Below are 288,358 nucleotides of genomic sequence, written 5' to 3'. Positions count from 1 at the left end.
AGTTTGTTTATTTAGCTGCTTCAATTAAATGTTTTTAACTTACTTTTGAGCACATTTTAGTTTCATAATTGATACAAAAACTGACCGAGACAGGAAAGTGTAATTAATAATGTATTGTAAAACTTAAAATATATTAATAAATATCAAAGCAAAATAATTGAGTTTATAATAGTTTACAAGTGCTTAACTTTCGTGATCGTGTATAAAATCTTCCTGTACAAGATACATTGTCACCACTATTCAAGCCTTCCAGTCAGTTGGCAGCATCAAAATGAAAAAAATATTAAACGGTCATGGTAGAGCCAAGATTATTTCGTGGCTTCCTCTCTCGCCAGGCTAGACTCTACTGTTGTATACGTACTTAGCCACGTTTGTCTGCCCATTGGCCGAGACATCCTTTAGATTGAGAGGCGCGTGACTCGCTCACGCTGTTTCTCCTGATCGTTACTGGCTCGGCGCGTTGCAGGGCGTGTCAGTGGAACTGCGGGCCAATCAGCGACGCGCAGCAGCTCCATATGTGCTTAGAGTCTACTTCCCGGCCGAATGAACCCGCGACATAACGGTGCCTGGTTGCGAGTACGGCTTGCTAGACGCCGTTTTGTTAGAAACACTCGTACCCCCATGCCACCTCCACGTACTAGTCTCAGGTGTGCACATTGTTTCATCCATATGTGTTAGTCGCCCGTGTTCAACTACATTTCAAACATTAGGGCAATGAATGCACCTTCATTTTAATTACACTTTTCACAGCTAAATCAAAACGTAAGGTTAGGCCTCACCCATGTTGTGATTTAGAATTCTCCTGCCATTTTTCCATCTAGAACAATAATTTATACGGATATTTGGTACACTGTTACGGAGGCTTTCCTCCGCAACGTGTGCTAATTGTGGTGGGTCCTCCACCCAGCACACATAAAACTGTGCTTCGTTCATCCCTGGGAGGTATACAGGCAAGCGCAACTCCACCGGCCATCGCTTATAACACTCCAGGCCGTTTAGTTTTTTGTCGTGAATACGTCTTTAAAATTGCTGCCTTAGTGGGAGGCAATTCAAAAAACGAATGATAACAAAATCGGGGGATACAGTTTTTGTGTGGTAGCTACATATCTATCATCTCCATCCAAAATTTAATTACACCACTGGATAGCTAAAGGATTAAGGAATTCGTTACGGCGCTGAGGGTGTCTTTGCAGTGCTGTCTGCTACCGACTGCGTCCCGCGGTTGGCGGATACACCGTCCCAGCCAGAGTAGCGACCTAGCTGGGGTGACTGTGAATAACCAATAGCAGTCCGCGGACCTCTGGCAATCAACGGTGAAAGGCAGCCCCGATGAAGATAGGCGCGCAGCGGGGAGCAGTCTCGTCGGCGAAGGCACCGCAGGGGATCGCGATGTGCCCTGGACGTGAAGTGTAGACGAACTGCGGGCTGGAACTTGCGGAGCTGCGGAATGCTGAGCGCTCAACGGAATTGAACAGCGCCGGGACTCGGAAGGACGACAGCTGGTACCTCCAGTGTGTCTGGTAGTGGTAGCCCGGAGAGGCACAGTCAACCGACTCGGGAGTTTGGGGAACAGATGAGTCGCGTCCCTCCCCCACCCTGGCGGGAAAGGTAGCTGACTGTTGACTAGAAGATGGAAGACGACAATGGAGCATCGCCGGGCTGCTTGGACCCTTGTGCGCCCGCAGTTCGAGCTGGTTTACTGGCTTGTCTGCCCACCGCCGAGAGCACTTGTCAGACCCTTGTACCGGCGATTCAGTGGGTTCACCCACTTGCAAGGCTTGCTTCGCCTACCGCTGTCGATATCACCAGAACCGAAGCTGTCCCGCAAGCCTGGTCGCGGCTTCGGCGCTAGGGGACGGGAATATTTACAGTAGCACATTTATTTTTTACAGGCAGTTGGCTGGCAGCTGGGTGGGTTGACCAAATAAGTCGCGCTGGTATCGCAACCCAGGATTGCGCATCAAAATTTAAGTGCGAGCCGAAAGGCTCAAGCTCCCAACCACGCATGTTTGATTTTTCTCCCTCGCCCAACTATTTTACCTGTACCTTTTCCCCTTGTCCAGAAATGACCCAGCCCAGGATTTTTCCCGTGTCTATGCAGTTTTTACCTGGGCCAAATTCGCTAGCTTTAAGCTAGGGCGAGCAAAGGGACGCCAGTAATGGCGCGAATCGCAGCTATATCTGGTCAACAATCCCAAGTAGCCTAAGATGCACGTGACCTCTCCCGCATGGTTTAAACCCAGAATGTTAAGGGGCATAGGAAAAAAGCCTGAGACAAGCTTCGGTCCTCACCTAACATGGACCCTTCCCGCACACTTTTATACTAACTCGCCTAGGAAAAAAAATTAAAAAGGGAAGGATGGAATATCAGCCTGACCAGCAGAAAAGCAATACTGCCGCGTCGTTACCGCCCGCCACCGATCGTGACGTCACACTGCCCAGCCCGCAGGAACTACGGAACAAAACTCTTGCCAGGCTGCAGTGGTAAGACGCTTCGCTTCTCTCATTAGAACATAGTCATTTTACGACACGATCTTGTGTTGAGAATCTCGGAAGGAATACTCGTGGTAAGAGTGGTGACTATAGCGATTCGCTGAACGAGTCGGCCAGTGGAACAGGCGATAGCAGGGTTCACAAGTACGGGCTGGGGTGAGGCGTGAGGCAGAGGCGTGGCGAGGTGGTTGTAGCTGGCGAAACCAACACTGACATGTCCCTAACATGACAGATGACCAGCATGGATGACCTGTGTTATGATGCAAGTGTTATTGCGGCCGCCGACGAGCGGCGAGGCAATGACATAACCTTGAACGTGTTTTTCTTAACCGAGTGGAGGAGGCTGAGTAGTGACATGTTGTGACGCCGCCGTGGAGCACACGAGTGTACAGTTTGCTCTAGAAGCGCTGGAGGAGAAGGAACTAGGCGCCGATGCAGAAGGACCTAGGAGAGGACTCCGTCAACTACGAGTTGAGGACTCGCTGCGAGGCCCGTCAGGCACCTGGTCTGCGCTATGGTGACGTCTCTGCTCGGACTGACCGATTCATAAACACATACTTAGACATCAAACAACCAGATACGCATTAGTTTTCACATTTTAGATTGCAATTTTATACTGTATCATTAACACTCCCACGTTATGCTTAGTGAAGTGATTCCTATATAAAGGGACTAGTGTGTTAAAACACTGTAGTTTCATCAGTGTTTCGTGATTGGTGGAGTTTACTCTCAGGTACGTGTCTACTGTCAGCACACCAATCACAGCCATCCAGTGCGGAACCAAACGCGTCCTGAATGGCCCGGCCGAATAACGCGATGGCTTCTCTCGCAGACGGCCGTCAATCACAAGGGAGAAACCGCTGGCGCGGGCGTACCTCGTTGCAGTCTCTAACGAGTGTCCAGTTTGTTTTCACTAAAATTACCCGCTCCTTCTCATAAACTAACTCCTCATCGATGTGATTCTTTCTCGCAGTGGCGCAAGCTTTGAAAGGGGGGTGTGGGGGTACGTGGGTCCGGACCCTCCCTTCCCGAATTTAAAAGAAGTATTAAAAAAAGCGATGATAGAATATGAAAATTACTGCAACTTTGCTTTGAGGTTATTTAGGAACGCTATTGTAATCCGTAGTGGGCCAAAAATTGCATTTCCTCCCCATTACAGCCCGACATGCCTCATACACGGAAGCGGCAGCAATTATGTTTACAATTAGTCTATATTTAATGCAGGTTTGCAAAAGTGTTACTGTATGTATTTCGTACATACTTGACATATTATGTTTTCGTGTATTTAATATCATATATGACTTGTTTTAACTAAATCGTCAAACAAATGACTTAGGAAACAAAGTATTAGAAACAATTAAATAAAAACCAAAACTTAAAAAGTTCAGTGTTATTTTATCAAGCAAAAAAACTAGTTAGCCTTCTTAAAATTATATGTGTGAACTTTGGAGTTCAATAATTCTACTATTCCCTAAGATTTTAGTGTAATATTAAATTTTCTTTTAAAATTCAATTTAAAAAGAAAACTGATAATAAATTGGACTTGCTACTTCACAAGCTCCTGGCTACGGCGCTTTGTGTGTGTGTGTGGGGGGGGGGGGAGATTGGGGGTATATTCTCTCTCCCCCCCCCCTCCCCCGAAAAGAAATAATTTGAGCAGCCTGGTTTCTTGCTATCAGCAGTGTTCAACCGATCCATCCCTCCTCACCAACTAAACAACTGTTCAGATGCGCTATCTTCCGCGGCTGACCAGAATCTCAACGTGTGTCAAGTTTGCGACCACACATTGGAATTTCAAATTCAAAATTTGTCAAAAATGAATGCTGAATTTGTGCTGACTTGTGCCGTGGAAAAACAGAATTCACACTGCATAAAATATAAATTTATAGCATACTAGGTGAAGTACCCGGCTTTGCTTGGACTAAAACCATTATAATAGGCTATAAAGGATCATCACTACCGAGTTTTAAGTCTGTGTCCTGGAGTTCCTCCACTCCCTTGGGGAAGGTTCTGGAGGCAAGTTTCCTTCCCCTTATGCGTTTCCCTGCGGGGACCTCTTATCCTGGGTGTCCCACTCCTGCATTAAAATGCCTCTCGGAACAGTACCAGCATATTGGAACCTCCTGGCGGTGACATATACACTTTTTGATTTTAAAGTCCCATTGATTGCACAATCTCGGTACATCAAAGCTACGCATAAGCAAAATCGGGATGCCAATCTTCAGCTTCATTTAGTGGGAAGGCAGGTAACCTCTAGGCAGGATGTGACGGACGTACCAAACGATAGCGCATTACAAATTCAAGGACATGCCATCTATTGACGAAATTTTAAATTAAACTGTTATTAGCGCATCTAGTTTGCTAGCAGCCGCGATCTTCACTAAGCGAATGGGTTTCGCCAAGGAGAAGGATAGGAACGTGCCAGACCTTAATATATGATCGTATGGCGTACATAGAGAAATGACATAACAAACTCACTGTTTGTGTGTCTATGACCTACCTCCTAGAGTTTTTATTATAGAACTGAGTTTACCCCTTTTTCACTCCCTTAGGAATGGAATTTCATAATTATCTGTACTAGTCTATGTCACTCTCCGGCCCATAAACTACCTTTATGCGAAACATTATGTCGATCCGTGGCTGTGTGAAAGGATAAATATAGTATTATGTTATTTTTATAATATATTATAATATTAGTGGCGATATTTAAGTGGTCGTCTACTTGACGTCAAGTTGGAGACCACCTTACTATATGCTATAACTTTATATGTAATGCAGCACAAATTCTGTTTTCTACGGCACAAATTATCCAAAACTGAACAGTAATTTTTGACAAATTTTGAACTTGAAATTTTAACGTGTGGTCGCCAACATGACACACGTAGTATCGCAGCTTTGATGACGCCTAGTCTCGCCGTGTGTTCAGACACGCCGCAGTGGAGGTGAGTGGTTGTTTGACGAGACCGCTGCGCCGCTCCTTCAGATAGCCCGCCGAGTGCCCGGGTCAAAGTGCAGCGCTTCGCACACGCGGTTCGGGCGTGAAACGTCTTTGAAGTTAGACCGATACACACGGGGCACCAGGACAGAACCGTCCCAGATGAACCATGACGGGAACTTATACATCGCTAGCCTTGATAACGCATTAACTATAAGCCTCGGAGGCGCTGGTGCGATGTGGTTTGCTAGCATCAGCCCCAAGCCGGCCCTTTTCTATTTTATTTTCCTTGTTTGTCTCTTTTATGTGGAAAATATACGGGGAAAATTTAAAGCGCTGGTCAATATCCTTTCGAATTCAATTGAGTTTGCAGGATTTTGTAATTTAAAAAATTCTTTCATAGTTTGGAGTTTCAAGTTCCAAGTTGGCTTAAAATGTAGTTTAAAAGAGTTACATTTGAAAATTTTCCGGGGCATGGTCCCGAAAGCCGTTTTCCTCTGGTATGAGTCCACGCAAAGCGCGCACAGACAGCTCGCTGGCGCGACCTGGGCTCACGAGGCGGGCGACATTGGAGCTCTGGTCCTCTCCGTCAGTGTTACCTGACGACCCAGACGTGGCGGCGCGTTGAGTCGGCCCTGTTTGTCGAGTTCGATCCACTTAAGTAGTAACAATCGTACTTTCGACCGTGTGAAAGTGCCTAAAGGTAAAACAAGTGAGCGAGTCTTGCAGTGCTCGCCAGTGATGTGTAAACATCTAACCTCGGTAACGAGAAAATTCACGCGGTCTCATGCTTTTCATGTTGCAAATAAACTTATAATATGAAACTCGGACACGAAATTTAAAGCAGAGTTCTTAAAAATAATGCAGAGCATTATAAATATAATGTTACGAACTAGAGAAAGGCCGGGACACGTGCAGATGCAGAGCTGGCTGGCGACTGCTGCAACATGATATGCGCCGCGCGCGCCTGGAAGATAACAAGGATTGTCGCTTTCCCCCCTCCTTCCCGCAACTCCCCGCGCGGCGCCCTGCCTTTGACACGTAACTGACACCTGCCAGCTGCGGAGTTACGCGACCCACCGACACGTGTTTTCGAGAGATTTCTGCCGCCGGGACGGCTCGCGATGACGCGACTGGCCCCGGCCGCTCTTGTGAGTTCTGGAATTGCGCCGGGGCCTATATATATGCCCGAGGACGTCAGGGCAGAGAGTCAGTTCGGAGTGTTCAGTCGGGAGTTCTCCCGCGGCGGAGTTTCCGGGCGATAGAGTCGCGGGTGCGGCAGAGTGGTGAAGTCCTTGGACGAAGGTTCCATGGCAGGGACTGAGTGAGTTCAGTGGAGTCGGGAGTTTTTCCGCGGCGAAGTTTCCGGGCGATAGAGTCGCGGGCGCGGCGGAGTTCCGAGCGAAGTTGCAAGCGAGGAGTCGAGCGGATCCTCGGCGAAGGGGAAGTGCGTCGGCGGTGGCGGAGTGTGGTGACGTAGTCCCACGGCGGAGACCCACCAGGGGTGCTGCGGCAAGAGTTGCGCCAGAGGTGTGGCCCAGCGAGGTGTGTGGAACGAGTGACTGGGGAATAGACCTTTCTTTAAGTGTAGTTAATTAATTGCCATTTCAGAAGATTTTTGTAAGTGGCATAAGTAGTGGCAATAAATAAAACTGTGTAGTGTAATAAAATCTTTAATTGGGCTATCCTTTACGAACCCGCGGTAAATCGTAACAATACTGATAGTAATGTATTTGCTTTTCAAGAAAACAAAATATCTGAACGCGAAAAGCACATGTAATTTATGCACCCGCCACTAGAATTCGCTGCATGAATCGTAAACGTTGCTGACCACCAGCACGCGCAGATAGCAGCACGAAACAACCGGAAATTTTAAACTATAGGAAACGGCTCCAGTAAAAGCAACAAAAGACTTGAAAGATCCTGAACAATGGCTTTGGGCCTGATTTTCGAGAAGGAATTTTATTAAAATTATGCCAATCTTGTTAAAATTCACTACAGCTTAGTAATTAATACAAAAAAATATAAGCAAGGTCATTAATCATGTGCTTTTATAAATGACTTTGACATTAATTCGCTGTTACGAGAACTGTGAATAACACTCCAAACGGGGGTCACACACGTTTGGAAATAAAGCATCCAGATTTCAGTTCCGCAATGTGTTCAAGTGCTGGTGTGTTTCAAACTGACATGGACCTGTATTCGAAACTTTTGTGGCTTTTTTAAAGCCTCGTTTAGAAAATTGCCGGGAATTTTAGGGGGACTTTGGCAATAACATTTTCAACAATACTTGCATTTAAGTAACGATTTTTAAAGTTTTCAATGCTGAAATAAATTTGCCAATCCGATATGGATGCCTAGTGGTAAGCTGTACGGACCCAAGGAAACCTATTGTGCTCGTACTTGGCATTTCCGTTTCTGCTGTTCCGCAAGCACTTTGGCGAATGGAATGTTATTAGTGCTGCTTTGTGAGGTTAATGGTATTCGGCAGGTGTTTTAGAAAGACAAAAGCCCAGACAATATTTAATAGTAGGGGAAAATGTTTTCCCAGCCAATTTTTTTTTCCACTTCCCATCGGGGTACTTTATGCTAACGGACCATGGGAATTTGTCTTTTTTGGACTCCCCCCCCTCCCCCCTTCTCATCTTCTCCGGGCAGCCAAGCGAGGCTTCTCCGAGCGTCTTCCCAGGAGTTCGCAGCCGGCACGAAGCACTCGCGCGCGGTGCTTACTGGCGCATATCTCCGCGGACACGGCGTGATTGCACTCTGATATCTGCCTTATCAGCCAGCACTCGGGAGTCTGGCGCGGGGACAGGCAGCCATTCATTTGTTTTTCGCCGCGCGACCTTCACCCCGCCACGCCATGCATCCTACTTGCACAGAGACCTGGGAGTATTTTTCTTTTTTTTTCCTAACCTAACTAAACACTAAGTGTATTTGGGAGGGGTCCGGGTTAGGAAGGGACCTCAGTGCGTCTCAGGCCGAAGCCTATCACGCCTTAGTCATGCTGGGATTAGCCATGCAGGGATAGGGTCACATGCATCGTGTGCTAGGAGGGGATTGGCCAGCCATGGCAGCGATTGTTGCCATGACTAACTCCTCTCACTCTTATCTCTAGTCTAAACTACTAGTAGTTAAGTTGGGCCCAGGTAAAACCTGCATAGACACAGGGAAAACCCTGGGCACTTTCATGCGGGATGCAAGTTTGCATGCATTAAGTGTAGGAAAGTACAGGAGACAGAGGATGGTCTGGATGAAGAGTTGGCCAGAGTAGAAAGAGTCTACCATGCGGGGGTTGGGTACTTGGACTCGAGGTCCGCCTTGATTTTTGATTTTGTCCAGGGCTGGAATTCGCTGGCCAGGGACGGAGGCGCCCCTGGTGGTGAGGGTAACACGAACCACTCACATCCGCTCCAGACAGCAGCACCTATAACTAAAAGAAAGAAAATTAAACATCCTACAGACTAGACTAATTTTAGTAAATGCATGTTGCGCGGGCGAACATGCCTTAATAGTACTTTAATTAATCATAACTAAAACTATGTTTTTGGTTTTTGGTTTTTTATTTTTTTAATTATTATTTTATTTTTTTATTTTTTTATTATTTCTTTTTTATTTCTTTTTTTATAAATATATATTATATAACATAATATAGGCTAATATTATTACACTAATGTATATTCACTAGATATAGTGGAAGAACTGTCGGCGTATGGGTTTAAGGCGAATGTTGAAAGAGCATTCGTATTTTATTTTTATTAATTGAGGATATATATGCGTGCCACTTTCGAAGGACGTCGCCCATTAGCATATAGCATTCCACTCGTATCGGTATCCCAAACTCGATCGGTGTTTATTTGCACTGATTGCCCAGGCAGGCGCCTCCAGTCATGGCACGCAATCTACAGTTAGTTGTGAGTTTAGTTCTTCACCTCGCACTTTGGCATGGCCATGCCCATTCCTGCAGACAGCTTTCCATCCTACGGAGCCGGTGTAAACTAAGCCGTCTGCAAGGCAGGCCCGCCGCCGTACGAGGCTCTTCATTGCTGAATAATTGCAGCCTACTAGTTTATTTAGTATTTATAAGTTAAATAATTATTTTTGAGGTATTACTCGCGTAGGAAATTTATCGTGTAGACAGGGCTGGGTTCCGCACGCGTGAACCTGTGCGCGACGTGATTGGCCAGCGGGCCGGCCAATCACAGAGCAGCTAGGGCGGCCTGTGCGCCAGTATTGAAATAGGCATTTTGTATTTGCGATAAAATTCCGGATCACGGTCTCCGAGAGAGGAAATATACATATTTGCGCTCAAGTGACTCTTATCATAGAATTTCTGTGCAGTCCTGACATAATAATCTTTCAAGAGTTCGAGTTTAAGCTCCCTGTGCATAGCCCTGACGGGGCAGTACACAGGCGCATCTGTCGCGATACGAATGCTCTTGTTCTGTATTCGCTGCAACTTTATTAAATGGCTCTCAGCCGCAGTTGCCCACACTGGTGCTGCATATGTTATGATGGGCTTAATGAGCGCGTTATATATTATTAAGCCATTTTTAACAGAGCTCCCGAGTCGCCTACTCATGACTGGATAGAGTTTCATGAGTCTTGCGAAAGCTGCCTTTCTTTTGAATTCTATGTGATCACGCCATAGTAGTTTTCTATCCATGTGTACTCCTAGATATTTAACTACATTTTTATGCGGTATTATTACATTAAAAAGTGTTAAGCGTGGCCTATCTTCTAATTCCGGTAGATGTTTGCGCGTGAATACTGTGGCTTCTGACTTTGTCGGATTTACTTTAATTCGCCATTTTGTACACCAATTTTCAAATAGATTTAATGCAGTTTGCAGCCTTTCAGCAGCCAAATTTAAGTTCCTAGACCTACTAAACAGAACCGTTTCATCAGCATATAGTCCTAGTTGGACATATCTATGTTCAGGTCTAGGCATGTCATAAATGAAAATATTGAATAATACAGGTCCTAAGATACTGCCTTGCGGGACTCCTGCTTTGATTTGTTTTACGTCTGACTGAGCCCCTTCAGTCGTGACTGTAAATGATCTACCGCTAAAATATGAGGCCAGTAGTTTTATATAGCAGTCGGGAAAGCCTGTTTGACAAAGTTTATATATTAATCCCGCATGAAATACCTTGTCAAATGCTTTCTCGACATCTATAAATGTTGCTATACTGTATTGATTCCAAGTGAACGTATCTATTATTTGTTCAGTCATTCGCACTAGTTGATGTGTTGTGGAATGCTCGCTACGGAAACCAAATTGGTCGTCAGGTAATACATTATTATTTTTAATGTGGGTGTTGAGTCTCTGAAGAATAATATACTCAGCCACCTTTGATAATATATTTAATAAACTAATAGGTCTATAATTTTGTGGGAGAGTTTTATCTTTACCAGGTTTTTGAAAAACAATTACGTTCGCTTCTTTCCATTGCGAAGGGAAGTATTGTAAATTAAATATAGCATTTATTAGGGCTGCCAGATACTCAGTAGTTTATTCTGGCAGCTTCTTAAGTACTATTGCCTGAATGCCATCGTTTCCAGGGGCCTTACGAGGTTTCATACGTTTAATGGCTTGTTTAACTTCCTGCGACTGAGTTAAATAAGGCTCTGTGGTTAGGGGTTGATTTAATTTTAATCTAATTTCCCTATAGATTTCGGCAGTAAATCGCGGGTCGCAGGGCTCGAGATTTGGTGTGAAAGCTTGTTCGAGTGTATTCGCGAATGCTTGAGCTTTATCTATCGGGCTGAAGGCGACACCAGTGGGGGTCTGCAGCGGAGGTATTTTTTCTATTTTACTGAGAAACCGTTTTGTCATATTCCAGGTGCTATTGTCTTGCACCTGGAGTTTCGAAACTTTTTCGTCCCATTGGGAACTCCTCCATAGAGTAATTTCTTCGGAAATTACTGTTTGTCGTTCGTTTATGCGCCGTTTTATATCCCGTTGTCGACGTCTGCTAAACTCGCGCCTTAGTCTTTTTTTTTTTTGGGAAATTAAGTCACGAATATACGCCGGCAGTTCGTCCTGCTTATAAGTAACCTCCTTTTCTGGAATGCACGAGTTCATCGAAAGCTGTATTTGCTCTGTAAGTTCAGTTACTGCTGAATCTATATTTTCTTTAGTTTCAAAGTTGGCAGCATCGGCTGCAGGTAAATTGTCAATCAATCTAGTCTGAAAACCTCTCCAGTCTGCTTTTTTATAGTCTCTGACTGTTCTCGGCGGATTAATGTCAGTATCCGCGTCATCGAATATTAAGTGAACTGGGAAGTGATCAGATGACAATTCGTGAACGACTTTGAGTTCGAAACCCGTGTGAACTCGCTTGTTTAGTACTATGTCTAATATGTCGGGGGTTTGCCTTATTGCTCCACTATCATGTATTGGCTCTGAGGGAGCATATATTTGATAATTTTTATTTGACTCGTGCCTTCGCAACACGAAACCATTGGCCGTGTTGCGTCGGCAGTTCCAGTCGCTATGCTTAGCATTAATGTCTCCAACTGCTAGAAACGAAGGAGCTGATTGATTTAAGATATCTAAGTCTAATTCTGTTAGTGTCCTGCCCGGTTTTGCATACATAGAAATTAGTATTATGTTTTGATTATTTATTTTTAACTTTATGGCTACTGCTTCCAGTTCATTAAATACAGGTAATTGAAATTCTGAGTGCTGAATGCTTCTGTGGACCACTAAGGCAACCCCACCACCTCTAGTATCGCAGTCGCGCCTATATATAATATAGTTTAATATCGTGAGGCGATCGGTTGGTTTTAAATGAGTTTCATTGATGGCCGCGACTTTAATATTGTTTTTAATCAAGTGGTCTGTAAACTCTATTATTTTATTTTTAATTCCTCGTGCGTTCTAGTAAAGGATGGTGCTTAGTCTATTGTCGCCGGGGTTTAAGTCAACGACAGGGCCTATATTACGATTGTTGGCCATTGAAGCTGGCCGCTAGGGTGGTCACGAAGCCCATGGTGGCTTGTACTTTGTCCTGAAGGGACATGGCCGGGTTGCACCAGATGGCCATCAGTTGGCACATCGGCTCTAGGACCTGGGCCAGGTTCGGGTCCTGGGTGAAGGTTTTAGATTGCTGGACAACCTTCAGGAATTCACTAGGGCCAGGGTCTGGCTTTTTTACGGGGCTGGGCTGCAGTGGAGCAGTTGGCTGCACTGCTGGTGCCTGCTCCACCTGCATGTCGGTGGCTGCGGGCGCTGCCCGCGCGATTGGCTGCTCTGGAGCCTTGAGAGGGGGGGAGGAGGCCGTGTCGCGGGCTGTTCCTGCCGCGGGGCCGGCTGTTCCACTGGGGGCTTTCTCCCCTTACCATTCTTGTGCCCCTTTAGGTTTTTCTTCGGGGGTCTTTGTGGTTGGGGCTGGCCTCTAGGCCTCCACGGATTGGCAACGACTGGGTACTCAGTTTCATACCTGTCGGCCAAAACTGTGTACTGATTGTACTGTTGCGGGGCGGGGTAGCTGGGGGCTCTCCACGCCTGTCTGGGGGGCTGGGGCTGGTACCCAGAGGGGCCCGCGTGTTGCGGGGGAGGGAGGATTGGAGCTGCTGCTGCAGCTCTCCTATTGTCGCGCATTGCGCACTTTGATTGCAGCTCGCGTTCCATCCTTTCTTGCTGCGGGAGGTGACGCCAGTTTCCTCTCTTAAAGGCCATGCAGCCTCTATAGTTTGCAGAGTGCGGGCCGTCGCATCGCGCGCACTTCATTTGTTTTTTGTCCCCTCCCTGGGGGCACACCTCAGTTTTGTGGCCCTGGCTACACCAGCGACACACAGGGGAAGCTCTGCAACCTTTGCCAGAGTGGCCAAATCGCTGGCAGTTCCCACATTGCAGTGGGCCCTTAGGGTGCCTGTAGTCCTCAACTCTGATGTTGAGGCCACCGAAAGACTTGATGGCATAGACTTTGTCTGAGTTGATGGCCTTCGGGAGTTCAACTACTAATTTATTAATTGGTTGCCTGTTCTGCCTATTGGTCAGGAACCAAAAGTTTTGTACTGGGATTCCCATTCTCTGGAACTCCCCCTGGATGAAAACCTTGTCCATGCTGCTGTGGACGCGGCAGAAAACAAATTTATTCGGGATCTCGTCCCGCTGCAATAGCACGGAGTGCTGCACTCCGGCCACTTCTAGGGCCTTCACTGCCCTGTGGTACTCTGCCACTGTAGCGGTGTGTACCATGAGTTGGTCGTGCCCCCTACTTATGCACGACCACTTTACAAGCAGGGCTGCATCTAATGCAGCTTTTATGACCGGGTAACTATGTGCCTGGTCGACAAAAACAAACAGGGGTTTAACCTGCATCTTTTTGGGTGCCTGAGGGGCTGGTTCTGCTGAGGCAGGGCTCGAACCTGCACTCGTGCTGGGGGCCGGCTGGCTCGCCGGGTCTTGTGTTCTGCGCGCCGGCGTTTTTCGCGCGCGTGTGGCCTGCTTGGCGTATGCCGGGTTCGGCAAGGGGAGTGGAGGGGGGGGGGGCAGATCCTGCTCGTTTTCCCCGTTTTTGATTTTTTGCTAGCGACAATGGTGAAGCCATCATCGCAAGTCGAGCCATCTGCACTTTGCATCTCCGCCTCGTCGTCGGAGGGCAGAGCTACATCTACACACTCTCTCAATTCGCTGTCCTGCATCCTGCAGCCACGTGACACACCCACTGACCAACAAAACCCGGACAAGTCCGGGTTTGCGGCTAGGCTATAGGGGCAGCTGCTCCCCGGGCGTTTCACGCGCTCACTCTATCAGTACACTCTCTGAAAACCACCTCTGGCCAGTGCACTAGTGCACTGGCATGTACCAAGCGCGGAGCTCCTCTTCGTACGTCCGTCCTCGGCCAAGGCTCAAGGCAAACCTCTTCGGGGGCAAAAAACCCTGGGAGTAGGAGCCGGAGTATGTATATATAGTAGGTCCTAGTGAAGGGGGTGGGGGGTCGGGAGCCAGGAAACCCCGCCAGCCATCTTGGATAACGCCATTACCGGCAGCAAAAACACTTAGAAAGATCTCATTACTCCCTGTTCCTAGGGGGAAAAAAATCCTTTTCGAGAGAAAATTTCCCTTTTCTAGAAAATATTTTTTTTTCCTGGAAAATATCCGGAGGTGCAAGCTTTCCAGGTAAGGGCGAAGGGTCCCCAGGGAGGGGCCAAGCTCCCCAAAGAGGGGCTATTCTCCTTTTTTGTGGAGTGCTGGTTTAACCTGTAAATCCCTATACCTGTCATTTAGCAAATTTATTCAGGGTTAGAATTAGGAATCCATGGCGGCCAACTTGGATTACGTCACTTTCGGCGGTCATTTTGGATGATCTTGACCTTTTACACCGATGGCCAAATTGCATGATATTAACCTTTGACCCCGACAATTATCTTGTAAATCTGTAATTATTTACTTAGAAAATTATAAAACAATTAAAATTATAAAACAGTAATAAAAAGTTTTAAATCGAGCACCCAACTCCTGTGCATTGCAATTTTCGTTAAGATGACATCATTTTCGAGTGCCCCACTCGTATGCCTTGCACTTTTCGTTACACTGGAATCACCAGTTTCTGCCAGAGGCAACATCTTGTTTTCATCGGCTGGAGACCACCAACTCAATTTTATCTGATGGAGGTCGCCATTTTTGATTCTGGTGTCGCTTCCTAAAGTATGCCAGTGTATGTATGCATGTAAGGTCGGGTTTATATTTCCTACTAGTGTTCTTATGAACATTCTCAAAATCCTTAACCATTTTGTTTATGATGGTAGTTGTGATCGCCATTTTTTATTAAGGTCATAATTATATATAATATTTATATGCCTAGTCTGAGATATATGTTATACCTATATTAAGTTAACCATCTCATCGTTGAGGATTCGATGGTTAAAGTAAAGTATAAATACATTAAAAAATACATAGCAAAAATTAATAACATTTTCTTCCATCAATTTTAATTTAATTATTAACACCATCTTAAACAATTCAGGACTAGAAATTTCTCAGAGTCCTAACTCACAATGAATATATTATTACTGCATCTTCTAAGCAGGAATGTATTTGGGTATTCGTGTTTAAAATCTGCATGGAAGCAGATATTTTTAATGTTTGCGTATGATTTACCTTGAGAAAAGCAGGTAATTTATTAAAATAATAAGCAATATATAGGTACAATCTTATTTATTGAAATAAAGTCCGACCGTTCACAATTAAATGTAATAAAAAATTTCAAGATAAGAAGAAAATCTATTCATACCAATCTAAACTACATACAAAAACTTAAACTATATATAAAAACAGAAACTATATACAAAAATGGAAACTATACCTATATACCAAAATATTTTAAAGAAAACAAAAAAAAATACTTATTCTTCATTTCCAACATATTATTGGGGAGCATGCGGATATTGTCTTCGCATATCGTGAGCTTGTCGTCCTCCCACGTTACGGCCAGCTTATTTGTACACCCACTATAGAGTATACATATGTTGCCTCGAGCGTATGGTTCTAACTGCAACCCTCCTTGTGTGGTGATCTTGCAGGGAATCCAGGTAATCACTAATCTCAATGTAGTTTTTAGCCTTCCTCTCAACCATACAATCACACTTGTAGGAATACAATTTAGCCCGCAAACCGACAAACTCACTCATCACTTACCCCCCGCACTCGTCCTTAAACTTTCCAACAACCTTTTTGTTGACGGGGGAGAAGCAAGGGTGGTCGGAAGTGTAGCAGCTAGTTTCGAATTCTGAAATGGGTGGGCTTAGAGATCAGAGTAAATGTCTGCAGTTTGTATCTCATAAACAAAACTGTCCATGTAGGCTAGATGAAAGTTTTCTAGGTATCTGGGCTGCATGGTATTGTAGTGGAAATTATACACGAGAGTCTTTGAAAGTTAAAGTACTGCGAGCCCTACATATATTGGCTTGTCAAAAACCATGGGCTCATGGTTCACGTGGACAAGAGAAAAATTCGGTTCGTACATAGTGCGGTCCTTGAAAGATGAGCGGCACACCAGTTTCTTAAACCGCTTTTCGGAGCACACCAAAACCATTTTGAGCATCTGTCTCTTGTTCTTCATCTATTTCCCGAAGGTGGAGTTAACAGCGAGCTTAAAGAACTTCTTTTCGAAATCCATGGCTGCAGCTTTGCACTTGTTGGTGTTGAGCCGAATATACAGCTCCAACCATGGCGACTGTTCAAATTGGAGGACTCGATGTATTTTGGTCACTTTCAGCCCATGCGATATTGCCTGCTGCACGTTAATGTAATACATAATGTAGTTATCTTTATTACCAAGTGTAGTCATTAATTTTTTATGACTGGAAGGACATTGATTGATGGGGAGAAACTGCATGTCGTTTTGTCTTTCATGGGGTACTCTACTCTACTCTGGAGGATACTCCACATCACACTCGATAATGTAGCCTGGAACAGACATGATGTCAATATCTACATCACCCTATTGGAAATTACGAATAGGGAGTGGCAGTGACATAGCCCATCTATACAAATTTTTTGCATCAATATACTTCAAAAATATGGTTAGCTTGATTGCATTGTATGTCTCTGACACGTAGCTGTTGTTTTCCACCAATAACGATTGATGCTTTGCACTACACCATCTCGAATACCTACATTCCCCATTCATATAAATATCGTAATCGGTTAGAAGCTCTAGTTTTTTACTCCTTTGGTACGAAGTATGGCATAGAAAGCGAACACAGGACAGGAAATGTAATGAGAGGAGTCTAGAAAATATGTCTCCAAGCACAAACTGCGAAAATTCTCAAACTCATATGCCAGGTCAGGACACCCGTCTTCAAGTACATGTCAGCTGATTCCCCAAAGTAGTGCAATGAAAATTGCCCCAGATCTTTTGTGCATGTGCATAATCTGCTTCGGAAATCACAGAATGAAACAGAATGTTGTAGAACTCATAAATAGATAGAAGATTAGTTTTATCCAACCCAGCAAAAGAATCGACAAGATCGTACAGGAAGACTCCCTTGCTGGTAACCATCTCTAGCGCATAAGGTGAAAAAAATTCAGCAGTACTTATAAACTTATCTGCAGGCAATAATTCAGCAAGAGAAGCGAGACCACAACTCATGAAGCGGAACGTAACAACAAACTGGATTCTGAACTTACCACACAACTTCTTGGGAAAAGTTATCAGCTTTTACTCGGATAAGAATATATTTACTGCCATAACCCAGTTTCCTGATAATGAAGGTCTGGACATATGCCAGGTTGTGGAAGAATACAATCAACTTCTTAGGTCTGCATCTGAGAAGGTTGCAATCATTACATGCAGCTCCCAGATATTCTACAGTGAAGTGATTATGATCACGCACTTTCTTTGCAGCCTCTCCAAACTTACCACTGCAGGAGCATCAACAATTTCCTCGCAGAAAAGCAGTGTTCTGCGCATGCAAGAGTGGAGTCATGTAAACAGATGTAGAAAATCTTCTCTGTACATCATGTCCAATTTCTACAATGTGGTAAATAATAAATCTGTCCTCTGGGTCACAACCAATATACACTTCAGGCCCTGATGGAAGTGAAGTGAGGTTTGCAGGAATGATGTAGTTATCAGCTTTCATGTAAATGCAGAAGCTGTAGACCTTATGTTTTTGGTACTTCAGCATGTATGGATCATCAGAATTAGGTTGACATGTATGTATTTTCTCGAGAATAGCCACAAAATTACAATAAACAACAATAGGCATCTTATTGGCATAGTGGAAATTTACTAAACCATTTTAAACAAGCTGTGTCATTGTCATTCGAACAACAGCATGTTGTTTGCAGAGGTCAAGGTGTTTTACCAAACACTGAAGACCACTGAATCCATTAACCCTCTCTTGATCATCATAATTCTTGGAGCATCGTTTGCATACATGAATCCGCTGTTCGTGTTTAGTGGGTTGGGATCACAATTGCTTGTGTGTATTTATTCTTCATTAATTATCTACAACATTTTTTTAAAAACCTTTTGCATTTCATCACGTACAATCAGGGTCATGAACATCCTCAGTAGAAGGCGGAGTATGTAGGGTCATAGTTTAAAATCTGTAGGAAGCAATCAAGGTTTTAAAATTGTTTATAAAAGTCTTATGATGATTTATTTTTGGTATACTTTTCTTGTGGTGGAAGTTTGTTAGTTCGTGGTTTGTAATCAATCTTCACTTATAGTTCTACAGTTTGTTTGAGGATTGTAGAACAGAATAGTAGGTATCACACTTGGGCAAATGAAAAGGCAGTTTTTGAAAGAAAAAAAATAACAAATATAGATATTTTTATCATACACGCCCGATTTCACTAAACCTGCTCGCAACAGCTCTCTGCATATGTTGAAAATGTCCTTTGTATATGATAAATTACACATTATTTGTGAAGATAGCACAAAACTTAGATTATTTGCCAAAACATTCGGGTCGAGCCAGTCCAGTCAGTGGGCCTCATTATAATATTCTAACAATTTATTCAAACACTCTTTCGCGTCAACCTCAGCCTACACACAAGGCTGTTTACGCTTCTCTTATCCAGAAATTTCAGCTCAACCGAGCACACAGTTGGACACAGTTTCATCATCTAGAACATACATCTGGACACACATTCAGCATCTAGGATCCATAGATTGACAAACTATCATAATCTAAGACACATATTAGACACACAATCAACAAAAATTACATACATTTAGACATACAATCATCGTTTAGGACACACAAATGGACACAATTTAGTCATCTATGATACATATTGGACACACACTTCACAAAAAGGACACACACTTGGACACACATTCATCATTGTGGATGAGCATTATATTCCAGTAGGTCACGAAAAAATTCGAATACTGATTTATTATTGTTTATTAAAATCATAGAGATAAAAATCTATAAAAATCGTTCAACCAAAAATCAATATATTTATTCTATCAATCCCGCTTCTTTCAGGTCTTATAAATACGGACGATATCTCATCAGTGCGAGAATTTGGCTCCCGCATATAGAGAAGAAATAAAATGCCCTAGTCTGTCAACCATTCCATTTGGATTGCCCCTCTATGTGCAATATGTCTCTCCCGCTGTTGATTCCATCCTCCTTTCACCTTTACTGTCTATGTTCAGTAAATATCTACAGTCATCTGTTTTATCACCGACCTCAAAGTCACTACCATCAGCATAGCTATCAACGCATTCATCTAAATTACTGTAAGAATGCTAAATATTTGACATCGAAGCTTCTTCATTGCCTTCAGACATCCTTTCTGCGTGCCCATTTTTCCAAAGTTCGGAGGATCTACTTAAAACGTGCCTGAATGTATTCTCACGTTTCACAGTTATGAAACTTGTCTTCAGTCATCCTTAAACCACCAATGTCCATTATTTCAAGTTCTTTGTCGAGATCAGGAGAGCTATGAATATAAACTCGTTCGAGACAAGGAAAATAATTTTCGTTATACAGCATAATCTTTTATTGTATTGTATCTCCATCATTGTCCTTTATCTTGTAAGTGACCATGGCTTTAAAAGTCTTACCATGTCGTTTGGAACTTCCTCTTCGAGTAAAATACCTGTCACACTGATCACAACTCAACATTTTATGTAATGAGTTTTTAACACAGTCATTCTTCTCACGACATTTAGCATTCTTTCTCAATCTAAACTCACTGTCGCAGTGACTATACCAGTGGCCTTTCCATACCATTTCAGGCCTCGAATCGGAATCCCAATTAGCTTCTGCAATTAGTGATGGATTCATACTTGAAGTTTATATTAAAATAAAATACTTAAATATTAAATAATACATCAGATAGAGTTAAATTAACATTAAAAAATTCATAGTTATAGAAGGTCTGATTTTCACCAACATTACCATTCATCATTTTTAAGTCTAACATTTGCTCAATGAGTGGCAGGAGTGCAGGAGTATCTGCAACCCGAGACACGACACAACCTTACAAAAGCACGTATTTATTATTATTCATTTTAGTTATATAAATTCTATTTATGCAATTATAATCATATGTAGCCTACTGGATGAGTAGTATACAAATGGGCAAGCTGGGACAGGGTCCAGGGGGAGGAGCGAGGAGCTGGCCGAGCTCTGATGTCACGTCCATCTGTGACGTCACGGCGGCCATCTTGGATGAGTGTAACGGGACACGGCGTAACGGGACATAGCGAAACGGGACATAACGTAACGGGACAAGTAGATCACGCGGCCATTTTTTTTTCGTCCTCTTGGATCCGCACTTTTGGATGACGTCATTGTGTTCTCGAAAATTCCGGCATTGTGTTATCCGCCATTTTGAATGATGACGTCACCGTTGCAATTTCTGTTACGGCCGCCATCTTTAACCTTTTTTATTTATTATCCGATTTTAATGAAATTTTTTTAAAAATTATAAAAAAATTAAATAATAAAATTTTAATAAATTATTATTAAAAAATATACATTAACGACACGGAGTTCAAAGTCCTCGGTTCGAACCCAACGAATGCAAAAAAAAATTAAAAATGGCGACAGGCTCCTTCCTCAATGGTGGTTGCAGGCAGACTGACTCCCACCACTTTTTTCAAAGCATATATATCGTCAACTAGTATGACGTCACGTCCACCATCTTGAAATTTGGACGCCATCTTGAAAATCTTTATTTATTATCCGAATTTAATGAAAAAAATTCCAAAATTCATCAAAAAATTAACGTATTTGAATTCTGTTTGATTATATCGATGTACGTCCTTGGTTCGATCCCCGGCGAGAGTAAACGGTCGATCCTTACTCCATGAAAGCTACCTAGACTGATCTAACACCAACAATACCAAGGTATATATCGTCAACTGGTATGACATCATGTCCGCCATCTTGTCTTCATCCGCTGGAGACCACCATCTTGTTTTCGTCTGCTAGAGTGTGCCGATACCATGTAGTATAATTATCTGGTCACCATACTTTTGTCCTCAACTGTTGACATTGAACATTGACCTTGACCTTGAACTTTGACCTTGACCTTGAAATTTGACCTTGACCTTGAAATCTGACATTGACCTTGAACTTTGACCTTGACCTTGAAATTTGACCTTGACCTTGAAATTTGACCTTGACCTTGAAATTTGACTTTGTCCTTGTCCATCATGGATCCGACATTTTATGTTCAGTACATGCTACCAGGAGCTACCACATGCTGGAGTATGTCATATTGTGTGTGTGTACTTGTATTATAGAGTAAATTTCCATCTGGATAATTTTATTCTAACCCGCTACAGTGCAGTAATCATTTATTATGGAGGTGCCCCCCGCCATCTTGTAATCATGTAATCGGCCGCCATCTTGAAATCATGTAATAATGTAGCTAGAAAAGCGGGAAAAAAATCCAAAATTCATTAAATAAATTAGTAATCCATATAATGATTGATTGGATCGACTAAGGTCCTTGGTTCGATCCCTGGCCGATACAAAACAACTTTAATTTAAAATAAATACTAAAAAAGTGAAAAGTTTGAGAAAATAAAAACACCACAAGTTCTTTTAAAAAAAATTTATTACATAAATTCAATACACTACTACAAGTACAAAAAAATACACAGACAAATTACCAAAGCCTTTTGGATTCCTCGATTCAAACAGTCTTCTTATTGTACGGACTAAGCCTTTTACATGACTTTAAATGTCTATCCGATCCGTTCATCACCACAGCCAGAGACGGACTGAAGTTCATAGCACTTATATATAGTCTTATTAGCCGGTACAACACATGAGTCATATCAATAACCATGTTCATTATACGTCTCGGAGCATTTTTTATAATGACGATGTAAACTATCGAGACGCGAAATTAGTTTATTGCACTTATTGCACTGAAATTGTATTCTTTGAACATTATTAGAACAACCGCTTCTTTCATGTCTGCGAGCATTTGAGGTGATAGTAAATGATGCACAACAGTATTTGCACTGATGCGAAGTACGCTCTTCATTAATTGAAGTATTCAATGCTGATGAAACTTCAGCTGATGGTGGAACAGCACATATCGAAGTCTCCTCCAGTGTTGTCAGAGGCGTTGCCAACGGGATCTGCTCCAACATCGTCGGCGCCGAGGTCATGATTCCCGTAGTCGATGGTACATCCTCCATCGAGTACGACGTTAAAGTCGGTAAAGATGCCATCGAAGTCTCAAGAACAGGCAATTACGCGACTTATGCACCAGAAGAAACAAACTAGGCGATCCGTACACAGTCGACGACAGTAATAAACTGAGCGTCCTGCTGTCTAGGACTCGTTTATATACATTAACCGGTTTGAATAATACGCTAGTCAAATCAAGAACAATTTACTAAAATACTACAGTCAAAACAACATTAAAAAAATAGAAGCACCATCAACAAAAAAGGAAGCACATTTGGAAGCACCTTCAAAAAAGGAAAAACAATAGAAAGCACCGACTACGAAAAAACAGCACATTTGGAAGCACCGTCATCGAAAAGGCAGCACATTTGGAAGCAACGACTACGAAAAGGCAGCACATTTGGAAGCACCTTCAAAAAAGGAAAAACAATAGGAAGCACCGACTACGAAAAAACAGCACATTTGGAAGCACCGTCATCGAAAAGGCAGCACATTTGGAAGCAACGACTACGAAAAGGCAGCACATTTGGAAGCACCGACTACGAAAAGGCAGCACATTTGGAAGCACCGACAACGAAAAGGCAGCACATTAAGATGCACCGACTACGAAAAGGCAGCACATTTGGAAGCACCGACAACGAAAAGGCAGCACATTTGGAAGCACCGACAACGAAAAGGCAGCACATTTGGCAGCACCGACAACGAAAAGGCAGCACATTTGGAAGCACCGACAACGAAAAGGCAGCACATTTGGAAGCACCGACTACGAAGAGGCAGCACATTTGGAAGCACCGACAACGAAAAGGCAGCACATTTGGAAGCACCGACAACGAAAAGGCAGCACATTTGGAAGCTCCATCAACAAAAAAAAAAGGCAAAAAGGAAGCACAAGTTACGAGATCTAAGTCTTAGTTAGAAATCAGAATACAAGAAATAAAAACATTAAATTCTTATAATTTAAATTATTTATTTTATTGCTTTACATTATACAAATGCAAGTAAAACAAGCCATTATTGTATTTAGCCAGCATTCCTCAGTTCCTTGAGTATGAAGGATATTTCTTTGATGCACGAATAGTTTCCTGCACAAAGCGAACCATGTAGAAGTCTTAGCCGGTCAACCAATATGTTTGGATCTTTCCACGATGTGTAATCATTCTCTTCTACCACCATCTTCCTTGCACCTTTATAAATATTATGATTTATGGTGTCTTCCGTTTTACCACCAACCTCAGGGTAACTTTCATGTTTGAGACGGTGATCATCACAAGCTTGATCAGATTTATTTAATATATCACGTCGTTTCCACCGTTTCGGTCTCAGGACACCGCCACATTCTTCGATCTTGGCAGCTTTAGGTGTTTCATCATAGTCATGTCTTTGTCAACAGCCTCAGAGTTACTGTAACAATCACCGTAGAAGTAATCGTCTTCACACAATTTACCGTAATAATTCGATGTTGATGATGTTGAAGTGTCTTCATCGTCTTCATGCTTCCTTTTTAGGAGTCCATCATTTTTACAAAGTAGGAAAGATCTACTTGAATTCGGCTGGAATATATTCTCACTTTTCACGTTAAGGATTCTTCCATTGTCTTCATTCTTCCGTAAATCATCAACCTCCTTCAATTTAAGTTCTTTGTCGAGATCGGAAGAGCCAAGAAAATTATTGTCGTAATGCAGATCACTCTTCCTTAGGATGGTAGATTCATCGTTGTCCTCTAGCTTGTACGCAGGCTTGGCGCTACAAGTTCTGCCATGTCTTTTTAGGCTCTCTCTCCGCGTAAACGACTTGCTACATCGAACACAACTTATCATATTGCGCAGTGGATTTTTAACACAGTCATTCTTCTCGTGTTGTCTTTTATTCTTTCTCAAGATAAAATCTTTACTGCAAAACTTACACCTATGTTCTTTCGATACAGCGTCAGATCCCAAATCAGAATTCATATTAGTTACTGAGACTAATGCCAGATACCAATTGAGTGTTTTAAATTAGATCCAATACTTAAATAGAAATTTTTTCATATTTCATCAGCGAGAATTAATATATCTCCTGCAAAAGTACTTTATGCATGTAGTTCTGCTTTTCAACAACAGATGTCACCACATGTTGCTTGCAGGTAAATAATATTTAGTTATTTTATGCGGGATGCGGGATGCTCACTAACGATCGCAAAAGAAGGATGGCTTCGCTAGACTCCAAGGAAAAGGAAGTTCGTCTTGCATGTTGGTGCTCCACAGATGTCTCATGGCATAATATTAATTTGACTGAGTAATGATATGTGTTAATTCCACCTTATAAAAATATTGCAAGTTTTGATTTAATAGCAGAAATTATCGAATTAAATGTAACTCCAAATAAAATGACATGTCTCATTAGACAAAAAAAAATCCATGCAGAGAGCGGTTTCTCAGAATAGTCAGAAACACTTGAAGAAACCACAGGAATGATTGCAAGAACACGGGAAAACCCATCAAAATATTGACAAGAATAATCAGGAGCACACAGAGAAAACCATTAAAATATTGACAAGAATATTCAGGAGCACACGGAGAAAACCATCATAATATTGACAAGAATAATCGGAAGCACACGGAGAAAACCGCCACAAGTTTTCTTTGTTATCATAAAATTACAGAAAAAAATTAATAAATAAAAAAACACAACAAATTCAAAAACTGATTATGCTAGCTTGTAAACTTCTCATTGTTGAGCAAAGATAGAGTTCTAGTCCAAGCCAGAATCAGTTTTTTAATTTGTTGTGTTTTTTTATTTATTAATTTTTTTCTGTAATTTTATGATAACAAAGAAAACTTGTGGCAGTTTTCTCCGTGTGCTTCCGATTATTCTTGTCAATATTATGATGGTTTTCTCCGTGTGCTCCTGAATATTCTTGTCAATATTTTAATGGTTTTCTCTGTGTGCTCCTGATTATTCTTGTCAATATTTTGATGGGTTTTCCCGTGTTCTTGCAATCATTCCTGTGGTTTCTTCAAGTGTTTCTGACTATTCTGAGAAACCGCTCTCTGCATGGATTTTTTTTTGTCTAATGAGACATGTCATTTTATTTGGAGTTACATTTAATTCGATAATTTCTGCTATTAAATCAAAACTTGCAATATTTTTATAAGGTGGAATTAACACATATCATTACTCAGTCAAATTAATATTATGCCATGAGACATCTGTGGAGCACCAACATGCAAGACGAACTTCCTTTTCCTTGGAGTCTAGCGAAGCCATCCTTCTTTTGCGATCGTTAGTGAGCATCCCGCATCCCGCATAAAATAACTAAATATTATTTACCTGCAAGCAACATGTGGTGACATCTGTTGTTGAAAAGCAGAACTACATGCATAAAGTACTTTTGCAGGAGATATATTAATTCTCGCTGATGAAATATGAAAAAATTTCTATTTAAGTATTGGATCTAATTTAAAACACTCAATTGGTATCTGGCATTAGTCTCAGTAACTAATATGAATTCTGATTTGGGATCTGACGCTGTATCGAAAGAACATAGGTGTAAGTTTTGCAGTAAAGATTTTATCTTGAGAAAGAATAAAAGACAACACGAGAAGAATGACTGTGTTAAAAATCCACTGCGCAATATGATAAGTTGTGTTCGATGTAGCAAGTCGTTTACGCGGAGAGAGAGCCTAAAAAGACATGGCAGAACTTGTAGCGCCAAGCCTGCGTACAAGCTAGAGGACAACGATGAATCTACCATCCTAAGGAAGAGTGATCTGCATTACGACAATAATTTTCTTGGCTCTTCCGATCTCGACAAAGAACTTAAATTGAAGGAGGTTGATGATTTACGGAAGAATGAAGACAATGGAAGAATCCTTAACGTGAAAAGTGAGAATATATTCCAGCCGAATTCAAGTAGATCTTTCCTACTTTGTAAAAATGATGGACTCCTAAAAAGGAAGCATGAAGACGATGAAGACACTTCAACATCATCAACATCGAATTATTACGGTAAATTGTGTGAAGACGATTACTTCTACGGTGATTGTTACAGTAACTCTGAGGCTGTTGACAAAGACATGACTATGATGAAACACCTAAAGCTGCCAAGATCGAAGAATGTGGCGGTGTCCTGAGACCGAAACGGTGGAAACGACGTGATATATTAAATAAATCTGATCAAGCTTGTGATGATCACCGTCTCAAACATGAAAGTTACCCTGAGGTTGGTGGTAAAACGGAAGACACCATAAATCATAATATTTATAAAGGTGCAAGGAAGATGGTGGTAGAAGAGAATGATAAACATCGTAGAAAGATCCAAACATATTGGTTGACCAGCTAAGACTTCTACATGGTTCGCTTTGTGCAAGAAACTATTCGTGCATCAAAGAAATATCCTTCATACTCAAGGAACTGAGGAATGCTGGCTACATACAATAATGGCTTGTTTTACTTGCATTTGTATAATGTAAAGCAATAAAATAAATAATTTAAATTATAAGAATTTAATGTTTTTATTTCTTGTATTCTGATTTCTAACTAAGACTTAGATCTCGTAACTTGTGCTTCCTTTTTGCCTTTTTTTTTGTTGATGGAGCTTCCAAATGTGCTGCCTTTTCGTTGTCGGTGCTTCCAAATGTGCTGCCTTTTCGTTGTCGGTGCTTCCAAATGTGCTGCCTTTTCGTTGTCGGTGCTGCCAAATGTGCTGCCTTTTCGTTGTCGGTGCTTCCAAATGTGCTCCTTTTTCGTTGTCGGTGCTTCCAAATGTGCTGCCTTTTCGTAGTCGGTGCTTCCAAATGTGCTGCCTTTTCGTTGTCGGTGCTTCCAAATGTGCTGCCTTTTCGTAGTCGGTGCTTCCAAATGTGCTGCCTTTTCGTTGTCGGTGCTTCCAAATGTGCTGCCTTTTCGTAGTCGGTGCTTCCAAATGTGCTGCCTTTTCGTAGTCGTTGCTTCCAAATGTGCTGCCTTTTCGATGACGGTGCTTCCAAATGTGCTGTTTTTTTGTAGTCGGTGCTTCCTATTGTTTTTCCTTTTTTGAAGGTGCTTCCAAATGTGCTTCCTTTTTTGTTGATGGTGCTTCTATTTTTTTAATGTTGTTTTGACTCTAGTATTTTAGTAAATTGTTCTTGATTTGACTAGCGTATTATTCAAACCGGTTAATGTATATAAACGAGTCCTAGACAGCAGGACGCTCAGTTTATTACTGTCGTCGACTGTGTACGGATCGCCTAGTTTGTTTCTTCTGGTGCATAAGTCGCGTAATTGCCTGTTCTTGAGACTTCGATGGCATCTTTACCGACTTTAACGTCGTACTCGATGGAGGATGTACCATCGACTACGGGAATCATGACCTCGGCGCCGACGATGTTGGAGCAGATCCCGTTGGCAACGCCTCTGACAACACTGGAGGAGACTTCGATATGTGCTGTGCCACCATCAGCTGAAGTTTCATCAGCATTGAATACTTCAATTAATGAAGAGCGTACTTCGCATCAGTGCAAATACTGTGGTGCATCGTTTATTATCACCTCAAATGCTCGCAGACATGAAAGAAGCGGTTGTTCTAATAATGTTCAAAGAATACAATTTCAGTGCAATAAGTGCAATAAACTAATTTCGCGTCTCGATAGTTTACATCGTCATTATAAAAAATGCTCCGAGACGTATAATGAACATGGTTATTGATTTGACTCATGTGTTGTACCGGCTAATAAGACTATATATAAGTGCTATGAACTTCAGTCCGTCTCTGGCTGTGGTGATGAACGGATCGGATAGACATTTAAAGTCATGTAAAAGGCTTAGTCCGTACAATAAGAAGACTGTTTGAATCGAGGAATCCAAAAGGCTTTGGTAATTTGTCTGTGTATTTTTTTGTACTTGTAGTAGTGTATTGAATTTATGTAATAAATTTTTTTTAAAAGAACTTGTGGTGTTTTTATTTTCTCAAACTTTTCACTTTTTTAGTATTTATTTTAAATTAAAGTTGTTTTGTATCGGCCAGGGATCGAACCAAGGACCTTAGTCGATCCAATCAATCATTATATGGATTACTAATTTATTTAATGAATTTTGGATTTTTTCCCGCTTTTCTAGCTACATTATTACATGATTTCAAGATGGCGGCCGATTACATGATTTCAAGATGGCGGGGGGCACCTCCATAATAAATGATTACTGCACTGTAGCGGGTTAGAATAAAATTATCCAGATGGAAATTTACTCTATAATACAAGTACACACACACAATATGACATACTCCAGCATGTGGTAGCTCCTGGTAGCATGTACTGAACATAAAATGTCGGATCCATGATGGACAAGGACAAAGTCAAATTTCAAGGTCAAGGTCAAATTTCAAGGTCAAGGTCAAATTTCAAGGTCAAGGTCAAAGTTCAAGGCCAAGGTCTAAGTTCAAGGTCAAGGTCAATGTTCAATGTCAACAGTTGAGGACAAAAGTATGGTGACCAGATAATTATACTACATGGTATCGGCACACTCTAGCAGACGAAAACAAGATGGTGGTCTCCAGCGGATGAAGACAAGATGGCGGACATGATGTCATACCAGTTGACGATATATACCTTGGTATTGTTGGTGTTAGATCAGTCTAGGTAGCTTTCATGGATAAAGGATCGACCGTTTACTCTCGTCGGGGATCGAACCAAGGACGTACATCGATATAATCAAACAGAATTCAAATACGTTAATTTTTTGATGAATTTTGGAATTTTTTTCATTAAATTCGGATAATAAATAAAGATTTTCAAGATGGCGTCCAAATTTTAAGATGGTGGACGTGACGTCATACTAGTTGACGATATATATGCTTTGAAAAAAGTGGTGGGAGTCAGTCTGCCTGCAACCACCATTGAGGAAGGAGCCTGTCGCCATTTTTAATTTTTTTTGCATTCGTTGGGTTCGAACCGAGGACTCCGAACTCCGTGTCGTTAATGTATATTTTTTAATAATAATTTATTAAAATTTTATTATTTAATTTTTTTATAATTTTTAAAAAAAATTAATTAAAATCGGATAATAAATAAAAAAGGTTAAAGATGGCGGCCGTAACGGAAATTGCAACGGTAACGTCATCATTCAAAATGGCGGATAACACAATGCCGGAATTTTCGAGAACACAATGACGTCATCTAAAATGGCGGATCCAAGATGGCGGATCCAAAATGGCCGCCGTTATCTACTTGTCCCGTTACGTTATGTCCCGTTACGCCGTGTCCCGTTACACTCATCCAAGATGGCCGCCGTGACGTTTCAGATGGACGTGACATCAGAGCTCGGCCAGCTCCTCGCTCCTCCCCCTGGACCCTGTCCCAGCTTGCCCATTTGTATACTACTTGGATGTATACTCATGTCCGTAAGAGAAGGAGGCTTCAAAATATCTCAAGATGAAAGAAAATCAAATATTTGTTATTCCTGTAACATGCTATAATTAACAAGATCGGGAAGTTTAATCAAGCGTCATCATGATTATCATTTGTTTAAACTATTATAATATCTCACGACACAAGTCACACGTGGAAATAATCTGACTATGATGGATTATTACCTCAGAATTTACTGAAGATTCTACGTGAAAATCAATTTTATTTCTAAATAAAGTCACAGAGTTACCAGTTATAAGAGTGGAAATCATGCAAGCCAACTATCACCTAAAGCAAAATCAAATATAAAAGGTACTAAAAAAATATTTTTTCTCTTGAGCTTGAATAACTTAAAAAAAATACATAATACATGAAGAATTATAATAAAAAAATAAATAGTAAAAATAATTTATGACAGCCTGTGAACTTCTCCATGCTAAAGCAAGGATAAAATTATAACACAAGTAGTAAGAAATTATTGTTATTATAATTTTTTATTCAAAAAAAATTATAATGAAACCTTTAATAAAAATTACTGCTTGCAAATTTCTCTTTGCTGAAGCAATAATATAGTTAAAGAACAAGTAATACATTTAACTAATTCTTTTATTTTAATTTTTAATTTTATAATACAAGTGACAGTCGAGTGACAAGATCTTGTTGGTGTCGCGACTGTCCAGGCTAACAGGTCCAAACTAACAACGTGCTACCAGCTAGGTAGCTGTGGACTGTGTGTGCTAGCTGAACACGTGACAGTCTCAAATGACCTCCCTGCCCACGAGAATTAGAGCGTTTCACTCATTCTGCTTCCATTTCCGTCTCAAGTTCCACGGCATTTTTTTTTTGTTTTTGGTATTACTGTGTCAGTTTTTTACAATTTTTTTTTCTGAACATTGCTCTTAATATTAGTAATTGTTGTTTAGTACTGTATACAACTGTTAGTAATGGTGAAAGGGATGGTGTTTTTGTAACTTCTAACAGGAAATATTGTTATCAGTATATATTTTTTCTTTGTTACTAAAAAAATCGGCAGGCCATTTTTTTTCCTGGACAGTTACGTCCTTATTTTATGCAAGAATACTTAGATCTAGAGCCAAGTACGGAAAACCACAGCAGCACACAGCGGCACAGAGCGATTAGCCTTGTGGGTTCTAACTGTAATGCCTCTAGGATTAATCATACGGTTGGCTGGTTTTAGTTTTATGCGCACGATGCCATCAATGCCTTAACGACTCATTACTACACCAATAAACGTTTTCACCTTAACTGTATGAAGAACACTGGTTTCTTCCGGGGCCAGCAGAGGACCCACTGGCCCGGTGGAAATGATTCTGTCGGTCCGCTCCCTGTTATTATTTTAATGTAAACCATTTCAAATCCCACAAATAAAACAAATTTAAGATTGTAGTAGATACTGTAGCCATAACTGTACACATTATCTTTGCGTAATGAATAAATTGTAAGGTTTCCTATGATTACTGTTAACAATAGCATTGTTGTTTTCTTCCTTTCAGGGTGAACCGGGAATATGCCCCTCCCTATCGCTTGCTCTGCTTACGGATGTCATTGTAATTTTTGTACGTTTATTTAATTTATTGAAACACTCTGAGAACAGAACTCCAAATCGGGATCCAGCGAAGCTCCAATAATCTCGAACTACGAAGAACTCTTTGTTTATTTGAAGTGGATTCTTGTTTAAAAAAATGTCATTAATTTTAACTGTAATGTAAACAGCGTAGATCTGCCAAAATAATTTTTAATATTCAATCGCATATGCATTTGTTTACCCCTGGCATTTCGACATATAGGTGCTTTTGTTAACATTATTGATTTCAATTTGTGATTTTCCACAGTTCGTACTGTAGTCGCAATCTTTTAAAAAACTTTGTGTATTGTAACCCGGGTACACGGAGTGCTGTGAGCAATTATACGATCAGAAATGTTGCCTGAAAGCTTTTCCTTTGAAACCTTTTTTTTTTTTTTTTTTTTTTTACATCTCTACTGGCGACCAATCCAAAGCTGAACAGTTCTATCGCGCAGTCTACCCAAGAATCCACTCTGCATCTCAGACGGCTCCGTATCTCGCGCCCTCTCTCTCCCCCCCCCCCTCCCCTCACTCTCTCTTTGGGATGAGAGTTGTAGTTTTCCAGCAGGCTCTATCGCGCAAATTCCCTCATCTTGCGTGCAGAATTAGTCTCCAATTAGTGACAGCTCGCTGGCCACTAGAACCGGTGCCGTGAGTTGCAAGAATGGAAAAGCCCAAATTATGTGAACATCAGCCACGGAACTTTCTACCAGTTTTTACAGTTTGCAGTCACGAAACCGGTTTTTGCTGATTACAGGCTGTATTAAGAATGGCCGGAGAAGAGAGAGAGAGAGAGAGAAAGAGAAAGAAAGAGAGCGACTAAACTTGTTTGTTTCACCTTTACAGGTCGACGTAGGACGTCTTTAAATGGAACGTAGAAAAAGACGTGGGGATTTGTAGATCAAAAATAGAAGTAGAAACACCCAGAAATTCCGCGATTTTGTTCAACAAGTCGAACTCCAACATTTGCATAAGGAGACATGCCGGACAAGGTTATTTTGACACGCCCTAAAAATGTCTAAACAAGTAATATAATATAACTAGCCAAAGTGTTACTCTAAATAAAACAAAATTAAATAGCAGACAACTTATCAATGTGCTGTGTTTATGTTGACATTTCATTTTATTTTTTTTAGATAATTTGGCGGAATTTATTTCTTAAAATCTGGAAATGTTGGAGAGTTTTGTCAAATTTCGGCAAATTTTTGTCAATTTTGTATCATTTTTGGCAAATTTTGGCGAATTTTGAAGTTCAAGGTCAAAGATTAATGCAATCCAAGAAGTCCGCCGTGACGTCACAATCCAAGACGGGGGACACCGTATCTGGCTCCTCACCCGGACACACTATGTACACAGTAGGCCTACTCCCGGGCCAAGGCAGTGTCGCGAGAGTAAAGGCTCGCGGAGAGGCCAATACCCGGCCAACTGCCGGCCCGCGTGACAGAACGGAAGTAGGCCCGCACGAGTTCCTCGCCTTCAAGAGCGACTCGGAGCATTGGCGGGATGCATTGGTGAGAGGAGCGGGCTATCTTGGATGTATTATTTTAAAGCCACAGTTGATACTTCATTTTTACCCAGATTATTGACTTGATGAACCATAAATGAGGAGTTATGGGGAAACGGGTCTATAGTTCTATGGGTGTCTTTCCCCAAGAATGTTTAGAGAAGTGAAGGTGTGTGAGGTTAGTGTCTGCCTTGCGGCCGAATGAATCAGTCTACAAAATCCTAGCGCATTTAACAATTCGTCAGTCATGCAGGCTCTGCGTGTGAAAATATTTTTATATTCACCAGTTTGGCTGCAGTTTGACCCACGTCGTGCATTCTCTTACCAGACCGATGCGAACACCGCACAGTCTCAACCTCAAGCGCCAAATAAAAGTAAATACTTTCTAATCCGTTGTTTTTAAAACAACGCGCTTTTAAAAGAAAATAGAATCATTCGATCGCTTGGAAAGACTCGCCGGGACAATTAAGCCTAACAGCGCAATGTGATTGATAAGCACCATCTAAGACTTCAGAGTGAGAGACTGCGCTCCAAGCCATTCTTTTAGGAAGAAATTCCAATGATCGTGAACTTTGAACGCCAGCACTTTTCAAAAGTGTTCAAATTAGCGTGAGAGCGCTTTACTGTCGTGCTTAACCGATATACACAGCGTATTTTGTTGTGTGTGTGTGTGTGTGTGTGTTGTTGTGTGTGTGTGTGTGCGTGCTTGTGACCCGTGTTTACGACTGGATTAAAACGAATATTCACTAAATTTACTTAAAATCAACCGTGTTCTGCAGTAGCTGATAAGATCAACATATTCTGGGTCACGATTACATGTGTCAGTTATTTTTTTTTAAGAGTTGTGTAGTGACGTGAGGTTGGTTCGTTTGAAATGATCTAACTTGTAACTATAAACACAACTATGATCATAGTTAGGCGCTTGAAATGTCTTGGGGGGAGGGGGGAGCAGACAGCTTTCAGTCATTGTTATTTTGTTACAGAGTACAACCATGGGGGAAAGTTCCAGGTCCAATCGTTACTATATAGAATATAAAAGTTATCATAATAATTATTTCCTTATGAACCATAGTAATTATTTCCTTATGAAATATAACATATTTATTACTGCACTGCCTTAGTTATTTGTGAGGAACCAGGTAGCCTCTTTATTGGACGTCACAATCCAAGATGGCTGACCGACAATCTTCAATCCACCGCCTGGCGCCTGTTTCCGTAGCCCCTATTATATACTACTCACAGCAAATCTCTAATTCTTTTCGCAAAAAAAGAAGTATGATAATTATGCTTCCATCGCTCTTTTACCCTCTGCTTATGGTTGGCTCAAAGTCGTGGAAGCGTGTGACATTGGCCCAATCATTCGTGTTTAGTTTCTCATACATACGTAATGTGTTAGGCTGGGTGATAAATGCGAAGCTCACTGGTGCTTGTAGCGCGGTATCGCCTCAAAGCGCAAGGCTAGTACTGGTGCGGTCTTTTCGTCGGGCATTGTATTTGAGCGGCAACCATTAAATTGTATGGCAGAGAAAAGAATATTAAGATGTAATTCAAATCCCTGAGTGCTTTCAAGAATCTCTACATGATGTTTCATACCTAAATATTACCTATTCTGAAAATACGCGTTTTAGCCATTTTCACTCTTATAAAAACACATTGTAAAAACAAAATACGCAGACAGAACTACTCATCCACCCTCAGCGTATTCTTGAATTACTTTTGTAAACAGACCCCACTCAGATACTTTGAGCAGTTTTCAAATCACTTGGTTTTTTTTCCTGAAGCTCTACACACCGTATGTTTTACCAAGTACGTAGGAGGGCCCTTAAAGTGAATTTATTAAGTTATACTGGTTTGCAGAGGTTGTAACTGGGGACGGTAATGTAACCCGTGTGCTGTAGCCATGCGCTATACGTGCAGGTCTGAGTGGCGTTGCTATCGCCGAGAAAGTTTTAACAACGCTAGCGCGTGCGAATGATACGAATTGAAACCAGTTGTCGCGTCGCGCAGACTGCTCTAATCACTCCACCACTTTGAATACAGGACTCCTGCCCACTGGTCAGCGAACCCGAGGGTTATTTGTCAGTCTTTTGCCACTGGCTTTCGCGGTGCACGAGAATATTTAATCTTTTACATGGGCTATGAAAATTTCTTGGTGACTTCGATAACAAGCACTTGTAAATTCGTTTGCGACCCTTGAAGCTATATGAAGCAATGAATCATCAAATCACTAAAGCGTTTTTTTGATGTTAGATGTTATACTTCTTTAGGCGCGTTATGGAGAAATTATTAGAATGAATTTAAATGATACGCGCGCACCATGCAACTAAATTTTCACAGGAAGATGGCGGACCCACGTTTATGAACATAAACCCATATATAGTCACTTTCATAAAAATCAGGGGACATACCAAAAGTATTGGTGTCCCAAATGAAACTTTATGATAGTTAAACTACCCTGGAATATATTTGGGAAACTAAAATATTCATAGTAAAGAGTAATTTCAAGTTTTAAAAATCCTAAATATTCTGGTATTACAACATTTATAATGCATATTCTCCTCACGCTCTTCTATCAGGATTTGTAGTGCAGGTGTCATAGTGCGCGACTAAAAAGCTAGAGAAACGTTGTTCAATACTTGGAAGCGGAAAATTTATTTTTATTTTTATATTATAGATTACTGAATTATAAAAATTGTGTTTTAAGCAAATATATATGATTACATTTTATTTGATATAATAATATTAAATACATAGGGCAGTCCATTAGATTGATTATTTAATACTAGGTAATCTAATCCTCTATCCTCATTTTGACATAAAATAATATTAAATTAATGGCGTTTGTACTATCTAATTAGATGCTGCGACTAGACTTGCCCGAATCATGTGTTGCATTTGACTATGCCAAAGTCGGTTTTCTTGACTATGCCAAAGTCGGTTTTCTTGTAGAACCTGAAAAGTCTCGATACGAACTTGAATGTAAATCTGAGGTAGCACTCTGCCTCATTAAAAAAAAAATTGGTTGTCTGTAAAGTCAGTTTACGGATGATAGTTTAACGTGACGTCATAACAAAACATTGATGAAATGATTGCATACTTTTATGAATAAAATTGAATAATTTTTATTGAATTATCACTATTTTTTAGGATACAAAGAAGGAGTGAAATTAATTATACAATTTAATTGATAAATTTAAGTAGTATGTAAATGACGGACCGAGATCAGGATGCAGGTAGTGGATTGAAGATTGCCAGTCCGCCATCTTGGTTTGTGACGTCACGGCGGCAAAAATTCCTCAAAATTCCTCAAAAATGACTCAAAATGACTCAAAATTTCCCGTTTTCGAGGGAAAAATTCCCGTTTCGAGGAAAAATTAGGATTTCAAAAAACCACAAATGTCTTTTGCCTTAGAAAGAACACCAATTCCTAAAATAGGCTTAAGCATCCTTAACTCAAGCCTCAGTTAAGCCATTTCTAGGAATAAGGATACCTTGACCTTTGACCTTGACCCCGACGGCCATCTTGGATCCACCATCTTAGATCCGCCATTGTGTTCTCGAACATTCCGTCGATGTGTTATCCGCCATTTTGAATTATGACGTCACCGTTGCAATTTTCGTTACGCTCGCCATCTTTAACTTTTTTATTATCCGATTTTAATGAAATTTTTTTAAAAATTATAAAAAAATTCACTTAATAAAATTTTAATCAAAAATATCGAAAAAACATATATTTACGACACGGAGCTCGGAGTCCTCGGTTCGAACCCGGTGAGGGCAAAAAAAAAAATGGTGACCGATCCTTCCCCTGTGGCGGGGTGCTGGCAGACTGACCCCCACCACTTATGTCAATGCACATATACCATCAGGTAGTATGACGTCATGTCCGCCATCTTGAAATTTGGACGCCATCTTGAAAATCTTTATTTATTATCCGATTTTAATGAAAAAAATTCCAAAATTCATCAAAAAATTAATGTATTTAAATTCTGTTTGATTATATCGATGTACGTCCTTGGTTCGATTCCCGACGAGAGTAAACAGTCAATCCTTCCTCCATGAAAGCTACCTAGACTGATCTATCACCACCAATACCAAGGTTTATATCGTCAACTGGTATGACATCATGTCCGCCATCTTGTCTTCATCCACTGGAGACCACCATCTTGTTTTCGTGTGCTAGAGTGTGCCGATATCATGTAGTATAATTATCTGGTCACCACACCTTTGACCTTGACCTTGAACTTTGACCTTGACCTTGAAATTTGACCTTGAACTTGAACTTTGACCTTGACCTTGAAATTTGACCTTGACCTTGAAATTTGACCTTACCCTTGAACTTTGACCTTGACCTTGAAATTTGACTTTGACCTTGACCTTGAACTTTGACCTTGACCTTGAACTTTGACCTTGACCTTGAAATTTGACATTGACCTTGAAATTTGACCTTGACCTTGAAATTTGACCTTGACCTTGAACTTTGACCTTGTACTTTGACCTTGACCTTGAAATTTGACCTTGACCTTGAAATTTGACCTTGACCTAGAAATTTGACCTTGACCTTGAAATTTGACTTTGACCTTGAAATTTTACTTTGTCCTTGAAATTTGACTTTGTCCTTGATGTCCATCACGGATCCGTCATTTTATGTTCAGTACATGCTACCAGGAGCGACCACCTGCTGGAGTACACCATCTTGTGCGTGTACTCGTATTACCATCATGCTAGTTTTATTATAACATTTTACAGTGCAGTAATCATTTATTACTGAGGTACCCACCATCTTAAAATTTTACCGCCATCTTGAAATCATGTAATTATTTAGCTAGAAATGCGGGAAAAATTCCAATAGTCTCCGAAAAAATCATTTATTAATTTACAAATCGAATCGATGGATCCCTGTCCACGGTTAGATTCTTGACCAGAGACAGTTGTAACTAATTATTAAATAAATGTTAGGTTCTGTTTTCCATTACCTTTCGCGGAGTTTATTAATCATTCACTCTACGAAAATCAACTCAAGTCAATATACCGGACCAACGAATTAAATCAGTGCCGATTAGCCTATTATGAAAGTCTAATTTTTCAATAATCTGAATAACATATAAGCCGTTCATGTACAAAGCCACACATATAGATCAATTGCCTTTAGTCCAAGAGACCGAGTCATGTCATTATCAGACGTATAGGCTAGTCATTTCAGGACCACATGACCTTCGTAATCCATCGTGACATTTTTATACATTCTAAAGGACCAAGTAGATTGTAAAATATTTTAGTAACACCAAGAGGTGATAAACTAGTAAATATTCAATCACTACATTTTGTACTACGCGCAGTCAACAAAAAAGGAAGCACCAACAACGAAAAGACAGCACCACCAACGAAAAGACAGCACATTTGGAAGCACCGACTACGAAAAGGCAGCACATTTGGAAGCACCGACAACGAAAAGGCAGCACATTTGGAAGCACCGTCATCGAAAAGGCAGCACATTTGGAAGCACCGACAACGAAAAGGCAGTACATTTGGAAGCACCGACAACGAAAAGGCAGCACCGACAACGAAAAGGCAGCACATTTGGAAGCACCGACAACGAAAAGGCAGCAGCGACAACGAAAAGGCAGCACATTTGGAAGCACCGACAACGAAAAGGCAGCACCGACAACGAAAAGGCAGCACATTTAAAAGCACCGACAACGAAAAGGCAGCACCGACAACGAAAAGGCAGCACATTTGGAAGCACCGACAAAGAAAAGGCAGCGCCGCCAACGAAAAGGAAGCACATTTGGAAGCACCGACAAAGAAAAGGCAGCACCGCCAACGAAAAGGAAGCACATTTGGAAGCACCGACAACGAAAAGGCAGCACCACCAAAGAAAAGACAGCACATTTGGAAGCACCGACAACGAAAAGGAAGCACCATCAACGAAAAGGCCGCACCGCCAACGAAAAGGAAGCACATTTGAAAGCACCGGCAAAGAAAAGGCAGCACCGCCCACGAAAAGGAAGCACATTTGGAAGCACCGACAAAGAAAAGGCAGCACCGACAACGAAAAGGCAGCACATTTGGAAGCACCGACAACGAAAAGACAGCACTGACAACGAAAAGGCAGCACATTTGGAAGCACCGACAACGAAAAGGCAGCACCGACAACGAAAAGGCAGCACATTTGGAAGCACCGACAAAGAAAAGGCAGCACCGCCAACGAAAAGGAAGCACATTTGGAAGCACCGACAAAGAAAAGGCAGCACCGCCAACGAAAAGGAAGCACATTTGGAAGCACCGACAACGAAAAGGCAGCACCGCCAAAGAAAAGACAGCACATTTGGAAGCACCGACAACGAAAAGGAAGCACCATCAACGAAAAGGCCGCACCGCCAACGAAAAGGAAGCACATTTGGAAGCACCGGCAAAGAAAAGGCAGCACCGCCCACGAAAAGGAAGCACATTTGGAAGCACCGACAAAGAAAAGGCAGCACCGCCAACGAAAAGGAAACACATTTGGAAGCACCGACAACGAAAAGGCAGCACCATCGACGAAAAGGAAGCACATTAATTTGTCATTGACTGCAATATTCATTGGTTCCAATATTCATTGGCTCCAATATTCATTGGCTCCAATATTCAATGGCTCCAATATTCATTGACTCCAATATTCATTGGCTCCATCAGTCATTGACACCTACAGTCTTTTGGTTCCAAAAGTCTTTTGGCCCCAAATATATTAGGCTAGAATTCTTCGAGTCTAAGAGACTATGAGACCACATGGCTACAGAACTACGTGACTACGAATCTTCAAGTTTACGAGACTGCGAGGCTACAGAGCTACGAAGCCTCTAGTACACAGGTTTACGTGACTGCGAGGATACAGGACTACCAGTCTGCATGAGTACTTGACTACGAAGCTACTCGTCTACAAGGCTACAATTACAGCATCTGTTTTCGTCAGAATTTTCTCTTTTGCTCCAACTGCACCACCAGCATTATGTTATAAGATTACAAGGCCGCCTGCTTACGTAGCTTCAAGTCTACGAGGATACTTGGATACGTAGCTTCAATTCTACGAGGTCCTAAGACTTCATGACTACGCGACTTCGAGCCATGAGGTTACGAGATTACGTGACTACGAATCTTCATGTTTACGAGACTGCGAGGCTACAGAGCTACGAAGCCTCTAGAAAACGAGTTTACGTGAGTAGGTAATTATAGTATGTATGGGGACACCGGTGGGTGGTGGGGGAGCCGGGGAGCCACGGCGGCCATCTTGGTTTACGTCACTTCCGGCGACCATCTTGGATTATGTCATTTCCGGCGGCCATCTTGGATTACGTCATTTCCGGCGGCCATCTTGGATTACATCACTTCCTGCAACCATCTTGGATTTGACCTTGACCTTTGAACCCGGAGGCCATTTTGTTTTTCTAGAACTTTCCTCCATTTTGTTTTCTAGATCATTCCGCCATTTTGAGTTTCGTCCGCCATCTTGAAAATCTTTATTTATTATCCGATTTTAATGAAAAAAATTTAAAATTAAAAAAATTAAATAATCAAAATTTTAAAATAAAATTAAAAATATTATTTAATAAAATTTTAATTAAAAACCTACGCATCGAACACCCCACTCCTCTAAATTACAAATACATAATCTAGCACCCCCACCCCTCTGTTACAATGACATCGTCATCGAACACCCCACTCATTCCTGTTACAATTTTTCGTTACATCCACCATCTTGGAAAATCATAATTATTAACTTAGAAAATCAGGAAAAAAAATATATCATCGTTGTCTGCTGGAGGCAGCCATCTTATTTAGTGGAGACTACCATCTTGATTTCATCTGGTGGGTGTCGTCATCGGTTGTAGGTTTCTAAAGTATGTTAGTGTATGTAAGGTCGAGTTACAATTCTCTACCAACATTGTTATGAACCTTATAGACCAAAATCCACAGAATCCACAAGATCCACAAAATCCACAGTCACTTTGTTGTTGTAACCGACATTTTTTCTTAAAGTCTTATCACTTATAGGTTTTAACTAAAATATATGTTATCAATACTGTCGTTGTGGATGCGTTAGTTAAAGTAATGATAATTTAAAAAACATTTATTACTCCATCTTAGCTGACCAGAAATTTTTCATAGTCCTATCATACATGTAAACATACTAAATAAATTAATGTTTGTGTATTCGTGTTTAAAACTGCATGGAAGCAGATATTTAGGTGTTTGTGTATAATATCATTTCTTAGTGTTCGTGTTTGCGTTCCTGTGTTTAAAAGCTGCATGGAAGCAGATATTTTAGGTGTTTGTGTCTAATTACATGATCATTTTACGATATCAAATTAAGTATAAGTACCTTGAGGAATATAGGGCATTAATTAAAAAAAATAATAAGCGATATGTAGGTAAAATTATATTTACTGAATCAAAGAAATATATTGTACAAAACAAAACCCTCAAGGAGAGAAAAATATACTTGTCAAACCAAGCTATAAAAAAAAACAGAAACTATATACAAAAACGAAAACTGTTTACAACAAAAAGACTGGAACTATACAACAGATAATTCATCTCCAACATAGCCGTGGGGAACCGTATGGATGCCATCCTCACATATTTGGCGCTTATCATCCTCCCATGTTATGGCCAGCTTATTTGTGCTCTCGCTATAGAGCACCTGCTGCCTCGAGCGTATGGCCCTAACTGCTACTCGTCGTGTGTGGTGATCGTGCAGGGCATCCAGGTAGTCACTGAATGTTATGCGGTTTTTGACCACACACCGCTGGATACCCTTGGCCTTCTTCTCAACTTTGTCACCACACTTGTATGCATACAGTTTGGCCCGCAGACCGACAAACTCACTCATCACTTTCCCCCCACACTCATCCTTAAACTTTCCGACAACCTTTTTGTTGATGGGGGAGAAGCAAGGGTGGTCGGAAGGGTAGCAGCTGGTGTCGAACTTCTCCATGAGTGTAGGATCGGCTTTGAGGTCATGGTAGAAATCATCGGTTTGTATCTCGTATACGAAACTATCGGTGTCCATGTATGCCAGATGAATGTTTTCTGCATATCTGGGTTTCATTGTGCTGTAATGGAAGTCGTACATGAGTGTTTTTGAGAGATCAAGTACTGCGAGTCCGGCATAGATTGGCTTATCGAAAATTATGGTCTCATGGTTCAGGTGGACTAGAGTCAAGTTCGGTTCATACATTGTGCGGTCCTTGAAGGATGGACGACACACCAGTTTCTTGAACCGCTTCTCGGAACATACCAACTCCATTTTGAGCCTCCGCCTCTTGTTCTCCATCAGTTTCCCGAAAGTACTGTTTACAGCGAGCTTAAAGAACTCCTTCTCGAATTCGTTGGCTGCAGCCTTGAGCTTATTGGTGTTGAGCTTAATGTATGGCTCCAACCACGCCGACTGCTCAAACTGGAGGACTCTGTGTACCTTAGTAACTATCAACCCATGTGATACTGCTTGCTGGAGGTTTATGTAGTGTACAATGTAATGTTCCTTAATTTCTAGTGTTGTCATGAGCTTTGATTGTTTGGAGCCGGGCGGACATTGATTGATGGGGAGAAACGGAAGGTCTTTGTGACTTTCGTGGAGTTCAGTAGGGTACTCCACGTCACATTCGATAATGTACCCGATAGGAGAATTTTCTGGAATAGTCATGACATCAATAGATGTGTCTGACCATTTGAAATGTCGAATCGGAAGCGACAGCGATATCGCCCACCCTTACAAATTATTTGCATCAATGTACTGTAGATATGTGGATGGCTTGGACACATCATGTGTCTCAGGAACGTATTTGTTGTTACCCACACAATGACGTTTGATGCTTTGCGCTACACCCCCACGAATACCTGCTTCCACAAACATATACATATCGTAATCTGTCAGAAGCTCGAGTTGTACTCCTGTGGTGCGAAGCATCGCATCGAAAGCGAACCCAGGACAGGAAATGTAGTGTGACGGGTCTAGACTGTACGTCTCCAAGCAAAGACTGCGAAAATTCTCGAATACGTCCGCCAAAATCAGGACATCCGTCTTTAGGTACAAGTCAGCGTACTCCCCCAAAGTAGCACACTGAAACTTGTCCCAGACATTTTGTGCGTGAGCGTAATCCGCCTCGGATATACCAGAATCAGTCAGAATATTAAAGAACTCATCGATAGATGGAAGACTAGTATCGTCTAGTCGAGCAAAAGAATCAACGAAGTCGTAGGGGAAGACTCCCTTGCGAGTAACCAACTCCAACTCATCAGGAGCGAAAAACTCAGCAGTACTGACAAACTTGTCTGCAGGCAAGAACTCTGCGAGCGAAGCAAGACCCCGACTCATGAAACGGAACGTATCGACAAACTGAATGCTGAACTTATCATCCAACTTCTTGGAAAAAGTTATCAACTTCTCTTCCGAATTAGGAATGATGAAGATGTCTTTAGTGTCGTACCCCAACTTCCTGATAATGAAGTTCTGGTCGTACGCCAGGTTGTGGAAGAACACAATCATCTTTTTCGGTCTGCGCCTGAGAAGGTTGCAGTCATTACATGCAGGTCCAATAAATTTGCCGGTGAAGTGATTATGATCACGAACTTTCTTTACGACCCCTCCAAACTTTCCTCCACAGTAGCAACAACACCTTGCTTGCAGAAAAGCAGTGTTTTGTGCATGTGTGAGCGGAGTCATAGGAACAGACATAGAAAATATTTTCTGCACGTCATGTCCAATCTCCACAATGCGGGATATGAATTTATCTTCTGCGTCACAACCGCGATACACTTCAGGCTGTGAAGGAAGTGAAGAAGTGAGGTGTACTGGAATCACGGAGTTATCTGCTTTCACGTAAATGCAGTAGCTGTACGCTTTATGCTTTTGATACTGCAGTGTGTATGCTTCATCAGGATTCGGGTGACATGTATGGATTTTCTCCAGAATAGCTTCAAAGTCGCAATATACCACGATGGGCATTTTATCACTGTGATGGAAGTTTTTGAACTTCAAAACAGGAGGCAAACCATTTTCATTAACCTGGGGCATTTCCATCCTAACAGCAGCATGCTGTTTACAGAGCTCACTGTGTTTTTCCAAACACTGAAGACCAGTAAGCCCGCTAACCCTATCCTGATCATCATAATGCTTGAAGCATCTTTTGCAAACATGAATAGCCTCAGTGTGTGTAGTGATTTGGGACCGAACCAGAGCAGAAAAATTATTGATGTAGGTGAAATGGGACGAATTGTCATTGACCAAGAGCAGAAGATCGAAATGATGTTCTTTTTCTTCAGGAGCGACTCGTGCAGGAACAACATTCAGATTCTCGTCGATACTGTAAATGTTGATGGAGACTCCGGGGTTCTGTTTTTCAAACAGCGGTATTTGCTTGATTGGAGTAGGGGAGTCAATGTTGTTGAAGTTGAACTTCCCCTCCAAGTCATGGTAGCGCTGGTTGACACGTTCAGGATGCTCACCTTCCACGTACTTAACAAGAATTGACCACTTGAAGCACATGTGGTCTTCGAGGTTTTGCGGATTGATCACAGCGTATTTGTCTTTGATGGAAGTAGGTAATTCAATGTAGGAGCTGGCACGGAGTGGATCAAGCTTGTTTATTCGGAGTTGAAGTCGCTTAACGGCCGACAAAGTCCATCCGGACCCCTTACCCATGTAATCTTCCTCCTCCTTGCAGATCTTGGAGATGGACTCGGTAACTGCCTCCTCCACCTCATGAACTGCGTAGAGGGGAACATTCATGGTTTTGAAGGCCCTCTTGTCTTCACAGGCATCTACTGGTTTTTCGTAGTCGCACTCAAGAACGACATTAAACTTCAGCGGTCCATTCTCTTCAATCTCCTCCTCAAGTTGGCTTATTATTTTTGCCTTGATGGAGTCCAGGTACGTACAAATGTCCTTGGCAGAACTTGACGTATTTACAGCAACATAAGTCTTCAAGTTGCCCTTGAATCCCACTTCGGCGGTGATGAAGCCATGGGTATTGGCCAAACCCGCGCCGGTCACCACCTTTGTTCGGCTGGTCGATGGTTTAGGCAGTACTGCTGGCTTAACTGCTGCCATTCTCTGCTTCTTTGTTGGAGGCGGAGCAGGCCCCTTGCACACCTTAATGTGGTTGCGAAGAGTGTCAGCCCTGACGAACTCTTTAGCACAGTTCGTGCAGGAATGTGCTATGCGGTTAGGGTTAAGACCGCAAGCCGACTTCTCATGTAGTCTGGCGACATCAGCACGGGCGAAGGCCTTATAGCAGAAGCTACACCGGGTGCCTGATGTGGCGACAGCACCAGTACATGTTGACAGGTGCTGCTGCATCTTGTCGCTGCGTGCGACCATCTTGCCACATAGGTGGCACTGCTGGTAGTCACGATGCTGGTTCTCGGCACACTGTCGCTCGTGCCGGTAGCGGTTCTTAGCTGCCGTGAAGGTAGCAGAGCAGAAACGGCATTTCTGCGCGGTAAATGCCATCTCGACAATCGGTAGACTGGTCTCAACGTACGGAACACGCGAAGGAAGCTCGACGTACGGAGAACTATAACATAAGAATAAAGAAAACAATGTAGCTAGATGTTACATGAAAACAAACATATCCTCAAAACTCTAGCCTCAAGCTTTCTAACCTAAACTACTAGCAATGTTACTAAATAAAAAAGTTGCAAACATAACCTCAAAACTCTAGCCCTCAAGCTTTCTAACCTAACTTGATAGCAATGTAATAAATAAAAAAGTTACAAACATAACCTCAAAACTCTAGCCATCAAGCTTAATAACCTAACTTGATAGCAATGTTACTAAATAAAAAAAGTTGCAAACATAACCTCAAAACTCTAGCCCTCAAGCTTACTAACCTAAACTGTTAGCAATGTTACTAAATAAAAAAAAGTTACAAACATAACCTCAAAGCTACTCCTTCATTCATGTACAATCCTAAAAATGGTAGAATATTTAAAGTACTGATAAAAGTCAAAGCTGAAAAATATTCAATGTTAACTAAAAATGATTGATTACATAACCTCAAAACTACTCTAATGCACAACCCAAAAATGCTAGAATTTTAAAGTACTGTTAAAAGTTTAAGCTAAACAATTCCTGGTTACCCACACATAAGTGTACAGAGAAAAAACTAGTTAGCTGATAACCTACGAAAAAGCTGAGAAACATTCAATGTTAACGAAACATGTAGCATACCTCAGAAAAAGATGAAGTGGAGCTGTAGAACACAAAGTAGCGTTGGCGGTAGAAATCGTGGTAGCAGCTAAACTCACACACGAACTAGCTCACTCAAACTCCAAGAACACAATGATGCTCCGACAGCTAATCCCGGCCTTTTATAGCCGCGGACCTGCTTGTTCTTGGAAAAACCATTAGGAACATAGTATTTTTACCGAACCTACCAATAGGAATATAGTATGTGGAGGGGAAGTACCATTGTCTTCGGAAAAACTCAGCATGACTCATGCGCAGGTCGTAGCAGGTCTGTGAGGGGTGGGAGGTAGAAATGTAGGTAATAACTTAACATAGGAAACCACTCTCGGGTAAAACCACTAATGACCTAGGTGATGAGAGATTAGGTCACGAGGCACTTCATGCATCGTGACTCATCACTCAGAAATGTCGTCTCGCAGTGCCGAGGGGACCCGAACAATAGACTTGACCGTGCATGTCACAACAGATCCATTAGTCGCCCGACTTTGTGGCGCCATGAGGCGCTCAGGTAGCAGTCATGGTCTACGGCAACAGACTCGTTAAAGTATCATTACGAAGCACTCAAGCTGAGTTCGAGGAAAATACAGCTAAATATTCATTATAGATATGTAAGGAAATAAATAAAAAATAAATCGGGTAAGTTTAATACATTTGTTAAAAGTAAGAACACATTACAAAACTACAACATTAAAAATTTAACCTACACTTATTATGACCAACATTCGTTTAAAATTTTTTAGCATTTCATTGCGAACAATCAGTTGAACATCCACAGAATGACACATTTTGCTGATGTTCCAGGAACAAACCCTTTTCACAACCATTTAAGGAGACTTTCCTTAAGCTCTCTTTTCATTGGTCAAATAAAACATCTCCCTCTCTTCCCCTCATACAATGATGCTGCTTCACCATCACGCTAAAATTCTGTAAGACCAAACAAAATATACTTCCCTTAAACCTTATGGTAGAAATTTCATCCTAGGATGCTGTTACTGCATCTAGAAATTAAAAATTATATTATCTCATACAGGTTTTATTTACATGTTAGACTTAACCATCCTACCACACACTGGCTCACACTTACACACACATGCGTGCGCATGCGTGCACTGAGATTAAATACATACTTGCCCACATAATGTACTTTTATTTACAAAGGCAACATATTAAAACACATAATATTTAAATTTTGTGTAGATTGGATGGTACCAGGAAACCATACTGCAAAACGAGCGGACAACACTTGAGTCTTTACTATGATTGGGCTGACGGATTGCCTCTGAACGCCCTTACCTTCAACGACTTAGAATTAATACTTTTATCCATCAAAAAACAAAACAGTTTTACTAAGCAAACATACACCCCACACCCCTCAAAAAATTGTTATTACACAGGGCATTATTTACATGGCAGGAGACCGCACATACGAAGTGCGCAGCTTCAGGTTAGAAATATTGATTAAAATAACTGCTAAAGATGATAATTTGTTTATGAAAAAACTGCACATGAAATACAGACACTTGGTTATTTACACACATACATACATACATACATACATACATACATACATACATACATACATACATACATACACCCTGCATCGCTTCAGATGGAAGTACGATATTTTGAAAACCACTCAAGACTTACATCTGTTTATGAAAAGGAGCTAAAAATTAAAAATTTTCAAAGTTAATTTTAGAGATGAAACAGCATGTGCAAGTCCTTGCATGCGAGAACATTTTATTACGCAATTATCTTCATTTTCCCCAAACCATAGGTCTGATGTCTGGATACCACACAAATCTCATACTTAACATATGCACTACGAGATGACTGCGCGCCAGTCCAAGCCCCCTGCGCTTAAGAGACGAAACTGCACTAGAAGCGTTAGCAAGCATTGCAATTATCTCGCTTCAGTAATGCAGATTCACCTCTGACTAGGTGGACCTCCTGAAACACTAAACATAGGACAGTGAAACACATTAAAATAATGCATTTCAAAATAATTGAATAATATAAAACACTGCATATTTCTCTAGAATCACCACGCAACTGACAGCCCTTTCAATCACAATTCTGCGAATGCTATCACAGAATGCTATATTAAGAAAGAAAGGATCATTCATTCCTTCATTATGGAACACAGTAATACATCACATGAAGAGAAACAAAAAAGGAACACACTTCGTTCTTAGACTCGTGCCGCCTCCTTGACAGAGAGAAAAGTTTTTACACATAAAATAGTATATATTTCTTTTCCAGCGATGAAGCTGTACTAATATCACCTTGACAAGCTTAGATGATCTAGGGAGAGACAAAGTAAATTAATTAACAATAAAAATGTCGACTAAAATCATTTACAAACAATATACTTAAGAGGCCTATACAGACAGTCTTCAGGACGTGATTGTAGGGCCTTTTGCTAAGAATAATTTGCAGCTTCCCATTACAGATAACACTGTCATTTTTTTTGCGTGCATAAGGAAAGGATGAATGGGTCGATCTATGATTTTTATAATGCTTTTAAAAATTCGTAACATAGGTAAAAATATTTCCGAATGTGTGGTTTTACGCAGCTGTTTTATGTATCGTGTGTAATGCATACAAAAAAAGTAGAAACACACAACGATAGAGTATTAATCGTTGATTAAAATGGTGTAAAAAAATACATAGGTCACCGCTGAAAAACTCCCAGAATTCTTCTACGACGAAAAGCATTTCCGCACATTTATTCTGCCGGGAAGTGTCTCCCTCGCGCGGCGTATTCTTCAGCCGGCGACTGGAGCCGAGGAGTGGGGCTAGCGGCTGCTGTGAAGGCAGCGGAGGGGAAGTTCGTCTGACGGCTGCTCGGTCGCCTTATCAGCGCGTCGGGGTATCGGATATCGCGATAAGCACATGTATTCGCAGGAATAGTGTCTACCACTGAGGCCGCCTGGTCGGGAAGGGTCATTCCATGCCAAATCAACCAGAAAATAATAATTTTTGGCATCACCATCTCAGAATTAAAAAAAACTCGGCAAATTAGGAGTAGGTGTGCAGAAAAGTGCATTAGCAAAGTTAAAGCCCCCTGTGAATAATACTTTTTATACAGCAGGGTTGCCAACTTGTTGAAAAAGTGGAATTTTTGCTGCGCGAGGTCCAATAAAAATATTTGTAACTTCCTTTGTAGTTGAGTGAGAACCTTGAAGTAGGGCTCAATAGAAAGCTAGAAAAGTGTCCTTTGAGATAAAAATAAGTTTTACGAATTTTAGAAGAAATTTGTTTCAAGGTCATGGTCATGTAACATGTGACCTTGAAAATTTTGAAAAGTATATTTTTGAAAAATGTGAAAAAAATATATGTTATGAAGTGCGTTATTGGTCTAAGTGACATAAGTTTCATTTTGGGATGGATCTGGGATCAAACACTAGAACATTGTGAATTAGGCCATGTTCACTAAAACTACTCTAGTAAGGCATTAACACAATTCCACTTTTTCCACAAATTGGCAACCCTGCTGTATAAAAAGTATTATTCACAGGGGGCTGTAACTTTGAGAATTCACTTTCCTGAACCTGTACTGTTAAAGCCCTAAGTTTCATTGAATTCGGTGATGGTGATGTCAGCAGGTGTGTGAAATGGCATTGAATGACCCGGAAGTAATAAATTCTAGGATTCAGGCAGTTATTCCCAGAGAAAACCTCAGCCATTCTACGCCCACCATATCGCGCGGCGAGAAGACTCAGTAAGGCATACTCGGAGCCAAGTGGAGGTTACCTGTAGGCGGAAAAAGTTGAGCGACTGTTATTTTTACCCCTTGTTAGATCGATATTTGGCTTTGTAACAGCATCGAGAAGTACTATTATATGCACGATTTCTTTTTCAAGGATGGAGTTAAAAAGAAACTGGAGAAAATAAAGAAGAATCATCTTTATATTTATGCAACAAGAAAGAAAAATGAAGCTACTCATCTCAAAGCATACTGGAGTCAAAGGTCAGTTTGTTTTGTAATATGTCATACAAAATACAGATTGCGTTCATTAGCCTGCGTAGTCGAAACTTAGTCTACCTTGTGATCTCTCACCTCCAACACCTTCCCCACCATAATATTGAGTTATCTTAGATGAACAGTCGCATATTGAAAAGTTTATTTAAAATATATAGGTTAAATATGTATGTTTATAATATGTAAAGCATCCATAAGTTATTAGTTTGGACAGACTGAGCTCCCTGTTGGGAAGGGGGAGGGGCGGAAACAAACTCTGGCTCCTCACAGTCGAAGCATATAATATGTGTTTGTATTAACGTTGTAGTATTAACCTTTAAAATGTGTAATGTGTACATTTTTTATTTGGCACTGAATTATCAATTTATTCACAGGAATAAAACTATACCTAAACAAAACCATGTCAATGAAGAATTGGAAAACCAGAGCCTATCAAGAATTCACTGCAGCCATCAAGAACTGATTGAAAACGAAATAACTTCCGGAGTGCATGAAGTAGTGTACTATGAAGAAAGCTATCCGGCAAAGTGAGTAACTGTTTACATTTTATTTAAAACAAATCTAAGTTATTATTTTAGAGAAAGTAAGATTGGCAACACAAACAGTTCTATTAATTTAATAAATATGTTTTGGCCAAAATATACATAAGATTTTTGGTCTGTTCAGTGTAAGGTCATTTATTGCACAAAAATAAAGAAGTCGGTATTAAAAAGGATAAATTTTATGCATTGCAGGAAAAAATTTAAACTTGATAGCTGCAGTTATCAAGTTCCGGAAGGTAGAGACTCACGATGACACCTTGGCAGCCAGGGAGTAAAAACGGCACAAGAAATTTCTTCAAGAGAAAATGACACATCAGATGAAGAGAATAACTACTCTGTAACCAATGTCCTGCACAATGAAGATGGGCAGTGTATGTAAGTCCCTTAGCCCACTTTAAAAATAAGTTAATTACAAAGTGTTTTTAATACATGCTATTTTTCTTTCTTCAACTATTTCCTGAAAAATTGTTTACTTTTTTTCCTTCGTATCATTTGCACACGGTCGGGTAGTTATAATATTACACGAAACTAGACATTCTTTCGAAACTATATTTCTATCTAAATAAATCAATATAAATAGTTAAATGTTATTGCTACTGTTATGTGGCTCTTTCAGCTCTACAGCCATGTCTTACACAGAAATGCAACCGCCTCTGAAACTATTTGAGATGGAAGCAGGATGTTCTTTCTGGTCAACCACCGAAGGAGCCATTGACATTCCATATGAGCTGGTGGACAGGAATGAGCCAACTGTAGACAGTAGATGTATCAACAATTCAGAGACAAGCAATCAGGTTAGCTGAATAACAATTATATTGCTTTTAATTATATTGACCTGTTAAAAAATTACAGTTAAGTTATAATTTAACTTTACGAATATACTTCAATTGAAAAATTACACAACTACTCAAACTACATAAATGTTTTTATCAGAAATTTCACTAAAAACAGGGCAAAAAAATGAATACAGTAAAAAATCTTATCCCCATTTAGTGACAATAGACAGCATATTTTACTGACCTTACTTAAAAGTGATACACCATCCCCAGTTAAAACATAAACAGCATTCATAAGAACACTGATTTAAGCACTGAAAATGTTTATATTGTAGCAAGACTTTTCAAAGTATGCATCATACATTGGACAAAAAACTATTAAAGATACTACAGATACTATAAGTACTTTTACTGCTATCAATATTCCTGTTTTATTCGAAACTAGGGAAAAAATAATATATACATATTTTATGCACATAGAAATATAACATGATTTTAGGTACATTAATAGATATAAGTTATTCAAAAATAATATATTTATGAATGATTTCAGCCGAACAGTTTATTCATTACTCCAAGAAAATATCAACATTTGGATGAATATATTGAACATGTAAAGGAAGACAACGGTTTGATACTAGAAAAGCAGCAAAAATCCACTATGGTCCTCAATGTCAACAGCCTGACATGGATCCAGAAACATTTGAGGAACAGATTCAAGCTTTCCTCAGTAGGTTACAACTAACACAAGAGGACCGTCAACATTTAGAGAGAGAGACAATTCTCCAGGCAGGAAGCGGAAAATGGCTTGAAACACATAGAAAAATTCTAACAGCTTAGAATTTCGGGAAAGTCTGTCGTAGACGTGCATTAACAAGCTGCGTTAACTTAGTTCGCAGAATTGTTTATACCTCCGATATTTTGAACGTGCCTGCAATTTATCATGGTAAAAGGTTTGAGGTGATGGCTATAGAACTAGAAAAACAAGAAGGAATATAAGGTTGGAAAAAGTGGACTCTTCATTGACAAGGAATTGCCTTTCTTGGGTGCCACTCCGGAAGGTGTTATTGGAGAAAAGGGTCTTGCAGAAGTTAAGTGTCCATCATCTGCAATTGAAAAAGATGTTACTGCAGCAGTTAAACAAGGGAACATCCGATATATGAGTTCGAAGGAGATGAACTGAAACTGAAAAAACACATTCATATTTTTATCAAGTTCAGGGACAGCTGCACATTTCAGAGAGGGAATATTGCATTTTTAGTGTTTGGACATCAGTGGAAAAAGAGATGGCAATATTTCAAATTGAAAGGGATGACAATTTTTGGAAACAAGAGATGGAACCACATCTTACAAAATTCTATTATAACTGCATTTTGCCAGAACTGGCGGACCCTAGGCATACGAGGAGCATGGAAATTCGAGACCCTCCATACATTATTGACGCTATTGAAAAAAGAGCAAGAAAAAAATTTGCTGCTGTCAAGACTTGTTCAGCTGCTCATTAATTACCTCTGTAGCGTATCTTCTTAAAAAATGTGGGAATATAATATGTATTTTTTCTTAAAGTATTTATTGCGATATGACATTATTATATAAGAAAATTTAAACTCAGTGCGCTGTTAAATTATGCTTGTAAAAGCAGACCATCTAAATTTACTCAACTGTATCCATAAACTCATATGTTTATTGTCTTTGTGGTGTGCAAATGTGTTCAAATTCAATTATATTTGATTAAATAAGATGTATTTGTACAACTTCATACATTAACTTTTTTTTTCTTCAGAAAAGCCAAAAATAATTTGTACAGATAAATCGATGATTGTTATTTTCTGAACAGTTATTGGGTGGAGATGCATACAAATATTTTAAACAGCAAATTGTAAACAATCTAAACATGAAAAAAATACAAGGTAGAAAAAATAACATGATTCTGTGCCGTATTGAAAATGCATTTTGGCACAATTATCATTACCACACTTCTTTTTAAAATCAATAATAATTGATATTGACAATGTTGCAAATATTCTATTTCTAAAGGAATAAAGAGTTAAAAATACATGATATGACATGCTAAGTTATCGCGTCATTATTTCAAAAAAACTATTCACAAACAACTGGTTTGTTTACGTTTGGAATAAAAACTGTGAACACTGGTCACACACCGTAAAAGCCACACATCTTCCTGTATACTCACTTCATGTTATAGAATGGGGAAAGTCCGGGTAAACAAAATTACGATTTTTGCCTCATAACGTCACCATGTTTCGGATGACTTAAGACGACTTGTTCCGTAATTTTTTAAACTGCAAATACAATTTGCAGCAACAAATAGTACCTGTGACTATGTTATATGACTTCGTTGAGCAAAGAGATGCATTTCAACCTGTTGTTGAAACAAACATATTTTTATGTAGGAATGTTTGTTAACTGATTGTTTCATCAGTGCACGCTTCAATTCGTTTGTAGTCGTATGATAAATTGTAGTTTAGTACGTACATTTAAATCTAATACGTATTTTATGATGAACGAAATTATATATATATATATATATATATATATATATATATATATATATATATTACCGGAAGGGTGAAAAATCATGTAAACTGTTGATTAGTTATTTCTGAAACCCAGTAATAATATAACTACGTTCGTACATAGTATAAAATTGAAAATTTGGAAAATATTATTCTTTATTTGATTGTAATCATATTACTTTCTTGCTGGTGGACACGTAATAGCACACAACTTGAAGGATAACCAGACCCAAGTGTATAACTGAATTATTAATTATTATATAACTCAAGTCACAACTTAATTATTTAAGTAAATCATTGCTTGCCAATAATTGGCACAAATCAATTTTAATTTCTTAGTCAGCAAGGTTTAAAACTACAAACGAAAAATTTCCCAGCAAGGAAGTGTGCATGTGTCCGCGTATGCGTACCTGTGTTGTTTATGCTTAGGTATGCGCACTTGCTATGCTATGTATGCATTATTTTTGACTAGGTAACACGTAGGCCTACATATTTCCGACTATGATATTAAAATATGTAATATTTTTTGGTTAAATATAACGGAAAATGCATTTGATTCGTTATATGGATATGAGTTTCGTAGTTATGACAGCTCCATAGAACTTGCAATGAAAGTTCGGCGCAGCTCCGAAAGCTTGGAAAATGAGAGATATCTGAGAATAAATACTCCAGCCAATAGTCTTCTCTAGTGTAAATAACCTGGCCAGGGGAGAGAATTGGGAGGTTGGTGGGCAATGCGCTCAACACAACGCCAAGTGCGGCCTTTATCCACTGACGTATAGTAAATAACTGTGCCTCGAAGGTAACGCGACACCGCGACAACACGAGACTCGAGGACAGAGCGATAGCGGGTACGGAACACCGCGATCTTTCCTAAAAGACACTGTAAGCTGGAATGACGGCGGGGTGGAAAGTGTTTCCCCCACTCCGCCTCCCAGTCGAAGTGACGCGCCGCCAAGATAACCAATCCACGTCTCCTCCTTCCAGCTTTGTCCCGCCCACCTTGCACGATGCCGTAAGCGCAGAACCCGCTGGCGGAGTTGCGCCCTGTCTGTATAGGCCTCTTAATATTTCTTCGATTACATATTTTTCTCAATTTAATAAATGTGTGAACACAAAAATTTCCTTAAATCACTATTTATCAATTTTAAACTCTCATGTACATCAGGAAAAAATATATAGTTTCAGGCATTATTAGTTGTAATGTAAAAAATTCAAAACAGTTTCTTTGTGGGATGTGGAATGCTCACTCACGATCGAAAAAAGGAGGTGCTTCGCTGTAACACAAGGGGAGGGGGAAACCATCTTTAAAGTTGTCGTTGCTCATATATTTGGATATATAGTAATCAAGCAAGTAATAACATTTGGTGGTATAATCTCCGGCTGATTAAAGTTTATTTGCTAACATGAATTCACAAATTAAACGAATCTCTAAGTACATTTGCTTATCTTTTATAGAAAAAAAATGCACAGATTGATTTTTTTATCATGAATAACCAGGAGCACACTAAAAAAACCAACGAAATTCTCGCCAATAATAACCAACAGCACACGAACAATAGAAAAAAAACATTTTCTCAGTAATCACATACAGCATGCGGAGAAAATCACCAAAATATTGTCAAGAATATCCATTAATACATGTAGAATACCAATAAAGTCTTGACATAAAAAAGGCTGAAGTGCACGGACAAAAATCATCAAATTCTTGTCAGGTAAAAAAAGCAGAAGCACATGAAAAAAAAAAAAAACCAACAAAATTCTAACACAGTAAAGTTGAAGCACACGTAGAAATCTATCGAAATTTCATGTGAAAAAATAGGAGCACTCAGAGAAAACCATCAGGGAGAAGATGTTTAAAAACATCATAAATTATCAATTGTTTAAGCAAAGAGTTCACAAGCTGACTTGTGCTAGAACTCTCATGTTACTTAAGCAAAGAGTTCACAAGCTGACTTGTGCTAGAACTCTCATGTTGCTTAAGCAAAGAGTTCACAAGCTGACTTGTGCTAGAACTCTCATGTTGCTTAAGCAAAGAGTTCACAAGCTGACTTGTGCTAGAACTCTCATGTTGCTTAAGCAAAGAGATCTGGCAGGATTTAATTTGAACTTTTTCTTAAACAATTGATAATTTATGATGTTTTTAAACATCTTCTCCCTGATGGTTTTCTCTGAGTGCTCCTATTTTTTCACATGAAATTTCGATAGATTTCTACGTGTGCTTCAACTTTACTGTGTTAGAATTTTGTTGGTTTTTTTTTTTCATGTGCTTCTGCTTTTTTTACCTGACAAGAATTTGATGATTTTTGTCCGTGCACTTCAGCCTTTTTTATGTCAAGACTTTATTGGTATTCTACATGTATTAATGGATATTCTTGACAATATTTTGGTGATTTTCTCCGCATGCTGTATGTGATTACTGAGAAAATGTTTTTTTCTATTGTTCGTGTGCTGTTGGTTATTATTGGCGAGAATTTCGTTGGTTTTTTTAGTGTGCTCCTGGTTATTCATGATAAAAAAATCAATCTGTGCATTTTTTTTCTATAAAAGATAAGCAAATGTACTTAGAGATTCGTTTAATTTGTGAATTCATGTTAGCAAATAAACTTTAATCAGCCGGAGATTATACCACCAAATGTTATTACTTGCTTGATTACTATATATCCAAATATATGAGCAACGACAACTTTAAAGATGGTTTCCCCCTCCCCTTGTGTTACAGCGAAGCACCTCCTTTTTTCGATCGTGAGTGAGCATTCCACATCCCACAAAGAAACTGTTTTGAATTTTTTACATTACAACTAATAATGCCTGAAACTATATATTTTTTCCTGATGTACATGAGAGTTTAAAATTGATAAATAGTGATTTAAGGAAATTTTTGTGTTCACACATTTATTAAATTGAGAAAAATATGTAATCGAAGAAATATTAAGTATATTGTTTGTAAATGATTTTAGTCGACTTTTTTATTGTTAATTAATTTACTTTGTCTCTCCCTAGATCATCTAAGCTTGTCAAGGTGATATTAGTACAGCTTCATCGCTGGAAAAGAAATATATACTATTTTATGTGTAAAAACTTTTCTCTCTGTCAAGGAGGCGGCACGAGTCTAAGAACGAAGTGTGTTCCTTTTTTGTTTCTCTTCATGTGATGTATTACTGTGTTCCATAATGAAGGAATGAATGATCCTTTCTTTCTTAATATAGCATTCTGTGATAGCATTCGCAGAATTGTGATTGAAAGGGCTGTCAGTTGCGTGGTGATTCTAGAGAAATATGCAGTGTTTTATATTATTCAATTATTTTGAAATGCATTATTTTAATGTGTTTCACTGTCCTATGTTTAGTGTTTCAGGAGGTCCACCTAGTCAGAGGTGAATCTGCATTACTGAAGCGAGATAATTGCAATGCTTGCTAACGCTTCTAGTGCAGTTTCGTCTCTAAGCACAGGGGGCTTGGACTGGCGCGCAGTCATCTCGTAGTGCATATGTTAAGTATGAGATTTGTGTGGTATCCAGACATCAGACCTATGGTTTGGGAAAAATGAAGATAATTGCGTAATAAAATGTTCTCGCATGCAAGGACTTGCACATGATGTTTCATCTCTAAAATTAACTTTGAAAATTTTTAATTTTTAGCTCCTTTTCATAAACAGATGTAAGTCTTGAGTGGTTTTCAAAATATCGTACTTCCATCTGAAGCGATGCAGGGTGTATGTATGTATGTATGTATGTATGTATGTATGTATGTACGTATGTATGTATGTATGTATGTGTGTGTAAATAACCAAGTGTCTGTATTTCATGTGCAGTTTTTTCATAAACAAATTATCATCTTTAGCAGTTATTTTAATCAATATTTCTAACCTGAAGCTGCGCACTTCGTATGTGCGGTCTCCTGCCATGTAAATAATGCCCTGTGTAATAACAATTTTTTGAGGGGTGTGGGGTGTATGTTTGCTTAGTAAAACTGTTTTGTTTTTTGATGGATAAAAGTATTAATTCTAAGTCGTTGAAGGTAAGGGCGTTCAGAGGCAATCCGTCAGCCCAATCATAGTAAAGACTCAAGTGTTGTCCGCTCGTTTTGCAGTATGGTTTCCTGGTACCATCCAATCTACACAAAATTTAAATATTATGTGTTTTAATATGTTGCCTTTGTAAATAAAAGTACATTATGTGGGCAAGTATGTATTTAATCTCAGTGCACGCATGCGCACGCATGTGTGTGTAAGTGTGAGCCAGTGTGTGGTAGGATGGTTAAGTCTAACATGTAAATAAAACCTGTATGAGATAATATAATTTTTAATTTCTAGATGCAGTAACAGCATCCTAGGATGAAATTTCTACCATAAGGTTTAAGGGAAGTATATTTTGTTTGGTCTTACAGAATTTTAGCGTGATGGTGAAGCAGCATCATTGTATGAGGGGAAGAGAGGGAGATGTTTTATTTGACCAATGAAAAGAGAGCTTAAGGAAAGTCTCCTTAAATGGTTGTGAAAAGGGTTTGTTCCTGGAACATCAGCAAAATGTGTCATTCTGTGGATGTTCAACTGATTGTTCGCAATGAAATGCTAAAAAATTTTAAACGAATGTTGGTCATAATAAGTGTAGGTTAAATTTTTAATGTTGTAGTTTTGTAATGTGTTCTTACTTTTAACAAATGTATTAAACTTACCCGATTTATTTTTTATTTATTTCCTTACATATCTATAATGAATATTTAGCTGTATTTTCCTCGAACTCAGCTTGAGTGCTTCGTAATGATACTTTAACGAGTCTGTTGCCGTAGACCATGACTGCTACCTGAGCGCCTCATGGCGCCACAAAGTCGGGCGACTAATGGATCTGTTGTGACATGCACGGTCAAGTCTATTGTTCGGGTCCCCTCGGCACTGCGAGACGACATTTCTGAGTGATGAGTCACGATGCATGAAGTGCCTCGCGACCTAATCTCTCATCACCTAGGTCATTAGTGGTTTTACCCGAGAGTGGTTTCCTATGTTAAGTTATTACCTACATTTCTACCTCCCACCCCTCACAGACCTGCTACGACCTGCGCATGAGTCATGCTGGGTTTTTCCGAAGACAATGGTACTTCCCCTCCACATACTATATTCCTATTGGTAGGTTCGGTAAAAATACTATGTTCCTAATGGTTTTTCCAAGAACAAGCAGGTCCGCGGCTATAAAAGGCCGGGATTAGCTGTCGGAGCTTCATTGTGTTCTTGGAGTTTGAGTGAGCTAGTTCGTGTGTGAGTTTAGCTGCTACCACGATTTCTACCGCCAACGCTACTTTGTGTTCTACAGCTCCACTTCATCTTTTTCTGAGGTATGCTACATGTTTCGTTAACATTGAATGTTTCTCAGCTTTTTCGTAGGTTATCAGCTAACTAGTTTTTTCTCTGTACACTTATGTGTGGGTAACCAGGAATTGTTTAGCTTAAACTTTTAACAGTACTTTAAAATTCTAGCATTTTTGGGTTGTGCATTAGAGTAGTTTTGAGGTTATGTAATCAATCATTTTTAGTTAACATTGAATATTTTTCAGCTTTGACTTTTATCAGTACTTTAAATATTCTACCATTTTTAGGATTGTACATGAATGAAGGAGTAGCTTTGAGGTTATGTTTGTAACTTTTTTTTATTTAGTAACATTGCTAACAGTTTAGGTTAGTAAGCTTGAGGGCTAGAGTTTTGAGGTTATGTTTGCAACTTTTTTTATTTAGTAACATTGCTATCAAGTTAGGTTATTAAGCTTGATGGCTAGAGTTTTGAGGTTATGTTTGTAACTTTTTTATTTATTACATTGCTATCAAGTTAGGTTAGAAAGCTTGAGGGCTAGAGTTTTGAGGTTATGTTTGCAACTTTTTTATTTAGTAACATTGCTAGTAGTTTAGGTTAGAAAGCTTGAGGCTAGAGTTTTGAGGATATGTTTGTTTTCATGTAACATCTAGCTACATTGTTTTCTTTATTCTTATGTTATAGTTCTCCGTACGTCGAGCTTCCTTCGCGTGTTCCGTACGTTGAGACCAGTCTACCGATTGTCGAGATGGCATTTACCGCGCAGAAATGCCGTTTCTGCTCTGCTACCTTCACGGCAGCTAAGAACCGCTACCGGCACGAGCGACAGTGTGCCGAGAACCAGCATCGTGACTACCAGCAGTGCCACCTATGTGGCAAGATGGTCGCACGCAGCGACAAGATGCAGCAGCACCTGTCAACATGTACTGGTGCTGTCGCCACATCAGGCACCCGGTGTAGCTTCTGCTATAAGGCCTTCGCCCGTGCTGATGTCGCCAGACTACATGAGAAGTCGGCTTGCGGTCTTAACCCTAACCGCATAGCACATTCCTGCACGAACTGTGCTAAAGAGTTCGTCAGGGCTGACACTCTTCGCAACCACATTAAGGTGTGCAAGGGGCCTGCTCCGCCTCCAACAAAGAAGCAGAGAATGGCAGCAGTTAAGCCAGCAGTACTGCCTAAACCATCGACCAGCCGAACAAAGGTGGTGACCGGCGCGGGTTTGGCCAATACCCATGGCTTCATCACCGCCGAAGTGGGATTCAAGGGCAACTTGAAGACTTATGTTGCTGTAAATACGTCAAGTTCTGCCAAGGACATTTGTACGTACCTGGACTCCATCAAGGCAAAAATAATAAGCCAACTTGAGGAGGAGATTGAAGAGAATGGACCGCTGAAGTTTAATGTCGTTCTTGAGTGCGACTACGAAAAACCAGTAGATGCCTGTGAAGACAAGAGGGCCTTCAAAACCATGAATGTTCCCCTCTACGCAGTTCATGAGGTGGAGGAGGCAGTTACCGAGTCCATCTCCAAGATCTGCAAGGAGGAGGAAGATTACATGGGTAAGGGGTCCGGATGGACTTTGTCGGCCGTTAAGCGACTTCAACTCCGAATAAACAAGCTTGATCCACTCCGTGCCAGCTCCTACATTGAATTACCTACTTCCATCAAAGACAAATACGCTGTGATCAATCCGCAAAACCTCGAAGACCACATGTGCTTCAAGTGGTCAATTCTTGTTAAGTACGTGGAAGGTGAGCATCCTGAACGTGTCAACCAGCGCTACCATGACTTGGAGGGGAAGTTCAACTTCAACAACATTGACTCCCCTACTCCAATCAAGCAAATACCGCTGTTTGAAAAACAGAACCCCGGAGTCTCCATCAACATTTACAGTATCGACGAGAATCTGAATGTTGTTCCTGCACGAGTCGCTCCTGAAGAAAAAGAACATCATTTCGATCTTCTGCTCTTGGTCAATGACAATTCGTCCCATTTCACCTACATCAATAATTTTTCTGCTCTGGTTCGGTCCCAAATCACTACACACACTGAGGCTATTCATGTTTGCAAAATATGCTTCAAGCATTATGATGATCAGGATAGGGTTAGCGGGCTTACTGGTCTTCAGTGTTTGGAAAAACACAGTGAGCTCTGTAAACAGCATGCTGCTGTTAGGATGGAAATGCCCCAGGTTAATGAAAATGGTTTGCCTCCTGTTTTGAAGTTCAAAAACTTCCATCACAGTGATAAAATGCCCATCGTGGTATATTGCGACTTTGAAGCTATTCTGGAGAAAATCCATACATGTCACCCGAATCCTGATGAAGCATACACACTGCAGTATCAAAAGCATAAAGCGTACAGCTACTGCATTTACGTGAAAGCAGATAACTCCGTGATTCCAGTACACCTCACTTCTTCACTTCCTTCACAGCCTGAAGTGTATCGCGGTTGTGACGCAGAAGATAAATTCATATCCCGCATTGTGGAGATTGGACATGACGTGCAGAAAATATTTTCTATGTCTGTTCCTATGACTCCGCTCACACATGCACAAAACACTGCTTTTCTGCAAGCAAGGTGTTGTTGCTACTGTGGAGGAAAGTTTGGAGGGGTCGTAAAGAAAGTTCGTGATCATAATCACTTCACCGGCAAATTTATTGGACCTGCATGTAATGACTGCAACCTTCTCAGGCGCAGACCGAAAAAGATGATTGTGTTCTTCCACAACCTGGCGTACGACCAGAACTTCATTATCAGGAAGTTGGGGTACGACACTAAAGACATCTTCATCATTCCTAATTCGGAAGAGAAGTTGATAACTTTTTCCAAGAAGTTGGATGATAAGTTCAGCATTCAGTTTGTCGATACGTTCCGTTTCATGAGTCGGGGTCTTGCTTCGCTCGCAGAGTTCTTGCCTGCAGACAAGTTTGTCAGTACTGCTGAGTTTTTCGCTCCTGATGAGTTGGAGTTGGTTACTCGCAAGGGAGTCTTCCCCTACGACTTCGTTGATTCTTTTGCTCGACTAGACGATACTAGTCTTCCATCTATCGATGAGTTCTTTAATATTCTGACTGATTCTGGTATATCCGAGGCGGATTACGCTCACGCACAAAATGTCTGGGACAAGTTTCAGTGTGCTACTTTGGGGGAGTACGCTGACTTGTACCTAAAGACGGATGTCCTGATTTTGGCGGACGTATTCGAGAATTTTCGCAGTCTTTGCTTGGAGACGTACAGTCTAGACCCGTCACACTACATTTCCTGTCCTGGGTTCGCTTTCGATGCGATGCTTCGCACCACAGGAGTACAACTCGAGCTTCTGACAGATTACGATATGTATATGTTTGTGGAAGCAGGTATTCGTGGGGGTGTAGCGCAAAGCATCAAACGTCATTGTGTGGGTAACAACAAATACGTTCCTGAGACACATGATGTGTCCAAGCCATCCACATATCTACAGTACATTGATGCAAATAATTTGTACGGGTGGGCGATGTCGCTGTCGCTTCCGATTCGACATTTCAAATGGTCAGACACATCTATTGATGTCATGACTATTCCAGAAAATTCTCCTATCGGGTACATTATTGAATGTGACGTGGAGTACCCTACTGAACTCCACGAAAGTCACAAAGACCTTCCGTTTCTCCCCATCAATCAATGTCCGCCCGGCTCCAAACAATCAAAGCTCATGACAACACTAGAAATTAAGGAACATTACATTGTACACTACATAAACCTCCAGCAAGCAGTATCACATGGGTTGATAGTTACTAAGGTACACAGAGTCCTCCAGTTTGAGCAGTCGGCGTGGTTGGAGCCATACATTAAGCTCAACACCAATAAGCTCAAGGCTGCAGCCAACGAATTCGAGAAGGAGTTCTTTAAGCTCGCTGTAAACAGTACTTTCGGGAAACTGATGGAGAACAAGAGGCGGAGGCTCAAAATGGAGTTGGTATGTTCCGAGAAGCGGTTCAAGAAACTGGTGTGTCGTCCATCCTTCAAGGACCGCACAATGTATGAACCGAACTTGACTCTAGTCCACCTGAACCATGAGACCATAATTTTCGATAAGCCAATCTATGCCGGACTCGCAGTACTTGATCTCTCAAAAACACTCATGTACGACTTCCATTACAGCACAATGAAACCCAGATATGCAGAAAACATTCATCTGGCATACATGGACACCGATAGTTTCGTATACGAGATACAAACCGATGATTTCTACCATGACCTCAAAGCCGATCCTACACTCATGGAGAAGTTCGACACCAGCTGCTACCCTTCCGACCACCCTTGCTTCTCCCCCATCAACAAAAAGGTTGTCGGAAAGTTTAAGGATGAGTGTGGGGGGAAAGTGATGAGTGAGTTTGTCGGTCTGCGGGCCAAACTGTATGCATACAAGTGTGGTGACAAAGTTGAGAAGAAGGCCAAGGGTATCCAGCGGTGTGTGGTCAAAAACCGCATAACATTCAGTGACTACCTGGATGCCCTGCACGATCACCACACACGACGAGTAGCAGTTAGGGCCATACGCTCGAGGCAGCAGGTGCTCTATAGCGAGAGCACAAATAAGCTGGCCATAACATGGGAGGATGATAAGCGCCAAATATGTGAGGATGGCATCCATACGGTTCCCCACGGCTATGTTGGAGATGAATTATCTGTTGTATAGTTCCAGTCTTTTTGTTGTAAACAGTTTTCGTTTTTGTATATAGTTTCTGTTTTTTTTTATAGCTTGGTTTGACAAGTATATTTTTCTCTCCTTGAGGGTTTTGTTTTGTACAATATATTTCTTTGATTCAGTAAATATAATTTTACCTACATATCGCTTATTATTTTTTTTAATTAATGCCCTATATTCCTCAAGGTACTTATACTTAATTTGATATCGTAAAATGATCATGTAATTAGACACAAACACCTAAAATATCTGCTTCCATGCAGCTTTTAAACACAGGAACGCAAACACGAACACTAAGAAATGATATTATACACAAACACCTAAATATCTGCTTCCATGCAGTTTTAAACACGAATACACAAACATTAATTTATTTAGTATGTTTACATGTATGATAGGACTATGAAAAATTTCTGGTCAGCTAAGATGGAGTAATAAATGTTTTTTAAATTATCATTACTTTAACTAACGCATCCACAACGACAGTATTGATAACATATATTTTAGTTAAAACCTATAAGTGATAAGACTTTAAGAAAAAATGTCGGTTACAACAACAAAGTGACTGTGGATTTTGTGGATCTTGTGGATTCTGTGGATTCTGGTCTATAAGGTTCATAACAATGTTGGTAGAGAATTGTAACTCGACCTTACATACACTAACATACTTTAGAAACCTACAACCGATGACGACACCCACCAGATGAAATCAAGATGGTAGTCTCCACTAAATAAGATGGCTGCCTCCAGCAGACAACGATGATATATTTTTTTTCCTGATTTTCTAAGTTAATAATTATGATTTTCCAAGATGGTGGATGTAACGAAAAATTGTAACAGGAATGAGTGGGGTGTTCGATGACGATGTCATTGTAACAGAGGGGTGGGGGTGCTAGATTATGTATTTGTAATTTAGAGGAGTGGGGTGTTCGATGCGTAGGTTTTTAATTAAAATTTTATTAAATAATATTTTTAATTTTATTTTAAAATTTTGATTATTTAATTTTTTTAAATATTAAATTTTTTTCATTAAAATCGGATAATAAATAAAGATTTTCAAGATGGCGGACGAAACTCAAAATGGCGGAATGATCTAGAAAACAAAATGGAGGAAAGTTCTAGAAAAAAAAATGGCCTCCGGGTTCAAAGGTCAAGGTCAAATCCAAGATGGTTGCAGGAAGTGATGTAATCCAATATGGCCGCCGGAAATGACGTAATCCAAGATGGCCGCCGGAAATGACGTAATCCAAGATGGTCGCCGGAAGTGACGTAAACCAAGATGGCCGCCGTGGCTCCCCGGCTCCCCCACCACCCACCGGTGTCCCCATACATACTATAATTACCTACTTACGTGACTGCGTGGATACAGGAATACAAGTCTGCATGAGTTCTTGACTACGAAGCTACTCGTCTGCAAGGCTCCAATTGACACATCTGTCTTCGATGGAATTTTCTCTTTTGCTACATCTACGCCATCAGCATTATGTTATAAGATTACAAAGCTACTTGCTTACGTAGCTTCAAGTCTACGAGGCTCCAATACATCATGACTACGAGACTACGAACCATGAGGTTACGAGACTATGCGATTGCAAGTCTTCAAGGTTACGTCATCGCGAGGCTATAGGACTACGAAGCTTCCAGAACGCATGGTTACGAGAATGCATGACTAATTGGCCGCATGGCTACGAAACTTTATGTCTCTGACTGACTACAATAGCACTATTCAGTGGTGAGAGTTAATTTATTTCATGCAAAGGTACTTGCTGCAAGCAGTTCCGCTTTTCAACATCAGATGACGTCACGTTTTGCTTGCAGGTAAAATAATATTTATTTATTTTATGCGGGATGCGGGTTGTTCACTATCGGTCGCATAAGAAGAATGGCATCGATAGTCTTCAAGGAGAAGGAAGTTCGTCCTTCCTGCTAGTGCTTCTCAGATTTCTCACAGTCCGCCATCTTGGATTGCGACGTCACGGCTGCTATCTTGGATGGGTGTGACTTTGACCTTTGACCGAAACCGCAGGAATGATCGCAAGCACACGGATTAACCATCATAATATTGATAAGAATAATCAGGAGCACACGGAGAAAACCATCATAATATTGGCAAGAATAATCAGGAGCACACGGAGAAAAACGACACATGTTTTCTTTGATATCATAAAATTACAGGAAAAAAATATTTAAAAATAAAAATAAATTAATAAAAAAATTTAAAATAAAAACAAAAAATACATAAACTGATTCTGCTAGCTTGTAAACTTATCATTGTTGAGCAAAGATAGAGTTCTAGTACAAGCCAGAATTTTATGTATTTTTTGTTTTTATTTTAAATTTTTTTATTAATTTATTTTTATTTTTAAATATTTTTTTCCTGTAATTTTATGATATCAAAGAAAACATGTGTCGTTTTTCTCCGTGTGCTCCTGATTATTCTTGCCAATATTATGATGGTTTTCTCCGTGTGCTCCTGATTATTCTTATCAATATTATGATGGTTAATCCGTGTGCTTGCGATCATTCCTGCGGTTTCGGTCAAAGGTCAAAGTCACACCCATCCAAGATAGCAGCCGTGACGTCGCAATCCAAGATGGCGGACTGTGAGAAATCTGAGAAGCACTAGCAGGAAGGACGAACTTCCTTCTCCTTGAAGACTATCGATGCCATTCTTCTTATGCGACCGATAGTGAACAACCCGCATCCCGCATAAAATAAATAAATATTATTTTACCTGCAAGCAAAACGTGACGTCATCTGATGTTGAAAAGCGGAACTGCTTGCAGCAAGTACCTTTGCATGAAATAAATTAACTCTCACCACTGAATAGTGCTATTGTAGTCAGTCAGAGACATAAAGTTTCGTAGCCATGCGGCCAATTAGTCATGCATTCTCGTAACCATGCGTTCTGGAAGCTTCGTAGTCCTATAGCCTCGCGATGACGTAACCTTGAAGACTTGCAATCGCATAGTCTCGTAACCTCATGGTTCGTAGTCTCGTAGTCATGATGTATTGGAGCCTCGTAGACTTGAAGCTACGTAAGCAAGTAGCTTTGTAATCTTATAACATAATGCTGATGGCTTAGATGTAGCAAAAGAGAAAATTCCATCGAAGACAGATGTGTCAATTGGAGCCTTGCAGACGAGTAGCTTCGTAGTCAAGAACTCATGCAGACTTGTATTCCTGTATCCACGCAGTCACGTAAACTCGTTTTCTAGAGGCTTCGTAGCTCTGTAGCCTCGCAGTCTCGTAAACATGAAGATTCGTAGTCACGTAATCTCGTAACCTCATGGCTCGAAGTCGCGTAGTCATGAAGTCTTAGGACCTCGTAGAATTGAAGCTACGTATCCAAGTATCCTCGTAGACTTGAAGCTACGTAAGCAGGCGGCCTTGTAATCTTATAACATAATGCTGGTGGTGCAGTTGGAGCAAAAGAGAAAATTCTGACGAAAACAGATGCTGTAATTGTAGCCTTGTAGACGAGTAGTTTCGTAGTCAAGTACTCATGCAGACTGGTAGTCCTGTATCCTCGCAGTCACGTAAACCTGTGTACTAGAGGCTTCGTAGCTCTGTAGCCTCGCAGTCTCGTAAACTTGAAGATTCGTAGTCACGTAGTTCTGTAGCCATGTGGTCTCATAGTCTCTTAGACTCGAAGAATTCTAGCCTAATATATTTGGGGCCAAAAGACTTTTGGAACCAAAAGACTGTAGGTGTCAATGACTGATGGAGCCAATGAATATTGGAGTCAATGAATATTGGGGCCATTGAATATTGGAGCCAATGAATATTGGAGCCAATGAATATTGGAACCAATGAATATTGCAGTCAATGACAAATTAATGTGCTTCCTTTTCGTCGATGGTGCTGCCTTTTCGTTGTCGGTGCTTCCAAATGTGCTTCCTTTTCGTTGGCGGTGCTGCCTTTTCTTTGTCGGTGCTTCCAAATGTGCTTCCTTTTCGTTGGCGGTGCGGCCTTTTCGTTGATGGTGCTTAGTAGTATATAATAGGGCATACTGGCACAGGCTTCCAGGCTGTGGATTGATGATTGTCGTCCGCCATCTTGGATTGTGACGTCACGGCGGCCATTTTTGACTCAAAATTCCTCAAAATTCCTCAAAATTGACTCAAAATGACTCAAAAATTCCCGTTTTAAGAAAAAATTTCCCGTTTTCGAGGGAAAAATTCCCGTTTCGAGGGAAAATTTCCCGTTTTATTCCGTAAAAATCCCAGCAGCTAGAAATTCCTGATAGAGGCTTAAGCATCCTTAACTCAAGCCTCAGTTAAGCCTCTTTTAGGATTATGACGTCACCGTTGCAATTTTCGTTACGCCCGCCATCTTGAAAATCCGCAATTTTTATGTTAGAAAATCGGGAAAAAATTTAAAAATCATTAAAAAAATCATTTGATCGAACTAAAAAAAAAATATTAAAAACCACTGTTGCAGTTATCGTTACGGTAGCCATCTTGGATTATATAAATGTTGCATATTTCTTTACACCCGCCATCTTGGTTGAGTACCATGACATTCTTACACTTTACGTTACGTCCACCATATTGGTTCCTATTAATGTTGCAATTATCGTTATGGTCGCCATCTTGAAATTAAGTCGCCATCTTGAAATTTGGCCGCCATCTTGAAATCATGTAATTATTTAGCTAGAAATGCGGGGAAAATACCAAAAGTCTCCGAGGAAATCAATTATTAATTTTCATATTGAATCGATGGATCCCTGTCCACGGTTTGATTCTTGACCAGTGACAGTTGTAACTAATTATGAAATAAATTTTAGATTCTGTTTTCCATTACCTTTCACGGAGTTTATTAATCATTCACTCTACGAAAAACAACTCAAGTCAATATACCTGACCAACGAATTAATACAGTACCGATTAGCCTATTATGAAAGTCTAATTTTTCAATAATCTGAAAAACATATAAGCTGTTCATGTACAAAGCCATACATATAGATCAATTGTCTTCAGTCCATGAGACCGAGTCACGTCATTATCAGACGTATAGGCTAGTCATTTCAGGTCCGCATGAACTTCGTCGTTAGCTAATTATATTCAATTAATCCCTCGTTACATTTTTTATACTTACTAAAGGACCAAGTGACCTTGAAAAATATTTTAGTAACACCAAGAGGTTTTTAAACTAGTAAATATTCAATCACTACATATTGTACTATGCACAATCAAAAAAAAACAGGAAGCACCATCATCGAAAAGGCAGCACCATCAATGAAAAGCCAGCACATTTGGAAGCACCGACAACGAAAAGGAAGCACCATCAACGAAAAGGCAGCACCGCCAACGAAAAGGAAGCACATTTGGAAGCACCGACAACGAAAAGGCAGCACCGGCATCGAAAAGGAAGCACATTTGGAAGCACCTAAACGAAAAGGCAGCACCGGCAACGAAAAGGAAGCACATTTGGAAGCACCGACAACGAAAAGGCAGCACCGACATTGAAAAGGAAGCACATTTGGAAGCACCGACAACGAAAAGGCAGCACCGGCATCGAAAAGGAAGCACATTTGGAAGCACCGACAACGAAAAGGCAGCACCGGCATCGAAAAGGAAGCACATTTGGAAGCACCGACAACGAAAAGGCAGCACCGGCATCAAAAAGGAAGCACATTTGGAAGCACCGACAACGAAAAGGCAGCACCGGCATCGAAAAGGAAGCACATTTGGAAGCACCGACAACGAAAAGGCAGCACCGGCAACGAAAAGGAAGCACATTTGGAAGCACCGACAACGAAAAGGCAGCACCGGCATCGAAAAGGAAGCACATTTGGAAGCACCGACAACGAAAAGGCAGCACCGGCATCGAAAAGGAAGCACATTTGGAAGCACCGACAACGTAAAGGCAGCACCGGCACCGAAAAGAAAGCACATTTTGAAGCACCGACAACGAAAAGGCAGCACCGGCATCAAAAAGGAAGCACATTTGGAAGCACCGACAACGAAAAGGCAGCACCGACATCAAAAAGGAAGCACATTTGGAAGCACCGACAACGAAAAGGCAGCACCGGCATCGAAAAGGAAGCACATTTGGAAGCACCGACAACGAAAAGGCAGCACCGGCATCGAAAAGGAAGCACATTTGGAAGCACCGACAACGAAAAGGCAGCACCGGCATCGAAAAGGAAGCACATTTGGAAGCACCGACAACGAAAAGGCAGCACCGGCATCAAAAAGGAAGCACATTTGGAAGCACCGACAACGAAAAGGCAGCACCGTAATCAAAAAGGAAGCACATTTGGAAGCACCGACAACGAAAAGGAAGCACCGGCAACGAAAAGGAAGCACATTTGGAAGCACCGACAACGAAAAGGCAGCACCGGCATCGAAAAGGAAGCACATTTGGAAGCACCGACAACGAAAAGGCAGCACCGGCATCGAAAAGGAAGCACATTTGGAAGCACCGACAACGAAAAGGCAGCACCGGCATCGAAAAGGAAGCACATTTTGAAGCACCGACAACGAAAAGGCAGCACCGGCATCGAAAAGGAAGCACATTTGGAAGCATTGACAACTAAAAGGCAGCACTGCCAACGAAAAGGCAGCACCGGCATCGAAAAGACAGCACATTTGGAAGCACCGACAACGAAAAGGCAGCACCGCCAACGAAAAGGAAGCACATTTGGATGCACCAACAACGAAAAGGCAGCACCGCCAACGAAAAGGCAGCACCGCCATCGAAAAAGCAGCTCATTTGGAAGCACCGACAACTATAAGGCAGCACCGCCAACGAAAAAGCAGCACATTTGGAAGCACCGACAACGAAAAGGCAGCACCATCGACGTAAAGGAAGCACATTTGGAAGCACAAGTTACGAGAACTTAGTCTTAGTTAGAAATCTGAATACAAGAAATAAAAACATTAAATTTTTATAATTCAAATTTTTTATTTCTGTACATTATACAAATACAAGTAAAACAAGCCATTATTGTATGTAGCCAGCTTTCCTCAGTTCTTTGAGTATGAAGGATATTTCTTTAATGCACGAATAGTTTCCTGCACAAAGCGAGCCATGTAGAAGTCTTAGCCGGTCAACCAATATGTTTGGATCTTTCCATGATGTGTAATCAATCTCTTCTACCACAATTTTACTTGCTTGTTTATTATAAATATTATGATCTCTGGTGTATTCCGTTTTAACACCAACCTCAGGGTAACTTTCATTATCGAGATAGTGAACATCACATGCTTGATCAGATTTATTTAATATATCTCGACGTTTCCATCGTTTCGGTCTCAGGACACCGACACAGTCTTCGATCTTGCCTGCTTTAGCTGCTTCATCAGAGTCTATGTCTTTGTCAACAGCCTCAGAGTCGCTGTAGCAATTACCGTAGAAGGCATCATCTTCACCCAGATTACCGTAAGAATTCGATGCCGATGATGTCGAAGTGTTTTCATCGTCTTCATGCTTCCTTTTTAGGAGTCCATCATTTTTACAGAGTAGGAAAGATCTACTTGAATTCGGCTGGAATGTATTCTCACTTTTCACGTTAAGGATTCTTCCATTGTCTTCATTCTTCCATAAATCATCATCATCCGTCAATTTAAGTTTTTTGTCGAGATTGGAAGAGCCGCGAACATAATCTCTCCCAAGACAAGGAAAATTATTGTCGTAATGCAAATCGCTCTTCCTTAGCCTAGTAGAGCCATCGTTGTCCTCTAGCTTGTACGCAGGCTTGGCGTTACAAGTTCTGTCATGTCTTTTTAAGCTCTCTCTCCGCGTAAACGACTTGCTACATCTAACACAACTTATCATATTACGTAGTGGATTTTTAACACAGTCATTCTTCTCGTGTTGTCTTCCATTCTTTCTCAAGATAAATTCTTTGCTGCAAAACTTACACCTGTGTCCTTTCAATACAGCAACAGTCACCGAATCAGGATTCATATTAGTTACTGAGACTATTGTCAGATGCAAACTGAGTGAATTAAATTAGATACATTACTTAAATAGAATTTTCTAAATATTTCACCAGCAAGAATTAAGTTACCTCATACAAATGAAATTGTTTCATGTGGTTTCGATTATTAGCATGAGATGTTGCCACGTGTTGTGTTGAGTCATAATTTATCTAGTTCTTTTATGTGGTATGCGGGAGGCTCACTAACGTTCGCAAAACAAGGATGGCTTCGATAGACATCAAGGAGAAGGAAGTTTATCTTTCATGTTAATGCTTCTCAGCTGTCTCAAAGCATATTATTTGTCTGAGTAAAGTTATTATTTTTTAAATCCACCTGATAAAAATATTGTATGTTCTGTTTTATTGACAGAATTTCACTGATTAAATGTAACTCTGAATAAAAATGTCATGACTCAGTAAGTAAAAAATTCTTCATGCAGAGATAGATCTCTCACAAATAATCAGGAGCACTCGATGAAAACCATCAGATGTCTAGCCAGGAATAATCAGAAACACTTGGAGAAAGCCATCAATATAATATCAAGATTAATCAGAAGCACTCGGAGAAATCCATCAGATGTCTAGTTAGGTATAATCAGAAGCACACGGAGTAAACCGTCATAATATTGTCAAGAATAATCGGAAGCTCACGGAGAATACCACCATAATATTGTCAAGAATAATCAGGAGCACAAAGAAAAACCACCATAATATTAACAATAATAATCAGAAGCACACGGAGAAAACCGCGATAATATTGACAAGAATAATCGGAAGCACACGGAGAAAACCACCACAAGTTTTCTTTGATATCATAAAAATACAGAAATAAAAATTTAATAAATAACATAAAAAAAATTAATAAAAAATTTTAAATGACAAAATAAAATACAAAAATACATAAAATTCTGGCTTGTACTAGAACTATATCTTTGCTTAACAATGAGAAGTTCACAAGCTAGCAGAATCTGTTTATGTATTTTTGTATTTTATTTTGTCATTTAAATTTTTTTATTAATTTTTTTTATGTTATTTATTAAATTTTTTTTCTGTATTTTTATGATATCAAAGAAAACTTGTGGTGGTTTTCTCCGTGTGCTTCCGATTATTCTTGTCAATATTATGGCGGTTTTCTCCGTGTGCTTCTGATTATTATTGTTAATATTATGGTGGTTTTATCCGTGTGCTCCTGATTATTCTTGACAATATTATGGTGGTATTCTCCGTGAGCTTCCGATTATTCTTGACAATATTATGACGGTTTACTCCGTGTGCTTCTGATTATACCTAACTAGACATCTGATGGATTTCTCCGAGTGCTTCTGATTAATCTTGATATTATATTGATGGCTTTCTCCAAGTGTTTCTGATTATTCCTGGCTAGACATCTGATGGTTTTCACCGAGTGCTCCTGATTATTTGTGAGAGATCTATCTCTGCATGAAGAATTTTTTACTTACTGAGTCATGACATTTTTATTCAGAGTTACATTTAATCAGTGAAATTCTGTCAATAAAACAGAACATACAATATTTTTATCAGGTGGATTTAAAAAATAATAACTTTACTCAGACAAATAATATGCTTTGAGACAGCTGAGAAGCATTAACATGAAAGATAAACTTCCTTCTCCTTGATGTCTATCGAAGCCATCCTTGTTTTGCGAACGTTAGTGAGCATCCCGCATACCACATAAAAGAACTAGATAAATTATGACTCAACACAACACGTGGCAACATCTCATGCTAATAATCGAAACCACATGAAACAATTTCATTTGTATGAGGTAACTTAATTCTTGCTGGTGAAATATTTAGAAAATTCTATTTAAGTAATGTATCTAATTTAATTCACTCAGTTTGCATCTGACAATAGTCTCAGTAACTAATATGAATCCTGATTCGGTGACTGTTGCTGTATTGAAAGGACACAGGTGTAAGTTTTGCAGCAAAGAATTTATCTTGAGAAAGAATGGAAGACAACACGAGAAGAATGACTGTGTTAAAAATCCACTACGTAATATGATAAGTTGTGTTAGATGTAGCAAGTCGTTTACGCGGAGAGAGAGCTTAAAAAGACATGACAGAACTTGTAACGCCAAGCCTGCGTACAAGCTAGAGGACAACGATGGCTCTACTAGGCTAAGGAAGAGCGATTTGCATTACGACAATAATTTTCCTTGTCTTGGGAGAGATTATGTTCGCGGCTCTTCCAATCTCGACAAAAAACTTAAATTGACGGATGATGATGATTTATGGAAGAATGAAGACAATGGAAGAATCCTTAACGTGAAAAGTGAGAATACATTCCAGCCGAATTCAAGTAGATCTTTCCTACTCTGTAAAAATGATGGACTCCTAAAAAGGAAGCATGAAGACGATGAAGACACTTCGACATCATCGGCATCGAATTCTTACGGTAATCTGGGTGAAGATGATGCCTTCTACGGTAATTGCTACAGCGACTCTGAGGCTGTTGACAAAGACATAGACTCTGATGAAGCAGCTAAAGCAGGCAAGATCGAAGACTGTGTCGGTGTCCTGAGACCGAAACGATGGAAACGTCGAGATATATTAAATAAATCTGATCAAGCATGTGATGTTCACTATCTCGATAATGAAAGTTACCCTGAGGTTGGTGTTAAAACGGAATACACCAGAGATCATAATATTTATAATAAACAAGCAAGTAAAATTGTGGTAGAAGAGATTGATTACACATCATGGAAAGATCCAAACATATTGGTTGACCGGCTAAGACTTCTACATGGCTCGCTTTGTGCAGGAAACTATTCGTGCATCAAAGAAATATCCTTCATACTCAAAGAACTGAGGAAAGCTGGCTACATACAATAATGGCTTGTTTTACTTGTATTTGTATAATGTACAGAAATAAAAAAATTGAATTATAAAAATTTAATGTTTTTATTTCTTGTATTCAGATTTCTAACTAAGACTAAGTTCTCGTAACTTGTGCTTCCAAATGTGCTTCCTTTTCGTCGATGGTGCTGCCTTTTCGTTGTCGGTGCTTCCAAATGTGCTGCTTTTTCGTTGGCGGTGCTGCCTTATAGTTGTCGGTGCTTCCAAATGAGCTGCTTTTTCGATGGCGGTGCTGCCTTTTCGTTGGCGGTGCTGCCTTTTCGTTGTTGGTGCATCCAAATGTGCTTCCTTTTCGTTGGCGGTGCTGCCTTTTCGTTGTCGGTGCTTCCAAATGTGCTGTCTTTTCGATGCCGGTGCTGCCTTTTCGTTGGCAGTGCTGCCTTTTAGTTGTCAATGCTTCCAAATGTGCTTCCTTTTCGATGCCGGTGCTGCCTTTTCGTTGTCGGTGCTTCAAAATGTGCTTCCTTTTCGATGCCGGTGCTGCCTTTTCGTTGTCGGTGCTTCCAAATGTGCTTCCTTTTCGATGCCGGTGCTGCCTTTTCGTTGTCGGTGCTTCCAAATGTGCTTCCTTTTCGATGCCGGTGCTGCCTTTTCGTTGTCGGTGCTTCCAAATGTGCTTCCTTTTCGTTGCCGGTGCTCCCTTTTCGTTGTTGGTGCTTCCAAATGTGCTTCCTTTTTGATGCCGGTGCTGCCTTTTCGTTGTCGGTGCTTCCAAATGTGCTTCCTTTTTGATGCCGGTGCTGCCTTTTCGTTGTCGGTGCTTCCAAATGTGCTTCCTTTTCGATGCCGGTGCTGCCTTTTCGTTGTCGGTGCTTCCAAATGTGCTTCCTTTTCGATGCCGGTGCTGCCTTTTCGTTGTCGGTGCTTCCAAATGTGCTTCCTTTTCGATGCCGGTGCTGCCTTTTCGTTGTCGGTGCTTCCAAATGTGCTTTTTTTTTGATGCCGGTGCTGCCTTTTCGTTGTCGGTGCTTCCAAATGTGCTTCCTTTTTGATGCCGGTGCTGCCTTTTCGTTGTCGGTGCTTCAAAATGTGCTTTCTTTTCGGTGCCGGTGCTGCCTTTACGTTGTCGGTGCTTCCAAATGTGCTTCCTTTTCGATGCCGGTGCTGCCTTTTCGTTGTCGGTGCTTCCAAATGTGCTTCCTTTTCGATGCCGGTGCTGCCTTTTCGTTGTCGGTGCTTCCAAATGTGCTTCCTTTTCGTTGCCGGTGCTGCCTTTTCGTTGTCGGTGCTTCCAAATGTGCTTCCTTTTCGATGCCGGTGCTGCCTTTTCGTAGTCGGTGCTTCCAAATGTGCTTCCTTTTTGATGCCGGTGCTGCCTTTACGTTGTCGGTGCTTCCAAATGTGCTTCCTTTTCGATGCCGGTGCTGCCTTTTCGTTGTCGGTGCTTCCAAATGTGCTTCCTTTTCGATGCCGGTGCTGCCTTTTCGTTGTCGGTGCTTCCAAATGTGCTTCCTTTTCGATGTCGGTGCTGCCTTTTCGTTGTCGGTGCTTCCAAATGTGCTTCCTTTTCGTTGCCGGTGCTGCCTTTTCGTTGTCGGTGCTTCCAAATGTGCTTCCTTTTCGATGCCGGTGCTGCCTTTTCGTTGTCGGTGCTTCCAAATGTGCTTCCTTTTCGTTGGTGGTGCTGCCTTTTCGTTGATGGTGCTTCCTTTTCGTTGTCGGTGCTTCCAAATGTGCTGGCTTTTCATTGATGGTGCTGCCTTTTCGATGATGGTGCTTCCTGTTTTTTTTTTGATTGTGCATAGTACAATATGTAGTGATTGAATATTTACTAGTTTAAAAACCTCTTGGTGTTACTAAAATATTTTTCAAGGTCACTTGGTCCTTTAGTAAGTATAAAAAATGTAACGAGGGATTAATTGAATATAATTAGCTAACGACGAAGTTCATGCGGACCTGAAATGACTAGCCTATACGTCTGATAATGACGTGACCCGGTCTCATGGACTGAAGACAATTGATCCATATGTATGGCTTTGTACATGAACAGCTTATATGTTTTTCAGATTATTGAAAAATTAGACTTTCATAATAGGCTAATCGGTACTGTATTAATTCGTTGGTCAGGTATATTGACTTGAGTTGTTTTTCGTAGAGTGAATGATTAATAAACTCCGTGAAAGGTAATGGAAAACAGAATCTAAAATTTATTTCATAATTAGTTACAACTGTCACTGGTCAAGAATCGAACCGTGGACAGGGATCCATCGATTCAATATGAAAATTAATAATTGATTTCCTCGGAGACTTTTGGTATTTTCCCCGCATTTCTAGCTAAATAATTACATGATTTCAAGATGGCGGCCAAATTTCAAGATGGCGACTAAATTTCAAGATGGCGACCATAACGATAATTGCAACATTAATAGGAACCAATATGGTGGACGTAACGTAAAGTGTAAGAATGTCATGGTACTCAACCAAGATGGCGGGTGTAAAGAAATATGCAACATTTATATAATCCAAGATGGCTACCGTAACGATAACTGCAACAGTGGTTTTTAATATTTTTTTTTAGTTCGATCAAATGATTTTTTTAATGATTTTTAAATTTTTTCCCGATTTTCTAACATAAAAATTGCGGATTTTCAAGATGGCGGGCGTAACGAAAATTGCAACGGTGACGTCATAATCCTAAAAGAGGCTTAACTGAGGCTTGAGTTAAGGATGCTTAAGCCTCTATCAGGAATTTCTAGCTGCTGGGATTTTTATGGAATAAAACGGGAAATTTTCCCTCAAAACGGGAATTTTTCCCTCGAAAACGGGAAATTTTTTCTTAAAACGGGAATTTTTGAGTCATTTTGAGTCAATTTTGAGGAATTTTGAGGAATTTTGAGTCAAAAAAGGCCGCCGTGACGTCACAATCCAAGATGGCGGACGACAATCATCAATCCACAGCCTGGAAGCCTGTGCCAGTATGCCCTATTATATACTACTGTGCTTCCTTTTCGTTTACGGTGCTTCCAAATGTGCTGCCTTTTCGTTGTCGGTGCTTCCAAATGTGCTGCCTTTTCGATGACGGTGCTTCCAAATGTGCTGCCTTTTCGTTGTCGGTGCTTCCAAATGTGCTGCCTTTTCGTAGTCGGTGCTTCCAAATGTGCTGTCTTTTCGTTGGTGGTGCTGTCTTTTCGTTGTTGGTGCTTCCTTTTTTGTTGACTGCGCGTAGTACAAAATGTAGTGATTGAATATTTACTAGTTTATCACCTCTTGGTGTTACTAAAATATTTTACAAGGTTACTTGGTCCTTTAGAATGTATAAAAATATCACGATGGATTACGAAGGTCATGTGGTCCTGAAATGACTAGCCTATACGTCTGATAATGACATGACTCGGTCTCTTGGACTGAAGGCAATTGATCTATATGTGTGGCTTTGTACATGAACGGCTTATATGTTATTCAGATTATTGAAAAATTAGACTTTCATAATAGGCTAATCGGCACTGATTTAATTCGTTGGTCCGGTATATTGACTTGAGTTGATTTTCGTAGAGTGAATGATTAATAAACTCCGCGAAAGGTAATGGAAAACAGAACCTAACATTTATTTAATAATTAGTTACAACTGTCTCTGGTCAAGAATCGAACCGTGGACAGGGATCCATCGATTTTATTTGTAAATTAATAAATGATTTTTTCGGAGACTATTGGAATTTTTCCCGCATTTCTAGCTAAATAATTACATGATTTCAAGATGGCGGTCAAATTTTAAGATGGTGGGTACCTCAGTTATAAATGATTACTGCACTGTAGCATGTTAGAATAAAACTAGCATGATGGTAATACGAGTACACGCACAAGATGGTGTACTCCAGCAGGTGGTCGCTCCTGGTAGCATGTACTGAACATAAAATGACGGATCCGTGATGCACATCAAGGACAAAGTCAAATTTCAAGGACAAAGTAAAATTTCAAGGTCAAAGTCAAATTTCAAGGTCAAGGTCAAATTTCTAGGTCAAGGTCAAATTTCAAGGTCAAATTTCAAGGTCAAGGTCAAAGTTCAAGGTCAAGGTCAAATTTCAAGGTCAAGGTCAAATTTCAAGGTCAAGGTCAAAGTTCAAGGTCAAGGTCAAATTTCAAGGTCAAGGTCAAAGTTCAAGGTCAAGGTCAAAGGTGTGGTGACCAGATAATTATACTACATGATATCGGCACACTCTAGCACACGAAAACAAGATGGTGGTCTCCAGTGGATGAAGACAAGATGGCGGACATGATGTCATACCAGTTGACGATATATACCTTGGTATTGGTGGTGATAGATCAGTCTAGGTAGCTTTCATGGAGGAAGGATTGACTGTTTACTCTCGTCGGGAATCGAACCAAGGACGTACATCGATATAATCAAACAGAATTTAAATACGTTAATTTTTTGATGAATTTTGGAATTTTTTTCATTAAAATCGGATAATAAATAAAGATTTTCAAGATGGCGTCCAAATTTCAAGATGGCGGACATGACGTTATACTACCTGATGGTATATGTGCATTGACATAAGTGGTGGGGGTCAGTCTGCCAGCACCCCGCCACAGGGGAAGGATCGGTCACCATTTTTATTTTTTTTGCCCTCACCGGGTTCGAACCGAGGACTCCGAGCTCCGTGTCGTAAATATATGTTTTTTTCGATATTTTTGATTAAAATTTTATTAAGTGAATTTTTTTATAATTTTTAAAAAAATTTCATTAAAATCGGATAATAAAAAAGTTAAAGATGGCGAGCGTAACGAAAATTGCAACGGTGACGTCATAATTCAAAATGGCGGATAACACATCGACGGAATGTTCGAGAACACAATGGCGGATCTAAGATGGTGGATCCAAGATGGCCGTCGGGGTCAAGGTCAAAGGTCAAGGTATCCTTATTCCTAGAAATGGCTTAACTGAGGCTTGAGTTAAGGATGCTTAAGCCTATTTTAGGAATTGGTGTTCTTTCTAAGGCAAAAGACATTTGTGGTTTTTTGAAATCCTAATTTTTCCTCGAAACGGGAATTTTTCCCTCGAAAACGGGAAATTTTGAGTCATTTTGAGTCATTTTTGAGGAATTTTGAGGAATTTTTGCCGCCGTGACGTCACAAACCAAGATGGCGGACCGGCAATCTTAAATCCACTACCTGCATCCTGATCTCGGTCCGTCATTTACATACTACTAATTTACTTTTATTTGCACTCATTAATTCAAATATGTTTATTACTTTAACGAAGAGATTATTTTAACTATAACTTTTATACATGTTTGCTATTTAACTCCTTCCAATCTGTGTTATTCTGTTAAGGATAGGACGATGATAGAAAAAGTAGGAAACGAATGGGAGTGTTTCAAGGATGATGTGAAGGAAAATGGCTTACCTAACACCAAGATGCAGTCAAAAATAATATATTTGCGCCATGGACTCTGCAGCAATGCTAGGAGGAACGGGTTAGCAAAGAGCAATGAAAATGTTACATTGAAATGCATGAAAACAGAATTACGCCACGGACTCGGTCGCAATGCTAGGAGGTTCAGGTTAGCAAAGAGCGATATAAAATGAGCGTAACGGGACATAGCGAAATGGGACAATGTGCGTAACGGGACACTTTTCGTGCGTGCAGCCGGCGTTCATCGATTTATTAGACGTTGTTACGTCAAAAATGGACGGATTGAGTTAGAATTAAAATAACTCCTGAAAAAATTGATCGTATATTGCCTAAAGGAAGATTATGTGTGAACCACCCACCGACGATAAGTTCTCTCTTAAGGCACAGTGTTGATTAAATATTTAAGAGTACACATTTCTATGAGAGCCACCTATCTTGATCATGTCAGATTAACTTCGCAAAAATCCTTTGCACTATTTCATAAAATAAAAATTGTTGCTCCAGCTAACTGGGGCTTAAACTCAAGAACCCTCATGCCGTGACCTTGGAAAGTGTGTGCGCGCACTGCTGCTGCCTGATGATCAAGTTTACTTCTCACTCCTTGAATTTTAGGAGCCCGCAAACTTCCCAACGCAGTTCGAATAACCACAACTTCCTCCCCCTTCAAGCCTCCCAAAGATCAATGCTTCTGAACCTACGCTGTCTACACTGTCATTAAACACGATAAGTTAACGGACTTTTCAAAGAACAATCTGCTACAAAAATACGAAGTATTAGCGTGTTCTTCTGTGCTATCGCCGTTGTAATGTCTGAACACCTGTTTAATTTAATCGCTGGGTTCGCCTGTGCGAGCGCTGTATTGTCGGCGTGTTGTCCACATTATCTGTTTAGTATCATCGTTAGGTTCTTCTGTCTATCGCTGTGTTGTCCAAGGATGTTGTATGTCTGTATTTACTGTTTTTGTTGCAAAAATGTCTCGTCATTGTCAGCCCACTGTATTCGTCTGTGCTGTTATATTGTTCTGACTATACCTTACATGGAATCCTCTGTGCTGTATAAACATCTAACATTTGACATTGACTTGTTTACTATGTTTGTGCATTCATAATCTTTGTCCGTTCTTCGGGTTTTCTCTGTGAGATACAGTGCAAGCTAGCAATAGTGTAAGTCCGAAGTTATGATTTTAAAATCAGTCCTTACCATTGCAAGAATTATTCATTTGACGTGCTTATTCTTCCTGGTTTGAAAAAAAAAAGATATCTTCGTGTAATCTAAGCTGTATTCCAATTTCCTAGTTCTGTGTTACGTTGTAAACTACGCTGTATTCCAACTTCCTAGTTCTTTCTTCCGTTGTAAACTACGCTGTATTCCAACTTCCTAGTTCTGTGTTCTGTTGTAAACTACGCTGTATTCCAACTTCCTAGTTCTGTGTTCTGTTGTAAACTACGCTGTATTCCAACTTCCTAGTTATTTTTTACGTTCTAAACTACGCTGTATTCCAACTTCCTAGTTCTTTTTTACGTTGTAAACTATGCTGTATTACAACTTCCTAGTTCTGTGTTCTGTTGTAAACTACGCTGTAGTCCAACTTCCTAGTTCTTTTTTACGTTCTAAACTATGCTGTATTCCAACTTCCTAGTTCTTTTTTACGTTGTAAACTATGCTGTATTCCAACTTAATAGTTTTTTTTTATGTTTTATACAGGGAAAACATACGCGGTGATGGAAGAAGACTGTGTTGCTGCAGACTTAACAAGAATTAGAGGCTTTTGCTTAAAACTTGAAGCCCTTTCTTTAAGTTTATGTTAAAATTAAGTAAATTCAGTACCCATAAATTTACGGAGTGTCAGTAAGTGGTCGAAGATTACTTTAAATTATGTAAAGTAAATTTATATGCTGTGTAAATTTACAGTAAAAATTGTTAACAGAAGTGCATTTGGGGTTCTGAAACTTCGCTCAAAGACTGAACTGAAGTAATGGCCTAACTGAAAAATAAACCTGTCATCGAGATAAAGAATTATATTGTTAAATGGGTAAAGTTTTATCGACAAGCAATACTGATCTTGTCCACTCAGCCATCTAAATATAGAGTTGAACCAACTAGAATTTTCCATCATAGCGTCGAATCCTACATTAATACAAAATATGTTCATGTGGAATCAGAAATTGGGAATTGTGTAATTGGAGAAACAGGCAACCATGAAAATTGAAACAATTCATTGGCCAGTTAAATTTTTTAAAATATTTCCTTTTACCTCACTATAACTAATACGGGATCTTCATGGCACTTTTTAGTGTTTCCTAACAGCGCATCGCGAATTGCACATTTCCATACCCTCGCCGCTAGATGGCGATGCAGCGCGTCAACTTCTAAACCGTTCAACCGAACGCCATGGGCAAACAGAAAATCATAGGTCACAGACATACAACCAGTAACTGTGTCATTTCTATATGTCCACTACACTGTCATATATCGCAATTTTTTTTCTTTAAATCCGGACAATATAGGCCATCACCCTGTGTTCAACCCAGGAAACACCAGGTACTGCAGCTAGTAATACTGTAAAAGTATTCGAAAGGACTGTTAAGAAGTACTAATTTAAACTGTAGCTATCGCAACCTAACAATCGTTCAGACGATTTAACAGAATAAAAATGACGTTTGAAAAATATTTTTTTTTTCCTTTCGGAAAATAAGTTTTCCTTCAGAATTACCTTATAAATATTACAACGAAAATGTTACTTACCCCTGGGATGTTAAATTCGGGTTTCTGAAGCAGCTTGTGGAAAATGGTAACAGAAAACTTAATAATTTTTTTATGTCCAAACTGCAAAGTTAAATAAAATAACTTTCTTACACTCATACATGTATTAATCACAATGGTTCCTAATTATTTCAATAAATAATTTTAACATGTAATTAGTGACTCACATGTCACAATCCTTTGGAAAACGAAAAAATTACTCTGTACAGTTTGCAACTGTATAGCTGAAGCAGTTTTTCACCGCACAAATACCGCCTGACATTGTAATTTTCTTAAAAGGATTTCCATTACCATTACAAATGTTAATCAGCAAGAAATTCGTCTTGAAAAAACACAAGTACAAAGGTAAACAAACGTGTCATAACCCCAAGCCGGCAGATCGCAGGACGATCGACTTTTCATTTTGAAAAGCGCAAGTTGTCCGGTCTCAGTCTCTACAGTATTTGCTACTGGATTTGCCTCGTGGCCCGAATATGGCGAAAAGACAGTATGCGCCTGCGGAATGTTTTAGAACAGTTTCTACTCAGCGGATCTCATCGAAATTTATCTCTTGTCTATAGATAGCACTCAAAGTTATATATATATATATATATATATATATATATATTCCAGAACTTTGACGTTTTGGGGAAAATACCGGCGGCGGGATTGATCTGTCGGCCTCCGTGGCGCCGTCGATAACGCACCGGGCTGCGGTGCGGGGGCTCTGGGTTCGAATCCCGGGTAAGACATGAATGTAATTTGTGTTGTCTTAATACACCAACAATCACAACTACAATTTCACAATAACTCGGCGTGACATAACAATACAATGTTAAGGGGGGGGAGATTTTTGGCACACTGGTGACTGTCAAGACTTGCCTGTGTGCCACCCATCTTTCAATAATAAAAAAAAATTGATTTAGGCTATAGAAATTGTTTATTTTTTTAACTCTACCTATCAAACTAAGATATGGCTAAATTAGGAAATTAAAATATCTACTTTTTGGGATTAATTTGCTCACGTGTGTTTGTTACTCATGTTTAAAATCATGCAATTTTTGTTTGTACCCCGAGTCAAGGACCCTCTGAAATGCATTAACTTCCGCATGATGCCAATCTTCTACTTCGAGCTGGAAACGTCCCTGGTTCAGCGTCTCTGAGACCTCGGTGCTGCGGGATGTGAGGCAGGTGTTCGGACACTGACTGCATTCCTAATCTTCGACTGGCGATGATAGGGCGGTCGCCCGCAGGTCGGTTGTACCCTGCTATTGTCAGGGAAATGTGACCATTGCGTGACTGTTGGGCCAGGCGAGGTGATTCTGCGGTGGTTCACCACTGCTTTCTGGTAGCACGGAGGTACAGCAACAAGGCTACACCCAATCCGAGACATGGGCGGTGTTGGTGTTTCCATCGCGGTGTCGCCTCTAAGCTCAAGGGTGTGGACTGGCGCGCAGTCTATTCGTCGTGCATAGGACAACTATGAGAGTTGAGTAGTAATCATAACGTTATATGGCGGATAAATGAAGATAAAGTGGTAATGCAAGTCCCTTAAATTTCTTTCAAGAATCTGTACCGGGCGTTTCATGTCTAAACATTAAAATCACACATTTTAGCCATTTTCATTCCCCTAAAAATACAGTTTATAAACGAAATACGGAAAACATAACTACTCATCTGTTCTGAGCGAATTCTTAAATGCTTTTCGTAAGCCGACAGCACTCGAACATGCTGAGCAGTTTTCAAATGGTTCGGTTGTTTCTGAAGCTCTGCGCACCGTGTGTGCCCGGCGGTGGGAGGGGCTCTGTTCGTGGATAGCGAACAGGCGGCTTGCTACACCGCAGGTCGTTGAGGCAATCCTGCTGCACCCTCCCGCTATTTGACACGCCGTGTCGCAAGGCGAGACAGCGTTATCACTTCACCCATGTCGTCGGCAGGTTGGGTCCCCAACTCTAACACAGGATGTCCATAAAAGAACGTCCCAGTTATAAAAGTTTTAATAGTATCACCTGTAAGCGTTTTAGAGTTTTGGTTCGAGATCACAATTGAAGAGTAACTCGAACAGTTTTAGATAAGCGCATGCGCTAGTACTGCTTTGTTGTTTTCCCTCTTGCAGCACCACCTACGCAAAATGGCGACTCTTGAGCGTAAAGCGTTTTGTGTTCTGCAATTTGCTAAGAGTGAATATGTTGTTTCAGATAAACAGCGTTTCGTTTAAAGTTTAATTATTATCCCCCATGTGGTATAAATATCCACCGATGGTCGCGGTGACAGAGATCTTTTTCGCTGGCCTCAACCTTCACTTGACATAACCCCATTCGATTTTTTTCTTTGGGGCTTAATAAAAGATCGTGTCTACGTTCCGCCGATACCTAATGATTTGCCAGAGTTGAGACACAGAATTGAAGAGACTATTGCTTCCATTACTCCGGACGGGTCAAATAAAATGTGGGAAGAATTAAACTTAAGGTTGATGTGTGATGTATAACTAAAGGTGCACATATTGAACATTTGTAAGAAAAATTAGGTTAGTTTACCTTCAATTTGATGTATGTTTTTTTGTAAATAGTCGACTGTTAAAATTTACCATTGAAACTATGAAATTCTTTTATGAACGCTCTATGTATAGCCTATTAGCATCTTGTAGCTGTTGACGAACGTACTTTAACTTCATCACCTTTAATTATTCATGTTAAATATTCTAACAATCTTTAGAGTAGAATCGTAATAGTGAACTTACGGCCTTTAAATTGTTTGTCTAGAGTTTAACCTCTCAGCCATTGTGCCCACTACAGCATAATTATACAATGGGAACACCAGTTCCATAACCTAATGAAATTAAATGGGACATCTACAAAATAAATTTCTAGCTACGTACATTGTATTTTATGCAGTCCCTTGGTAGTTGTAAATTTACTGTGATAAATATTTTGAATTTTTAGAATAATGAATGTGTGCACCTACAAGTACAGTGTGCTGACAAAAAAAAAAGATACATTCATTTAAAACTCGTATGTGTAATTTCATATATACATTCAAATGTAATTTAACATGCCGTCTTAAGGCGTATTGTTTGACTGAGTAACGATTTTTTTTGTTTGAATCACACCTGATAAAATTATTGTAAGTGCTGATTAGTAACAGCAATTCACTAATTTAATGTAACAATAAAAAAAATTCATGTCTCATTAAGTAAAAATTTTTAATCCAGAGATGATTTCTCAGAAATAAATAGAAGCAATCGAAGAACATCAGCAGGAGTTTCGCCAGGAATAACCAGGAGCATACGGAGAAAATCAACAGAAGTGTCGCCATGAATGACCAAAAGAACTTGTAGAAACCAATAAAATATTGCCAAGAATAATCAGGAGCACATGGAGAAAAATAGCGCACGTATTCCTAAATCAAGATCAGCGAATCACACATCATATATATATATATATATATATATATATAAACTAAATAAACTATATAAACTAAAAAATAAAAATAATACAAATAGAGCTTCAGCCAGTTTGTGAACTTTTAATTTGTTCAGCGAGGATAAAGTTTTAGCACATACCAGAATTCAGTGCTTCCTTTTTTTAAACGTGCTTCCAAATGTGCTTCCTTTTTCTGTATGTGCTTCCAAATGTGCTTCCTTTTCACTGATTGTGCTTCCAAATGAGCTTCATTTTTCTGAATGTGCTTTCTTTTTTTTAATGTGTTTACTTTTTTTTTTAATGTGCCTCATCAAGTCAGTACATGATTGACCTCGTGGTTCATAGATGCTTGGCTATAAGCCTGGCATCGAACATGAACTGTTTAAAATGCTCGCCGAGTATCGAAGAAAAATACCTCTTGGCTACTGACGATATGTCTGACCACCTACTGGACATGCGTTCCTGACCACTGAATAGACGTGTCTAGCTTACATCAAGACGTGGCTGGTCACAGACTTGATGTTTCTGGCCACTGACTGGAGGTGCCTAGCCAACAATTGGATGTGTCTGGTTAATCGATTGCAACGTAGAACTGCCCTGAAAACTCATGCAAAGGACTCGTTTCACCTTATAAGAAGACTGTAGTCATCAAGAAACACTAGATTGTTGTATTTGTAAAATTTTCGTAATATTTTTTAAAACTTGTAATTTGTTTTTTTTTTTTTTTAATTTTTTATTTCTCAAACCTGTCATATTTATTTTTTGTTATTTTAACTGCTCAAGGATCTAACTAAGTTGATCGATTTTTTTTATGAGTTTTTGGAATTTTCCCAGTATTTTTAGCTTAAAATATAGATTTCTATGATAGCGGCCAAATGCCAAGATGAAGGACGACACAATAATAAAGGTAACTTCCGTGGAGGAAGGATCCATCGCCATTTTTAATCGATTGAACTCGCCGGGTTCGAACCGAGGACCTTTTCATAATTATTTTATTAAAATTTTATTATAAAATTTTTTATGATTTTTTTTTTAAATTATATTACAATTGGATAAGAGCTATGGAATTTCAAGACGGCGGCCGTAACGATATTGAAACATTTGAGGTTTGTAGTGCTTGGTTCCAAAATGGTTAAATTCAATATAGTATCTGAGGTCAAAGTTCAAGATCAATGTGAAGGTAAAATGTCAACTTAAAGTTTTAAGGTCAAGATAAAATCTCAAGTTCAAGGTCAAATGTCAAGCTCAAGGTCAAAGGTCAAGTTCAAGGGCCAAGGTTAAGGTCAAAGATCACCTGTCAAGTTAAAATATCTTATTTAAATATTTTTTTCCTTTTTCCCATTAAAATCGGATCAAAATTATGGATTTTCAAAATGGCGGCAGTAACGAAAACTACAACATTAAGAATCAGGCGCTCGATAGCAAGATGGTGTCCGTAACTAAAATTGAAATGGTGACGTCATAATTCAAAATTGTGGAATGTTTTAGAATTCAAGAGAGCGGCCAAATTCAAGGGTCAAGGTCAAGATCATCCAAGATTGCCGGCGTGATGTCAGAATTCAAATGGCGGCAAACACCACAACCTGGAACCTGTTTCAGGTCATACATTAATATTATACTAAGAGACCACTACAATTCGAGTTATTAAGCAACAGGCAAGGTTCTAAAGTGTTATGCATTTAAATATAGAACTCTGTCACTGGATGATGTGTTACTTAATTATACCTGATGGAACAGAAACTATTCTCAAATGATAATGTCCTGATTAAATATACTAAAATAATAAAATCTCTAAAGACTCAACGACACAGTCCAGGCTGGCAGTTGTCTTTGGTGCGTTAAGAAATCCATGGATAATCGAAACGAAGTTGGTCGAACGGGGATTGAACCACGGTTCCAGCGTGTTGCTACTGCGCCGTCTCACTTCACATGTCTAAGTAATAAATAAATCAGGGGTGATAGTGAAGTCGAGCGATAAAGCAAAATTACTATGGAAATAAATGTATATTTCTAAAGATCTGAAGTATGATTTTCACAGCAAAACGATTCGGCTTCCTACGTCCACTGATGTTATAGAATATCTCTTCATGCGAGCTCGCTTAGCAGGTATTGTAAAAGTTTCATACCGAAGCTTGCATGGAACCTGCGCTTGGATCGCGTCTCGTGTCTGTATGAACGCAGCTCTCGGACTCGCGGTAATGTTCTGTTACGCTATGCGCACACGGCGGCAGTGGCGCGGAAACTCGGGATCATGAGATGAAGTGAGGTCGGGGAGGACCCAACACACGCCGCAGCAATTGTACTAAAAAAGAAAAGGCACATTATGATAAATAAATCCCATACATAAGATGTAGCACTGAAAATCTTTAATATTTAAATAAACATCCTACACATCGTCAACGACAAGTTTTCAAATGTTTTTGTTAATAATCTCGATGTCATATTCATTGTTGACGGCTTGAATTTCAATTTCACGACAAAACGATCTAATATGCTCAGCCTCTTTTACTACATAAGTACAACCTGTTTCTTCCATTAGGAAAAAAAAAAATTAACTTGTACATGCGAAATTTACTAAATTATATTAAACAGAATGATTGAATTAATATTGAGAATAACTAATACACTATAATTGCCGTAATAAGTACAGGGGTATGGCTGTTATAAACATCTAGCTCTCGCGCGTCCTCCCGCGATTTCCCACACTCGCGGTAGCACTAGCATGAATTAGAATTTTTTTGAAAAAGTTGCTTCCTTATAATTTCATTCTATGCCTGATGTGGAACTCAAGACAACCAGTGCCGCTGGGAAGGTTGGAGGGAGAAGTAAAGAAGGAGGGGGGGGGGAATCCCCGTGACCGGACATCAGAGGGCCCCGGTTACATTTCAAGACTTAATTTGTGGATTTACCATGATAGCAGGACGAAAACTAAAAGTCTGGAAACCTTAAGTTACCTATGCTATATGATCATATTATATTTACTCTCTTGGCCACGGAAGTAAATCTGTCTGGAAGAAAGTTTTGATACCAGACTACAAGGAGAGAGAAAAAAAAATCTATAAGATAGTTTGTTTCATCTTAGATGAGAGGAAGGCTTGGTTATCGCTTAGGCGGCGGAATGTTAAAAACCTGATAAGGCAATAAGAAATCTGCCGGCCACGACAGGTGGATGTTGCGTAAGGGAAATGTTATTTCAAAACCTGGACAGCTTCTGTTGCAGCCAGTAACTCAGATTTATTTACGCTCCTTGATTTGTCTAACATATTCATTGCTTTCAGACATAGTGTGTTACAGTGGGAACAACGCGCGAGCACACACACACACTCACACACACACACAGTTGGCGAAGCATAATCGTCTTTTATATATACGTGTGTATTTTTTTCGATCCAGTTGTCCCCAGTTTACTTGGAATATTAAATAAATTAACTGTAAGTACAAAGATCAGAAATCTCACGCAAGAGACAGTGGTGTGTATCGCTGACAGGGGCGTAACCAGGGGGGGGGGGGGGGTTAGGAGTTCTACCCCCCCCTCTTTTAGACCCAATTTTTTTTCTCATCTGAAAGCAGGTTAGTCTGAAAGCAGGTTAGCTAAAAGCCTGGGTGTCTTACTGCTATCATCGGCCACTGCACTGGGAAGGGAGGGGGGGGGGGAAGAGTAAGCGAGCCCTACCGATTCTTCTTCCCTTCCCCTACCCCTGTCGCGAGCAGAAGCTATAAGGTTGTGACGCTGTGACGGGTCCCAAGTTTTCAAATATCTTACACCTATTGCATTTAACCAGCGCGGTAATTGTAAGCAGGTGGTGACTGGGCTTCCAAAAGTGTAAGGATCGTTGCGTGTCAATAAAATTGAGACAACGCCATGGTGTCATGTAACTCTTCAAGCTAAACTAATTGTTTCCAGGAATAGGCCAGTTCTGCCGAAACCCAACCCTTTTTATCATTTTTTGTACTGTCGAGCTTCGAGCATGATTTATGATTTTGAGTGGACGTGGACAAGGCACTTGGATTGATTAAAATATCTTTAATTAATTTCTTACTTCATCACTCAAACAATTTTTTTATTAAAAAAATTAATAATATTTTTACCATTACAATATTTAAAGTTAAGTACCGAAAACAGCTAAAATAACACTATTTTACACCTTAAAATCCAAATTTTTCCGGGGGTAGCTTTAATTGGGAGGGGACCATGCTTCTTAACCCCCCCCCCCATACACAAATCCTGGCTACGCCACTGATCGCTGAACATGCATAGGGTAGCTTAAAAAATATTAGTTACGTGACATATTAAAAATACACAGAGAGTCTAATTTTGTCCGGAGTTAAAAATTTGAGAGCAGATTTGTTAAGCTCATCGATACATGCTTTTTTTTGTATCTATTTATTTAAAAATGCAAATCACATAAAACATTGTGCTAAATTTTTTTTTACAAAGAAAGGCATCTAAAAGAAAAGAAAGGCTAACAAAGGTCAGACAAATTAATTTTATATTGGGTTTGTGTCATCTAACGCAGTAAGTTGAAAAACAAAGTAAGGCGCAAAAAATTCGATCGAAATACCCAATTATTTTCAAGATTCACAAGATAAACATATCTACATTAACTCTGCAGCCTTTAAAATTGCTCAAAAAATTAACAAAACTCAATATTGCTATTTTATTTCCGAATTTCCGAGTTGCACTGAGCATATTATGCATATTTCATGTTTCTGTTGCTCAAGCAGAAACACCTTTTCAGTTTGCTTAGCAGAATTAAGAATTGTCTGAAATCAACAATGGGTCAACAAAGACTTACTTATCTAGGATCATTATGAATTGAATGAATATTTGTGCGGACATTAAATTTTGATTATATTGTGAAACAGGTTCACTGACACGAGAGCGCCGAAAACTAATTTCAAATGATTATTAATATTTAAGTTGGTCGGTATTAAGTATGCTATATTTTAAGTTGTTCAATAATACATAAATTGTTAAGTTTAAAAGAAAAGTTTTATCATACATTTGAATGGGTAGAAAGGGATGAAAATTATATTTTATTCAGACAAACATTAAAAAAAACTATTGTTCAAATGCTTTTAAAAACCACTTCGCTTTGTCCTATTTATACACCATTATAATATCATAAAGGTTTGCAGAACTATGATTTTTTTTAAATAGTGAGTTAAAACTAAGATTCACTTAGTTGGCCATATGATTGGTCCAAGCAGTCTGCTATCGTTCTGGGATCTCCTCTAGTCAGGGCCGGTGCAAGGTAAATTGGCGCCCTAGGCGAAAAACCTTATGCCCCCCCCCCTCCCCCCACCGGACACCCCAAAAAAAAATTTCCTTGCCTCAAAATACATCACGTAAGCCTAAGATTTTGTCAACAATCAAATATAAGCAGGCTTTTTTTACTTTTTTACTTATTACAATCATAAACAGGTCACCGTGGACTAAATAATTACTTATATCAATATAAGCATTCCAAACTGTTACAAAAATCCATTTTCATCTAGTTTCAATAATCGTTAAACATATTATATCAGCTGTTATGTGTCGCATAGGCGTGCGCAGGACTTCAGTATTGGTGGTGCCAGATTACACAACAGCCCTATCATTCACGGACCCGATCCTAAAGCGGGGGGTCGGGGGGTCCTCCCCCGGAAAAATTTGGATTTGAAAGCGCAAAATGGTGCTATTTAAGGTGTTTCCGAACAAAAACATTTAATAGAAGTAAATTAATTTAATAGAATTTAATAGAACATTTAATAGAATGTAAAAATTTTAACATTTTTTATGACAAATTATGGATTTGAACGTTATAATCACCAGGGAAACTGCTAAACTATTTACAGTTTTAAGCTTTGTTGAGCATTAAAGTAAATTGCACAAATTGTTTGCACGGAATTCATGCTGATGGCTTTGAAAAACCGTACTTACATGTTTTCTGAAGACGCCAAATCAATGCTAGAAAAAAACATTCTCAAATGTTAAGTTTTAAAATCAACAAATCAAGGGAGTATTTTGTAAGATACCTTAAATATGTAAAATATTAAAATAATAAAAATACACAAATGAGAGTGGGCAAAAGTTTTAACTTTTGTAATACAACAAAAATGTTTTGTCGGCGACTGCATATAAGTCATCGAGTAAGCCTATTCTTTTAACTAACTAAACTCTATCTTTTTTTAAAATAACCCTGGCGGACGGCGGCTATTATTCCGTGCGCCTGCCGAGTGGAGTGAACAGTGGACACCGAGCGCGCATTCTATGTAATTCGAGGAGAACTATGAGAAGTATTTACATTTCAGAAGTTTCGTAGACGCGGCCCGCGTGTACAACACAAGTAATTGCAACTGGCTTGTTTCCGTGTGTATAGTTGGTTCGATTGATAATTGATAGTGTTATGAGCACATATCTGTAACTCGACACGATTGGAAAACATTTTTTTTTGGAAATAATACGGATTTTTGTAAGTATGTATTATTTCTGGTTGTAAAAAACAAAATAACGTTAACCCTAATGGTGGTGCCAAGGCACCTGTGGCACCTACCGTGCGCACGCCTATGATTGTGTCGTGCTGCGCCGCCCCCAGCTACTTGGCGCCCTATGCTGTTGCCTAGTTTGCCTATATGGACGCGCCGGCCCTGCCTCTAGTTAAAATCGTTGCCACATTCCCAAAGGGAAAATTCTTGCGTACTCGAACAATAATAATTCAATGCTGAGACCAAAAAAGAAAATCGCAAAAAACCTTGACATTTTCAATAAATAAAGAAAAACCTCCACCCTTCTCCTAGACTAGTTAACGTGAGAACATTAACAATAGACCTACACACTAGCATACTTGACCGCGTGTTAAGTGTATATTGATTATTTATTTCCTTACAAAATCTGACCACCTATTGTTTTCGTAAAAAAATGTTACCTTATTCGGACGTAATCAAGTTAACTAAATTTTTTATTTAGATTATATTTTAGAGCTTCAATTACAATCGTGAACGGGACATACGACAATTACAACAATTAAAATAACTGAGTATTTTTTTTTTACTTCCCGCCTCGTTTACAGGTTACTATACCAAAGAGTATCAGTAAAAATATCTATAGCTACGAAAAAAAAAATAAACAAATAGTATTTACTTAAAGAAATAAATATCAAATAAAAATAATAATAATTTATTAAATACTAAAAGTAATGATTTTTTTGCTTCAAATGCATAAAACGTTTGCCTTAAAGTTGGTTTGATGTGTGTCATGTAGAATGGTCGAGTGTGGTATACTACGTTTATACTCTTTGCAAACGTCATTCCATGATTCGCTGCCGATGGTTGCAAAGTGTGCAGTGCGGTCAGGCCCGTAGGCTGTCTGGTTGTACGTAGATGTTTCCTGCCATGTAAATAACTTCGTGAACGTTGAAAGCATGAAACACGGCAGCAATACCAAGTACGAGATACTATCACAAGCTAACGCTGAGAAAAGAGTTAATGGAGATTCGATAGGAAGCCCTGACATTAGTATCAGCGACGTAAGTTTTTTTGCATGTACTTCATATTGATTATTTAGTTTGTACCTAGAATTTTCGGTATTATATTTCTAAAGTTGTTTATATCTACAGTTACCGGAAACACAACTGTATAGCTGTTATTTTTGTAGATACTTTGATTCTATATTACGGTCGAAATTTAGCGTATTCTACCCTAAAGTCTCATCTTACGGTATTGAACTAGGTCATGTCTGGTTCCACTTAAGAAAATCAATTACTCGGTCCACGTCGCATATTGATTTATTTCAGTGCAGGGGGATATAAGGGTGTTGTCTTAAAATTACAACTTTAAACAGGCATTTAAAATAAATTCTTTTGAAAGGTTAAATTCTGCTGTACCGTGAGGTGTTATTGCACTGCTAGCAAATTTAAACTTTGGCGCGATATTTTTGTTGTTCATAGCGCTGAACGTTTATTAAGATATTAATTTCCGTCAATAGGTAGGTTTACCGTATGATGTACCCATTACCGGCATGATTAATTTAGAAATAATAGCACAAGTGTAACAATAGCACAGGATTTCCCCCCCCTCTCAAATTGAAACTCGAGTCAAAAACTTACATGTCAGTGCTAATTATTGATTCGATTTAAAATTTAAAAATCAGGACATGTATTTAAAAGTATTCGCAGATGATTTGTACCTGCAAATTATTTTTAATTTAAATTTTGCAGTTTTTTAATCAACACGTTTTTTCACATCAAAAGCATCAAAAGATAGAGCACAATACCAGCGAACGCACGTACGTAAAGTGAACTGCATTTTCTATAGGCATATTATGGCATGTAATTCAGTTATGGGGAAAAGTTGCTAAACACGCATATTTTCATGAACTCTGGGATTGCATTAAAGGTGACAGAATTGTAAGGCAGTTAAAATTCATAATGCCTGAAGTATATGCACAGAATCTTGCTTTGCTAATGGAATAGGTAAGCTTTTAGCATTTTATTTAATTAAATCTTTACTAGAGAGTTAAAAGAATGGATTATGTATTTGAAACTTAAAACTATATACCTATTAATATATGCCAGTTTGAAGTCTAACCTACCATAACCTCTCTTTTCTTTTGAGATTAGATACTTACCGGTAATAGAGAATGAAGACTTCAAATTGTCAGGTGAAAGTCATAAAAATTCTTAATAAAAGCAGGTCTTCAAATTATTTTTACAATATCAACTTGTAACCACACTGTTGTAATGGTTAAAAAATAAAGTAATCTGTATGCAAACATTTATTTTCATAATTTCTTTCAGTAGTCAGAAAATTAAAAGTTTTTTTAACTCTGTTGTTTTAACAATCACCAAAACAGTTGACAAGACCTTTCTGAATAGATAACATAGGTCCTCTTTCAGAGTTTTTGGTCAAACAAAGGAACTATCATCTTTGAACCAAATTTTGATCAAGTTATTCTGCAGATTAACTGCTTCTGTACTAAAACAAATACTCTTGTATAATGTAAATAGTCGATTAGGTTATGTTAGCTGCATTACAAATACTGTAATATCATGTAACCTGTTAAATTAAGGTAGCTACCGTACATTAAAAATATTGTAAATTTTGTGGACTATTAGTTATGTTGGATTAGCTACATTAAAAATCTAAACACCATTGGTAATGTTGGGTTAGCTACAAAAAAAATCTAAACGCAGTTGTTTGGTACAGTCAAGGAACATTTGCTTCAAAATATTATTTTTGGCTTTTTTTCTTTTCACCAAAAAGCCATAAGACTGAGTTTACCCTTGCATAACTAAAAAAAAAAAATGTTAAAACTTTAATTTTGTTGCTCTAAAGCTTTTCATTTGTGTCGGTGCACATTTGTGGGAGATTTCACTGACTAAAGTTGGTCCGGCTCAAAAAAAAATATATATCTAGAAGCAGTACTGAGTAATGTGAACCAACCTTGAACTAAGTCCACTGCAGGTGAGCTGGGGATCACCCCGGGACTATCGAAGGATAAAAACAGGCCCTTAGTTGTGATGCAGGGATTCAATGCATCTCCTAATATGATGCTTGCTGCAAATTAAAACGTGAAATTGTTTTAGCACATTTAACTAGGTAATATGTATTATTTGTTGGGACAGTCAATAGAAGCATTTCAAACTTATCATGAACTGAATTTACTAAAATGTCCAGTTTTTAAAAATCAGTTTTTTTGAGGTCAGAAAACTATTTTTGAAGTATGTAAGTCTATAGTAAAAATAAATTCTATATAGCCTAGATTAGGAAATTTGTTAATTCAGTTCACGATAAGTTGAAACTCAAATACTTTTGATTTTGAAGTGCTTCTGCAAGTCACACAGTTTGTATGGAGGCCTGAGCCAGTGAGAAACATGTGACGAAAGAAGTGTCCCAGAAGGTGATCGCCCTTTCTACATTAAGACTTTCTCTCACACATCATGTTGCTCATATCACTTTCTTGTTATTTGTATGTTTGAGGGCATTTACTGTAACTTTTATCTCAATAATTCTCTTGCATTGTATAGTTCGTCTAACATTTTTTTCAATATATATTTATATAATATTATATAAAAGTGTTTAAAAGTCTTGCAAGTGTTTATTCAATTATCAAGCAAGGAAACGTGTGATCCAACAGCACTGCATAAGAGAGATTGCAATGAATTTACTGCAAAATCCCTAAAGTAATGAAAAAAAAAAATGAAATAGTCTAGATTTGGCAGGTGAGACCAAGCCTTGCTTAAACGGTATGGTTATTGTTTTAAATGAAATGGAACCCATACTTGTTCAAGTTGTTATCGTGGGGATCAGTGTGAGCTGCGAGAGTGGAAGGATCTCCCAGCGGGGCCAGTCTGTTGAGGGGTGTGGCGCTTGCCGCAGGCGGATGCGCAGAGCATGTGGCTGACGACGGGCCAGGCCTGCGCGCTGGGCGCGGAGGAAGTGTCCGCGCAGCTGCGCGTGGACCTGCGACGCGGCCTGGGCTGGCGCGAAGCCGAGCTGCGCAGGCAGCTCACAGGCTTCAATGAGTTCACGGTGCACGAGGAGGATCCACCTTGGAAGAAGTACATAGAGCAAGTATGTATCAAACATCATCCCTTTAACATCTTTAAAAAAAAGTCCTTAATATTTTTATTAAGAGCCTTTAAATTTTATTTTAATTTTACCATTGGTCCTTTAAAACGCCTTAGTAAAAATTTACTCCAGCCGCTTGTATAAACACATTTATTTGTGTAGTTTATTTATTTATTTATTTTTTTTGTAAGGATTCTAGCAGCCAGCAATTTTTTGTCAATGATGAAGCAGAGGATTGTTTCAAGTTTAATTTTTTCCTTTATATATGAATGTACTATATCTGAAGTTATAGCTAAAATGATTAAAGGGATCTTTCAAAACTCTTTTAATTTTTGATAATATATAAAGGTACCAACCATGGAACAGTTGAGGCAATCTGAACTAATAGAAATCTGGTTTAGCTGTAGAGTAATGTAAAAATAAATATATGCCTAAGACTGCATACTTACATTCTTACTAAACAAAACACATTACAAACCTACATTTCAAACTAGCATTTGTAGTATGCATGTTATTAATGTTTGTAACGAGGGAAAGACTTTATAGACACCCTGTATTTACTGCCTGTTACTATATCACCCATAACAAAAACATTTTTATATCTGAGTCTCCTTAAGTAACTCATATAAGCTTTAGCATTAGTGTGCACCACATTGTATACATGGTCAGCAAATATTTGCTTAACTGTACAGTACAGAGTATGATTGTGTTCACCAATCTGTTTATAATTCTTAAATTAAAATGTATTGTGTGTTCAAATGTTTTTCAGGTAGATAGCTTAACAGTGCAAAATACCATGCCCAAAAACTTATTATTTTTAAAAATAGGTCTTTGTTAATGGCCTTCTGAAGTATATATCTTTCAACTAAATTAGTAAGGTATGCCTAAAGTTTTAGGAATGTTGCTTTTTTTTTTTTTTTTTTTGAAAGAAAATGGAGGCACTTATATGTTTAGTTAATTTTTTCAGCATGAATGCAAAACTGAATATAGATGTTGAATTCACAGATCACGAATAGCAGGGTGCATGGCCCCACAGATGCAACTAACCAGGTTTCACTTAAGAGCGTTGTCTGGTCGGGGTGTATGTGTGTTAGTGAGGCGGGATGATAAGCGCAATGCTCGCTGGTATTTCTAGCGCAAGGCTCTGAACTAGCACACAGTCTTCTCGTTGTGAAATTTGAGCGGTGATGGTAACATTATATGGTGGAGAAGTGAAGATATAGAGGTAATGCAAGTCCCATAAGTGCTTTCAAGAATCTGTACTGGTTGTTTTATGCCTAAAAATTACTCAGAAAACACGCCTTTTAGCCATTTTAACTCTTATGAAAACACAGTTTAAAAACTTAATCCAAAGTCAAAAGTACTGTTCGGTTCTCAGCGAATTCTTAAATGCTTTTTGTAAACAGGTCCCACTCTGATATCTTGTGTAGTTTTGAAATGAAATTTCTTTTCCTGAAGCTCTGCACACCGTATGTGAGCCAGGGCATTCGGCACCCTTGATGCTGAGCTAGCACCAAGTAGCTGGGATACAGTGGTTTTCCTGCAGCTGCTGTGTTGGTTTAGGTACATCTCTGCACAGTCAGAGGCCTGCTGTAGAGTGGTGTTGGTCCTGGATGATCTTAAAAGTATTTAAGAAATATTATTTACTTATTTTGGTCACATTTCGTAATATTAGTCCAGCTTCTTCTGTGCAGGTGGTGAGTTTTTTCCTGTTACGACCATATTTCATTTAGAAGTCGTGAAAATTACATGTTTGACAGAGCTGCCATGTTTGTGTCATATGGTAATTCATAGAGGGATTTTGGAGAATACAGAAACCTTCATTCTCGACAGTTATATCGGAATAGTTATCTGCTGTGGCATTCTGGTAGTGAATTTTTTCCTTGTACAGTTTTATAATGTATTTTCACACCATCAAAAACAACTGTAAAAATTCAGCAAAAGGGTCATCTGGAAATAAGTTTTGATAATATATTATTTTGTGCTGTAAACCAAATTTTCTTTTTCACACTCTTTAGGGTTAGAACATTATATGACAAGTAACACATTTTTGATTCAAGAAGTTATTTTAGACATATGCCATTGCTGATTATACTGTAAAGCTAAGAGGGTAGTTTAAAGATACTATTGCTACTTGTAAATGTAAAATAATAATGAAAATGTCTTTTATGCAGAAGTATCTCAAACCTGAATACCAGATGATAAAATAATATTAAAATGATAATAATTATTTTTAAGAAAATTATGAAAACAACAGAAATAACCGAATAAGGCTGGGTTGCTTTCATAATACCGTTAGATACATGAAAAAAAATTGCAATCCAACATGATATTTAATAAAACAAATTGCAGCAATAAATGCAAATTAAATACGTAATTATTCTCAATACTTACACCGTGGTCTGAATAAGACCTTTTCATTGTGTTACCATATGCCGATACATTAATTGAACATCTGCTATGTAGTTTAATTTCAAGTGTTAATGTGGTATGCAGATCCATATGTGCTTGTATTGCAAATTAGCTGACAGCTATGGACCTTTGTTATGTTGCATGAATCAATACTGATCCTGATTAAGTGTGTGTGGGTCAAAGTTTTTTTTTTAAATTTCTTTTAAGTTTCTTTTAAACACAAATTTTATTTGTTATATACATTGTAATAATATTAAAATATTTTAGTGATCCATCCAGTGGACAAAACATAAACAACTAAAGTTTGTCTTAACTTGATGTAAGTTTTTGGACATACGCCATTGCTAAGAACTTTTTCTGTTGAAGAAAAACTAATAAATAAAATAAATAAATAAAAATACCCAAAAAAGACAAAAAAAACACACAAAATTAAGCAAACAATTGCTGTTGTCAAACTATTGTGTTTGTTTGTCTTTTCGTTTTGTCGTGTTTTTGTCTCGTTTCAACTGTTGTGCTGAATTATTTTGGGTTCAATATTTTTGTGTTGTCATCATTTGTGGTTTTTTTTTCGTTCTCTTAGTACATTTTTCTTTGTTTTTATTTGTTTGTTGACCATATTCCTGTTTCGGAATATTTTGTGGTGTTCATATCCTTGTTGACAACAGCAATTGTTTGCTTAATTTTGTGTGTTTTTTTTTGTCTTTTTTGGGTATTTTTATTTATTTATTTTATTTATTAGTTTTTCTTCAACAGAAAAAGTTCTTAGCAATGGCGTATGCCCAAAAACTTACATCAAGTCATGCTCCCATTGCACAAATCTTTTAAAGATAAAGTTTGTCTTCTTCCAACATTTTACTCCGTGTTAGATTTTGTAAACAATTAATTAATTTATAATAGTGCAAAAGGAAGTTAATTTGAATTTAATACCATACTTTGAAACAACTCCTGACATTCAAAAGGGTGGTACATACTTGCTAGCCTTTATTTAATCATAGAATATGTGTAATTGGGAGTGAGTTATTATCATTGAAAGTGAAGCCAGGAAATTTAAAGTTTGTTAGCTTAAAACTTGTATGAAATCTCTAACAGTATAAAATGGTCTATATTCATATATTTCTGTTTTTTCGCTTACATCTTGTTAACTACACAATGAATTTTGATGTGGTTTTACCATAATTTTGATAACTTCTTCCGTAAGGTTTATTTCCGTAATACATTCGTATTAAATTAAAAATAGTAGATAAAACTCTATGTCTTTTAATCATTTTGTAAAATGATGCTCTTAGGGCACTGATATGACTCACACTGACTTATACATATTGTTACGATTTCCCTGCGGGTTCGTAAAGGATAGCCCAATTAATAGATTTTATTCACACACACAGTTTTATTTATTACCACTACTTGTCACTTACAAATAATCTTCTAAATTGGCAGATAATTAATTACACGTAAAAAAGGTCAATTCCCCAGTCACTCGTTACACACACCTCGCTGGGCCGCACCTCTGGCGCAACTCTCGCCGCAGCACCCCTCGTGGGTCTCCGCCGCAGGACTCCGCCGCCACACTCCGCCGCCGCCGAGACTCACTTCCTCTTCACCGAGATCCCACTCGACTCCTCGTTCGCAACTGCACTCGGCGCTCCGCCGCGCCCGCGACTCTATCGCCCGGAAACTCCCGACTCCACTGAACTCACTCACTCCCTGCCCTGGAACCTTCGTCCAAGGACTTCGCCCGGAAACTCCCGACTCCACTGATCTCACTCACTCCCTGCCCTGGAACCTTCGTCCAAGGACTTCGCCACTCTGCCGCACCCGCGGCACTATCGCCCGGAAACTCCGCCGTGGGAGAACTCCCCACTGAACTCCTTACTGACTCGAAGGTCGGCCCAACCTCCTTAAATAGCCCTTTGGTTCCCGTCCAGAACAATCGGGCATGTCTCCGAGATATCGCGCGACCTTCGCCGTCGAAATGCCCAGAAACGCGTCGTGAGTCCTCGAAGGACGCGGTGGCTGCTCTAAGAACGCCGATAAAGGCGTCTGAGTCCTTTTATTCCGCAGTGCGGCCTCTTTTAAGTAACCCGATCTGAGGCAGGTGCGCGCTGCGACGGTCAGGATGTAGCGAGATAGTATGACACGAGATACCAGGGAGAGGATGCGGGTGGAAGGGGGCGCAGACAGGCCGAACGAGCGCGGCGACGCCAGCACTGCAGCCAAGCGCGATCGTAACATTGCCCCCTCCTTAAACCTGTTCGTCCCGAACAGGTAATGCATCTCCTCCTGGAGGTCCCCATGCTACTCGAAGTTTAGGCCTCCTGCCTTTTCTCCATCGCGGGCTGTACAGTCTCACCAGGTAACCCTCTCTCGCAGCAGATGTAACTTCTCTTGTCACCCGGCGACACTTCTGCGTCGTCGATGCCGCATGTCGTTCAGCCATCTGCCCGAGCTGGGCCGACCGTTGCCTTGGACGGACCCGATTCTCTTGAGAGCATTGCTCGTTGCCTTCCAATGGTTCGCTTGTTTCTTCCCTTTTTCTCTCTGTTTGTTCTCTCGTAGCTACTTGTTCACAAAGCATTTCTTCCCAGCTCTTCTTCGTCTCTTCTTGGTTCCTCATTCCCTCTTTGTTCTTATGAATATCGTCTGGACTGCTTTCAGTTACTCCTTGCGCCATCTTCTTCACTCTTTGTGTTCTCATTTTCTCTTCTCGGTCTTTATTCCCCTGTTCTTGGTCCTTCTTCACCCCTTCTTGGTCTTCCTGTGTTTCTTCTTGGTCTTCCTTCGTTTCTTCTTTGCACTTCTCTATCTCTTCTTGACTCATGTACATCTCTTCTCGGCTTTTCTTCAGCTCTTTTGTGAATTTTGCCCTCTCTCTTTGGTTTATCTTCATTTCTTCTTGTTCAATATTCTTTACTTTGTAACTCATCTTTACTACTTCTATGCTTTTATTCAGCTCTTCTTTCATCTTCATGTCCTGGCTGTTCTCCTCTCCTTGGCTAATGTCCTCTTCGCAGTGTTCTTCGCTGTTCTCTTCGCTGTTCTCTTCGCTGTTCTCTTCACTGTTCTCTTGACTGGTCTCCTCTCGGCAGGTCTCCTCTTCGCTGGTCTTCTCTTCGCTAGTCTTCTCTTCGCTAGTCTTCTCTTTGTGGTTCTTCTCTTCACTGTTATTCTTTTCACTGTTCTCTTCTTGGCTGGTCTCTTCTTGGCTGGTCTCTTCTTGGCTGGTCTCCTCTTGGCTGGTCTCTTCTTGGCTGGTCTCCTCTTGGCTGGTCTCCTCTTGGCTGGTCTCCTCTTGGCTGGTCTTCATTTCTCTGTTCTTCTCTTCGCTGTTATTCTCCTGACCGGTTTTCTGTTCGCTGTTCTTCTCTTCTATGCTTATCTTCAATTCGGTCTTCATTTCATTATTTACTTCTTCCTGGCCATTCTTCATTTCATCCTGACCCATTATTTCCTCCTGTCCCTTCTTCGTTTCCTCTAGGCTATTATTTGACTCACTCTTCTTTTCTTCTTCATGGCGGTTCTTACCCTCCTTCCTTTCACTCTTCATTTCTTCTGTAAAGTTCTTCATACTCGCTAACATTTCTTTGTTATAGTTCTCCCAAGTGGCTCTTATTTCTTCTAGGGCACCCCTTATCACCTTGTATTGCTCGTCAGTAAGCCCTTCAGTAGCCATCTCTCTCTAAAGCATTTACTAATAATTAAACAACCTAAATAATAATTATTTTTGAATACAGTTCTTAATTTTATATGACCTAGCCGAACCTTCTAATTAAACTAACAATAACTCTATTACATTCAAAACTAACACTGACTACAGTATACTCAAACTAACTCTAGAAAATTTCAAATTCACTAAAGTTCTAAACACTAACTATATTCTCGTAAACTAAACTATATCCTTAACTTTTATTCTAATAATGTAACTGAATCCTAAATCTATTAATTAGGGCTATCCCACTTCTGACACCAAAATGTTACGATTTCCCTGCGGGTTCGTAAAGGATAGCCCAATTAATAGATTTTATTCACACACACAGTTTTATTTATTACCACTACTTGTCACTTACAAATAATCTTCTAAATTGACAGATAATTAATTACACGTAAAAAAGGTCAATTCCCCAGTCACTCGTTACACACACCTCGCTGGGCCGCACCTCTGGCGCAACTCTCGCCGCAGCACCCCTCGTGGGTCTCCGCCGCAGGACTCCGCCGCCACACTCCGCCGCCGCCGAGACTCACTTCCTCTTCACCGAGATCCCACTCGACTCCTCGTTCGCAACTGCACTCGGCGCTCCGCCGCGCCCGCGACTCTATCGCCCGGAAACTCCCGACGCCACTGAACTCACTCACTCACTCCCTGCCCTGGAACCTTCGTCCAAGGACTTCGCCCGGAAACTCCCGACTCCACTGATCTCACTCACTCCCTGCCCTGGAACCTTCGTCCAAGGACTTCGCCACTCTGCCGCACCCGCGGCACTATCGCCCGGAAACTCCGCCGTGGGAGAACTCCCCACTGAACTCCTTACTGACTCGAAGGTCGGCCCAACCTCCTTAAATAGCCCTTTGGTTCCCGTCCAGAACAATCGGGCATGTCTCCGAGATATCGCGCGACCTTCGCCGTCGAAATGCCCAGAAACGCGTCGTGAGTCCTCGAAGGACGCGGTGGCTGCTCTAAGAACGCCGATAAAGGCGTCTGAGTCCTTTTATTCCGCAGTGCGGCCTCTTTTAAGTAACCCGATCTGAGGCAGGTGCGCGCTGCGACGGTCAGGATGTAGCGAGATAGTATGACACGAGATACCAGGGAGAGGATGCGGGTGGAAGGGGGCGCAGACAGGCCGAACGAGCGCGGCGACGCCAGCACTGCAGCCAAGCGCGATCGTAACAATATTGATTCATCAAATTAATGTGCTGCAGAAAAGCTCGTGATAGCATATTTATATCTTCTAAGAATGACCCACAGTAACCAGTTTTATCTTTGAAAATTGGTTAAAAAAATGTGTGATTTATGAGGCTATTTTGATTTATTAATCCTTATTCAATTAAATATGTTATTTGTATTAGATATTTATATTAGATTGACGTATACACCATATCATATGCAATTCATCAAACTGTGCTTTTTAGCGTGATGTTATTTAATAGGTACCTAATTATTTTTTTCAGTTTCTGTTGTACCTTCCCAATTTATTATTGAAATTAGGTAAATAGGTAGATTTTATGTGCAGTCAGCGCATCCTACATGCTACATTAGTAGGTTGCATCTGTACGAAGCCAGGTGTAAAGTGGAAAGCTAGTTCAAAATAAATATTTTTTTGCTTCCAACGTACCATTTAATTTTTCAATGTTTCGCATCATGAAAATAATGCATGCAATCCTTAAATATCGAGATGGCTTATTTTATGTCATAAATATTATTTAATTTTCAATAATCTGCACTAACAGGTTATCACAGCCTCTAAACTAATTGGCAGTGTCGAGCAGAATGTTTCTCTCGAAGGTTGGCTTTACTAAGGTTCAGATTACTGCAGATGCTCTGTCTAGGGATGTCAGCAGTATGGTTGTCCTGTGTTGCAGTTCAAGAACCCTCTTATACTTCTGCTCCTCGGCTCGGCGTTCGTCAGTGTCTGCATGAAGCAGTTCGACGACGCTGTCAGCATCACTGTGGTGAGTGTCATGGCAACTCAACTCTTGTGTTCCGTGTCGCAGAGTGTGTGAGAAGCAGGGAACAGCATGTCTGCCTTCTTTGTTAGTGTGTGTGGTTGAAAACATATATAGAGTGGTAATGTTTTACTGCACATTCAAGTGTGCTACATTTATATTACCTTTATTATGATTCTTGAAGTGCAAACCATTTAGTCTGAACACTTTTGAACTCTTGCCAAGTGTTTTTTGTTTTTCAAGAAATTATTTTATTATGAACTTCTTGTGAGTATACCTATTATCAATGTGCATATAAGTTAAGACAGGTTGATTTTAATTGTATCTTTTTCAATTTTTGATTATAATGACTGCCTGAAGCCAATGAAAAAATCCTAAGTTTAGTTAGATTGCATTTTAGTTATTTTATTTGTTTGAAATAAGTACCTTTTAAATGCTGATTTAAGCCTGTATAGCTTTTCATTAGAGCATTTTTATTATGTAATAAAATTATGAAAGCAATGTGTATATTAAATTCTCTGAATTTTCAATATTTTGGTAATGGCAACTAAAAAAATCTAGGTGTCGTTAATGTTCTAAACTCATCATTTAATAATATATCAGTAACAGTATGATAAGCAAGCTGGGAATAACCCATGGTTTGAAAGTGTATTTGCTCCGTGAGGAACACTTTTGTAGATAACAGCACAGTCGTGAGTGGCAGTCACTAGCACAAGGATTAGTGATAATGTTGACGTTTGTCTGGTGTCTGAAAATTGTGTACACAGTTATATCTGTGACACAGAAATCTCTTCAAAATGCAATACCAATTAACCTTGGTCTTTGTTCATGTTCCTTATAATTTTTTTAAAATTCAAATAAAGTTCAGTGTAATTATTTAGTCCCTTATAAATTAAAAGTAATTAAACCAACTGTAGACAATTGCACCTAGTAAATTAACCAATTTTATCGTGACATGACTAGTCTAGTGTGTTTTAGCTAGTCTGAACATTTTTGGAATATTACCTTTTTATATCTTTCAGTGGAGATGTTAAAATTGAAAACCAACTGTCCCAATACCTATGTTGTCAATTGAGGAAAGTGTAAGACAGGCTGTGCTTGAGTTGAATTCTGTGGGGTTGCCAGGAATATACTCTGAAATTTATTCCAAAATGTTCAAACTAGCCAAAGTGCACTATAGTAGGTTATTTTATTATGCTGAGTGATTTTGTGTTCAGGCCATCATCATCGTTGTGACTGTGGCCTTCGTTCAGGAGTATCGTTCCGAGAAGTCGCTGGAAGAGCTGACGAAACTGGTTCCACCATCATGTCACTGGTAAAAGACCATCATTATGTACAGTAGTTATATATAGGGACCCTTTTATTTCGCGAATGGTTTATTCACGAAATTTTTATACAAGCATATAGGGTCAACATACCAACAATTTATGTTATTTTTATTGTGTTACAAACCGTTTATGCGTCGCGAAATTCCGCGAAATTTCACGAAATTTGCCATTTTTCTCGCTTTGCGCGAAATAGGGCTAAATTCCTCTATTTCACGAAATTTCGCACGAAATAGTCCATTTAAAATCACTATTTTTAAGATTTGCGCAAGAATATGTTTACAAGTCAAAGATAAAACTCCACACTACACGAAAATATTTTACAGAACGACGCCTAGGCAAATCATTTTTTCACTTTATAATTTGATAATATAAGTAACTTCATATTTTAACGCCCTCGGGTTCAAGAAACGGGTTTAATACGTTTATTAACCTAACAATAACACAACTGGTTTGTTTTCTTTCGTTGGCCAACGGGTTTCCTAACGGCCATAACAAGCCATAGAAAAGAAATTACATAAACACTTTATCATTGCGACGCCATGTTGAATTTTTTAATTTTTCGCTGTGAATCTTTACTTTTTTCTTTCAAACCCCATTTATACGGAAAAAAAGTCTTAATTTTCTATAACATTCACAATATATCTGAAGTCAATACCGAATTACGGTAATTTACAAAAAAAAAAACAATAATTTTACCAACATGGCGTCCTTCCATACAAAATGACGTCCTTGATGTATTGTGAAGAAAACTTACACACTTTATCTCGTCTTCTCTGAGACGTTCGGAGAAACATGTATCTTTGGCTCAGAAACTCCGGGCTTGTTTGTTTTGATGCTGCTTATTGTTGAATACACACTTTTTATATATTTTTTTAGATTGAAAAGTGGATTTAAGTGTTACTCTTGAATTTATATATTCATACATTTATCTGAAACAGTAATTTAGCTAGTACTTTGCCCTCGAATGAAGCATGTAATTTAAACAACAGTTATACAATTGCAATTCGCCATATCTAAACGTGTTACAAGCGTTTAAATCATGCCGAAAATTGTATCAATTTGCAACTGACGGATTTTATGTATTTGATGCAAAGAATCAAATATTGATGTGCAAATTTTGCAACTTCCCAACAAGGGTTTATATTAATATTACAATTTTAAATGTGTAAATGTTCAAGTGTTTAAAATAGCAAGATGTTTTCAATATTATCTCATAATGAAAGTTAAAATTTAACAGTTAAGTTATTTTTTCTTTTCCTGTATTCTCTCCTCCCCCCCCCCCCCCTTACATAAATGTACTACGTGTTAAGCGAAACAAATTTTATTTACCGCTTTATTAAAAATTTTGACTTTTTACACCGCTTCTACTGGTTTTTTTATACCGCTCTTACCAGGGGTTTTTACACCGCTTTCACTAGTTTTTTTGCACCGCTATTGGTAGTTTTTATTTACCATTTTTCAGGGTCCCTAGTTATATAGAGTAACACTAGCCTAGCATTGCCATTATTCTGTGCCATAAAACTGGGGCAAACTTGTACACGTCTGGATAGGGCATTTTATTGAGGGAAATCCTCACACTTATTCTTCTTGAACCTGGGTGTTCTGTTAAAAGTAATTGTTTGTCTTTTATAGTTTGACTGATGTAGAAATGAAATGTTACAGGATTCTGCCAATAAAAAAGGATTAATTTAGTCCTGCACTGCACTAAACTGAGCCCACACAACTATACCCTGTAACAAAATCAGAAAACCATCAGAAGTAATAAATAATAGGTTTCTGTATTCCATTTTCCTGGGCGTATGGCAACCCAACACTTGCTGCCCTATTCCACCAGTAAAGGCAAAATGGAAGTCCATACACTGCCAAACACCAAAATGGAAGTCAATACACCGGATAACACTGAATTGCAAGGGAAAACACAAAATGCAGTGAAATCCACCTTAAATGTTTTTTGTCTAATAATATAGATAGAGAAGTATTTTCATAAATTTTCAGTTCATACTTTTATTTTAAAACCTAACATATTATGTACTAAGTTAAAATATTTTTTTTTGTTTAGTTTCTATGTATTGTGGATGTGGGAGGCAAGGTAGTAAGCGGCCTGGTGGCCCCACGTGGCCACTGACGTCACGTGTGTGTAACTTTGGGAATTAGGGCGGCGTGACCTCGTCCCCCTCTGCCCCTGCACCCTCCTTCCTTGGTACTGTCATCAATCCTTAGCAGCCTCGGAATTCCACGGGCTTACAGATGCCGTCGTGTGGAGTGGTGTGAATAACACTCTGTTATCTGGATGCTTCAAGCGTCAAGTCGGCCCGGGATGACACAATACGTCAACCACTTCAGTTAGTTCCAGAAAAACAGCAAACGGGTATAAAAGCGGCACCTCCTTGAGGCGAGTGAAGTGCAAGTTCAGCGAGTGGCGTGTGCGACTGAGTGGTGTGAGACTGTATGTGGGCAGGTGCAGGGTAAGGGGTGAACCACTGTTGAATATAGCTCCAGTGAGATGTGTGAACTATGGATTTGATAGATATTTAGTTATTTGTGAACAGACATTTTAAGTGTAATGATTTAATTAGTAATGTAAATATTAGTAGCAAATAAAACTGAATAAAATTAATTGGGCTATCCTCAGAACCAGTTTCCCTCCAACCTTGTAACAATATGATGATTTTTACGAAGTAAAGTAAATTATAGCAGTCAAAAGTCAATATCATATAGTACCAAACAGACATCAGCCTGCAGAGAAACATCACAAAGAAATGTATGAGTATAATTACTGTGGGCTTTAAGAGGGATTAAGCCTTGTCATCTTGCAAAATGGAAATTTTTGATACTGCTTGAAATAAAGCTTCCATGCTAAATTTTTTGGTTTGACATGGTATAGGACTTAGCTTTGGCTATATGTTGATGTCAACACTTGTGAACTGGTGGGATTATCATGATAGTTATCTGTTTAAAATAATAAGTTTTTTTTTTCCTCCCAGCTATTACAGTCTGGGAGATATGAATTATGCCTTGACATGCCAAAAATTGTAATAAATACTTAAAAATTAGAATTATAGCAAAAAAGATGATTAGATGGAGCCAGATCACCTTAATATTGTGTATTGATTTTTTGATTCATGTTAATAGTATTAAAAAAAATAAGACTGAATAAAGTAATATTCAAATATTAAAAATATGTTGGTGGTAGAAAACCCCATAAGAAATCAACTTTCTTTTGCACTGCTTGTAAAGACATGTATGTTTATTAGTAGGGGCCGGGAACATTCACAACTTGCGATATATGCAATTTTTGTTGCAAATTTCCATATTAGAAACTATTTTTACTAATTTTCAACTATAATGTTATTTTTGCTAATTTCGGCATTTTTTTTTTTTGTGAAAATAGAGTAAAATACCATTCAGGTGTAAATAAAAACCAATATTGCCACAATATTTCTAGAGGTTTAATAAATAAACTTTTCTCAAATTGTGTTCAAAAATTTATCGTTTCAGACTTGCAAGAAAAAACCGTTATTATAGATTTTTCAAAACTTTATACCTCTATTACGAAAACCAGTTCTTATAATACATTTGTGTTTCATGGATTGTCTGCTACATAGGCTCACATATAATTTTACTAATTTTTACGTACACAATACGTCCACCATCTTGGCAGCAGATTTCTTTTTTCTAGTGTTTACTGCACCATGGTATTAAGGTTGGTGTGTGTTTTTGGTATAATAAAAACAAAGCGGATAGTACTAATGTTTATTTTACCATAGTTTTTAGTAGTAGACCACTCTTTTTCGTGTTGCAATAGTTTGATTACTTTTTAAATACCTTTTGTGACTGCAATTTTACGGAGATGTTGCTATGATAACATACTTTCGTAAATTGAGCTCCTGTGTTAATTTAATTTTGATGTAGTTTTTACCATTATAATTTTCTGCTATCGTTGGGAGATGCAGACAAAATTTTTATGTAGCATTCATGTTTGGAGACCGACTTCGCAATGATATTTGCTACTGTAATCCAAAACCTTTAGCAACAATGGATCGAACCACTGTAACAGCTTGTGAACGAACAGATCAGGTTAAGATGCATGGATTGTATGCAACTGAGATAAAGCTGTTTTTTTTATAAGTATTGTAGCTGCTGTGTCACTTGGGAAAAAAATGATGGCTTAGACAAACATGTGACTTCAGCTAAACACAAGACTAAGAAAGAGCATTTGTAAAACAACGTGCACAAACTTCTCTTCTTCAAGTTGGGAACGCTGAGAAATGCCAGAAACTAGATAAAGAGGACTGTAGAGGTATTTGCCAAAGCAAATATTCCCTTGGAAAAGTTGGAGAATAAACTACTCAGAGATTGGATCAATTACTTTACTAGCAAAGGTGGAGATTTGGGGTGTGTCAAAACTCTATGAGAGAAACTCATTCCAGGTTAGTTAAGCATTTTAGTTATTTAACCATAATATATAACATTAAACCATAACTTTTAAAAACCTAATATCAATGAGGCATGAGCCTTAGGGAAATGGAGGGGACATAGTTATATTAAAACATATCTCTTCGTTGGTTAATTATTAATGTAAAATATTACAGTTAAGAATAATTAATGCTATGTTATCTATTACAGCTCTTACAGAACACTTTGAATTGTCGACCACAGGAAGGAAAAATAATTAACATACTCTGTGATGAAACAACGGATAAAGTTGGGAGGTGTGTTTTTCGTGTTGAAACAACTGGTTTTTTTGCCATTGTTTATTTAGCTGATTACTTCACAGATGTTGTTCAGTTCTTCAAAAGTCCTAAAATTGATAAACAACACTAGCTGGCTGACCCGTGTGAATATTTCGCACAGTATCATGATCAGAGACCGAATAATAATATAATAAAATGGAAATAAATAAATGTAGGTATGAAATTAATGAATGATATTGTTACGAACGTTAGCAAGGCCACGTCACGCGCAGGTGCAGAGCTAGCTGGGCTGCATCACATGCCGCCGTAACCAGTAACATGAGATGTGCTGTGCGCACCTGGGTCGCCACTTTATCTCCCTCCAGACCTCAGTTCCCCCCGCGCGGCACTGTTAGTTTGACATCCGAAACCTGCCAGCTGCAGAGTTACGTGAGCCGCCGACACGTGTTTTCGAGAGATTTCTGCCGTCGGGACGGCTCGCGATGACGCGACTGGCCCCGGCCGCTCTCGTGAGTTCCGGAATAGCGCCGGGGCCTATATATGTGCCCGAGGACGTCAGGGCAGGGAGTCAGTTCGGAGTGTTCAGTCGGGAGCTCTCCCGCGGCAGAGTTTCCGGGCGAAAGTGCTGCGGGTGCGGCAGAGTGGCAAAGTCCTTGGACGAGGGTTCCAGGGCAGGGAGTGAGTGAGTTTAGTGGAGTCGGGAGTTTTCCCCCGGCAGAGTTTCCGGGCGATAGAGTCGCGGGCGCGGCGGAGTCCCGAGCCAAGTTGCGCGCAAGGCGTCGAGCGTATCCTCGGTGAAGGGGAAGTGCGTCGGCGGCGGCGGAGTGTGGAGATGTAGTCCCGCGGCGGAGACCCATAAGGGGTGCTGCGGTGAGAGTTGCGCCAGAGGTGTGGCCCAGCGAGGTGTGCGGTGTGTGAAACGAGTGACTGGGGAATTTTAAGTGTAATAAATTATTTGCCATTTTAGAAGATTTTTGTAAGTGACATAAGTAGTGGCAATAAATAAAACTGTGTAGTGTAATAAAATCTTTAGTTGGGCTATCTGTTACGAACCCGCGGTAAATCGTAACAATATTTTGCTCTGAAGAAAAATAATAAATATCAGTCTTATAGTAAAAAGTTGTTATCTATGCATCAGTATATTCATCATCAATGTTATTGAAGTTAGGAGTACTTACCTGACTTAATTGTTAGATTTAATTCAGTTAAATTATATTTATTTATTTATGTGGGTTTATAAATAACAGTTTATAATTATTTATAATTTATAATGCTTAATGTTGGTTTAATTTGATTAGTTTGTGGGATAGAATGTATAGAATGTAAATAACAGTTTTCATGTTGTTAATAAAATTGTCAATAGATGGTGCCTCATAGGTGTTTGTTGAATATATTTTCATTAGGAATATCATCAAAGGATGGCATTCCAAACACCTTAGAGAAATAAGATATATGATGTTTGTAGGTTATGTTTGTGAAAAGAAATATCAACAGTAATTCCAAAAGTACTTAACTTATAAGAGAAAAGTCTGGCATGACAAAAGTTTTGGTTAAGTGGTTTTTTGGTGGAATTTTTTGGTTATGTTGAAGGATTTCTTTATCATAAGTTCTGTTTATTATAATGGAAGTGCAATTTAAAAAAGAAACATGTAAACACAGATGTTTTAAGTAGATATCTGATTAGATATTTATCGAATCTGATTCAATATCTATCGAAAAATCAACGCATCTATTAAAAAACCTCTTCTTAGATGACTTTAAATCTAAAATTAAAGAGCGGCGGTAAATTTTTAGATTGGGTCTATTTTTTGTCATTAGCCGGCATAATAAGCTTTAAAATGAGGGGTAAATCATGGAATTTGATTAAGGAATGAGGAAGATCTCGCGGACCGACAGAAAAACAGGCTAGAGAAATAATAGGTATATAAGATTGGCATAAACTTCTTGTCTGAGCTCAGTGAAAAGGAAGTAAAATATGTTATAGTTCAGGCAACTTTTTTCAAAGGCTCTAAGTATCCAACCCCCATCATCTCTACCCAAAGTTGGCTACTTTGGACATGGCTTTTGGGGAAGTTTCTGCCAGAAACAAAGACAGCCCTGGTGGAAGTAAGTGCCTTGGAAAAAGCTTCAGTTGTTCACACATTTAGCAAGGCTCAAACTGTCTTAAGTTACGTGAAAAGGATCCAAGTAGGGAACACTTCCAAAATGTTGCACAAGCCTTCAACCCCAAAATTATTCTGTACAACAAAAAATAGGAAGAAGCAGGAATAAGAAATCTTAGAGTATTTTAGGAACTACCCCAGACTGTTATTTCCAGGGGTTACATGGAAAGCAAAGCTTTGACTAAAAATTCTTTTAAGAAAGGGGGAAAAGTGGATGTGGAGCAACTCTTACATGCAGTTTCTACAAATTATGGAACATTTGTGAATCTTTGTCTTCAAACTGTTTCGACACCAACAAACAATGTTGACAGTGAAAGACTTTTATGTTTTATCCCATTACAATAATGTTGTAACAGACAGGAGAACAAAACTCAAGAAAGTATGCTGAACTTTTCACAGCACCTTCATTTCAGTTTGAGAACTGTCCCTAATAATTTAAAATATTAATGGAGTTTTTAGTATTAACACAGAAATGCTTCAATCGAATGTGTTTATTTAAAATTACATATTTGTGCTATTTGTAAGTATTTGTATAGGTACTTAAATACTTTTTTTCTTTTTTTTTTAACAATTAAGAGCATTATTAAGTGTTGAATACCTTAATGAAAATGCTAATTCCACAGAAATAGATGCTAATTTGTAAAATAGATGCAATTTTTTCCAGCCCCTTTTTATTAGTTCCAAGAACACTGTTTCTTGTTTTGATGTTTTATATTTATGCAAAATAATTTACAAATAAAAACTATAACAAAGAAGATGTAAAAATCTAAAACAATATAATATTTACTCTAGACATTGCATTAAAAAAAAGTTTACCTGTACTTTTTATTTTCATATTTATAACCATCTCTTTAACTAAGGAACATTACAGGAAAAAAAATTATGTTTTGGTAGAAGTTTTTTTGTTTAATTATGTAGTATTATTATACAAACAAATTTTGTTTGTTAAATTGTTAAAGCAGTTAATCAAATGAATTGTTTTTGATATGTATTTATTTGACGTGTTTCAAATTTTTTTGACCAAAGAAAAAAATCCACTATTTTTAATGACTATATTTTATTTTTTATAACACCATATAATTATTGGCTCTATACATCAGTATGGACTGATAAGAATTTGCTGGCTAAGTTAAATCTTTGTGTAATATGTGACTTGATGTTTTTAATTTTGTGGCACTTTTTGTTGCCCATGAAGGATGTGTAAAACTGTGGGTAAGAATTTTGTATCTTGTGATGGCTAAGAAAACAAGAGTGGATTTAAATTTATGTGTAATCTCTTTATAATTGGCATTTTAAGAAACTGTTCTCAAATGTGTAGTGGAAGGTAATGTTTATTGTTTGATTTGAAATATTTTTAGAAAATATGGCAAAAATTAGTTTTGAAATCAATTTAAGGCATGTAACTTTTTATCCTGCCCTTCGTTGTAGATTAGAACAAAGATGTCCAAGTTACGTTTGATATGCAGGTCATTTAATGATTCCTCAGTTTAATTGTTTTTCTGCATGACAAGCTTTATGATTCTGAACATGATCTATGAACATTTAATTTACATCACCCTTCCTTCATTAATGTAATAAAAGGGTTTTGCTGAAGTATGTCTAGGTAGCCAAAAATTTCTGAAGGTGTGGGAGATGGTTATTTAGTTGATGACAAACAAACATTCGTGATTTCAGTTTACGAGACAGCCATTTAGAGACGTTTCTGGCTCGAAACCTGGTGCCCGGCGACGTTGTGCACCTGAATGTTGGTGATCGTGTGCCAGCGGACATCCGGCTGTTCGAGGTAAATACCTCTCATGGATTTTCTGTTTTGCGAGTGAGTGTTGATGGTTGCATTAACCGTGTAGGTGTCATACCTACGTAGCCCAGCAAGGGGTGGGTTGTGATCCAATCCCAACATCCCTGCATTACCTATGCTTATTTGAGCATCAAGATATTAGTGGCCGGCGTACGTGTGTGAGCTCACTGCTCGTAACTTTACGTTATCCATGTATGTCGCAGGTTTGTTCTACTTGTATTAGACATCAGTTATCATTAATTCATAGATTATTAATCTCTTTGATTTTCTGGACCAAGCGTTGTCAACAGTCTCAAAACATGTAGTGTGTTGATGAGCAAGGTTTACATTGGTGCAATACTCGTGTAAGCCTAATAACTGTTACGCCTCTCCTTAGTGCGCTAATTACTATTAAGTAATTTCTTAGAGAAACTTCTAAGATACAAAAATTTGGAAACGTACTGGAAAGATAAATTTATAATAAAAAGATATGTCAATAATACTTCAGAGGGGCACTAAGGAGGGTGAACAAGAATTTATTACCGCCCCTGTGGGCTTACAGATGGTGGAGAGGATTGTAAGGCTTATAAATGAGAAGTCGAGGGTTGGTTGGCGAGCTATTAAATTTTTTCTGATTAAAAATTGATTTTCTATTTTATTTTGACAGTGCTTTCATAATTTTTATATGGTTTGCATATTTCAAATTTAAGACAACATTATTAAAAAAAAGGTGAAAAAACAATTGACAATCGGCCCGGCCCTCAATAGGGTTACTTATGAAGGTTAACATATAATTACACAAAATTGTTTCGTTGCATTGGCTAGCACTTGAAATTATAAATTTACAGTTCTGAAATATGAAATAAAACAATAAAATAAAAAAAAATAAAAAAATAAAAACGTCTATAAACTGGCACGGGTCGTAGGTAGACTAGATATATGTTGGCAGTCAAGCATAGTGAGCCGCTGACGACGAGAAGAGGGAGATAGCAAAATTACGAAGGTGTTTCACCGAGTGTTGTGAAACTGTTGGGCCAAAATCCTGATGTGGGATGTTCTAGGACGAACTGGGTTCCAAGGGGTGTTCTCGAACCCGCACTGCAACAAAGGCCATTCTGTACGAATTACCTCGGATGCAGGTGTTAGGTAGGTTGGCGGAATTTGCCACCGGGATTGGTGGAAATGGGGTAAAAACATTAAAAAAACTCACCACTGCGGGGAGAATTCAGCTGCCTGGCTGCCGCCTTGTAGACCGACACGGTAGCACACGGTTGGCTTTGAAAACCATGATGGATACGAAGAAAGTAAACAAAAAAAAACACACTGATAAAGATTTGGCCCGGCCGTACACTGGGCTGAATAAAATGGCAGGCAGCAAAGAATTTTAAGTAAAAAAAATTAAAAAATGTGCCTATAATGCACATGATTGGCACATAACACAGACATTAAATCTGATCCCAACAAACGGAAACACTGATGCAAGTTGCTGTCAAACATTTTCACATAGAAAAACAGTCACTTAACCAGTTTATAAGAAAATGAAAGTAATCTCTGTAGCTCGTTTTGATTGTATGTTCAAGAGCAGGTCGTCTTCGACTATATTAATAATGAACTTAATCTCTCCCAAGTACACATTGTCAAACTTTGTGCAAAATACAATACATATGCTTCATTTCATATCTCAGTTCTTGAAAACGACTTCACAGTCTTAATAACACTGTTTTATGGCCTAATGGCGCCTTATAAAGTATGAACCCGTTCTTCTGCAAACTGCATCCTGAGCAAATGGCCTCTAATTCGTCTAATATAGAACATGTAAATGCAAGCCGTCTCCATCTAAAACAACAGCCTCTTTGCTTACAAAGGTGCCAGAGGAGCGGTGTAATTTCACATATGTCTAATGCTCAACTCTGTGCTGTAAATTTGAAATAATTGGCATAAAATTTTTCATCTAAATTCCCTAATATTAACTTTGTTAACCCATTAATTGTTAATCCTGATCAAATCTTTCCTACTAGAGTCTCGTGACTTTCCCAGCCCCGCACCCGATAGCCTGGTGTGATTTCGTCAAGCAGGTATTAGAGATCATTTTTCTTCCCGTCTCGGGCCACGAAAGCGACGAGTAACACTGCTTTTCTCAGCGTTCTCCCAGGGCAGTCTACTTCCCAGAACTTAGCTTAGGTTAGCAGCTCCAGTCATGCCCCATTCTAATGTTCCAGGGCTGTCGGGCACATTTAGACGCTCACTCTAACACTTTTCTCACAAGCCAGCAGATCCCCCCTCCATCTTTTCCAGTAACTCCACTGAGGGCATCGACCAGGATCTTTAACCTCCACTCCCAGTGAGCCTAAATCAAGGTCTTCTTGGCCGGCGAATGGCCTGCCTTCGCCATCTCGTGGCGAAAATGACAACCAACTTAACTTTAGTTCTGCGAACTCTAGCGGCCGCCGTCTCACCTCTCTCTAGTTCCCTCTTAGCCCGACAGAGCACCAACCAGTTGGTCCCATATTGGCCAGACTTATGCTAGCCCCTCTTACAGGACTTGTGTGAACTAACCCCAAGTCTGTTTCACCTGTACCCCGACGGAGCGTGCTTCCTTTCAGAGCGCGAGTGACTTCTGATGCCCCTTAAATTAGGCTACCAGCCACCTTTGTTATTTTTTTCTTTTGGTAGGCGGAGCAATCTCTCACTCGCCGTCACCTCCAACCAATCAGAGGCGAGTTCCCCCACTTCCTAGGCCCCCGGGCCCGGAGCCCATGTTTTAACTACTTGCAGCCCTTTGGATTGATTGATTCGTCTTTCTGTCGTCACTGTGGTCGCTTCTCTGTGGAGCTTCTCGCCCGCGTCTCTATTCGGAAGCAATCTCACCGTAACTAACTTAAGGGATGTGATCCCATAGAGTCCAGGAGTGATCCCTAAGTTTCTTTAATTCTCTCAATTTCGCTTGTCGCTTCAGTTCGGATTACTAGGTAATCTCGTAGCATGACTCGCGCGTGGCTACCGCGTACTACTGCGTCCTTGGAGGGAGTGATTTTTATCATTCCACCCCCAGAATGGTAAGTGAAAAATTCTCCGCCATTTTGTCTATAGTTGGCCCTACTTAACTTTTTCCCTGACTTCTCGATTCCCGTTGCTTGTCAACTTAACTTCTATTCTTGGCCACTGGATTCCTCTTTTTTGGTTCCAGTGGGGTCCAAGAAATGGTGCAAGATAAACGGGCCTTCTCTTTCAAAATCTTTATTGTTTATAATAAATATATTTGACTTTGTAAGACTCGAAAGTACTTAGACTCGTTCTAATGTATTTATAGGATAAGAACAAAAGAACGAATCATTTAGTTTAATTTGTGGGCGCCAACAACTTCTACGAAGTTGTAATACTGAATAAACATTACAATTACTTAGATTTTAATTAATGTTTACTACACACCATTAATTAAAATTTCTTTTTAATGTTGTCCTGACTATTCAGTAGGTAGAGCTGGGTATGTCGTGGAAAAATTCGTAAAATCCTTAGGTTAGCTTATATACAACGATTTGTGAACTTTAACTCAAGTTGTCCATAACTTCAGCAATCTGGTATGGTGTAAAGATTTTGTAATGGGTTTCAAGTGATATTAACTATTCCAGAGTGTCAGTTTTTGCAAGCTAGTAAATGTTGTACAATTCCTTTATCAATATCTGACCGACCTGTTAGTATAGTTCAGTGGTAACGAACTATGCGTTACGATGTCTGTCTTCTTTAAACAGGACCTCAGCAATGGATATTCTGCGTCTTTATCCTTGGCACGCCCCTCCGCTGTTTTGGGTCTTCGTCCTGGGAACGCCTCGTAGTAATTCGTCGTCTTCGTCCTGGGAACGCCTATCGATGTTTCCAAGCCTTCGTCCTGGAAACGCCTCTAGTTGACCATCTTCGTCCTGGGAACGCCTATCGTTGATCGTCTTCGTCCTGGGAACGTCTCTCGTCGTTTCCGTATGGTCTCGTACAGTTGAATATTCCAAATATTTCTTTCTTCGTCCTGGGAACGCCTTAATATTATTTCAAATCTTCGTAGTTTATATTCGTAGTCTTCATCCTGGGATCGCCTCGTAGTACTCAAAATCTTCTTACAAATAATAATTCTTCTTTAGTTCAATAAATCTCTTCAAATTATCAATATCATTCATGTTTACTATCATTCTTCAAAGTATTCCAATAATTATAATTTCAATTTCTGCAGTCATAAAATGTCACGTCTTTCCTATCCGAAGGTTACTATATCAATTCCTTTTCGTTTTTCTCAATTCCTTCCAAACAACTTTTACTTTCTAGCAATAGTTTTTGTTAAATCTTTTCCACCAATACCAGATTGTTTTACAAAATATTCGTCATATAATATTACATGTGAACTTTGAAAATACCATTCTTATTCGTTAAACAAAATATATCATTACTTGAGCAAAGAAGTTTTACATTCAAAGATATAAATACAAATTACTGACTTATGGTTCATAGAGAAATAAAATGTGTCCTGAAGTGAAATTATAAAATATGCTACATTAATTTTGTTCATCCATCTTGTTATATGAAATTGACAAGTTCAACCTTTATAAAGAGTTCAGATTTTTCTCCTGCTCAAACAAATCATGAAATTCACACAAATGTTTACCCTTCCCTTTGGAATGGACATGAATTCTATGCATCTCTCCCAGTTCTAGTCACCGCCAGTGATCAGATATTGTTAAATCAGAATTTACATAGGCTAACAACCTTAAAACTATGCTTGTTAAAGTATTTATGTTAGTTTTTGTTTAAGCTTGATTATGTCAAAGGAAAATGATAGCTTTATATTACACATAAAATTAATAATTGGTTTGTAATTGATAAGTTTTGATGGTCGGGTCCCAATTAACATTGGTCTGAGTAAATTTGCCATTTCTGTAACTATCAAAAGAAAATAATGAAAACTATAATTAACATTAATAAGGGTAAGCTTTAAGCAAACCTCTTCGTTTTTTTAAAATATTTATTTCTTCAAATACGATCCATTTTCTACTTCTTATTGTGAGAAGTAACTTTCCTTTTTTTATGTTTCTTCCTTGTGTACCTCTGAATATACTGTAGTGTCTTTCGCCCACTTAAAGCAGCTTCCAGAATATTATAATAAAATTAATATAAAGCTTTCTTTAACTACACAAGGGCAGTAACAGATGGTAGCAGAGCATGGTTTGCTTATAAGCATACCCTAGTATTATAGTTTTACTCAAAAAAATTATTAAAATTGTAGTTTATAAGTTAAAATCTCTACGTAAACTTTAAACTGGCAGATAGTATTTTCACCTCGTGATACTAAATTTTACTCCTTAAAAATTTTCTACTTATCAAAAAAATAGTCTTCAGCTCTGCCCCTTGATTTGGCGGTTTCTTCCCTATCCAGTAGGCGTTATAAATGTTTACTCAATCAACACCCGGCTTATAGGACGTCAACATTTTAAGATCAGAAGACAAAATTTAGTTCAGTCTCTCTCGCAGGCCATTGCTAGACTTCGGGGGCGCAGGCTAGTCACTCACAGCTGCTGCACGAAGTGCCTTATCGCGCATGTTTCCTGTCTCCCCCCCTCCTCCATGACCCTGAGGGCTGAGTCAGTAGACTACTTTAGCTGCCGCCACCAGCTATCTTGCACGTGATAACACGTGGCTACACACACGCATACACTTCTCCCCCCCCTCCCCCTTTTTCCCCAGGCTATCAGCTGTGCGGACATTAACATTTGTGTTTCGCGCGAGCGAAACAAAATATAAGTACTCCCACTATAAGTACTCCTCCCGCTGATTGTGGTAAGTCAGGGTGCGACCAACTCCCTAAAATTCCCTGTAAAAGCAGGTTAATAGAATAATTTAAGAGTGTTCTTGCATATGCATAGTGATTAAGTTTAAAGTTAAGTATAGCTTTAATTCCTAGTATATTCTGACAACTCTAGCTGTCAGCAGAGTTTTACTTGTACAGTTAAAAGTGTGTATATATATAATATATGTTATATATATTATATATAATATATATATTATATATATAATATATTATAGGATATATATATTATATATATATAAATAAAATATTATATATATATATGTTGTTTTATCTAGCATGTGTTTACTTCAACTGACGTACCGGGGATTCTAAAAATTTAGTTTTTGTATGATGAACTTGCACATGTTTACCTCTGTCACTAAATTTTTGTCAAGTTGTATACACGTTATCATTATCGCAGTTTCTTACAGACTTTCGAACTGTAAACATGGCGAGTAAATGATAATATTTGTGTATTGACAAAAAAGTTATACTAATACGCTCAATAGAGGCGGGAGAAAAGATCAGTGATGTTGGAAGACGCTTTGGATTTAGCCGCTCTACCGTGTCTACAATATGGAAAAACAAATAAAAAATTTTGCAAGCAGAGGAGGATTGAAAATCTGCTAAGAAATTAAAGAATCCTCAATACGAAGTTCTGGATCAAGTGATGCTATCATGGTTTTATAGACATTTAAAATGTGTACTATATTAGTAAATACATATTATTATAGAATAGTATAATTATATCTATTATTTCTCTCCATTTAACGACCACTCTCTATAACGCTGGAAAATGCTCAGTCCGTTAAGTGTCGTTATATAGAGTTACACTGTATATATCTTTCACAACATGATTACTCCAGAATATCTTTTAAAAGAAGTGTTAATGTATGAACCCTCTTTTCGTGGGTAACCTACCTAAGGTGATGTCCAGACACTGAGGAAAAGACTCAGAGCTGCCTGTGATGAGCAAATAGTACCATCAGTGGCAAATTTGACATTGGATCCTTTAAATGAATTTAATGTAGTATGTAGTAAATTTCAAGACATCGTCACCTACACGAATAGCTTGCACACAGAGACAATAAAGCAAACATTCTACGCATGTTAACACGACTCGTTCATGTGACCACAAGGTTTACCAATCTCGTGATCTTCTCCACCAACAAATTGAATGGTGTTTACAGGCTTGAAATTGAAAATGCAGAAAACAAATTCCAGCCCTCACATATCGGCTGAGAGCGTAGTTAAACTCAATGCAGCGGGCACATTTCGAACCTGCAGACCAGATCTCCAGTGCCCAGGAACCAATCTCTACCACGACCATGATACCTGTAGACCATTCAAGGCCATCATCTCCTCCCGTTCCAAAAACAGACCCACAGGCACTGACATCCGACATTAACCTGGCATCTCACTTACCAACATCAACTTTTCTTTCTTCATTACCCCTTCAATTCCTGCACACCCTGTCATTACCTACTCCCACCTGCCCTCCAAACTTCCCCTCCGCGACCGTTATGGCGCCGGTATCCAACCCTATCGCCAAAGTAACCTACACTAGCCCCATGCCGGAGGTCACATCTCACCCCTCCCAACCAATGTACCTTCCCTTCACAGCGGCAGCCACCTACAAGCCCTACCATCAATTTCAGTCAGCTTTCTCATCTCTCCAAACTACTCCCGATCTGCACCTTTCTCCTCTGGTCTTTGACCTACCACTCTCCCAGTCCTTCCCATACACCTTGGCAGCATCTGTGTCACAATCAGTGACTGTGCCACCAATTTCGAAGGTCGCATCTGCAGCTGCCACAAGTCAGTCCTTCAACCACCTACCTACCATTGGCACCTACAGTCTACCATCCACGAATCCAACCCCATCCCTCACAGCCACAGAGCATGGACCCCACCCTGGTGCAAACCCAGGCACCCAGACCTGCAGCACAGCAATGTGACTCAGGTCTATGGAAAAATTTCCCACCCCATATCCAGTTTCCCAGAGACTAATGGGTTAGAACCTACAAAATTAATTAAATTCCTATGTCACTTGCTTAAATTACACCAAAATGGTAACATACCCGATAAACAGCTGTTCGAGGTAATTTCCCCTTTAATGCAGCTGCCACAGAGTGAGCGAACTTCCATGGCGATAGAAAATAACCTGATCTTTGACCAGTATCATGCTGATCTGCTGAGTTTCTTTATTCCAGCCCGAATGCTCACGAATTTGAGGTTATATTGGTATAACAGACTGCAGAAAAAGAACAAAGCCTTGACACTATGTGTCAGAGATAAAAGAGGCCGTGTAATTCCTCCGTCTCAGCGTATCAGAGAGAGAGAGAGAGAGCGAGAGAGAGCGAGAGAGAGAGAGAGAGAGCGAGAGATAGAGAGCACGAGAGAGAGAGAGAGAGAGCGTGAGAGAGAGAGAGCGTGAGAGAGAGAGCGCGAGAGAGAGAGAGCGTGAGAGAGAGAGCGCGAGAGAGAGAGAGCACGAACTATTGTTGACAGCATTAATCCAGCAGAGCGCTCACGATCACAAACTTTTGCAGAATTGAATCCGCTTTGCATTCACAATACCAGTGTAGAGTTCACTGATTTCCAACGAAACCAGTAATCATTGCCTACTGCCCAATCGAACCCTAAAGCTGGTATGAAAACAAGAGTAAACACACTCAACCACAACATCCAAATTTCTCTAACAACTTCCGGCCTACTAAGCCTAATTACAAAAATGAACAAATTCCCGGTTGCACATATTGTCACAGATTAGGCCATAGAAGATTGTTGGAGTAAAAACAGACAACAAAAGATTTCCCACCCAAAAAAACCAGTAAGGAAGTGGCTCCGAAAACAGTTTTCTGGGTCACCTAACGCGAACACACAATTTAATCACTCATTCAGATTCGCATCCGAACCTATAAGTGACCTGTCCACAAACACTAACATAAAATTTTGTAAACGGAAAATACCTGACACCACAAAATTTTCCAGAAAACACAAAAACAGAAAACTGAAAATTACACAACAAAACAAAAAGGCCGTAAATGGTCGATAAGTGAAAAATTCTCTAGTCCCCACACAGCATTGCAACACAGGTATGAATCCTAAAATACCAGGCAAAAGGAACTGTCACAATATTTTTGCAAATCTACCCACAGTTTTATCCTATGTTAACACTTCAATCAGTATTCACAGAATACCAGGACTAATCGACACCGGCTCTGTCCATATCTTTATCTCAGGACATCTGCTTACGATTTTGCAACAAGACAAGTTATTTTGGAAAACCGAACAACCATTGAAATTGAACACAGTTGCTTTCATTAAAATTAAAATTGATTTGTTTTTTGGACTTTCTCCTTTCTAGTATCGCACGATTTAGCAACTGATCTCATTTTCGGATCCGTTTTCATCAAAACAGGCTTGATAATTGATCTGCAAGTAGGAAATTTCATATTTAAATTTAATAAACAAGTTATTATTTCTTTTGTGTCTTCTGAAGGAAAGTATCAGAGTACCATTAACACAATTGAGGCTGAACTGAGGATGGAGATGAGTTGTTCTTGAACCACCTCAACACAGCCTAGAGAAAAACAATAGAAAATTTATGTCATAATTATTTAGACGTTTTGACAAAATAACTAGGGCGCACACATTTAGTGCAATATGAGATAAAACTTTTGGACAAATCTCCAGTAAAATCTTATCCTTATTAACTATTAGGCCCTAAGATGCAAGTTATGCGCGAACACATACAATGTCTGTTGGACAACGATGTGATCGAACCCTCAACCTACATCTTTGCCCTCTGACATTTTTGGTGCCGAAAAGTCAAGGTCACCAGGTAGTAGTTGACTATAGAAAGGTCAACTGACATAGAAATAGAGATGATGCCCTTACCAGATTTAAATTCACTTGTCATTGGTTCACCAAACCCAAACTCTTTAGTGTTCGATCTTAACTCTGTTAATCACCAGATACCACTAACTCCATCACCTGGTTTTGCGTGGAATTTGTACCATCAGCTTGTCAGTCAGCCAAGCTTGCCTATCGTTGGAGTGGCTCTTGGCAAATCCAACGCTTTGTAACACCAGTAACGGTTGCACTAGCCGACCCCAGTTCTGGTGCCTATGTTACACGTGTACACATTTCTCACCTGAAGAAAGTGCACCCTAACATGAAATAGGGGTCCATTTCTTCCCTCCTAATCAAGGAGTGGTAATCTAAACTACGGCATGCCATTCTCAACTCTTAGTGTTGAAAACGTAAACAAGAAATCCTAGGTCTTAATTATAAGTAATAAAAATCCTTGGTACTAGTTTGTAAGAGTGCTAGCACAACATGTTAAAAATAAGATGTTACCATAAGAGTTTTATATTAAGATGATTTTCACTACGATGTTCTATAGTAAAATTTTAGTTTAAGTGGTACCACTTAGTCATTAAGCTTGTTGGTAAATCATTACCACATACTTTAGTATGTAAGTTAACCTTGATATGAAATAGTTCAATTAAGCTATCTGTATAAAGAATAAGTACGTGTTTTACCTGTACTTCCTCTCTTCCTCATTCATTGTGTTCCGGGGTAGTTTCACTATCATAAGGTTTCTTTTGGCACACCTATACGTTTGATATGTCCCCTAATTTAATGAAAGTGACTTTATAAGTGTGTATGTTTATACATGTGGGTCAGCCATCTTCCTGTGAAAATTTTGTTTCATGATGTGCGTGCATCGTGAAAATTTACTCATAATTTTTTTCATAATGCACCTAAAGAAGTAAATTTCAAAAATCAATCATGCTATAATTGAGGGAAAAAAGTTTCTTTGGAGAACTTAGGAAACAAAATTTTTATCTCTTAACTTGGACTATTCATACAGTAGAAAAATTTAACATGCTAACTTGGCAAGTTATTTTCAAAAATGGCTCATACAATCAGGATTTCAAAATGGAAATTTGTAGTCACAGTATCTAAATTGAAAAAGAAAACTGCCTATAACTCGAAAGCTGCAATTTTTTGTTATTCAGACTGTCATTAATTGACCTATAAACTGTTAACAGCTCGTATGTAGAGTTCTACAACGTCCTATAACTTTACTTGATCACCTCCAGAAAAGGTTTCACATTTTTGCAACTCGGCAACAGGATAAGACAACTGTACCTCCCAACTAGAGACACTGCTGTTTCTCCCTTCTCTTTCTCTCAACCATATGCCTCTTAGGATGATAGAGTTATTAATAAAGGAAATTTGTGCACTACATCCATTTTGGTCATATTACTAAGGGTTTGTTAAAATCAAGCTGAAGTTGCATGCTATATGTATAAAAGAGTAAGAATATACTGTGCACATAATGTGAATTTGTTTGAGTTAATTAAGCTTTACATTCATTAGGTTTGAAATGGATAGCAAGATTCTTTAAACTTAATTTTTTTTAAATGTTTATTGGGGTATTGAGTATGATTATACATTTAACAGAAAACATTTTTTTTTGACATAGTGTTATAGAATTTGTACAACAGCCTGTTTTTAAGATATTTAAAAACATTCGTGGTTAGTGTATGCAATACCTAATTGTAATATGCTCAAATTTTAAAAGTACTTCATAAGTTAATTTTCTATTACATAAGTAATTTTTGTTTTAAAATTTTTGCTTTTTATTTAATAGCTGTGGAATTTAGTTAACTTTCTTAATCTTTCTTACATTGTTCTTATTTAGTGTGTGGTATGCAAAATGTGCTGATGAACACGTACTCAAGCACTCAAAATTGTATCTGTGGTTTTTTTTTCAATGTAGCAAAATATTAAAGTGATCTTCCATTTTGATTTTAATTGAAAAAATAGTATTCGCACACTCCTATGACATAGTAATTTTATTTTAGAATGTTTATTCTCATAATTGAATTTGGATGTTTATATTCGTACTTGAAAATATTTAGTACTGGAAGTTGATTTTTATGGGGAAAATGTCTTGATTGAAATGATAGTGAACACTCTTCTATAGTTGAAAAACAAATTTCCTTTCTTTAATAGTATACACACTTATGAGAAAATAGGTTAATGATTAGCATTCAGTTTTCCTAGAATGAATTATATTGTTACTTTTCAAAGTGGGTGTGTGTGTTTCATAGTTTGAATCACAGGAGTTTCTTAACGTAAAGAGCTAGCTTGTTTCAGGTAACTGTAGCCAGACTATGCTTGTTACAGGCCATAGACTTGTCCATCGACGAGAGCAGCTTCACCGGGGAGACCGAGCCGTGTAACAAGACCACTGCCCCTGTCCTGAAGTCCAATGGCCACTCGTCCATGAAGAACATTGCCTTCATGGGCACGCTGGTGCGGTGCGGCAATGGGAAGGTGAGGCTCTGGCTCACTTATTTCTCTGTGCAACATTTTAATGAGCTTTTTGTTCAGAACATATACCTGAGTCTGATTTCCGGGTGAGAGACCATTTCATCTTCATCTTAATTGTAGTGCTGAATTTTTTAGTACTGCGATTAATAACAGCCGATAGCGATGTTCAGGGACGAATGCAAGGGTTGGTATATACCTGTATATCCCCCTCCATCCCAGAAATCTAAAAAAAAAATCCATCATTTCAACCAGCAGAAGGAAAAATTTTTAATGCAAACAGCAGGCAAAGTAGTTCTATCCCCTCTCCTCACTCTGAAATTTTGCGTACATTTCTGACGATGTTAGGGCAGAGGAAGAATATTTAATAATACCAGTAAAGTACAACTGTGATTTGTTTATCTCTGTTTGCAAGAAACAAGCGGTCAAGTGTCAATGACGGTTCAAAACTGCACATGTGTGCATGTATGCAAACAGTATTGAAATGTACAGTCCACTTGGTTGGTTTCATTCAACGACACACTGTTCTAGCAAGGTCAGTTTGAGGGTGCAAGCTGTGTTTTGAACGCTCCCCGCAGGGCGTCGTGGTGAACACGGGGGAGAAGTCTGAGTTCGGAGAGGTGTTTAAGATGATGCAGGCGGAAGAGGCACCCAAGACTCCTCTTCAGAAGAGCATGGATAACCTGGGCACCCAGCTGTCACTCTACTCCTTCTGCATCATCGTGCTGATCGTGTTGATGGGCTGGGTGCAGGGCAAACCCATCCTGGACATGATGACCATCGGAGTCAGGTGAAACTTGCTTTCTTTGCTTTGTGCTTGCAATGGGGAAGATTTATGTCAAACACCATGGCTGGTTACACTGTATGTCATAACTTATAACTAGAGTCCCGTAAAAGTGGTTTTATTTTTCCTTAAATGGGTTCCGATAAATACTCGCACTACGTGAATTCGCGTCACGCGAGTTCGGCTATGCTAGCAGGCTGGTGGTTATTTTCGTTCAAAACGTGGCGAAGGAACTTGTGTGGATCAGGTAGAAAACATTTGGCTATAAACGAAAGATATAAGAACAATGCTATCCTGAAATGCTGTGTCATGTTTTTGGAGTAGATAATCACAGCGACAGACCGACAGGATGCGCTCGCGCCCTTGCCGTCAGCGATGTTTATTTTGACAGCTCAAGCAATTATCTTTTCCTCGTCCCTTCACAGCGTAAAAAAAGAAGGAAAAAAGACGTTAGAATGCAGATGGAAAAGTAACTGTTTAGTAAAATAAATATATTTACGGCCCTGCTAAATTTTTCTATTCAATAAAATTCGAGGTATTAGTGATTTTTCAGCAGAAACTGCTGTGTGACTAATAAACAAATTGAATCATATAACTTATAAAGTATTTTTTTAAACTGCGAAGGACAGTCGTATAAGCCCATAAAAATATTTATTTTACCGAGAATGGACTGTACAACCTGGCTTTTGCCGCACGCGGTGTGGGAGGGGAGGATGATGCTGACAGTTTCTCACGCAGAAGGTTGAAATAAGGGAGGGAATGTGTTGACATGTTTGTTTGAAAAAGGGGTTGGGGGGGGGGGGGTTGGTTTTTACATGGTTTGTGGCTCTGGGAGGGATGAGCCTTGAAGAATTAGCAGGGGATGGGAGAGGTAAGCGTCGCGCCGCGTCACGTCACGTAATGGCGTCAAGCCGCCGCTACCGCCAGCCTGGCCGAACGAGTTTCTTACGCTCTCTCAGAAGCTACCACAGCGGCTTTTCGTGCGGGCGGGTTAAGATAACATGACAGCTGAGACGGCTTTTCGTGCGATAGTGGACGCGCCGAGCTCGGCTAGACACTGCCCGAGCGGCATTCACACGATGTATCTGACGATGCGGTAACACCCCGAATTCTCTATTGCGACCATTCCGTTTATAAGTCCGTTTTTCCGGAAACCGTGAGGGGTCGCATCAGCGGGATTCTACTGTACTTCTTTTGTTTCAAATTGTCATGATTACGTGACGGTAATACTGTAAATCATTATTTACTTTAGTTACTACAAAGCGGCCATGTTGGAACTTAGAAAAATGGCGATGTGCCTTGAACGTCGTGTTTTACTTGTTTTTCGCGATGTCTTGCATGGGTGGTCTAATTCATTAGCCAGAGTCTAATTATTATCTTTGCTAAAAATACTCAAAATATTAATATCAGTTTTATATCTCGATGCTGTGCGATTTCGGTGTTTTGTCGCGAATTAAGGTAAATTGCGGTGTTATTTCACAATATCGCGATTCGCGAAATTTCCGTTTCTGTACTTATAACGGACAAAAAAAGTTGAATGTGCAAACACATGAAAAACAAGCCAAAATCAGATGTCTTAAGTTAAAAATGTACATATGTAGTACAGAAATTTCTGTGGAAGGAATTAGAAAAATATGATAACATAGATGGGCACAGCAGGCCGACAATAATGAGATGGTTGCCTACAAGAACAGGAATTAAAGACAAACGACCTTGGACAATATAGCAAACCCAACAATGATACTAAACAGATTGAAACCATGGGGGGTGGGACTTGACCACATACGAAGTTGCTCCACAACAGCACATCCAACTCTTATGATTTCTTACATGTAAAAATAACTAACTGCTTGCCTTAGGCTCAATGCAGTGTGTCCAAGTGTTGTGTGTCGACAAGCTCATTCCTCAGTTCACCATGAAAAGTGCCATGGTGGGTCTCGGGGGAAGTCACACTGAAGTAAAAAAAAAAATTGTCTTTTAATATCTTCATATGGAGAAAATACGTACTAGGTCGGATCACATTTGGAAGTAACATGAACTACCAATGACAGATTGTTAAACTTGTGATATAAAATCTAATAATTATATAAGTTGTGCACCTAATGATTGCTTATTAATCCAAAATGATATTAATAAAGTCAACTGGTGCAAACTAAATTTTTGTTAAGCATAATGATAAAAACACATACCTAGATAATATCTTTTACCAGGAAATAACACCCAGTTAAATATGACTATAAATTAGAAAACACCTCAATCTCTAATACCTCATTTATAAAAGATCTTGGCATCATATTAGATTCAACATTATTTATCATAAGCATGTATATTATTTACACTCTACTTCCCGAAGAACTCTTGCTCTAATCAAATAATGTGTTGCAGATTGTGTGTTTATGGTCTATCTTGAAAAACCCTGTACGTTTATACTTATTCAAAAATCTCTACAACTGATATCAGTACTGCCATACAAGGGTATTAATAAATGTCTGGGTTGCAGAATGATTTCATATAATTTTAATATTTAGTTCACTGTTACATTTTGTTTTAGAATTGTAATTATTTTTGTCAACATTTAAAATTCAATTAAATCTTGATTTTCATGCAAGTTTAATAAGTTATATTTCATCCAGTGCTTAGTAATGTAATATTTATAGTAGTGATAGACTGATAGTGTTTATGGAGCTTTTACTTTATAATTACTCATTCCAGCCACAATTGAGTTAACTTTATTTATTATTAACAGTATTAAAGCTACCTTTTATTTAGTCTCAAGTGCCGTAATACTTATTCCATTCACCACCGTGCACTACCTACACACCTGTAATATTAATTGTAACACCATTCTGATATACTGTGGGCTGTAATTGCCAGTATTCATGTATCTGACTTGCCCAACTGTTGGTATTGCAGTACGCAGCGCCAGTTTTCCTCACAGATCTGTTGCTGTTGGGTCAACGATCTTCAAGTGCCCTTGATTCTGCAAAGAGAATTGAGTCATGTCAGATGACGAAGACTGGTATTTTTTGAGGCGTAAGCCTGGCGTGATTCAGTGCATGGTGAAACGTTAACAAAATTGGAGCGAACAGCAACATGAACAATTCTGATTATCCTGCAGATAAAAACATAAATGCAGGTTATCACGTTGATGAGTTGCGACACACCACAGAGGAAATTTATTCTCCAGATATGTTGGAAAACACAGTCAGCTATGGGGAATCCATTGACCATGGAGAATTTATTACAAGCTTTTAATGCACTTTCTACGCAATTGAGAGCATTAGCCTTGCTACCCATTTGCGAAAAATTATCGCTTTAACAGGTCAAAGTGGCTGAAAACAACAGCACATTTTGGCTGACCAGTTAAATGCAGTGAAAACCGAAATCACAGTTTATAAAATAAAAGTTTTAGCTAGTATAGCAACAAAAATTATGGAAGTAACGCAGCATGTCGCCGCACAGAAATCCAGGATACATGGTAAGAGATACAAAATTTGTGTGATTCCATTACAGTTAGAAATGCTCAAGTTGACAAATAGTTCAATGTGCTGCAACAAAGGGTAGATCATATGGAAGCAGCATGTAAAGAGATGGCAAGGCAACAGCAGGTGAACAAATTACATAAGCTAGGTTGGAAACAACTTCATGCATGTAAACCTTGCATTGGATAAGTACGAGAAGAAAACTAATGATGAACTTAGTCTTGCAATCAGAAAATATTCAGAAACTTGAAGGTTATATTCAGAAGGTGCTACTACAAGCTCTTAGCATGCAGCAGACAAGTCTACCAAGTGCACTGCCGACTGGAACACACATTGCATCACCGCAGGTGCATACTGATATCCCATTGCAGAGTGCATGCACTGATAGCCCAGCATTCAGCGTTGAGCATAACCAACGCTTATCCAGGACAGCCAATTTTAGTGTTAAATGCCGCCACAGCACTTAACCATTCTTGAAGGCATCAGGCAGAGGAAATGCCCACGTTTGCAGCAAAATCCGAGGAAATTCCTACACGCATATGAGGAACATTCAACATTTTTTAATTTTACAGATAACAAAAAATGGATATTTCCGAACACTTGCTTTAAAAATATTGCTTTTTATTGGCGAGAAGTACATCAAGATGATGTACAATCTTATGATCACTTCTGCCAATTGTTCCTTTAACAATTTGGGTGTTTGCGAATACAGAAAAATATCCACTCATATTTACATAGCGAGAGATTTGATCTCAAACATAATCAATCACTCAAGTCTAGTGTTGGGCCAATTACTAAAATACGTATACAGATTCCGATTGTATTTTCAATTTGTAAATTTAAGGTTCTATTCTTGAAATCCGATTATGATTCCTTAAATATTTTAATGATGACGTTCAACAGAATAATATATTTAAAAAAATGGTTGATAATTATTTCAAAAATGTAATTCCATTATGTTTCGTTTCCTGTGCATAAAATTACATTATATAAAGATTACATAGTTTAGAAAATCATTTTCATTACTCTCAGTTACTGATACCCTGAATTTCTAGCACAAAGTGGGCCTTCTAAACCTTGCATACAGTTAGATGAAACATATGCTTAAGGAACCGACCGATTCTGAAACTGGAATCGACCCATCACTACTCAAGTCACACATTTTTGACATTTTTTAGAGAACTTGATATTTAAAACTCGTTTTGAGCAAAATAAAGTTTACAGCGGTGATTCTTGAACAACTGCCTGTTCATCATCAATTACAATTGGCTGGCAGAATGTGTGAAAGTCTGTTGGATTTTCTGCAGCAGCTGTTGCTACATGGCTGACTATTTGGACTGGCAGAGCCGCTTGTGAAATAACTGTAGCTAGAAAGGAGAACGGCCTGAAAATCCCAGACAACTGCTTTGCCAACCTTGGGTGCAGCACAGTGGGGGAAACAATATCAACATATCAGATAAGCGTGCATCACAGTACAACATTCTGATATGGTGCTGTGATAAGTCTTGCACACCGGCAGAATCAGTGGTATCTGGTATGGTAACTGCAGTAATAATGCAGAATGTCGTGGCAATAATTTCCCCCGTTCAGGGAGATTCTAGTGAAAATGCAGTGGAAATGTGGATCACAAAGACAGGGACAGCTTGTCGCCGGGAAGAGAGTAGGGAGAGGCAACCTCACGTGACACCACCGCACGCTCCTAAAAGGCCACCCAGGTTGCCTCGGGACAGTTGTCACGGACTGCAAGTTGGCTATGAGACAGATATTTATCTCTTGGCTGGATGATATAGGAATGAAGACAGATAATTAAATTGGTCTCTGTGAAATTATGAAGATAGTCCCGAGAATCGAGTAAGCCAACAGTCTCAAAGCCTTCGGAACCATCCTCATCATTGAAGTTGCCTGGCTACTTTCAGAGGCAAGATCTGATAAACCCAGGTATTTTCTACCCAAATAGCCAGGGTAGTGGTCAGCTCAACAGTGATGCCTTCTGCAATACCACGAGCGTAGGTGGAAAAAACGATCAACAGGCGTTAAACCAGAAGGGATTGGTAACGTCAGGCCCTGGGCACCAATCTTCAATAGTAACGTCGATGCAGTCCAGTTTTGAGAGCCGTAGATGTGTGCATTTTAAATTTAAGAGAAAATGAAAGAATTTTTTGTTACATTAAAATGAAGAATTAGAATATAAAAATTCAGAAGAATTTTTTACTGAATTTTATTATTTGTCTGTGGAGTAAATGTGCCAGTGTTTGTGCCAGACAGTAGTGCGGAAATAAGCTACATTAGCGAAAACCTCGTAGCATGCACAGAGACATTACCTGTACCAAGTTAAAAAATATTAGGAGTGACTTCAAGGGCCGGCCCTATTGTAAACAAACATGCCATGCTTTTTTTGACAATCTGGGCCAAATGAAAATTGCATAAGTTTTGGTAGTTTGGTGAAACCATTGATTATGTCACAGATTTTATAACTAAATACAGGATTGCTTTAGACTTTGGAGAATGGTAGTGCTAAATTGAAATCATGTTAATATTAGTGCGTTGTACAAATAACGTGTGACTGTGATGTAAAACACGTGACATAGCTGTACAAAAGGGGTACATCAATAATGTGTTAATGATTTGTTTTATGTTAGAAAAGAGAACTTTACTAGAAATTGCAGATACCGTGTTTTCTAGCATAATCGTCGCACATTTTATTCTAAAATCAAGTTTGAAAAGTAGGGGTGCAACGATTATGCGGAAAAAAAAATTATTAATTTCTATGATCTGTTTTTCGTAGTCTCGGCGTCGCTGCCATACCTGAAGGTCTGCCCATCGTGGTGACGGTCACGCTTGCTCTGGGAGTGATGCGGATGGCCAAGCGGAATGCGATTGTCAAGAAACTGCCCACTGTGGAGACGTTGGGTGAGTCCTCCATTCTTCTTTCAAGACAAGCAGTTGTTTGATTGCTCATGTGAATTTAAACTTCTGTTTATCTCCTAGAAGTGAATTGTTTTGAATATACGTTGACAGTAAGTAATTGAATCATACACTGTATTAATTTAATAAATTCTTTGAATAGTTCTTGCAATGGGGAAGATTATATAAGATTATTTTTGGACATATGTCATTTCTGGTTCCACTGTATTTCATAAACAAGCCTTAATAACTTACAAAAAAGATTAATTTACAAATGCACATAAAACTAAATTTAACTTAGTAACGGACCAAAAAGACGAATATACTGTAATATAACAAAGGTTAACACAGTGGTTATTTAATAATTTTTATTTCTATTTCCTGCATTTTATTAATTATGACTTTATAAACAGTATTTTGCCTTGAAATGTAATCCATATCTACGAAACCGAGAACTCTTGACTAGAGACCCCGAAAAATGGTGAAGTGCGAAATTCACAAAATAACGCGAAAACTTGATACTTGAAACGAATTTTGCGACTTTCCTTTGATTTCGACATAGTCGCGAAATTCACGCTTTTTCGCACAAAATAATGTCCTTATGTCGCAAGTTCTATTTATTTACGCCATTATAAATATAGGCGTGAAATAAACGTAGACTGAAAGACTAGTGCCGTGATATTATCTTCGTTTTGACACGTTTCTGAAATCCACGTATTTTTATTACTCTGTTTACAAGCAGTAAATATTGCCATCGCAAATGAAAACAAAATGTAACAAATGTCAAAAATCCATATGAGCGCACTACCAACATAACAAAATTGACTGCCCACATTTTTCGTGTTTGAATAATGTTCGTTTCTGCCACAAGGCGCACTGGTGTGGATTTTTCTAACCTAATTTAATTGCATGGAGCTAAGATGGCAGTCATTTTTGCGTGCACATATCTATGAGTATTTACAAATACCGTCCACATTTTGTAAGTTTTGTGATACAATTGAATTTATGGCTAAGATGCCGAAAACTTCGACAATGTTTGATCGCGAAAGGGAGATGAAATCGGATGGATTTTATATTTTTGATCAGCGGGACAAAATTATAATGTGCAAGTTCTGCAACGTGCAGGTTGATTGGACACGCAAAGACATGTTCAAAATGCATGTGGCATATGACACACACAACACAAAACAAAAAAGACAATTATTTTGTCAAGCAAATTTTACTGTGTCTAAACAAATCTCGATAGGCGACAGCATGAATAAAGCAAACAAGCTTGAAAGTGCAGAAAACAAGAATTTGTTTCTGATTTTGTTAATATGATTCTATAAGTTAACATTCCTTTGTAAAAAGCTGATCATCCAGCTATGAGGGAATGGTTTAACACTCATGTTGAAGGTTAGCCTTATTTATTTAGAAATGTTTTCCCCCTCTAATAAAAGTTCATAAGCATATGTAGGCCTACAATATTATTGATTAACTTACCTTTAGGCCCAACTTACATTTACTTGAAATAAATATGCAAGTACCTCAGATTAACAAACACATAAATAGGATGGATTGCATTGTGAAATGGTGAGCACACCACAAGATATTTTCGACTGATTGATTGATGGTTTGACTCTGTAATCCAGCAGTACCTAATCTAGAAAAGGTTAGGTTAGGTTTGGCTAAGAATTGTTTTGAGTAAATTAGCCCATTAATATTTTCAGCGATAACCTGATAAATGCTACCTATTTATAAGTATATTGTAAGTTATATATACATTTTAGGTGCAGGGGGTTTGCCATCAGCCAACACTCTTAGAGAACTTATGTCCCAAAAAATGGCCAGGCAAATAAGGAAGCAGTAAGGCATGCTGTAGAAGACAAAACAGATTGTATTCTTGTGTGATGAAACGACAGATAAAGTGGGCCGATGTATGGCAGAGTCTACTACTTTGTAGTACCTATGAAAGATACTATGATAACTGTTGTGTTACACATTTGTGTACCAACCAAACTTACCTGCAGAGGAGAATTTCTAGTATGTACAGTGAGATATACTATAATTGAATTTGGATATTGAAATACATACTGTGTATTGTAACTTAGGATTTTTAATGGAATATCTCGAATGTTTTTACTTTGTTAAGACGTGTTTAGTCTTTGTAAAGTCTGTGTTCTTTAGTTAACAACAATATTTTTTTTTTTTTCAAAATGAAACATCACTTTGATACTGTATAAAAAATACTGACTTACAAAACAGGTTTTAAAACTGTACCAAAGTACCATGTGAGAAGTATTTTCTTGAGATGAGTAGTACCTAGGTATCATATGTGAAGTATTGTAATCAATAAGTATAACTATGTTTAATCGAATGAATCATTTAACGAAGTTTTTACATTTTTCCTGTTTATGTAGATTTTCACAAACAAAATTTAACAGCTATTTATAATTTTTTTTATGTACAATATAACATATTCATAAACACTGCTTTCCTCATTTATATGTACGGCTATGAGTTTTTTTTACACCGCCAATGGCATAATTTTTTCACAATTTTTTGGGGTCTCTACCGATTGCTTATTTTTACACTGATTTTTTGCACCGCTTGCTTATTTTTACACCGATTTTTTGCACCGCTTGCTTATTTTTACACCAATTTTTTGCACAGCTTTTGTCATTTTTTTACACCGAAATGAGCCAGTTTTATTTACCATTTTCTGGGGTCCCTACTCTTGACTATTGTTTTTCGAATGTCAATGCAATGCACAGACTCATCTCAGAACTATTGGTTATGATATTTGTAAACTGAAATGGTTTTATATTATGAAATGTAACACTTTAAGTATGTTATTTTATTTTACATTTATCACATCTTTGTTGACAGTTTCTATTGTTGTATTGATTTGGAACAATGTTTCCAGCCAATCATGAAATAGTATTTTGTTAATTTAAGAACATTTTAAATTATTAAAAAAGAATGTTTTAGCATCCAATATGGAGTAGTGCTACAGTATTATGTGGTGTTGAATCCACTAATTTTTATGTGCAAACAAGGATTTTGACTATTAGCAACAATAGCGAAGTGTTTTAGTAAAGTTAAGGGTTTTTATATCTAAAACATTGTGATTATCTGTGATACTTTAAAGTGAGCGGCAATTATGTGAGTACATTGTGCATATTTCGTCTCACTTATCCACATACGTTGCACTAATTAAATAAAAAATATTGCTTGTGTATGAGCTTCTCTGGATCATAAAACACTGTTAAAACATAACTATCAGCAGTAAGACTTATTATCTTAACACTAATATTTTATGAGTGAAACAACAAATTTTGACTCTGAACATTATCTGTAATTTTTGGTTCATACACACACTCAGTGTTTCTATTTATTCATGTGACTACCACAGCCACAGCTAGTCGAAGTGAGTCCCATTACTTAAAAATATCAGTAAACTATTAATGTATCCGACCTATATCCGGGAATTTATTTACAAAAGTAGTGGTTCTGCCATAAAATAATTATTGTTTTAGGTACTTTGTATAAAGGTTATATTGTAAATTTATTACATTGAAAGCAATTTACATAATGTGTTTAAAAGAGATCTTTAGTCATATGCTTTTACAGTAAATGATGTTTATGTTCATAATTACTAAAACAATGTAACTTATTGGATATTTTCAACAAGGACCTAAGTATAAATAATCTAATGATGTAGGTTTTGTTTTGTTTTTCTTATTTGAACATATGTATATTTTGCTTTGCCTCTCAAAGAACTACAGTACTTTTACCTATTACAACACACATAGATTTCTGATCAGTGTGATACTGTTAATAATCCTTGTTTAAATAATTTCTCTCAAGTCTAAGATAGTCAAGTTATATGAGAATAATATTAGCAGTCACGTATAAAATATATTGTTTTACTGTACAATACTGTGGCGGGACTCCGTCAGACATCACGCGTACACCTATACACAAAACAATAAATAACCTATAACATTGTGGGGGGGGGGGGGGGGGGGGGGGGGTAATTAGGTAGAGTCGTGGTACCCGAGACCAAGTCTTCTCCCCATACAGGGAGTGTAGGGTATGATTTATGCACTGAAAAGAAACATTATTAATTCATTAAAGCACAGATTTTATTTACTATAAACAAACTCTGAAAAAGAAAAGTTTAACAAATAAATTAATAACAAATAAATTAACAAATAGATTCCTGAATAAATAAATACATTAAATACACATTAAAGTGAAGTCGGCCGGCAAACAATTATCAGTACAACAACATGAACAACATGGCCAACATGGCAGTGCGCTCGTCTCCGCAGCTCCGCTGAGGAATAGTCTACTTCCCAGTTACCACTACATTCATGTTTATAACCAGACGTCGATTTGTTTTAAACAAAAAATAATAATAGGAATGGAATAATACTACGTTATTTCTTAAAAGATTAAGTACAGGACGAAGATCGTCCAGCCCGAAGCTCCGTCTCGCTATCCATCACTGCCAATCACTTACCCTCACTTCGTCTCAGTGATTCGGCCCCGTACTGTCGTGAAGCACCCGTCCAGCGAGGTCTCCAAGGCGAAAGGTTTTACCTCCCGAACGAGGTCACCCCGAAAAAAACACGAACACCGGGAAAAACTTAGCCACGGGGAAAATGGCTGTCCCTCCTTCCCGCAAGGAAAAACAAAAACAAGCAAGTCGACAGTTCCTTCTGCGCAGGCGCGAGCGAGCTTTCCCTCCCCCTCTCGCGCTGTTCGATTGTTTCTGCCTACGTTTCCAAACTCGGACGCAAGATGGCAACACTAATCAGGACAGAGTCCTCGAAACGAGTACACAAAAGCCTCGCGTGGCAGAACTAACAAAACTGCAAACAAGAGACTAGCGTAGCGCAGCGGGTTTTTTGGAACAACGTGGTGCAATCCCTCTGCGAGCCCTGGCCAGCGGCCCGCGAGAATCAGCAAGCCACGCAACCTCGAAAAAGCCTGCAGTGCCTGCAAACTTCTATCGCAGCAACCTATATTCCATTACCCGTGTGTTGAAATCAACCGGTTGAGCCTGGGAACGCGCACGTACACCAATACGTTAACCTAACGAGATACAAAAGTAAAATAAATTTAAGAAAAAAAATAATGAAATTTTCAGACCGTGACAATACAAACACATGGAAAACTAAATTTAACTTGGTTTTAGTTAAATCTTAAATGTATTTATAAAGTTTTTATTTTACTGCCTATATTTTAAAGGTTTGTCTTTCTTGGAGACTGTTTTTAAAAATGTTGGTCACACTTCTGTTCTCTTATTCTGATTATCATATTTTGTCATTTATTGTACCTATACATAAGTCTACACCTTCTGCTTTTAAATGAAAGCAATGTTCCCCTATTAAACAGATTGATTCAATTGTGCAGAATGTTAGCATTATTTGAATCAAATAATGTACTAGATAATGACTAACTTTACTTCATAAAATATTAAAGAATGTTCTATGCCAATGGTGTTGCTGTATGTGTGTGCACGTGCGTACATGTGTTGTCACATTTTACCCTGATCATTGTCACCACAGCATTACTTTTAATAAACAGATTACAGTACACTGTTAATTTTATAGTTTTTGACTGCTGTAGGAACTGTAAAGTAATTTTACTGCACAGTTTTTGTGGGTAGTGACTTAGATCCACAATGTGTTGTGCCCTCCCCAGGTTGTGTCAGTGTGATTTGTTCCGACAAGACGGGAACCATCACCAAGAACGAGATGACTGTGACGGTCATTGTCACCTCTGACGGATACCTCGCGGAAGTGAGTGTGGATCTACAGCAGCCCTCCTATGTAGTTAGTTGTTTGTACAGTTACCATTCCAAAGAACATTAAGAAACAAGTAAGCAATTTATTGAAATGAAAAGGAATGCAAAGACATGTTAGTAATACTTTGTGTAAAACATTTAGATAGTTGGTCGAGTGGTTCCTTTTCAGCATCAAGTTGAGTTTAAGCAAAGCAGACATGTCATTGGGTAGTTTACAGAATGTCAAGTTAGTCAAGTTTTAAATTGAGAGTTGATTTTTTTTGTATACTTTTTAAATGCTTAGGTAGTAAAGCTTATTTTCCAAATACAGTAGAACCCGTTTATAGTGAACCCGCCTATAATGAATTCCCGTTTATTGTGAATTTCCGTCTCGGTCCCGGCAAAATGATGTGAGGTTATGTATTAATTCATTGGATATAGCGCACAACTTTTGTCAATGTTGATACGTTTTCCCGTGTACCACGAACAAATTTTGCCGACATAATGCACATTTATCTCAAATATTTTCATATAATTACAAGTATTTTCACAAAACATCTATTCTGGATCACATTAACGTTTTTCTCCGCAATATGCTACTGGATTGTCCACTGTTCATATTATAAACAAGTCGTAATCGAGTGGCCTCGGTAGGCTACGTGTAGCCAGAAATGGTGCTCAGTTTGGTGAAAATAAAAAATATTTTCCCTGCATAGTTAAAGAATGAGCGAACGCGTGTACATTTAATAAGTTATCAAAATTAAACATAAATTACCGCCACACAAATACGTATGTACATTATAGCAGCAAATTCAATATTTTTACGTCTCATTTTTATCGTTCACGTTTCGGACATTTTGATCGAGTAAGGTTTGTAAGACTACCACTAGATTGAACTCTGTGGACTAAATTTTTCCATAGAAAGTGAGAAATTTTCGTTCCAGCTTTAGCAACTGTGATACTAAATGATACATAGTGATCTTTGATGTGCAATTCTCTTTATTTTTCGTTTATTTACTTTTGACGGTAAAAAGAATTTCTTGTTATTAAGCTGCGAATGAGCTTCAATAAGAAATACGTACATAAAAAAGGGTGAAAAACGCTTAAAAAAACGTAAGGCATTATCTGTGCGAGATAAACTGAAAAAACGTTAGGCATTATCTGTGCGAGATAAACTGGACATTATTAAAAAGGTAGACTCCAACACCACTGTCCCGCACGTGTCAATATCAAAGGAACTGGGAATTGCAACATCCACATTAAGTACAATATTAAACAAGCTGAACAATTTTCTTTCTCAAGCTGCGAATACGTCACAGAGTATTAAATGCCTGAAAAAAGGAAAATACGCCGATGTCGAAGAACCATTAATAGAAAGTTTGTACATGTGTAGTGTATTAAAAATAATATCTGCATTTGCTCATAAAACTGTTGCTTTGAGTATTTTCATTCGTTCTTTTCTTGGCTTAGGCCTATGTGTAGTTAAGATTATGCTTTTGAGTATGTATTGCCAATATAAAAGTTTTCCCAGATATAAAGTTTCCCCTCTATAGTGAACATATAAACTACTCCCTTCAGATTCATTATAACAGGGTTCTACTGTATATGCCAGTAATTAATTACATTGAAATGTGGAATAACAAAACAAATGTAACAGGAAAATAATTTACCTATAACTGTAAACCAGAAAGAAAATAACTTCCTTCATTAGTCTGTGATGAGGCATTTTTGCCATAGATATTAAATATCGTTACTCAAAGTGCAAAAGGTCGTATATAAAAATTTTAATTTTTGCTTTTATTGCTATGTATGGCATTTTGTGGTTTCCACTTGGTTGGATAATTTTGTTTGTATGTATAAATGTATAAAGGATCTATGTTTTTGTAACTAATTTTTATACTGCAAATAGTGATATGCAGTTTTTAGACATAACAGAGGTCTCCCTCATAATCAGCCACTTTTTGTCTGGTCAACACCACAGTATATCAACACAACTGAACTGAATATGCTAGCGGCGAGACATGTCCTGACATGTCCGTTAATCATTTCAAACTGGTGGCGGCTGGTTAAGCGGGAGTCGGCTGTGTGACCTTTTGCACTTGGTGACTATATTTCTTATAAGTGTGCTTTTATCACAGTTTCATTTTTTTTTATAGCTAACAAGGGTAGGGTCTAGTCGGGGCTCATCGATTTGGCTTAAAATGGGTGAGTGGAAGCAGGTAGGTGCCCCTTTCAATGTCATAAATTATCTCGCCAGAGTGGGCCCTAGGAAGTGAGAAAAATCTCTTTAAAGATTTTACACTTGAGTTTGAGGGATATTGTTCATGAACTTTGAAGTCAGCAGCGTGGCACAGTGCTCAAGCGCATTGTCTGGCAATCTGCCGGCTCGGGTTCAATAACCACTGTTACTGTTTTTTAAGTTTTTTTTTATTTCTCACAATATTAAACTGCAGCCTACTGGAGGCCAAGTCCCCAGTAGCCTACAATTAAGCGCTGGGAAGTAAAGTTAGAAACAAATTAAGATGTCGCAGGACCCATTTGCATATGGATACACTGAGAGAAAGAGGTGTATTGAAACAGGTAGCAGCATCCAAAAATGGGTTTCAGGTAAGTGAGCACTTATAATATTTATTCAAACATGACTAGAGCACATAATCAACAAGTTGTACATGATGATGTTCTAGATATACACTAGTATCCCAAATGGCTTATAGAGGGAAATATAAAGAAGAATACACATAGCTATTAAATTAAAAATTGTGTCGTTGAAGGCTCTGGGCAAATACAAAATTATCTAAGGCAATGTACGTCCACATAACATGAATATACATGAGTACAGAAAAATCAATGAATGCACCCAGAACAGTCACTATTGTAACGAATGCTACCGCAAAACCAGAAAGATAGCTCGAATATACAAGTACATATCACTAACTTTGAAGAGCACTCAACAAAACTTAACAGCAAACAACAACTCCTCCCGCTATATTAAACTGTGCAAGAGCCATGATTAATGGGGCAATGCATCAGTAGCATGTCTAAATGAAAATTCCCCAACACATGTGTGAAACCACGATATGAATTAGATTAAGGACAATACTAGACCAGTGAAAAGGCATGTATTTATCAAGGCACACAAAACACTCTTCCTGACAGGGTGTGGCCTCTATCAAATCAATAGAGGCAAATAGGGCAGAAATAAAACCTATTAATAATCCAAACAAAATACATACAGAAGGTGTCCAAAATGTATTTTAAAATAAAATACACGACAGGGGATAATCACTAACGTTAAATAAATGTGCAGCCCCCGTGCTCAAACAAAGACGAAACACCAATGGATTTGCATTTCGTCGGCCACGCCCGGATGGTAGCTCTCGTTGCTCGTTTGAACAATAATCAGTTCATAACGCAAGGAATGACAAGCTGCAACTAAGGTCTAGCCTTGATCGAGTAGCCGAATTTAATATCTGAAGCCTCCCCTCCACGCCTGCGCTGAGGTGTCGGAAAGGGAATGTAGAAGGGTTGGGATGGGTGAGGGCTTGAGGGGGGGGGGAGAAACAAGCCATCGGAGGAAGAGTATGTAAAGGGACAGGGGAGGGGGAGAAAGGGAGGGTAGATGCGTGCGTCGGATGATGTTTAAATGCAGGTGAAACATTCCTACAAAACTATTAATTACAGAATTTAAATATATTCAAACAGTTAAATTACATAGTTGGGTGAGTTTTTTTAATGAAATACTATATATTTACAAAATTTCTAATTCTAACAATTGACGAGGTTGCTCCAAAACCATGTTCTGAGATATCAAGGTACAAAGTTTTCTTGGTGGCACAAATGAAGTCAGAGCACAGTTACTCCAATGAACACATACGTACATAAGTTATTGAATAATATTCTGTAACTTACTAAATAAATGTTTTCCTAATCTTTCACTATTAATACACAAAAACATAAAAATAGTACCTACGTAGGTAATCTATTTATCTGAAAATTTTTCAACAATTAAAATGGTTCTCTTCAAAAAGGGCTCATAACATCATCACATAAAACTTTTAATACCTACACAACAAATTAAAATTTCTGGATAATATTTGGTGACCATAGAGATTAAGATATGTAGAATTAATTTTTTGTATTCTCCCCAAAAAGGGCCATGATGTCATGAAGAATTTTTTTTTTTTTTTAGGGTGATAATCATTAAAGAAACATTTAAAACATAAATATTGTTTACACCATCCACATTTTATGATAGCATTTTTTAAACAACATTTGTCCAAAATATGATTCAATGGAAAGCATACTCCATTCAAGTTTTTAAATGAAGTTCTTTCCTCTGTCAATTTTGATGCAAACCAAGCATACTGAATCATTGGGGTGAAAATAAGAGCACTGAATTGAAGATGCACAATTAAATGTATTTGAATTGCATCTTCTCTTGATGATAATTCTCGCAGTTGTAGCAATTGAGGGGCATTTGTTAGTCTTTTTATTACATTTTTGACTTGAAAATTGAAATATATAAGCCAGGGTTGTACGAGAGGAGTACATTTGGGTGGACCTTCATAGAACATGTTACTTCACCTTGATTATTGACGAATGTCTCATCATACAATGTCAAATCTGCTTGGCCACTCCATGAATACACCAATAGAAGTACATAGTAACTTATGGTTTTAATGTTGTTTCCAGGAATTTAGCATAAAGTTATTTTATTAGTTTCCTTGACTTGGAGCAATTAACAATATTTTTATATTCTTCTTGTAATTTCTTGACAGTACCATCACTTGAGGACCAAATTTATTGGCAGGCTCTTGCATACATAAAAATACAAGAGGTAACAGTTACCCTGAAGCGGTTAAACGGAACTGCGCTGTGTAAAAGTGTTTGGTGAGTTTTTGCACCAAAACTGGCTTTGCACCATTGGCATTATGTGTCGTCTGTAGACAAAATTTCTCTGCTGCTACCGCAGTTTTTTCCAAAGTTGCAACATCATTTTTGCCAAGAAATTGGTAATTTTTCATTGTCTAATTTAATGTTTATGTTTGAACCTTTTTACCCAGGTATCACTAGTAATAAAGTGAAAATTTTTTAAAAAATATGGACGTGCGACTGCCATTGCCCATTGTTGTAATGTTCTCGTCACTTTTTCATAACAGCTTTGGGAATCCTGAAATCTTTTCTTTGTTTAGGAGTCAATGAATAAAGATTTACATGTCATTTCTAATGCCAACTTGTTTTATTTCTGTCCTCCAAATTTGAAAATATTTTTACTTTTCTCCAATATTGGAAATCTTGATTTCGAATGATGAGAACTTTAATTTTGTATGAGCAACAGAAAAATTAATAACTTGCCTCTTATCAGCCAAAAACACAAGTAAAAGAGCAACTTGCCGATAAGTGTTCATCAGGATCTTAATCATCGTCGTTCACATCTTAACTTGAAGAAGGAACATGTTACAAATAGGACTACATATAGTAAAAGTGTGGGCTATCAAACCCGAGCCGGCAGATTGCCAGACAATGTGCTTGACCACTGCGCCACGCTGCTGACTTGAAAGTTCATGAACAATATCCCTCAAACTCAAGTGTAAAGTCTTTAAAAAGCTTTTTTATCACTTCCTAGGGCCCACTCTGGCGAAATATTTTAGGACGTTGAAAGCGGCACCTACCTACCTGCTTCTACTCGCACATTTTAAACCAAATCGGTGAGTCCCGACTCCGACCCTCCCCTTGTAAGAGGTTTTAATAGCTAGTCCTTAAAAATTTTACTGAGAGTGCCACAACCCAGGCTACTGTCCTACCTCGTAAATGACTTTATTAAAAATTATTGGTTTTTTTTAATCAGGAATGATCGTGGTTAGGTTTACTTATTTATTCTTTTGACAGGTATTTTGTGTATTTGTAACATGTTTTATGAATATAATTTACATTAATTTAGCATTTAAATTTTTTTATTATTTGTTTACTTTATTGTGAAAAAGTTGTTTGAAATAATTTTTTACATATTTTTTCCTTGGTGGTTTAAAATGTTGTTTATTCACATAATTTTCTCTTTGTATTTTTTTTTTGCTATGGTTTTGTTTGAGACTAATGCAATAATTTTGCCAGTACGTAAGAGTTAGGGAGGGACAGAATTCTGCAAGCTTGGGAAAGACTTGTGAGTTGGTTGAGATGCTGTTGCCGTGCGCCAGTATTGGCTGATATTAAATCACACGAGCACTTGTAACCTTTTGAGAGGACAAGGGTGGCTATGGAGTTGGTCAGCATCTGTACAAGGGACCGAGAGGTTGCATGTCAGGCTTTGGCACACAATTCCGTAAGGAATGTAGAGACGGAGAATTTTGCAGCTGTTTTCGGGGTTAAACCGTGTATATTTAACCTTGGTTTTCATGTTCCAGAACTTTTATTTAGAGATTTGGTCACACTCGTCGGTAACAGCCAATAACGATGATAGAGTAACTTCGTCTATGTTCTGAGGAGAGAGTCCTTCGGCTTGTACCGGGAGTTGCAAGCAACCATGGTATTTACCAGTGAACAGTTTATTATTTTCACTTTCAGTACCAATGAACAGGAATTTGAGTCTGGAACCAGTGAAATGGTTTTGTGCGACCAATTTGTATTTTGATAATGTTTAGTTTTTTCCCCCCTTTTTTCTTTTCCCCTTGGTTGGAAGATGGCGACCATTGAGACATGTGAATTTTCATGTTTGATAAATAAAAACAGTTAAAAATAAGTTTTGTGCAAGTAATTTTACTGTAATCACGTGGCTATATGATAGTTATCGTGTGTTTATGTTTTAATCATTTGTTTAAAATTATTCCTTTTATTTTAGATTTATGTCTCCATGACTTTTATTTGATTACATTATTTTACAACTTCTTAATAACATATGTTATCTTTACTTTTTCAATATATTCTTAATACCAATATAAAGTAAGTTTAGTAGTGATTCTAAATCTTATAAATGATGATTTTACTCTCTATATGATAGAAATAGTTCATAGTATGAATTTGTTACAGAATAGTTTGGCTTTTATGTGTTAAAGGAGCATAAATAATTTTTTTTTATGTAATTTTATAATCGTAGCTGAGTTCCGGGTGTGTGTGTGCAGGTGTCTGGTGCGGGATACAACGACCAAGGAGAGATTCGCATCCACAAATGTGACAGCGTGGACATAGCGAGAGACTCTATATACAGTCTGCTCGAGGTTGGTATCAACGATAACTGTCTGAAACTGATCAGCGTGGATGTATTGAAGTGAAGTTGGCTAAAGAACATCTTGTTTGCCAACTAGCCAGTTCATCTCAATAAATACAAAGCAATTTGACCTGCGTAGACACAAGATTGTATTGAGAATTTCAATTAAACCAAAATGCTTAATTGATACACCATATAGCACTAAAATGCAAGCTAAACCGTAATAATTAGGCAGCATTTAAACAAAATTTCATTCAGATCACAAATATATAATTTTTTAAATTGAAATTCAATGAATGACATCATTTTAAGATTGAGTACCAAAGTACATAAATAGAAAAAATTAATTTTATTTGCTTCTTCTCTTATTGAATCAATTATAAACTACTGACCTTCATACATTATTCAAAGACAGAAATTATTGCTGATTTGTTGTTATTGTTTTGAATAATCTGTCTTTGGTAGAGTAAGTGTTATGAAACATTTGAATGTTAAATTATTTAATAGTATACTATCTTTATAAATAGAGTTTACAAAAATAAAAATAAAACTGAAATCTTATCTAAAAAAGAAAATGGCAAAAAATTAAAACCATAAGTTGTACATCATGGAAGAACATATTGATTGCTTTCATTGTAAAAAAAAAGAAATGGACAAATGCTATTGGTAAGGTCAGTTGGAGATGTATCAAAGATTGAATACAAGAGCCAAGCTTGTGCTAATAGCTTCTGCTTGAAAATCAATATTCATATTTCTTTAATGTCAAATGCAAGCCTGATGCATTTGTTACAACTTGTCTAGCTTGTTATTTTTGACTCCTTGATCATGTTGTTTTTGTGCACCATTATAGGTTGGCTGTGTGTGCAACAATGCTGTGATCAACGGAGAAACATTATTGGGGCAACCCACAGAAGGAGCTCTTCTTGCTGTGGCGATGAAGGTTTGTTTATGAGCAAGCTTCTGAATTATACTTCTACAATCATGGTATTTGATTATGATTTTCCACAATTCATGGAACTGAATACAAATGATTCAGAAGCCTGGATGGTGTAATATTTAAGAAGCATAGTAAATGCATGCTAGCTTGTATTAATTCAAGATATATTATTTTTGAACATAAAACACTTGTTTTTTTTTTTAAACTCTTAACCAAATGTCTGTAAAACATTAAATTACTGACAAATGTAAATATATGTTAATCACTACATAGTACAGTATAAAACAACATCGCTTCCCGCTGTCTGTCCCTATGTATGCTTTGATCTTTAAAACTACGCAACGGATTTTGATGCAGTTTTTTTTTAATAAATAGAGTGATTCAAGAGGAAGGTTTATATGTACATGCATAATATAGGAGAGAAACACTGATAATTTTAGAGGTTTCTAATGTGATGTCGTAAATCAATGTTCAAAATGTTTGATTGCTTGATATGGTTTCAAAATCATTAGGTTTGTGTAATTTATAGGTTATATACTTCTTGAAGTGAAAATGTATATTTGTTTCGCTTGTAATGTCTTCAAAACATGGCCTGCTTTTTTACTGATGCAAATGGATCTACTCTATATCAGTAGATAATGTCTGAATGTCCAGGTTATAGCTAATTAGCATATTGTTATAATTCTCTCTGCAGCACGGCATGTATGGTGTTCCTGACAAGTATTTGCGGCTGCAGGAGTACCCCTTTAGCTCCGAGCAGAAAATGATGGCTGTGAAGTGCGTCTCGAAATATTCTGATGTGAGTAAAAAACCATGTACTGCAATTTAAGATGCTTTTTGATATTTTCACTGTTGCATTCTTTCGAACTTTTAAAAATCTTATGATAATGTCGTACATATTTTTAATTTTTTTTTTCTTTCTTCTCGGCACATATTATTCATACAAATTTGCTTCAGCAGTGTTAGCTGATTTTGTCCAATTCAGTTTTGTAAATTTGCTAATTGAGTAAGTGCAAATATAATTTAAATTTAAAAGCTAAATGGCCATTTCAGCAATTCCTTAACTTTTCTGTTACATTGATTTTTAATTTTGCTGTTTTAAAAACAATCACAAGATTACAAAATAATATTGGCATTCACAAATTTTATGTTCATTTTCAGAATAAAGAAGAAATATTTTTTGTGAAGGGTGCATTAGAGAAAATACTCCAACAGTGCACTAAGTACCAGTCTAATGGGGCTGTTTATACTCTCAATACAAAGAAAGAGCAAGAGTTCTTGGCTGAAGGTTATGAGATCGGCAGGAAAGGCTTGAGGGGTGAGTTATATTTTACAAATTATTTGAAGTTAACCAAACAAACTTCACACTCTCTTATTTATGGGAAGGAACTTTACGTTCTTGAGGTATCCAGTTTCAAATGGAATTGGATTAAGTCTTTTAAGATGTAGTTAAACAGTTTCGTAATGGTAGTGAACTCTACTTTACAGTTTAAAGTAAATATAAATTAAGACAGTAAAATTAAGATTGTTAAATACACCTTTCCCTCACTTAACATAAATAATTTGTCCCTAAAAATGCTCATGTTAATCGAAATCTCGTATTCTGTAACATTAGTTTCCATAATAGCAAGGCTAATTTATTCAATGTGTTCCAAATTGTGTAGGAAAATATACTTAACGTAATATAAATGCGTAGAATAACACTCAATTAGGGGTGTGCGGGTACCCGAAATTTTCGATTTCAGTTCGGTTCCATGAATACCCGAACTCGCCCCGATTAATTTTAATGGATTTGAAATGCTTAGAGTCCAAAAAAAAAATATTTTTAAAAAGGCCTATATTTTTAGCTTTTTGTGAAGGGAATAAGTAGCTTTAACACGTAGGTCTACGTAATTCTTATTTTTGTAAAATCATTTGTTTCAATGTATGTACATATATACAGCCTACCATAAATCTTATGTCAAAGTGTTTTATTTTGTATGTAAAATGTAGCAGTGTAGCCTATATAAATCTGTGAATGTTGTATATGAAAGTAACAAATAGCATTTAAAGAAGTTCTTACATTCAAGTTAATTATTATTTCTACAACTGCCAACTGGAAATTGTATGTAATAAAATAATATTGTCAACTTTTTTGTTTGTGAAACTATTTATCCCTCAGTAAAATGAGTATATAAACTGAATGCAAATTATTATGATAGTAAAACTTAAAAATGAAAGAAAAGATTCGAAATTGGAATTGAATTTCTAATAGTTGGTACGTTGGTAGGGATTCAACTGGGAATCGAATCGAACTGAAAATGGAGGATTTGCACAGCCCTACACTCAACTATAAATATGTCACACCATTAATCTTTATATGACTCCCATCGCATTTTGTATGATAAATATGACACCGCGTAACCAGAGATACTTGGTTATGTACTTCGTCTGTCGGCTGGCTGACTTGCCCGTAGGTAGCCATTGTGTATACATTTTTTTTGTACCCACCAGTTATGTCCAAACTCCTTCCTACAAGAAATTGTGTTTTTCCACCTAAATATTTTCTACTCTCTCTACAACTTCAGTATTTTCACTCGTGTAAACTTCTAAACTGTTTCCGGGATAATGAACTGGTACCTGTTGAGTGGAGTCTGTCCTTGTGCAGTGGTGGGCATGGCTCGGGGCTCGTCTCTCCAAGACCTGGTGTATGTGGGGTTGGTTGGGATCTGTGATCCCCCGCGGCCATTCGTGCGGGAGTCCATCCAAACCCTCCTGCAGTCCGGGGTGAAAGTATGCCTCGTCACTGGGGATGCCCAGGAAACCGCCACAGCTATTGGTAATTCATTCTTATTGTGAGCTTGTATCGGTTAATTAAATAATATATTAGTTACATTTACAAATATTACTGTACATTAGAATCGAACAATACAATTCTACATATATTGTTCCCTTGTGATTAGTTTGTCTGTATCTATGAGTTATTTCACAAAGTTGTGCCCAAATTTCTATATTAACAATGCCACAATTTTCTGCATGCATTGTTGGTCTTGTAACATTGCAGAATTGCAGTAACACTTTGGTTAAGAATGTTTTATGTTTTTTTTTTTTTTTTTAATATTTTATAATTATTTTTGTTTCTTTCATTATGCATAGGCATTTCAAGTATTTTGTTTGTGTTTTGATAGTGGTTATTAATTTGGGTTATGTTTGGTGTAAAGCTGAATGGAGATGTTAAAAATAATTTTTCAATCGCCTGAATTCTTTTGTGTTTTACACAGTGTTTTATATGTATGTGAAAAAGTCTGCTTTCGAATAAGAAGTTGATGTGAATGGTTTATATGTCTTCAATGAGTGAGTCATTTGCATCAAGTGAATAAGTAAAATACGTATAATGTTATGAGTGGGAAAACAGGTTAAAAAAGAATAACAACTAATTAAGTGCAGTTTTTTCATTAACTTTTATTGACACTATTATTTAAAATACGACACTAAATTCTGTATACAAATTAATCACCATTAGTAAGGACCCCAGAAAATGGTAAATAAAACTGGCTCATTTCGGTGTAAAAAAATGACAAAAGCGGTGCAAAAAACCGGTGTAAAAATTAGCAAGCGGTGCAAAAAATTGGTGTAAAAATAAGCAATCAGTAGAGACCCCAAAAAATTGTGAAAAAATTATGCCATTGGCATTGTAAAAAAAACCTCATAGCCTTACTGCTTCCTTATTTGCCTGGCCAATTTTAGGAACATAAGTTTCTCTAAGAGTGTTGGCTGATGATGGCAAATCCCCTGCACCTAAAATGTATACATAACTTACAACATACTTATAAATAGGTAGCATTTATAAGGTTATCGCTGAAAATATTAATGGGCTAATTTATTCAAAACAATTCTTAGCCAAACCTAACCTAATCTTTTCTAGATTAGGTACTGCTGGATTACAGAGTCAAACCATCAATCAATCAGTCAAAAATATATTGTGGTGTGTTCACCATTTCACAATGCAATCCATCCTATTTATGTGTTTGTTAATCTGAGGTACTTGCATATTTATTTAAAGTAAAGGTAAGTTAATCGATAATATTGTAGGCCTACATATGCTTATGAACTTTTATTAGAGGGGGAAAACATTTCTAAATAAATAAGGCTAACCTTCAACATGGGTGTTACCCCATTCCCTCATAGCTGGATGATCAGCTTTTTCCAAAGGAATGTTAACTTGCAGCATCATATTAACAAAATCAGAAAAAAAATTGTTTTCTGCACTTTAAAGCTTGTTTGCTTTATTCACGCTGTCGCCTATCGAGATTTGTTTAGACACTGTAGAATGCTTGACAAAATAATTGTCTTTTTTGTTTTGTTTTGTGTGTGTCATTTGCCATATGCTTTTTGCACGTGTCTTTACGTGTACAATCAACCCGCACGTTGCAGAACTTGCACATCGTAATTTTGTCCCGCTGATCAAAAATATAAAATCATCCGATTTTATCTCTCTTTCGCGATCATACATTGTCGAAGTTTTCGGCATCTTAGCCACAAATTCAATTGTATCACAAAACTTACAAAATGTGGACGGTAGTTGTAAACACTCATAGATATGTGCACGCAAAAATGACTGCCATCTTAGCTCGATGCGATTAAATTAGGTTAGAAAAATCGACACCAGTGCGCCTTGCGGCAGAAACTACCATTATTCAAAACACGAAAACTGTGGAGTCAATTTGTTATGTTGGTAGTGCGCTCATATGGATTTTTGACATTTGTTACATTTTGTTTTCATTTGCGATGGCAATATTTACTGTTTGTAAACAGAGTAATAAAAATACGTGAATTTCAGTAACGTGTCAAAACGAAAATAATATCACGGCACTAGTCTTTCAGTCTATGTTTATTTCACGCCTATGTTTATGATGGCGTAAATAAATAGAACTTACGACATAAGGACATTATTTTGTGCGAAAAAGCGTGAATTTCGCGCGAAAATTCGTGAATTTCGCAACTATGTCAAAATCAAAGGAAAGTCGCAAAATTCGTTTAAAGTATCAAATTTTTGCGTTATTTCGTGAATTTCGCGCTTCACCATTTTTCGGGGTCTCTAACCATTAGTCACCATTTTTTCCCTCTGAGCCCCCTTCTGGATTAACATCTGGACCCTTTTGAAGTTTCGCGTCATCAGGGTCAGCTTGACACCCGAAGCTCCCACAACAATGGCTTTTTAGTTTTGCCACTTCACACAGGCAGGGCTCTGGGAATAAGCCAAACCCTCCAGAGATGGTGAGAGTTCTCCGGGGGAGGGGGGTAGCAAGGCGTCATTGTTAATTGGATTAGGTTTGTAGTATTAATGGACTGCGTACCATCTGCAGGCGAGCAGGTGGGCTGGCTGTTGAGCTGGCCTGTCTTTTGCCTCGCATCCACTATCCTCCTAACAATAACCGTAAATTTTACCTGTTTGTTTTATTTCCACTGGATTCTGGAAATCTTGGTAGCTAAGGCCTTTGAAGTCAAAGAAAATTAAGTGGTTGAGTGATTTAATAATGAGAAAAAATTGATATTACTTTTATAATATTTTATGTTTTACATATTTTAAACCCTACAATTTCCTTGGTGGTAATTTTGATGGAGAGTATCTTTTCCTAACATGTTTTCAAGCTGTTTCGTTAGAGAGTGTTGTGATACATTTAGTAATTACCAGTAGTTCACCATTTTATCAAGTGGTTAGGTTAGCTCTTATCTACATTACAAATTGGTATAATGGTCAATTTAGTTAGATTAGCTACATTTAAAATAGTGTGGACTGTGGGTTACATAAGGTTAGCTAAATTAAAAATACTATAAAATAGTAAGGACAGGTGTTCAGGTTAAAGTAGCTACCTTTTAAATTTGTAGTTCTGAACTAACATGATTTAAGTTGTTTTAAAGTAGATATTGCAGCTCCAACCAGCTGTTGTCACAATTTAATGCTAGTTTTAATGTACCTAACCTAACTAATCACTAAAACTTTAAACTATGTACTTGTATTACAATGCCTTAGAGGAGAACTTGAAAACATGTCAGGAACAAAAAAATTTGAATTGTGAATTTTTTGGACAATAGGCTCTTCAGAATTACATTAAGACTATCGAGTTGTCTTAGAAACCAGTTGAATTAAATTAAATTAAATTTTTAAAAAAATCTGTGTGCAGTATAATCTAGCAACTTTAGTACATACTCAAAATGCACTTCACAGATTTTTTAGTTTTATATTTTTTCAAAAAACAGCCATCGTCATCTTCTATTACTTTTTTTAGTGCTATTAAATAGACGTGCCAAAAATCACAAGCATAAACTATAACCTTACTAAAATAAAAGGAAAACTAACAGAACATTAAATCTGTATTTATTTTTTTTATTCTGCCATATTCTGGTTGGAAACAAATGTTGTGACTTCAAAACAGTCATGCTCAGGCATTTTCAAGCATTATGTCAAGATTTTCTTTATAAAAAAAATTACCTACATGTAAATGAAACATTAACTTTTGTTATGGACAAAAATAATGCCATCCATCATTTTTACTAGAGAGTTTCTAGATAGTTACTTGATAGGAATAGAAGATACACGGTGCAACATTTTTGTATTGATGCCGAACAGCAGTTCCTGACAATGTTTTCTATTCATAGTTTGTTCGCTATATAATAAAGCGATTATGTAGAGCAACTGAAATGGCATCTTTTGTAGTGTTCTGAAAAGTAAATAGCAGAATGAACTTTTTTTGGAAAGTGTAACTGTTAAAATTAACCTACTTAAAGCAAACTTTGAAAATATAAATACGCAATTATGCTGTGAAGTATTAGCAACATAATAGTACGTGATTTTATGATCGTTGCTCATGTAAAATATGTATAAAGTGGTTGGCTCACCTGAGCTCAACAAGGGTGCGAGAACAGGTGGGTACGTGCACAGCAGCAAAGAGCATAATTCTTTTTCAATCACAGCTATCATTATTATGCAAATACATATTACAGTCCACAGAATAGATTATGACCTTGACACTATATTTATGCAGCTGCTGTAGACATGTTCTATTCCTGCTGTCATTTCCTTGGGATGCTATCCTATCAATAAACAATACACGATTAATAGCAATCATTAAAAGAGTATAGGATTAAAAAAGATCAAACCTTTAAGCCATATAGGTATGTTTTAATAAAGACTTCCACCACCTTAGTAACTTAACTTTGCAAACTAGCTTGCTCTTAGTACTTGTGTACGATGCTAGTTTTACTTGGTGAGTATCCACTTCTGAATTAAACAACTCTTGGCTAGATTGTTAACCAACACATGTACTTGCTAGCCAAGTCTCACTGTACTTATTCATCAATCTGTAGTTATTTTTACTGGCATTACTATTATGAAATGTCTGTTCATTTAACTTGATCTGGACTCGTGAACAGTACTGCACTGCCGGAAGGATTGATGGACGAAATCATTGTCAGTCTCCTTATGAATTGATACTGACTGCTGTCCTTGCATTACCGGCAAGGTCCGGCTCGTTCAAGCAGCTACTCACTGGCTGGCTTGTATCATGGTCCGGCCGCCGACAGCAACTTGCTCCAGTTCCTACATGACGACACCGGCACGTTCGTGACTTACTGACATAGTGTTGCTCCTTGACTCAAGGTCGAAGTAAAGTGACTGGTCGCACCTCGAGCCTTATGTATACCCCTAGCTCAGACTGTTTCATGTATGGTGAAGTGTTTGAGAATGTTATTTTACCGCCCGGGCCTCGGACACATCCATTAACCTAGGGCGAGGCTGTACCGCATCATCGCAGACTTGCTCACTGAGCCCCGGTCAGGTTTCCATGCAACAAGATGCCGGGAAAACCATAACAGTCGCACGCGCTGTTACAAATTTATAAGATAAAGATTGTCCAGTACAGTGAACTTGACTTTAGAGTTGAGTCCAGCTTCAGCTACTCACTCAAATCTGCTTGAGTTTTCGAGTCTCATTCCATCTCTCATTTTGTCAAACATTTATTTATTTTATTCTTTACAGCTTTTAATTTTTTTGAGAAAAATGTAATAAGATAACTATACTTTTGCAGTTTAAAAGTAGGTATAAATCATTTATGGGAAATTTTTTTTGTTTCTTGCTGTAATTGTAATGTGACTTTTAACGTATTTAAAAACTAACCCTGAGAAATTATGATTCACTCTACTATTACTGCAAACACTTACATAGTTTTGTTACAGTACATGGTCACTGTTATGAGTTAAAATAGGTAATTTAATACAGTAGTACTTGTATACACATTTCGGGGCCTTGTCCCTTCGCTGTTCTTGCACAATGTGTTTTGTCTATTGTTTGCAGCGGCGATGGTTGGATTAGACACTATCCACTCACAGGTACTGTCTGGGGATCAGATAGACCTCATGTCAGACCACCAGCTGGAGCAGTGTGTCAATGACGTCAGCGTCTTCTACCGGGTCACACCTCGTCATAAGCTCTGCATCGTTAAGGTACGAGGTGGCTGTCTTGTCTTTGATACATAGTTCGTAGATCACACATTCATTTTCATGAAAACCTTCATGTTTCAACTTCGTTGTACCCTTCAAAGAATTTTAGGAAGGAAGCTTATATTATCTACACTCCTTTTTTGGGACCTCATATCCAAAAATAAGTGTGATTTATATTGGGAAAGAAATATTTTCTTATTTCTTGTGAAATGCATGGTAGGCCGTACCACACCCTTTTCACTCTCATAAGTAACAACTTTCTGAACAAGCAGTATTTTCCACGGCTAGTTCACTCAAGCCCTGTTTATGTTTAAAATAACATTTTTTAGCTAGGTTTTAGCATGTTCAATAACTAGGGGCCGGAAAAATTCGCAATTTGCGATAGATGCGATTTTTTGCGAATTTTGAGGTTAGATGCGATTTTTTTACTAATTGTTGTTATAAATGCTATATTTGTGAAATCGCAGTACAATTCCCATTATCGGGCGAAAAACCACTATAGAATGCTACAAAACGGCTTGAACACACATTCCTCAAAGTATTGTTTTTGAAAATAACCACCATAACACTATTACCGTAAACAATAGCTTCTGGCAAGGCTTGTTGAAGGAATAAAATCTGAATCCTAACCTTAATTTATAAAACATTCCTTAACCAAATATCACGCATGATAGTATAGAATAAGTAATTTTGTAAATTTAGTGTTTACGATTTACTCAAGTTACCGTTGAATGTTTAGAAAAGAATGTTCACACTACTTATCGACGCAGTTATTTTGTTTTGTTAGATCACATCACGTTCGCCTGCGTTCGCCATTGCCTGTTCATGAAGAGTATCCAACCTAACAAAACAAAACTTCCCGGGAAGCACATCACGGAAACCAACAACCTATAAAATATCTAGGTCGTTGACGGGATCGTAGTAAACTTGCAAAGATAAAAATGAAAATATTTAAATGCTGAAAACTACTACAAATATTTTAGTGTGAGGTTTTTTACATTTGTTGATAATCACTTTAGTCTTTTTTTTTTTCTGATCAATATTTTACATAGAGACAAATCATACATTTTGTGGTGCACGTTTAGCATACTGAAGTTGGCAAACTTGAATTGTCGGTTTGTTTTCATCTGAAATTACTAGTCATTGATAAGGGAGGGGATAGATGGATATCTTCCATAGAGCAAACATTGACAGTGCTTACAGCGCTCCTGGTGGCTGGACCTCGAACTAAACCAAAAAAAACTACTGTGGCGGGCAGTTCAAAATGCACTATTGAGACTTGCATTCCAACTCCATCAATGAATTTGCTTAACTGTAAGAACCAATGAGTAATTAAATTTTACAAACAATACATTCCATTTACCGTGTATACACAATAAATGAATGTCCTGTTTGCAAATTTTATTAAACATGGCCATAAATTGTTAGAAGGAAAACAACATTAAAAAAACATTATGAGTTGAATTACAAGCCTTAACAGTGCATTTTGAACTGCCCACCACATGTGTGCATGTAAATTGTTAGTTGAGATAAAATATTGTAATAACTTTACTAAAACAAAAATAGGTATATATGATACTGGTGACTACAAAAACAAGCATTAAGATTGTACATTTGCAACAGCATAGAGCAAACATATTGCCAAATGTATAAAGCAGCAACTAGACAACTGTATACAATATAATTTATTTATTGGAATGTAAATATAACTGGCAAAAAATGTTTCATCATTTATTGACATTGCAGAATTGTAAAATACATAGTTAGTACCTACACTATAAATGATATGATGTACTGTGCCATAAAAGCACAAATTCTATCAAGAAACTGTGATTGTACTGAATTTTAATTTTTTATTTCTTATTTTGATATTGTTGCGCAAATAATGAGTAAAAAAAAAAAAAATTTGTGAGTTCCTACTATTCATCCTTTGTCTCGGTTTGTTAGGTCAGGTCAGTTACATTATAAATACTTTAAAACTAAACAACCATTAAAATAAATTCATATTATTTTTAATGTCCGCTTAGTTTGAAAGTATTTATAATGTAACTGACCTGACCTAATAGACCATTTTAATTAATTAGGCATTCACAAACACACGGCAAAATAAAAAATGGCGACAGTCGAATGATTGGACAGGTCTTGTATTGCAAAATAAGAACGGCGATATCTCCTAAAGTATTTGGAATTTCTTATCTCCGCCGGGTTTAATGAAAAGAGGAAGTTAAAGAGCATATAATAAAAGTATTTTCGGATTTATTTATTTATTTTTTTTTCACAAATACCGCCCAACTACCTACAATTTACCGGGAGGGTTTTCGAAAAACATAAAAATTGCAATAACTCCCATAATATGATGAATATCACATCTGATGGAGCAAATAATAAATTGTAGTGAAAACACAATTCTTTTTTGTCCAAACTTATTTTTTTATACAACCAACCATGATTGCTAGGGGTAGAAAAACAGGGTTTCCTGGACCAAAAAAATTCATAACTCCCTCATTAGGCAATCTATCAAAACCATTTAATTTTTTGATTATTCATATAATTTTTATCTGAAACTTTTATCAAAAACAATTTGTGATAATTCAAAACATTGCAGAAAGGGGTTTAAAAAACTGGGGTTGAATATAAATAAGAATTCGTAAGTACAGGACTATGTAAGATTTTAAATACAATCTTATTTATTACTAAACATTGAATTATTGTGTACAACTTTCGTCTGAAACAGTTTTTTTATACGATCAAATTTATTGCAAGGGGAGAAAGAACAGGGGTTCAAGAACAAAAAAATTCATAACTCCCCCATTAGGCACACTATCAAAACCGTTTGAATTGTTTATAAATCTAATAATTTGTATCTAAATCTGTTACATGAAACAATTTTTGATAATACGAACAATTGCTGAAAGGGGTTGAAAAAACATGCCAACATGAACGAATACATTTGTAGTAACAGAAACAGATGATACTAGGGCATAACTTGATATTACTAACCTGGCAATAGGAGGGCTTCATATCCTGTAGACTTTGTAAATAAATGCTCATTACTAATTAGAGCTAATTTTGGCGAAGCAATCACACGTTTCCAGTGCTGAAATCTTTCCACGTCACAAACACGAGGAAATCTGTGATGGGTTTCAGTCCTGTTTTGACAACCCGGCACACAGCAGTTTTTAGTGTAGTACATATTGACAACGCAAATACGACAAAAACACTAAATATAAATTACACGATCAACAGGAATAAGCTAACCTAAACTGTGCACAGTTCATAAGCATTTAAGCGGGAAATAATGTCAGTCAACGTAAACAAAACAGACTACTAGCGCTCAAATGCACTCACGTGGGTGTACCTCGAACTAATTACACTGTAAGCGGTTTTCCCATAAGAGATAGCCCGCCATGTTACTAGTGCTCAAACATTTGTTTACAAATACTGTTTAATGATTTTGGTTTGTGTTAAAATTCGTCATAATGGGTAGAACCACTATTACAACTTCTTGTATTGTTATGTAATTTTAATATCTTAAGCAAATTTCTCAAAAATAGATGCTAATTTTCAACATCATAAATGCTAATTTAGTAATTTTGTAATAAATAGATGCTAATTTTTCCAGGCCCTATCAATAACATTTCACTATGTTCTTAATTTTAAAATAGTAAAACCATATGTAGTCCAGAGTTAGCCAGAAAAGTCCTATTCCACGTACTCACTACCATGTTTTCTCGCATAATTGTCGCAAATTTTATTCTAAAATCACGTTTGAAAAGTAGGGGTGCGACGATTATGCGGAAAAAAAAAATTTTGATAGGTAAAGTTATTCATGAAAACAAAACCCGTTCATGGAAAGTACATTTATTTTTAAAAAAAAGGTGGATTATACAAGAGCACGCCAAACAATTTATATTAATGATTCATTAAACAAAATGGAAAAAGACTAAAACCTTTCTTCAACTTTAAATAGAAAACCCAAACTGTAACGCGAACGCAGGCCACTTGATCTGCGACGTGAACTAACGCGTTTCTATTGCCGTAGTACACATTTACCACGAAAGAATGCGGGCCATCAAATGTTGTTAACTCGGCACTCGACAGATAGCGCACGCTGCATGCAATCGGCGAGATATCGATATTCGACTACGTGCGAGCGCTCTATACGGGAAGTAATATAACCAAACATGAATGATGCCAACTAGCGCTGGCTACATGTTCATAAGCTGTACACCGCGGCGACACAGACGATCAGATAAAGAAAATAACGTTTAAAAACGTCTTTAAAAGAAAATTTACACGTCAGACAACTTTGTATTTCCGTTAATTAAGTAAGTAAGTGGTAATGTCCGAATAAATATTATATTTCTACTTTAAAATACATCGTTTTATACGGAAAAGATATCTACACCGGTACACCGTGGCGACGCAGACGATCAGATAAAGATAATAACATTTAAAAAGTCTTTAAAAGAAAATTTACACATCAGACAGCTTTGTATTTCCATTAATTAAATAAGTGGTAATTTCCGAATAAATATTAGATTTCTACTTTAAAATACATTGTTTTATACGGAAAAGATACTTACACAAAGCGCTCGGCATCTAATAGCGGGACCAAAAACATAATTTGACGTTTAGGCGAGAAGTATTTTATCCCAATTTTGACTGCCAAAAATATCAGTGCAACGATTATGCAATAAAAGAGGTTATCTTGTGACCTAGAAACATCATACTTCCCTTATTCATTCTGCAGTTATGTTAATATATCACATTCTCACACTTCACTAGTGACAAAATATGTCGCACTCTTCATATTAACTTTATCTTTCCCAAAAAACATTCCATTACCCTCTCAACTTGGCTATGACAAAGGGAAGGGTGATTGTTAGGGGTATGCAAAATTTGCATTTGCGATAAAACAATTCTTTACGCGAATTTTGACATTTTAAAGCGAATAATCACGAATTTGCAATAAAATCATTTTTACGCGAATTTTAACAGTTTAAAACGAATAAACCCGATATCTACATTATAGGATACTATTTTTACGCGAATCTTAACGTTTGAAAACAAATAAACCCGATATCCATAACTATTTTTTTAAACTATGCTAAAAATACGTACTTCTGACGAATTCCGTAACGTAGGCCTAACCTGGTGCAGAATTACAGATTTAGTAAATCAACACGGCCGCCATAATTCAACTAGAGTACGATGCGCTGCTTCCTCTCACACGCGAACATGTGACGATGTTTTTAGTATTTATGGTAAGAAAAACGGTGTAAACATGTATAGAGGCGAAATTTAATGTTTTGAATAACTTGAACGATGTAAGCAAAGACTTGAGTATAGTTTGATACACTTGTACACAAAACATCAAACAAATACGCAGTAACTTCACAACACGTCGTTACTCGCTGAGCTCACACAATGATGATCAGCAGCAGCAGTGCTGCTGGCAGCCGATAGGCTGCGTGCGCAGTCACGCTCACGCACACTCACACAAAGTCACAACAAAACAAAGCCGTTTACGGCCGTGCCTGCGCGTGGTTGAATACGACGAACTTGTAAACGGTATGAATTGAACTTGCCTGGCGTGGTAGTTGTGCTCTAATACTTTGTGGCGTAGGCCTACATACTTATCCGAAGTAATAAATAGTTTTAACAAAAATGTGTTAATTTACCGTAATTACTTTTGTTGACAAAATTGCCGAAACCTGCTACAGTAAGTATTTAAATAAGAATTGAGAAATGACTTCTCCAAATACTGGACATTCAATTTCAATTATACCTTTTTAATGTCATCTTTTTTAATATTAAGTTGTTAGTATTTGGTGTGTATTAAGTAGATATTAAAACAATTTTCATGACACTTGAGATATGAAATTGGTATTACTGTTATCCATTTTGGTAGTCAAAATAACCTCCCTTTCAGAGAAAAATACTGATTTTCCAGAAAAATAACCTCGAATTCTGTGAACAAATAAACACGAAAAGTGCATACCCCTAGTGATTGTACATGGAGTTTTTTCCCCTCTCTCTTTACTTGGGAAAAGGCCAACAAGCATTTATGGATTTAGATTCTTGTAAATATAGTAAATTTCCAATGCTTATTGAAAATATATTTACAGTATTATAAAGTAGTACAAACATTTAATGATACTGGGTAGCTGTTTCAATGCAATAAAAATGTTATATAAATTATTGGGTTATTTATTATTGATATTAGTTTTTTAGTGTTATAGGGTTAGATATTTGGCCATTATATTATAACTATCTAATGTAAGCTGTTTATAATTTTGTGTGAAAGAATGAGTTGATGTATTTTAACACAGAATCATTGCTCTGTGTTTTTAACCATGTTGCGTACGCTTGCTGTGTGCTTGCAGGCCTATCAGAGGAAAGGCCACATTGTGGGGATGACAGGAGATGGTGTCAATGATGGAGTGGCGCTCAAGAAGGCAGACATTGGCATTGCCATGGGGAAGAATGGCACAGACGTGTGCAAAGAGGCTGCAGACATGATCCTGGTCGATGATGATTTCAACACCATTATGTGAGTGTATTCCGCAGCTGTGTGTGAAAGGTCTTAAATCCCACATGTTCATGCTCAGTCCCATCGGATCAGAGACTTTGCAGAATTATTGAACGCCAATGTACAGTTTATAGGAGTACCAAATGAATCGAGACAAATAAATTCACAGTGGGTCTATAATGCTATTTAAAACAAGTTGCAATAAACTGCTCTATGACTATAGGAAATAAAAAAACAAATGAGTGTTGTTTTCTAAAAAAAATGCTTATATAAATGGTCCCAAAAATTTTAAAATATAACCCACTATAAAACTAACAGTGATGAAATGATGAATTCTGAGCGAACTATAAACTCCAGTAGTGCAGAACTGCTAGTTACCTGGCGACCAAGATCACCTGTCAGACTCCACATGGGTCGCATTTATAATGGGTCATAAAAATACAATTTTTTTCTTTGAGGGTCCCTCAGGTAAGAGTCACACCATATATCTGTCTACAGTAGAATACAAGTGAAATCTTTGTTCCTGTCTCAGCTTATTGGTGCATAAGAAATATGGCACTGGTGTTAACCCTGGATCCTCTTTCAGTTTTGTTTCTGGGCTACTTTATTACTGTGTAGAAGGGAGTGAGGCCAGCACACATTTCTCCACCTCGCCCCTACTGATTTAAGACCCCTCCCAATAACAAATGACAGCGTGTATCCCTTCCCCAGCTATTGTAATTTTTAAACCAGTCCTCTTCCAGAATAGAAAAAAGGCAGCAAGCTACCTTTTTTTTTTTTTTCAGTTTCTTTTATAAAAACTAGCAGGCAGGGCTTTGATGTGCTTTGGAGCACTGATGGCTGCAGTTTTGTCATGGAATGTTGTATTTGAAAGCTGAAGAATCTCATGCAAAAAACAATTATGTTGAGTCACATTTGCATAGAGCGCTGGCAGGCGTAACACAATGGCCCCATTCATACATAGTGCTTTTCACGCACTGCTCAGATATTTTAACTAAACAATATATACTTACTCCTAACATCTTATATATTATTTCTCTAGCCTGTTTTTCTGTCCATCGGCGAGATCTTCTTTATGCCTTTATCAAATTCCATGATTTACCCCTCATTTTAAAACTTATCCTGCTGGCTAATGACGAAAAATAGATCCACAGTCTAAAAATGTACCGCTTCTCTTAAATTTGGGATTTAAAATGATCTAAGAGGAGGTCATTTAATGGATGCGTTGATTTTTCGATAGATATTAAATCGGATATCCACTTGAGACATCAGTATTTACATATTTATTTTTTAAGTTGCACTTCCGTCATAATAAACAGAACTTATGATAAAGAAATTTTAGAGGATCCTTCAACTTAACCAAAAAATTCCACCAAAAAACCACTTAACCAAAACTTCTGGCACGTTAGACTTTTCTTATAAGTAAGTACTTTTGAAATTACTGTTGATATTTTGTATCACAAACATAACCTACAAACATAACCTCTTACATTTACTTTTCATAGAATCAGTTAGTATTGAAGATACGTACAGCCAAAAAGTGAACGATGATTACATCATCAATTCCAACATTGTATTTAAAGAGGTTTTGTAAACACGTATATTATTGGTATGCTTGAATATAATACTTCTGTAAAAAATTGTGTAACAGCTATTTGTACTGATGTGTTCAATTACATGTCTTCTTTTCTACAAACACCCGTTTACTTTTTTCTATTCTTCTTCAAAATGTAATTTCTCCCAAATTTTTAAAGAATGGAATGCCACACAAAACGATTTGGTGCGCACTGTGGAATTTTGGACGGGTCGACTATACTTATTAAAAACAAACACAGGAAATTTATTTACACACATACTCAAGACACACCGTAATTATAAATTTTTTTTAACCAAAGTTATAAATTTTCATAAGAATTGCACTACACTTTTTTAAACTAAAAATCGGCATAAAATATGTGACCCTTAAATGAGTAGGTAAATACAGTATGTTTATTTACAGCCATGTCTCAATGAGGAGATTCATATCATATGTATTGTCTTCTTGGCTTTCTCAAGATGAATGTGATATTGGAGCAGCAGCAGAAAGAATCCTTCCCTACCCTAAGTAAATATTCCGTTAGTGTAGCCTGCATGCATCCTGATATTTATAATGTGCTATGATCAGTCAAACTAGAAACACTAGGAGAGTGAGAATATTCATTAACCTGCAATAAGTAATGATATGGAGCACAGTAGCACAGTGGACTGGACTTGCATTCCAGCGGACTACAGTTTTAATCGTGGTCCGGCCTCTGTTTCCATTTTTCTTAGTTTCCTGGAAATATCTCTAGGTAAGGTCAAGGGTGTTTCCTTCTCCCATATACATTGTCTTTACTGTTGTTACCATCTAATAACTTCATCGACAAGGTGTTTAACCTTGATTAGAAAAAAATGAGTAATGAAAATGGATTTAATTGGTTAACCATAGCATGCATTTACATTTAATTAATATTTGTTTAATTGGCAAACCTAGTATAATTTTGATTAAAACAAAGTAAATGGGAGATTTGAAAAGAAGTGATTATATTCTCAAACCAGCTGAGGAATTGGACTAATCAAAATAGCATTCAAACTAGGCAATAATCATTTTCTAGTCCTCATTAGCAGTGTAGAGTGATTTAAAAATCTATTTTTATTTTAGTACAAGGACCTTATTGGAGGAGTGAATCCAGTGGAATTGGTAGGGAGGATCAGACCCTCTTCCTTCTGATACCACTTACACTGGGTAAGACAAATTATGGGGAAAACGTTTCAGAGCACAGGGGCCCTTCTTTCCCATGTGTGAAATTTGGGATTACCTCTGTCTCATTGTAGTATTCATATAATTTTTGGTAGCCAAATGATGTTAACATTTAGTAATTTTCTGGGCTGCGCATGATGGCATATGTTGCGATGTGTTTCAGCTCGGCGATCGAGGAAGGGAAGGGCATCTTCTACAACATTAGGAACTTTGTGAGGTTCCAGCTGAGCACCAGCATTGCCGCCCTCTCTCTGATAGCGCTGGCTACGCTCATGGGCATCCCCAACCCCCTCAACGCCATGCAGATACTCTGGATCAACATCATCATGGACGGCCCGCCGGCACAGAGGTTCGGCCCCTAGTGTAGAACTGTGCTTCAATCATGCCAAACTAATAGGCCTGTGTGACTAGTGAAAATTTCTAACACCAAACCCAAAAATTGTATTATTCATAATCAACGTGTAGTGATGCTGTTTATCACCTCATTTAACAATTTAAATTGAGGTTATGACTTATGAGTTATTGTTAGTCCTGTGTGAATATCTGTTTTTTAGTTCAAAACGAATATGAATACCAAATTATTCACAAAAATGAATATTAAATTCGAATAGTAAGAGTGAGAATTAAAATCCCACAAAAAATTCATTTTCACATTATGTAACAATTTGGGGAAAAGTAGACTAATAATACTAAAGTGAAAGGTTGGTTAGGTTAAGTTAGCTAAATATTTATTAGAAATTTATTTGTTAATAATTTAATTCTTATATAAATAATTGTTTTTTTTTTAGTTATGCAACTAACCTATCTCAACCTATTATAACCCAACCTAACCAACCAGTCATTCATTTCAGGTCCTATTCACCTTATTTTCACAATCTGCTACTCTAAATATTTATCCAGAAAATTTTTGCGAGCTGCAAAATACCGTGAAGTCCATGCATTCTCTTTAATGATAAACATGAATTTTTTTTTAAATGCTGTGTTCCCAATTAGTGAATTAATGAGCTCATACAGTATAACCCGGTTATAACGAATATGAAGGGAGTAGTTTATATGTTCACTATAGAGGGGAAACTTTATATCTGGGAAAACTTTTATATTGGCAATACATTCTCAAAAGCAAAATCTTAACTACACATAGGCCTAAGCCAAGAAAAGAACGAATGAAAATACTCAAAGCAACAGTTTTATGAGCAAATGCAGATATTTTTTTAAATGAACTACACTTTCTATTACCGAATGGTTCTTGGTAATCGGCATATTATCCTTTTTTCGGGCATTTAATACTCTGTGACATTATCGCAGCTTGAGAAAGAAGATTGTTCTGCTTGTTTAATATTGTACTTAATGTGGATGTTGCAATTCCCAGTTCCTTTGCTATTAACACGTGCGGGACAGTGGGGTTGGAGTCTCCCTTTTCAATAATGTCCAGTTTATCTCGCACATTTTTTACCGCGTTTTTCACCTTTTTTTATGTACGTATTTCTTATTGAAGCACATTTGCAGCTTAATAACACATAATTCTTTTTACCGTCAAAAGTAAATAAAGAAAAATAACGAGTGTGGTGCATCAAAGATTACTACGTATCATTTAGTATCGCAGTTGCTAAAGCTGGAACGAAATTTTCTCACTTTCTATGGAAACATTTTGTCCACAGAGTTCTATCTAGTGGTAGTCTTACGAACCTTTTCCGATCAAAATGTCCGAAACGTGAACAATAAAAATGAGACGTAAAAATATTGAATTCGCTGCTATAATGTACATACGTATTTGTGTGGCGGTAATTTATTTATAAGTTTGATAACATAATAAATGTACATGCGTTCGCCCATTCTTTAACTATTCAGGGAAAATTATTTTTTATTTTCACCAAACTGATCACCATTTTTGGCTACACGTAGCCTACCGAGGCCACTCGATTACGACTTGTTTATAATATGAACAGTGGACAATCGAGTAGTGATGGGCAGAACGGTTCTTTTGACCGAATCGGTTCTTTTGGATCAGTTCCGTGAAATGATTCGTTCTTTTCGTTCTTTTCTGTGTATGGGATCTGGCTCTTTTATCAGGTGACGTAACTCGTTCATCCTTTAGAGTATTAGCTACGTGTTTGCTTCCAGCCTCCCCTCGTTATTGCGTGGGTGGTTATATTTCTCTACTCTGCATGGGTAAATGAAATTTCAAACATCTAGTTGTATGCGGACTGTTAAAAAAATATTGACTATTGATCGCTGCAAATGCTTCCTGCAGTGATTCTCTATAATACGGGAGCATTAAATCTAAGAATGTTACGAAAGAGATTTTTCTTAACTTTAATTTGTAATCGCACTATAGCTAGTATTTGAACATTGCTTTTCGTGTCCAGTGAATCACAGTTGCGTATATGAAACAAGATTATTTATATTTTATTACTTTTTAAGTTACAAATATTAATATACAGGCTATTTACACTCTAGTGACAGTAAAGTGTTTACATTTAGACCAACATATTTAGAGAAAAAAGACAAAAATTTAATACTACTACACAATGAAGTAAATTAATTAACCCAATAATGGTAAGTGTGAACATTTGTAGTTACTTTCCCTGTTATTTTTAATTCATAACTTTTTTTTTTAGTTTTTTATTTCCAAATTTGTGTATGTGAATGTGAAAAAGCAATTTTAAACCACTACTTAACAGTTGACATTTTCAAGTATAGATACTTTTCATGTTACTCTATTTTATTTGATCAGTTATCGTTTGCTCTTGTGAACATGCGCACGCTGTGATTATTAATTCTTCAGACTCCTGACATTATGAATCATTTCACGAACGAATCAGACTGGGCGTGTGGCCGGTTCTCAACTCGTTCTCTCCGCGTTTTCGTTCTTCCGAATCTTTCAAGGTACCGGCTCTCAAAGAGCCGGTTCTTTACAACGCGAACGAATCGCAAGATTTCGTTCTCTCAAAGATTTGTTCTTTTTGAACGAATCGTTCACGAACGACCCATCACTACAATCGAGTAGCGTATTGCGGAGAAAAACTTTAATGTGATCCAGAATAGACGTTTTGTGAAAAAACTTTTAATTATATGAAAATATTTTAGATAAATGTGCATTATGTCGGCAAAATTTGTTCGTGGTACACGGGAAAACATATCAACATTGACAAAAGTTGTGCGCTATATCCAATAAATTAATACATAACCTCAAATCATTTTGACGGGACTGAGACGGAAATTCACAATAAACGGGAATTCATTATAGGCGGGTTCACTATAAACGGGTTCTACTTTATTTACATATTTAAGTCTTAGTTATTCACAAGTTTTTAACAGTAGCCATGTAAATTGTATTTTTTTTCAGCAATACTATAAACACAATTTCTGCTAATTTCATCTGGAATCTTAAACCATTATTTACATTATTTTATATATTTATGAGTCACAACTCTTTTTTGTCATAAATATATACAGGAAGTAAGCTGTTACTGTATCACATGGTGTTAGATCGATTGTGACTATTGATTTATATGCCGTTGAAACTATGGTGTTTACTTCTTTTAATGCCCATCTCAATGGAGTGTCCATGTTTTGTGGTGTTATAGTACATAGTAGATGTTGACATTTGTTAATTTTTTTCCCACTTTTGGTGCATGTGTTGAAAAGAATACAAATAATAGTTTTTTTTTCTTCAAGTTTGAACTTTGAAATGACATATATGCCTGTTTTGAATCATTCACGTGATCTTTCAGTTACTGTTTAGCAAAACAGTAGTGAAAAATAATTTTTAATACTTATTGCATGTTTAAAACATCATATTGTTAATGTTTTTTTTATGAAGTCCCATTTAAATATCAAAATGGTATTTATTAGTCCTGGGTGAATATTTGAAATATCGATAATGAAAAATAAACTATTTGTATTCAATTCGACCTAGAGTACTAACATTTTTAAATAACGAACATTAGTTTCCTTACGAATATTTGACATAGCATACCTAATTATTGTCTTGTACCAATGTTCACTGTTGAGGTTAAGTTATTTGTGCAATATAAATACCCGGTAAATATGTAGTTTAGCGGTATTTGCGGAAAAAAAATTGTAAAAATCAGAAAATACTTTAATTATATGCTCTTTCACTTCCTCTTTTTCATTAAACCCGACAGAGATAAGAAATTCCAAATACTTTAGGAGATATCACAGTTCTTATTTTGCAATACAAGACCTGTGCTATCATTAGACCGCCGCAAAGTTTTTATTTTGCCGTTTTCGTGAATGCCTAATTAATTAAAATGGTCGATTAGGTCAGGTCAGTTACATTATAAATACTTTCAAACTAAGCGAACATTAAAAATAATGTGAATTAATTTTAATGGTTGTTTAGTTTTAAAGTATTTATATTGTAACTGACCTGACCAAACAAACTGGGACAAAGGATGAACAGTAGGAACTCACGTAATTTTTTTTTTACTTATTACTTGCGCAACAATATCCAAATAACAAATAAAACATTAAAATTAGGGATGGTAAAATCAATTCTTCGATACCCCGATACCAACCAATTCTGTGAAATTAATCGAGAACCGAGGAAAAACGTCGATTATTTGCATTTTCAATTACCTAACGTAATCTTTGCGTCACAATTTATCTACAAACATACAAAAAATATGTGGTACTAGAATAAAAATGCCAAAACCAGCATAATATGCTTTCTAAAATAATTTTCCGTGCAAATTTTAAACATTCGGAAGTTTAGTGAAGATTTTTGCCCATTACTGTTCATAAAACGGCTATACACGTCTGTTTACAAACAAATATATACCCGTAATTTTAACTACATATTGTTTTTATTTACATAGAGTAACCATTTTATATTCCATGATAATTATTGGTAATAAAAAGGAATATAAAAATTTTATTGTATCCTCGCCGCAACGAAAATATGAGCGCCGAGGACTCGTACCAATAACATAATAAAACTGCGTAACGTAACGTACAAATGTACCATACCTTTAAACATTTTAAATCATTATATACTTATAATTGCCCCGACTGTTAATAGTTACACTTATTATATATTAGGCGTGTTAAGGTTATGATTGGCTTAGCACACAGCAACATATCACAAGATACCAAAGATGTAGTAGCCATAGAGTTTATCTCCATGGAGTAAATACACTTGCTACAGCTTGCTACCGTGCTGTATGGCACGATATAACAGTTTGCTACGAGGAAAAAAAAAGGGTGCTTTCATTCTATCACAATGGTCGTTGACGCGTTCAGTTTTACTGAATCAGTAATAGCTAGCATGTGGCCGCCGAATAAACTACCGTAAGGAAAGCAGCATCGGCAGAACGTAAACACGTACCTACTAAGTAAGTTATATTGATTGCAGCGACTTCACTTCGAATTTGTTGTATATCTGGAAGAATTTGTACTGTGCTGTTTAACATGCTTTAAACACATTGTATACTTCCGAGTGTTTACTATGTTTTTATTTATTAATTACGATCATGTCAAGTGAAGTCTGGGAGAATTTTTTTATTGATCTAAACGACAACAATTATGCAATTTGCCAAATTTGTAGTACAAAAATTTACGAGGTGGTGCTTCAAAAACAAATACAAACATGAAATAACATCTTGGAAAACGTTCTGCGTTTATTGAAGACTGCAGAATGGAATTTACTTGCCCATGTGTCTGACCTACTTAGCATTTTCAACCATGCTACACTTGCTGTTAGTTCTTCAACTGTGACTGCATCAGAGGTAATACCAATTGTTAACAGCACACGTAGACAACTACAAAATCCATCACCCAATGGCTCAGGAATTCTGAGTATGAAAAATGATCTCATTTCTTCATTGAACTTAAGGTATGCAGAAGTGGAGCAAGAATCATTAGGAATCGAGACTCGATAGAGAATCGATAGAGAATCGAGAATTGGGTATCAAGAATTGATATATTGGAATCGTCCCATCCCTAATTAAAATTTGAAACATTAAAAATTCACCTAAGTTAGAGACGGGTACAATTCCTTTGCCATTAGTAGCAAATGATGTAGTCGTTCACCTACGTCGTGAAAAAAATATTCATACTCGTAAACAAGAAACAATGGCTAAAGCCGCATGAATGCACAGGTATTGTGATGAAAATTAAAAAATTCTGTATCTCCTAAAGTATTTGGAATTTATTATCTCCGCCAGGTTTAATTAAAAGAGGAAGTTAAAGAGCATAGAATAAAAGTATTTTCGGAATTTGTAAAAAAATTTTTAACAATTATCGCCCAACTATGAGAATTAAAAAATTTGATATCTCCTAAAGTATTTGGATTTTCTTATCTCCGCCAGGTTTAATGAAAAGAGGAAGTTAAAGAGCATATAATAAAAGGATTTTCGGATTTTTAAAATTTTTTCCGCAAATACCGCTAAACTACATATTTACCAAATACCCTTTTTTGATGTTTTAATGAGACTTCATAATCAAAAACATGAACAATAAGCAACATTTTAAACATTCATCAAGCATTCAAAGTTTTTCTAACTACTGTCTTGCTAACCAGTAATGGAAAAATTGCCTTATTGATTCAAAATGTGTCATTTTGTCATTTCAAATTTAAAAACAAAAAAAATTATTTGAATTCATTTAGTCACACCAAATATCGTGGTCACGTGACTCAGAAGTGAAAAAAATAAAAAAATAAATAAACAAACAAACACAAACAACCATGGACTACAACACCACAAAACACGGTCACACTATTGCAGTGGCCGTTTAAAGCAGTAAACATCATAGATTATGCAGCGTATAAATAAATGTTACATTTGATCTAACACTATGTTAGACAGTAGCAGCATCCTGGTTGTATGTATCTACGATGAAACAGGCATTGCACGTCAACAATATACATAAAAAAAAAAAATAATGGTTTAAGATGCCAGATGGAAATTAGCAGAAATTGTGTTTATAATATTGCTCAAACAAAATACCATTTACTTGACTGCATTAACAATGAAAACTCTTCAATGACTGCATTGGATCTTACGGTATTTTGCAGTTCGCGAAAATTTTCCAGATCAACAAGTAGTAGGTAGCATGTTCTGGAAAATAAAGCGAATAGGAATTGGAATGAAAGGTTGGTTAGTTAGGTTAAGATAGGTTAGCTGCATAATTTGAAAAAAGAATTTTTTATTTCAAAATTTAAATATTTTAACAAATTTTTTTACATATAAATATTGTGGCTGACTTAACCAATTTTTCACTATATATTTGCATAATTTTCCAGAAGTTGTTAAATGTAGCAAAAAAAAAATGTTTAAGTCGGATTCTATTATTATTAGATTATTACTACAGTAAAACCCTGTTATAATTTTTTTCAAGGGAGCACAAGAAAAAAACATAAGCAGGAAAACGTTATAAGCAGGAAATCTCAATTTAGCACTTAACAAAGCAGGAAATCTCAATTTAGCTCTTAACAATGTTCAAGCTTTGTACCAATGGACTCACCAAGCTATGTAAACAACTTTAATGTTAAAACCAAAGATAGTATACTTGAGACATGAATTTTCTGAAACAAGCTAACAATTTTTCTACTTTGTCTTGTTCCCTGGTTAAATTTTGTTTGTCTTTAAAGATACACTGCCACATTTTTTGTAAAATTGTCTCAAGATTCATGACAACAACATTAAGAGTGAGAACATCTACTCCTTCGCCACCTGAAAATGTTTAATTTTGGGATTCCTACGTATGAATGAAAAAAAAAATAATTGTAAGCAATAGAAAACACTTTTAGTTATGCCCTCGCTCAATGGTTGGCAACTTAAATATCGTAGGACTATGTACATGCATCTGAATACCCACTGAAATGGCAAGGAAGAGAAGGGTTGACTAAGGGTGCCAACTGACACGTAACTATGAACATTGTGTACCTTCAGTATATTGCATAAAATTGTATTTTAACAAACTTCATGTATTGTATGGCAGTGATAGTAAACATAAACATACATAAAGGAAACTTTTTATCGTAAGTGTTGCAATAATTTGGTCTTAAAATATTTTTTCCCCATTTATTAAATGTTAGAAAGCAAACTTTATAAGCAGGAAATTACACTTTATGAACGTTATATGCAGGAAATAAATACATTGTCCTTATGGGGGAAATATTGGGACTTTAAAAATATGACATTATAAGCAGGAAAACATATGCAGGAACATTATAACAGAGTTCTACTGTATTTGAATTCAATATTTGTATTCGTGAATAATTTGATATTTGTGTTCGATTCAAAATAAAATAAACTGATATTCGTACAGCCCTAGTATTGATATTGCACAAATGACTTAACTTAGCAGTGAACATTGGTACATGACAAACTCACGAGGTATGCTTTTTCCAATATTCGTAAGCAAACGAATATTTGTTATTTCGAAGTGTGGTAATATTCGAGATTAAATTATACAAATAGTTTATTATTTGTATTTGTATTCGAAAATTGGAATATTCGCACAAGCCTAGTTATTGTTGAATAATAAAGCTATGTACATCCCAGTTTCAATATACTAATGGGTCCAATAGAATTATCAAAGAGTTTATTTCAGTTTGGAACAGTGAACAGCACCAGGATAAGCTGAAATTTTTTTGATAACTTCCAAATAAGGCAAGCAAACACTAAGCTGTTAGCAAGAAAAACCCCAAAAATTTGAATGACTACGACTTTGTGTGGTGTTTTTAATATTTTAAATTGTTAACGTAAAATGCAAAGTATAAATATTAGTTGAATATTACTTTAAAACCATTAAAATAAATATTTAAAATTATTTTGTCATATTTTTTGTATTTGATAATGCTTAAGAATATTTTGATATTTATATTTTAATTAAATTCAAACAAAAAAACTGATATTCCTAAACAGTGGAAACAGCCACTGTCTATTGCTAGAGGCCTGAAAAATTAGCATCTTACTATTGATGTTATTTTTTTGCTAATTTACACTTAATACGCTATTAATTATTTGCTAATTACAAACACAAATGTTATTTTAGCTAATTTTATAACAGATTTTTTATTCAGCTAAATTTAATTAAAATGTCTTTCATATGTAAAAATATCCTTTTACAAAATGCCTTATAAGTTATAACGTTATAACTGATACATATTTTAGTACAACCATTTTTTAAAATAGTTGTACAAAGTGTATCTTTTCACACTTCGAAAGAAAGAATGAACCCAGTCGTGAAGTTTTTGTAGCCTGACTCACCTAATATTCGTATTTTGCAGTATATCTAGGTTGCAAGCACATGTTAAATTAATTTTTAAATTAATATTGTCACTTAAAACTTATCAATACTTTAGTGAATAAACATAAGTCCCACTTAATTAATCCACCCAATTTATATATTATTCTATGAATTAATCCTGTCTTTTACTGTTTGCTGGCATATTGCACTACCAATTTATTATGAAAATGATTAATTAATTTGTTTTTGTTTTAATCTAGAATGGCATGAATAAAATACTTTTTTGTGTAAAATATTTATTTTACAAACATTTAAAATGTAAATATTTAGTTTTACTTAAGTTGCATTCAAAATGCTTACTGTACAATAATAGATGCTAATTTTGGAAAAAATAATAATAATTTTTCCAGCCCCTATCTATTGTTGGGGTGAAATATTTACACTTCTGTGAAACATATGACAAAACTAAATTGTTTTGAGAAACTACTTGGGAGGTTTGCTGCGTGATAAATTTTTTTAATGATTTGGCAAATGTAGAAATAACACAGAATAATTTTATTCCAAGATGATTTTTTTATCTATAGGGTGTTTAATGTTTTTAAAATTACTGCCTAAATAATTCATGTTGCAAGTAACAGTAACAGCATCATTGCAAAAAGCTTATTTTGCAGTATTTACCAATTCAATCTTAGGTTTGAAATGTAATTATTGTTTCTTTTCATACTTTTAAATTATTTTTTTCTAAGTGTTTTGAAACATAATGTATACTCCAATAAATATGTACGGCAACATTTTACTTCATCTTTCTGTTTATTTGTTCCTTTACATTATATCTCTAATTTTTCCTCATTCCTCTTCTGGTTCTCTGCCGGCCATTTTGTCATTTTCTGTTTCCATAAAACTTTAATTTGTAGACCATTCTTAGTATTCCGTACTGTTCCTAGGTTTTTGGTTTTTTTTACTTGTGACACTAACTCATGTGCATAAAATAAGCAGAAATATGGATGTTGTCCCACAGCCTGGGTGTGGAGCCAGTTGATAAAGATGTGGTGAAGCAGAAGCCAAGAAACGTGAAAGAGCCTATGATTACACGATCCCTTATCTTCAACGTGCTGCTCTCTGCCTGCATCATCATCGGGGGAACACTGTGGGTCTTCAAACGGGAGGTGAGCCATGAGCTGGAGAGCTGTCCTGCTTTTATTTGAGTTCTTTGTGAAGTTTAATACATTTATATAAGAAAAGGCAATTCTATAGAATAGCAACTTCTGCCGAAAAATAATTGCCAGAATTTTTTTTAGTCCTATTAACATCCTTTGATTTCACTGATTGTTAAATTTTTAGTAGGTTTATTTCTGCCCTTGAATATTTTGAGAGTAAAAGGTGGGTTAGGTTTTACCAAGTTACAGTCATGCCCAGCTAAGACAACAAACGTTCCTTGCACACACAGAAAACACTTGAAAAATATATCCTTAGGTATAGCAAGTATTTAGGTGCAAGTTCTGTTCGTGATGGTTGAATTAATCAAAACATTAATGGTTTGTTTTCAAATAAAAGAGTTTGAAATTAATTTTGATCAGTCTTCTGTAGTTGAAAGTGTAATCAGAAGAAAACACACATGGTTCCTCACAGTCCTGTGCCTTCAGGAATGATTATTCGTATTGACCCCAAGTTTCCTAGATCAAACAATGAAAACTACATCCCAGCAGACAACCTGGCCACCCTGGACCTGCACCGCACATCTGGGGCCTTAATTTATAATTAAAACGCTTGAAAATCATTAAATAAAAAGGTTAAGTTTACTGTGGCAAATGTAAAATTGTCGCCTCTATATTGTCGTACATATTATCGTGAGGAGCGGAACAACATGACCTCTCGGCACAGCACTCAAACGACTGACGAGGCTAAGCAACTGCCTACAGCCATACAGGGAAGAGGCAGCTGCGTAACCTTACCGACATGTCACAACACAACTCTTGCATACAAAGAGACACTACCATAAAAATACATTACCCATGCTTTGAGGCATTTCTGTAAAAAAAAAAAAAAAAAACACGCAAATCACCAAGTCCTTTCTGATTGGCTGGTGCAAAACCCTGATAAGATTAAAGCTTCCTGTGGGAGCTAACACCTGTGGTTTTACCCAGCATAAGAATACCCTCTTTTATTGCATAATCGTTGCATGAGCGTAATCGTCACACCCATATTTTAGGGCGTCAAAATTTGGATAAAAAAAAACCTCGCGCGTAAACGTCGCATGATGTTTTTGGTCCCGCTATTAGATGCAGAGCACTTTGTGTAGGTATCTTTTCCGTATAAAACGGTGTATTTTAATATATAAATATAATATTTATTCAGAAATTACAGCGTACTTATTTTAATAACGGAAATACAAAGCTGTGTGATGTGTAAATTTTCTTTTAAAGACTTTTTAAATGTTATAACCTTCATTGTTCGTCTCCGTCGCCGCAGTGTACCGCTTACAAAAACGTAGCCAGCGCTCGTTGCATCATTACTGTTTGGTTATGTTGCTTTCCGTATAGAGCGCGCACACATAGTCGAATATCGATATCTCGCCGATTGCATGCAATGCGCGCTCTCTTTGCGGAACCGAGTTAACTACATTTGATGTCCCGCTCACTCGTGGTATTTACTACGGTAGTTACGCGTTCGTTCGGCTTGCATTTGGATCACAGATTTTGTTTTTCTATTTAAAGTTGAAGAAAGGTTTTTGTTGCATGACTAGGGACCCGGGAATTTCTTGAATAGCACCTGCCAAATTTCTTGAGTGAGGAAAGCAAAAATTCTTGAGTAAAATTACCAATATTCTTGAGTAAAATGCAAATTTCTTGAGTAGCAAATGTATACAAGATCAAAATAAATTGAAAAGGCTGTTTAAATTTGCTGCATAAAAGCTTACATATAATAATTTTAAATTAATTTAAAAAAAATTAAAACCAATTTTTAAACCAGTGTTCATGCGCATTAAGGTAATTCACATTTTTAACAAGCAAATCAATAAAATAATGTAGCTTAGGCAGACACTTAAAATGAATACACACGTGTAATCAGTAAATAATGTGTTTTTGAAGTAAAATGTCTAGTAGCTACTAGTGTTTTTAAGATTAATTTCTTGTAAATACGTATACTTAAATGACAACTTCCAGAACCTCATGCAAAGGCTTCATATGCATAGGAAGACAGAATTTCAAGGTTGGTTAGACTTAGATTTGTTCTCCTATTTGTGAGAACACCAGAAAATTGTGAGAAGAAGCGCTCACAATCCACATTTGACACAGGCATCCATATAGCTCTTAAAGCACCTACCACAAAGGATCTGTGGTCATCTTGCATTGAATTTAGTGCTTCAAATACACTAAGATTGGTGTGTGTTCTCAATAGCTCTGCTAGTTCAGTATATGCATGTACACCCTGATCAAGTTCTATGTCTTTAAGTGATGGAACTTTTGAGAAAAGAACTTTAAGTTCGTTGCTAGTAACATCCTGAGTGAGTATATTTTGCTTGTGAAACAACTCTGCAACTGGTTGCAAGTACTTGCGAGCAGGATCCTCTGACATTAACTTGTCCAGCTTCAGCGACATTTGTTGTGCTGTTTTTTTTAACAATTCGCTGGTTTTTCCTTTGTGGAGACTCTTGAGCTTGTTGGCACTTTCCTTCACTTCATCACTGAAGACACCTTCACCAAAAATTTGCAGTCTCCTCCTCACAAACTGGAGTTTTGGATAGACTTCTGAAGCCATAGGCTTAGAATTAGTTTCCAAGCTTACCAAGAATGGTTTAATGAGGGAACTGACTGATTTCACAAAGAGTGATTGTACATGCAGCATTCCGAGTTCCTCTTCGCCAAGGGTCTGTAGATGAGATGAACCACCATTGAAATTGTTCTCCCTTGCTGTCTCTGACCGCAGAAAAGCAAACAAGATCTCCCAGTTATCAGAAAGCCATTCAACTGCTGTCAACCAGGAGTTCCATCTGGTTACAACAGGAATAGGGAAAAATCCAGCACTAGAGCCTTCCTGTTGCAAAAACTGCTGGAAAGCATAACGCTTCTTCCTGGCATTTAAAAATATCTGCTTCACAGATATTACAACTTGGTTTAATTCTGAAAGACTGTTTTTCATGAAGACTCCAAGAAGATTCACTTTATGGGTCCAGCACTGCACTTGCACAACTGAATCAGGCAACAATATGGAAAGACCATCAAAACAAGATTTCATGTAAGAAGCTGCATCACTTACAAATGCCACCACCTGATCGTAGCCAACCTCCATATCTTGCAAGGCATCAGAAATAGCTCTAGCACATGTCCTGCCATTTACAGCTTCTAATGAAGTCACAGCTGCAACATACTGTTGTTGAGAGTCACAAGGCTCAACTGTAGAGAGCAAAACAACATAAATTGCTCTCCCTAACTTGTCTGTAGTTTCATCTGACATTATGGCAACACTCTTTTCTTTCAGTGCTGTAACCACTTCGTCCTTTCTAAATTTGGCTAATTGTGGCAGGTAATCTCGGCGTAAGGTATCACTGCTAGGCAGGTCTCTACCACCAACTATTTGTTTTTTCACCCACTGCCTGAATGCTGGATGATCTGCTTTCTCAAGTGGTATGTTTGCAGATACCATCATTTCCACTGTCGATGTGATGAAGTCCATTTTAGCAACCTAAAAGTAAAACATGGACTTAGTATTTTTATAGATATATTTTTTTAACAGAAATATACATTTCTAAGCTTTAACAAAAGGACATGCAGGTTTATTTAAACTGTGCTTTAGCACTGAGTAGCAAAATTATGTAGCTGGCAGCTTTATCATAAACTCCCAATTATCCATTTTAATTGTGACCCGTCGATGCCCGGATAATTGGAATCCTGTAAAAGATTAAAAATAAATAAAAAACAGCATAATTCGTTTCACGGTACTCGAATTAGTGTCTCAGCTTAAAAAAATAGGGCACTGCCTCGCCATGTACCTAGTCTTTCTCCGTCTGCTGGCGACGCGGCACTCCCACTGTTTCTTGTATTTATTTTTCCTACAACTCGGCGGCAAGTTAATCTTTACAGTTCCTTGTCGCTAGAGAAAAACGATATTGTTTGCATCATGAAAACCTGTCGTGTTATACTCGTGAAGATTTCCTTCACGTAGGTTGCTCGTTCACGGTCATTTACAACAGTTGCTGGAAGAGAGAAAGTTAACACTGCGCAAGATAAGATTGTGCTGACAATGCACACATAAATTCAGGCAAGGTCCCCCCCCCCCCCCCTTTTTTTTTCACAACCCGTGGCCATTCTTCCAGCCGAATGCCAGCCAGACACGTCACTCGCCAGGCGCCTGCCGTGTTGCTGGGCCGAGCGGAAAGTAACACGTGAAACAAACAATCAGAAGAGTCAACGGAGGGGGGTGGGGGAGTAGAAGTAAGGGTATCCCCCTCGGGTTTAAAGAGTGACAAATGTGACATCTGAAAGGGAGGACGACACAAAGGTTAGACCAAACAGCTTTCTGACACAGAGACAGAGTGGTTAAAAATATTAAACGGCCAAGAAAATAAATATGTACGTCGGAGCGATGTCATTTTTTTTACAGCTTCAGAATAACTATTAATTAATCTAAATTCATGCACGGATAACCCAAAAACCGGATATTCCGGGGCCCGGATAACCGAGAGTTTACTGTAGCTACTTGTGTTCCTGAAGTGACGTACTTTTTTTTTATAAAACAATAAAAAATAAAAAGGATTTGTTAATGGTTCTGTGATATACATTTTCAATATTGTTGAAAGATAATGAATGCATGCCAACATTATATCGTGTAACACTACCGTACCTTCGCTTCCTTGGCGCCTTCGACAGCTTCAAACATTGTTTTCTGCCGTTTTCCTTTCTTGACGGCTTCAACGTGACCATTACTTCGTATGTGTTTCTTCACACCGTCGGAAGTTTCCCACGCCACTGTTTTATTGCAAAAACGGCATATCATAATATTTTGAGATTTAACCATTCCATCTTGGGAAAACTGTTTCACTCTTTCGTCAATGTTTATTTTGGGCGGCATATCCGCATATATAAACGAACGTTTCGAATATATGTACACCCTACGACTATTCAAACCTGACTGGACCGAGCTGGCACTACGCTTGCTCCCCTTTTACACTGTCACACACTCACTGTTCATCTTCCGCCGCTGCCTTCTCCCCTACGCTCTTCTCAACTTCCGCCAACCCGGCTGTTGCAACCCGATATTGTTGACGGATAAACAACCATCTCGCGCTCGCACAAACTTTTTTTTTCTGTCATGGATCCGAAAAATTCGCGGATAATCTTGAATAGATACAGAAATTCGTGGGTACTACCGAATTTTAACAAATTCGCGAGTATTTCTTGATTCAAAAAACATACTAAATCAGTTTTATAATGTATTTAATATTTTTAACAACATTTTAAATGGTTTTAACAATTTTCGCGAATTCGCGAGTCGCAAATTTCCCGGGTCCCTATGCATGACTTATTAAATTAAATTGTTTGGCGTGCTCTTTTATACTTCACTTTGTAAATAAACGTACTTTCCATGAATGGGTTTTGTTTTTATGAATACTTTATATAACAAAAAAAAAAATTTCCGCATAATCATACCACCCCTACTTTTCAAACTTGATTTTAGAATAAAATGTGCGACGATTATGCGAGAAAACACGGTATATAAAGGAAGCACCAGAATGTCTTGTCAACTGATCAACTGTCGAAAATTGGCACTGCCGTGTTGCACACCTGTCTCGTCCTTTTCCCAAAGCATTACCCAATGTTATAGAAACGTTACAAACACACTTTAAAACACACATGTAAATAATATAGTTTGAAAAATAATAAAGTGAAATAAATGAAATTAAATTCTGCAAATCACGTGTACATGAATAGTAACTTAGTCAACCTTGTGAAGATTAGTAAAAACATAGTTAAAAGGCTTTTCTAACTAAAAATAATTAAATATTAGAAACTATAATAAAGATATTCATGTCAATAAAGTACAAATACAACAAACAATAGGTCTCAATGACCTTGTTCCTACATAATCTGCTAAAGTGTTTCAGAATATGGTGAAAATTTAAAAATGCTGTTTTGCAGGATGATAAAGGAACATAATTAAGTTTTAAAAAACCATTTTCAGATATTTTTTCCTAGTAAAATTTGGGACTAGGAAATTATATACTAAGAAAGAGTATAAATATTTGTAACGATATATTTAAAAAAGTTTTCTTTTTTTTAATAATTTAACCATTTATTTTTTTTCAGATGAGTGACAATATAATCACCCCAAGAGACACAACCATGACCTTCACTTGTTTCGTCTTTTTTGACATGTTCAACGCTCTCAGTTGCAGGTCGCAGGTATGTGCAGTTTTGTTTACCACAGATGACTCTGAAAAGTCTCTTAATTCTTAAGGAAAGTAAGATTTTGTTGCTATATGAATGTCATTTAATGGGTAATGTAATTATCAGTTGCTTTCTTATGGTACATTAGTTCCCCCTGTGTTTCATGTCATGAGTCTAATTTACAAGTATTACTATATTGTGTTAAGGTAAAAGTTCCATATCACATATCCTATCCCTTTATCCTGATGGCATGATCCTGTGGTACATAGTGCTTGCTAGAGACCTGCGAGTACTCGAATTTCGAGTTCGAGTCAAGTTTTTAATTAGTGCTCGGACTCGGCACGACCGTTCACGACTCACGAGTCGAGTTCCAGTTTAATGATGTCTTTTCAGACTTTTATGGTTAGGCCTAAGTATAAAAATATTTAAAATTACGTGTTAACTAACCTTGTTTGCGCATGTAAATAAAAGAAACCCATTGTATCTTTCAGTTCAACGTATGATTTTAAATTCCTGCTCAAAACCAATTAAAAACGTATCCTACCTTTCAATACCACCATTCTTTTCCGGTTATCAGGAAAAAATTTTCCATAATAGTTACTGTGTTTGCGCAGGGGTTCTTTAATATAAATGTACATTATGATTAATTTTTATCACTTTCAAGAATCGTTAACAAGTATAAAACGTAAACAAACACAGTATAACGCGCCATTCGTCCTCCATGGATCACATACTTTAGTGCACGAGATGATCTAAACAATCGATTGCTCTCTCGCCCCTTTTCAAGACAATTTTTTTAGCTGCGCCATCTTTTTGTTATTTATAGAGCATGTTTTAAAAGTTTCAATTACCGCAGATACAAACGTTAAATAAAAATTATATTTTATCTTATATACAAAATAGAAAATCCAATAATGTTAATTTATGCAGGTTAATTTTTGAACTGTTTGGTGTCACAACATGGCCGACACGCTTTTAATTGTTTTGCCATGGTCGGAATGTTGCCTGGCACAGCCATGCTCGCGATTTGCGCTACTAGTGCGGAGCTATGATTATCTATGGATGAGAAGTTTGTTTACGTTTGACTTCGCACGAGGCAAACAATATTGTTGATTGAATATTTTAATCAGGATGGATGGCCAAAAAGATAAAAAGAAATGCAAGGGAAAAGTGGAAATTTTAAAAGAAGTTGACAAAGGCAGGAAAAATGCAGATGTGGCACGGTCGTTTGGTTTGGTGCCCACTACACTGTCAACAATAATAAAAGATTGCGAAAAAATTATTAAACTGTATGAACAATCAGATTTATCTGCTGGTCGCAAGAGACTTCGCCTAGAAGATGACTAGGGAATTCTATCCCAATAAATGTACATATCTGCAAAATAGTTTAAACCATTTGTCATTTTGTATTCGACAGATATAAATTTTGTATATGTAGGCCTAGAATTTAGGCTACTGTATTAAGTTCAGTAATTTTTTTTTAAATTCTTGTTGTTTTACAAATATTTGCTTCCAAGCTAATGCAACATTTGATCACCTACTACTTTATTTTCAAAAATTCAAATGTACTACGTTTTAAAGGTAACTTTCAGAATAAAGTTCTTTCATTACTAAGTAGGTATAAAAGTTGAGGCTTTATTGATGTACTTTATAACGAGATTCTACCGTATCCACACGCTGAGAACCTTGCTCTAGAGCACATTGAACAGCTGGTGTTTCTCCATGAAAGACTTTTACAAAAATGTTGATTATGATCATTCCTATAGTTTTTTTTTTTTTTTTTTTTTTTTTAATATTGAGTTATGTTCAGGCTTAGGCATGTATATTAAAATATATACAGTATAACTATTCTAAAAAAAATAGTTGATATTTATTGTATGGCTACAAAAATTTCTTGGAACAGTGGAATCTAGGTGACTGGTAAGAATGCTGACAAATACTTTTGCACTTATGCTATGGTTTTGAATAAAATTTTGCTCGGTGTCGATGATTAAAACATGCCTTTATACTTTTTTTTTGTTAACAAGTAAATTTTATTAATACTCTGCATTTTCAAAAGAAACAAAATTATTAAAGACCATGAAAATATTTGCAGCAATGAGAATCCTCACACCCAAGATTTGTATAGGGCCTTTATATTTGCTGGTCTTTAAACATGACAGTTATACATAAATAATGCAATAATGGATATTTATGGATTTTACTATTCAACTCGAATTTAACTCGAACTCAAAACATTTCTTGAATACTCGCTTGAACTCGACTCTACCTAAAAATCCTATACTCGCATGACTCTAGTGCTTGCTCTTATAATTTAGTACATCAAATGATTGTGGGCATAGCAAACAAAATCTTGTGATATAACAATGAATTTTGATCATAAGTAGGGACGAGATTTTACCGTTTTTATTTTAGGACAATTTTGTTTTTAAAACATGAGATTTTGGTATTTTTATTTTTATATATTGTCTTAATTTATTAAAAAAAAATTGGTTGTCTGTAAAGTCTGTTTACGGTTGATAGTTTAACGTGACGTCATAACAAAACATTGACGAAATGATTGCATATTTTTATGAATAAAATTGAATCATTTTTATTGAATTATCACTATTTTGTATGGATACACAGAAGGAGTGAAATTGAATCTACAATTTAATTGATAAATTTACTTTTATTTGCACTCAATAATTCAAATATGTTTATTAATTTAACGAAGAGATTATTTTAACTATAACTTTTATACATGTTTGCTTTTTAACTTCTTCCAATCTGTGTTATTCTGTTAAGGATAGGACGATTATAGGAAAAGTAGGAAACAAATGGGAGTGTTTCAAGGATGATGTGAAGGAAAATGGCTTACCCAACACCAAAATGCAGTCAAAAATAATATATTTGCGCCATGGACTCTGCAGCAATGCTAGGAGGAACGGGTTAGCAAAGAGCAATGAAAATGTTATATTGAAATGCATGAAAACAGAATTACGACACGGACTCGATCGCAATGCTAGGAGGTTCAGGTTAGCAAAGAGCAATATAAAATGAGCGTAATGGGACACAGCGAAACATGACAATGTGTGTAACGGGACACTTTTTTGTGCGTGCAGCTGGCGTTCGATTTATTATACGTCACGTCAAAAAAAGGGTATAATTCAACAAATATGAAACTAAAATTTTTCTTAATACTTATTTCACCATAATATTCTTATGTTGATTGATACCTAATGCATTTATACAGTAAATTCAACAGTATTAATATGTATAAATAAATCTGAAAATTGTTGTGTATTCGAAACATGTACCATCGTTTATGTAAAAACATGTTACTAATGTAAGCGATGCAAGATTAAACTATATAATATTTTTTTTTTCAAATACATGTAGGTTATACATTTATACAAAATTAATTTAACTTGATAAAAGATTGAATTTTTGTAATTTGATTAAAGTTTTGTCAAATTGCTGACTGATTTCATGTTTTTAGCTAAATGGTATGTTACCAACTTGCATTTTGGTGTTGCGTTGTATTCACAAGCTTTGCAGGGTTATTTCATATTTATCGCAGTTCACCATATAATCTTGTCCCTAATCATAAGTTGAATACAAAAGAAAAAAAAATTACGCATGACATGACATTAAAATAAATCATATAATACTGTAATGAAACTTTAAAAAATTAATTTCACATAATTAAATGATAAAATGATTGTTTTTACTTTCTTTGGGTATATCTGCAATCTCCCATGTTCATGTAATTTACTAGACAGGAGATGAGTTCCTATATTTACCCTGTACATGGGTTGTACCTATAATTTTAGTCATAAAAATCTTATGATTATCACCGTAAGGGTCACCCTTGAATATAGTTCTTACCATATACCATATTTACCTAAATATAATGTGATGGTTTTTATCAAAACTAAACCTAAAAGTATAGCCACAAGTGAAATTATAGCAATAGGAACAGATAGTTGAAAAACCTCACGTGCTGCCTCGTAACTGTCACTTACCTATGCCACTTTAGTCTGCTCTAATTTACAGCTTTCTGAACCTTGTGCCAGGAAGGGGATGGGACAAGCATGACAGATGAGACAAGATAACACACTGGAATGTGGCTGCTAGCCAAGGCTCTCCCCTCTCCCTCACTCACCCTTCCCATTTACTTTCTTATCAATGGCTTATGAATGACAGCCATAACACTCTTTTCCTTAAAATTGCTGCCTTTTTCCGTATAATTTCCGCTTGCTGTTTCAAAAAAGGCCATGCAAATCACTCTGAAGACAGAAAGTGGCACCAGAAAAGTTGCTAGTAAATTTACTAACTCAAATAATTTTTAATTTTTGTGTGTTTGGATTGTGATTTTTTTTACCCCACCAAGTATTTTTCATAAACTCATCAGAAAGTTTGGGGTCGTACTATATTCAGAGTCGCAGTATTTTCAGGTAAAATTGGGATCTGTCTTCAGTAGAGTTTCATGGATACAAGTGAAGTCTTTGTGTTCTGTGTCTCAGCTTATTGGTACATAAGAAATACAGCATTGGTGTACCCTTGGTTCTTCTTTGTTTGCGATGGGAGTGTGAGGGGTAGTCATATTTCCTCCCCCCCCCCCCCCTTTTCTTCACCCTCCCCTGCTCTTGCTGCAGAGAGAGATGAGGCAGCAAGCTACTGTCAGTTCCTTTTATAAGATCTAAGAGGCACATTACCAGTAAACTAGTGAAGGGCTGGAGAAATATAAAATGTGTACAGTAAGTCCTCGGTTTACGTCGGGGTTACGTTCCTGAAAACCGCGACGTAAATAGAAACGACGCAAAATGAGCCATGTTTCATGCCACCGGCCGACCACGGCCCAAGGTCGGCCGGAAGCGCTGGCATACAGACGTGACAACGGGCAATTTTATCAGCAAATGACAACAGACAGCGTGGGAAACAAGTCCAACTAGTACTTCTCAGCTTTATAGAATGGTTATTTAACCAGCTGCTTTATTACCTTTATTGATTGAAATATAAAAACAGATATATAGTCGTTTGGAAGACATCTTATGAAGAAAAAATCATAAATTGCAGTGAGCTGATACTGTAGGCCTACTACAAACGCATTTAATCACGATAAAGTTAACAACGGCACGTTTAAAACTCCGGCCAACTCAATGATATCATAGCGACTGAAGTGTAGAGCTGTAGCAAACCGTATGTATTCGTTACTGAGTAACGGGTGCGGCATCTAGTAACGAGTAACGAAATGCATTCGTGTGTAACGTTACACACGAATGCATTTCGTTACTCGCATTTTTCGTATGTTTTACGCATGGGCGCGCTTATTCGTTACAAAGAACGATGTTGTTTATTAAGAAAAGTATAATTTGGAAATTCGTCGTCCAAGTTTTTTACTGTTTATTAAAGGTATTGTGTGTGTAGACAAAGTTTGAGATTGGAACAGAAACAACGTAAGAAAGTATTTTTTAAAAATTATAAATATGTATGTTTTTGTTTTTTATTATCGCGTATTTTCACGTTTTTTGTTCTTATCTTAAAAGAGATATTATAATAAAGCTGCTCTAACGAGATTTTATTGTTTCTTGGTTAACAAAAGCTGTTAATTATCAAATACTTTTAATTGTTTATATTCGATTTATTATTATTTACGCGACGTCATACTGTACGCGTACGAAATACGACTCGATTCGTTGCTGTTACATAACATAGCATGTTATGCGGTATCAGAAGTAACGAGTAACGATACGAAAGTAACGAGTACTAATTGTTATAGTAACGAAGAATACATACGGGTACACTTTTTTTAGTTACTTTTACACCTATACTGAAGTGCCAAGGAGTTGGCCGAAAAGGGGTAGGAGAAAATGCTGTGTCGTTGCGGGAAGTAGATAACACTTCTACGTGCGAGATACGTGGGTGGCCGAGCGGGCGGGCTGGTAGTATTGCATCACCGCGCGGAGAGCAGCGGAGAGCAGGAGTATTGCATCACCGCGCGGAGAGCAGCGGAGAGCAGGAAGCGTCCCTCATGATTTATGATAAGATAAGGCGGTGAACGTGTAGCTTACGCTACATAGCATAAATTAACTACCGAAGGAAACAAAGAATTATAAACGAATTATATACGGTGTTTTGGTTAAAATAAAGATTTACGGTCATTGTAAACGACGTTATTATGAATCGGCGACAACTTATATTGAAACATGAGTACTTAAACATTAGCGACGTTAATCCGAAACGACGTAAATCGGTACGACGAAAATAGAGGACTTACTGGACTTACAAATAACAACGATGGCTGCAGTTATGTCATGGATTTGAAAGCAGCAAAAACAATTTTTGTGTATTGTTGCATCATAAACACCTGTTAGGGTACACATTGTGTAGGGTACCAGTTCAAGGGACATTTCAACGATGAGTGGGAGAGAGATCTCTTAATACTGCCACATAGCCTAAAACATGCCCCCCCCCCCCCCCTCCCCAATACACACACACACACACACTCACTCACTTTTCTCTCTCTTTCTCTCTCTCTCTGGCTGGTTTATTTTTAGATTTTCCCCTCCTCGTCTCACCAACTCACACACTGATGTGTCTCGTGTACTATCTGCATATGGGAAAACCAACTCCTGTTATCCTGTGAGTTTCGTTGCTTTCAGACAAAGTCCATCTTCTCAATTGGCCTGTTCAGTAACCGCATGTTTCTGGTTGCTGTGACGCTGTCTGTGATTGGTCAGCTGCTCGTCGTGTACTTCCCTCCACTGCAGATGGTGTTCCAGACAGAGGCCCTTCACGTCACAGGTAATATTAGAAAACATTATTTGCTGTGGTCTTTAACTATATAGTATATACATATACTAATTTAGAGGATTATAGTTAAACAGATAGTCACAATTCTAGCAATATGGAAAATTGAAATTTATCATAATTTAGCATAAAATTATCATATATTTTCTGTAGTATACTATGATTAATTTTATGTGAAAAAATAACCACAATAATTAAACTGGTGTAAATTTTTTTATTTATTTTAGTTATTTAAATCGGCTAACCTCAATCAGCTACGGTATCATAATAATGTATATTCAGTTGGGAGCTCAAGTACTCGTACAACTGAATAAAAACAGTAACTTTCAGGAATATATTTTATATTTTGGTGTTTTTAAGCATGTTCAGTGGATCATAATTCAAACAGACCTTAAGCTCACTTAATAACTTGTATAAAGTAATATTAGGTAGGCTGATAACAGTAAAAATATTACAAGTTATTTTTTAAGCTACAAAGATGAAACAAATTATTCTGCCACCAAAATGAAATAAAATGTATCAAATTTGATTTGAGTTTAACATTAATTTACACAAATATGTTCTATTGTGGCATTCCCTACTATAATAATGATTAACATTGGTGAAAAGATTATTCTAATAATCCAAATTGATATTTGCAGATATTGTGTTCCTGGTCGGCCTGACATCAACAGTATTCATAGTCTTGGAGCTGAAGAAATGCGCAGAGCGTGAAGTTGAGAAGCGCCAGAAGACGATGACATGGAAGAAGGAGCTCGACTTCGTATGACAGTTAAGGAAAACCAGGAGCAAGACCCGACTAGATTAAGTTCGTTACTTATTTCTTCTCGAACCCCTTTTGGCCGCCACAAACTTAAAAAAGGGGAGGGAATTATATTTTTTATTATTTATTTATTTAAGAAAAAATGAGGAGGTCTCTTCTGGTTGCCCAGTCAAAATGTGTGCTGCAACAGCATTCCTAAAACTTTTTTACAATTTCCACTCTCATATGTTAAGAAGAAAATAATTAGATACTATTATCTTTTAACATTGTTGCTTAAATAATAACACTGCTTTTAGAATTTCTATCTTGCCTAATGGGTACGATCTATCACGTTCCCACTTGAAAATTTTGGACACCTCTATTTAGCTTGTCTTATAGCTTTAGATGTCATGTTAATAAGTATTTAATCCGTATGGCATGTTCATATAAATATGTCCTTTTTGAGTTGTATCATTTGATTTAAAAAAAAAAATTATTAGATTTAAGGAGAGCTGTGCATTCAGCTTTTTCTAGCGTGTTTAAAGTGAGGATCTGTGATATAATGAACCTGGCAAAGTTAAAAAATGGATATCTAAGTATTTATTTATATATATATATATTGTGTATGGTTAAAGAAGAACCATTTAATTTATTTTCTTGGCTGTTACATTATTGCTTCAATGTTACCTAGATTGACATGATTTAGAGCAGCCAAGTTCTGTATGTTACTATGTCAGAAGTTTTTGTAATGTTGCATATTTGATGTTTTTAAAGTTTCATGCCCTATTAAGTGCAACTACATGAATTTACTTTGTCATTTAAATTTGGTGAGCCTTGTAGTTTGAGATGCTGGTTGTGTTTTTTGAAGCCCCAGTGACATAGGTTCGTCAGGAATATCAAAGTTGTTTTAAACTTAAGCATTTAATTTTAAAAACAGTTTTCATTTTTGTCCTCCTATTTAATATCTCATAATATAGAATTATTTATGTAGTCACCAAGTTAATTTTAATTTTTCTGAATTTTTTCCCCTTTAGCATCAATAATATGGCTGCTTATTATATTTTGTACTTAAGTGAAGAGTAGACTAATTTTGTTCCCATAGTTGTGATTTTATGTGTGTAGGTAAACTCTTTAAAGACTTGTTTCCACTAAATATTTCTTTCAAGCTAAAGTAACCAGTTTCTTGAAAAAGCAGCTAGTAGTGATTGTGACATTTAAATTATTATTATAGTAATATATTTCAACCTACTGAGAAAAAATTATGGACGAACCACTATAAATGTTAATCAAATAATAATAATAAAAAAAAGTTGCTTAATTTTTTTAAAATTATTTGATTTTACTTGAAAATTAAATTACTATTTGCTGTGCAAGTAACTTGTCTCCTGGAGGAACACCGTTTTATGGTAAATATGCACCATAACTGCTATATAAATATAAGTTATTTAATTTTTTAGAATTTGGTTTTACTACTTCTTTATGTGAAAGAACAATTATGAGCTGGTAAAATATACCTTTTTGTTTTGTGAAATATCTGAATTTTGATAGTTACTTGTAGTATTTGGAAAATTCCAAATCTCGAATGTATTGTACCTAAAGAATTGTGAAATAACTGTAGAAAAGGCTCTATTTAGATAAAGTATTTTAGACTTTTCAATTTGAAGTAGAACCCTGTTAATCTTTTGAAGAACTCATTGTTTTATATATTAATAAAAATGCTGAACAGTGTTAGATTTACTTAATACATTTGGAAGTCAGAAAGAATTTCCACTGGAAACATAACGGGGTTCTTTTTAGTGTTGCACTACAGGTTCCATGTAAGGCCTAGGGGACCCTAGTCAAAGATACAAAATAAAATAATTAAAGTGCTTCTGTGTATTTACGTAAGTGGTGTTTTAGTCTGAAGTCTGATGGTTTAACAGTGGATTACAAACAATAAATCATTGAGTGTTATTGTAGCGGCACTTCCGTCTTAGGAATTTATCATCTGTATCTGAAGTGTAATGCCTGTTATCTTCGCACTCATAGCTGCACCATTTGTACTTAGTAACAATAAAATAAACATTTTAATCATGAAAGTAATGTGCAACATAATGCACAGTAGTTTCATAAATACACACAACATAGCTGGAGGTTACTGACTAGTGTTGCAATGCATTTTATTTTACACAAGTACTACTTAAAACCGTATGTCAAAATTGTATCTTTTTTTTATCTGAAAGAATAATATTGGATGCTGGTATGAGTTTAACACTAATTACAGTTACAATAAGAGTTTAAGTATACAGTAATATCCTGAACTTACGCGCTAGGCGGGACTGAGCGATAACCGTGTATGTCAAATTCACATTGAAGTCAGGGTACAATTTTTCATATAAATACATACATACAAATTATGTTTGATTGGGATCAGAAACTAAAAAAAAACAATAATTTATAAATAAAGTTTAATAAAATCTTAGAAAGTACAACAAATTATATTATGAATTGCAGAAATGTACACCAACGTTAATTTGATGTAGATGGCTTCATAAAATCTAATAGTCATCTGGCCGATCGAAGACATTATCTTCTCGTGCAAAGTTTCCTTGTAGTACGTTAACAATATTTTTCATTGCTTGTTTTGTAGCAGAAATGCACTCTTCATTGGGGTCTGTGATTTCCAAAATTAGTAAACCTTTTTCAATTAAACTGAAACAGAGAGCTCATTATTGTGTCTCAGCTTGATGCAGATGCACAGATGATCTCCTCACATATTAAGCTTTGAATGTATTGACTCCATAGTTCATTGGGTTAAGCAAGCTGGTTTTATTTGGTGGCAAAAATACAACTTTCACGCATTGGTCGAAATTAGTTAAAGTAGCTGGAGGATGACCTGGTGCATTATCGATTAATAGCATCATTTAAAATGTGATTTGTTTAGATTGGCAAAAATGTTTTACTTGGGTATGAAGTAATTACCAAACCAGTCCTCAAAAAAGGAAAGTTGTTATCCAAGCTTTATTATTCAACTTCCAAACTGGGCAAGCTAGCTTTAGATTTATTTTTGAATGCTCTTGGCTTTTCTGAGTGATAAACTAAGGGCAGTTTAACCTGAAATCACCAGCTGCATTCGCACCAACCATCACTGTTATTTAATCTTTAGCGACCTTAAAACCTGGAAAGGTTTTCTCTTCACGTGTGATAAAAGTTCTAGGCATCATCTTCCAGAACAGGCCAGTCTCATCACATTTAATATGGTTTGGCTGGTATAGCCACATTATTTTATCATAGTTTTGAGTTTCTCTGGATAGACACACGCAGCCTCTTCACTTTCTGCAATGCTGTGCCAATTACAGCGACTTTTGAATCTGCTGAACCAACCATTACTAGCTTTAAACATGTCATCTTTTAGCCACCTCCCCTGCTTATTTTAATCTCTCGAAAATCAGCTTAGCTTGAAACGTACCATGTTCTATCACCAGGACAATTTTTCACATTTACTTGATAATTATAGCATTGTTTCCATGACTGGGTAGCGTAAGTTGAGGTATTACTGTAGTTTTAAAAAAGCTCTTAAATATTTTTGACGTGAAACATCTTTAAAATCACACCAAAACATACGGGTATCAGAACAGAAATTTTTAACCGTAAGAAAAGTTCTATATAGTCTTGTCTTAATAAGTCCCTGTTAGTTTTAGAGACATAAGTGCGGTATCATTATTTAACATGCATAGACAGCTCACTGATACAACCTTTAGTTTGTGTCATGGGCAGGCGGGCTGGTGGGCAAGGGGAACCGGCACTCTCACTTCTTTCTATTCAGTGTAACTCAAGACTCAGGCGTGATAGCGCAGTGATTCGTGTGTGTGTATAGAGTTTATTTAGATCACTCATTCTATTTAAGCCAATAATAGTGTATTTTGGACGATATTTATATGAGTAAACGTAAAGTAAGCCTATAAAAGAGTATTAAAACAATGTCAGCCTCGGCCTGTGCAAGAGCCAGCCGAAAATATAAATCACGCCTATCATTGGAAAGAGGAGGCTATGGGCCACGCACAGGTATCCCAATGTCCGGTGCCGAGCAAGCGAAACTTGTTTCGGGAGCATCGCAAATCTGCCACGGCATACTGTGTGAATGACACTGACTCCGCGAGCACCTCTACCGCTTTTGTACCTGTTCCAATGAACACATCGAGTGAAGATAGCACCCACTCATGTTTTAGTACGCAGTCAATGTCTCGTTTTTATTTCAATCCCTTACACTGAGAGACTCGCTGATATAGACGTTGCACATCAAACCAATTGCAGTGTGTACCAACAGCCCGACCCAATTTAAAAAATACTGTTAAGGGTGTTTTTAATGAGATGATGATGATGAATAGAAAAGAAATAGGACTAAACAGTCTTTTGTTCTCTGTCTAGGACTTAAATTCATAAAATTTTCTAGATCTTGCCAGAATAACTATTTAAAAGGCCCCCACCACACACTGGTTTCACAACTCTTGAGTTGAGCTGGTTCGAGAGCAACCATATGCTAACAAAATCACACACTTCAATGGCAGATTAAACTCTCAAGCAAAACTAGAGGAATCCGACAGTATAACTTCTGTAACAAAGTACTAATTTAAAAACACAAAGACTTTTTCAATCTGAATTAAATTTGCATTTTAAGGTTTGTACATTGTTTGTAGCATTGTAAATTGGGGGGGAGGGGGGGGGGGGGGAAGAGAAAAATCTTATGCCCTTACAGTATTCATAGGATTGCTGAAAATGCAGTACAGTACCTCATTTACCTAGAATTGGACAATTTTCACAGAAAAATTCTGTGAAATAAATGGCTTTTGTAAACTGATTTTCATTATAGTTTAGCTTAAACAATGGATATTTCTTTCATAATTTTTCTGGTAATTTCTATTAATTTCTGCTAATTCTATTAAGAGAACTCACTATTACAGCACTGGTCTTGAGCATGATTATTTTCTTAACTTATGTAGCGATGAAATCTGATGTGCATAATTTTTGCATTGCTTTGTTAATGCAGTTAGAAAGAAAAACACATTTTTACATCATTGATGCACTTGCTAATTCAAATATTGTTACCAGCTGCACAGATGGATTCATTGTAGGTTTGCCTTAGTATAATCAGTCTTGTTGAAAATGTTTTCTTGTATGTACTTGTGAATGTGTTTCAGAGAGGGAAACAATGTCAAAAATGCAGTTGTGGATGAAATTACATTGAACTGTCATGAGCAGAGCTAATTGAATGTCTCGTACCAAACACAAACAAATTAAGCATAGATACTAAAAAGCTACTGTAGATTTGGTATCATATCAATGTTTTAATCTTTTATAGTCTTTCCATTATAATTTTTAGTTCCAGGACTGTGTTATATCACTCAATTTTCAGTGGTCTTTATTTTCTTAAGCCAATCGATAGTAAATTTCTATGTGTTTTTATTTGGTTAACAATGTGGCAAATGTTTTTTTATTCTCATGTTTTATTTAATTTCTGGCAATCTCAGACTTAAACCGAGGCATTTTGTATGAGGTATACAGACTAATTGCAAAGATAGAGAATGGTTGAACAACAAACTGCTGAGATGGCTTCTTGACTACTACTACTGTATATATTAGTAGGCCATTATTCAACATGTTAAAAAACTGTAGTTGCATTAAGCACACAGTTTGAGAGAGGAGAGTCACTTTAAAACTTCACTATTAAGCTATGCTAGTTGATTAACAAACATAGTGTGTTGGTGGATTTCAGCACAATGACAATGTTTTCTCAAAGCAGTATTTGTATGTATCATTGTGGGTGTAGTTTTGTTGCAGGGACGGATCTACATGGCTTTCCTTCACCCTGGGCAAAATTTGTGATTCCCTCTTCCCCCACAAAAAAAGTATTAACATACCAGGGATGATTTTTGTTTTCCACCAATGTACATATTATGTAAAATTTTAAGTTAAATTCGACCAAACACAAAGTACTTACCAGTGTTACAGTGAATGTTTTTTTGTCACAACCTCTACGCAAGAATGCATGTGCAAACTCAATAGAAACATGAGTAATAAAGATCACAATTGAAAACATGATATTAATAATTAGCAAAATTGAAATATTATTTATTGTGTGGTTCTATTTGCCTTTAATTATAAACTTTCTGCGGTGTAGTAGAAATCTGCTAGCCATCCTTTGCCCCCTCCAACAGCTCCGGGGCAGGATGCCCTCCCTAGATCTGTCTCTGTTTTGTTATAGGAAACTTTTTTTTTTGTAACCACCAGTTTGTAGAAACACCATTCATTAGACCAGCCAAACACACGTAAAATTACTTCTGTAAAAAAAAAAAGTTGTACCAATTAGAAATCTTGAAATTTAAGCAAAAGTAAGAGATGTACATACATCTCATTCTAGTCTCTTATGTGCTAAGAGTGCTTATGAGAATCTGTTGGGCCTAAAAATTTCACTGCCAGCTTTCAGCTATTATACTCAATTAATTTTATGACTTACAAATAATATAAGTTAAAAAAATTTTATACGTAACTAAGGTTTGATGGAAACTGTCAAGATGTTCAAATTAGTCCATACATTATATAATATTAAAACATAAACAACTTTTTCAAAGTTTTGTTTATGTACTATATCACTGTAAAATCTTAAACTTAAGTTCATTATTTCAAATAATTATGTTTTTTTATACTTAATATATGGCTGGAAGCTTGACAGAGAGGCATAGTGTGTGTGTTAAATGTTTCCCCCCACTTCTCTCTCAAGCACACCCATGTGTGTGGAACTGTAAAGAACCATTCTTACATGTCACTGTGTGTACTTGACTATAAACTTACCAGGAAAATAAAAAGGGTTCAACAGTGCAGCGTTGCCTCTTCACCAAAGTAACATGAGCCCATAAGCTATATTTAAAAAGAGTCTGCAAGGATGGACAGGGTTTACCCTTGCACACTGTCTCTACAATACAAATACGTATCTTAAATAGTTTACAGCCTTGTAAATGTTCAGCCCTATGTATTCCATACATTGTGCATCATGTACTGTGGCAAAACAATCAAAAATTGTGCTACAATTGTGTAGAAATTGTATGTTGACAGTCCGGGAACAATAAGGTGGGAATTATTGGACACCTATTTATAGCTGAAAGGGATAGAGAATTTTGGTTTCATTTTCCTTAAGATGAAGTCAGAAAAAGTCTTCAATTAACGCTACTTTCCGAAACTTTGTGCACCCTTATAAATCAGCAAATTAGCTGAGGCCCAGGCAAGTTAGGTAGTGCTGATGTGCAGCTGCTGAAGGGCATTGTAATGAGGGGCTGTTTTCAAGGGCTATATTACTAGCAGTATGGATAGAACCTTCGACTTTTGGTTTTTTACATGAATAGAATGTAATTGGGAACATTGTATTGGTGCAGTACAAGATGTGATGATAAGCACATAAAAGTTTGATGTATAAAAGCTTACCATACTAAGTTAGTTACCATGTAGACTTGGTTCATAGCTGTTCCCACAGAGGCAGCGTTGTGCTAGAGCCTTATTGGAGGAAGCTAATGCTTGCTCTTTGCACAAGCTCATTGTGTGCACTGTTTTGTTTTTGTATTCTATCTGCATTTTTGTGTGCTTTGCATAGAAATGCAGGATTGAAGGACCTGTCACATTTTGACAGTTCAGGTCTCACAGGAATGTTTAACACAAAATTTGAATTATTCTGCAACTGATTTTTTTCCCTTCTGTTCATGTTAATGTTACAGGGCATTTAGTGTCTAATAGCAAAAAAAATTAACATATTTTTAATTAGTATCGATTAATGGCAGCAAATGGTAATAAACTTTGTTACAAACTACCATATTACCAGAGTGAGAACCAAATGGTAATGAACTTTGTTACAAACTACCATATTACCAGAGTGAGAACTTTGTGATTTGTTAAGCACAAGATAATGATATAGAATTAGTTTATATGTATAAAAATATTGCAGTGATTTAGTAAGTTAAATTCATTTTGTATTAAGTTTTTTATATCACAGTGAATCATTTTGTTTTCCAGATTATTTTTGTGACTTTTTTACAGTGTCGTTGTATGAGTTAGGAATTGCATGTATGTATTTGAACTGAATAAGAATGAACACAAGCTTCCTCCAGATGTGTCGAGTTTTATTGCATGATTTTTTTCAAAAAGACTTAAGTAGGGAGAACAAACTAAATGTGGTCAACTTTTCAGTAATAAAAACAAGAAAATACATTTTTAGCAAACAATAAGGCCATGAAGGTTGTAATTGTGAGGGGGGGGGGGGGGGAAGGCTGAAGCTAGTCATTTCATTCTATAAGCCCAGATATGAGTAAAGGGAAAGGAAATTATTACAGCGTATTGACATGCTAATTTTTTGCTAAAACTTTATTAACACTACAAGCAGGCATAGAATCCAGATCCTTTGTGCAGCAGTAACATAAGTACTTAACATTATATACAACTTGTTATATAAGTACAGTGGTACCTCATACAAAGTTTCTCACTTTAAATTAGTATTTTTTAAATTTATTTTCCTGTTATGGCTAATACCAGATGTGCCATAACAGTCAATTAACTTTAGACATGTTTGTGGACAAACTCAATCCACCTCTATCCTCTTGTGCAAGTTATGTCATATTGTTAGTTTAGAAATTAGAGGCTTCGTAAATTGAATAAGGGGGGAGAGAGTTTGGCCACCTCACATTAATTAAATATGGGACCCATACACAGGGGCGTGCCCCTTCTGCGGATAAATACGGTATTTATCATTGTAAAATTATGGTGGCCAAAGTTTTAATAAATTAAATAGGCTGGTTGCACCCACCAACAATCAAGGGAAGCCTTTTTTTTTTTTTACAGACGAGAGAGCCAAATTCCAGATTGTGCACCTGCATGTTTTTTTTTGGTTCATTGTAACTCATAACTAATGGTCAATTACCGTATATACTCGTGTATAGCGCGCCCTTTTTTCCCCTCAAGTAAAGGAAAAAAAATAAGGATGCGGGCTATACACGGAAAAAAAAAGTGAGGGGGTGTGGCGGGGAGGAGTGGAAGTTGTTAATTGACGGGTGACGTTTCTGCCAGCCCCCACACATACACACAAGCAACAAGGCCTCTCTTTCACACACACACAACCTGGTCTCTCGCACACACACACACACACACACACGCTCACAGCACACACACACGCTCACAGCACACGCACACACACACACACACACACACGCTCACAGCACACACACACACACACACGCAAGCTCACACGTATCTTGTTTATTTTTAAACCTCCCCCTCTACAGAAAGCCAGCGCAGCTAGTAAAATAAAAAAGAGAGAGAGAATGTTGTCACCATTCCCCCTCCCACTTCCTTCGCTTCCTCGTCGCAGCTGTTACCGGTGAGTCATCTAGTCCTCCGCGTCCCCTGCCTGCCTGCCTGCCTGCCTGCCTGCCTGCCTGCCTGCCTGCCTGCCTGCCTGCCTGCCTGCCTGCCTGCCTGCCTGCCTCCCTCCCTCCCTCCCATACCAGTTGTGACGATACAGCGCTTCATTATGTTCCGTCTATACAGTAAGAGTTTAAGTATTTTCCTGACGCATCACCACACATCAATTTAAATTATCATTTGTTTCATAAGTAATTACTTAACAGGTACCACAAAATGTTAGTAAAATTTATTTACGGGAAAAAATTATTTTTTTTCTTTGGAATTTGTTGCAAAAATCGTGGTGCGCGCTATACACGAGTAAATACGGTAGGTTAGGTTAGCTACATTATAAATACTTTAAAACATTGTGGATGGTTGATTTGGTTAGGATACCTACATTAAAGATACTGTGAAATCATGTGAACGGTTTCCTAGCCCTGGATAGCTACATATTAAAAAGTTATTTGCTAAGCAACCATAAAATGATTTTACAGTATTTTGAATGTAGCTATACTAACCTAATATAACCAACCATCCACAATGTTTTAAAGTATTTATAATGTAGCTAACCTATCCTAATCGACCGCAAAATTTAATGCCACACCGGTTTATACAATGAGATAGAATGGAAAAAAAAAAGTGAGCATGAACTTTGGGGAACTCCGGGTGTGGTTCTCTCGTCTGTGAAATGAAGGCTTCCCAACAATCAAGGCTTTCTTTTCCACAGTTTTCTCATTCGAGTTTACACCACAGCAACTTGTCTTTCATGTGCTGTGATTATAAAGTTTACAAGCAAGTCATTACATGCATAAATATACCAAAACATTTTTTATCACCACATTTGGAATAACTCTTAACTGAGATGCAACAATTTTTTTTGTAACAATCTTTGGCAAAACATTTCTAATACTCGGTGGTGAATATTATGTCAATTTAACAACTCAAAGCAAAGCAGTCACCATAAACACTGGAGTCACATCCTCTTGAGAGGCTTGTCGCAAGTGTGGTATTCCGTCATTGGGCGGCCGCTATGGCCGCACGTGCCGATACCCACACGGCCAGACTCTGTCTCCGGAGACGCGAAGATGCTCTTGGTAGTCATCTTTTTAACTGCCTGTAACACACATCATTTGTTCGTTACACACTCAAATCTCACGTCAACAACGAAGGGGGTAAAGCTTGAAGCCATATATTTTATTCTCGGAACATAATAAACTTAACTTCAGAATAGTGATAATGCAAGCAAATCAGAAAAAGTCTTAAATCCAGCGATTTGGGGACCACAGCCATAACAAGTTCTGTTGTGAATGGCAAAGAAAATTTATTATACTGTACAGCAATATTTAAAACAAGTTATAAGGTAAGTTCTATATCAAGAATATAATCATAAGTTATTTCAAAAGTCATTAATTTCAAGTATACGTGATTAGGATTTCTTCTTCAAAAAAAAAAAATCACAGATTATAAACAACAGAGTTATGGCTGGTGGTCCAGGTCAATAACTGCCCAAGAAGTCCAAAACAGTGGCTTGATGGTGCTGAACTACACAAGTACCTAACCCACCCTAACAGTCCAAACCAGTGGTTGATAGTGCACGACTAAACTACACCTATCCCTCACTTAGCACGTCTTCAGATTGTGCGGATTCATTTAGCATGATGTGAAATTACTGCCCCAGTCTTGAATAGCACATCTGTAAATTTCAGTTAGCACAAAATCTCGGCAGGAAAAATATATATGTGTGTGTGTGTGTGATATTTATTTATTTATTTATTTATTTCTTTATTTGAGCACAATACCACAAAGTCTGTTTCAACTTCTGTAAACAACAGATGTGCTGTGGGATACAGTTAGCCAAACAAGGGGGGAAGAGATTGTAATACCCCAAGTGTCTTAAAGAATAATTAAGTAATTAGATAAAAGATTTGGAAACTCTGAATACTGGGGCCCTCAATTGATAGCGATAAAAGTCAACAACAGAGGCGACACTAGGAGTAAACAAAGAAAATTTAGAGACTCCCTACGAACACTTGGGAGAAAAAGGATCGTTATTATATAGTAAATAAATAAAAATAACTGTTACGTCTATAGACTTCCTTATTTTATTAATCATTGTTCTTTCTTTTTTATAGATTAAATTTTCCTTAGTAACATCTGTTTTTCATTGATAAGTGATCTTATTAAAATTCCTCACAATTACTCTTATTATATTAATTGAACTTATTTACTATCGGGCCGGCCCTGAATGCTTAACAAAAATTACAATATTTAATAAACAGGAATTAAATCAACATTGGTAACTTTAAAGGTTGTACATATAGTCCTTGCAAAACATAATATAAATTTCTTCTCCTCGAACTGCTTTTACTGTCCACTGTCTTAACTGGGTTACACTATTTTTTTTTTGAGTTCGTGAATAGAATAATAGAATTATGCGGGTATCACCCGGGGCTGTAGGTAGACGGTGATCGAGGTAGTTGGCCTAAAGGTGGTGGGTTCTGCTCAGGAACCGACTCCAGAGGTTCTGGCAGAGGATTTTGGCTGCCCCAAACTTGGAACCCTGTCTGAAACAGAGGTCCAAATTCCAAAGAATTAGACCTGTTTCCAGATAGTATACTTAAATGGCGCAAAAGGCCAATATAGGGAAATAAAGGGGGGGGGGGGGGGGGGGGGATGACGTCAAGATTTACCAAAACAGGGTGTTGGTCCTGGCGCTCAGGAGAGGGCGTCTCGTCTCCGAAAACCCGAACCACGATTCGCGGTAGACACGGAAGTCATTATAATTAAAAAAAATAAGTATATATAATTTAAAAAAACTAAGGTTCTCTACTTTCAACTAAACTACTAACTGGTTAATATTAATTTTAGATAGGGACTTCATCCCTCTAGTCTGAAAAGACTACATAATATACAATGCGATGTCGATGATTCGCCGAAGATCGCAATTACAAACTGTACCAGTCAGTCAGGAGGCGCGCACCGAAGTTCAGAGCAGGATATCACCAGAATATCATAAGCGCAGGGTCTCTAGAGAATGGGAGAGGGGGTAGGCTCTGAGCCGAAAATTACCGAGCCCACCCGAAGGTGTCCGGCATAAAAAAATTAGATCTTACTGGAGTGACTGCGCGACTGAGGCGCTATCTTTTGGTGGCGAGAAGAAGTACTAATAAATTGACTAGTGACCGACGAGAGTGTCAAGCTAGGGGGTAATGGAGTAACCAGTGGTGCCACCTAGCGGCCTGAGACATAAGGGGGAGAGAGGTTGTCGTTACCTCCGCGCGAGCGCTGGTGTCGGCGCTGCCGACGCCCACAAGTGGCGTTAGTGATGACAGCCGTCACTAGATGTCGTTAAAGTCCAGAATCGTAACTGCGGCTGTCAAGCCTGAGATGGCCTTGACTTCGGTTAACGTACCCGTGCGGTCGTCGCTCCTGGCTTCTCTTCTGAGAAGTAAGGGTGGGTGAGCAGGAGGGGGATGGCTTCAAAAAACGCATGGTCTGTGGGACGCAAGGCCCACGGGATCCTCCTGTCGTGTCTTGCTGCTAGTGAACCTTATACCGATTCGTGACAGAGTTAGCAGGGCTCAACACTGCTTCACAAGCTGCTCTAGGCAAAAGAGGTCACACGAAGAAATAAAGTTACCAGTCCCCGACGTGCCTGGAGGTGGGAGAAATATTAGCCAGAATGCTAGCCTAGCATGAGGCTGGGAAAGAAAATCAGCTCGCCTCTGAGAACAGAGGCTGAGGGCCTGGCCGTAAAGAAAATAAGATGAGAGAAAAAAAAATATTTCCAAAAATATTTAAGCTTACAAAATTTTAAATAACGTGCCTAAATCCCTAATACACGGCACAAGATGCGTGCGTAGGTCTGTCTACGCTATCGGCTGTTGTACAAACATCAGCTATGGCCAGTTAAATTGTGACTATGGAGTGTAAAAGACCAAATGTTTTTACGTCCGCGCGTATGCCACCGTGCCGTATCCTTTACGCCTGGCAACAAACCGGGCCTTGAACTCAGTCTCACCAGTGGCAGGAAATTCACTCAAACAAAATCAACGTCTGCCCATTCAGCTGCCGGTAACTGTACGTGCTTGAAAACTTATAATGCATCGTGATCAAGTATTTGAGACAAAACTCAAGTCTTACAGTGGGCACATTGTCATGAAGGCTGCGCTTATGTTGGTCGCACTTTAGTTTTAATCACATCAACTGTGCGCACAATTGTACGAAATAAGGACTCTTATCAAAAGTTTATAAAGCTGTTGGTTGTACTAGCAGGAATATATTTGACATTAGATACTGGAACAGAAATTAACAGATGATTCACATGGAAAAGGTTTATAATGAATGTTGCAATGAAAAAAATAATCATTGGCCTGACAGAATTGGTGTGAACCAGGTGGTGGTATGCAAATAAGCATTTTAATTTTTGAAAAATAAAATGTAATTATTTGGACAGTAATATCGGTTTCACTGTCAGTAAAAGATGGTTTGGAAAGGTGCGCGATATGAGTTGAAGATCACGCCCGGGCGGGCAAGTCAGCCAGCCGACTGACGATAAAGTACATAACCACGTATCTAACGTTACGCGGTGTCGTATTTATCATACAAAGAGTGATGGAAGTCATATAAAGATTATTGGTGTGACATATTTATAGTTGAGTGTTATTCTACGCATTTATATTATGTGAAGTATATGTATTTTACTACACAATTTTGGAACACATTTAATAAATTAACCTTGCTATTTATGAAAACTAATGCTTCAGAATATGCAATTTCGAATAACACGAGCATTTTTAGGAATGAATTAGTCGTGATAAGTGAGGGATAGGTGTACCGAACCCACCCGAACAAGTCCAAAACCAGTTTTATAGTGCTGGGCTACACAAGTACCGAACCCAAGAATACCAGCTTAAAGAGCACCAACTGAATTACGGTGGTGAGAAGAGGTTACTGTCTACAGCAGTTTATGCATACTTGCTGCTCATGAAATCAATAGATTTTCATGGAATTAAATCATGGTTACCTACGACACACTTGCAAACATACACTTTTTTTTACAATCTGACACCAAGACTAAGAATTTTTTATATATTATTTCCGGCACCGTAGAGCAAAGAGGACCTGGTTGAGTTTCCAGATTATTGTTTTTAAATCATGCCTTTACCCCAAGAGTTGGAACACATTGCAATTCTTTAGCTGAAATAATTCATTGCAAGCTATGCAATTTGCACAAATTACATTTACAGTAATGCCACTTAAATGTTAAGTTTTTTACATTGTGTTTTTTTGAAAATTTCTACAGTAAGTAATGGAGGGAGACCTGGCGTGGCAACATTATTTGGTCCCAGGCACTTAGTTTCTCCCAACAGTCCTAATTACTGCTTATCTGTTGTACATCAATGTTAAAAATCACAAGTTGTTAAAAACTCTCATAGCCAAAATTATGTCCAAGTAAAATTAATTGGTAGCCAGCCCTACTATTTGAATGCACAATGGTACACAGCTCATGTTCTCTGCAGTGATAATGCACGAAGTTACAAACACTCACCAGTTAAAAGTGTAATTTTTAATTGATGACCACAGGTCATTTTAGTTTTAGACTAATTAAAAGAGTGATGGGAGTAATAACATACTTCGGTTTCTGACAGTTCTATGTATTTGGCAGAATCAGCACGACACGTACTTATTTGTGAGTGTTTTTGCGTGTGCGTATCACTGGGTAGTCAATTATTTAAAAGAAAAAACTTTGTTATCTGGATCAGCTTACCTGAGGACTGAACAGGGGCTGGGAGCCAGTCACATACCTGGTTGCCGTGCAGGAAGGCCTGCCAGCGGTCCTTCTCCGCCTCGCGCTGCTGCTCCAGCTTGCGGTAGAACTGGAGTCGCTTGTGCTTCCGCCGCCGCACTCCTTCCAGCCCCCTGCGCACAACACCCCCCTGCCTTGGCTTAGGACTAGGGTGCCACCATGCCCATGTGCCCATGACCTTACTCTCAATTATACACTGAGTCAATCCCTAAACCATATTGAGCAATTGGAGTAAATGCTTGTTTTTTTCAGCAAACAGAAAATTACTTAATGGGGTTAAATATTTTGGTGATGTTTAAACAAAAAGGCCATACATCATTTAAATTTTTAGTGCAGAGCATTTTAAGGGTGCCACTCATGTTATTTTCAGGGTATATAGACCAGGCTCAACTCTTGTCTCAGGGTCTGACGTCGCCCACATGGCTGATAAGATTCGCTACTTACTTAAGGAAAGTATGTTGACAAACCCCCCTCCCCCTTCAAAAACTAGAACGCTACGAATTTAAGTGCACTGGCTGTTACATGGGCTCTCAAGATCCCGTACACCTTGACGTGTACCGGAGCATAGTCAAGAAGTGATAAGCTTCTAGTGGGTTGGGGATGTTAACTTAATGCGATCCATGGAGAGTACCAAAAAGCATGAGAATTGGTGATATCTCTGGATGAGATGATTCGTAATTTCCGATATACCGGTACAGACTTCTTCTACTTCTTCTAACACACACACATGCACACACGAGAGGCCATCCATTGTCTTCGATGTTGTGCCGGCAACTGACAGGAGTGACCTCGCACGCACGCAACACAGCATGCCACAGGGACTGCTGCGGGACTGCCGTCAATGGTCTCATGTCCACTAAAGTATCACATCAGACTTACCACACCAGCTAACTCTTCCCGTTCCCATGGAGTGATGGAACATGTCTGGAATGAGTTCAGAAATGCAGTTTATTAATTACTCTTATATTACAGTATGTTGATATCAGCTAAATCTGTCTAATAGCATGACACCGGCGAACGGAAAAACCATGTGGCTTGCCAACAAAGCGATGCAGAAAGAATAGCAGAGGCGTCTGCTCTTTCAGGAAGGCAAGAATGGTAGCAGTTGCCTCCAATCGTGCACTTTTGTGCGTGTGTTGCACCAGATAAGAAGTATGTAGTATACAAACATAAAACAAACAATATTAAAAAGAAAAATATACATTACAAAAAAAAAATATGTAACAATAAATCATTACCAATAAAAATTAACAAAACTCAATAACTAAATAAGCAAAACAGGTAAATTAGGTAAGCTAGGAATTTAGTACGCACCATAATAAATTATATTAATTATTGATAAAATAAAAACATTATAACACTTCGTAATGCTGTAGACACCACAGTTGCTGGCACACTGTCCAGTCACTTGTACTTGCACGCAATGGTAAAGTCAACGATCCAACAAACACAGCTTATCTGTCTTGAGGAGGGTTGCACAGAATGTCAGTTTTTTACACACATTTAGTAATTATTGCAGGGTTTTCACAGTCGTGCAACGACCACATGCTGACTACTCGTCCGAATGCAGGCCATTGAACGCCCAAGTTATGTACGCAGGAGAGTGGGTCACGATAGTTACAACACGACGGGATCACGAACCTTCACCACGTGATCATAAAGAGACGGCAGGGGCCTGACCTGTGCTTCTTGGGGTGGGGGGCGGGGGGCGGCGGCTCCTCCCTGCCCAGCTCCCTCAGCTGGCGGGGCTTGGCCACGCCCACTAGCCCGCTGTGGTCAAACACCACGCACACCTCGGCCAGGTCCTCCGTCACGTCCTCCACCGTGGCCTTGCGGTACCTACGCGCGCACACACTTTGTCTAACTGCCCTGGCTGGTGGAACGACATTTAACAGAGAGCAGTCTCACTTCGTGCAACAATCTGTAGTACAGATGCCCTCCCTGATCCTTACTTCTCCGAGGTGTCACATTTTGGGAGTGGTGTATTGGGGAAGGGATGGACAGGGGAGAGAGATTGGAGAAGAAGCAAGATGTCTGGAGGATTTTGGGTTGGTTGTATGGAATTAAATGGGGAGTCAGAAATTTTGAAAAGTAATCGCCTCCAGGTTATTTAAATGACTCATTTATGGGCAATGAGTGGGTTTCCAAAATGTGCAGAGCCCACGTGCCTAAACCGGGTGGCCACTCTTTTCATAAAAGCAAATTCCAGGTTTTTTTTTTCAAATATTGTTAAGGTTTCGCTAAGAAATTTCATGAAATGTTGTGACATAGTATACTCCTGCCCTTTTTTTAAATATATTTACTAATTTGCATAATATGTTTTGTGCATAATTCATTTATACTCCTGTTTCTTTAATTATGCATAGGCATTTCAAATATTTAGATTGTGCTAAAATAAATATAATTAGTTCTGGTTAGGTATAAAAACTTTTTTAGAAACAAGAAACTTTTCCAATTAATGAAATTTTGATCAGAGAATAGAACTGTGATTGGTAATGTATGTAAGCTGAGATTTTTTTTAAAACAATAAACAAAAGAAGTTTAAAAACTTTAATTTTTTCTAAATAAAAACTTTATCAAATAACTCATTTTGGTTAAAAGACGTAAATTAAAAAAACAATCTTACAATTTTCAAGTTACTACATACCTACAACAGTTAAGTTTTAAAGTGTCTTGTTATTTTTTGGGTTGCTTTGCTGGGCCAACCCTGGAATGTAACAATGTTACTATGTAAATTAAAAAAATATAGCTTACCATGTTTGTACATCCAAGCTAATAAAACTAGATTAACTATTTAAAACTGAATACCTATCATTAAATATTAGGTATGTAAATTAAAAAAGTATTTCTGTAAAACTATATTACTTCTGTGATAAAGGTGTTTTTCTTGAACATTATTATGTTATTTAAACTATGAGCGTAGCAATCTACAGCAAAATTTTACAAAAATAAAGCATTGGTATAAATAATACAGTAGACCATAAGGGCACAACTAAAATTATTTCAACAGCTGCCAGGGATGAAGAAAAAAACAGTTTAAACATAATGATAATAATTATTAGCATAAACAATTATATTTTTGTTATTTGAGTGCTATTAAACATGTTCCTAGTTTTAAATTATTCATAGAGAACCTTTAAGCACAGTATTCCGAACATTATGAATTGTGAGTTGTAAAAGTACCTCCCTAATTGAAGACTCGAAAAGCTAAAGGATCTAAGTGCCATTTTTAAATGTTTTGGTTTTTCACTGCTAAACAATCTAAGTTATTGCGTCAATGCCCTGCTAAGAGACGTATGTGCCCAAATTGTTCCTGGTAGTTGCGACAGTATCCAACAGAATGTGCTAGTCCTAGGCACACACCTGGCAACTTACTTTTATTCTCAGTCGGTTTTTGTTGCACGACTTATTAAATTAAATTGTTTGGTGTGCTATTTTATACTTCACTTTGTAAATAAACGTACTTTCCATGAATGGGTTTTGTTTTTATGAATATTTTATCTAACAAAAGAATTTTTTTGACACACAATCGTCGCACCCCTACTTTTCAAACTTGATTTTAGAATAAAATGTGTGACGATTATGCGAGAAAACATGGTAATGCCTGCTTCTACTCACACAGTTTAAGCCAAATCGGTGAACCCAGACTCTGACTCTCTTCTTAGTAAGATTTTAACTTAAAATTTTCCTGGATGCATTACATCTCACAATAGGTGAAGCTATGTTGGTAAAACATTATGAAAGCTAACATCTATTGGATGGGCCCAAAACTAATTCAAAATCTAGGTCTGCATTGCAGCTTGCCAGATTTTTCTTTTAACCGAGTTGTTAGGTAGATACAAAAATGAAAAAAATTTAATTGTTTTAAGCCGTAAGCTTGTACAAGAGCGCAATATAAGAGCGAGGCATTCTCTCTCACCACCAACTTAACTAACAAATGTGGAAACATTTTAAGGCATTTACCAAGCACCCGAACAAATAAAAAATAGAAATATGAGTAAAAATTTCAAAAAAATTGAAATTGAATTAGAAATAATATAATTTGTTATACGGAACTCCCATTTAACACAATGTTATTGATGGGTTCCACTACTACTAGCGTCGTTAATTTGCAGGCAGCCGCGAACTTCACTAAGCTGACAAGATACACCAAGGCAGCGGATAGGAAGTTACCAGACGTATCTACACAACCGTGGTCCAGACAGGCCTGCACTGCTTGTGAATCAATGTGCTCAGTCGTCAGTCTGCCACAAGACAAGTCAGTACAAGCGTACACCACATAGCAGACCTTTGTCGTCTGCTATTATTTTGCTTACTGAAGGTTTTGCTAGCCATTTAGACAGATAGACAAGGATGATGATTTTATTATGAAAACCAGTGCCTTCAGTAAAGATGGAAGTGTTGAGAAATGTACGTTCAGAAGAAAATAAAAATCAAGATTAAGTGGAAAGTCTTACTTCACACACAAGAACCTTAACAGGAGGAAAGTTGCAGCAAAACATGTTAGTTCTGTTGTTTTTTACAAGACAATGAAAGAAATTGCAGCTGTGGAATTGGAACAACTTTCAGCTACAGTTCCTTTGGCACCCAGCAAGAAAAAAATCTTAGTGCCATTATTGATTAGGTACAAGGATAAAAACAACTTTTTCTGAGAACTATTCTGTTAGTAAACTCACTCTGTCTCGTGGCACTTAGATCTATTAGCTCTGTCAAAACATTGTATACTTAGACCTTTAAGCACAATAAGTCACATAACTGTTTTATTTTTGAAAATACCTAAAACAACATTTGTCACCATTTTTATCCTGTAAAGAGTTAATTTGTGTTTAATTACAAATACATTAGAATTTTTTCCAAAGATGTGCACTTTTTTTTGCTTCCTTTGCTTCCTGCTAAATTTCACTGACACATAACACCTTTAGCAATACCAGTCTTCAATTGTCCATCCTATTTTTTTTACCATTTACTATCAGAAAATCACTTTAATACTAACTGTAGAACAAATATACATAAAAACTAATTGTAATAAACTGATGTACATTCTTTTCTTAGGGTTACCCCGAAAAAACTTTATTATTAAGTCACTTAACAAAAGTAATTATGACACCATCCACTACTCTATGTAGATTCTTCCACTTTCAACATAATTCTTTTCCTTTATTCTGCAATAGAGCCTCCAGTCTTTCATGAGAAAAATAAAGGTAATAGTTTTCAGTCGTGGCTTCTGTTTATTATTACAGTCTGTAAAAATCTTCAGAAGTAAAAGTAAAAAAGAAACACGAAAGAAAAAGAAAAAAAATTTTGAGCGACGACTTCATCCCCTCCAGCTTAACTCTGGCAACTCAGAGTTATTATCTTACCAGATCTGCTGTAGACGTTTGCCAGTTAAAGGCAATTAAAAATGGTATAAGTAACACAGTTTGTAGGCATGACGAGCTGTTTTTCAACTAAGCTTTTTTCAACTTTTCACACAAACAGATAATTCCCGATGACATACAAAAATTCACCGGTTTCCCACTAATTTTCACACCAAAAAATTTCAGGGCTCATTCAAGGTTTCCCAATTTTCCAAGTCAGGTGGCCATCCTGCTTAAGCTTCTGTGAATAACCATGCAACATAAAACCTATCAAATCAAATCTCACCAATCCTAGCCAATCACAAGGAAAACACAGAAACATAAAAACTGTGCTAGGGTGTACATTTGTTTTGAGACAATGTAGTTATCTCACTCTTTCATCAATGGCAAACAATTTTTTTTCTGAGTGAAGGTCTACAAAATATGCAAAATTGTATACACTTTCAGAGGAACCAAACAAAATATTGAGAAATACAGAAAAAAAAGATGATTGACAAGTTTGCCTAAGTAATGTTATTAGCAAAATTAATTTATAGATGCTTATTTATACTTGAAAACATTTGTGGCCCTGCTGCTGTTCTTGATGGTAAGAACATATACTTTTATAAAGTATTGCTTGTTAATTGACGAAGCCTACATTCTGATACAAACAACAAAAATTAATGATTCTGACATGTTTAATTTTTACAATAAATGATACTAAATCATACTAAGAAATACGCATTACATTTACACGTGTGCTTTAAATTCTTATTTTACTATGAAAACTAATTAGTCACTTAAAAAATTTAAAAAGAAAACTATTTTTTTTAAATATCATAGTAATGTTAAATATATATAAAAAAATTACTAACACTAAAATGTTACAAGAGAACTGCACTGTGTGTCAGAGGTTGATGGTGGGGGGCTCAAGACAAGCACGACACCGTGAGCGAGGGCTACTTACTGGCCATCGCCGCTCGGAGCGAGGCACTTGTCTCCGACGACCCAGGTCTTCCTGCACGCCTCATCGCTAGCCTCTCCCCCGCTGTCCTGGTCACCTCCCCCATCACACGATCGCTCTGTAACACACACCAGCTGTTTGTCACACTGGCACTTTCATGAATTACTGTTTCACACACATTCAGTTCTGGATGAACACAGTGTTTTGGTCTATCAGTTGGCACTCCTACGTGATACAAGCAACAGCTTTCTTTTTCTTCACGTTAAACATTTCTACTCACCCAGCATACGATTGCTGACTACCTATTATAGGATGTGTTTTGTAATATATGACTGAAAAGAACAAGTCTCAAATGGTGTAACAACATACTATACTAAGACGAAAGAATAAAAATTAAATTTTAAAACAAATTTTAAAAAAAAGTTTTATGATGTTAGGCACACTAATCAATGAACAGTTTGCCAGTCTTGGAAGTCTAAATGAACTTGTTCACTAGAACCCCAAACTAATTAAAAATAATTTTACCCTTTCATAGTTTCCACTCATATAATAGAAAATTTTAGATGCATTATAGGTTGTGTTTCATGGACTAATTAGTTTAGAACTTAACATATTCATCATGGATTAAAGTAAAATGTGGTTTTGAAACATTTCAAGCAAACCTTCCTTACATTTAGAAAATATATTGAAACTCAGGAATACACATTACTACACATGAAGTCTTACATGGTTTTATAAGCCAATTGATGCAGAAGAAAACCCAATTCAGGAAAAGGAGGGTGTAAAAGAAGTGATGGAAGAAAAAGGTGGAGGGGATGAATAAAGCCTGGGTGGAACACTGATTTTGGTGAATTTCTGTGCAATTATTTCTGATGCAGTAGGTGCAAAAAATTTAACTTTTGAATAAATTTTTATTCCCATCTTGCATGTATGTATATTAATTTTTTTTTTCAATTAGCAACAACCTAAAAAAATTTTACAAAATTGGTTGGAATTATGCTTACAACATGCATTCATATTTGGGAATTACATCTGCTACATAAAGCAGTTATAATTCATTTGGGCTACAGTGAATGGCTCATGTTTTCTTTCTGTTAAGAAGACAATGATAAATTAAAATGTGAATGTTACCGGTAACCATTGTCCAAATCAGGAATACTTGTAAGCAACATATGTTTAGCCAAATTTTTAACCACCAGATTTGAGAAATGTTAGGTATAGTTAAACAATACAATTTTTTGTAGCACAATTTATAATTTGCAAAAAAATGCAGAAACATGTTGGAAAATGTTATACATATCTTGTACCTACTGCTGTGAGTAGCAAAAATTTTTAAATTATGAAAATAAACATTCTGATCTCCACTACAACTACAGCAATACTTTATAAGACACATTAAAAGGATAAAAAAATTAATTAAAATTTATTCCTTCATGCTTACCTTGACGTCGTCTGGCCGACGACCACCCCAGAGCCCGACCTGCACCCGCCAGTATACGCTCCCGCTAACGGAACACACCCCTGGCCATGGCCCACCCGAGTCAGGCGACCCGAACAGCAATCAAAGACAAAGCCGCGGAAACCTGAGTAGACAAGAGAAGAACCGTACCCATTCCTCCTAAAACATTAAATTAGGATTTTAGCGACAATAAAATCTCTTCCAGACACACCCGTTTGGAGTCTAGCGTAATGAGGTCACGCCTGGCGCGAGAGAGGCCGAGCCTCCCTCAGACGCCATGCCAGTTCGGCAGTTCAGCGCAGCTCATGGACCGGGGCGGACCTACGTCCCACGGAGAGGCAACATCCTTTGTCTACATTGAAAGTAACGTCCGGTAACTATAGCCACTAATTAACCAAACCCCTTTTATTACTTAACCTCTCCGTGAGTACCCGGTCCCTTTTTTCGGTCCCGGACCTAATCCGGCCGCATCAACTTAAGGACACCCCGCACCACACTTGGTCAACGGGGCTGCTCTTCAGCATACGGCACGGGCCGTCTCCCGCAACGTACAGAACTTTGTTTAAGGTCACGCGCACGGCGCTGACCACAAACCCGCAAGGGAACTTGGACAAACTTAATTGCGGTGCGTGTTTCACCACAGTGGGCACACCACCCGCGCCAAGACATTTGCATACGGGATTGGCCGTCTCCAATCGCCCGCCCCTTAATTCAGTGTATTTTTGTATCCCGTATTTTGTACTGCTAACTTACGTTACCCGAGTAACGAGTGCCACGTAACTTGTGCGCACCACCTTAATTCAGTGTATTTTTGTATCCCGTATTTTGTATTGCTAACTTACGTTACCCGAGTAACGAGTGCCACGTAACCTGTACGCACCCCCTTAATTCAGTGTATTTTGTGTCCCGCCTTTGTGTTACGAAATTACGTTACCTACGTACCCAGTGAGACGTCTGAGACATAACAGCATCCGAGGCCACGTAACGCGGAACACAAACAATAAGGCGCCACGGAATAACAAGTAAAAACCCCCCGGGGACCTCTGTAGAGTGTTGTATCGTGTACGACTCGCTCCTCTGAATAAAAGGTACGACACCACCACCTCAACTCCACGTCTCTTATTTAAAATCATCTCACGCAACACCGCCGCCGGCCCTAGTGGGCCACGCAGGGGCACATACATCCACGACCCCAAATTCACGACTAGAAACGAGCTAGTCTGGCGCCCACCCGGACAACACAGATCAAGAACCGCCTTTTCCCACTAGGAGCCACACCGGGACTCGAGCCCGAGACCCCGGACGACGGCATTTGGCGCCCGCTGCGTGGGGCAGAAAATAACGTGAAAAATTTTTTTTTTCACTTCTGGACATTTTCGAAATAAATTCACCAACAGGCGACAGCGGAGACACGAAACGGCCATTTTGGACACAGGAAGGGTCGAAGGCCAGACAGACCGGCGCGACGAGGCGAGCGGACAAAGGACACTCCAACCACCCCCACCCCCGCACGTCATCACGGCGAGGCGAGCAACGGAGCGACGTCACCACCCCCACTCCGCGCGGACCGTTTTCGCCTCCTCTTTGTGCGGCTGTCCGGGCACCTACCCCCACCTCGTCACCCCACTTCACGCTCTCCGCTTCGGGCAACCATCCCGATACCCCCACTCCGCGCGGACCGTTTTCGCCTCCTCTTTGTGCGGCTGTCCGGGCACCTGCCCGCCGCCGATCTCAAACCCGCGCGCTACAACACGCGCCCAGACTACGAACAGCCCGTCACAGACGGCGAACTTTAATGTACAACATACAGCTCAACATGCAGGCACCACCTACAGACCTCGTGTGCACGCGTTGCCTATTACCAAGGGAAATAGACCTATTGACGGGATCACTGCCGTGGTACAGGACATGCCAATGCGCGAACACCCGGGACAACGTCACCGAACAGACCTGGGGCAAGCCCTGGAGCGAGACGTTACTCGGCGAGCCGCACACCCAATTACCGTGGTCATGGGCACCGCTTAAGACGGAGGCACAAGCTAACGTCACACTGGGAGGCATACTACCGACTATGGGCCTCACGAGTGCCCGGACCAATCTGGCACCCAAATACATCCCACCACCAAGCGCAATCACCGGACTAAACACGGGGATGCATACACGCAACCCGTGCTACACAGGGAAGTTAGCACTACCCAAGTTCAGCGGAATAGGGCACGAAGTACCCAGAGACTTCCTAACACACTGCGAGGTTAGACTGGCACGGTCCGGAATACCGACCGATGAATGGTCGGGGCGAGCGAGCGAACAGCTGAAGGGGACCGCCCGCCAATGGTGGAACATCTGGGGACGCTTCGGCATGCCCTGGGAGGAGTTTGCCACGTCATTCAACCGCCGATTTGACACGGAACACGCACTGGTCCAATGCACGACACAGTTCTATGGCGAACGCCAACGCGACGGCGAACCCGTCGAGCAGTTTCTGGCCAAGAAAATGCAACTGTTCAATCGAGTAGTACCCGGCGCCGCGCCAGCCACCGCGCTCGCAACCATTACCACCCTCCTACACAATGAACTGCAACCGTTCATGCGGTGTTACCGCGCAGAGGAAGTCGAGGATTACGTCCGACAAGCCATAGACACGGAACGGAACATCCGGGGACTGCGACACTACGACCCCCCGAACACCGACCGGGACCTGGCCAGACGCCCAATGGGTCAGAGAATAGCCAGCGTCCAGAACCGGGAAGCAGGGGGCTACCCACCCGACCGCCCGCGACGAGCCATCGAGGACGCACAACCACCTGGTAGGCCCGATGGGTCATCGACACAGCAGGAACCCCCACTACCGCGATGCCAGTTGGGCTGCCCCGCAGGTACCCGCCACTGGCATGTCGACTGCCCACGCCGACAAACACCACCCTTCACCAACACGTCGGGAAACGCCCACCCGGGGGCACGGCGGTAAAACCCGCGCCTCCGAGTAACCCGAGCCAACCCACACCCGCCGCGGAAGCAGCCACACCGCAGATAAACCAGCTAGTCCGCCCTCGCGACGGCCTACTCCGTATCCCAGTGGAAGTCAACGGGCAACCCACGGCGGCCCTGGTAGACACGGGCGCGAGCCACGTGTTCGTGGCCCCCCACCTGGTACCCCCCGGCGCGCTGCAGCCCCACCAAGCCGAGTTACGGTTAGCAACCAGCACGCAACCGGGAAGGACAGTGGGGCAAGCCGAACTCGAGGTACGCATTCGGGACGACGTCACCACGGTAACCGCCCTAGTGGTAGAGGACTTACACGAAGGGATAGTACTAGGCCAACCATGGTTAGCGAGACAAGATGCGGTGATCGAAATGAAACCCAGACGAGTTTACATTGGCACCCGCGAGCGGCTCACGGTGTACGCCATAGGCACTACCCCCGAGAGTCAGGGGGAGAAAGTAACCTTAGACCAGTTCCGCCACAACGTCCCCCACGAGTACCGAGCAGCAGTGGAACGCGTGTTGGCAGAAAGGCAGGACGTCTTCGCGGTAGCCGACCCACTGAAACGCACCACCATCACCGAACACCACATCCCGACCACCCACGACAACCCAGTACACGAGGCCCCGAGAGGCTACGGGTTCCGGGAGCAGAGGGCCATCCGGGAGCAAGTGGCGGACATGCTTCGCGACGGGGTAGTCGAGCCGTCCAACAGTCATTACAATGCTTGCGTCGTATTAGCCCCAAAGAAAGACGGTTCGCTACGCTTCTGCGTCGATTTTCGGCCGCTAAACGCGATCACGATTAGCTCACCCCCACCTCAAATCAGCGTCGACGCCGCCGTAGCCGGACTCGGCCGCGCGAAAGTCTTCAGTACGCTCGACCTGAAGGCTGGGTACTGGCAAGTGCCCATACGGGCGGAAGACAGGGGGAAAACCGCGTTCACGATACCAGACGGGCGGAAGTTTCAATTTCGCGCCATGCCTTTTGGGCTAAAGTGCGCACCGGCCACGTTCCAGGGAATGATGACCCGAGTGTTGGAGGGGTACCTGGGCCGGTTTGCGATCGCGTACCTCGACGACGTGATCGTCTTCTCCGAGACGTGGGAGGACCACGCCAGACACCTGGCGCTGGTCCTAGAACGCTTGGCCACACACCATCTCACGGCCGCACACCACAAGTGTCATATCGGGACCCAGGAGGTCGAATTCCTGGGCCACCTAGTAAGCGCGGCTGGCAACCGACCCCAACCCGTTCACTTGCGCAAGATCGCTGAAGCGGCACCACCGCGGACGAGGAAGCAACTCCAACGGTTTATCGGCCTGGTGAACTGGCTCAGGGGGTACATCCCCGACTTCTCCCGTACCATCGCACCACTGACCGACCTCCTGTCACCACGGGCACGGTACCATTGGGGCGAACCCGCGCAACGCGCCTTCGAAGAAATAAAAGCCGCCTTCACTCGCTGTCACACCCTCACACGAGTAGACCCCGGACGCCGCCTCTACCTTCAGACCGACGCCAGCGCACTCGGTGTGGGCGCGGTGCTTTTTCACACGGACCCGAACGGGGTCCGCGAGGTCATCGACTACGCTAGCGCGAAGCTCGGACCGGCCGAACGCCGGTATCACAGCAACGAGCAAGAGTGCCTAGCCGTAGTCTGGGCCATGAAAAAGTACCGGCCCCACCTGGAGGGGAAGTGCTTCACACTGAGGACGGACAACAGCTGCCTCACCTGGCTGCGTACGATGCAGGGGCGGAAAGGCAAACTCATACGATGGGCGCTATTCCTCCAGTCGTTCGACTTCGACGTCGAGCACGTTCCCGGCACGGAGAACCAGCTCCCCGACTTACTGTCGCGGGAACCCGACGACCGAACAGAGCTGACGGACGAGGACGACTGGGAGGAGATTCTACCCCCGGACACACCACACGGACACGCATCGCACGACTCGGCATGCGCGCGAATCACGGCCGACGCGGACGGGGACGAAGACCCACCCAACACCGTGGCCGACGTCCAGGACCGGGTACGTCGAGCACAGGAAACGTCAATAGACGCGGCAAGACGCCGCCAGCAAGCGACCGCCGGACACGAGGCGTGGCGCGTGCAAGACGGCCTGATTCAGACTCACACACCCGGACACCAGGAAGACTGGAGGACCTACGTCCCGACGGAAGCCCGAGAAGCGGTCCTTCGGTTCTTCCACGACCACGACCTCGCTGGACACCCGGGGACCGATCAGACACGACGAGAAGTCACCCGGCACTACCACTGGCCCCGCGTCACGTACGACGTACGTACGTACGTGCGCGAATGCGAGGTCTGTCAGGCGAGGAAAGCGAGGCGGCGTGACGGCGAGGAGCAACAGCGACCCAGGGAACCCACCACCGCCTTCCAAACGATAGCCTTAGACGTAATGGGCCCCTACCCCCGCACGCCGCGCGGCAAACGCTTCCTCCTCGTCGTGACGGACCTCTTCACGCGGTGGACGGAGGCGTATCCATGCGGGAACGTGCGCACACCTACCATCATCAGCCTGCTGACCAGGGAATTCCTGTCCCGTTGGGGATACCCCCAGTCGGTGTTGACGGACAACGCCAGTCAGTTCCTGGGGCGACATTGGAAGGGCTGGTGCGACGAACACCAGATCGAGCACCACACGACGCCCGCCTACCACCCGAGAGCGAACCCGACAGAGCGCCGGAACCAGGAACTTAAGGCACAGCTCCGGATCCGGCTGGGGGCAGACCACACGCAGTGGGACCTGCACGTGGCTGACGCCCTCTTCTGTGTACGACGCCGCACCAACGCCGCAACCGGCCGCACACCGGCCGAAATGATACAGGGCCACAACCTGCCCTTACCGGGAGAATGGGCCACACACGGCACTCCACCACCCCGACAAGACGACGGAGGAACGCGACCAACGACGGGTGACTCTGCACGACGAGGCAAGACGTAGGCAGGAGAGGTACGCCAACCGGATCACCCCAATCACAGATCATCCTCCACCCGCCGTGCAGGTCGGCGATCAGGTGTTCGCGCGACTACACCCACTTTCAGCCGCACCCCGCAACTATTGCGCGGGCCTGGCCCCGCGCTGGGGCGGGCCATACACAGTACGGCGACGACTAGGCAGGACGACGTACTTAGTCCGCACGGAGGGACGGCGCCTGAAAAAGGTGCACAGGGACGACATCCGGCTCACCGCCCTGCCTGGGGAGAGGAACCCAGACGGGGACGCAGGACCCCCCACTCCGGACGACAACGGACGCCGTACACCGGAGAGCGACGCCGTCCAGGAAGAGGACAACTCGCCAGAAGCGACCCCCGCTAGGAGCCGACCCGAACCGCGCCCATACCGCACCCTAGTGTTCACGAACACCACGTCCAACAGGCCCCGCGACGAACTTGCATACACGCCCGGGACATCACCCGCAGAGGCCGCGTCAGACGACGAGGCGAGGCCACGACCACGGCGGTGGCGGCGCCCGCCCACGTACCTCGACGATTATGCCCTTAGCATGGCCACGGGGGACACCGGGGGCGACCCCGCCCACGACGTGCCAGACGAACCAGAAGAGGTCCACGAGAACGCACCGGAGACGGCAGTGGTACCCTGGGAGGGAAGCGGGGTGTACGAGAGCCCCCCACCGCAATGCTACCCACGGGGCGATGAAGCAGAGGCCGTGGAGATCGCCGAGCTGTCGCACAGCATAGGTCAATCCGATGCGGGCAACGACGACGGGCCAACGCCGATCGTCACGCAACCCGGAGAGACCGACCCGGAGATCGCCGCCTCAGCATCAGCCGCCATACCCGAACGGGAACGGACTCCGTACCAGTCCACGAACTGTCAACCGCCGCCGAAGGAGGACCTCCGCGGACCGGGACATCGACTGGGGACAAGCGAACCCGCCAGCGAGCCCGCAGAACGACCCCGACGGGCCCACAGACCTCCAGTTCGCCTGGCCGACTTCGACCTGGGAACAGGGCGCAGGGCCTGTCAGCCACAAGGCTACCTCGACGAGTCAACCCCCGGATGTTCGGCGTGGGACGACCCGGGACAGGTGCTCGGGCCCTACCAACTGCGGCCACCGCGAGCACCACCCGGGTGGAGCTGTTGCCGGAGCTAGGAGGCGCCACGACGCCGCCCCCGGCACGCCTGCCACGACGGCAACCGGGGCGGCGCGCACGTTGGCCCAGTCGGCCACGTTCACCAGGTCCAGTGCGCTGACCCTATCAGCCGCTGACCCCACCCAGACGCCACGACGCCGCCCCCGGCACGCCTGCCACGACGGCAACCGGGGCGGCGCGCACGTTGGCCCAGTCGGCCACGTTCACCAGGTCCAGTGCGCTGACCCTATCAGCCGCTGACCCCACCCAGACGCCACGACGCCGCCCCCGGCACGCCTGCCACGACGGCAACCGGGGCGGCGCGCACGTTGGCCCAGTCGGCCACGTTCACCAGGTCCAGTGCGCTGACCCTATCAGCCGCTGACCCCACCCAGACGCCACGACGCCGCCCCCGGCACGCCTGCCACGACGGCAACCGGGGCGGCGCGCACGTTGGCCCAGTCGGCCTTGATCACCAGGTCCAGTGCGCTGACCCTATCAGCCGCTGACCCCGCCCAGGCGCCACGACGCCGCCCCCGGCACGCCTGCCACGACGGCAACCGGGGCGGCGCGCACGTTGGCCCAGTCGGCCACGTTCACCAGGTCCAGTGCGCTGACCCTATCAGCCGCTGACCCCACCCAGACGCCACGACGCCGCCCCCGGCACGCCTGCCACGACGGCAACCGGGGCGGCGCGCACGTTGGCCCAGTCGGCCTTGATCACCAGGTCCAGTACGCGGAGCCAACCAGCTGCTGAGCCGCGAACCACGCCGGGATGGAGCGGCCGGAGCTAGGGGTGGCCCCATGTTAGCGGGACCATAAGCGGCGCAAGGTCGGGCTTCACAGGGGGGGGGGCGTTTGACGTCGTCTGGCCGACGACCACCCCAGAGCCCGACCTGCACCCGCCAGTACACGCTCCCGCTAACGGAACACACCCCTGGCCATGGCCCACCCGAGTCAGGCGACCCGAACAGCAATCAAAGACAAAGCCGCGGAAACCTGAGTAGACAAGAGAAGAACCGTACCCATTCCTCCTAAAACATTAAATTAGGATTTTAGCGACAATAAAATCTCTTCCAGACACACCCGTTTGGAGTCTAGCGTATTGAGGTCACGCCTGGCGCGAGAGAGGCCGAGCCTCCCTCAGACGCCATGCCAGTTCGGCAGTTCAGCGCAGCTCATGGACCGGGGCGGACCTACGTCCCACGGAGAGGCAACATCCTTTGTCTACATTGAAAGTAACGTCCGGTAACTATAGCCACTAATTAACCAAACCCCTTTTATTACTTAACCTCTCCGTGAGTACCCGGTCCCTTTTTTCGGTCCCGGACCTAATCCGGCCGCATCAACTTAAGGACACCCCGCACCACACTTGGTCAACGGGGCTGCTCTTCAGCATACGGCACGGGCCGTCTCCCGCAACGTACAGAACTTTGTTTAAGGTCACGCGCACGGCGCTGACCACAAACCCGCAAGGGAACTTGGACAAACTTAATTGCGGTGCGTGTTTCACCACAGTGGGCACACCACCCGCGCCAAGACATTTGCATACGGGATTGGCCGTCTCCAATCGCCCGCCCCTTAATTCAGTGTATTTTTGTATCCCGTATTTTGTACTGCTAACTTACGTTACCCGAGTAACGAGTGCCACGTAACTTGTGCGCACCACCTTAATTCAGTGTATTTTTGTATCCCGTATTTTGTATTGCTAACTTACGTTACCCGAGTAACGAGTGCCACGTAACCTGTACGCACCCCCTTAATTCAGTGTATTTTGTGTCCCGCCTTTGTGTTACGAAATTACGTTACCTACGTACCCAGTGAGACGTCTGAGACATAACAGCATCCGAGGCCACGTAACGCGGAACACAAACAATAAGGCGCCACGGAATAACAAGTAAAAACCCCCCGGGGACCTCTGTAGAGTGTTGTATCGTGTACGACTCGCTCCTCTGAATAAAAGGTACGACACCACCACCTCAACTCCACGTCTCTTATTTAAAATCATCTCACGCAACACCGCCGCCGGCCCTAGTGGGCCACGCAGGGGCACATACATCCACGACCCCAAATTCACGACTAGAAACGAGCTAGTCTGGCGCCCACCCGGACAACACAGATCAAGAACCGCCTTTTCCCACTAGGAGCCACACCGGGACTCTAGCCCGAGACCCCGGACGACGGCATTTGGCGCCCGCTGCGTGGGGCAGAAAATAACGTGAAAAATTTTTTTTTTCACTTCTGGACATTTTCGAAATAAATTCACCAACAGGCGACAGCGGAGACACGAAACGGCCATTTTGGACACAGGAAGGGTCGAAGGCCAGACAGACCGGCGCGACGAGGCGAGCGGACAAAGGACACTCCAACCACCCCCACCCCCGCACGTCATCACGGCGAGGCGAGCAACGGAGCGACGTCACCACCCCCACTCCGCGCGGACCGTTTTCGCCTCCTCTTTGTGCGGCTGTCCGGGCACCTACCCCCACCTCGTCACCCCACTTCACGCTCTCCGCTTCGGGCAACCATCCCGATACCCCCACTCCGCGCGGACCGTTTTCGCCTCCTCTTTGTGCGGCTGTCCGGGCACCTGCCCGCCGCCGATCTCAAACCCGCGCGCTACAACACGCGCCCAGACTACGAACAGCCCGTCACAGACGGCGAACTTTAATGTACAACATACAGCTCAACATGCAGGCACCACCTACAGACCTCGTGTGCACGCGTTGCCTATTACCAAGGGAAATAGACCTATTGACGGGATCACTGCCGTGGTACAGGACATGCCAATGCGCGAACACCCGGGACAACGTCACCGAACAGACCTGGGGCAAGCCCTGGAGCGAGACGTTACTCGGCGAGCCGCACACCCAATTACCGTGGTCATGGGCACCGCTTAAGACGGAGGCACAAGCTAACGTCACACTGGGAGGCATACTACCGACTATGGGCCTCACGAGTGCCCGGACCAATCTGGCACCCAAATACATCCCACCACCAAGCGCAATCACCGGACTAAACACGGGGATGCATACACGCAACCCGTGCTACACAGGGAAGTTAGCACTACCCAAGTTCAGCGGAATAGGGCACGAAGTACCCAGAGACTTCCTAACACACTGCGAGGTTAGACTGGCACGGTCCGGAATACCGACCGATGAATGGTCGGGGCGAGCGAGCGAACAGCTGAAGGGGACCGCCCGCCAATGGTGGAACATCTGGGGACGCTTCGGCATGCCCTGGGAGGAGTTTGCCACGTCATTCAACCGCCGATTTGACACGGAACACGCACTGGTCCAATGCACGACACAGTTCTATGGCGAACGCCAACGCGACGGCGAACCCGTCGAGCAGTTTCTGGCCAAGAAAATGCAACTGTTCAATCGAGTAGTACCCGGCGCCGCGCCAGCCACCGCGCTCGCAACCATTACCACCCTCCTACACAATGAACTGCAACCGTTCATGCGGTGTTACCGCGCAGAGGAAGTCGAGGATTACGTCCGACAAGCCATAGACACGGAACGGAACATCCGGGGACTGCGACACTACGACCCCCCGAACACCGACCGGGACCTGGCCAGACGCCCAATGGGTCAGAGAATAGCCAGCGTCCAGAACCGGGAAGCAGGGGGCTACCCACCCGACCGCCCGCGACGAGCCATCGAGGACGCACCACCACCTGGTAGGCCCGATGGGTCATCGACACAGCAGGAACCCCCACTACCGCGATGCCAGTTGGGCTGCCCCGCAGGTACCCGCCACTGGCATGTCGACTGCCCACGCCGACAAACACCACCCTTCACCAACACGTCGGGAAACGCCCACCCGGGGGCACGGCGGTAAAACCCGCGCCTCCGAGTAACCCGAGCCAACCCACACCCGCCGCGGAAGCAGCCACACCGCAGATAAACCAGCTAGTCCGCCCTCGCGACGGCCTACTCCGTATCCCAGTGGAAGTCAACGGGCAACCCACGGCGGCCCTGGTAGACACGGGCGCGAGCCACGTGTTCGTGGCCCCCCACCTGGTACCCCCCGGCGCGCTGCAGCCCCACCAAGCCGAGTTACGGTTAGCAACCAGCACGCAACCGGGAAGGACAGTGGGGCAAGCCGAACTCGAGGTACGCATTCGGGACGACGTCACCACGGTAACCGCCCTAGTGGTAGAGGACTTACACGAAGGGATAGTACTAGGCCAACCATGGTTAGCGAGACAAGATGCGGTGATCGAAATGAAACCCAGACGAGTTTACATTGGCACCCGCGAGCGGCTCACGGTGTACGCCATAGGCACTACCCCCGAGAGTCAGGGGGAGAAAGTAACCTTAGACCAGTTCCGCCACAACGTCCCCCACGAGTACCGAGCAGCAGTGGAACGCGTGTTGGCAGAAAGGCAGGACGTCTTCGCGGTAGCCGACCCACTGAAACGCACCACCATCACCGAACACCACATCCCGACCACCCACGACAACCCAGTACACGAGGCCCCGAGAGGCTACGGGTTCCGGGAGCAGAGGGCCATCCGGGAGCAAGTGGCGGACATGCTTCGCGACGGGGTAGTCGAGCCGTCCAACAGTCATTACAATGCTTGCGTCGTATTAGCCCCAAAGAAAGACGGTTCGCTACGCTTCTGCGTCGATTTTCGGCCGCTAAACGCGATCACGATTAGCTCACCCCCACCTCAAATCAGCGTCGACGCCGCCGTAGCCGGACTCGGCCGCGCGAAAGTCTTCAGTACGCTCGACCTGAAGGCTGGGTACTGGCAAGTGCCCATACGGGCGGAAGACAGGGGGAAAACCGCGTTCACGATACCAGACGGGCGGAAGTTTCAATTTCGCGCCATGCCTTTTGGGCTAAAGTGCGCACCGGCCACGTTCCAGGGAATGATGACCCGAGTGTTGGAGGGGTACCTGGGCCGGTTTGCGATCGCGTACCTCGACGACGTGATCGTCTTCTCCGAGACGTGGGAGGACCACGCCAGACACCTGGCGCTGGTCCTAGAACGCTTGGCCACACACCATCTCACGGCCGCACACCACAAGTGTCATATCGGGACCCAGGAGGTCGAATTCCTGGGCCACCTAGTAAGCGCGGCTGGCAACCGACCCCAACCCGTTCACTTGCGCAAGATCGCTGAAGCGGCACCACCGCGGACGAGGAAGCAACTCCAACGGTTTATCGGCCTGGTGAACTGGCTCAGGGGGTACATCCCCGACTTCTCCCGTACCATCGCACCACTGACCGACCTCCTGTCACCACGGGCACGGTACCATTGGGGCGAACCCGCGCAACGCGCCTTCGAAGAAATAAAAGCCGCCTTCACTCGCTGTCACACCCTCACACGAGTAGACCCCGGACGCCGCCTCTACCTTCAGACCGACGCCAGCGCACTCGGTGTGGGCGCGGTGCTTTTTCACACGGACCCGAACGGGGTCCGCGAGGTCATCGACTACGCTAGCGCGAAGCTCGGACCGGCCGAACGCCGGTATCACAGCAACGAGCAAGAGTGCCTAGCCGTAGTCTGGGCCATGAAAAAGTACCGGCCCCACCTGGAGGGGAAGTGCTTCACACTGAGGACGGACAACAGCTGCCTCACCTGGCTGCGTACGATGCAGGGGCGGAAAGGCAAACTCATACGATGGGCGCTATTCCTCCAGTCGTTCGACTTCGACGTCGAGCACGTTCCCGGCACGGAGAACCAGCTCCCCGACTTACTGTCGCGGGAACCCGACGACCGAACAGAGCTGACGGACGAGGACGACTGGGAGGAGATTCTACCCCCGGACACACCACACGGACACGCATCGCACGACTCGGCATGCGCGCGAATCACGGCCGACGCGGACGGGGACGAAGACCCACCCAACACCGTGGCCGACGTCCAGGACCGGGTACGTCGAGCACAGGAAACGTCAATAGACGCGGCAAGACGCCGCCAGCAAGCGACCGCCGGACACGAGGCGTGGCGCGTGCAAGACGGCCTGATTCAGACTCACACACCCGGACACCAGGAAGACTGGAGGACCTACGTCCCGACGGAAGCCCGAGAAGCGGTCCTTCGGTTCTTCCACGACCACGACCTCGCTGGACACCCGGGGACCGATCAGACACGACGAGAAGTCACCCGGCACTACCACTGGCCCCGCGTCACGTACGACGTACGTACGTACGTGCGCGAATGCGAGGTCTGTCAGGCGAGGAAAGCGAGGCGGCGTGACGGCGAGGAGCAACAGCGACCCAGGGAACCCACCACCGCCTTCCAAACGATAGCCTTAGACGTAATGGGCCCCTACCCCCGCACGCCGCGCGGCAAACGCTTCCTCCTCGTCGTGACGGACCTCTTCACGCGGTGGACGGAGGCGTATCCATGCGGGAACGTGCGCACACCTACCATCATCAGCCTGCTGACCAGGGAATTCCTGTCCCGTTGGGGATACCCCCAGTCGGTGTTGACGGACAACGCCAGTCAGTTCCTGGGGCGACATTGGAAGGGCTGGTGCGACGAACACCAGATCGAGCACCACACGACGCCCGCCTACCACCCGAGAGCGAACCCGACAGAGCGCCGGAACCAGGAACTTAAGGCACAGCTCCGGATCCGGCTGGGGGCAGACCACACGCAGTGGGACCTGCACGTGGCTGACGCCCTCTTCTGTGTACGACGCCGCACCAACGCCGCAACCGGCCGCACACCGGCCGAAATGATACAGGGCCACAACCTGCCCTTACCGGGAGAATGGGCCACACACGGCACTCCACCACCCCGACAAGACGACGGAGGAACGCGACCAACGACGGGTGACTCTGCACGACGAGGCAAGACGTAGGCAGGAGAGGTACGCCAACCGGATCACCCCAATCACAGATCATCCTCCACCCGCCGTGCAGGTCGGCGATCAGGTGTTCGCGCGACTACACCCACTTTCAGCCGCACCCCGCAACTATTGCGCGGGCCTGGCCCCGCGCTGGGGCGGGCCATACACAGTACGGCGACGACTAGGCAGGACGACGTACTTAGTCCGCACGGAGGGACGGCGCCTGAAAAAGGTGCACAGGGACGACATCCGGCTCACCGCCCTGCCTGGGGAGAGGAACCCAGACGGGGACGCAGGACCCCCCACTCCGGACGACAACGGACGCCGTACACCGGAGAGCGACGCCGTCCAGGAAGAGGACAACTCGCCAGAAGCGACCCCCGCTAGGAGCCGACCCGAACCGCGCCCATACCGCACCCTAGTGTTCACGAACACCACGTCCAACAGGCCCCGCGACGAACTTGCATACACGCCCGGGACATCACCCGCAGAGGCCGCGTCAGACGACGAGGCGAGGCCACGACCACGGCGGTGGCGGCGCCCGCCCACGTACCTCGACGATTATGCCCTTAGCATGGCCACGGGGGACACCGGGGGCGACCCCGCCCACGACGTGCCAGACGAACCAGAAGAGGTCCACGAGAACGCACCGGAGACGGCAGTGGTACCCTGGGAGGGAAGCGGGGTGTACGAGAGCCCCCCACCGCAATGCTACCCACGGGGCGATGAAGCAGAGGCCGTGGAGATCGCCGAGCTGTCGCACAGCATAGGTCAATCCGATGCGGGCAACGACGACGGGCCAACGCCGATCGTCACGCAACCCGGAGAGACCGACCCGGAGATCGCCGCCTCAGCATCAGCCGCCATACCCGAACGGGAACGGACTCCGTACCAGTCCACGAACTGTCAACCGCCGCCGAAGGAGGACCTCCGCGGACCGGGACATCGACTGGGGACAAGCGAACCCGCCAGCGAGCCCGCAGAACGACCCCGACGGGCCCACAGACCTCCAGTTCGCCTGGCCGACTTCGACCTGGGAACAGGGCGCAGGGCCTGTCAGCCACAAGGCTACCTCGACGAGTCAACCCCCGGATGTTCGGCGTGGGACGACCCGGGACAGGTGCTCGGGCCCTACCAACTGCGGCCACCGCGAGCACCACCCGGGTGGAGCTGTTGCCGGAGCTAGGAGGCGCCACGACGCCGCCCCCGGCACGCCTGCCACGACGGCAACCGGGGCGGCGCGCACGTTGGCCCAGTCGGCCACGTTCACCAGGTCCAGTGCGCTGACCCTATCAGCCGCTGACCCCACCCAGACGCCACGACGCCGCCCCCGGCACGCCTGCCACGACGGCAACCGGGGCGGCGCGCACGTTGGCCCAGTCGGCCACGTTCACCAGGTCCAGTGCGCTGACCCTATCAGCCGCTGACCCCACCCAGACGCCACGACGCCGCCCCCGGCACGCCTGCCACGACGGCAACCGGGGCGGCGCGCACGTTGGCCCAGTCGGCCACGTTCACCAGGTCCAGTGCGCTGACCCTATCAGCCGCTGACCCCACCCAGACGCCACGACGCCGCCCCCGGCACGCCTGCCACGACGGCAACCGGGGCGGCGCGCACGTTGGCCCAGTCGGCCACGTTCACCAGGTCCAGTGCGCTGACCCTATCAGCCGCTGACCCCACCCAGACGCCACGACGCCGCCCCCGGCACGCCTGCCACGACGGCAACCGGGGCGGCGCGCACGTTGGCCCAGTCGGCCTTGATCACCAGGTCCAGTGCGCTGACCCTATCAGCCGCTGACCCCGCCCAGGCGCCACGACGCCGCCCCCGGCACGCCTGCCACGACGGCAACCGGGGCGGCGCGCACGTTGGCCCAGTCGGCCACGTTCACCAGGTCCAGTGCGCTGACCCTATCAGCCGCTGACCCCACCCAGACGCCACGACGCCGCCCCCGGCACGCCTGCCACGACGGCAACCGGGGCGGCGCGCACGTTGGCCCAGTCGGCCTTGATCACCAGGTCCAGTACGCGGAGCCAACCAGCTGCTGAGCCGCGAACCACGCCGGGATGGAGCGGCCGGAGCTAGGGGTGGCCCCATGTTAGCGGGACCATAAGCGGCGCAAGGTCGGGCTTCACAGGGGGGGGGGCGTTTGACGTCGTCTGGCCGACGACCACCCCAGAGCCCGACCTGCACCCGCCAGTACACGCTCCCGCTAACGGAACACACCCCTGGCCATGGCCCACCCGAGTCAGGCGACCCGAACAGCAATCAAAGACAAAGCCGCGGAAACCTGAGTAGACAAGAGAAGAACCGTACCCATTCCTCCTAAAACATTAAATTAGGATTTTAGCGACAATAAAATCTCTTCCAGACACACCCGTTTGGAGTCTAGCGTATTGAGGTCACGCCTGGCGCGAGAGAGGCCGAGCCTCCCTCAGACGCCATGCCAGTTCGGCAGTTCAGCGCAGCTCATGGACCGGGGCGGACCTACGTCCCACGGAGAGGCAACATCCTTTGTCTATATTGAAAGTAACGTCCGGTAACTATAGCCACTAATTAACCAAACCCCTTTTATTACTTAACCTCTCCGTGAGTACCCGGTCCCTTTTTTCGGTCCCGGACCTAATCCGGCCGCATCAACTTAAGGACACCCCGCACCACACTTGGTCAACGGGGCTGCTCTTCAGCATACGGCACGGGCCGTCTCCCGCAATGTACAGAACTTTGTTTAAGGTCACGCGCACGGCGCTGACCACAAACCCGCAAGGGAACTTGGACAAACTTAATTGCGGTGCGTGTTTCACCACAGTGGGCACACCACCCGCGCCGAGACATTTGCATACGGGATTGGCCGTCTCCAATCGCCCGCCCCTTAATTCAGTGTATTTTTGTATCCCGTATTTTGTACTGCTAACTTACGTTACCCGAGTAACGAGTGCCACGTAACTTGTGCGCGCCCCCTTAATCCAGTGTATTTTTGTATCCCGTGTTTTGTATTGCTAACGTACGTTACCCGAATAACGAGTGCCACGTAACTTGTGCGCACCACCTTAATTCAGTGTATTTTTGTATCCCGTATTTTGTATTGCTAACTTACGTTACCCGAGTAACGAGTGCCACGTAACCTGTACGCACCCCCTTAATTCAGTGTATTTTGTGTCCCGCCTTTGTGTTACGAAATTACGTTACCTACGTACCCAGTGAGACGTCTGAGACATAACAGCATCCGAGGCCACGTAACGCGGAACACAAACAATAAGGCGCCACGGAATAACAAGTAAAAACCCCCCGGGGACCTCTGTAGAGTGTTGTATCGTGTACGACTCGCTCCTCTGAATAAAAGGTATGACACCACCACCTCAACTCCACGTCTCTTATTTAAAATCATCTCACGCAACACCGCCGCCGGCCCTAGTGGGCCACGCAGGGGCACATACATCCACGACCCCAAATTCACGACTAGAAACGAGCTAGTCTGGCGCCCACCCGGACAACACAGATCAAGAACCGCCTTTTCCCACTAGGAGCCACACCGGGACTCGAGCCCGAGACCCCGGACGACGGCAACCTTTACATGAACTGCAGTTCTTAGGCTGCACATCAAGATGACTATGTTACAACACTGACTGTTTTGAATGTCTTAAGTTAGTGCTCTAGATCACCAATTTTTTTCGGCCAGAGAACCCTATGATCGACTTTTCTTTTGGCGGAAGCCCAACTCCCTCAAAGAAATTATTTGACAATAATTGTGTCTGCTTTATATGACATTAGTCCTGACTCACGGAACCCCAGGGTTCTACGCAAACCTTTTGGGAACCTCTGCTCTAGATGCTGCTTTGTGTAGCAAAACCAACAATAATCATCTGTACTTTACAGAGCTAGATATAAAGTACTCACTCTAGTAATGTGAGCTAATATGTCAGTGGAAAACCATGAGCAGCAAAACTAAAAATCCACGTGTAGAACAGAACATTTTTACACAAAGTGGATCATACATCTGCTTTGCAAACTTCTGTTATAATTTAGGTACAATACTTCAAAATAAACTTTATTTAAAACAAAGTTAAATCTACGTACTTCTAGTGTATGCTATGATGTGGCTATCTATAAGGAAATTGATTACAATATAAAACTTTACGAGCTTGCTGTTGCATATGTAATAAAAAAAATACTAACACACATAAACACATAACTAGTCTCGTATCCTTCCGGCAAGCAAGTCTTCTTGCGATGGTGTAAGCCGACTGGATGCAGTGTATCACCCTCCAGCCTTGTCCTTGGAACTCTTCATCCTCTTGAAGAAATGGACTCTCATTACGTACATAGGTTACTCTGAATTATTAATATTTACATTCATGTAAAAAAATATGAATTTATTTTTTGAAAATAGTTAGCCCTCCAGCTTGATTCTTACAGATAGCTACCCCCTGCTGAGCAATGTGTCCTAACCAGCGTGTTAAAGCGAGATGCGAGCTCTACAAAGTGATGGAACTGAGGCGAACGGCACTGACCTGGCGGGCCGGGTGGGGCGACTGTGCCCAGCAGCTCCCGTGTCAGGCTGATCACCTGCTCAAGGTCCACCTTGAGTCGCTGCAGCTCCGTGTTGCCCGGGTCCACAGTGAGTGCCGCCTCCACCTGCAAGCACACGCGTTTACCTGCGTGCTCCCTGGACCTAGCAGCTAGCTTTTGGCTAGGGCATGGATAAAGGGTGTCTGACTGTCAGTTATATAGTGTGACCAGGGGCGCAACAACAGGGGGGGGGGGGGGGGCAAGGGTATTTTGCTCCCCCCCCCTCCTCTGAAACCTTGAAGTGGGGGCAAACGGGGGCAAAGAAAGTGCTGTGTAATCAATTTTTAGATAGTAAAACAGCTTAAATAGCACCATTTTCCACCTTGAAATACAAATTTTCCCGGGGGAGGACCCCCGGACCCCCCGCTTCAACAGGGGGGATCGATGATTCTTTATAAAAAGGTATATTGTCCCCCTATGGAAATTTAGTTGTTGCGCCCCTGAGTGTGACAACTGCTGCCAGCTAGAAGCAGGGGCGTAAACTGTACGTAGTTCAGGGGGTGGGGGGGGTTTACAAATATATCATTCCCACCTAAATTGGAAAGAATGAAATAAACAGCAGGAAAAGTTGTCTCTATTCCCCCCCCCCCCCCCTCAATCAGCCCAAAATGAAATTCTGTGTACGCTCCTGACCAGAAGCCTTCAACAAAGCACCGTATGAACATTCCTTTTTTACTGCATGGTCTAACCCAGCAAAATAAGGTGTACAGGCAGTAGCCTGAAACACGGCCGTTCAGAAGGGAGAGGGGAGGTCCGGCTCCATTTTGAGACTGAGTTTACCCTCATAGTAAGACGAAAATTACTTGACTGAAAAACCCTAAGTTATGCGATTTGCACAAATCATATTTTGTCATGGCCACTGAATCTTAGTAGGTACAAGCAAGTCTACCTGGACGAAAGTTATGATAACGGACTGCAAGGAGAGATATCTTAAATATCTTAAATGAATATCTTAAATGAAGAGAAGAAACTGCTTGGTTGTTGCTTGGGGAAGGAATGCCAAAGGGCTGATAAGGCAATGAAGATGCTGCTGTCACTTTAATCTTCAAGATAATGGGCAGCTTATGTTGCAGCCAGTAACTCTGATTATTTAAGCTCCATGGTTTGTCTACTTTATTATTCAGTTTTAATGTGTTACAACAGTTACATGTACAGTTGGTGAAGAATAATAATCATGTAATTATATTTTTTGATCCCATTTACTTGTGAATATTAATTTAATAACCTTTAAGTACAAAGATCTAAATCTCATGTAACCAAACAATGGTGTGTATTGCTGAACATACTGATATAAGTTCCATTACTACATGCTATTTTATTATATTTTATTTAATTATTAAAACATGCATCAACATAAAATACAATGTGCTCAAATGTTTCCCAAAATTATGGAATACTGACATAAATCAGGTGCACAAAAGTAGAAAGAAAAGCATCGACAAATAAGAAAAGACTAACAAAGGTGAGACAAATATTTTATATCGAGACTGTGTCATCTAAGAAAAATATATCAGATGAAAAAGCAAATAGAAAGGAGGCATATAATTAGTTATAAAATCCTAATTGTTCTCAAGATTTAAACTAATTATTGTGTACTATGTTCAAACTACAACATTATGTGCCAAGTTGGCTACGACTGTTACAGATTTGTCAGATAAGTTATCTTCACCACTGAATCAAAACGCTATCAATAAAGTGGATAACAGTCATTGTAGTCCTAATTATTTTTAATGATGGAATATGGCAATTTTCACATTGCATTTCATACACCAGGTTGTTTCAAGAGGACCCCAGTTGCGTGGTTGTTGATATTTCCAATTTTTCAGTATTTGAGTACGGTACCTATAGGGGAGACCCGGGCAAGTTGGACACCCCGGGTAAGATGGATTTAATTTATTTCTGAGGTATTCCGCTAGATAGCAGCACTAGTATTTTTTTGTAAAAATATATTGTCCTGCTGTATTGACCAGCAGAGTTGTCGCCATCATGGCTGTGTTTGCATAAGACTGGGACGAGTTTTAATTATATCAAGGTAAATGTTTTCATTATTCATGTATCAAAATGCTTTTCTATTTGACGCAGTGTTATACTATATATTTTTAAGATATTGAGTAAAATATTCCTTTGTTATTAAGCTTTCAAATGCTTGTTGTCGCAATAGTCCCGTTTGCATTGTTTTTATTAGTGAAATTTTTTTTTCCCGAGTGACGCTACTGGGCAAGATGGATAATTAAAAGTTAAGGTAGATTAACTCCTGTCATATTGGATTTTTAACTTCTCGAATTTGTTTAATGTGAAGGCACAATTTAGGTATAACTTTCAAAGATTTATCGATATTTTTAACAATGTAGTACAATTCTGCCGATACATATTAATATTAAAATTTGTTTATATAATTGAACATAAATAGTTTGTAGGCCCTAAATGTGAACCCTTTTTTATACTGATGTGGCTATATTCAAATTAAAACCATCTTGCACAACATTGTTTACCTATTCGAAACGTTATATTTTACAGCTGGTGTACACATATAAAAGGAAAAGTGATCGTGGCAGCTGGGAAGAGAAGGACATGGAAGCGGCCCTCGCAGCTGTTCAAGAATTTGGTGAAACTATTCTAAATGCTTCAAAGAGCTAGAATGTGCCTTATGGAACCTTGCATCGGCACCTGGAGAAAGGAACTGCAGTGAAGTCTTTGGGGAGGTATCAGCCGGTTTTCACTAAAGTTCAAGAGTTGTAACTGAAAGAATACATTTTAAAAATGGATTCTGTTTTTTTAAGATTAACAAAAAAAGAATTCGTGGAACTAGTTTTTGAATTCGCCGAAGCAAACAAAATTCAACATCCATTCAAAAAAGGTTGTGCAGGAGATGACTGGTTCAAAGGTTTTAAACAGAGACATCCAGACGTAACTTTAAGAACACCTGAGCCAACATCAGTGGCTAGTGCTCGAGGGTTCAACAAGCCACAAGTAAACCGGTTTTACGATTTATATTATGACGTATTAAAGGAGCACAATATCAATGCAACAACACTGTTCAATATGGACGAGACAGGAATCCAGACCACAACCACCAGATCTCCCAAAATACTGTCCTCGACTGGCAAAAAACAGGTGGGAGTAATCTCTAGCTCAGAACGAGGGACTTTGACCACTATCGTAGGATGCTGCAGTGCTGCAGGCCAATTCCTTCCACCATATTTCATATTTGCCAGAAAGAAAATGGTTGACTAGTCACTCCAGCTTTTCTAAAATCTCATCTGCGAAAAATGCTGTTCATGGATTTTCAACAACTGGATTGTGGCCTTTCAACAGAAACATTTTCGGAGAAGATTTTGCACCAGCGACAGTCACAGATCGTCCTCACCTTCTTGACAAACCAGTTCCAAGCAAGGATCAAATTGCTGGGATCAATTTTCCAGGATCAAGTTGCCAGTATCAAATTGATATGATCAGGTTGCCAGAATCAAGTTGCCAGCATCAAGTTGCAAGATCTACAGACACACCCAAGCAGTTCTTTGAAGACATGGAGGGGTCAATCCATATGAAGTGGTCCAAAAAAAAATTTATTGGAAGCTTCATCAATTTTAAAAAAATTGATATTTTGAGCCTTGTTAACATTATGTATTGACAATTTAAAACTGACACAGTTAATTTTTTATTCTCATTAGTTTGATTATGGCAGCCATTTTTTTGTCATGGGGCGCGACAATTTTTACATTTACAAGGGTTCAGCTACATTGCTATATCTTGGCTCTGGTAGGCCATATCATGATGAAACAAAATCTGAGGGGTTAAGCACATTTTAAGCTACAATTCTGATGACAAACCATTTTTTTAAAATCAATCAATCTTGCCAACTTTAAAGGTTGAACTTGTGCCTTAGAATTGCAAAAATTTGCATTTTCATAAATTTTTTTAAGAGTGAAGGCAGTATCTGTTGGGCTTCAAAATATTTATGGATGTGCTTATGTAATAGTAGAGTAAATACAAATTATTTGGAGTGTGAGACTTCAATACTTTTTTTTTTACAATTTTGTAAAAACCAGTTTTTTCAGATTTTTGCTTAATTTACGGCTTAATATCTCTGGTGGGCAGTTATCTAAAAATCTTAAATTTACACACAATTAAGTACTCCATGGTACATAACTCCTGCAAAAATTTAGACTTTGAGATTCAACTGGTTCGGAAGTTACAGCCTTGCCAAACTCGTAATTTTTTTTATTTATTTGCATAAATAAAAGCAACCCTAGTAATTTTATATACGTTCTTAATTATTTTATATATATGCTGTAAGTGCTGTACTAAGTCATAAAAAGTATTACACTAAAGTTTGTTGCCAAAACACATGTATACTATGCACAAAAATATTAATTATAACAGTCATTCTATATCACATTTTTAAACAGACAAATGATTTACAATTTTAATTTGTACCTTATTTCTTATGTTTGTTAAACAGCATTGAAATTTCTTCAGATAATGATGCTGAAATGTTGTGTGAATGTCCAGTTGCTGTGGATAGCTCTGATGGACTGAGCTTCCTCAACACATTATTAAGCGGCACCCACACTGTCTGCACATGACATCTTAAATGATGTTCTAGGTCCAGCTGGGTTGTAAAATTTTACGTAAATATCATTGTTCACAAAATTAACTTCTTCAATGACTCCTAGCCACCACTGTTCGTCATACACACAGGCGATAATGTCATTGTTCCGAAGATTCATGGGGATGGACTTGGTTGAAACTGGAAGATCCTCATACTCTTCTGATTTGGACGTTGCATAGCATCTCATTATAATCTCGGTGAGAGGAACAAAGCGGTGAAATTTTCGTGTTCCAGGGAGCCGTTGGCAGTTGTCGAACCTAGGTTTCAACTCTTCTTGTCGAGCGGTAATTTCCTCTTCTTTAACATATATATATTTGATACCTTTAATAGTCTGTGTGCAGTACATATACATATCTTCAGGGGAAAGAATGTGATCCTTGACTGTTCTTTGAAGACTTGCCTTTGTTACTTCCCTTTTTGTTGTTCCTCCAACACCATCACATGCATTTTTTCCATGTGATGTTGCGAAGAAATTCCACTCAGCACTAAGACCGAAATCATTCTTGTGGTGACAGACATTAATTAAATTTTTCTTATTTTTGTACTGACTTGATGATCCATCTGAGAAGTAAATTATATGTTGAACCGAAGGAACAGTGTCTTTTAAGTGTTTCAGAAGATGAGATTGAAATGTATGCACTGTTGTTGTGTTATGGTCCAAATGATCACTGATTACACAAACACATTGGGTTAGAAGTTTATCGTTTTCTTTGTAATAATACACAAAAGGATGAACAGTTGCTTGGCGATTTACCCAGTGGTAGCTCTAAATCTCGTCTTGGATAACAAATGTAAAGTTTTCTGCGAAGTCTGCAAGAACAATGCACTCTGTTTTGTTAAGTTTCTCCTTCTTCTCTCTCAAATGCTGACTTTGAATCTTTGATATAAAATGATGAGTTTTAAGTGAATCAAGTTTTTCAATAAGGGACAGAAAGAATTCTTCTTTTGGCTGAATAACAGTTATCATTTCAGCTCTATCTGTTGTGGTCCATTGTTGAAAAATTATGTTGTCTGGGATGGCATCACTTTCTTCAAATTCATCAAACAGAGATACTAGGGCTTCACTTCCTGGACATTTAACACATTTGCCCATCATACACTCGTAACTACTCATATCACAAACGAGTATAGCAAGTAGGTCTTTGTAATCTTTCATAAGCTTTGCACCGTCAACCATTAGCTTAACATTCTGATGATAAGTACAAACACAAACATTGTGTGTTCCCGATGATCCGGCTGTGACACACCACTTAGGTCTGAGTTCAATGAATTTTGATCTTCCAATTCTACAGTCTGGATGTTTAGATTTAAATTCCACAAACAATTCATTCAAATTGCAAAGCACCAGCCTCTTCTGTTTTTGACATTTCATGTTATTTATTTTTACAGATAAACAGTCTTTTTTTCCGGGACAAAGACGACTGTATTCATCACTTTCATAGAATTCACGGACTGTAGTAACCACCTCTGATTGAATGCCAAAACCCTTTTTCTTTCCCAACTCTGGTAGAATGCCCTGATCTTTCACTAGGTCTCTTGTCAGTTTTACCAAACGATCAGATACATTGAACTCTTGAGTTATTCTTAGTCGACTCCATGAATTTGGAAGTAAACTTATTATTTTCACTTTCATTTCTTTTCCTGCAACAGCACATTTATCCTTCAGTTTCTTGATTAATTCATCAAACTCTTCTACAGACTCTTCACTTGCTTCTCTGTTTTCCATCACTTCATCAAAAGATTCCTCAAGATTTCTTTTCAAAACATTTGAAACTTTACTGATCTTGTCAGCTATTGCTTGTGGTCTTTTATCTAAACCCAATTTCCTTATTTTAGATGCTGGCGAAACCCCTAATTGAGTACATACATTGTCTACTTTTCCCAACTTTTCAATCTCTGTAATAAAGTCTGAATCACATGTGTCCCCTGTTCCATCATTTGCTGTCACAAATATTTTTTTGTAGCATGTAGGACACAAGGACTTACCAGGGACAAGCAGTAAATTGTAGTTTGTTTTTTTATACATGTGTTCAGGAAGTATTTCCCTAAGTCCTTTTGTGATTGCCTTTTTATGTATTTGTAAAGGATCACTGCAATACCGGCCAAATATATGGTGATATTTAATAAGATACTTAATCTCATGGTACTTACATACAGACTTAACATCACTAGAAACTCTGGTAAATATTAGCTGTTGCTGTTCTAAACTAAACACACAGATTTTCTTCAATTCCTGTTGCACTGAACCATAAACACATTTGTGGCATTGTTCATTTGTTAAATGTCCTATTGAACACTCTTTCTCCATACCGAAAAACAAAAAACCTTCATGGAAACACAAACCACCTTTCCTATACCAGAGCTGCTGGCAGACTAACAGGATGGAACAAATACCAGACCATACTAGAGCAAGTCCGTGCCTGTTAAGACCTGCACACTCCAAACAGTGGTAAACATCTCAGGGATATTTTTTTAATGTTCTTAGTCGGAGAACTCTTTTCAATTGCATAGTAAATGCCAATTTTAGGGTATTAAGATTTTTAAAAATATAATTAGAATTTATTATAGTTTCATTGTTGCAAAAAAAAATGCAATTTTACACAAGTTTGGCAAGGCTGTAACTACCGAACCAGTTGAATCTCAAAGTCTAAATTTTTACAGGAGTTATGTACCATGGAGTACTTAATTGTGTGTAAATTTAAGATTTTTAGATAACTGCCCACCAGAGATATTAAGCCGTAAAGTAAGCAAAAATCTGAAAAAACTGGTTTTTACAAAATTGTAAAAAAAAAAGTATTGAAGTCTCACACTCCAAATAATTTGTATTTACTCTACTATTACATAAGCACATCCATAAATATTTTGAAGCCCAACAGATACTGCCTTCACTCTTAAAAAAATTTATGAAAATGCAACCTTTAAAGTTGGCAAGATTGAGTGATGTTAAAAAAATGGTTTGTCATCAGAATTGTAGCTTAAAATGTGCTTAACCCCTCAGATTTTGTTTCATCATGATATGGCCTACCAGAGCCAAGATATAGCAATGTAGCTGAACCCTTGTAAATGTAAAAATTGTCGCGCCCCATGACAAAAAAATGGCTGCCATAATCAAACTAGTGAGAATAAAAATTTAACTGTGTCAGTTTTAAACTGTCAATACATAATGTTAACAAGGCTCAAATTATGAATTTTTTTAAAAATAGTCGAGCAACCAGAGCTGGACCACTTGATATGGACTGACCCGGAGGCATGTTCCTCTAAAACAAGCCCATTTCAGTTGCAGCCGCTCAAGCCGTATGTAACTCGGAACGACAAACGCAAAAGAAAATGTCAGCGATCCGAGATCCTTACAAGCACACCACAAAAGGAAATACAAAAAATTTCTTATCTTGAGAGTCTACAACATACAGCACGAATCAAGAAGGCATCTTTTAAAAAAGTTGATAAGGCAAATTAAAAAAAAAACTTATTGTTGAAAAAGAAGTAAATGAAGGAGAAACTCGATGTTTAGTTTGCACAGAAACATATGCAGCCTCTGCTGGACAAGGAGAGTGGATTCAGTGTGGTGACTGCCAAGACTGGGCACATGAAGTGTGTACATCCTACACAGGCAGGGCCGCTGAGAGAATTTGTGGGCCCCTGGGCAGCTGGGGTAGTAGGCCCCCTTCCTTTTTTTTTTGCATACCACTACTACGTAAGCCTATACCATAAATATATATGGTATCGTAAAATTTCATCCTTCATTTGAACATACATAACGATTTCCTAGTTACGCAAAAACAAAGAGAGCATTTGCATGTATTATCTCAGTGCATTTTTACATTGTTAATCTATCAAAATACAAATAATAATTAATTTTGATGTATATATTGCTAAAAAAACAAAAAATCTTAACTGGTAATCAGAATTTGCATTATTATATGAGTGTTTAAAATACATAAGTATAATATTTTATTCTGAATGTAAATATTATTAAAATAATGTAAAGTGATAATCAATTTTATTTCTTCGAAAACATCAAACACACTGAACCACGTTCATTACATTGAAAAATTTGTAATACATATTAATTATTTATAACGTTCCAGGGACGTCAAAACGTTTTCATTACTGGGGGGGGGGGGGGGGGGGGGGAGATATGTATCACACTTACCTCAGTCATAGTGCGGGGGGTCCGGGGGCCCTCCCCTGGAAAAAATTGGAATTTTAGATGCAAAATTGTGCTATTTAATGAGTTACCGAACCAAAATATTAAATATACCTACCATTCCAAGAATTTGATGACGTAGTATGTATTAAATACTACTCTGACAGTAGGTGTAGTACAATTTAAATAAAATACCATCTAGGAATTTGCATTCAATTTACAGTACAATGACAATCATAAATTTTATTTTCTAATCAATGTGATCACCAATGCAACGTTTGTAACTACTGGTTGAGAAAAATACTACTAGGACCAAAAATTTATTCTGGGAAAAGGAGGGGAGCGAAATGCTACTCTCACCCCCCCCCCCCCTCTTCCGACGTCCCTGTAACGTTCCCATTTCTGCTACTAGGCAAGTATTTTGGTGTGAACTGAATGTTACAAGTACCTTCTGCTCGGTTAGGTTATTGGTTATCGACTGTAGTTTTAGGAACACACAAAACAATTTTATATATATATATATATATATATATATATATATATATATATATATATATATATATATGTATATATGTATGTATATATATATATATAAAATGTTTTTATAGCAGGGGGAAAATGTTTTTCCAGCCATTTATTTTCCACTTCCCAGCCGGGCGCCCGGGCCCCTAAAACTACCGGGCCCCTGGGCATTTGCCCCTTTTGCCCCCCCCTCTCGGCGGCCCTGTACACAGGTGTGGGAGCCTACGTATTGTGATTTATGCCAAGAATGACATTGTAGAAGGCTAACGACAGTTTTTGTAACATTTGACAATTTTAGTGACATGGTTAAATAACTATCCATCTTGCCCATTACCCCTGGGTAAGATGGATAATGGATTCGGATCCATTATCCATCTTACCCAGGGGTAATGGGCAAGATGGATGTTTTTCTGACTTTCATTTTTACATGGATTAAATAAGTTTCTCATTTTTCATCTAAATGATTTTGTGGTATTTAGTTTTGTAAGTATTGGGTTAATAAATAAAGCAGTTTATCAGTCTCTATGACAAAAAGTTTCACAGGAATGGAGCCTTAAAGTTAGGCTATCCATCATGCCCGGGTCTCCCCTACTGAATAGTTTTAAACAGAGTCAATGTTAAATTTTTGTCATATTTATCTGAAAAACCTATAATGTTTTCTTAACAGAAACATTGGGGAAAAAATCTAAACATGCTGTTAAAAATTACTAAGTTTTGTCACATTTACTCCTGGCCCTTAATTTCTCTCTATGGCCCTGGCCTGAAACCCTTTTTTGGGCGTTTAACTTATTATATTTATTACTTGTCAAATTGCTATAACTAAAAAAGTACATAAACTACACACACAATATAAGTTCAGATGAACACACATAAGTGCAGCTTGCATGTTGCTATATATACCTAAAAAATTTATTAATACTATTTTGTATTGTAGGTATTACAACTGTATGTATTATTAAAATAAAAATTATATAATAAGAATATCATCATTAATACCTACTCAAAAATATAATTTTCTGATTTTTTTTTTTTTTGAAAAAGCCATTCTCAGCAACAATTACCACTTATAGGTTTTCATCCCTCCTCCCCTAGTTAGGGTCTTCTATGACTGTGATCACTGACATGTCATGTCACATGGCGAGTGTCAGGGTTCCATCCAACACCCCTGTTATGACTCACATTTAACACTCCATCATTATCCAAATGATCCACAGACAGGTCCCACTGCATTAAGCAACAGTGCATACATTCATTATACTTTGATGGTATGGTTGAGAATAAGCCACTATGTGCATCACTTTTACAGGGCTAGATAAACAGAACTTGGCTCGATTCTAGATTTTGATTCTGGCAATTGCAGAAGCTTATTAAACGTGAAAAAAAAGTATGGGAATTAATGATTTCATAGGATAGGAGTAGGCCAATGAGGTTGGAATTGAGTAGTATTTCATGTTTTTGTAGCAATGGAATTGACAATATGGTTGTTTCTTTGTTTGGGATGTAGTTAGTGACAATAATGGAAGTTAAAGACAAAATGTGATGTGTAATGTTCATTGTTTCATTAATGAAAGGCTACTAGAAATAGAAGAAAAGTCTGCAACAAATACATGTAAGTTGTTCAGAGGTGCCCCCCCCCCCCCCCAAACACTATGACTCACCCCGCCCCCCCTAACCAAAGATGTGCACCCCCCCCCCCCCCCCCCGAAATTTTTTATGCCATTTTCAGTTATTTTATAATATTATACTTTTTTAGTATTATATTTTATCACATTTTGCATTAATTAAAACTGATTTTCTAATAATAATTTTGGTCATATCAGGTAATATTTCCATCCTGAACCGACAGATGCCAAACTGCTTTTGTTGAGGAAAGTGCGGGGTTGTCAATTTGATTTACAAGATCCCTTTCAATTATCAAAGCACCAGAAACGTATTTTCACATTAGAAGCTATAATTATGTAAATAATATATACATTTTTCTCGTCTTTTAACCACCCCCCCCCCCCCCTGAAATTTTAATGACTCAGTCTGCGTCGTTACCCCCCCTTTGTGGGCACCCCTGAGTTGTTGATAAACTAAGACGGTTTTATTTTGAAAAGAAAAAAATGTAGAGACAAAATTACTTCCAAAAAGAGGTTAAGTCGGATATGTACAATTGTGTGTACAGAAAATAAAGCATGTATGTTAATGTGTTGATCTAAGGGTTAGGTGAAATGTGAAATTTAATACTTTGGGTTGGCACTCATTCAGGTAATGGAAACTAAGTGAAAGGTTTTAGGTTAGGTCAGCTAATTACATTATAAATACTTTAATACATTTTGGACAGAACAGTGTATCATGCGACAGAGTTTGGTTACAATATTACTATAGCTACATTCATAAGGGATAAGCGGGTTGGGGGGGTGGGGGGGATTTGTGTATTGGGAATAGTATTTTGCACAGTATTTTCACATATTTAATTTAGGTATCGCAATGAAGACTAAAATTCTACCTGGTCTAGTTTGGTTTTTAATAGTGATATTTCATTTTGAGAAATTAGGACTTTTTGCTATTAAATTTTCAGGTTATCATGAAGTAAACTACAATCCCATTAGGTCTAGTCTATTTTCCATATTTTATTCCTCATAATTTACAATTTTCCTGCATCTTTTATTTTTCAGCATCATGAAGTTTTGTAAAAAATAGAGGGTACTCAGTTATATTTCACAATACCACCATTAGTTGTAACATCTACTGATATCATTTCTTTGATGATGAAATATTGGTACAGCAAAATAGACTAGAGCAGGGTCTAGGTTACGATACTGAAAATGCATAATATTATAACAATGAAATATATGAGAAATAAAGTGTTTATTGTTCCCCGCCCTACTCACATATTCCTGCAGTTTTACCTTGAGAATGTAGGGGTGGTAATGATGTAAGGGAAGCCATCTTGGCGAACTCATTAGTATTGTTCAGGAATCTTGATCTAGAAGTCTCCCCGAAAATCTACATTGCTCTACATAAAGTTTTACATTTATCGATAACTGTCTTGTAAAATCCACAGTTTCTTGTATTATTTCAAGGTACATTTATATAATTCAAGAACTTCACATGTGATTAGCCATTTTACGTTTGGTTGTGCAGAGACTCAGTTGCTGGCATTCTGCTCAAGTTAAAGTAAACGTTTAATATGATATTTTCAGGTAAATGTATGGTGTAAAATTATTGTACCCATTTATCTTAAACATCTCCCACAAATAACCTACATTTTACCAGTTTAATAAATTACTTTCAATTTATATAGCTTGATATTTTTCTGGTAGGTTATTGCATATTTAAGTTGTATGCAGAACCACATTTAGATGTATTAATGGCATTTAAAAGGTTATTTCTAGTATGTCTCGTCATATCTAAATAATTTTTTTTTTAATGAAAACCACGTGTATGCTTAGCATTAGCCTTAGTAATAGCTTTCTTGCTAGGCGAATTTTTATTATAATTAGTCGTATTTTACTTCCTAGAAAGAGAGTGCAAGACGGGTTCAAGTAGGGTAGGCTGTACGATATTTTAATAGAACACTTTTGCAGTAGGCACCTTCTAATTCCTTTATCGAAAGAACTAAAAAAGTTTAGCTATTGTCTTATTTAAAAAGAAATAAGTACGTCAAACGTTTAACCATAAATCGCCGTGAAATAATCTCTACATTCCGATTCATGGGCTAGATCCTCGCTAAGCTGTGTTCTTCCCCTTTTAACAATAGATCATTATTACATAACATTTACGTACCTGCCGCAGTTGTAAGCTGTTGCATGCCAAATTTTCTCGGAAATTTTCATTAAACAAAGATGAAAATGCCATTTTAACTTGATAAAACAATTATATGGAGTAAAAAAGTTTTATTACTGACAACGCAACGTAAATCAAAAAATTTCCGCCATTAAATTCTAAACATAGAGTAAATATTAATATAGACCACCAACCATCGACTACGTATTAAAGTCAACACAAGCTTGATTGTATTAACGTTGGACATTCTAATTTATACTTATTAAACACTAGTATATGTGATCTCAAACTTTTTTTTGTTAGTTTTGGGTGTTACAATATGGTGATGGTGATGTAAAAAGTACCTTTCATTCTCTAGGTCTCTCTTTTCTATGCAGCGAACTGAGAGGGAAGCCTACGATTCGATTCACGCCGAGTATACGACTTGCCCGAACATTACCGAATACATGCCTTCGGGTGTCATCGGTATTCTTTTGTCTAGATGAAAAAACGTCTGTTTTAAATGCCGGACATAAACAAATAAAGGTAGGAAGTTTCATAAAATAATACAAATTAAGCCATTAAAACCAAGACTAATAAGACTATTTGAGTAAATATACGAACATTATTATCTTTTACATTCGTCTTGCAATGTCATCAAATTAAAATGCGATGTAATTAACTTAAGATGTATTTTTGTTTGGATATTGTTGCGCAAGTAATAAGCAAAAAAAAAAAATGGTTGTCTGTAGTAAAGTCGGTTTACGGACGATAGTTTAAGGTGAAAACGTCATAACAAAACATTGATGAAATGATTGATCCAGAAAGAAAGGAAGTTTCATATTCGGCCTGAGACTGAGCTGTGATAGGTTTTTGCAACCAAACCATTTAGGCATTAAAAATATTATATTCTTTGAGGAAGAATTTTCTTTTTAATTTTTATATCTTTTGTATGATAAAATCTACCTCTGCATACTTTCATGAATAAAATCGAATAATTTTATTGAATTATCACTATTTTGTATGGATACAAATGAGTGAAATGAAATTTCGGTACAATTTAATTAATAAATTTACTTTTATTTGCATTCTTAATTCAAATATATTTATTACTTTTGAAATGTTGCATGCGCCGTATTTATTTTTACAAGTACAAAAAAAATTTCGCAACTGCTGGGATTCGAACCGATTACAGTTAGATAGGATGTCAGCAATGCTAACTGCACAGCAATGCTAACTGCACAGCCACATGGCCATACTTGAAAACTAATAGTTTCAGATATTATATGTGCATTTATAAAAATTTTGTTCACGGTAGGGGAATATATTATTTCGTTTTTATAACACGATATTATAACAAATATGCATCCCAAATACACGAAACTTATTTATAATGTGTTACAATATTTTTTAATACATTGTGAAAAAAATCCCGGGTGTAATTTGAATTTGACGCCGACCGCCGGTGCTCCCTCTGGTTCGCACAGGTCGTTATGCCACAACAACACTTACTCTTAAGTGCACCGAACACGCCCGAGCGTGATGTCCGCCGAGTGTGTGAAAGTGCGCCGCGACGAACACCAAAGCGACGTCAGCACCAAGCCGGGTGTGGTAATGTGCCTAATTAATTATATAATTATTCTGTCAAATTAAAACAACTAAATTAATAACAATTTAAAAGAGGATCATGTAAGGGAAATTATGTATAATTGTCTTATAAGCATATATTGTGTAACTTGTCTTTAAGTCCAGAACTGGCCGGGTCGGTTTTCCCGCGATCCACGTGGTTAGGAGCGAGGCCGTAGGGCGGTCTCGCGTGCAGTTACCGTCGGGAGCTCGCAGGGGTCGGACGCTCCGCGAACGTCGAGCCATCAACTTTCGCGCTTCATCCTCATTTCAGCAATAGTGTAAGTTTTAAAATCTTTCTTTCAGCTCGGCGCCGACCCCACCCAGTCGCACGATATTTCGTGCGACTTGTAACTTATTAATTTTTATCCCACCAGGAAATTTCACATATTTCACGTAATTCCATGTCCAGCTTAAGGACAGCGTAATAGTGGTAAGCAGTTTAGGCTTCATAGCCAATTAATTGTCATCATCGAAGACTCTTTGTAACGAGTGTTGAATGCTTACTGACTAACTTTCGCCTTTTAATTTTCACCATCTTAAACGTGTAACTTATAATGTGTAATCTAACTGAATAACTTTCAATTCAAAAGAGACTATAACGTGTACGTCTCCAGCTTACCGTATTTATGTATTTTCGAGACATTAATATTTCGTCGCATGTTAGATTGCAATCAATCTTGAACAGAGGTGCTACTCTTCATGTTAACGTGTCTGCCTAAGTTGTTGCAATCCAGAAGCTCCGCGACTATCCGCCACATCCTTCATATGGATAAGTAACCACTGTATCAGTTCGTAGATATTACTTTGCAACCTATCCTGGTCGCGCGCACCGTTTACGTTCAGAGATACGCGTGTCTCAGCGGTCAGACAACGGACGCGGCCAGTACCGGGACCAATAAGTGTATCGATACTGAATAAAGTGCAGTGTCCTGTTAATTCGTTTACCAGTTATTTACAAGGCGTCCTGGGTGGCCTGAACAGCCCAGGTAGGTTCCGAACCACGATGCGCTCCTGCCTGCAGCCACGAGGCCGAACCCCCGTTAAAACCCCTGAGATCTTTTCCAACGCTAATATTTAATTAAAAACTTAATCAGGCAGCGGGAGTGGCATCATATGGTGGGCAACTAGTGTGGCTTTTAAAATACGAACTTTTGAACGTATTTTAAACTGCAAAGTACATGAAAATTAATTTACCACGAGTGAGTTTTAAGGCCGGCAAGTGGCATTTAGTTTTTGTGACTTTTATAACATTTCGGGACTATTCACTAAGGAACATTTGTATTTCAAAAAAAATCTTAATTTTATTTTCATAACTCTAATGCGACAGTCTCACGCCAATGCGGCAGCGGAATCCGGCGCGCCGGGTCACGGGATACGGCCCCGCGGGATAGCGACGGGAGACGACGCGGCGAGATAGCGATGGAAGACATGAGGATCGGTTTCCCCGCGATGTGATAACGTCGACACCGCGAGATACGGCCGGGATTAGTTACACGACGTCTCATCGCGATCAGTTACGTTTCGGAACCGCGGGAAAGGCGCGCAGCAGACGCGGGACAGCTGCTCGGCGGCGAGTGACGTCACAGGCGACACAGAGAGACAGCCGCGCACGACCGCGCATGCATCACCGGACTTCCGCGGGACAGGATGCGTGCGAGCACGGGACACTGTCGCGGGGGTGAGGGGAGGCGGTCTTCCCTACCTGCTCGCGCCCTGTCATCGACGTCCTGATCCGTCGCTTGTATCAGTCTGCCGCGACCGCGTGACAGAGGCCACACGTCGTTATCAACATGAACGACTTCCAGGAAGCATATGAGTCCTGGGCCGAAGCGGACTTCCCAGAGCCAGGCGAGAGTTGTTATCACTACTCAAATTATGAATGTGGATTTTGTTACGAGTACCGGACGTATGGCATGACGATGTGCTGTATGCCATCATGCCCCGGCGGGACATCTGACGGGTGGTTCTGCTAGACGTGCGGGAGTTTATGGCACAATGAGTGTGTACATCCGATCGCTCGAGAAGAGGCGGAGATGTTTGGATTGAGGTGTGAATGTTGCCGAAAGAAGCAGTGTAAAGGCAGGGCCGCAATCGTCACGACGCCGGCCCCGGGAGTTCACACATCCACAAATCCTGGGGACCAGACGACCACGAAAGCCGAGTGGTCACACTGTGCGGACGCCGACACGCTTCTCACAATGTCTCTTCCTGAGACGAGAATACTCCCGATGCCACTGCAACCGACGCCGCCGTCGCCACCGCCTGCCGAGAACGCTACTGGTGCGGCACTGCGTCTCAACTTGGCAACATCGCCGCACTTCCCAGCCGGCCAACAGGCCGCCGAAGCAGATACGCACCATGACACGACCATCATGCCGCCCCCGACGCCGCCGCCCCCGACGCCACCGCCACCGCCTGCCGAGAATGCTACTGGTGCGGCGCTGCGTCTCAATTTGGCAACATCGCCACACTCACAAGCCGGCCAACAGGCCGCCGAAGCAGATAAGCACCATGCTATGACCATCACGCCGCCCCCGACGCCGCCGCCACCACCGCCTGCCGAGAACGCTACTGGTGCGGTGCTGCGTCTCAACTGGGCCACATCGCCGCACTTACCAGCTGGCCAACAGGCCGCCGAGGCAGATACGCACCATGCTATGATCAACACGCCGCCCCCGACGCCGCCGCCCCCAACTGCCGTGAAGGCTCCCGGGGAATTGACGTGGTGCAAACCAGCCGTGATGACACATCCGCCAGAGGGCAAAACGAACACTGTGGCGACAACGACAGAGGATCACCAGGAGGAACCACTCCGATGGCGCCGCCCACGGTCGCTGAGAAAGCGGCTGGCACAGGGCAGTGGCGCAAAACGACGATTTTGCGGCACTCTCCTGGGGATCAGCCACCTGCCGAGTCATTCACAGTCGGCCCGACGCCACCTCACGCACAACACCACGGGCGTGCCACTCACGCACGCCATGCACATCACCAAGGGCGTGCCACTAACGCAAGCCACGCATGTCACCAAGGACGTGCCCGTCACGCACGTCAACAAGGGCGTGCTACCCACGCCAGTCATGCACGTCACCAAGGACATGCCACCCACGCCACCCACGCACATCACCAAGGCCATGCCAGTCACGCACGTCAACAAGGGCGTGCTACCCACGCCAGTCACGCACATCACCAAGGGTGAGCCACCCACGCCAGTCACGCACGTCAACAAGGGCATGCCAGATACGCACGTCGCCAAGGGTGTGCCACCCACGCCAGTCACACACATCACCAAGGGTGTGCCACCCACGCCGGTCACGCATGGCACCAAGGCCGTGCCAGCCATGCCGGTCACGCACGGCACAGGGGGCATGAAACTTCCGCCCGCTGCGCACGTCACAGGGGGCCTGCCACTTCCGCCCACCGCACACGTCACCAGGGGCGTGCCACTTCCGCCGCCACGCCTGCCACTGAGGGTGCGCCACTGCCGCCCGCCACATGCGCCACTGAAGGCCACACCACCGCCCGCCACTGAGGGTGCGCCACTGCCGCCCGCCACACGCGCCGCTGAAGGGGCCACGCCACCACCTGCCACTGAGGGTGCGCCAATACCGCCCGCCACACGCGCCGCTGAAGGGGCCACGCCACCGCCCGCCACTGAGGGTGAGCCACTGCCACCCGCCACAAGCGCTGCTGAAGGCACCACACCACCTCCGAACGCCACGCGTGCCACTTTGGGCGCTACGCCTGCTGCTGAATGCGCCGCGACGCTGCCGCCGCCCACCTTGGCCGGCTCCATGGCGACAGGTGCAGCCCACAAAGGCACCACTACGCCGCCGCCCACCTCGGCCGCCCCCATGGCAACAGGAGCAGCCCACGCGCACACCACGATGCCGCCGGACACACCAGGTTAGTGCTTAGTGCGCCAACCAGTGCACCACTTCCATGCGAGTGAGGAGTAGTGTTGTTGAGCATAACGGCCTCGTTGAAGGGGGGGCATTTGACGCCGACCGCCGGTGCTCCCTCTGGTTCGCACAGGTCGTTATGCATGCCACAACAACACTTACTCTTAAGTGCGCCGAACACGCCCGAGTGTGATGTCCACCGAGTGTGTGAAAGTGCGCCGCGACGAACACCAAAGCGACGTCAGCGCCCGGCTGGGTGTGGCAATTCACCTAATTAATTATATAATTATTCTGTCGAATTAAAACAACTATATTAATAACAATTTAAAAGAGGATCATGTAAGAGAAATTATGTATAATTGTCTTACAAGCATATATTGTGTAACTTGTCTTTAAGTCCAGAACTGGCCGGGTCGGTTTTCCTGCGTTCCACGTGGTTAGGCCCGAGGCCGCAGGACGGTCTCGCGCGCAATTACCGTTGGGTGTTCGCAGGGGTCGGACGCTCCGCGAACGTCGTGCCATCAACTTTCGCGCTTCATCCTCATTTCAGCAATAGTGTAAGTTTTAAAATCCTTCTTTCAGCTCGGCGCCGACCCCACCCAGTCGCACGGTATTTCGCGCGACTTGTAACTTATTAATTTTTATCCCACCAGGGAATTTCACATATTTTACGTAATTCCATGTCCAGCTAAAGGACGTCGTAATAGTGGTACGCAGTTTAGGCTTCATAGCCAATTAATTGTCATCATCGAAGACTCTTTGTAACGAGTGTTGAATGCTTGCTGACTATCTTTCGCCTTTTAATTTTCACCATCTTAAACGTGTAACTTATAATGTGTAATCTAACTGAATAACTTTCAATTCAAAAGAGACTATAACGTGTACGTCTCCAGCTTACCGTATTTACATATTTTCGAGACATTAATATTTCGTCGCATTTTAGATTGCAAACAATCTTGAACAGAGGTGCTACTCTTCATGTTAACGTGTCTGCCTAAGTTGTTGCAATCCAGAAGCTCCGCGACTATCCGCCACATCCTTCATATGGATAAGTAACCACTGTATCAGTTCGTAGATATTACTTTGCAACCTATCCTGGTCGCGCGCACCGTTTACGTTCAGAGATACGCGTGTCACAGCGGTCAGACAACGGACGCGGCCAGTACCGGGACCAATAAGTGTATCGATACTGAATAAAGTGCAGTGTCCTGTTAATTCGTTTACCAGTTATTTACAAGGCGTCCTGGGTGGCCTGAACAGCCCAGGTAGGCTCCGAACCACGATGCGCTCCTGCCTGCAGCCACGAGGCCGAACCCCCGTTAAAACCCCTGAGATCTTTTCCAACGCTAATATTTAATTAAAAACTTAATCAGGCAGCGGGAGTAGCTTCAAATTATTATGTGTAACTGTAAAACACCATTGTTGGTTCAAAAGGTATTTGAATATTAAACATAACATTGTAGCGACTTGAACTGTGCGTGCCGCATCGGCCTCCGGCACTCCGCTCCCCTCCACCTTCTCCCTCTTTCCCCCCCCTCCTAGTGGTTCTATGTCTACTCGTTCACCCCCCTCTCTTATTGGCGCATGCGCGCGCTGCGGCGCGATGTTACTAAAGCAGTTGTAAATTGGTCAGGAGCCTCTTTCTTCCTTGATTTTTGTCAGGCTCGGTTGTCAGCTGTTGTAATCTACGAGCAACTTAGTCGATTAGGTTCAGTTAGATCTACGTGTGTGTGCGACCTCAGGGGAAACATGTAAGTTGGTTTGAGTTGTGTGTGAGGCGAGTCCCTTGCCTTAATGTAGAGTCATATATTCGTAAATTGGTTGTCTAAATTCCCTTTCGGCCGCCACCTTCAAAATTATTCGGTTTGGATTAATGTTTTAACGTAACCTAACTGGAAACTTAGTTCTTTTTTATTGGTAACTATCTTCCCCTGAGACGTCGCATGTATTTGATTTTTTCTTAATTATGTAAATCTTTAAATATAACTGCACTTTGCAGTAATTTTGTTATTGTAACGCTTATAACTGCACTTTGCAGAAGTTTGTAAAAATGTAAAACAGTTTGAATTGTAATACTTGACAATGCTTTTAATTCACGTCAACTGATTTGTTTAATGGGATCGTTACACGGTGTAGCCGGCTTACCTTTGAAGCCTGTTTTGTCTAAAATCATTGTTCTTTGATTATTGTATTTAACCTTGCTTAAATTTGTATTGACTTAACTTCATCAGTAACCTAATGTTTTGAATTATTGTTTGAATAAAATGTCTGTGTACCTGATAACTTTTATCTTGCTTACCTAAACTACTCTATTCACGTAAACCCCAGTCCTTGCCAGGTTCTGGCCATCTATCCCTGTGTTCCAAAGCTAGACTAGGCTTTACAACTGCGCAACTCTGCTGCAGGACTGTGTGTACTTACGTGTTTCTGTTCTTTTTTTCATGAACCATGGGGACTCCGGCAACCGGGTGGATTTACCGTTTGCGGAGAGACGACCTTATCCAGGTTTTGACGGAGGAAGCCGTTCCTTTCGAGGAGGACGCAAATGTGGCGACCCTTCGTGGATTGCTCGTCAGGCACGTGCGCGGCGCCTGGGAGTCGTCAGACGAGGTACCGTCTCGGCAAGTCCTCACCCCCACTAATCCAGTTCAGAATAATTCCAGATTTAATTAAAAGATTTTTTTTTCTAATTTGAAACTTCTCCCACGTCTCGATAGTTGTGAACCGCGTGCGGTTCTTGATTTTCTGAGTGCCGCGGCACGTTTAGCTGGTTTAAAGTTAGTCAGTGAGGCAGAGTTTTTGAAAGCTCTCCTGAGCCTGTGTGGGCCGGCATTTTTGCCACTGCTCACTGACGTCATGAATCAGAATCAGACCTTCGCACAGTTCAAGACGTCTGTGCTACTGTTTGCCTGTCCGCCACGTGTGCTATAAACGTGTAAACGTGAACTTGTATTCAGGTTTCAGAGGCGTGAGGAGCCCTTGTTGCTATTCATTAATTCTGTTGCGGCCTATGCCGAGTTACTGGAGTTGAACCTCCCAGAGGCGGAATTAACGCAAACTATTGTTAGCAACGTGTCTCCGCTAGTGTTACAGCATAGCGCCACGCTTAGCCCTCCCTCTAGTCTGAGTGCTCTCCGTAAGTGGAGCACAGAAGTGGAAAATAGATTGCTAACTGTCAAAAAATATCACGAGGATTTTCACTCCAAGGCCTCTCCAGGTAGTTCTGTTCCTGTTTCTAATTCTAATTCTAATTCTAAATTCAATTCTCCTAATGTTCAGTTTATGTCTCAAGCCAACACCGTACCCGCTCGCGCGGTGTGCGCATCGCGGCTCATTGAGTGCGCGGTTAGTGTAAGTGATCCCTCTGTCGGGGCGAGTTTTGCCGCCGGCAGACGTTATGAGTCGGCTAATGCGCCCGGCCCGTCCTCCAACCGTCCCAGGTGTGCCAACTGCTGTACTTACGGCCACGCCGTGTCTGAGTGCACGCAGTCCGCTGTGAGCCGTGAGCAGCGAAAATGCTTTCTTTGCAAGCGCACTGGGCATTATAGAAATCAATGTCCGGGAAACGGGCCTTGACCGGGCGTGCGAGAGGTCGCCACGGTCGTCGCTTGAGGAAAGCCGCTCATTACTCATACAATAATTTTGTACACGTTCATCTGTTTGGAAATAATATTCCGGCCTTAATTGATTCCGGTGCTACCCGTTCCTTGATTAGTTCCGAATTGTTCGATGCATGGAGCATCAAACATCCGCATTTGTTAAGCCGTGTATGTACCGACTCTGACGTGAAAATTTGTGTAGCCAACAGCGTAATTGTTACGTCAGACGTAGAAGTTGAAATGAACATTAAGATCGCGGGTTTCTCTTGGAACTGGCACTTTAATGTAGTTCCCGGGTTATGCCACTCGCTTATTCTAGGTTTAGATTTTCTGGGAAAGACGTGATGTTTGTTAGACGTCGCTAACCAGGAACTGGTTTTTGGTTTTCATCCTGCACATACAATTTATCTTATTCATCATGACTCCGCTCCTATCGTCATGTCGTGCGCCGACAAGTCTGACGTCATTAGTAGGGACGCGGTCATTGCTGACGTCATGAACAGGTATTCTGATGTAATTACCAACCGGTTAGGCAGGTGTGACGTCATGCCCTATAAATTTTATTTAAAGGACACGACTCCTGTTAGGGCTAAAGGACATAAAATTTCTCCTCCCAAATTGCAAAAGTTGAAAAACATTATCGATCGACTCCTAGAAGCAGGAGTTATTGCTCCGTCTGTTTCCGATTTCTGTTCGCCTTCCTTTTTAGTCCCTAAAAAGGAAGCGGGGGAATTCCGGCTGGTACACAATTACAAGGAACTGAATGACAAAATTAAGGAGGACAGCTACGAGTTGCCGACCGTAGAGAGCGCCCTTCAACATTTAGGGAATGCCACAATATTTTCCGTCATTGATTTAAATATTAGTTTCCACCAATGTTTGTTGCATCCTGATTGTCGTAAATATACTGCATTTTCTACCTCGTGGGGGCAATTTCAATTTAATTGTGTGCCTATGGGTGTGTCTTTTGGTAGCCAGGCTATGAGCCGAGTGCTAGATCACATTCTAAGCAACTTAAAATTTAAATCAGTCTTCAATTACATTGACGATATTATCGTCTACAGTGATAACCTGGAACAGCACAAACAACATTTGTGTCAGGTGTTTGATCGTCTCAGAGCCGCTAACTTGACAGTTAATCCCGACATAATTCATCTGGGAAAAGATTACGTAAAATTTCTAGATTACATTATTTCGCAAGGCAAACTCATAATGGATCCCGATAAAGTTTCCCCCATCGTAAACTTTCCTCCTCCTAGGAATGTCAGAGGAGTTCAGAGATTTCTCGGCATGACGGGATATTATTCTCGTTTCATCCCCGATTACGCCACAGTATGTGGTCCGCTTAATAATTTACGTAAAAAGAATGTTGTTTTTGAGTGGGGCGACGCTCAACGGAAGGCCTTTGACAGTCTTAAGGCCTTGATCTCTTCTCCCCCTGTTTTGGTTCTACCTGATTTTCAACGCAGGTTCGCCCTCCAGGTAGATGCGTCAAGCATCACGGTAGGTGCTGTATTGGGGCATATTGAAAACGATAGGTTGCGTCCTATTACCTATGCCAGTAGAACACTTACTGACGGGGAACGACGTCTGGGTATCTATGAAAAGGAAGCCTTAGCATGTCTGTTTGGCGTCGAGAAATTCGCGTCATATCTCGATTGTCACGAGTTCGAACTTTTTACGGACAATCAAGCGCTCAGTTGGCTGTTTAACCATCCGAACCAGCTCGGTAAACTAGGGCGCTGGGTGTTAAGACTGTCCCGCTTCAAATTCAAACTGCATCATATTAAGGTTAGTGACAATGTTGTGGCAGATGCGCTTTCGCGAATGTTTTCGCCCGATGAATTTACGACTCGTGTTTCGTCCGCGGATGAAACACAGCCGATTTGTGCAGCTGTTTGCAAAGTATTTCCGGAATCATTTCTTAGTATTCGTCAGTGTCAACAGGAGGATCCTTTGTGTGTTCAAATCAGGAAGGATTTGAGTGCCGGTAAAGCCGTGCCATATGTTGAGGAACAGGGTGTTGTTTACTATACCGGGACAATTGGTAGACAAAGGAAGGCTGTTATTCCTACATTCCTACGCCCTATGGTTCTGAAGTATTTTCACGATTCATTATTGGGTGCACATTTGGGCATCGACAAAACGTTCCGTCGAATTAGTGCACATTTAGCTTGGCCTGAATTGCGAGCTGATGTACAAAAACACGTGCGAACTTGTCGAGATTGTCAAGTCTCGAAACCACCGCAATGTGCCAAAGTCGGCTTGTATTGTGCTGATGCTCCTGTTGCTCCCTGGCATGTGCTTCACATTGACATTTTTGGTCCCTTAACATGTTCTAAAAAAGGTAACAATTGTATTTTGGTTATTCTGGACATTTTTTTCGAAATTTGTGTTGCTAATCCCCTTAAAGAACATGAAAGCAAACAGTATTGTTAAAGCCTTACGAGATCAGGTATGGAAATTTTTTGATGCTCCTGCCATGATCACGTGTGATAACGCACGTTACTTCCGCTCTGTACTGTTCAAAGACATGTGTTTTCAATGGGCCATTAAGCCTATTTACAGTAGTCCTTACTGTCCCCAGGGAAACCAATCCGAGCGAGTCAATAAAGTGCTTAAGAGCATTCTTACTGCTTTCTACAGGGATGATCAGTCGCTATGGGACAGCGATCTTGATTTTATCAACGTAGGGCTTAATTCAGCTGTGCATTCCGCTACTCGATTTCCTCCTTCAATTCCGTTTCTAGGTGGGGAGCTGACCCACCCTCTCCTTAACCTGTGGGGACTGCCGTCCCTGGAGGCTGCCTCGGATGACGAGTCACTGGAGGCCGTGCTGGATAGTGTGGCTTGTAATCTCACGAAGGCTCGTCAAGCAGTGGTAGTTCATATAACGCTTCCCAGAAGCCTCGTGGATTTTCTGTTGGACAGTTGGTCCTAGTAAAGGCGAGGTGCGAGACAGTGAGGCCGCGACGCAACCCACCTCGAGTCCTGCCAACGCCGCCAACCAGTGGATCAAGCTCCACAACCCACACCCGGATGGACAGTGGGACAGGGCCCTACGTTGCCGGTACTGCCGAGAAGACGCGTATCACTGGCATGCGATGTGTCCTACCCAGGCCGCGCTGTGGCAGAACAACCGGCCGGACAGGACGCCGCCGGGAAATGCCAACTAGGGAGCAGGATACCGGCGGGTTACTACTCCTGGATTACAGTTTCTACACCACCCACAAGGCCAGCCTGCACATCATCGGCACCTGTCAGACCAGGCGGTGAAGCTGCGCGCCACCCGTCAACGTCCCGCACCGGGTCGTCGGTGTGCGACACCATGCCACTGATGCCCCCGACACCTCCGGCACCACCTGCGGGGCCCGACCGTGCACCATCGCCACCTGTCAGACCAGGCGGTGGTGCTATGCACCACCCGTCAACACACCCCGCACCGGGTCAGCGGCGTGCGATGCCACGCCACGGCACACCCAATGCCAAGTCACCACCTGTGGGGCCTGACTGCGCACCATTGCCACATGTCAGACCAGGCTGTGGTGCCATGCACCACCCATCAGCACCCCGCACCAGGTCTTCGGCATGCGGCGCCGCGCCACAGGCGCCCCCGACGCCCCTGGCACCACCTGCAGGGCCTGACCGCACACCACCACGGCTGGGGCGAGCGGGTGACGATGCGGGAATGCTGATGCGGGTGCCTGTCCTGCTCAACAGCCACCCAGTCAACACCCTGGGGGCCACAGCGGTGAGCCACACTTACGTCGCAGCTCATCTGGTGCCCGAGGCAGACCTGGAGCAGGGAGAGGAAAGAGTCCAGCTGGCCACCCGAGGAGGTTGCACACTCACGACTGAGTGCACCCAGGTAAGGATCACCATCAGGGACATGTGCAGTCAGACAACAGCCCTGGTGATGCACAGAGCTGAGGGACGGCCTGATCCTGGGCCTGCCGTGGCTCATCCAGGAGGACGCTGCCATTGATGTAGGTGAGGGCAGGCTACACGTCGGTCGTCAGGGGCGGAGGACACTATACAGTATCAGTCAGGGAGGGGCACCACCACTGACCCCTGTCAACACTCTAGCCGACCTATGTAATGAGGTTCCCCCAGAGTTCACGGCCTGTTCAAAGAAGTTTTTATCCAGCAACCCCAGGTGTTCGCCGCCGTGGACATGCTGTGCCGCACCATGATGACACAGCACACTATCCCGACACGGCCCCATGAGCCCCGCTTTGTCAAGCCATTCGGCTTTGGGCCCAGGGAGCAGGAGGCGATACAAGAACAGATCGCGGAGATGCTGCGGGATGGAGTAATTGAGCCGAGAGTGTCGGCCTACAATTGCCTGGTGGTAATGGCCAAGAAAAAGGACGGCTCACTGAGGTTCTGTGTGAAATTCAAACCCGTCAACGCAGTCACCATCCCCGCACCACACCCACTTATCAACATCACAGATGCCCTAGCCAGGTTGGTGGAGGCTGGTATCTTCACGTCCCTGGATCTCAAATCGGGGAATTGGCAGGTGCCCCTCTGCCCCGAGGACCGGCCGAAGATGGCCTTCACCGCGCTTGACAGCTGCAGGTTACAGTTCTGCACCATGCTGTTCGGGCTGATGGACGACACCGCGATCTTCCAAGCCATGATGGTGCGCGTCCTGGACCGGTTTGTGGGCAAGTTTGCTGCGGCCTACCTGGACGATGTCATCATCTGGTCGCAGACATGGGAGGAGCATGCGCACCACCTTGCCATGGTCCTCTAATGGTTGGCCTGTCATGGACTGGCCTGCGCACCCCACAAGTGCCATGACGACACGGTGGAGCTAGCCTGCATGGGGCACATGGTGAGCGCAGATGGGTGCCGCCCCCTGCCAGCCCAGCTCGACCTGATCGAGGCCAAACCTCCCCCACGTACCCGGAAGCAGCTACAACAGTTGGTGGGGCTGCTCAATTGGGTCCAGAGTTTCATCCCCAATTTCGCCGTCGTCACTGCCCCCATGACGGACCTCCTGTCACCGAAGTTCCTGTTCAGGTGGACCCCCGAGGCCGACCATGCCCTAGACACCGTCAAGCGCCTGTTCAGGTAATGCCACACCCTTGCCCGCCTACAGCCCGCAGAGCACATCTATTTACAGACCGTCGCCAGCCAGAAGGGCATGGGCGTGGTCTTGTACCAGCTGGGTCCCGATGGGGAGCAGCGCATCGTGAAGTATGCCAGTGCCAAGTTTGGTCTGGCGGCTGTGTCTGGCGGGGCCGGCGGCTGTGTATGACGGTTGTGTGGGACGTGGGGCAGTACTGGCACCACCTGGAGGGCAGGCCATTCACCCTCAGGACAGACAGCCAGTGTCTCAAGTGGCTGAACTTGGTACAGGGGCGCAAGTCCAAATTCAATTGATGGGCACTCACCCTTCAAACATTTGACTTCCATGTAGAACACATGCGGAATCGGGAAAACCAGCTGGCAGACGAGATGTTACATCACCCCGACCCGGGCACCGAATTCGAAGACGAGGGCACTTGGGAGGAGTTGTTGCCACCACTGGGGGAACCCCCCCCCCCGACCACCCCGAAACGGGGGGAACTGTCACTCTGTACGCCACCCAACCTGCCCCAAGACCTGAAGTCGCCAGGCCGGACAACCTGGCCAGTCTCGTCCAGGTCGTGCATTGTGCGCAGCAGGCGGATGCGGTGGTGCGCGCCGACATGGCCATGTGCGGGACAGGGCACCGTTCCTTACAGCGGTGTCTGGAGGGGGAGTAACAAACACGCGCCCCAGGTGACATGGAGACCTGGCAGACCCACGTGCCCGCCGCCGCCCATCTGGCCGTGCTACATTTCTTCCATGACCACAATTTGGCTGGACACCCGGGGGCGGAGCAGACACAGGAGGCGATACACCACACTTTCCACTGGCCGGGTGTAGCTCTTGACGTATGAGACTACATGAGGGGGTGCCAGTTGTGCCAACAGCTCAAGGCCCAGAGGGCCGATGGAGTCGAGCAGCAACAACCACGCAGACCACACGAGCCCTTCCATACCCTAGGATGTCATGGGGCCCTGCCCGCGGACACCCAGGGGAAAGCGCTTCCTCGTGGTCGTCACTGACCTCTTTACGCGCTGGGTGGAAGCATTTCCGGTGTCCAATGTCCGGGTCAGGACAATCACCAGCTTGCTCGAGGGGGAAGTCTATTTGCTCTACAGGTTCACGAAGGTCCTAACAGACAACGGGAGCCAGTTTATGGGGAGGCGGTGGCGAGCTGACTGCAGTCACTGGGGCATCACCCATAACACCACGCCCACGTACCACCCCTGCAAAAACACCACGGAGAGGCAAAATCAAGAGATAAATGCCCAACTCCAGCATCGTCTGGGGGACGATCACACCAAGTGGGATGTCCACCTGCTCAAAATCTTGTACTGCCTGCGGCGGCGCACAAACGCTGTCACCGGACACTCCCCCGCAGAGCTCGTGCAGGGGCAGAACCTGGCACTCCCGGGGAAATGCCGCGTAGTAAACACAGCCATGGAGGATTTGTGGGGAAATGAGCTACGGCCACAAATCGAGGCCATGCGGGAGCAGGTGTGAGCGAAGCAGGATCATTTCCTCACGCACTGTACACCTCCAACCACACACGCACCAGCCCCCCTCACCCAAGGACAGTGGGTTTACATGTGTCAGCACCACCTCTCGGCAGGGGCCAGGAATATCTGCGTCGGGCTGGCCCCCAAGTGGTCACAGCCGCGGCAGATCCTCTGGAAGAAGGGCCCTCCACCTACGCCGTACGTACCCCGAGCAGCCGTCCGGCCAAAGTACACTGGGACGACCTATGAATGGTCAATACAACCCCGAATCCGCTACCAGCCCCCACTCCCAGACTCAGCGGGGATGTGACAAGGAATGCAGGGCTCCCTACGTCAGGCAGCAGTGTAACACCAAGGTCGGGGCCGCCCCTCATCACACCAAACAACGAGTCAAGGGAAGGGCACCCAGGCGACTCAACCCCTCCTGGTCCCACGAACAACGACGTCCGCCCGGCTAGCAACGGACATCACACCAACAAATGATCAACCTGACGAGTCATTAGAGGTGGCACTTCCCCACCTACACCCCTATCTCACCCCTCCCGACATAGACGAGGGCCAACCAACCGTCTGGCACCCAGACGACGAAGCACCCACACCTGAGTCTGACGAACACGACGAACCTTGGTGGCCGCTGGACATAGACCTCAGCGCATCCACATTCAGGGTAACAATAGAGGAACCGGTGACAGAAACGGGGGAGGGGGAAGCCTCAAGGATGTACCTGTGCCGAAAGCGGCGGCTGTTGCAACACACATGCTGCACGGGAGTACCGTCATCAGAGGGAGGAGGAGACAGGGCAGCTGACCCTCAGGACCTGTCACACAGGGACAGCTCGGACACAGGGGCCCCGGACAGGCATGCCGACACGGGGACGGCCCGCCTGAGTAGGGACCGCCGAAAGCCCGCCCACCTGCACGAATATGTCACCACTTCCACCCAGGCCCCCAGGGGGACGAGCAGTGACAGGGATGCCAGGGCCACCGATAGGAGCCGCACACACGAGGCGGACCCCCACCCCACCCGCGACCAGCCCAGCCACACCTGTCAGGCCCCGACCCACCTAATGGGACTATTTCCTGGGCATTATCACGTCGCCCTCAGTGACATATAGCCCGAAACCATCAACACCCACACTGTGGGGGACCGATTAGGGCAGCTGCCACCACCCAAAGAACAAGAAGGGGGTCCCTATTTGCATGGGCCGACCACACCGACCCCAGGTACCCCACCTACAATCCAATCTTGCCCTCGGGGACACTGTGAGACGACCGAGTGCGGCTATACAGTGTGTGTGAAGGTGTTTTTTTGCACAGAACGGCCTCGTCGGGGGGGGGGGGGGGCATTCGACGCCGTCGTCGGTGCTCCCTCTGAGCACAGACCATTATGTGTCCTCAACACCTAAATTAGGACAAGTGTAACAAACACGCCCGCACGTGCCAAGCAGAGCAGGGTAGGGCAGTGCATCGAACGACGTGACACTAGTCACGGCCGGCTGTGTTGTGCGATGCGCCCGGCCAGGTGTGGCGATGCGCAATCGCAACATAGCGCACATGCAATTATCATTAAGAGAAATAACTAAAACTTTTTATGCATTTAATATTCATGAATAATTATTACATGTTGATTGATATGTTTTTGTGTCACAAAATTGGCTGTCACCATCTTCCGCGCTCCATAACTTCCCACGGGAAATCGAGCCCTCCCTGGCCGGGTTGCCAGGGAGAGTCGTCAGTCGCCATCCAGCACTCATCAGGGCCGGCAGCTCCACACACATGGAGCCTTCAATCTTCGCGCCAAAACCAACATGTAGCTTTCATAGGTAAATCTTGCAATCGGTTTTCATCCGCTCCATGGCCGGCCCTAAATCGACCGTACAATGTGTCGTGCGGTTCTTTATTAATTGTGTGTGACTCAGTCATGAGTCGTTTCGCGTAATACGTAATTTTATTGTTTTGGGCAGCATGCCGATTAGCCCGCGCTTCACGCCATAATTCCTCCGTCAGGAGATTTGAACTTTGCCCACACGTGGCGGCGTTGTGCCAAACACGAACAGTGACTTACTAACGAATCAGTTCCTGGGACGTGTCGCGGTCGCGAGTGTGTTTCCGTGCCCTAATACCGCCGCGCCCGCGCCCAGCATAACGTGGTCCCACGCCACCACGAGGATGGACTCTTGGTAATTATATTAATTTCCTCTGAGCAGTAATCTGTATCAGATTCATCCCGACCTACGGGACATTCCCATATCAGACTCTATTCCCCGGTATCAATGTTAGCATTAGTTCAGCCATCAGCCACGTGTAGTTTTGTAATTCCAGTGTTTCACCTAGGTCATTAATTAGTTAATTAATTGAAGTATTCCTTTGTTTCACTGTTCTAAGTATCTGTATCCGCAACATCCAGACGCGCCACGCGCATTCATCGCCTCTACTCGTAATCTCAGGGTAGCCTGCAACACTCGGTGGGGTATTTCCAGGGAATTCCGTAAACCGTGAATCAGTACCGCCATTCGAGAGGGCTGTGTGTGCGGAGATGAGAAGGTAGATGGTGATACAGCCAGTTACGTGACGGCGTACTGTACCAGGTGACATAATGTACCGTGTGATGTGTTAATAAATCAAGTTACATTTAGATGTTTTTTTAATCGTTAAGGCATCCTGGGTGGCCGAAACAGCCCGGGGAGTCCTTGCCGACGCGTCCCTGCCTGGAGCTACGAGGCAAAGAACCCCGCCCTCGAGTCAAAATCTTAGTTTTCTCAACTTAAATTTCATTAATTTTAAAACAGGCAGCGGGGACGGCGACAAATAGTTAATGACAGACCTGAACATCCGGTAAGATTGTCATTATTGGCACACAGTACCCACATACACTGCACCACTGCTGATGTTGCCATCTTTACATCAGTAAGATCCGGGGCGCGACTCGACATTCTTAGATGCTCACATAGTCGCGAGCACAGATGGGTTTCACGGTAAATGATTACTGTCTTTCTGGTCTTAAGTCAAGATACATGGAGGTAGATGTTCTTGGCATCCTGCATTGAATTACAGACGAGTCCCTGGCAAACTGGAATGCTGTTAGCTACATGTGAATGAATACAATTACCCTTACATGTTATAAGAATCAGCCATCCCCCAATGGTCATGCTACAGCAAATACAAAACCCTAATACACGATATAGCGAAATATGAAAGGCCACTTATCGGTGGTTAAGAAATACTAATGGTGGCACCTAGCATTAAACTAGTAATGAGCCACATGGGCTGAACAAAAGAATGGACCCCGAAAGTCCTGGGGCCTTAACCGAAAATAACACGTGGGTGTGCATATCGCCTAACTGGAATAGTAGTCCTGCATGGGTGAAGCTGGAAATGTCGTGATGACTAAGAAATGTTAGCTGAAGTCTAGGACACGACTAGCACCCTGACTAAACACTTAAATTATGTAAAGTGCAGAAATGTCAAAAAGTGTGGGCACACATTTTTATGTTATGCGGCAAATAAGTAGGACGGTTGTGCAGGCCAACCACGGGGCCTGATGCATAACGATTCTATAACTTATGCTATTGCAGTGAAGGTATCAGCAGACAAAGATTGATGGACCCCGCAGGGCAATACATGCCTGGTCTGCAAGATGGATGGTGACGAACTGACTGAGACCATTGCTTATTCTGGCTACTATGGTCCAGCTTTCCACAAAAACATGTCGTATGCAAAAGAGTAATTCGAGCCATGTCCCCAGCCTAGTCGCACTAAAGTTTAATTTGTTATTTATTATTTTAGTGACCTTCCCTGTAAAATGTTTGTCTAACAATTACATAATTAACACAATAACAATATTATGAGGAGCAACAACCACTCGGGTGGCAATCGATACGTCGGTGGCTGCTGGCATTTGTGGCATTGCACTAGCTTGCCTCTGTTGCTGCACTGTGGGCAAGTTCGGATCATACACCCCAAGGCGAGGCGGCAGTCGCCATAGTGGTCTGTTCGGGTTGGAGAAGTGCCAGTGGATATCATCATACTAATCGTCTAACCGGTGGCCCTGTGTGGGCGAAACTGAGAGACATCTTATGACACGTAGATGACTACTGAAGCCCAGGTCACAACCCGCGACTGGATGAACTTTTGTAAGAAAACAAAAATTCTCGCATGGTGCACAACTGCATTAGATTAAACAGCTGGCGAGTTCGGACCAGGTGTAGGGCTATCTACAGAACCTGAAAACTAAGAATTATTGCTGAGAAGAATGATGGACACAAAAGATAAGGAACTCTGTGGTGCGATATGAGTCTAGCACCATCGACGAGAGATGTCGAACTGAATGTGAACCTGAATAGCTCTGCCACTATGGGTCATTTCCCACGTGTAACGTGTGACGCCGCTCTTGCTGCCTGTTTTAAAATAAATGAATTTAAATTGTGAAAACTAAGATTTTGACTCGAGGGCGGGGTTCTTTGCCTCGTGGCTGCAGGCAGGGACACGTCGACAAGGACTCCCCGGGCTATTTTGGCCACCCAAGATGCAGTAACGATTAAAAGAACACGTAAATAGAACTAGATTAATTTACACGTCACACTGTACATTATGTCACCTGGTACAGTACATCATCATGTAACTGGCCGTATCATCGTCTACCTTCTAATCTCCGCACACACAGCCCTCGATTAGTGGTACTGATTCACGGCTAGCGGAATTCCTGATGACTACCCCACCGAGGGTCGCAGGCTACCCTGAGATTGATAGAGACGACGATGAAGGCGCGTGGTGTATCTAGCTGTTACGGAGAGTGATAGTCCGGACAGTGAGTCAAAAGAATAATTAACTGCTCACTTATTAAATGGCCTAGACAAGCACTGAAATTATACACTACACATGGCTGATGGTGGAAACTAATTCTAACATTTATACCCGGATATAGAGTCTGACACGAAATGTCCCGTGGACTGGGAAGAGTCTGATACGGAAACACAGCTCAGATGAATTAATATAATTACCGAGAGTCCATCCTCGTGGTGGCGTGGGGCCATGTAATGCTGGGTGCGGGCGCGGTGTTACCGGGACACGGAAACTCACTCACGACCGTGACACGTCCCAGGAACTGATGCGTTAGAAAGTCAATGTTCGCGTTTGGCACAGGCCGCCCTGGAGGAATAATGGCGTGAAGCGCGAGCACATCAACGTGCTGCCCAAAACGATATAAATTACGTAAAACACTAAACGACTCATGGTTGAGTCACACACATTTAATAAAGAACCGCACGACACGTCGTATGGTCGATTTAGGGCCGGCCGTGGAGTGGATGAAAACGGATTTAGACTTTTTGTTAGACAAAAACATATCAATCAACATTAATTAATTAGTTAAGAATATTACAGGCATAAAAAGTTTTATTTAATTATTTTAATTATAAATGCATGTGCACTATGTCTTGGTGGTGCATTGCCACACCCGGCCAGGTGCTTTGTACAACACAGCCGGCCGTGACTAGTGTCACGCCATTCGATGCACTGCTCTTCCTACTCAACTCAGCACGCGCGGGCGTGTTCGTTATACATGCCCTAATTCAGGTGTTGAGGACACATAACGGCCTGTGCTCTCAGAGGGAGCACCGACGGCGGCGTCATGTGTAACTCCGGAGTAGGCGAGGCCATGTCTTTGTGGTAAGTCACATCATTTCAAAAACCCTTAATAACAATGTAATAAATGTCAATGACAAAACATTGTGTAACAAATCATGTACATAAGCAATAAAACATATTTTTAACAAAAAATAGCATGATCGATTATCGTCTCGCAGAACCACACTGCACTCACATTACTCGGAGTGTGTTCGTTGCACTCACACGGCCGCGTATATGTCCCGGAGAGGCGATGCCCAGCCATAATGGCCTGTGTGAGCAGAGGGAGCACCAACGAGGGTCGTCAACACATAAGTTTGACGACAGTCATTGGTGCTTCCTCTACTCACTCAGGCCATTATGTTCTGTCGATTTCTTGTTGGGTGTGTGCAGTGACAACGTGCGAGATGGCTGTGTGCTGGAAGCACTCTAGGTTGTGCGACACATCGAATATCGACTTTCACCTTCGCGATAGTTCACCCAGTTTTCAGGGTTTATTAACATAAATTAAAACTTTATTTATTTATTTATTTTATTTATTTAAATTTGTTACATGCCCACCGACAGTCTTGAGACTTTAGAGGTGGGCACGACACAAAACAAGTACAACACAAAACAAGTACAACACAAAACAAGTAAAAACAAACACTATCACAATAACTAGAGACAGCACAGGATAAACACAAAACATGAAAACAGAAATGATATAAATACCAAAAGGACAAGATAACATGGCACATTACTTAGCGAAATGTTAATTACATAATTATTAAATTATACACAAAATATATAAAAAAAAATGGATAATACAAAATATAACATGTGAGTAGAGGACAAGTTAAGAGGATAAATTTTTAAGTTTAGACAATTGATTATTATTGTGATTCCTAACTAATCTGTATATTATGTCATTAAAGTTATGTAGAGTACAATATGTTTGGTATAAACGAGAATTAAATTGTGGTATTTTTAACCCAGTGGTTTCCAGGAGATAAGTACAATTAATTTTAGCGTTAAAACAATTTTCAACAAACAGAGAATCTAAATATACTCTACGTGCACCAAGAGGAGTTAAAGTAGGTGAAGGAAGGTTTTTTAAGTTTATTAAATTAATTAATTTTGTTTGTATACTTTCTAGTTTATTTGCATCGGCCGACTTTATGTCATTCCAGATTACTGAACAATATTCTAATTTGGACCTTATTAAGGCAAAATACAGGGAGAGAATTGAGTCTGAATTGGTAGCATAGAAAGTAATAAATTTGATCATAGCAAGGGTTTTGCGGGAAGACATGTATAAATAGTTTACATGATTATGGAAAAATAATTTAGAATCTAAAATAACACCAAGATCCTTAATTGTTGAACATTTCGTGATTACAGAGTTTTCTAAAATATAATCAAAATTAAGTGGTTGATATTTCCTTGTAAAGGATATAACAAATGTTTTGTGTTTATTTAGTGTAACCAGATTAAATTTACACCAATTGTTTACTTGGGAAATGTCATTTTGTAATAAAATACAGTCATTCTGTGTTATTATATTCCTAAATATTTTTAGATCATCGGCAAAAAGTACTCCTGTAGAATGGTTGAGAATTTGAGGTAGGTCGTTTATATATAAATTAAAAAGAAGAGGCGATAATGTGCCTCCTTGAGGGACACCAGAAGAGATACTAAACAGGGAAGAATTGTGGTTATTAATTGTAACATAAAAACTTCTATTAGTTAAGTAATTAGAAAACCAGTTTGTAAAATTTTGAGTTAAACCAAAGTTAAATAATTTTTTAAGAAGTATAGAATGGTTCACAGTGTCAAAGGCCTTGGCTAAATCAAAATAACAGGCATCCACTTGCCCTCTGTTGGTAACCTCTCTGTGTATAGGATTTAAAAAAGTAAGCAAGTTAGTGGTGGTCGATAAACCTTTCCTAAAACCATGCTGACTGTTCGATAAACTGTTCTTAAGCTGGAAATTTAAAAATCTAAAAATTATTTTTTCAAATATTTTAGAAAAACCATTGAGTAGAGAAATAGGCCTATAATTGTTAACATTCTGTTTAGAGCCTTTTTTGTGGATAGGTATCACCTTAGCAGTTTTCCATTTCTCCGGGAAAACAGAGGATTGTAAACTAAAATTAAAAATATGCAGCAAAAGAGGGACTAATAATTCAGAACAGCCTTTTATAATAAAATTAGGTATGCCATCAGGACCAGTAGATTTGGATGATTTCAACGATTTTATGCCCCATAATACTAAACATTCTGAGATTGTGGGCACAGGAATAGATACTAAATGTATATTGTTTGTCACAGGTTGTTGGATACATGTAGAAGGTTCGTAGACACTGGAAAAATATTTAGCGTATCCATTGGCTAGTTCAGCGGGATCATTCGTGATAGTTCCATTAATTTTTAGAGAATGCTGTTCATAAAAACCATCTTTCATTAGTTTGACATATCGCCAAAATTTTTTAGGGTTAGTTTTAATATAATTATTGGTATTTCGAGTCCATTGAATTTTGTCTCTTTTTATTAAATATTTCACTAATTTACGATAATAAGAGAAAAGTGAATAGTAATACGTGTTGTTGTTTCTTTTATAAAGCTTATGGAAATGCTTCTTTGACTTTAATGCTTGAATTAACTCACTGGTAAACCAAATTGGAAATTTAGATGATTTTTTTGTTTGTCATTGGAATAAAGATATTCATATTTTCAACTACAATTGGTTAGTTGGTCAACAAGTTCATTTACATCCATAGAATTATAAAAATCTGACCAGTCATGATTTTTGATGGAATTGAAAAGACCGAGAAAATCACCTTTTTTATAGTTTCTAAACGTTGATGTAATGTTGGAACTGTTTATGAAGGACTCAATCTTGATGTTGATGTTTAATGCAGGATGATAAATATCTTCTTTGATAAGAACATCATAAGCCTTTGTCACTGAACACAGCTGTAGATTGGTTAAACACAAGTCTAAAAGATTTATATGAGTTTGAATATTGTTGCACTGTTTTAGACTATGTACAGATATAAAGTTAAGTAAATGGCGCACCTTAGTGTTAATGTTCATAGTCGCCTGATGGAAAGGGTTAAGATTAAGATTATTCCAATCTATACCCGGTACATTGAAATCACCGAGTATCAAAATGTCATCTTGAAATGAGGAGAGTTTATCTTCTAAAAATTCAAAATATATGCGGACAAACTCTGCCGTTAAATCTGGAGGTAAATAGATATTTCCAATAATTAAAGATTTGCTAGAAGATGATTTTATTTTAAGGGGATTGGTGCAGGACAAAAAACAGTCATTCGTCAGAATTTGTTGGAAATGAGCTTAAGCATTTCATAAATGCTTGTTTATTACTACTGTAAGGCCAGCCAGCACGTATATAAGCTAGCGGGTGAGATTTGGCAAGTTAGTGGCGAGAGAGCTTCTGTGAGAGGAGGTTGTCGAATGTTGCAGCTCTGAGGCCTGCCATCTAGCGGGAATCTTTCGAAGGTCTTCCACAATATCGCCTTTCTCTCTCTCCAACACGGAAGGAAAGCGAACCGCGATAACCAGCTCTTATCTTCGCTTCCCATCTCGCCCTATCCTTCATTCTCGGATCAGGTAGCCGCCCTTCCCCGTTTAGACTTTCGTTTTACTCCAGATTTTTGTACTATGGTAGAGTTGACTGTGCTTAATAACATACCGAAAGTTTACCGCTGTAGACCTTGTGCGTTATAACCGAAATTTTGCATTTAAGTCCTAGGTGACAGCAAATTAAAAACATTAAAATGCTACCCATTTATACAGTTTTTAATTTTGACTGTCCGTAAACTTACCAAAATAATCGAGAAACTGTAATTCACCCATTAATGTAAGAAAAAATTAAATTTTTAATATTTAAGATATTATATAAAGAGATTAATTCACGACATATTTTTTTAATCTTTGCCACCCAGATAAAAATACGATTTACACCGATTTGAAGAGCCCAATGCGATAAAATGTCTAAATAAATGTTTATAATTATACTTTTAGCTTTAAGGTAGTATATTTATAAAGAGTCTAGCATAATTAGTTGCCTCATTAAAGCTGCCCGAGCGTTGCAGTGTACTGCGGCCGTACTGATCTTTCACGGCCGGCGTGCTTTGAAACACGCTGCGTACTGCGACACTCAATAAACTTGGTCTTATTTAAGGATTACTTAAAATATATTTAATGCATATGATAGGGTGTATTCATGTTACATCTATTGAGATATACATATTCTTTTTTCTTATATGAATGATTTTTGATACAATAAAATTAACAATAGCTAAACAATTTCTGCTTGGAACTTGTAAATAAAAATTCTAGAGGACCTCTAGTTTTATATATGTGTGTTCGTATTTTGTTACAAACATTTTATTATTAAAAATTATTTTAATACCAAAAAATATAATTATTTTTTATTTCTAATACATTATATTATTTTCGATCAGAACTATGCAATATTTTAATGTAGCCTATATTATAAAAAATATATATTTAATTATATAAAATTAGTTTACTACATAACAATTGAAAAAAACGATACACCGTAAATTTACTTATTGAGTTTTGTCATTTTTATAACATAATTCGTATGATAATATTATTTTTTCCAGAAAATAAATAAAACATAAGTTGTGTTGTAAAATGTATTGATAGAATTACATATTTAGTATTTTTTTTCTAAGTTAATTTATTGGAGTGCTGCGCCTAGCTGACTTCGTTAAATTGCTAGTGGCAAAGAGCGGTGGTGGATGTTTTTGCAAGAGTTTGACCGTATTTTATGACCCTAGCTGTGAGAGGGTGTTCGTCCCAGAAATCTTAACGGTCAAGGAAAATAGCCTTTCTCTGTAGTCACGTACGGGTCTGCTACTCGCGCAATATCGTCAGTTTATCACTACTTTCTGGGAAGTTCTATTGTTGTTATTTATTTATAATTTAGAAATTAAAGAGTCGATCATACTAACATTTTTACCTAAGCAAATCGCATCCTGGAAGATTTTGATCTACGTTTGCAGCAAAAATCACTTGTAGTTAGGAAACTTTTATTATTTCAGAGTAAAATTCAGTCTGGAATTACCATACCTTCCTGGTAGTTTAGAACAGGTAACATTAAAGATGTAAACCAGTCTTCAAAAGCATGCCCATCAAACCAACCAGATTTAGTTCTATTGTATCGAGTACCCGAGGGTCCGTTTTCAGTCCAAGTTGTCCAAATCTTCTCCGCCTTATAGTTTACATAAGGTGGTGCTACATCCCCTGCTGCATTTCCACAAACAATTATAGATGTGCACGCTTTAGACAAATTTTGTATCCTCTCAGGCAGGAGCGCAACAACAGGGGGAGGCAAGGGTATTTTGCCCCCCCTCTAAAACCTTGAAGTGGGGGCAAACGGGGGCAAAGAAAGTGCTGTGTAATCAATTTTTAGATAATAAAACTGCTTAAATAGCACCATTTTCCACCTTGAAATACAAATTTTCCCGGGGGAGGACCCCTGGACCCCCCGCTTCAATACGGGGGATCGATGATTCTTTATAAAAAGTTATATTGCCCCCTCCTATGGAAATTTAATTGTTGCACCCCTGCTCTCAGGGTACTTAATTCCCCTCTTCGTGATGATTTTTCTGGTTCCAGAATTGTCTACAAGATTTGTTTCGTCGTAATTCCAAATATTCACTTTTGGAATTCCTATCAGCTCCTTTAACAAATTATCAAAAAACTTATTCACAACCTTTTCTTCTGTTGCTGCTCTAGAGTAAGAAATTTTTTTGCTGTTCTCTGAGTTAATATTGCTTTGTGCCGTCGCATGAACCCTTCCGCCCAATCATTTCCTGGTAAATTGTTTTAAAATCGTAGCTCCTTTCTTCCACAGCGGTCCAGGTAGGACTTGACAACACATCGAAGGTCAAACATATCCACAGGAAATCCATAGTTAGACACGGCTACAATGTGACTTACAAATTGCAACTACTCTTCATTTGTGAAAACAGGAGCTCGGTCGACAGCTTTAAAATGCTTTTCCTGGTTTTTTAGGTGCAAAGTGTTTTTTGGAATACCATATTTTGTTGAAGCTTTGCGAATCGACAATGTTTTGTTCCGTACAGCTTGCAAGGCTTCATTCAAGTTTTCCTCTGTGTAATTTTTATATGTCCGTGTACCAAGAGCACGTTCGGGATTTATTGGCATGGTTGGTCGCTTTATTCTGAAAAATATGAAGAAAAAATGCAGTAAAACATATTACGCCAACTTTGGGGCAACTTTGGGACAGTCCCAAAGTTACCCCACCAAGTGATGAAAATTTACTATTTTGAGGTTATAAAATAAAATGCAAGTATCAAAAACATTAGCATCACATTAAATGGATGTCAAGGCTTGTACTTCTTCAAATACATACCTGTCTTTCGTGAAGTATTTGCCGTTTTTAAAGTGCGTACGAAAGTTTACACAAAAACAAAAATATTAACAACATGTGGTTGAAAAAAAATCCACTGCCTCTATCCCACCAGTGCAACTACAGCTTCAAATAAATGCCATGAGATAGTAGCACATACCAGCGAATATAGAAGCGGTGATTGCGTACCACTTCTAAATACATTGCCTTGACAGGAAATCCTAAAGCCAGAAATTACTGTCCCAAATTTACACCCCCAGTCCCAAAGTTACCCCGGTTTACGGTACTGATTTCGAGTTGTGTTGAGGTTTCACATGCCGCTTCGTGTACACCTGCTCTGGTAACAATGACTCATCACAACCGGTGCCGTCTGTACGAGCGTCTTCACAAGTTATCCTGAAATATGTTCTTAAATATTAATTCAAGTGAATTCTTAAAATCCTACACGCCTTATCTTAAGTGTCGTAAATGAATCGTTATATTTTGTAAATCCATATAATATAGTAGCCAACATGGCGCGAAGCGATGGACGCGATACGAATAATATTTTTTTTTACCAACCACTACATCAGTAAATATTTGTGGTTTCCATTCGCTATGAATTCAAGCATGTAACATTTGTACTGCTTCTTCAATTCGGCTACAGTTAAATGGGAGGATCTGAATCACTGAAAACTCCTCAACAAAATCAACGATGAATCACAGGCATTACAACAAACAGTTGTCACAAGTCAAGTAGCCAATGAGCAAGTGACATTTTTCGAGTCCGTAGAGGATTGTTGAGACTATCGTACAGGTCATTGGCAACGCGCCCTTACGCGCATGGTTAATACCCGCATGAGTAGAGTGTAAAGGCGTAAGCATGAGACACATCTAGGTCCTCATCTAACCGCGCACACTTACATTTAACTCAGGATAGGGTGAAAAATGTTTACTAATTTTGCAGTCCTAACAGTCACCAACGAAACGCCAGCAAAATAAATAAATAAGGCCACGAATATTGTTCGTGAATGAAGGCGAAGCTGATACTTTGGAAACGTTACCAGCAGATATTAAATAATGTTTAACTATTATTTACGTAGCTTACTTCTTAAAACTGCATTCATGTAAACTGATTTTGTGTGAGACTATGTTGAGTGTTTTCTGCTACACTTATTTTTCTGAAAAAAAGTCTATTGTGGCTTAATAAACTTTTTAACATTGATGCCTGTCATAAAAAAATTCAAACGTAATTATACGGATACATGTTGAGTATAGTTTATGAATGGTTCACGCATTGCTGAAAAAAAAAGCATGTTTACAATTTTACACATCTGTTTGTTGTCGCATCGCGTCCATCGCGTTGTACATACGCAACTCTGAAAAATAAATGTATGTTAAAAAAGCTTTAATAAAATAATCTCGTATCTTTCTTTATTCTTTTTTTTAAGCGCTCTAATGGCTTTCAATAGTTTTGTTCTTTTGTGTACTCTGCTTGGTGGAGGTTTCTTCGGCATTTTATTCCTGAATAAATCTCACGCTTACAACAAAAAACATCTGGCTAAATCACTGTGCTAAATAATAACAGGGAATAACCATTCAATTATACGCCGAGATAGACCAAACACGTTCTCTTATCTACTGAAAATGAATACGTTGACCTTCATATCAGTTTCGCGCGAAATCCCGTCTCCCCTTCGTAAACAGCAGACAGCTGTGGCTGGGTGGGAACGAGAGAAAACACTGGCTGCAAACAGTTGGGGAAACTGTCGCAAGGTGTCACTACTGTCCAGCGCGCTCCATAATTTCTTTTATCCGAGCTTGCACGCTGCTCAAACTTCTACAGCTACATTTTTACTTTAGGTCCGACTGCAATAAGCTAAAGACTAAAATAAAGTCAATCATTCAGCCGACAGATATGTTGGCGTTTGAATTACAAATGAAAACTTGAATGTTATTAAATTCGCAAATGAATATCACGCAATTTCGTAGCAGCTCATTTATTAAAATTCAAATTGTAAATACGTTAAATTAATAATGATTACAGATAAAATAATGGTCACAGTCATATCTCCCGTGTCTGAAAATTTATCTGCGAAAGTTTTACCACTGAATTATTTATAGTTTATTAATAAAGCTTGAATTAAAAAAATTCCCGAAAATCAGCAATAACTTAATTAAAATAAAAAAATAAATAAATAAATTTTACACCAGAATGGTTCAAATCTTCTCTAGCAGCTGAATCATCAACGAATATATTGTTTTTTTTAATACGATGCTGGTGCACCAATCCCCTTAAACCAAACTGATTCAACACCAGGAAAGTCAAAAACAACGTACAGTTGAACAGAAATAAATTTCGACTTCTTAACAGCAGATAAAACACCACCGCCTCTTGATTTATTGGTTTGTTCAGCATTTCTGTCATTTCTAAAGACATGGTATTGGTCTGTGAAATAGTGTGACGTAATGCTATTTGCATTAAGCCAAGTCTCAGTTAGGCAAATAATATCGAAATGTGAGCTAACAATATTATCATAGAACTCAACAGACTTAGTCCTTAATCCTCTGACATTCTGATAGTAGATATCAAACTTCTTAATGTTTGACGTTAGGACGTGAGATTAAAGTGCTCCTCCGGACACCAAGGATGCTGACGCACATACATTGGTTGATGCACGGCTAGGAGTGGGCCGTGGCTGAACGTTCGGGTCATCGTTAATTGTATCGTTATTTAGAATCTGTTCCTGGTGTAGTTTGCCGTAAAAGGGGCTTATCATACAGCCACTAGGCCAAAAAACAATGTTGTTTATCCTGTTGAAATCATTTTCAAGTACTGAAACATGGAATGATGCATAAGAATTATATTTGGTTCTCAGTTTAGTCACCTTGATTTGCGATAAATTTAATTCATTTGAGATATAGTCAATGATTTCTTTTTCCTGTACTTGAGGATCAAACCTGGTAACAAAAAGAGCCTTTGTTTTTAAGTAAGGTGGTTTTGAAATAGTTTTCAAAGATGTTGTGTTCCTGATGCCCACTTTCATTTGAGATTTTTTCTTTTCAGGTTCACGTTTCAATTCGTTGGTTGCAGTGATTCTTTTACTGGGTGCACGTTGCACCAGTGTAAAGTTGTCATTGTCAGCATGCTGCGTCATGCAGACTGAGCTCTTGACAGCGCGCGAGTAACGCTGAGTAGAAAGTAGGTCATCTGCAGGTGTGACGTCACGAACCAGCAATGGACACGAACGCATCAGTAGCCTTGTTACTAGCAGGATTCGATAGTACCTGATTGTATGAAATACCCTGATTATTTTTTACGTTTAGACTTTGCCGAAGATGAATCAGTTCTTGCTTAATTTCATGGGTTTCATTCCGTGCGTCAAGAAGAAGTGTTTTTAACACTTGATTTTCACTACTCAGCTCATCTACTTTAACACAAACGGACTTTATCAATTTGAATAGTTCTTCCATGTTCATAACTTCAAGCTTTGTATTATCTGGCTTCAGGACTGCTGACGGTGGATGCTGATCCAGACATCCAGAAGTAAACGAAGGCCGATTTTTGGTCGGAGATCTTATCATGTTCATGTGGTCAGCAGGAATTAAATCGGTAGCTGAAGCATCACTGAAAGATAATCCAAACCCCGGGAATTCGGGTTGATCTAGGAAAGACGACTCAATATTGATAACACATTTACATACACAACTATAAACACGGAGCGCGCGCACAAACACGACCGGTCTGCGTGAACACACGGCCGCAACTGTGAAAGGGTAATGTGTTCATTAATTGATACTAAGAATGCAATCAGATAATTTCTCTTTTGTAGCATGGCCTCAACCACTCTCCTGTTCGATATGTATTATGAGTGCAAAGACATGTCCTACTTACTAGTAGCTCATCCAGTTCCATCACCACCAGCCTCAAGACTAGACATGGGTGTCCTTTGTAACCAACTGACCATCATTTAAATAGCTAATTTTGTCCAAAAACAATTGCATTAGTCTCTGCGGCTAGTCATCTAGCTGGTTAAAAAAAACATTCATTTAATTAAAGCTTGTTATCCTTCAAAATCTGTTGTACTTAACTTTTAGTACAATCAGATTAGACATCGAATGATGCATCAAATCAGTTGTTTTTTTGCGTTTTTGATTTGTTGTTTATGGTGCAAAGGGAATTTTAAATCAAATTTCTCAACCTCGGCGTTGTCAAATATTAAGAAAACCTGGAATTGTTCTACCTTTTTTTCCCTTCAGTTTTTGTTGATTTTAACCCCGAAGGACTGGTGTTTCGGCAACACCATTCCATTCACTTTTGAAGCAGATTATATTTTCAACAATTTGAGAGAAGAATGGTTATTGCAGGACCAATAGTTTCTGACATACAGCTTATCAAATTTTAGCCTATTTTTAGATTTACAGGTATTTTAGCAAAATTTCATTATTTTTATTACCATTTATGTTTCTGAAGGCCTATTTTATTGTTCAAAAAACCCTCCTACCCTCTCAGTGGACTCTACTGGGGTCTCAGGGGATCCCAAAGTGACACTCTCCCCTTCCTTCAAGCCACTTAAGCAAAAATTGAGATATTTGTATTTTTATTTATAGTTATGGGAATGTAAAAAAATCAATACTGACAATTAATTACGATGTCTTTTGATTCTTGAACTTATCATTATTATATATAACAAGTGATACTGAAGTGAAATATGTAGATGAAAATTATCTGAAAATCTAACATATTTAGTGTCTGAAAATTCAACATATTTAATTAAATTGGAGGATGTATTGGTTATTTTAATCAAATATTGCTCTCTTGGATGGGCCTGGTTGGTCAAAGACATCATATCTGAGATTACAAGAGGGTTTTCAAGAATGTCCGAGAAAGGCGTCCACAATCCTTCATTTAGTTTGTCTTTGTCTGTCAGATCATCTGAGATGGATTGAGTAATTCACGCCAAATGGGAGCTCAGGGACATTGTCATATGAGGTTCCCTCGCAGTGGCTGCAAACTATGGAGCACTTGAGCGCAGCCTTCCTGCAGCTGCAGGCACTGCCACAGCCTTTCTGCAGCCACAAGAGATGAGCTCCAAGATATGTTGAGGTGCCGCATCTCTTGTCATAATCTTGGGGCTGAGACCTTGGAAAGTGTGCAACCACCACCAGTCAAGAGGCTCTTTGTCAACTCCTAACCACTTCTGGATACAATCATTAATTGGGTACCAAAGTAATCAAAGAGCAAATATGCAGGCAGCTGAATGGTATTTAAAGAGTATTGTATCTCATTATAGGTGCGCAGGGAGTGAAATCTGATCGAATTTTGGTTGGGAGGCAATCTTGTTATATTGAAGTTTGTTTTCCCCGCACCTTATGCGAAAAAAATTTGTATCTTACGCTGCCCAGGTTATGTATGAGTTTTGTACTATAAAGGTAATTTCTACACTTTATAGAAATCGGTTTATTTATTTTATTCACGCTTAACATTTTCATCAGTTTAAATTATGGTTCGCTTATTCTATGCAATTGTGTGTGATTTTAAAAGTATTTTACTTTGTATATGAATATGATTATGATTTTATCTTTGGTCATAAACCTTAAATTTTATTTTAATTCATTTTTTCTCTCTGCATTTGTAAAGAATAGGAGTTTTGATTACTTAATTTCTGGACAAACAGTTCATGTTTTGTCAAAATTTAGAGAATCGCGTTGTTATTAACAAGATAGAGAAAAAAGGTTTCTTTTAGAATGTTCGTCAGTAAGCACGTTTTTAAGTTAAGCTGGACTCCCAATCATCCGTTTCATCCGTCCGTCGCCCGTCCGTCCGTCAATCACGTGACCTGCAGCCAATCAGATGGCCCGAAAAATTCCATCCGTCCGTCCGTCAAAACCTTGCCAAGCTTTAGCTTTTGACGGACCAACGGATGGTCCACCGCCTTGTTAAGTCGATCGTCTTCAATACGACTTTCCGAAAATAGTGTTCGATTTTTTTAATTTGCAATATATAGAAGGATGTGTCGTATTGACCGATTATTATTGTCATAATAACGGTAAAGATTGCTTATGAGAATGAGCTGTTCGGAAGAAATGCTGATAAATTACGTCCGGGAAAGGGAGCATTTGTATAATATATATAGCAAAGACTATCGGGATAAGCAACTGAGGGGAAAAGCCTGGATAGAAATAGTTTCTTTCTGTTTCCTTTGACGCAGTAATAAAAGAAGCATAATTTTATTTATTGCTGACATGACTAATGTTATTTTTAATCCACTTGTCAAAGCACGGTTCCCGCCTGTCAACTTATCACATTCATAAAAACAAAAGTTAATTATCCCAAGTAAATTATTTTCACCAATTGGGAAAGTATGTGGCGGAAAGTTGTAGCACTGATATTTTAGAATAGTGACGACGGACGGATGGCGGATGGTTGAGAGTCGGTAATAATTGCCGAGAGAAATAACGGACCGAAATTGACGGACGGACGGGTGACGAACGGATGAAACGGATGATTGGGAGTCCAGCTTTAGATTCTCCAAATATCTACTACAAGAAATATGACGATATTAAATATTTCAAGCTGCATTGCTGAAAATTAAAGATTTATTGATATTTGCAAGAAATTAAGTGGATTTATATAAACTTATTTACGAAGAATTACCAGTTATTATCAACGAGTCCTGAACCATTAGCGGCGGATATCGACGTGTAGAAAAGAACTTACCAGGAATATATAATTTTGAGGATAATCTAAAATTGACCTGCGAAAGAATAACCGGCGAATCCAATGAAGGTTTGATGTCTGAGTCTACTTCTGTCTTGTCCAACAACGACTGACTGAAGGAAGGTGTGGAAGAACGTTTCAACTCGACGATGGAGTATCCAGAGAAGGACGATCCGTGAGCCAGTCTGACGACCAGCCCCAGGAGACCGTTCGAGAGGAGTGCCCGAAGGACTGTTTCTACCAGTAACGAGAGTGATGGAGGTCGCTGTTCGTTGATCGCGCCGTGCAGTGGTCACCGAGTATTGCCTGTTTTCCCTGGTGTGGTTTGCTGAAACCGAGGTTGGTTTGTCCCAGTCCCGTCCCGTCGCTGTATAAACTTTCGTCGTTACGTTCAAGAATTCTATCCACGTTAATAAACAATTATTGTGGGGTGTAAAAAATTACCCTGTGCGGGGGCAAACAGCCCACGTCCATCTCTACCTGCACCGCCAGTTACAAGCATTATTTTTCAACCCCGCTAACCTTGACTTCGCCAAGGTCACTTGCGTAAACGCAGTAGAGACGCAAAACTAAATTACAAGTTTGATTGGGTGTGCAGTAGGTTATTGCAGCGTTCAAAACAATTACATTATATACAAACATTTAAATTTATTCCCGATAAATTAGAATACATGAACTACAGACAAGTAAAAAAAAATATGTGAAAAACGACATATAATTTACAAATGCTATACGTGACGCCCGGCCGTAGCGATCACGTTAGATGCGGCACAAAAAACCTTGCCATCGCATGAGTAAGTCTGTCCATCGCAGCGCGAGGGAGGGGGGGGGGGAGAGTCCACACGAAATCTTGGCTAGCATCCCAAAAACAACCTCTTCTTTCACCATTAATAAAATTAAAGTTTTACTCACATTGGTGCTCGCCGTGCAGTAGAAATTTACCAAACTGTACCGCCTCGGGTACCCGGGCTGTAGACTGGGAGTAGACGACCATGTTGCACAGTCAAATGGCGCCGGTCGACGCACTTCGGGGCGTGGTGGATTAACACTCGCGACTTGCGAAAAAGTTTAAAATCGTTGACGCGAAATACGTTGCCGTACATTACAGGTTATCCAAAATATAATGCAGCTGATGCGGGCCGCGGCGACGATAACTCCGCGTAGCAGTGTCCACGGTTAACAGTTCATACCGAAATGTGGGTCGCGTCCCGACTCCCGAGCACGGAGTTACCCTGGGATCTCATATTCACAACTGACCCGCCGTCGGTCAATCGGCCGCAAGCTTCCCTCGACTAGACTGCGACTGCCCTGAGTCCAAACTGTCCGCTCGCCGCATACGTCACTCTCCCGTGACGTCATGCACCTCCCTCCGCTAATTTCCCCCTCTCTCATGCTTGGACAAGTCCATTCAGTAGGGGTCAATGGCCGCACGGTAAACCACAGTACTTGATTAAATATTAACTAAAACTAGTAAAGACGTATATAAAAATAAATATAAAAACATTACTTAAAAATTACGTTAAAATTATAATTAAACATAATAAACACTAAACATAATCACATGAGACACCTGAAGTGTCTCAACCTCCCCGACAAAAAAAAATAAAAATAAAATAATACCCCTTTGAGTTATCTAACTATTAGGTCCGCGTAAAGTAAGTTACACTAAAAGCAACACGTAGAAGACGAAGTAAGAAAGACTCAAAAGAGCCGCGAAAGAGAAAAACACAAAACTAAGACACAGAAAGCAAACTCGAAATAGCACCAAACACTAACTGTAAAGCGCGACCCATAGCTAAAATCTCCAAAGGTTTTACAAAAAAAATTAAACTAAACTAAAATAATTTAATACTGGATGTAAATTTAACCATTTTAAAAAAATACAACGGTAATGAAACTTTCTATCCAAAACAATTTTTCCACAAACGGCTATAGGTAACTTACATAAACGTCTAATACATACTAAATTTATTAGAGTCCAAAAATCCGGCTACCTGCCAAAATCACGGCAAACATTACAATATGTAAATATAAAAGACTCGCTAAAACACTTTCAAAAATCACGAAATATATTCTTACAATCATTATTTAAATATAAATATAGATATGAAAGTATATAAATTTTCTCACTTATTTACATTACAACTCTATATCAATTGGAAACCATTTTACATTCGGACTACCCCCGACAATAGGGCTTCAACTGCGAAAGGTGAGCCTTTTTCACGCGAAAATGGTTCCCACATTCTTCTAACAAAACGGTAACGGGCCCCAAAAATTTCTTAATTACATAAGGACCCCCAAAATCATACATCAATTTCGCCGTCTTACGCTTTCCTTTATCGCTGAGATGATGCTCCCTACACAAAACTTCCTGGTTTACAGTAAACGGGTTCGGCAACCGCCCTTTATTATACTGACCCCTAATTACTTCCTTACTCTTTTCCAAATTCATCGCGACATCTACCCACACCTCTTCCAGCTTACGTGGGCTATGAATTAACAAATTCTCTGGTGAAATGCCCCACACATTTAATAGGGGATGGCAGATGTCTCGCCCCAAGAATATTAACGCTGGCGTAAATCCAGTAGCCCCATGCTTGGTCATATTAAAAGCCATATTTAAAAAAAATTAAAGGCTCATCCCATTTTTGATGGTCTTTCTCACTAAAGATGGTCATTGCTATTTTCACATTTTTATTTACCCTTTCAACAAGATTTGGGTTCGGATAATAAGGACTCGTTTTAATGTGTTTAATACCCCAATTAAGACACATGCTTTGAAACAGCTGACTACAAAAATAACTGGCGTTATCCGTTACAACCTGTTCGGGCCCACCAAACAAACTCCACACCTTCTCCACAAGGGCTTTTATAATCTGGCTACTTTTCATATCCCTCAATGGCAAAAATACGCAATATTTACTAAAACCATCAACCAAAATTAACAAACAACTATTCCCTTTCGTCGACCTGGGTAAAGGACCGAAAACATCTAAAAATACCCTCTGCCAGGGGCGCGTAATACTTTCCACACTATGGAATCCAACTTTACTATTTTGAGGTTGTTTCGCCAACTGGCAGGAGACACATCCTTTAACATATTTTCTTACGTCCTCTTTAATGGTAGGCCAATAAAAATTATCAGAAATTTTGTCTAAGGTTTTTTCGACGCCGTTGTGAGCTCCAACTTGTGAGTCATGAAAATAACGCATCAACATATTCACCAACGCACGTGGCACATACAACCTCCTCTTTCCCCCTTTACTGCAGTGCAGTTTTTCATTGTGAATCTCAAAATTTTTGTATTGGGGGAGTTGAATATTTTCCCGGATTTTTCCTACCTCCTCATCTTTATCTTGCCATTCCTTTAAATCAACAAATCCCTCTGGGAAATTTCCTAATACATTACAAACCTCAAACTTCTCCTCACTCTCTTCGTCTGAACTTTCACGTACTTCTTCAATCTCCTCGGCATTATACATACGCGTTAGCGCATCCGCTACCACATTCTCAGATCCTTTGACATGCTTGATTTTAAAATTAAATCTACTTAAGCGCATTACCCACCTCCCAATCTTACCCAAATGACGGGGGTGGGTAAACAGCCACGTCAATGCCTGATTGTCGGTGCACAAGTCAAACTCTGCGTGCTCTAAAAACGTCTCTAATCTCTCCAAGGCATAAATACAGGCCAGCGCCTCCTTTTCATACACACTGTACTTCTGTTCATGTTGGTTTAGGGTACGACTGATGTACATTATAGGTTGCATTCCCAGGGGGCCTTCCTGCAATAATACTCCTCCCAAAGCCAAACTCGAGGCATCAACCTGCACCACAAACCTCTTTTCAAAGTCGGGCAAGGATAAAACAGGCGGGCTTGAAATTGCTATTTTGAGTGCTTTAAACGCTTTTTCTTGTTCCTCCCCCCACTCAAAGGGTATCCCTTTCTTTTTTAAGTTATTTAAGGGGGCACAAAGTTCTGAATAATTCGGGATGAACCGGCTAAAAAACCCAATCATCCCCAAAAATCTCATAACCCCTTTAACATTTTTTGGAGGAGGATAACTGACAATAGGTGAGATTTTCAAAGGATCCATCACTAATTTACCCTCACCAATAATGAAACCTAAAAAATGTATTTGCCGCTTTGTCCAACAAATTTTTTCAGGATTTAGGGTAAACCCAGCCTCTCTCAATTTACCTAACACTATGCGTAAATGCTCAATGTGCTCCTCCAAACTATTTGAATACACGCAAATATCATCCAAAAAATTCAGAGCAAACTTGTATTGCACGTCCTGCAAAATTTTTCCTAAGATTCTTGACAGACATTGAGCTCCAAAATTCACGCCAAACGGCACGCGGGTCCACTCATATTGTCCCCAAGGGGTGACGAAACCAGTATATTTTCGGCTCGATTCATCTAAAATACATTGATGGAATGCAGCATTTAGGTCCAAGATGGTAAAAAACTTAGCCTTTCCTAGGTATTGAAAAATAGTATCTATTTTTGGTAATGGGAACGGATCAAGCCTAATCTTCTGATTCAAAAGACGGTAGTCCAAAACAATACGAAATTCGCCAGCTTTCTTCTTCTTTACTAAAAATGCGGGTGATGCATAATTCGACTTTGAGGCAGTTATTATACCTTCTTTTTGCAAATCCTGAATAATTTCCCTAAAGGCTTTCAATTTTGGGGGCGAACACTGGTATGGTACGCATTTAATGGGGATATCGTCCGTCAATTGAATTTTATAGGGGTCCAAAACACATTTACCTACTCTTTTGGTAATGACATCCTGAAATTCATCAATCACTCCCTGAATTTTCTCAACTTCGCTTATGCTCAACCTTTCTCGGCACCCCTCTATCCCTCCACAAATTACCTGTTCGCTACCCTGGGGTTTTTCCAATCCAATACGATACTTTGGTGCAAAACCGAAACTTAACCTACGAGTCCGGCAATCAATAACCGCTCGAGTATCACTCAAAAAATCAATTCCCAATATCATTTTATAAACCAAATTATAAATCACATAAAATACCCGATCCCACGAGAATTTATCCACTTTTATATGCATGATTACTTTCACAACACTCTTATGAATTTTCCCGTCAGCTGTTTGCACCTGTATACCTTCCCCCCTCTCTACAATATGCCCAACTCGTTTCCCTTGTTTCAGGCATTGCTCAAAAAATTCTTCGCTCACGAAACTCTTACTCGCTCCGGTGTCTACAAGGGCTTTGACTGTTTTCTTACCCACTTCTACCTCCACACATAAATTATTTCCACTTCGCATCACTAACATATGGTGCTTATCTTTAAATCGAAAATGATTCAGTTTCATCTTCTGCCAACATCTACTCGTTAAATGACCACTTTTACCACAGAACCCGCAACGCTTTTTACCACTCCTCCATTGCTTACACCATTTTTGTACATGTCCCATCTTACCACAACAAAAACAACTTTTATTAGAAGTACCCACATAACCATTCCTACGAAAACACGTATCTCTTATATGACCTTTTTTCTTACAAAAATCGCATATTAAGGGCCTCGCCCTATGCAGGGAATTTTCCTCAATGGACCTTTCACTAGAAAGTTTTACACCACTATTTTTGCCTCCCACCTCCATTAAGGCATTCCCGGTTTCTATTTCCTGAGCGGCCGCACTAACTTCCCCTTCGCTGGACCTCCTGCTAGCATAATTTACATTATCCACTTCTACCGCCCAGTCCATTAATCCCGAAATACTTTCCGGCCTCTTAACAAACGAACATTCCTCTCGTATTTCAGGGACCATATTTTCAATAATCATAGAAATAACTTCGTGATCCAAAAATCTCACTCCAAATATTTTTATGTGCCTAAGGACATCGACCACAAATTGCGCAGTACTTTCTCCACGCTTCTGAAAACGACTCGCATACTCGTGTATCAAACCAAATTTAACTCTCCTCGGGCACAAATTTTCCCACAACATCTCACGAACTTGCGGCCAACTACGCTTTTCTACCAATCCGCGCGCAATAATTTCCCTCATTATGCCGGTACTTTTCCCCAAAAGGCACCTCAACATACCATAATCATCACAAAAATTTTTTGTATCATTCAACATTTCGACTTCAAGCAATATTTTCCTCAACTCATCACCATTATTTGCCTCTAATCGCGGCAAGTTTTTCAACATGTTGACACCAATAGTTGCCAGTACATCGGCTGCCAAATCCCGTTCACGAGCATTCTCAGGGCTTTCCACAAATGACCACTCGTCTCTCCCGTTTAGGTATTCGACTAATTTAAGACGTAGTAAGTGCACGTCATCATCGTTCTCTACCATTCGCCCTGCGGCATGCAAATTGGCAATTAAATGCTCCCTTTCTAAGTTGAATACCCAGCAGTTCGCCATGTCTAGGGTGGACCGAATCAATGACAAATGTAAAACTAACGCAACTGCAATAACCACTGCAACTCTAAAAGCAGAGTGGCGCACTTGTGGGGTGTAAAAAATTACCCCGTGCGGGGGCAAACAGCCCACGTCCATCTCTACCTGCACCGCCAGTTACAAGCATTATTTTTCAACCCCGCTAACCTTGACTTCGCCAAGGTCACTTGCGTAAACGCAGTAGAGACGCAAAACTAAATTACAAGTTTGATTGGGTGTGCAGTAGGTTATTGCAGCGTTCAAAACAATTACATTATATACAAACATTTAAATTTATTCCCGATAAATTAGAATACATGAACTACAGACAAGTAAAAAAAAAAATATGTGAAAAACGACATATAATTTACAAATGCTATACGTGACGCCCGGCCGTAGCGATCACGTTAGATGCGGCACAAAAAACCTTGCCATCGCATGAGTAAGTCTGTCCATCGCAGCGCGAGGGAGGGGGGGGGGGGGGGGGGAGAGAGTCCACACGAAATCTTGGCTAGCGTCCCAAAAACAACCTCTTCTTTCACCATTAATAAAATTAAAGTTTTACTCACATTGGTGCTCGCCGTGCAGTAGAAATTTACCAAACTGTACCGCCTCGGGTACCCGGGCTGTAGACTGGGAGTAGACGACCATGTTGCACAGTCAAATGGCGCCGGTCGACGCACTTCGGGGCGTGGTGGATTAACACTCGCGACTTGCGAAAAAGTTTAAAATCGTTGACGCGAAATACGTTGCCGTACATTACAGGTTATCCAAAATATAATGCAGCTGATGCGGGCCGCGGCGACGATAACTCCGCGTAGCAGTGTCCACGGTTAACAGTTCATACCGAAGTGTGGGTCGCGTTCCGACTCCCGAGCACGGAGTTACCCTGGGATCTCATATTCACAACTGACCCGCCGTCGGTCAATCGGCCGCAAGCTTCCCTCGACTAGACTGCGACTGCCCTGAGTCCAAACTGTCCGCTCGCCGCATACGTCACTCTCCCGTGACGTCATGCACCTCCCTCCGCTAATTTCCCCCTCTCTCATGCTTGGACAAGTCCATTCAGTAGGGGTCAATGGCCGCACGGTAAACCACAGTACTTGATTAAATATTAACTAAAACTAGTAAAGACGTGTATAAAAATAAATATAAAAACATTACTTAAAAATTACGTTAAAATTATAATTAAACATAATAAACACTAAACATAATCACATGAGACACCTGAAGTGTCTCATTATTCATTCAAAGAGACTTAAAGAATTGAAAGTTTAAACTAAAATTGTAACTCCTATTCTGCATACATACTAACTTGGCTAATTTAATTTATAGTATATTACACCGGGATCCCAGTATTAGTTTTAGGCGTAGTACATGATTGGAATTCGTTTTGGAGTTAGTAACTATTGAGTAGGATGTTTATTCTGGTGTAGTATTTTTTCACTGAAACCCAGAGGTTTGCTCACCGTCTGATTACTAAACGGCACACACTCATATATAATTGATTTTAGCTTATTGTAACTTTCAACATGAACTAAACATAAAAGGAGAGATAATTTTTAGTTTTTTTTTGATCTGAGGTAACTGATTTACATCTTTGCCTAAATATTTAGGAACTTGATTACTACTTTGCACTTGGATTGATGAGTAACTAAAACCCCTTGAAAGAATTCAAATTATCTTAGATTAGCAAATAATTTTACTTATACTATAGTGTGACTTATTAATTCTGTGAATCAAATAGGTTGTATGATTGTTATGTCAACGATACAACAACACTTTGATAATACACTACCATTTGTTACAGATATCACATACTTTTATTTACCACAGATACAATAGTTACACAAAGAAATATTTTCAGTTTGGATTCTAGTAGGGTTAATTTACACTCTTCAATTCGTTCATCCTGGCAGGACACAACAGATGTTAGGAAATTGATAATAAATAATTAATAATTTCCGTTTGACACATTAGTGGGTTCCGCGCAGTACAGTCCTCCATATAGAGCAATTTTGATATGCTCGCCTGGAGCTGCTATATCATCCTGTTTTGTTATAAAAATTTAGATGTTTTTGAAATGTGGTGAAAATTTTTGTTTTCCCTTGCCAAAAGAACTAAGATGTAGAGTCGCATCCGCTGAAAACGTGGAAGATAATCAGTAGTTGAGGGTTAATACAGTCACATTTGAATGAGGTGTTGTTGTAAGTCATGCCCAAATTTCGTAAAAAATATATTCCGACGGTTTGGTGGTGAGATCCTTGCAAGCAAGACTAGCAAATCCACATCCTCACCAACAATTACCACATCGTGAGCATTGGATAAAGAAATCGCTGTTGTTATGATCATTCTGTCGGAATATTTTGTAGGCAGCAAAGCTGGAATATTGTGTTTACCCATTTGTGTCTTCAGGAGGTCGATGAAACTAATTTTATTGTTTTAATTGAATAAGAACTTTTCTTGAGATGCTTGAGCAATTATACTGGGGCCAAATAAAATTTGAGGAGATATAGCAGTCTAAGTTCTTCAAATATGCTCAAAGCTCTTCGTGCTCTTCTCTGCAGCCTCAGTCGGGTAGCCATCAAAAACTACTGTGACTTTGGACCCATAGTGAATAGTGAGGTATTGGATGTACCTGACAGCTATTGCCTCAAACGAGGATTTGTGAGGCCACAACTTTATGAAGCAGATGCCCGCCATCTACCACCACGTGTTTTGGTGTTCCTGAGACCCCAGTAGAATCAATTGGGAGGATAGGATGAGGTTTTCGAACCATAAACTAGATCTTCAGAAACATAAAT

The 288,358-nt window shown here is 40.0% G+C and overlaps 3 protein-coding genes across 5 annotated transcripts; 2 read left to right on the top strand and 1 right to left on the bottom strand.

The window, feature by feature from the left end:
* The first annotated feature begins 93,685 nt into the window (after positions 1–93,685).
* LOC134537713 (calcium-transporting ATPase type 2C member 1) lies at positions 93,686–198,310 on the top strand. 2 transcript variants are annotated; one of them, XM_063378455.1, is made up of 21 exons: positions 93,686–93,908; positions 96,760–96,954; positions 104,938–105,027; positions 106,239–106,336; positions 114,880–114,988; positions 127,017–127,166; positions 127,739–127,950; positions 134,212–134,336; positions 140,025–140,122; positions 147,222–147,317; positions 148,158–148,247; positions 148,939–149,043; positions 149,406–149,562; positions 150,892–151,062; positions 156,577–156,725; positions 163,112–163,278; positions 166,200–166,385; positions 176,274–176,421; positions 182,560–182,655; positions 189,288–189,429; positions 190,077–198,310. In XM_063378455.1, exons 1-21 carry the CDS (start codon positions 93,804–93,806, stop codon positions 190,202–190,204), a joined length of 2,817 nt encoding a protein of 938 aa, XP_063234525.1. In that variant the 5' UTR covers positions 93,686–93,803; the 3' UTR covers positions 190,205–198,310. The 2 variants fall into 2 exon arrangements, with proteins under 2 accessions (XP_063234525.1, XP_063234535.1); XM_063378465.1 differs by lacking the exon at positions 93,686–93,908 and adding an exon at positions 93,920–94,853.
* Positions 198,311–200,369: 2,059 nt separating this feature from the next.
* On the bottom strand, positions 200,370–244,881 carry LOC134537704 (survival of motor neuron-related-splicing factor 30-like). 2 transcript variants are annotated; one of them, XM_063378442.1, is made up of 7 exons: positions 244,701–244,815; positions 240,414–240,448; positions 231,591–231,714; positions 211,710–211,824; positions 207,087–207,245; positions 205,405–205,519; positions 200,370–200,711 (listed from the first exon to the last, which is right to left on the bottom strand). In XM_063378442.1, exons 1-7 carry the CDS (start codon positions 244,723–244,725, stop codon positions 200,571–200,573), a joined length of 714 nt encoding a protein of 237 aa, XP_063234512.1. In that variant the 5' UTR covers positions 244,726–244,815; the 3' UTR covers positions 200,370–200,570. The 2 variants fall into 2 exon arrangements, with proteins under 2 accessions (XP_063234512.1, XP_063234503.1); XM_063378433.1 differs by lacking the exon at positions 240,414–240,448 and having other exon boundaries at positions 244,701–244,881.
* Positions 244,882–248,965: 4,084 nt separating this feature from the next.
* On the top strand, positions 248,966–256,982 carry LOC134529817 (sialidase-like). Its single transcript, XM_063364331.1, has 2 exons — positions 248,966–250,211; positions 256,738–256,982. Exons 1-2 carry the CDS (start codon positions 248,966–248,968, stop codon positions 256,980–256,982), a joined length of 1,491 nt encoding a protein of 496 aa, XP_063220401.1.
* Positions 256,983–288,358: the final 31,376 nt, after the last annotated feature.

The sequence above is a fragment of the Bacillus rossius genome, chromosome 1 (assembly GCF_032445375.1).
Source record: "Bacillus rossius redtenbacheri isolate Brsri chromosome 1, Brsri_v3, whole genome shotgun sequence".
NCBI lineage: Eukaryota > Metazoa > Arthropoda > Insecta > Phasmatodea > Bacillidae > Bacillus > Bacillus rossius.
This window is presented reverse-complemented; position numbering and strand designations above follow the sequence as displayed.

Coding starts and splice junctions, on each gene's coding strand:
- LOC134537713 (XM_063378455.1), top strand. CDS start 93,804: ATGAAACACGGCAGCAATACCAAGTACGAGATACTATCACAAGCTAAC. Junction 134,337..140,024: donor GCCCACTGTGGAGACGTTGG/GTGAGTCCTCCA, acceptor TGCCCTCCCCAG/GTTGTGTCAGTGTGATTTGT. Junction 149,044..149,405: donor GCGTCTCGAAATATTCTGAT/GTGAGTAAAAAA, acceptor GTTCATTTTCAG/AATAAAGAAGAAATATTTTT.
- LOC134529817 (XM_063364331.1), top strand. CDS start 248,966: ATGATCAACACGCCGCCCCCGACGCCGCCGCCCCCAACTGCCGTGAAG. Junction 250,212..256,737: donor GATGCCGCCGGACACACCAG/GTTAGTGCTTAG, acceptor TCTGTTGGACAG/TTGGTCCTAGTAAAGGCGAG.
- LOC134537704 (XM_063378433.1), bottom strand. CDS start 244,772: ATGGCATTTTCATCTTTGTTTAATGAAAATTTCCGAGAAAATTTGGCA. Junction 231,715..244,700: donor ACAGCTTACAACTGCGGCAG/GTACGTAAATGT, acceptor GTGTGCTTGCAG/GTGGAGGCGGCACTCACTGT. Junction 205,520..207,086: donor CCCCACCCCAAGAAGCACAG/GTCAGGCCCCTG, acceptor TGTTGTGCGCAG/GGGGCTGGAAGGAGTGCGGC.